The sequence below is a fragment of the Leiobunum rupestre genome, chromosome 4 (assembly GCF_980474605.1).
Source record: "Leiobunum rupestre chromosome 4, qqLeiRupe1.1.hap1, whole genome shotgun sequence".
NCBI lineage: Eukaryota > Metazoa > Arthropoda > Arachnida > Opiliones > Sclerosomatidae > Leiobunum > Leiobunum rupestre.
In genome coordinates, this window is record NC_143387.1 from 54,144,754 (window position 1) to 54,433,111 (window position 288,358).

The window sequence follows — 288,358 nt, forward strand, 5'->3', positions numbered from 1 at the left end:
GATGACATACAGTACATACAATAGAAAAGATGATTCGTAAAGGAGATCATACGCATTTTCCGCGATTGACGCCGCCTGGAAAGGTCTCAATATTAAAGCCCAAGGATATGTTTGAGAAGGCTCTTCTTTTCACGAGAGCTTTCGCTCATTTCCGGAATTGTTTAAATATAGGGCACCGTGGCGTCCCCTGGATTGCCACTTTCTCATTTCTTCCCACGCGGATGACCTTTTCTTCGTCTCGCTTGAAAGTGGCTCCGTGTTAAGCAATGATATGGCCAGCAGGATTCCCTCGCAATTCAAAGATTTTGAATCTGATTGAGGGTTTCCCTCGCCGTGTTCTTCGGCCTATTGTTTTGACAGTTATTGGACGCTACGTGACCCTTACTGTTCTCATACCATAAGATTATTTATATTGAACAATAAATATGACTCCTTGCCGCTTTTTTTTGTGTTATTGTTATTTGGGATGTACTTTAGAATATATTTATTTATTTTGGAAAATAAGATACCAAGAATCTATTTTTATACTTAAGGAGAATGACTATAGAGTAGTGTCAGTGCTACGTCACGCAACGTCACCCATGCTTTTTCCTATAGAGAAAAAACGCGCCTAAAATGGCGGCCATGGTCAAAGCTACGAGGTGATACTACTCTATATGTTGAGAGGATTTTTAAGCAGCTTCCAATCCCCCAGATGTTCCAAGCGTAAGCGCCTTCCTCCTAAATCAATCAAATCAAACCAATATTTCATTATCTAAAACGTACGTTTTCCGTTCATTCTTCCTAAGTATACATATATTCGTTCTTGATTACACCTCGTCAAGCTCCTACGCATTGTAACCCGGCTACCTGAACTAATGGCTTTAAAAGGAATATAACCTCAGTTTTTTTGGTGTGGAACACCAACACTTCGACCATTTTCCGCTCCCTCCTATGGCTTCAGATATTTTTGGCGCTGGTTAGTGATTTCCCGCCTAAATTGTTAACGTAAAAAACTTAAAAAACCTTAAAAAAGACATGAGGTTATATTCCCTTTAAAAGTCGCTTGATGACCTAGGCCTAAGGTGGTGCCTAGCTGATTATGGATGTTCGCTACCAATGCGGTCACCAGGGCCGGCGTTAGGGGGGGGGGGGGGGTAAGTGGCGCAAAAGTGCCCCGGGCCCGAGCCAAAAATATTAATCATTTTAAACAAATTAAACTACAAGTCTTGGATTTTAATTCATTTAAGAAAAAATTTCGTTGTTAAGGTGTATATGTAACAGAATTTGTACTATAACTGTGACGATTTTAATCCCGACTCCTGCCTTACAGACTGCGAGAGAGTCCCGACCAAACAAACACACTGGGATTATCTTTCGAGCCGACACCAAAAAGCGTTACACACTGTTAAGACTTTATCCCGAGTTAATCATAGATTTATGTGTATATTTAAAATTGAAGTAAGCTCTCTTTGTACGTTAGGCCTATTTTTGGCACTACATAATCCCAAAGTTATGTTTTGGCTACACGTCTGTTGAAAAATCGTAAAACCTAACTACTCGCGCTAGTGGCTTGTGTCATAAGTCTAAATAACATTGTTCCGTAAATATGTTTCTTTTGTATACACTGATAGCAATTTGTGATACTGAATAGATTCCAATGTAAATTTACAGGTGGGGAATAGAACGTTTCATACTTATGGACGCTAGTACTACCTCAGTATTACAATTAAAAATGTAAACATCGCTTTCTGATCTACTGCATAGCTACAGTGTAGGTAATATTTTTCACCAATGATGAATAAACAACAATACATGTAATTAGTTCTATTGTCGGGAGAAGGACAATGTTGAAACGATATATCAATCTCGCCATTTTAAAAGTTTGTGTCACAAAGTGATAATTGGGAAACACAGGGGTCACAAAGTTTGTTACCCCTTTTTATCTCGATTATCACCATTAAGTCTATTAGTCATTTGAATGGCTCATTTGAAAAGTAAGAAAGTTTGAGTTTATATTTCGCGCTTTTCCCATTCCGGGCCGCCTTCATACATTTAATAATAATCAGCTAGGCTAATACCTAAGAAAAAACCTTAGGCCCAAGTCATCTAGCGACTTATAATGCTTTAAACAGGTGACCGGGTTAAAATGCGTAGGAGACTGGTAGAAAGCCCTTCATGCCAACAGCTCCCTACACTAATTATTTATTTTTTTGCTAGGCTAATACCCGAGGAGACACCTTAGGCCTAAGTCATCAAGCGACTTTTAAAGCCATTAGTTCAGGTGGCCGGGTTACAATGCGTATATGGAGGGTGGTGGCAAGCCCTTCATGACACGCGAGCCAACAGCTCCCTACACTAACTATTACCGTTAACCTCTACAAAGTTTATATGGAAGGGGAAACCGAAGAGCTTGGGGGAAAACCCCTTAAGCCAGGCAGTAGGTCCTCTTTGGTGAGGAGATATTTTGAGTACCCCTTCAATGTTTAAGAAGCTCTTTTCATTTCAGAAACTAAACATTTTTAAACTAAAAAGTCGCACCCTGAGGCTGCAGCCTTACCTTGCCCAATTGTAAAAAATAACTATAAATTCAACTCAAACGTCGCGTCCGTAGGGCGTTTATATTTAATAGCTGTAAGCCTACGGACGGGAACATTCGGAGACGCTACTGTAATAATAATTACTTCAAAAAATCAACTGAAACCAAGAAATGATTATTAGCGAGATAAATCACAAAATTTCTTTGTAAACGACATTCATTGCGAAGATGTCATATTTTTGCGCTTTGTCAGTTTGAATCATTTTAATTTTTAAATGTTTCGCCGATATAACACGGGAATCTATTTTTTTTTGCAATTGTTAGTTTTGTTACCGTATTTAATTCATCCCTGAACCTTCTGCTGCTCGCTTCGCTATTTCAAACTGTTCAGGCTGTTACTGTGGGAGTATTCTCGCTTCGAAATCGAATCGACCTTTTTCCCAATTTACGAACCAACACGGTGCAAAATCTAGCATTGAAATCGGACCGGACCGCTCTCCAGAAAACAAAAAACTCGAGAGAAACTGAAAAAAAAATAATAACAAACTCAGCTAAAATCAAACCAACTCAGCTAAAGTCCCGGGATATGACGACATCCGGCTCAGACGCTTATTATATACAGGGTGTTCAAAAGGTTATGCAACACTTTTAAGGAGTTGTAGGGGTTGAGTTGAGAAGTATGCCTGTTTTTCCCATTTTCATACGATGAGTTAAAATAGCGCCAGAGAGCTTCAAAGTGTGGCCTACTAGCCCCTGGAAGTAGGCTGCGACTAGCGCGAAAACCAAGCAGCGGGGGAACGCGGACATTAAGGTTTGGGTTCGTGTGATAGGTAAAAAAGGAACTTTGTAAACAAATCGAGGTAACCAGGGTAAAAAAGTAAACTTAAACAGTATTTAAAGTCCCTACTGCTTGGTTTTGCGCTGGTTGCAGCCTACTTCCAGGGGCTAGTAGGCCACACTTTGAAGCTCTCGGGCGCTCTTTTAACTCATCGTAGGAAAATTGGGAAAAAAACAGGCATACTTCTCAAGCCACCCCCTACAACTCCTTAAAATTTTTGCATAACCTTTTGAAACACCCTGTAGATACATGTATAACCTCTAGTATTTCTAATATTCGCCACTCTTTCCTATGGCTCGTTGCGGAGGTAAATCCTTAAAACTGTCGCGAACTCCCGTTAAGAATGCGATGAATATTTTATTCCTTTAAACCTTTGACTAAAACATTAAACTTAAATTTGATGAGTGAACTTCTCTTTCACGGCTAATCGTGCAAAAGGTTGGACGTCCCAAAATACATCTCGTTCGTAGGAAACCTTTAAAAATTGGCGGCGTCTTCAAACGCATCTTGATAGGGGAGGGGGGGTTGGCGTAGGTTTTCCTCTTCGTTCAAAAAGCGGTTTGGCACGCACGCAGCACCAACACATCGACATTATTCGAAGTCGAGACGCGAAAATCGAAGATGTCTACAAGGCGCTGGAGTTCGGTTTCTCATAGTCGAGCTTTGAAACTGATATCGATAAAATTTCGCCGCTCTACAAATTTATTTTTCTTCACTCGCTTATACACGATTCCGTAAATGTAAAAAATCGTGGAAGAAAGTACGGAAAAACGAGAAAAAGATTTTGACAGTTAGGAAAGGAAATTCGATTTTTTTTTCACTGGGTCGACGAAAGCGTATCTATTTTTGGTTTGTGGCCTCAACAATACCGCGCCGATTGCCACGAAAGAGCAATAGGTTTGTTATTTATTTAACTTTTGAAATTCGATTCGGGTTGGACATCTTGTTACTCTTTAATTGGCAATTACTGACAGTATTCACTCAGTTTTGATTGTGGGTTTCTGTTAGGTTTTCTGGTTTCTATTTGTTTTTGTAAATCGAAAGAAAATTAAGATATTTCTCGTTACTTATGAACGTGGGAAGACTAGAATTTGATGCCCGCGCGGATAAAACAAAAAGTGGCAATGACATTTAAAAAAATTAAACTTTAAAATGGATTATGTATTTGAATAAAATATTCGCTTATTTAATAGTCCTTTTTATATTATTAGTTTCAAATAACGTATGAAAATTATACATTATTCCAAAGAATGTTACTTAGATAATGATAAAATGATCATTTATACATTTCAAGTTTATATTCAATCAATTTTATCATCATTATGTTTATATTTCTTGAATTACAGTTTTGTGAAGTGCAAAGTTTTAACGGTGGAAATTGTTCCATTAGTTTTGGTTTTAAAATCTTAGTAAAAGATAAAACTTGTTACGGGTATCATAAGTTTCACCTTTAAAAGGATATCAATTTAAGTGCAGAAGCGGTATTTTTGAATTCACCGATCTCAAAATTATCTTTAAACACGGGAAAACACCACCGCGTTATTTAGAAGGCATAACTTTATTCATTAATTAATATTTTTTATAATGCTGATTAATTTCCTCTAAATTCGATTAGGTAAAATCAAAAGCGTACAAAAGTGGTAATTAATCGAATTATTTGAAAACAACATTTGATTTAATAAACAAGAAGATAATTTCGTTAGGTTAAATAATTTTATTTCAAATACAATTATATCTGTTATTTCGAAGAAAACACCGAACTTAAACCCCCCAAAAAAGGTTGCATCTACTGAGTGTGATAAATCAATAAAGATTATCTCAGCCATATCGGATATCAATTACGGCCGCATTTATCGCGTCAGTAAACGTTTAGAAAACTAATACTAACTAACAAATAGAACCCCGAACGATGTCCCTACCCGCGAAATGTGTGTCTGAACTTCTGAAGCGGCCCCTGTGTATCCAGACTTTTATACAGGGTGCTTCAAAAGGTGATGCAAAAATTTGAAGGAGTTGTAGGGGGTGGCTTGAGAAGTATGCCTGTTTTTTTCCCATTTTCCTACTTGAGCTTCCATGTAAAATAATGTAGACGTAGAAGGGCGTATCTCCTCTATTTAACCATTGTTTTAAATATTTAGACTTGTTAATATTTAAAAAAGTCCATTATGTTGAGCATTCAGTTTAAAATATTACCAGAGTGGTTTTTAAGGAGGTTTTTTAACATTTTTTTTAATAATTAAGTGAATTTTCCTTCGCAACGTATCGTTTTACGAAATTGCAAAGTTTTTTTTTGTAATTTAGATAATGATACAGGGATTCTAGTGCGCCACGATGCGGTGAATTTTATAGTTTCTTTAGAGCCCTTCAAGGTTTCGGAAGCTCGTATTATTGTTCGCATATGGTTTTATCATAAGTAAATTAATAACTACGAGTATGTAAATTATCAAAAATTATCACCCATCTGATTTTCAGAGTTATTGCGCAATCAAGGTTTGGATCTCAGCCCCCTAGTGTCTAAATATGGCCAAGGCGAAATATACAACTACCAAGGACGATAACACGCTACTCAAATCAGGTGTGAGTCCAATGTCAGTAACGAAAAAAGGTTATTGGAATTAAACAATAGGACGTGTCACACTTATTTGAATTATGTTACTTATGCTTTTATCTATATTCTAAAAAAATATCTGATTTAAATTAAATATAATAAGAAATTGCATATATCACGTATTTATTTTGCCATGTTTTACGAGATAAGAATATTCGTTTCGCGCCTCGATCCAAATTCGAGCAATATTTCTTTCACACCCAAAAAAAAACCCCCAAAAAAAACGTTGTTCTGGTTTCTCCACTCCGAAAGAAAAGTAATTGTTTGAACGAATTAACCCGAAAGTCTGTTACAAGTATATGCCCGTTGTATCGAGTTCCAGCCGTTTTACGAAAAGAATTTGCGAAACAATATCCGAGTGGAGTTAGCGCTCTGTAAACCCGAGGGAACAAAATTGTTCGACAAACTTGTATAATAAACATTGGCTAACCTAATTAGGGTTTTGCTTCGGATAAAGAAAGACTAGTTTTTGGGGAAAGAATGTATTGTAATCGAATTTTTGGATATTCAATTGTTAAAAATGATAATCCTGTTTATAAATTTTGTTTATATCTATTATTTATTTTATAATTTTGCCTATAAATATAATTATTCTATATTTACGTAGAATATAGGTTAATTAATGTAGATTAAAAACTTTTTGGTTTTAATCTAAAAGAAAGGATTTGGTCCAATAGTTTGCAAAGGCACTTGAACTCTAGGGTTTCGCGTAATTATTTTGCAAAATTTAGGAGCTGTAAATAAATTTTCTTATATTTTGATGCGAGCTTTTGAAATTTGATTTTAGTCTAAAATTTTAATTTCATCTTCGCGAGCCCTTTAATACTAATTGAATAATAGGAAAGTGAACCCTCGATTGTTGCGGATTTTCGGTCAGATACAAATGTTGTGTATAAATTTTCTTATATTTTGTTGAGAGCTTTTAAATTTTTAGTTTAGTCTAAACTTTAATTTAGCTTCCGCGATCCCTTTAGTACTAATAAAATAATAGGAAAGTGAACCCCCGACAGCTGGAAATTCCCGCTGGGAACCACGGTCCCAAGGAAAGGTCAATAAAATTTTAATTTTAACGCCAACCTGGGCAATATTTTGTCGTTTTAACCTTAACCATTGCTTATCTAACATTTATACGTATTTTCGACGCGTATCGTTGACACCCGCGGCCAATTATAGATTTGCGCCGATAAGGAAGGCGTTCCATAAATCATATTGAACTTCCGCGGGATCAATTTTGAGAGCTCCCTTTTAAAACTCGATCTGTCGAATAATCTAAAAATAAATGGACGCCCAGGGCTCCGAAGCGCTATAGGCCAAGCCCCCCTTCGTGACGCTCGTGGTTTCCTATAACAAACGCGAGAGGGCGTAGACAACGTTACGCGCGCGCGTGGGATACTTAAGCCTCGGCTAGGGCCTTGGTCAAAATGTATGAGGAATAATCAATCTTTTTTCGCCTTCCAAAATCCTCCACTGAATTCTTTCTCCCTTTTCGAGGGCCCGAGCTGAAAATTCTCGTCACTTCATCGCGAAAATAGCCTCCCAATTCTTTGCCTGTTTTTCGTGTTTCACGAAGATTTATACATCGCTTTAATTAAAATAGATTGATGGTCTCTAATTGATGTCGATGACCCTTCGTTGAAATTTAAAACACCGTTTTTGGGGAAAATGGATTCGATACTCGAAGTAGGTGGAATGAACTCGAGGAAGTAAATAAATAAACAGAGGAGGCCGAAATGGGATTAAAATTTGATACGCTTAAAGCTACGAAATTATCAAGTGGGGTTCTTCTTGTCTCCGATCTTAGACCATCTATATCCAACAGGACTCGTAATGCTATTATATATTGTCTAGATAAATGGTCTTCGAAATGCGGATAGTTTTATAAAAGTCGAAAGATTTGACATCTGTTGTCAGGTTCCATAAGCTTTAAAGGTGAATCGTATATTAGTATTTAGAATTATTACTTTGCAGGTTCCTATTAGATTAATATTTAGTACAAATATGAAATATTTTACTAATTTTTATAAATAAAAGAGTTTTGAAGATTCTTAATTAATATAACCTTTGTTCAAATTTTAAATATTTTAGTGTTGTAAGTCGGAAAATGTTTTTGTATTTTTCCGAAAAAAATTAAAAAAGTTTTAATTCCATGATTAGTCTAATATTGTTTGCAAATTTAAATAAAGCGGGATTTTCGCCTCATTTTTTCGAATCTAAAAGGAAAACTAAACCTCTAGACTAGCTTTAAACTAATTAACAATGTAACACTATTAATGTTTTGTAGTATGTTTACTGATATTAGATATTTTATATCGATAAAAAGTTTAAAAATATTAAAAACCCTTAAAAAGTAATTTATGTTACAATTTTTTATTTTACCGATTTGCGGAAATTTTTCTGTATTTTTTTCGGAAAATTAACAACACTAAATATTTTACTTTTTGTTATGAATAAAAACTTTCAAAGTTCTTATTAAATTAAAATTTAATTGAATTACTAAATTTTTTAAGAACTTTTCAAATTAATGTTTACGCGAACAGACAAGTGATGGCGCCACCAAAAGGTAACGAATATTTTTAGTATGGCGTTTCCGAGTCCCTTTGGATTTAAATGGTCCTAGCTTCGACACTTGAAAGAAATAGGATCTTAATTGCCAATATATTTTGTCTACTGTTGAAATTTTTTATTCCGTCGTTTATCTAATGTCAGAAAGCCACAAACAAACTTCGAATGAATTCCAACAAGGTTTGATGAACCCATTTTAACGTAATAAACACACACCCAACCTTTTAACTCTAATTAAATAAAATAGACGGTATTAGCATTTTAAAAGCGGCAAACCGTCTCCACTAGAGGGTATATAAGCGGCAGACGTTAACTCGATAAATTCCATCATTGATAGATGGCAGCGCGGAGCTGAGGGCGTCTATTTTATCAAACTGGGAAGTCTGGAGGCATGACAAACGAGCTTTTAGCTTCAAATTGAATCTCATTTAAGGACGGCCGTCCTCCTCCTCCTCCCGCTGCCGCCCTCTAGCGACGAAAATTGTCAGCTATCTCAGCTAAAATTCCGCTACCAGTTCTTGGTTCTCCCCCGAAACTACGTAACTCGTACGGAAATAGATGATTTCTAAAACCGTGCCTATTAAATCGGAGAAAATCGCAATGTAACGCGATCAATCTACGGTTTCCCGAACTCTTGCATAATTACTTCTGATCGTCGCTTCCCAACTGTTCCGATTAGTGGAAATTTAGATTCGTACCGGCCAGACGCGCGTCGACACTCCATAGCTCGTCGTTAATTCCTTCATTCTCCCTTTAAGTTAGACGTAAGACGACTGGTTATGGAATTGCGACGGATTAATGTATTTGGTATTAGTCGTTTTCAGTATATGGCGTGATGTAACTACTTGTTAATGGGTAAAGCATTTTAACTCGATTTCGGACCTTATAAAGTTTTGCAATCAGTTCTAATTGTGTCTTTTGCAAATATGATATCGAATTCCCGATTAACAGGTACGTTCGTTTGTATATCATGAAAATTCAGACACTGTTTATTCGCGATATCGTTATGTGATAGCGTAAACGAAACGAGTTTTGTAATAACCCTGGTTTAAATCGTACTGTCAGGTGGCAAATTTCGATACGTATTTCCTGGTAGGTCTCTTCTTCCCGCACACCGGTGTTACGCGTGTGGAACACTTCTACAGGCGTTTGACCAATTTTTGGTCTACCGTTGCACCGACTTGACTCGAATGATAGTCGAATCAAAGGCAGGCTACGGGTACTGTTTGCATCGTTTCTGTTATATACCGGTAATTTATTTTCCGTTTAACCCGTTTCGTGTGCAAAGTTTCGATAATAATAACGCGAAGGCCTTCATTAAACGGCGGTATTTTCAACGTCACTTCCTTTTCGGGGCTTATATTTATTCTCACGCGTCGTAGTTTAGGAGCGTAATTAGTCGTGAAAAGCAAATTTGGCGAATCCCCCCCCCCCCTCATCGCAGTTCCCGCCCTTTCGTTTCCCCGGTCGGTGGGTGGTTAATAATCTTTGCGGTTTGCACTCCGTGGAATTATCACACCCTTCCTGGATATATTTAAATTTGATAAAAGCAACGGATCGTATTGCTTATGGGAGTTTCGTTGAGGATGTCCGTTTCTTCGAGAGAGCGCTGGACTGACAGAGTAACGAGGTTCATCGGCGACTACTCGTTCGCTTCTTAGAGGGAGTCGTGGAAAGAGATACGATATACGTACGTACGATAAAAAGAGAGCTTAAGCTCGCCCTAGAAAACGGGTAGGAGAAATGTGTAGGGAGAATAGGCTGCGTTCTTCAAAACTAGCCTCGAAAAACCTAAACATTTTCTAATAACCCGTCTAATGGAATGTTTAAGAACGCGTATAAAGAAAACGTCGAGGGCATCAGGCTTAGGCGACACTAAACTTAAGCCTAAAACGGGTAGAATCAGAAGTTGTTAGGCTAAGAATTCTTTCAAAGTGTCGGTTTCTCAAAAACAGTGATGAATTTCGCAAATTACGTAACGCAAAGGCTCCCGGCCCCTCATAACAAAGAGTAACAATTGAAAAGACCTCGCCCCTATATTAGGTTGTACTCTGGCCCTACCTCTCCCTTATAATAGAACCATAATGATTAAAGATTAAGTTGCCAATAGATTTTAGGAATAAAAACTTAACTACTTTATATTTTTCTCCTTCATTTGATGATGAGTTTTCCGAAAATGTAACTCACTTGATGAAATACCCTCGTTAAGTTTATTTAATATTAACATGAAATTTACGTGCAGCACCCCGCTGCGGCTTTTATTGCGAATGATAATCCTTGCTAGATAATATGGCGATGCCAATTTAGCGCGTGCTCTAAAGGATAAGCGTACAAAATTTAGTAGTAGAATCTCATAATTCTATCGGAGATTTTTCGGATTTGACCACGGAATCAGTATCCAAGTTTAAACTCTATGTTGGGGATAGCGGCTAATGAGAAGTAACGTGTAGTCAATGACGTCCATCAACACGCTAAAATTCAAACTATTTGACCGTTCTACTAATTATTTCTAATTAACTAAGAAACGAAAAGCAATGAAACTTCAACAAAATTAAGGCGGTAACGAATAATTTGAAACTTACTCTTTAATATTATGAAATTACATTAAGTCTATTTTTTATGGTTTTCCTTATAGGAAACTAATCATACTATTATAATGATAAAAAAACAACGGTTATATCTGAAAAATAATAGATAATTTAGGTTCCGGTATAGAAGAATGATATTATGAAGTAATGCATTTCAGTGACCAAGCATCTTCCTTTAGTACCGCTCGTACAGTGGCGTAGCTAGCATGGGTGACACCCGCGGCGGATATTATGGTGTGCTACTTACTAGTCTCTACTTTGTGTAAGTTTTATTTTTTTCACGATCGGGTGTCACCCCCAAATAACGCCCAAACGGGTGGCAGCCGGGGCGTTCAGCCCCCACCGCCCCCCCAGCTACGCCACTGTCGCGCACCCCTCCCGCTTACTGCGTTAAGTCATTAGCGTACAGCCCCTTCAATGTATTCCGGTAGACGTGTATAAGCTTAAACGGAAATTTTTCAGAGCAATGCCAAGTTAGTTACCTTAAGGGGGAAGAATACAGTAAAAGACTCTTTTTCGTTCAAGCTGAAAGTTTCTGTTTTAACAATTACATAATTGAATTACATTTTTCTAATTTGGCTGAACCTTCCTCTATAGTGCTTAAAATAATTTTGATAATTCTAATATTAATAGTTAACGAGATATAAGGTCCTAAATAAAGGATAGTTTGGGCACTTGCCTAACTGCACTGAGAGAAAAAACTGTAGAATTTACAGAAATATTTTACAGCATCCGTTCTGTATTTTTTTAAATACAGTACTGTACTGTTTAAATTACTATATTCAAGAAATATTTACAGTATAAATTACAGGAGGTTTTTAGGTATTTAAAATGCAGGGGCTTCATGTAGTATTTATCGTTGAATAGTAATATATACATACATTTTCAGTATATATTACAATTTGTTTTACAGTATAAATTACAGGATGTTTTTAGGTATTTAAAATGCAGGGGCTTCATGTAGTATTTATCGTTGAATAGTAATATATACATACATTTTCAGTATATATTACAATTTGTTTTACAGTATAAATTACAGGATGTTTTTAGGTATTTAAAATACAGGGGCTTCATGTAGTATTTATCGTTGAATATTAATATATACATACATTTTCCGTACATATTACTATTTGTTTATAGTAAAAATTAGAGGTTTTTTTCAGATATTTGTAATAAAGGACAGCCATGTTATATATGTACATATTTGCTCAATACATATTACTATGTATTTACAGTAAAAAATGAAGACGTTTTAAGGTATTTAAAATACAAGTAGTTCCTGTAGTTATTGTGGTCAAAGTTGAATTGCTAGCAAACCGTAATAATCCATAAAAATTAATTATTTGTTGTAAATCAACTAATATGAAGAAAAGATTTTTAGTGACATCTCGTAAAAGCACCAACGGAGTCATATTTTTATTTACCCATCAAATTAAAACAAATTTATGTTTATACATTTAAATGCAAATTCATCGCGTTAGTGTTTGTGGTTTGAACTAAGTTTAATACGTGTCTGGATTCCGAGCTAAGGAGTTGCATTACTATGTTGTGCACGTGTTTATGTTTCTTGCTTTTGACTGTATTTCTGCTGGAGCTTATTGGTATATATTTAGCAAATGTGTTGAATACTTTTTTACAATTAAAGTACCTTATTGGTTAAAAATTAATTACGGAAATGTTTATTGTACATAAAGTTATTTCAAAAAAGGGTAGTAAGAACAAATCAAATATATAATATTTCCTGGCTATATTCACGCAGTTTTTAAATGTAAATTCCGTAAAATTTACAGGCGTGTTAGAAATTTTAATTATTATTTCAGTTGTATACAATACAATGATTCTGGTTTAAAATTTTACTATGAGCTATTTGTATAAATTACAGGAATCTCAAGTAAAAGATATTTACGAAACTTTCCTGGCTACTGTGCGTCCAGGAGTTCCATGTAATTTCTACCGAATATTTTTCTCTCAGTGTGGTTTAGCTCCGAAGGTCCGAATTAAAACGTAATAACTTAATTACTTTTAAATTTAAAATTGTCAAAATTATTTTAGTCACTAAACAAGAGGCTGTTCTACACTTAAATATTAATTTTATAAGTTAAAATACAAAATTAAAAGGCTTGAAATAGCGCGAAAGTAGACAATGGCCACTGTAGTCTGAAACCCACGGTGAAAATCCAAACGTTCCCGTTCGAAACGTCGGCTGCTCTCTAATATCTGAGCCGGCGATAAGAGATCTTCCACGCACGGGTTCCCGATATTTGTTCTCTTTCTTTATGATATAACAAGAGTACACGCTGCAAACCCATTTGCCCAGATAAGCCTATCAATAAGTCCTTTCTAATATTCTTTTCGCCTTATTACCGCCCCCCGTATTTCCTTCTTACCACCCCAACGCAGGAATCGACGTATCGAAAAAATATCACGTAGGATTTAACTCTCCCACTCACGTCTACTCCATTTCTAGACGAAGGTTCAGCGTTACGAAGTTGCGTCGGGAGCTTTTCAAGTTTAGTAACCGCGCTCGCTTTAGCGACTTGAAGTTTCGTATGATAACTGCTATAAATAAAATTGTTTATATTACAGACGCGTCTTTCAGTGTCACTCTAGAAAATAAACTTTAAAAACTCTCCCGATTAGGTCAAGGTTAGGCTGCCCTTGAAATTTGGATTTTGCTCTCATCAGTTATTTATTTTTATTGGGTAGAGTTTATATTTACGTTTGGGCCCTGCCAAAAGCCTAGGTTATTTTTTACGTGCATTTCTAAATACGATAATGATACGCAGCCGTTATATAACATTGTTGACACCTAAATAAAATTATTTTCCTGATTGCGAAGCTCAAACATACGCCACTAGAAAACTTGGCGCTGTATGTAACTTATAGGCTATGATGTAATCTCATTCGCCATCTAATTTTTACTTGAGTTAATGAGAATCACCAGAAGCCTACAATAAGAGAAGCGGCTCTAACTCCCTAAACCGCCAAAGTAAAACTTTTGAAACGTCTTGATTTCAACACGGAGCAAAGAAGAAATGAACGCGGCCTAGGACTAGCGAATCTAGTGAGCGCTATATTTAGTCTTTGTAGCGAAAAAGTAGTTTTCTCTCCAAAACGTCGGTTGGCAAACCTGAAACGTAGGTATAGATCATCCTTGTTTTAAAACATTAAACGCGCAAGGCGGACAAGGCTTAAGGTTTTTCAAAAGATAAAATTATACGGAGAAATCGCCTTTAGAATAACTATTATTGTCCATTAGTATGTGTATTTATGATATTAAATAATATTTTTACCATTTTTTTTTTACCCAAGGCACCACCTTCGACCACATAAGCAATGTTGCTTGTGCGTGATCAAGTAACAGGTGGCCGGGTTACAATGCGTAGGAGGGTGGTGGCAAGCCCTTCATGCCACGCGAGCCAACAGCTCTATACACTAACTATTACCGTTAACCTCAGCAAGTTTTTATGGAAGGGGAAACCGAAGATCTCGGTGGAAAACCCCTTTAACCAGTGGGGAGAGAACTTACAAACTCTACGCAGAAGGAGTGGTTCCGGATTTTCACCCAGTGCCACTAGCTGGGATCGAACCCGGCTCCTCTTGCTGCAAGGCTAAAGTGCTAACCACTCAGCTACCCCACCTTTATAATGTAGAAATTACCAAGTTCAATCAAAACGAGGCTATAGCCTCTCAAAATTAAAATCCCCAGCAAAATCCTATGCGAATTCTACGAGCTAAAATGTAAAGAATCGTCTGCATTTTTCAAATGTTTTCTCCGCTAGTGCTCGCGTATGAATCGAGGGGCTATCCAATCATTCCAATATTAGAAATTTTGAAGATATGATTTCAGATTTCAAGTGATTTCAATATTTAATTGATTAAAGTTATTAAAGCTACTAAATTTACGTGATTTCAAGTTATTTCACAGCTGATTTGTACACCTGAAGTCCCTCGGTATGAATATATCGAGAGGACTATATTTTCTGTCCACATATCGCCTTAACAAATCTGTATCCCTCCGAATAGCTCTAGTTCGAAAACGAGGCGTTTCACGATTTAGGCTTCTGGAACCACTTATGGACTGAATTGCAAAGAATGTTAAAACACGCGAATATATAGATTAGTCCTTAATGAAAAGGGATTAAAAAGATAAACCCTAAACAACTTTGAAGAAATTAAAAAACATACAAATAGCTCGTACCAATAGATCTTCGATAAAGACGCGAATCTCGGACCAAATAGATCTTCCCGCACGGTACTGATGAGTCCCAAAAAGGACGAAACCAGTTTATCGTTGGAATTTCTGGCAATTTTACTTAGTTTTTAACTCGAAGATCTATTTGGTCCACGATTCGCGTCTTTATGTTTGCTAATTCGCGTGTTTTATCAATTTTTACTTTTAAAGGCTTACTGAAAATTAAAACGATTTCATAATGAAATCTTTAGCGTCGATGTTATGACAATTTGTTGAATTTTAACGTAAACTTAATAATTAAAAGGTCCTTAATTTTAGATTTAAGATAAAAAACCAGTGACATAGCAAAGGTGCGCGCGTGTCCTTCGAATCTTATGGTAATTGCGTGATCAACCCCTAACCCAAACTCCTGGCTACGCCATTATCAAAAACGCATTATCACTATCAACATAACCAGATAGACATTCTGCCAGTAACAATAGACACACTCGTAGATTGTCCTCGGTAGGTGAAGTTCAGTGATTCGTGTATGTAGACGAGGTGTATTGGGCCTTTAAGTTTCTAAAAATCAACAGTTGTCAATGTAGTCAACGCCATGATTATTTCTTTACGTATATTTCAAAGTTGATTCCGATGATATGTTTACCAGACGCTATTTTTTTTCCAAAATAAGAAAGATATTTATTTGGTGCCTATGACAGCGGGGTCTTCGCACCACACACTCCAAAATTACATAAAAGGTCTTAGCACCAGAACAAAGAAGAGGAAAAATTAAAAAACAAAAAAAAGTACCAGCTACAAAATAACAAACGAAAATAGAAAAAACTGACAACAGACGAAATCTAATGACAGCCAATTAAAATCTAGGCAAAACAAAGGTAGGAACTTAACATTATTTGATTTTCGCCACTTTAAAAATGTCACAAAGATCGTTAATAATCGCCAGGTCTCCATGCTGAACTGATTTTTTTTACACCATTTGTATTTGTATCATATTGTCACGATTCCCGCCACGCGATGGCGGTAGGGTCTAGTCAAGCGTCTGCAGCGTTAATTTCTCGCTTTTCGTAAATAAACACGTCACGAATCTTTCGCCTCTTTGAACGTCTAAAACGCGAATCTTTCCTTTCGAAGGCGCGCCTGGAGAAATGGAACTCTCTCATTAATTGACAGACGGCGGTCACGTGCTTCTACGAAGAAGGGGGGGCAATCATGGTGACCCCTTCACCTCTTCCGCTACATAAGTGTTGTTAACGGATGCGGTTTAAAACCCGAATGAAACGACTGAGAGTGACATTGAATACGATTTCTGGGCCGGAATGATCACCCGGCAGTCCTGCTGACTTATACGATAAACACATGGCTGCCGACACAGAACCAACATTTTTCAGTTTTTTTTAATCTTTCAGTCTTGTAAATCGTTTTGCCTTGTTATTCGCCAATCATCTAGGTTTTAGGTTATTTCTGAATTTTAATACCGGATTATTTAATGGGATAAGTACAGGGTCGTAGTCATGGGGGGCGGGCAGGAGAGTTGTCTACCCCTACCTTTAAAAGAGTTGGCAAATTTTGATTGAGTTGGCGAAAGCTATTTTCCGATGACTTTGAGTAAGAATTTTTTTGAATCCTCGAATTCCCCCCCCCTACTAAGGCTTCAGTTGACTTGTATTTGTTAATTAAATGTTTATTTATATAATTATATTGATTTTTGATTGAATTAATTTTAATTATTTTCATATGGATATGTATATTTTTATATATATGTTTTTTATAGTTATCAATTTTATTTATTTGGCTATAATATATTTATAAGCCATAAAAATTATCGCTTGTGGGTTCATGTAGTTATGTGAATTCCTCCCTGATGTAAAAGGGATTTGTTACTACAAAAAGCAAATATATATTCATTCATCCATTCAGTTGGCGAGAAGTTACTTTCAAACCTCCCAATCAAACACTCTATCCCAAGCCTCAAATATATTGTACGACGTACGCATGACGTCAGTCGTAACTATCAGTTTTTATCTAACGGTTTTTATACACTCCATAACTTATCTTATAAATTAGCATGCTTACATCTTTTACCAGACGATAAAGAAATTATTCGAATTCAGATGATTTAAAATAAATCGATATTTATAATTAACACCGCCTATTTTATACCAAAACAATAAAACACACTTATAGTACGGGCCAAATAAAATTGCAAAATTGGTAATTTAGAAATAATTTAGGACAAACAACTCTCACGTTCAGGATTGTGTTTAATACTGTTTTTTAATTGTAGAAGAATTATTATAGTGATCAGATGAGTTCATCATTTCTGGAAAAAGTAACCATTTTGTCTATTTTGGGATTTTGAATTTCACTTGAAAACGGTTATTTATACCAACCACCTTCGTAGAGCGTGTAAAATTTATCATCGAATTGAATATTGCATATCATTTTTCTGTAACAAATGCACAAATGAAATATTTCGAAAAAAAGGGCACCATTTTGTCCATTTAATTTATTTTTCCAATTACTCGAAAATGGTTGGAAATATGACCTATTTTGTAAAGATTATTTAACTGGTATTCGTAATATCTTAAAACACCGTGTCATTTAGTAAACATTTATCAAATACAATACAATTTAAATATCTTGGCATTATGGAAGCAAAAAGGAATTATAAACGGAAAAGAAATACTTTTAAGGACAAGATTTTTTATTAATTTTTGATTTTCAATAGTAAAAATCCAAATAAAAATCAAAGATAAACCGTTGAAATCGAATTATAAATTGATAAACTGATATGATTAATTTTTTCATTAAACATTACCATTACTTAGCACTACTGAGAGGCTAATTTCCTTTAAGATGAAATTAGAAATTTTCTAAAAGAAGCAAGAATCGCGACGAATTTAGCGGAATGTTTCTGGTTTGCTAAAAATGTTACGTAAACAAAATCATTTTAAGCAGTAATGGCAACCAGGGTAAACTATCGCTCAGTTTTAAATTGAATTATGGTCCCGCAAATCGATTTTAAGGGGCCCCGGAAGCGTCTCTTCGAGTTCATTTGCGGGGCCACCACTGATTTTCATCCGATTAATTCCGGTTATTTTTCAAAATTTACTTCAAGGCGAATTCTAATTCTCTGTACTATTGGTTGAATTGAATTGATATTTAATTTAATTGCTGTCCATCTACGCTTACCACAAGAACCTATTTGCTCGTGCGTGGCAGGAAATTTAGCATAGATAATCAAACACTTTAACAACAAATGAAATACAATTTTCAGAAAAGAATAGACCTCGTACAATTTATAAATTTATAATAAGATATTAATATAAGTTTAATATTCTAAATTTAATAGTCTCTTATCTCGTTATGACCGTTTTCTATTAACCACGTTAAAATTAATTTTTTTAAGTAACAAATTATCACACCGCTTTAAATCTGGTTGCAGTGAATTATATACTTTTGTCCTTAAATACATAGCGTGCTTTTTTCCACGCGTTCTTTCCGCTAAATCATTTACCGTTGTACGTTATATTTCAAAGCAATCAAAATAAAAACACGTTAATGATCAACTGAAAATGAAAGTTGAAAACACTGAGGTGATTCGGCGACCCTGCGAACTTTGTCGGTCGGCATCACTCGCATCTAGTCTTTTATAAATGGCAGTCAGGGCGAAAGAGTGACTGGTGGTGGATGAGGCGGTAGAAGTTGGATGAGGCGGTGGGCGGTGGATGAGGCGGTGGGTGGAGATTGGCCCTCTATTTTTAGCATTCGATCTTGGCTGTTTCTTGTTTTTCTTTTCGGGAGAAGCGCCACTTTGGTTTTCTTCGTATCAAAAATGGGCCGGCGTCGAAATCAAGTGACGTCGTCATGGCCAAAAAAGAGAGAACATTATCTTTTTCGGAGGTTTAAAGGGATAGCGTGGCTGGCTGGACCAGGAAGGCTCTCTTATGGCCGAGATGGGACGACGTCATTTGATGACGTCAGCGGCACCCGCTCGTCCGATTCGACCCCTCTTCTCGCCAGCCCACAAAAACAAGACCCCGAGCTTCTCTATATCCCTCTCTCTCCAGATCCCAAATGCCAGGGACCAATCGCCGCTCTATAAATACACAGCGTTTCGACCACTATTTAAACGCGTTTCGAATATCTTTCAAGGTTACGTAGTTACGCTGTATTTCTGGTGGATGTCGTCAACCTCTTTGACTTAATTTAATGAAAATATATTTGTTCGTCTGGTAACACCGGAGGGGAATGGAAATCCGGCTATTCACTTATAAGTTTTCCTTTCACGCGACGCGCTTAAATACCTGAGGAGAGTAATCCTAATGGACGCTACGTAAGCGTGTATTAGCGAATGCAAAGCGTATAGTTTCGACCAAAACGATCTTGGTGTAATTCCGGAAGGGGAATTGGGTACAACATTCCATGGTCACCGAGTTTCGACGCTCTTCGGGGGAATGAATAATTTAAATGAATATTAATGAATGTTGCCCTCCTCCCACCTCGCTAATTATGCGCTATGTAGGAGAAGGCACTGGATGGACTTACGGATACTACTTTTAATGACCAAGCCTCATTTTCCTAATTTGGAAAACCACTGATTAACGAAAGTTCAAAATTTCATAATTAGGACGTTATGTTTATACGCGCGTTAGAATCATGTCTGTAGTTTTAGTTTAAAAGCACCGGTACAAAATAACTGATTGGTTTAGATAGGTATTCAGTTTAGAAATTTAAGATGCCGATATCACCGGCTGTCCGGGGGATGAACGACCTAGAAATTAATTTAATTTAAATTGAAAGTTTGCAATTCGCCCAGCCTTCCGTAGTAGTAGCGATTTATAATAATAATCAGCTAGGTAAATACCCAAGGCACCACCTTAGGGTTAAAATACAAGCCCTTAATTCCACGTGAGCCAACGGCTCTTTACATTCACTATTACCATTAACCTCTGCAAGTTTTTATGGAAACCAAAGAAAACTTGCGAGTTATATTCCTTTGTTTTTGATAATTTTTAGGAAGCGAAGTTCGCGCTAAGCGCTCTACAGAGCTTAGCTTAACCTCTTTACCGTCAACCTAATCACTTTGACCCCCCAAATCTCCGAAATCCAATTTAATTTTTGTATTTGCTACGGCGTAAATATTTAATCGCAAATCTTGGCTTTTAATTTTAATTTGAAGCGGTAAACGGCAATTGTGTGAGACGCAAATTCGTGTAATTGAATTTCGTCGGTAGTTGAGACGCGGTGTATCTTGGCAGTCGTCAGCGGAGGCATCCCGCTCTGGAAGGGATCGGAGCTCATTCAGGCCAGGAACTTCACGCCAAGAGGAGAGCTCCGATTCATCCCTCTTTGTATCCCTCCTCTTACAGCAGCCAGCGGCGGAGAAGAGAAACCAGTCACGACACTACTGTTCGGGACGAATCATCTCTTGAAGAAAGAAAGGTCAGTTTTCCGGATTATCGCACTCATTTCGCCTGTCTTTTTTTGGTTCATTGATTCTAAACCCGCCTTTTGTTTCGCCTAATTAACGGCGCTTTCATATTCGTTTTAATTAATTGATTGAATGTTTTAAACGCTTTCCACGGTTATTGTTAATTCGACGTGGTTTTGCTATTAAATTATGTATAGGGTGATATTAATTAATTCATATTAATTGCCGGAAGTACGTGAGCGACAAAGTGCAGCTTAATTCCAACGCTCTCGCCTGTTACGGCGGAGTGATATATTATAGGCAAAAAAGTAGTCATTATCTTCTCGACTTAGCAGCGGGCTATTTTAAAAACTCGAATTTTTCAACTTTATGGAGACGGGATGCGTGTTAAACAACGAAATAATTATAATATATTAATATAATATAATAATATTCATGTAGTAAAATGCACCCGCCCTTCGGGATTTCCATATGCGTTTCATTATAGATAATATATAATATTATATTTATAAATTTATACCAATATAACATATTATTCATGTAGTCAACCTTACCCACTCTACGTGTTTTACGTACGCATTTTTGTACGTGCCTTAATTTCTCTAATTTAGATCTGCCAAACCATCGTTGTGATAATAAGTAATGATTTTTATTTGTAAATTCGTTTAATTTTGATACTAAAACCTATTAATTTCCAATTATTTTAGTTTTTACTTTAAAAAAAGTCCTTTTTAACGACTACATTTAATAATTGTTAATGCGTAACCGTCTATAGAATAATATCGGCGTGACGTATGTCGACGTCACCCATGCTTTTCCTATAGATAAAAAAACTACCCTAAAAATGGCAGACATAGTTGAAAGCTACAGAGCGATGCTACTCTTTTGTAATTTATTTCATGTGGTTTGCCTGAAAAACAACGTTAATAATAATAATAATAATATATATTTATTATTGATCAATAATTAGGTTGTTTACAGTAAAGGCGAAGTCGACATAGCGACTTTTATGCCACAATCGGGACGTTCGTTGAGTCAAATAAAATAGAATTAGAAATATAAATTCAAACTCGGGATATTTTAGCGCTGTAGTTTCCGATAATAGAAGCCTTGTTTATGGAAATTATACTAATTGGACGTTTATCACGCCAAAGATTTTAAACGTCGATATAGTTTAAGCGCCTCCTTGAAGCTGCATTTTCTAAGCGTCTTCTATATTTCCTTTGGTTTGACGAACCGGAAGTTCGAGTTTCTAAATATTTTATACAATTCGCTTTTTTTTTAAAAACCAATAACATTATTTTACAGAAAATATCAATTGTTAATATCCCGAAAGAAGCTTTGGAACAATCACCCGAAAGCCTGGACTGGCGACGACAGTCGAAACGCGTCCAATTACGATGACTCGACGGAGATCGTCCGTTGTCGCTTGAGATTCGTCGCGGGTGTCTCGTGAAAGGATAATCAACGCGTAAGACGCGAATATGGCCACCGAATTTCAAGAATCGCTGTTGACGAGCACGACGACTCCGGCAATGTCCGGCGCCATTTCCGACTGGTTGAATTCCACCAACGTGACCAGGATTATCATGGAACCTATCAGAGACTCGTTAACCACCGTTATCCCCATGACGTTCGTCTACGCGCTACTGCTAATTACCGGCGTCATCGGCAACATTTGTACTTGCGTCGTCATTACGCGTAACAAGTACATGCACACGGCGACCAATTATTATCTCTTCAGTCTGGCCGTTTCGGACTTGCTGTTGCTGGTGTCGGGTCTTCCCGTGGAGCTGTACCAACTGTGGTACAAAAGACCGTACGTTTTCGGGGAGTTCTTCTGTATATTTCGCGGGTTGACGTCGGAGACTTCGACCAACGCTTCTATCCTGACCATCACTTCGTTCACTATCGAGAGGTACGTGGCCATATGCCACCCCCTGCGAGCGCACACCATGTCGAAGCTATCCAGAGCCATCAAGTTTATCGTGGGCATTTGGATCTGCAGCGCCCTTAGCGCCATACCGTTGGCCATTCAGTTCGGGATCATCTACACCGAGGTTGATGGGCAAATCTTGCTGTACACGGCCCAGTGCACGGTCAAGAACCCGGTGACTCACGCTTTCGAGATTTCCACCTTCGTGTTCTTCATCTTGCCCATGACTTTGATCTCGGTGCTGTACATGCTGATCGGGGTCCAGTTGAGGAGGTCATCGAGGATGAACCGGCGCAACGGAAACGTGGGCGGCGGCTCGGCCCCGGTGACCGTGGCCAACGGCGTCAAGGGAAGCTACGGAGGTGCCGCGACCGAGGACAGACTCAAGTCTTCGCAATGCTCCAAGTCGCTGAGTCAGAAACTTTCGAAACAGTCGAAGAAAGGTACCATGAACTCGGCGGCCGCTTCACGACGCGCCGTTCTCAAAATGTTAGGTGAGTCGGAATTCTTTGCTTTTATTTCTTTTTGAATTTGTTTTTGTGGGAGGGAAGTGTTTATTCGTTACGAACTGTTTTTGAGCGTTGGTTTGGGGAAAAGTGTTCTTTGTGGGTTTTCGCGTAGCACTTTACGTTGACGCTAAAATGAACTAATATTTTTCAAATTATAAATATAGTTTAATTTATTTAAATTATTGAAGTACATTTGCGCTAGGTGGCAGCCTACGATTGAAACGTTTAGACGACTATTTCATCAATTTTCTCCTAAAATTTACGATCCTTTACTTATATTTAAAAAATGTCTATCAGTAAACAATCCATTTAGAAATATTCGCCATTGAAGTATCGCATCAATCAGTGTTGACTCGGGGAAGGCGCTGTTTGGCCATATCCGATATAGCCTTCGCTAAATGAAGGGGAATTTCGGGGTCGGCGAATCTAGTTCGAAGACGTATCAGAAACTTACTCCATTCCGTCTCTACCTTTGCTTTTAGGCGATAATCCTAAATGTCTGCCACGCGTAATACTTAATAATCGCGCGTATGAGAAGCTGTCCTTGTCAATCTGCCGAGCGTAGACGACACTCGCTGTTCCACTAATCAAAATAGATCCCTTTTAATAACTTCCCGGAAGTGCTTGACATTCGGCGCCAGTGATGAAGCGGGAATATTCCAAAGCGCTTACACCTTCTTTAGTATCGTGGCCGATACGTGAAGATCTATTTTCCTAAACTGATACAGGTGAGAGTTTTATCTTGCATGATATCTTCCAATACGTTAAATTGATTTTTATGGCGCTTATCCCCGACATACGCTATTGATATTGTTAGTTATGGATTTTCGCCCTCAGCCTGATACCCGGAAATATTTTATAACGCGTATTGAGGTTGCGTAACGCGTACAGACTACGCAATTTTTTAAAAGCTGATTATTTTGGTCACCAAATATGTACAACTAATTGGAAATGAAATAAGAACGGCCAACTATTTGAAATTCGACTGATCAGATTGAGTTATTTTGTGACGTCAGTGAACAGTGAACCTTTGGTCAAAATGACATAAATAATGTAATTAATGTAATTTCTAAATTTCTTATAGGAAAAAGCTGTAGAAAGCATAATATTATGTGTAGGATTTAAGTTAAATAAAAACTAGGATTGAAGATAAATAAAATATAGGATTTAAGATGAATAAAAATTAGGATTTAAGATGAATAAAAATTAGGATTTAAGATAAATTAAAATTAGGATTTAAGATGAATAAAAATTAGGATTTAAGATAAATTAAAATTAGGATTTAAGATAAATAAAAATTAGGATTTAAGATAAATAAAAATTAGGATTTAAGATAAATAAAAATTAGGATTGAAGTTAAATAAAAGTTAGGATTGAAGTTAAATAAATATTAGGATTTCAGTTAAATAAACATTAGGTTTTAAGTTAAATAAAAAATTAGGATTTAAGTTAAATAAAAAATTAGGATTTAAGTTAAATGAAAAATTAGGATTTAAGTTAAATAAAAATTAGGATTTAAGATAAATAAAAATTAGAAGGATTTAAGTTAAATAAAAATTAGGATAATACAAAGTAGAATTTTAGTATAAGTAAAATTTAGTGTATCAATAAAATTTAAGTGTAACAAAATTAACAAATGTAAAGAGTAAAAATATATTTAGTTTGTAAACCATAAATGTAAATCAATTTGTAACGGAATTTCCCGCAAAATGTTAGAGTTGTATATTCTTTTTCTGCGTCCAAATGTATTTTGACAGCGCTGAAAACCACTGCCAATTTAATGTAAAGGCATTTTCGTTGGAAAGCATAGGCCCCCAATAAAAATGTGTAATCTAAACTTTGCTTAACTTTGATATTAATTTAGGAATTGCGACAAACGGCTAACACGGGCAGTTTAGTATGTAACTTTGTTTGTGTATTTTCATAGTAGGTCAGTGTAGTAGGATTATACCTTATTTAGTCGGGTAACGCCTTCGAATTTGATGGTTAATCCTTAAAACTAATATTAGTCTTTGGGATCGATCTGCTTGAGTTTCGTGTGTTTTGCATAATAGCCTCTCGGCTATTTTTAAACTAATTCCGAAAGAGATTTTCAACCTCGAAATTAACCTAGTTTACATTGATAATATTTTTAAACATTAAACCTTTAATTAAATGGGGAAAATAATATTATTTTCACCTATTTGAGATTTTTCCCTGGACTCATTTGTGCCATTAAAATATTTTTTTTTAAATATTCCTTTGATATTTCCCGGCAATGATAAAATTTTAATTTCCGCTGATTTCTTAAGCGAGTTTATCAATGATACTCGGCCCTCACTTTTGATAAATGAAAATGGTAAATGCAAAAGTAAACAATTTACTGATAATGAGGTAACAGCAAAGCAACTTTAATAATCTTCTCAGATTTCAATGTCACAACCATAGACTGTTCCGTTGTTAGGTTGCGCGGGATATTTGAAATTGGTTTCTTTATAATTTTTGGCTCTCAATAACCGACGACTCATTTCCTATTAGGAAGTATTTTACTCTAGAGTGCTGAAAACATGTCCTCTGCCGCGGACAAAAATAATTAACTTCTTTTTGAGGCTTTAAACAAATAGGATTTAAATTTTTAAAATTCTATTAGATGATTTGGTTGAGCTGGAGATAGTGCCGCCCACCCGAATGGTTATTGAGTTGGCGATAGCAGCCCCCCTAATTGGGGTTGAGTTGGCGATAGCAGCCCCCTTTGTGGTTGATTTGGCGATAGCAGCCCCCCTTTGTGGTTGATTTGGCGATAGCAGCCCCCCTAATTGTGGTTGAGTTGGCGAAAGCCGCCCCCTTCTGGTTGAGTTGGCGAAAACAGCGCCATTCTGGTCAAGTTGGCAAAAGCCGCCCCCTTCTGGTCAAGTTGGAGAAAGCAGCCCTCCTTCTGGTCAAGTTGGAGAAAGCAGCCCTCCTTCTGGTCAAGTTGGAGAAAGCAGCCCTCCTTCTGGTCGAGTTGGCGAAAGCAGCACTCCTTCTGGTCAAGTTGGAGAAAGCAGCCCTCCTTCTGGTCAAGTTGGAGAAAGCAGCCCTCCTTCTGGTCGAGTTGGCGAAAGCAGCACTCCTTCTGGTCAAGTTGGAGAAAGCAGCCCTCCTTCTGGTCAAGTTGGAGAAAGCAGCCCTCCTTCTGGTCGAGTTGGCGAAAGCAGCACTCCTTCTGGTCGAGTTGGCGAAAGCAGCCCTCATTCTGGTCAAGTTGGCAAAAGCCGCCCCCTTCTGGTCAAGTTGGAGAAAGCAGCCCTCCTTCTGGTCAAGTTGGAGAAAGCAGCCCTCCTTCTGGTCAAGTTGGAGAAAGCAGCCCTCCTTCTGGTCGAGTTGGCGAAAGCAGCACTCCTTCTGGTCAAGTTGGAGAAAGCAGCCCTCCTTCTGGTCAAGTTGGAGAAAGCAGCCCTCCTTCTGGTCGAGTTGGCGAAAGCAGCACTCCTTCTGGTCGAGTTGGCGAAAGCAGCCCTCATTCTGGTCAAGTTGGCAAAAGCCGCCCCCTTCTGGTCAAGTTGGAGAAAGCAGCCCTCCTTCTGGTCGAGTTGGCGAAAGCAGCCCTCCTTCTGGTCGAGTTGGCGAAAGCAGCACTCCTTCTGGTCAAGTTGGAGAAAGCAGCCCTCCTTCTGGTCAAGTTGGAGAAAGCAGCCCTCCTTCTGGTCGAGTTGGCGAAAGCAGCACTCCTTCTGGTCAAGTTGGAGAAAGCAGCCCTCCTTCTGGTCAAGTTGGAGAAAGCAGCCCTCCTTCTGGTCGAGTTGGCGAAAGCAGCACTCCTTCTGGTCGAGTTGGCGAAAGCAGCCCTCATTCTGGTCAAGTTGGCAAAAGCCGCCCCCTTCTGGTCAAGTTGGAGAAAGCAGCCCTCCTTCTGGTCGAGTTGGCGAAAGCAGCCCTCCTTCTGGTCGAGTTGGCGAAAGCAGCACTCCTGCTGGTCGAGTTGGCGAAAGCAGCCCTCCTTCTGGTCGAGTTGGCGAAAGCAGTCCCCCCTTCTGGACGATTTGGCGATAGCAGCCCCCACTTCTCGTCGATTTGGCTATAAGTAAATCCCCCCCAATAAACCCACTTTCGCTACGCTCTTCAATTCGAGTTTGTTACCTCTATTTACTGATAATTATAATAATTATTGATTGTAACGTTTCTAGTAAATTCTAATTTCAAGTACATTCGAGCTCATAAATTTCCATCATCTTAGGGTTAATTTTTTGGTATTTCAAATTCGACTAAATATCCGTACCTTATTTCGGACGGCTTTGGAAATATTCGAAATGAATTGTTCTTCGGCATCCCCGTGAGTTTCTTAAGCCATAATCGTTGCTATTTGTTTGTCCTAGTGAACTCTCCACGCGTCTAATAGCGAGAACGCAGCCGCGTGGCTTTCAAGCATCTCTTCGAGTGTGTTTTCGGTTCAGGCCATTTAGTTCCCCTAAATTCTCCTTTCGCAAATCCCGATCCTATGAAGTTCGACTTCTAGCTGCGGGAGAGACCCGAAGCCCTTTGGAAAGCGAACCGGATACGTGACGGTTGGAGTATCCATCGACGTCTAGATGGCACTTGAGATATTTTAGCATTATGGGAAGTGTAGGGGCCTTGAAATGAGTCGTGGCCTTTCCAGCGCTCAGAAGAGATAGTTTTCCGCATTTCCAAGCGCTCAAGTGGGACTTCTAGCTTTCCAAATGTTGTTATATAATTAGGAAAAGTTCAATATTTAGCTTCTCCTTTAATTTTGCGAGGGTTTAAGAGCGTTCCAGCCTATATTGGATTTGGCCTTAAGGACCGGTTCTTTCTGGTTCTATTATTATTCTACTCTTTTATTTCGTTGATAGTATTAAATTACGCCGATTATTTTAATTGAGTTGAAAAATCTCTTCTTGATATCGGAATTTTTGGCTCTTTTTTTTGTCTAGCTGCAATGCGGGTTTTCGGCAGTGGTGTACCAAGGTTATGTGACTCAGCGGGCGTAAATTTGTTTTGCGTAGAAAGTAACTTTAATGGGAATATAACCTCTAGCATTTCTGTAGCCTGAAAAGCGTTTCAATATATCAATAAACGCTTCAATAAAACCCATTTAGAGATTCTTTAGGAAGTATTAATACATATAGCCTGGACGTGCATGCTACTCTTTATATGGTCTTTGTATCGGGCTGGTTTTCAAAAAGGGCAAAAACCGTAAAACGCAGCGATGTTGAAAGAGTCGACGCGAAACACTTGTGTTAGGCCTAACAGAATTTTGCGTCAACTCTCGCCATTGCGCAATTTTTGAATTTATAAAATTTAAAACTAGCAATAAGGACGAAATTGCCTGTATAAAATGAATATGAAACCAATATGACTTGGTTTGGCTTGAATATGGATTGTAGTTGGCTTTTTTTGCTAACCAGATGAATCTCGTAACCGACCAACCGGAAATATTTTATTATGCGATTTTCTGTCCATCGCGTCGTGGAGGGGGAAGTAAAAAAGATAGTCTTTTATTGAAGGGTTTCCGAAAGTCAGAGGGTGGAAGACAATAGAGCAGACGACGTATTGGCCTTTTCACACGTTTTTTAACGAAAGTTTAATTTGTCTTTTTTTAATTTAGATAATAATGTATTTGGACTATTTATTATGTAACGTATGCTACTTTATTATGAGTTTAGGCTTAGTTTCTCTTTTAGATATAACAGTCACCAGCCAGATTTCCCGCGCGGTACTGATGAGTTCGAAATAGAACGAAACCGGTCTACCGTTGGAATTTCTGGCTATTTTTTTATTTTTTATGTAGTTTATTACTCGGAGATCTATTTGATCCGAGATTCGCGTTTTTTGTTTGCTCGAAGACCTATCGGTACGAGTTATTAGTAATTTTTTTTAATTTCTTCAAATTTGTTTAGGGTTTAGCTATATTATCCTTTTAATTATGGACTAATATACTTTTTCGCGTATTTTTTCATACTTTATTATGAACTTCACAATAATATTAAAAAATTCGCAGCTTAAGCTAAGTTTAATTAATATTAATTTAATGTTTTCTAAACTGGATAGCTTTATAAGAAGCAGCCTTAAGGGGAATATAGTCCCAAGATTGTTCCAATATTGACCGCTTTCTCCTATGGCTTTTGACATTTGGGCGCAACTTACAAGGAGACGACCCGAGGTGTTACACACCGATTTTGTTCAAACTCCGGGGATTGGTAGACCTTCATGTAACTTGAAAAATCCTAAAGGGAATTTATGCAATGGGCAACGGTTTTACCATGGCAACGAAAAATGTTTTTGACAACATAAAATTGAAATTTTTCCTATATAAGCCATATCGGTTCATTTCCACCCATTTGGTTCAAATTGATCAAAATGTGATCAATTTTAATTTTTTTCGTCAATTTTTAATTTTTATTTATAATTTTGGTATTTAAAATTTTTTTCAATTTTTTTAAATCTTTCACAGGGGGGACCCTCGGAATCGGTCCAAATCCCATGAACAAAATCGGTGTGTAACACCTCGGGTCGTCTCCTTGTTAGTGGTTTGTTTGCCGAGGTAATCCCAGGTAATCTGAGATTCATTCCCTTTAAAAAAAACACATTTCTAAACATATTTTATCGCTACCATTCAGTAGGGTTTAGTGAAGTTTCCCCCTACTCTTCCCCAGTCCGTTCCACTAATTTTAGACTCAAATATATCTTCTTTTTTTTATAAAACCTTTAAATCTTTTATTTCAAGTATTTTAAAGGTTAAGTAATTTTTACACGCAATAATCCAGTCAATTTTGGTTTATGAAGTTGAACCATTGTGAAAAAGCATTACAACTGGAAACCCAATGGAGCGTTCAATATTAATAAATCCGTAATTAATAAAGATTTTAACGCAATTTTTACGTCCTTCTTCCGAATGGCATCGTTGAAACACTGTTTCTGTAATCTTCGCTAAATAAAAATAGCATTGTCAACGGAACGACAATCGAGGAAGAAAACATGCTGGAGTGAAAGCCTTTCGGCTTACTTAAATAATAACAGTTAGATTAATACAAGATTTCCCCTCTTCCCCCGCCGTGCTCTTCGTCATTAAACTAGATTTCCTTAATAACGTAAATAACCAGTCCTTTACTGCTACATGTATACGTATATAATACATCATACGCTTAAGTGTATACAATATCGCGCATTTTGGTAATGCGCTCCCTGCGAGAGTGGAGTTAGTGGGGGTTTGGCAAAGTGAGTTGAAAACTTCCAGCAGGGCGGCGCTATCGAATTACGGGAGCCCTGTTATTAATAATGCTTTGTACAGTCGCCTTCCCCGCCGCTGTTGCTCTTTCGCCAGTGCTAATGACTCGGACCATAATGAAAGCGGCTCGCGTTATCCGATAGTCCGGGGCTGTTGAATATGGCGCCCACTTTACCCCCTCCCCCGCCTTTATTCGTAACGTCCCTTTACCGGGTCGAATGTTTTGGTTCCTACCTGGAAAATGTTCCGTTCTTGGTAGCGGTTACGATGGCGATGTGTTAAAAATGAACCCTAGGGGGAGGGCTGGTTAATTCGGGCGCCCCCCCCCGGTCTAGTTTTCAATAATTTAAGGCGACTGCACTGGCTGGGCCTTATACGTTGTTTCGCCCTATTGCGCTTTGAATAATATTGCTTTAATTTCCATAGTCAACCCCTTTGTGTTATTGAGAGTGTCGCTGCTTTGCTGGCGGCTAATTAGCAGTCCAGCCGTATTTCTGTCGACCATCATATATTTGACTTTCCTCGTATTTCTTATTTTTGTTGAATTTTAATGGTCATGTAAATCGTGTTTGGACCATTTCTATTCGGTTTTATTGCTTTTCCGTGCCACGTTTTGTTTCATTTTTTTCCTTATTGGATCAATCCGAATGAGTACTGGACGATTGATTTTAAATATACTCTCATTTGAATTTTGAGCTTGTGTTACTTCGATCTGCTTCAATTATAGCAAAATATGAAATGTTGTACAATAGTAGATACATGGACCAATAATCTAAAGGGACTCACTGTTCAGGCTTTAAAAAGCACGCGTTAATACTGAGAATAGGAAAAGCACGCGTTAATACTGAGAATAGGAAAATCACGCGTAAATTTAGTTCAATGTGAACAAACTTGGAGTCGCTGAAGTCGATTTCCGGCGTAGTTTCGTAGAGAAGCAGGAGCGTTCACGTTCAATTTTGGCAAAATGGCGCCGTTGTTGTCGGTCAAATAATATAGGCTTAGTAAGTTTTAGATCTTTTATTTTTTAAAATGGTTCTTTAAAAGTTTAAGTAATAGTAATTAACCATTGTTTTAAGTAAAAATAACCAGTAAGCCGCGTATGGCCGAGGTTTTTTAACCAAATTAACTGGAATCCATTTCATTTCTAATCTTAAAAATGTTTATGAAGTAAGCCTAACCTAACTTTATCGCACCCGACTAAGATTCTCGAAGTGATAGAGTTGAACAGAATTCTTGAGGCGCTTCAAAGCGGCTGATGTATCTCAGTAAGCCTTCCGAGTCCAAATATCGGAAACCGTTAGCCCCCTTAAAATTATCGTCCATGGTAGAAACTAAATTGGAAAATCACCTGCTAGGCAGTTTCGAGTTATACGACATCTATTGTCAGTTTCTTAAAGCTTTGAATGTACTTCGTAAATTAAAATTTAATTAAAATTTTAAATATTTAACTAAAACTATTATTATTAATATATATACCCAGGTAGCCAAAGCACGTGTATATTAGGTTGAAATTTAGTATTTATCGTTAATATTCAGTTTTAATTAAAACACTTATTCAATGTTCTGTTCCACGTATATCTATATACTAAATATGATCCTAATTGACAAGTGCTCCTGCTAACTGATATATTTGCAAAATATATCACTCGATTGGCAATTTAGGTTTCAAAATGGGCACAATTAACCAGTGGCGTTGACAAGGGAATGGTTCCGTTTTCAAACTCTTCCTTTATCTGTGCCAAATTTTTAGTTAGTAACGGAGTGATGTCATCACCAGAAGAAAATCTAACCCTAGCGAGGCATTGTCAAATGTTACGTGTGACGCGTTAAAAAACAGAGGCAAAACGGCGACGAAGACCGTAATGCAGTCTGTCTTGTGAATAGCTCCCAGTTAAACCTTTGCATTTGAAGAATAGGATGCGTCACACTTATGTAACAATATTATACACTTATGCTTTTAAATGTTATCTGACACGCCTTTGACGAGTTTCTACGTCACATCAAACTAGGATCAACAAACACAAGGAGAACGCAGCTAGCCTTTAAACACGCTAACGAAGGGTTGTGTACGAATTTCATTGGACGAGCTTCACGAGCCTTTACGCTGAACGTTTTACGGGCGGGGGGAAGACAATTTCCGAATTTTCCCCAACCGACGGCAGCAGGCGCTAAAGCGTCTAGCCAATGAAAAATGTACACAAGAAAATTCACGACTTTTGACGGGCTGTGTTCTCCTTGTGCGGGGTGTTGTGTTTGTTGCTCCTAGCTGCAAATAACATTTAAAAATTATATTTAAAGCGAGTAAAGGATTTTTTCTTGGATGAATTGGTGATTATTTTTTTGCATTAATTAATTATTTTGCCGTACATTAATGGGTTATTTTTCGTGTATTATTAAGTTCGTGTATTGCGTGCATTGTGCAGTTAGCTTTCGCGTATTAAGCGGTTACTTTTTATACAATAAGCGGTTATTTTTCGTGTTACAAGCATTTATTTGACGTGCACTAAGAGATTATTTTGAGTAATTAAGCTAATATTTTGCTTGTATTAAGCGGTTTTCTATTTATGGCTGTTTTCCGAAAGATTGTTTGTATGTATGTATTTCAAGATTTCATAAGTTTTTATATAAATATTTTTGAGGTATATTTATTAAAGAGATACTAATAATTAATAATATTAAATTAATTTTAATTTACAATTTCGTGTCGTTCGTTCCTCACATACATTTTTTTAAAGGTAATTGGGCAGAAATATAGCACATGAAGATCCCGCTTAGAAATTCTACTTTGACGAGGTGAAAATTGTTTTGTCTTCAATGTTATATGTTTTTGATAATCATTAAACTAGTCCTGTAGAAAAATAACAAGTTGGCAAGCTTGCCAAAATATACCTCTCCTCGGAAGAATTGGCCCCTGGGCGTATTAACTATATTGGACACGGCACTCAACGATATTTCGCCATATTCAAAGCGTCCACCAAAAAAACGTAATCCCGGTACTATCGCAACCAGTAGAATATTTTTTATTATAATTATAATAAATATTACAAATGTTATTGCCTTAAACAAATTTCCAATATCAATAAAACAAAAAACCAACTTTAGACCCAAAACGTTATTAAATTAACAAAATGAGAAATAGAAAATAAAAAATTTAAAATTATTAGAACGCTCACGAATCGTAAAATATACTATTTTATGTACAAAAACCAACCAAATGTATATGGAAAACAAAAGTTAAAGCGAAAACCAAAACTATAAGTGAAAGCACTAATAAAAACTGCGTGGGCTCATGACGACAACCCAATGAAGCCGATAAAAATTAATGCAAATTAAAAATCGTAGACATTAATTCTCCCCCACATTATCAACACTTTAGATAAACTAAATGAAACAAGAAAAATAACAAATAGAAAAATGTAACAAGTTAATTAAAATACTTAGGAATCAAGAAAAATTCAATTTAAATTCCCAAAGTAGCAGAAATATGCAATAAAAATATATAATAATAACCCAATCAAACAACTAGGTAATTCAAATACTATACCCAAGGTAATGAAAATTGTAATAGAAAAAACCAAAAATACCTTACCGTTAACAATTCCCGGCTTATAACGCACACAAAAAAAACCTTAACTGAATAGTGAAGGCTAAACAACAGCGCATATCTCAAAATATAAAACCAACGTAACCACATTAATGAAAATGTATCACACATTTAAAGCCGATAAGAAAACACGTAAAATAAATTAAGAAGTTAGGAGTAAAAAGTAAGCAAACCTAAAAAAGCGCGTTGTATACCACTTGAAATTGTATTCATAAATGACCCTTAACGGTTCAAAAGTACCGATAGACAAAAAACTAACTTAGTGGACCACCCGCGGGTCCTACCCTTTAACCCCCTTATCTCTGCTGCCTACGCTAAAACAAGATTTGACCTTTATAATTTCATACGTAAACAATGTAAGACTTTTAATATATATTCGAATCCCGTCTGATACTAGCGCAAATTGATTAAAAGACGTATACCGTGAACATTTGGTGGAAACCCTGCCATTTGGACGTTGACCGTAACCCTCAGCACTTGGTCCGTCCCATAAGTCAAAAATTCATGACTTACAATTGCAATTCGCAAAAGAAAATTATACTACACCCAATAACTAAAAGAGGGCTCTTTTGGAAAAACATTTTCCCTAATTCCAAGAAAATGCGAACGCAGCGATTCCAAGAAACTGCGAACGCAGCGATTACACTTTGCTCCAAAAATGCGAACGCGTTCGCAGCCCAGACAGACCCACAGACACACACACACCCACAGACACGGTGATTGTATAACCCCTCCTAGGGGACATAGTCACCTCAGAGAGGTAAAAATGTAGATATTAATTGTACAAATTAATGACCAATATAAAACATAATCAGTAAATGTAATACATCCCAAAACGATACTCTATCTAGTATTACACGATAAATTTTAGTATAATGTGTACCTTATCATCGCAAAAATTCACGAAAAATAACTAATTGATATATACAAATTAAGCAATTAATGCACGCAAAATAACCAAATAATGCACGCAAAATAACCAATTAATGCACGGAAAATAAACAATTAATGCACAGAAAATAAACAATTAATGCAGAGAAAATAACCAATTAACACACTGATTGGCACATGAAAATAAGAAATGAATGTACACGAATTTAAGTGGTCTGAGTTCTAACGCAATGAACACTAAACGTCCCTAACTACTATTAAACATAGTGGCAGAGATTTTAAATTCGTTGATCCAACATAAAAATGATAACTTTGTACTCCCTTTAAAGTGGTGATTTTTCTACGTAATTTTCTCTCACTAAAACTCGATAGTGTTCCATTTAAAATTTACAGGCAGTTTTTTTTTTAATATTGTCAAAATTCGGTCAATTTGTCAACGCAAACTTTGCGACTCTATAATTTAAACTAAAGTTCGAATAAATAACAATGATTATATTTGCTATCTTTCCATTATAACAATTACGCGGCTCGTATGAAACGAATTTAATTTAGTCCTTACGGCGTTTCTTGATGTTTGGAAAACATTTAGTTATACGCCCTCCCGCCGCGTAAAGTTCGAATTAATAGTACGCTTCGCGTTGTTTGAAATAACAATTATATTTGGCGTTATCGCGTGGCTGCGACGAAATAATATTTCTAAAACCAATTTCGCGAATAAAGAAGAATAACAAGATTTCGTTTAATAACTCGGGAACGTTCGGAAACACGCGACTCTAACAAATACACGATCGAAGCTCTCCGCGTTTAGTGGGCAAAGACAAATAATAGATGAGTCCCAATTGGCTTACATGGCTCCCGCCAAAGACATTTTCAAATGAAACTAAAGCCAGAAATCGTTGGTAGCACTCTCGAAACCGTCTTTGTAATTCGTGATAAAATAACTTAATACGCTTGTAAATATTTTATCATTTCCATTACAAACATGCAAAACAAATGTATTTCGTTGGAACGTCTCGTTCGTCCTTAGGAGAGCAACGGCCCGAGCGCCTTCGATCCCGAAAACTTTTCCAATTCCGAAAAGAAGTTCATTTCGTATTCCGAGTTTTCTAAGGTCTTAAGACTTTGAGGGGAAATGTTTTCTCAAGTAGGTTAGGTTTGTTCTCTGTGGGGAGAGAGAGAGAGAGAGCGAGGAAGGTTGTTGTAAAATTAAACGACCTCCTTTGACTTTAAAGTTGGTCGAAATAGTAATAAAAAACTCTCATTACCTAAACTATTATTATCTTTTGACCAAAACTGTTGGTACTACCGTGAACCACTTACAAGCTTTGACTAATTTGAATGAGGTCAGTATGTGATAGTTGCGGGTTAGTTAAAGAGATAGTGTCAGAATATTTTTGGTGTATTAGATTTTTGCATGAGGTATATAAATAGATAATTATAATAATAATGGTAATGATGATTTTACTTGAAAAATAAATATTCACTAGCAAATTGAAGTTTTTAAATGGAAGTGTAGGCTTCACTGCATTTCTTTTCTTGAGTCCCTATTATTGACGTCATTTGCGGGCAGATTTTTGTATTCGTTGCTATTAGAGCGAGCCGAGAGAGAATGTTTAGAGACCAGAGCGAAAATTTTAAGAGAAAAACTTTTCAAGCCTAATATTTTAAGCCTAACTTTGGAATTTTCCAAAATCATTTTAAAGCCCAGTTCACACCATTGAATTGGAAATAATACTGCTAGAATTACAATTACGATTTCGGTTGCCATGGTTACGAGGGACCTGTTCTGATAAGACACTACGAAATTCATCTTTATTATTAGGCGGTAGCGCCATCTATATTTTGTAAAGTTATATGGCTAAAAATAAATAATTATTAGCTTGAGTTAAAAAGGATCATGTTGACAGAATAAAATTATTTTTAAACAAATTCAAAGGTTTGTTTGTTACGAGAAATCATACATTTCAATTTCGCATCAGATTCGCGAAAAAATTCAATTGCGATATAGTTTCCACCACTAGAGACAGATGCCGCCACGGTAGAACGATAAAGTTGATAAAGTCTCCTTATAGAACGAAAGTGGTCCCGCGCCAGCCAGATTTAGTTGTACCTCTATTTATTCCCAACTCAATGGTTCACACTATACATTTAATTGGACCACTTAATGGTATCCAACTAATTGTAAGCGAGAAAATTGTATAGTGTGAACAGAAAAAGTGGGAGTTATTGTTACAATTTTTCCGTTAACACTATACAATTTTCTCGCTTACAATTAGTGGGAAACAATTAAATGTCATATTTAATTGTATAGTGTGAACTGGGCTTAACTCTTATGGTGAACACTAACACGACATCGGAATCGAAATTCTACCTTTAATAAAATCATATAATTGTTTTACGTATAAGAAATTTAATTATCAATAAAGAGAAATGTTGGTGGTTTTCGCTGTTTTCCGGTGCACCGTTAAAGCACGGCCAACTTCGATCTCTCGCGCTACAGTGGCCATCTCATCCGTTGACGTTACTGTGTTAACCTATGAGCAAAAGATGTGTATGACGCCAGCGCCCCTAGCGGATTATTAATTTTAGTATAGTTTTTACATTGAAGTCAATATAACAACCGAGCGTGGCGCTGAACTCCTACACGTTATAGTACAGTTTATAGGGGAATTTCGACGAATGTGTTGGCCGCTGTAGCGCGAACAGCGCGTGATCAAAGTTGGCCGTGGTTAAAGTTAAAGAGCGCGCGCGTTTTTATTTTTGAAAGGAGCACGCAAAATCACGCGAGCCACACTCCTCTGAAATATTAAAAGCGCGTGCCCAAAGAATCAACACATAATTTTAGGCGCGTATTTAATCCTAACAAAAACTAGAACGGTAGGAATTAGGTAGGAAACCTTCTAAATTTCTTTATCTCCGCTACAATTTATGACGTCAACAATGGGTGAAGTGATTGACCTATAAATATTAAAAAGTTAATTTTCATAATTAAATATTTGTTTTAAGTGCCATAACATGTATATTTTAGAATTCTGGAATAAAAAATCTATTCAAAATTCGAAATATGTCGAAGCTGGCACTATCTCTTTAGGGGATTATTGCTGGAAATATGTTGCATTGGCTATGTTCTTTTTACTTAATTTTTATTTGAGCTTTCCCCTCACGCCCCCCCCCTTAATTCATAGGCGCGCCACTACTCACGTGACGTCATAGTGGAATATAAGTGTCTTTCATCCATCGCGAGCTGCCTTAATGCCATGGCCGTCATCTTGACAAAATTTCTCTATTCATTTTAGTGAAAATTCAGAATGGTTAATTAACCAAAGAATTTCGAAATTGACATAATTTAGGCCTACTGCTCAGTCCGTAAAATCGAACCCGGAATTCCAAACGGAAACTAAACGATCTCCTCTTTGTAGGTATAAACGAGCGATTGGGTTTATATAAACTGCTACTTGGCTACGTCTACTCTATAAAGCTTTTACCCCATCTCTCGGCTCTAAGCCGAAATCCTCGGTTATTTCAATGTCTAATTTGGGTGTTTTTCGTAGTTTTCCAAGTGAGAGACTTGAAATAGTGCCAAACCGAAGCCTCTGTTTCTTGATAGTCGTAAATTGTTAAGTCATTTTTTACCCAGTTACCCTTTCTCTTAAATCGTTCTAGTGAAATTATATATTTTTTTGCCATTCTTCGCTGTTATTTAAGCCTCGAAATTAGATTAGATTTCTTAATTGACGGAATGACTTTATATACAGTTCGTTCCAGTTTTAAAGAGCCACTCTAGGTTCTCGGTATTCTCATAGATGCTCTGTAAAAAATTGTTTCTTTAATTTAATATTGACTTTCTAAAAATTAAGAGTGATTTAAAATGGTCAGCCGAACTATTTGATGTCTTATTAATCGATTAATTAATTGTTACAATCGACTTGATTAGTTGTTGGTTTTAATCGATTAATTTAGTGGAGACTGTTTTAACAAAATAACTGTTTGTTGGATTAAATCGATTACTTCCGTGACGACCAATCGTTTAATTTCCAATAACCTTCATATTAAATAAAATATTTCACAGTTTTCCTGATAAAGTAATATTGCTTAAGATGGTTAACTGAACTATTTAATGTCTCATTAATCGATTAATTGGATAAGGTTAAGCCGTATAATTTAATCGATTGATTCTTTTGTGCATTAACCCATTAGTTGTCTTGGCGGCTTAATGAATTAATTTATTGGCGGCTTAATGAATTAATTTATTGGCAGCTTAATGAATTAATTTATTGGTGGTTTAATAAATTAATTTATTGGTGACTGTATCAATCGTTTAATTTAGTTACTGTATCAATCGATTAATTTATTGGTTACTTTTTAATCGATTAATTTATTGGTTACTTTTTAATCGATTAATTTATTGGTTACTTTTTAATCGATTAATTTATTGGTTACTTTTTAATCGATTAATTTATTGGTTACTTTTTAATCGATTAATTTATTGGTTACTTTTTAATCGATTAATTTAGTTACTGTATCAATCGATTAATTTATTGGTTACTTTTTAATCGATTAATTTATTGGTTACTTTTTAATTGATTAATTTATTGGTTACTTTTTAATCGATTAATTTATTGGTTACTTTTTAATCGATCAATTTATTGGTTACTTTTTACTCGATCAATTTTGTTATTACTAGAATATTCGTATTAAATAAAATAACATCTTTTCTGGTAAAATTAATAGATTAATTTAGCGACAAAAATGACACTTTATAATCGATTAACTTCGTGGTCAATTTAAATAAAAAAAGATAATTCTGGAGAATAATTAACGCGACGGTGAATTAGGCAACTTAGTCTTAAATGTTTTTGAATTTTCACCGCGGTGTGAATGAAAAATTAAATTTTAACTCATCGACCCCAAGGTGGTTATCGCTTTTAAAGCGCCGCTCGATGGGGGAAGAGTACAGAGACTGAAAATAATTCAACATAATTAGGTTTGGCCGTAAAACTGACACCGTAAGCGGCATGTTATCTAACACGCTATTCGAAATATAATAAGGCGTTATCTAGCTGGCGAATCTCCCTCTGGTCCGTATAGTTATTCTAAGCGCGTTTACGTCGGTTACTTGGGGAGCTGCAAAGTGTTGAAAAGCCCCTCAGCTAACGTAATTTAATGAATACGTCAAGGCTCTTTTGGTTTGCTTTTTGCTCCCTAGATGGCGTACCGCGAGTCGGTAAGTAATGGCCGTTGTCATTTTTTGACGCGCGGAATCCCCTTCCGTAGGGACCCTAGCTCTCTCTCTCTCTCTCTCTCTCTCTCTCTCTCTCTCTCTCTCTCTCTCTCTCTCTCTCTCTCTCTCTCTCTCTCTCTCTCTCTCTCTCTCTCTCTCTCTCTCTCTCTCTCTCTCTCTCTCGCTCTCTGCTATAGCTATATAAGGAGCTATATAGCGACGTAGAATATAGTCTCTCTAATGCATCAGTCATTAAAAGCTATTTTTCTGACTTACGTCGCTTCCCAGCGCCCTCTTTCTGTTATTTTTTGCACTTTTTTCTTTCCCGTCGTTCATCGGGTAAGCCGCTTTATAGCGCTTTCCCGCCATAGTCTCAGATTTTTTTCACCGTTTCTCGCGTCAGATGGCGCGAAGCTCATTCGTCCAGAAAGATCCTAAAAACGCTTTTTTTCACTCTTAATATTTTTTCAAAAAATATATTTTTTACACTTTTTTGTGAATAGGGGAAGTTTTACTTTCTTAAAGACTCCGAGGAATCAGTCTTGGTATACATTTCGCCTTTATGCCCCGAGATGGCGTTGTTTATGTTTACGGATAAAAGTAAGGAAACGCGGATTGTAGTTTTTTTTTGTTTTTTTTTCTGGGCGAAGTACGTAATTAATTTAGTGCGTAGTTAAGTTTAATATTCAATGAAACTCAACTTTACATAAAATTTAAAGAAGTATGATTAAGAATTCCTTGATCTAAATTTATCTGATGTTCGTAATAAAACTCACCTGTAGAAGGCGTTAATCGTCGTATGCGGGGTTGATTCAGAAAATAATGGTTATGCCAATGGAAGACGGTAACCTCCTCAGTAATAACCATGTGCGAAATTAAATGATATTAAACGCTAAACTCTCCCTGCATTATTTTATTTCAAAAACGTAATTTTTATAGGGAGGAAAAGCGCCGCCATCTTGCGCTGCACTCGCGTGGGAAGACATCAGCCTAAAGCTTGGCTCACACGATCCGATTTTATCGTACGCGACTCTTTGTCGTACGCGATTCAGAACGCGGTCGCACCAGAATTTCGTTCACACAACGCGACGATAACAAAGAAGAAAGACATGACCATAAATGAAACAAGTCGTAGCCTCCAAATAGATAATCCATCGCATCATTCAACCATTTGCTTATACCAGAAACATGCTCCCAAATGAAATATAAATTCTCATTTTGACCATTTATTTTGGACATTTTATGTTTATGCTAGCATAAACCCGTCGAAAGAAGAGGCAAATGCCCCGGCCCGTATGCTAAAATAGAATTTCGTCGCGTGGAAGAAACTTAGACATTTTCCAAAGGAATGTCTCCCGTTTACTCCCACTTTTAGTACTACTAAAGCTGCCCGTCGTGCGCGATAAAATAGGTTCCAACCTATTTTCGGTCAACGTCACATGCGACTTAATAAAACCCCTTCATACGACGCGATCTTTGAAAATTTGTCGCGTGCGACCGGTCGCATACGACAAAATCGCATCGTGTGAACCAGGCTTTAGAGAACCAATGAAATACCCCGCTGATTTGATTGATAGTAAAGGATGACCCTTATTGTTAGAGTGGGAGGTGAATTGGGAACAGCGTTAAAATCGTCTCAATATTCTCCCTAAGGAAAAATAAATACATTTTTGTTTATATTCAGCAATAGATATTTTCGTTATCATATAGTCAACTAGTGGTCTATAGAGGCCAGTGTTTCGTAAATTCGTTTTCGTTGACGTTTCGGGACATTGGGAATATATCTATAGATTACCGCTTTTTTCGTTCCTACGAAATGGAAATATTCAACCGCAAAACTAGTTTATCTTAAAGACAAGTGATATATTTGAAAGAAGCGAGTGTATGATCCTCCGAAGGGGTCGTTCACTGGCCAACGAAATGCGCCAAAAAGAGTTTATATTCTTTAAGCCGCCGACAAACTCTGGCCCCTCGAGGGATATCTCTCCGAGGGTTTGAAAAACGCGCGGAGAAACACTACGCGTATAGCGAAAGTAGTAACTTGGGCAGATAGGCTGACCCGGGCACTCGCTATCGCTCGAGAAAATTCGAGCGAAAGAATTGGTCCACGGGCTACTTGGCAGCCAGATAGGAAGCCGTTTGCTACTGGCGTGATTTGTTCGAAGGTATCAGCGCTCTTTTCAGGGCGCAGTCTTTACCACGAAGGCGCTTGTAAGGTAGAGACCCGATCGATGCTCTATCCCTCGCGATGGATAGGTCAAAGAAAAGTTATTTTTCCATGCCCATTTTGTAGACCTTTTTGCGCGTGATAGTCCGTAAGTTTCGTAATTTGTCGTGCTCTATTTCTTATTGGGTGTTTGTGAGTGCCTTTAATGCAGTGTAAAATCATATGTTGTCAAATATATTTTATTTTCTACATTGATCAAGGTTTATAGATAACATAAATGTCGGAACTATTGGTAGTGGTCTTTTTACAAAACTGGAAAGCGCGAAGGTACGCGCTATTGAAAGTAGCGCTGTGAAACGCGGTGCACAATACGATGCTCACTAGATTTAGAACCATACCGAGCAAGGAAAGCCACCCCAAAGGGGTTCCGAGCACCAACGTTTCCAGGACAATCACCATGGGCAATTCCAAACTGCCGACCATGGACAACAGTTTCGAGTCAGAGTACTTGTAAGCCGCGAAGTAAAGTACGTTGCCGCATTGATTCAAAATACCGGAAGATAACGTCCACACCGAGTCCTTGCCGCAACGAGGTACTACAGCGACGTTAGTGGCGAGGGTGGAGATCCCGAAAACGATGGACGCAACCATGGAGGAAAACAAAATCAAGGCCACTGGGGACGTTTCTTTCAACATGCCGTTGCAAATAGACAATGCCGACAAGCAGATTGCCGATACAAAGGCCAGAAGGTAACCCCAATAACGTTCGTCACTCGTGGAATCGGCGGAATGGAAGATGAAGTTTGGATGGCAGATGAGCAGACCACCAACGACGGCTTAAAGCGCCACCCACACGTAGCGTTTCTGGAACGGAGTCCCGTCGAAGAAATGAGCGATCGAGGACACTATGACTGGGTAAGAGAAGCAAATCGCAGCCGCGTCCATGGCTGGTACGAAAGACAAAGACAATAAATAAAATATCTGAAAACCCGTTTCCAAGATGGTGCAGGCGGTGAGAAGCCACCTTTCCGAAGGTACCCCCAAAATAGGCACGTTGTTGAGAGTCATTAAGGGTAGGGTGATGGAAGATTGCGTTAGCGATCTGATCAATCCTAAGCTGACTACGTTTCTTTGGCTACTGATGACTGCCGTGTTGACTAAGGTACCAAGAGCAAACATGAGACTTTTTCATCTATCTTTAGCGGTAGAAGACTGTTGACATTAATCATGGATTTTTGGTCCAAATAAATAATAAATATATACTTGAAATCTTCTGAGCTTCAAATCTTCGTTGACCTTAGAATTTCTGATCTGAAAGTGATTGATGCAGTATATCATTTAGAAACCGCCCACACGAGTCGCAAGCCAAGTAAAAATGGAGGCACAATTTCCACAAAGTGTTGGTCACAAGAACACGTTTGTTGACAAAGTTTTGTGTCCGAATCTTAACTCCTTCCGCGTTGAGTTTCCCCTTCCATGAAAACTAGTTGAGGTTAACGGTAATAGTTAGTATAGGGAGCTGTTGGGTCGTGTGGCATGAAGGGCTTGCAACCACCCTCCTACGCATTGTAACCGACCAGCTGAATTAATGGCTTTAAAAGTCGCTTGATAACTTAGGCCTAAGGTGGTGCCTTGGGTATTAGCCTAGCTGATCATTATTATAATAATTTTCGTAATTAAAGAATTCGCGACTTTCAATACTATCCACGCATTTAGGCGAAAAAGCCGAGGAGCATGATGTCGTACCTCACCATGACCACGGTGGCCTCTGACAAGAGCTTAGAGTGCTATTAACTACTGAAATTCAAACGATACCACGACGCCATATTTTGGCATGGGGCCCAAATGTCTCTGTACGGTAACGACGATACTGTGTGTCACGAATTCGTTTGGCTAATATTCTCAGTAACCGGAAAATGTGCGCGTTGAAATTTAGAAAAGGGCCGACATCATTATCCCAAGAAATCCCATAACGAAACCAATTAAACCAGGATTCCTTTTTTTTCAATCTGATATATCCTGAATGCGGAGATAACGAGCCTAAAAATATCCCATCAAGACAAAAGTCTGAAGGTCGATGAGTCGAACTTGGGCGGACGGTGAAGGCTGTACGGGCGTAAGACGGAACCGTCATCCTCGGAGATAAACAGAGAGACAGTTTATTGAAAATCTTTAGCCATGGAATGAAAGGCGTGGCCCAATGTTAATGGGCGGGTGATAAGAGGCTTGGCAATGGCCCGAAGGGACAGTCGCCTCCTAAACAGGGGACCCCGTGTATCGGTAATTGGCCGATATTAAGTAGAGACAGTGGTTGATTTGTCTTCGGGGGCAATGGGCCGCGATGGAGAGTGCCCATGAGACCGAATCACCATTCATAGCGCTGCCCTTCCAATTACCGAGACGTGTTTTATTCCGGATTGGCGCCGCGATCGAGATACTGCCACGATATTAAGAAGGCCTCCTAGAAATGCCCAAGGGCCGTTGCGAGAGCTAGAGAGGATTTATAGCCCCCAGTTAATGCCACTTATCTTGTAATTTCAGCGAGCTTTCTGTCCTAAGAATGTACTCTCCAATGGCTTTTAAGAGGTTTTATTTACAAAATTGGTGAGATTTAAAGCCCAAACTTCTTACAAGGGGGGGAGGCTGAGTCTAATTTTAAATGTCGGGGTTAATTTTTAACGACTCGCATTTGCAGCTTTTCGGCAGGATTCTCTATTGGAACAGGCTAATAAAGAGTTGGAATTGCCTCACCCGTAAGTACTATTTAGTTCAAGAAAGCGAATTTGAACTTACTCTGGTCAGGATTTGTTTATTGGAAATTCTAAAACGAGAAGTATTACCTAGAAACAGTAACGACGAATATTTTTTAGGATTTCCGTTTGAAAAATGAGCTCACGCTAGAGTGTGGAAGGTATATACCCTTACGTTCACAATGACCTCGGTTTCGTGAATTTATATAATTCAATTGTTCAGATCTAAGAGTACGCGATGGTTTAGTTGGTTTAAAATACCACTTGTAGCTGAGTGTAGACGTCGCTTTATCGCGTACAATTTCCCATCCCAGCTCCCCCTAATTCCCTTGATTACGTTGTTTGATTTTGACATTTCTCGTTAGCGATGCCTTATTCAAAATGCAGCATCATTTTATTCGGGAGATATTTTGCTTAATCGAACTTGGGACCTTTGAGTGACCTTGCCAACGTCCCTTTCCTTGACCTCCTTTGGCCACGTGAATAGGCCACGTACGTAAAGTTTTTGAAGGACTCGATCAAGATCGATTTATTTTATTTAATTATTTTAAACTTATTTGGTTTAATAATTTTTAAATTCGTCTTATGACCGAAATATAATAATAGTAGTAGTAGTAGTAGTAGTAGTAGTAGTAGTAGTAGTAGTAGTAGTAGTAGTTGTCGTCTTATGCGGCGAAAGCATTAGAGATGGCGCTAGCGCCGACTGAATATATATTTTTTTTAAATTGAAACACAATTGACAGTGGGCTACGATTCCTAGCTTCTCTGCGTGCGAGACAGAGCTGCTTATTTCGTTTCATTTTGTAACTCGCTCTGGTCTCTGGGCACCACCTGTTTAAAGGCATTAAAAGTCGCCCGATGACTTGGGCCTAAGGTGGTGCCTTGGGTATTAGCCTAGCTGATTATTATTATCTACGTTGGTTTCTGAACGTGCTTGAGCGAAATCGCTACAGTGGGTAGCGTTGCCAGACGTACGAAAGCTATCGTCCCTGTCAATAATATCAGAAGTAAATTAACCAAAGTTATCAGACTGCTATACTCCCCTTATGAAGTTACATTTTGACCTTTAATTGGAAATTTTGCACTCTCCTAGACCGAAAAACAAAACGTTTTTCTTTTTATGAAACCATTTTTTAAACATAGAAATATCTATACCCACAATTCCCAAGTGCAATTTATCGCGTCAAAAGAAGGGGATAGAAATTAACTTTTATTTGACTCGATTTTCTCATCATTTTCGTAAGGAAAACGCCCTCCGATCCTGAGTGCTATTTCGATAACTTCGGTTCATTTACTTCTGATAATATTGAACCGAGTTTTGCTTCACGGCTTTGTATTATGGGAAATTTCGAAACTTTGTGTCAGAAATAATTTCAGTATAATTCCTACTTCTCTGAAATTAAGTAAGTTTTATTGTAATCTCTGTTTGCCTAAGCAATGACACTTAACGTGCAAGGATGATCATAAGTAACAATATCTATAAGTATTACACTAAATGAAGCTGTGTATACGTCAATCAATAGTAACAATATTCATTAGTATGACACTAAATGAAGCTTTGTTACTTACACTCATAAGTAACAATATTCATTAGTATGACACTAAATGAAGCTTTGTTACTTACACTCATAAGTAACAATATTCATTAGTATGACACTAAATGAAGCTGTGTTACATACAATCATAAGAACAATATCCACAAATATGACAAAAAATGAAGCTGGGAATGGTGTGTTTAACGTACAATCATAAGTAAAAATATCCAGCAATATTTGACTAAATGAGGCCTTGACTTGTGTGTTTAACGTACACTCATAAGTAATAATATCCATAGGTACGACAGTAAATGAAGCTTTGAGTCGTGTGATTAACGTACAATCATACGTGGCGATATCCATAAGTGTTATACTAAGTGAAGTGTTGTAACTCACAATCATAAGTAACATAATGCCAATAAGTATGGTACTAAATGACGCTGTACGCTTTTTTACACGATATTGGGTTCCCCTTTGAGTTATAAAATTTTGAGCGTAGTGTTTTGGATGGACATGCCTGGGGAAGTACATGAACACGTACGATGTGGAATTTATATTACAGCTGGGCTTGTTAAAGTTGCGGTGGAAACGGTGCGTTAATTTTCAGTACTCGTACAGGGACGTGCATAGACATTTCGGAACTTGGGGCAAATGACGTCATTGCAGGCCCTTCTAAATGAAATTCAAAGGCGGGCGAGGCGGGTTAAATGCGAGACGATGGGCCCCAAAAAATCAAGATTTAAATCTTGATATAAATCGAGATTAAAATCACACAATATATTTAAATGGAGGAATAAAAATTGGGGAAAAAATAGTTTCTTACAAAATTAAAATACATAGAATATCTGAGCAAACTAAAATTTTAAATAGTAATTAAATTTATTTGAGATTTCATTTAATTCGAGTTTAGCAAACTGATAAAAGTAAAATACCCGATAACTATACAGGAAAAGAGTCATAATTTTATATAAAAATCTATAAATTAAATTAAATAAAAAAATCCGAATGGAATAAAATAATCGATTGATTTGATTTAAAAAAAAAAGTGGCAAACCTGGTGCTTCTGTGCCCTTTTTCACCAGCCCTTGAGGAATTTCCCCCCACTACCCCCCTCTGGACAGCCCTGTACTCTTAACGAATGAAACGTCGATGTTTCTGTCATTAGTCGATTTTGTAATTTCAATCCTTCGAAATGAGTTGGAACTCATTTGGTTGTTTTAAAGGTTAAATAGCTTTAGTCTCTCTGTCAGCCCTCCCGTACGGAATAAGCCGGCTCAATGGAAGTCGTTCATCAAAGTCAATTTGTCCGCAACCGGAGGCTCTTCGACGCTGGCATTTGCTTACTTGCTCCTTCTTCCCCTCGCCCTCAACCTTATTAGAACCGTTTTGCTTTCTTAGAATGTAAGGCCCGCGAGAGTCGCGTCTACATAGACGCGTCAATCGATGGTGAACCTCCCGCTTTGGTCACAATGGCGACTGGCCTGAAATCCGCGTGTTTGGTACGACGCCCAAACTGTCTCCTAACCTTTCTGGCCAGTGCCTTCGACTTTGTTCGCGAATTAACTTTGGTTCCGTTTCTTCCCGGGGCGCTCAGTTTCCGGAGTAAATCGAGGATGGTGTTTAGACTCTCCTTATTGCGTGGAAGACATAATTAAAGGCATAAACAAAGCGACGTCTGATTATCGCGCTTTAATTAAGCCGCCGGCGCCATCTCTCTCTAGAAATAATGACAACCCTATACGTGCATATGTATACGTATGGAGGAATCTTGGAAATATCCCTCGACAAGATGTTTCGCGCGCTATTCTTTGTGTGCAAATTACTAAAACATACTAGTTATGATGCCAAATTTCTTGGTAGTTGGACCACAAATGGTTGTTTGCCTTATTTTGCTTTTCCAAGATATACATGTCCAAGATATAGATTTAAGGGGCTATACAGGGGGTTTTAAAAGGTTATGCAAAAGTTTGAGTTGTAGGGGGAGAGTTGAGAAGTATGCCTGTTTTTGCCATTTTAAAAGAGCGCCAGAGAGCTTCAAAGTGCGGCCTACTAGCCCCTGGAAGGAGGGTGCAACAAGCGCAAAACCAAGCAGCAGGGACTTTAAATACTGTTGAAGTTTACTTTTTTACGGTGGTTACCTCGATTTGTTTACAAAGTCCTTTTATACCTATCACACGAACCAAAACCTTAATGTTCGCATTTCCCTGCTGCTTGGTTTTGCGCTTTTTGCAGCCTACTTCCAGGGGCTAGTAGGCCACACTTTGAAGCTCTCTGGGTCTGGCACTCTCTTAACTCATCGTAAGAAAATGGGAAAAAAAACAGGCATACTTCTCAACTCTCCCCCTACAACTCCTTAAAATATTTGCATAACATTTTCGAACACCCTGTATAAAGTAGAATTTTTCCAACTAATTGACAGTGAATTAGGCAGTGTGAACAGCAAACGTTAGTCTAAGTTTTGGGAGGGACCAACATACAACTATTTTTGGGTAGGTGACCGATTTTTGTGCGCACAATTTGTTTGAGATGTACAACTATTTAAAATTAAACCTATGAAATCTATTCCGTGACGTCAATGACGCCGGAACTTTAAAAACTTTGATCCATCGTCTGCTTACTATATAATATTGATATTATCGAAATAGCAGATAAATCATTTTGACAGGCTAAATTTCTAAAACAGTATAGCAGACGATTATAAAATGACAGGCAAATCTAAATTTCTAAAACAGTATAGCAGACGATTATAAAATGACAGGCTAAACTAAATTTCTAAAACAGTATAGCAGACGATTATAAAATGACAGGCTAAACTAAATTTCTAAAACAGTATAGCAGACGATTATAAAATGACAGGCGAATCTAAATTTCTAAAACAGTATAGCAGACGATTATAAAATGACAGGCTTAACTAAATTTCTAAAACAGTATAGCAGACGATTATAAAATGACAGGCTTAACTACATTTCTAAAACAGTATAGCAGACGATTATAAAATGACAGGCTAAACTGAATTTCTAAAACTATATATCAGACGATTATAAAATGACAGGCTTAACTAAATTTCTAAAACAGTATAGCAGACGATTATAAAATGACAGGCTTTACTAAATTTCTAAAACAGTATAGCAGACGATTATAAAATGACAGGCGAATCTAAATTTCTAAAACAGTATAGCAGACGATTATAAAATGACAGGCTTAACTAAATTGCTAAAACAGTATAGCAGACGATTATAAAATGACAGGCTAAACTGAATTTCTAAAACTATATATCAGACGATTATAAAATGACAGGCGAATCTAAATTTCTAAAACAGTATAGCAGACGATTATAAAATGACAGGCGAATCTAAATTTCTAAAACAGTATAGCAGACCATTATTAAATGAGAGGCTAAACTGAATTTCTAAAACCGTATAGCAGACGATTATAAAAAAACGAATAATTCAGTTGGATGAACCCAAAACTTTAGCGTTGTACTATTGTGACCCACACAAATTTAATATAAACACTAATTTGGTAGAAAGGTGTATGGTAGCCTAACTAAATCCTGATTTAACTGTAAATTTAGTGGTAACTATGAATTCGTAACTATATTTTTTAATTAAAACAAATTATTAATCGAAATCAACCATAGTTTATTTCGAATTTCAAAGCTGTTTTGACAGGGGCATAGAGGTCATAGGAGAGTGTCATTGTAAATATTTAAAATTATCCATGAGCCAATGGAGATCTTACCCATATGACGTTATAAGTGGAACAGAACTGCGGCCAGACCAAATGAACAATTTTAAGGAGGGTTTTAACTAACTATTTTATCTAAAATTTCAGTACTAACGGTTTGAAGTAAATATAAAATTTTTGCATCTAATTAAACTTTTAGGATCCATATTATCAGTAATATCTATATAATTTTGTAAACGCCGTGAGAAAATTCGATGTTGTTAGTGACGTTGAACAGATCTTATTGTTATAAGAATGATTGACTGCGTTTTAAAAATCTCGCCTATCTTGACATTTGAATTATTGAGAAATATTCAATCTCAATCAAACTTATCCTTATAAGTTAACGTCGACATTTTCTTGGGCCGATAACGAAGCTAATGGATTCATAAACTCCGCTCAAACCTTCGAGCTCGTAAAAATGACGAAATATCACGTTTCAATCCGCGTTTGTGACGCAACATTTACTCAAAAATGAAATTCGATTGTCAGATATTATTACGTATATTCGCTGTCATTTCAATCGCAAAAAATAAACCGCATTTTTTGTTATTTTGGGGTTAAGAATACACATAACCGTGGTCGTTCCGATTTCGAAATATCTATACACGAAGAGAAATGGGTGCTACGATGTAATATTTCCCAAAAGAGAGAGAGACAGAGGGGGGGTTTCAAAAGCGCGTAAACACGTCAAGCAGCGCTATTGAAAAATTTGCTCTCCCCCGTCCTTCCAGCCACCCTCCATTCGAATATCGTGGCATCCATCAGAACGTACGGCGAGTGAACGGATCTACGGCCATCGAACCGAATTTAACGGAAGGGAAGATCGCCGATCATTGATAAATCGACGAATATGGGGCAAGAGCTCCCAAATTTGGCACCTCTCTCTCTCTCTCAACTGAATGTGCCCACCTCCCTCTCGATTTTAACTTTCAAGGGGGGGGGGGCAGTGGCGTCAAAGGCCTAATGATCCGAAACACAAAGCTTTCACGTTCATGAAACCACGCGCTGGCGGTGGTTGGTAAATGACTTTCTTCGTACTCTTGAAAACAAGCGTTCTCGAGTGGACCCGCGCTGATGTACTAGAAAACGTCACTTTTTACTTTCAACTCCATACTCTTGAAAGGAACCTCGATTGCCCCCCCCTTTTTTCTCGTGTTTTTGCTCGTGCCAAATTTAATCGCTTTTAAAAGACTTAGCAAGTAGCGAAAAAAATATCACTTTTACATGATTTTTTTTATGCCTACACAAGATTGAATTTAATCCATTGACCACGCGGTGCAGTTTAATTTTAGCGCAAGTGTATAATATAAGTGTGACACTTTCTATTCTTCACATGCAAAAGTTTTACTGGGAGCTATTCGCAAGACAGATTGCATTACGGGCTTCGTCGCCGTTTTGGGTCCGCTCGCCAACGCGTCACACGTAGCCTTTGACGGCGCCTCCCTAGGGGGAAATTTTCTTCTTGTTAACTAGCTCTCAGTCAAATATTCGCCAAAATGATAAACTTATGGAACAATATTATAGACTTATGATTTTAGTAATATATCGCCTATTACCACCGACGTTAACGATCCGTAATACAAATTGTTAGAGGTTTTTAAAGTGCCCCACCGGCGTTTGAAAAATTAAACCCAAATTTAGCGCGTGAAACTGGTCAAATTCAATTTCATTTACGATTGTTTAACGATTTAAATGTTTTATTAACGATAAACATATATGAAAATTTGGTGGTAGGCCAGTTCATCGGCACCCCTTTCATCGACACCCTTTCATCGACAACCATTTCATCGACTACCATTTCATCGGCACCCCTTTCATCGACACCCTTTCATCGACAACCATTTCATCGACAACCATTTCATCAACAACCATTTCATCGACAACCATTTCATCGACAACCATTTCATCGACAGCCATTTCATCGGCACCCCTTTCATCGACAACTATTTCATCGACAACTATTTCATCGACACGGACGTTTCATCGACATTTGTCATTTTTTAATTTGATAACAATTTTTATTTAAACACAAATGAATTTAATCATAAAAAATAAAAATTTTAAAATGTTTCAAAGGGTATTTATAATCAGGAAACTTTACAAGAAACGCTCACCTTTTTGTGATTGTCATAAAAATGCCATTAGAATAGGTTACCAGCAGCGAGAAAAAACACCAACTTCTGGAGAAAGGGTTTATTTATGATAAGGAAAGAACCAGAGAAGATACGAACTACTGGAAATTTTAAGTATATTTCACTGAGTCTTGCCAAGGACGAGCTGTTACCAATAGCGGCCCTATTGTTCATGAAAACCATAAGCCCATTTGGAATTTCATTGACAAGTTAAAAAAGTCGCGAAGTATCGTATTACTCATTTAAATTCGGGACGAGGGGTTCGCCTAGGTCGTAAGATATACCGTGTGGCGTTTGATGAAATACTCAGAATTGTGGAAAGATATAGTGAAAATGACCTTGACTGCTATCTTCGCGGACTTTCCCACCATTTCGATATCCAAAAGCACTAATTTATGATTTTATCTTCTACATTATTTGTCTATATTAAATTTTTTGGACGATGAATTGGATGTCGATGTGATGTCTTTGTCGATGAGTTTGTGGACGATGTAGGGAGCTGTTGGCTCGCGTGGCATGCAGGGCTTGCCACCACCCTCCTACGCATTGTAACCCGGCCACCTGAATTAATGGTTTCAAAAGTCGCTTGATGACTTGGGCCTAAGCTGGTGCCTTGGGTATTAGCCTAGCTGATTATTATGATTATTATGATTATTATTAAAAGTCCATATCGATGAACATTTACAATATAACAACTGACAGCTTGTTCCGAAGATAAATGGTCGGACAAGGAATGTGATGGTTTAATTAGAAATTTTACATTCTGAAACACAATTTACGGATTTTGGTTCATAAGTTGTTATAGATTACGACCAATTATAATGAAAACAAGCTTTATTTCTTCTGATAGTGGTTTGCCTAGGCTTGAAAACGTTTCTACATTTTCTACAGCATTACGAGCCGTGAACTTTTAAGCTACTAGATAAATAAGCTACTAGATGAAACGGTTTTCTCAGGCATAAAATATTTTTCGAAATCGCTCGTTTAAAAAAATATCTAACGCGCTTTTGCCATTGGTTGAACACGTTTCGCAGTGGAAGATTCTTTTATAATTCTGGTCCAGCTTTTTATTTACTTAAAATTCTGCTTTACGAGTGAAAGCTCATCCGTTATCCGTGTAACATCAAGTTTCCCCGAATGATATTTTGATATTTTACTAAAAGAGCGCTGTTCCATCTTCAATACTCCGCCTACACATTCAAAAAAAAGCTCCGACTATAGCGACAATATTTACTAAAGATTTTAATCTATGACTTTCCTTCAAGCCATCGAGGCTACTTTCGTATTCTTTAGACGCAAAAACCTAATCGATCCCGCCACGAGAAAAGTCAACCGTATACGACAAAACCTTCAACGTGTCTCGCGCGATTCCGAAACGTCAGCGTTAAACTTAACTTAAACGTATAAAGCGGATCGTCGCGGTCGAGAAATTGCGAGTCACGGCTTCCTACTTTCGCGGAAAACGGAGCCGGGGCTAATCCAGGCTGGGCGGCCCGTTCCGGTTGACCGGCACTGGATAAAGTTTCCGGTTAAAAGATTTATCGGGATGGAAAAGATACGCCAATTGAAACACGCTCCATCTAGCGGAAATATAGAGAAACACGAGGTCACTCCTCTCCCTCCGACTAAAATAAAGCTCGCGGAAATTGACTATTCGATTAAGGTGTACGAATTGTTTGGTACACAGCGCCACCTACGCGCGGATTTCAATGTTAATTAAGAATCTCGGCTGCTTTACGTGAGAGCTCTCTTTCTAGTTCCTTCGTTCGAGTGGTAGTTTTCGAGTGGCGATTCCGCGATGGCTAGTAATTATTTAGAATATTTGGCTTAATGATGATTAAACTTTTCCAAGATTTTGTCTACTATACCGTCGTGATGGTCCGGTTCAAGTCTTAATGGATTTTAGTCTCGATTCTTGGGGTATTCATTAGAGAGGAAGTAAACGCTAATGCCGATAGTTATAGTTAAGATTGCTCGTGAAATAAATGTTACTCCGTTTTAAATGAAAATTAAACGGAATTTAGAAATTGTATATGAACACAATTAGTTAAGAGGAATAAGATAAGTTATAACATAAGTAGCATAATAACAATAAGTATGAAAAATAACGAGATTTACAACCAAACTGATTTTCATAGTTATTGCGTAATCCAGATTGTTTCTCAGCACAGAGCCCTCTAGTGCCTAAAATACGCGAGACTTCCGCTAAGCCGAAATATCTGGTTTCCGATAGATAGGCCACGGCCGTGGATAGGCGGAATATTACACTATGATAAAAATTAAATAAGTTTTTCTCGGCGCCAAGAGCTCATGTTTTTTTCTCACGCACGATTCGCACGCGGGCTTCAAAACAAAGCCAAAGCCCCTCGCGATCCCAGAACGTGCTCTCCGATATTAGGCTTAAATTTTTATCAAAAAGTAGTCATCCAAAACGGTAAGTCCAAGTCACGGCTTGAAGAGAGTATCAGTGCCGAAAAAAGGTTCGGTTAGAAAATTAGCATTAAAGCAATAGGAAGTGTCATACTTATTGTTATTACGCTACTTATGGTTATAGTGATAACGTAGTCGAATATCGTTGAAGGCCTACCGAGAAGAAGAGCTTACAATTCTGGATGATGTCAATAGATGTTTCCATAAAATAAAATGAATAAAAAGTAGAAATATTACACGTGTTGATCTTACGCCATGAGAACCTACCTACCACTCTAACTGTCGTAGTTTTAAACAGAATGCTTTTAAATTTTTAAATAGTATCAGTCAGTGAATTTCCGGTGAAGGTTTGGTGTAAGCCCTAATTAATGGTTAATCTAGCAATACCTGTCGTAGATGTTGGCCCACCACTGACCTCGCTCGACATTGTAGTTGCCTCAGAGATTTAATTTTCAATCTTAAAAAATCCTGCGGCGACTCTAGGACGCTCTCGCAGATTTGTAAAAGTGAGATACAGTGAAATAAAACCTTATTTTAAACAAAACCACTTTATTTTATGGGATGTATTTTATACCACGGATTTTAGATTAAAATCCAAGCTATTATTAGACATCTAAAAGGGTTTTTGTATTTTTTTCAATACATTTACATATCGTCTCATCCATCTTAAAATAACTCACTCTGCCGTTGCACTCGAGATACATTTCGCTCGGTTTAAATCTATCCCGACCAAAATATCCAAATATTAAAAATTGTACTTTTTACAGCCTCGTTTGTTTTCGAGTAACATTTGGGTGTGAAGAAGTGAAAATTCGGGAACTATTAATAGCGAAGTCAAAATATTTACAGCTGCTAGCCCGTCGCGAAACGAAGTTGGCCGTTACACGAAGAATCGAGGTTCGAAGCCGATTTTTTATGATATAAACAAAAAATAAAGTGAACGCGCGTACATCGCGTCGGCCCCTTTTCAAATTTAGGTTTTCTCGAGAGTTAGTTGGACTAAAGCTGATTTAGGGCTCGGAGTGTTTTTCGTCACCCTCGTCTGGCAGATTTGACCCCGTACTCTCATCATCCGCTTGTCAACGATACGAAGCCGGTTTCATCTCTGACTGATGGGGAAGACGGCGTATTTTCTAACGTCGTACTAAAGAAATCAACGCGTTTCAGCGTCCCGTTGAAAATACGCGAACGATCGAGTACTTATAGTTTTACACCGTTAGCGCGAAGTGAAGTTCTACATCGTCCCCAATTTTGATTAATTTTGGCCCACACACGCGCGCTACCCTATCTTCACCCCAATTTTCGCGAAAGTGGTTTAGCGTAATTTATCCCGACACGCTCTTAAGCCACGGTCACACTAGAACTTAAAACCCAGTTTAGGTCGGATTGAATGCCAGTTTTGACCGCCGACGACAATTCTCTGTTCGCACGCGCGAAATCGCTTCACCCCGGTTCGCTTATATAGCCAAGGCTTAAAGGCCTAGGTTTTCTTCTGCCTGCCCCCCTTTAAATTAGGCCAACATGTTCAGTGGTTGGCCTACCACTAGGGTATTTGCGCTTCACTAAGTTAATTTAAAGGGGGACAGGCAGAAAAAAACCTAGGCCTTTAAGGTCATTTCAAATTAAGACCATAATTTTGAAAATACTAAAATATATCCCAAGACAATTAGATAATCACGTTTATCTAATACATATAGTATTATTTGACATTATTTAGAATTGAATTCCCATTATTTTTGAAAATACTAGCAATTTTAATTCCCCACCTGGTCGTTTTGAAAGCGATTCTAAGCGAACCGACTTGGACGAGTTCAGGGGCGTAGGAACGTTTTAGATGTTGGAGGGGGCAAAGAGAAACCAAAAGGGGTCTGGAGAATTGTTTTGATTTTTTAATCGAGTGTAGCTTCTCCGAATGCATGTGTACCTTTTACTACTATGTAAATTGGCGGGAAAAGACTGAAATTTAAACACAGTTGAGGTTCTAAAAATTTTTTTATGCTTTTAAAATGAGAATTTGAGACTTGTGAAGATTTCTACTGACCAAAAAGTTGGAGGGGGCAATTACATTAGTTGCTAGTTGCCCCCCCCCCAGCAAAATTCTAGGGAGGGGCATTGCCCCCCTTGCCTCCCCCCTGGACGAGTTGCTTCCCGAACCAACACGAAGCGATTTCTCACGCTGGTTTTTCAAACTAGTTATCTAAAACGAAGCGATTTTAGTGGCAAGTGTGAACCTGGCTTTAAGAGAACCAACTTACGCGCTCGTAGTTTGTAGTACTTCTCTGCAAATGGAAAAAGACGAGTGGATTTAAATGAAGGTGTAAGCCTCATTTGGGAGAGATAGATTTCCACGAGGAAAGGTGTCGCGTAAGCTTTGCAAAGCCCTAGGACACCACCTTTGGACGGGGTGGGGGGCTTCGCGCTAAATTTATTTTACGACGCGGCGCTCTTTCCAAGAAGGCTGTTCCGCGAATGCCGCGTTCCCCGAAGGACATTTCATTTCATTCGCTTGACACTTCAGCATGCAGCGTCCGCTGATTTACGCTTTACGACTGCTGGAAAGCCATTTTGTGACGCGGGGAAGACAAACGTTCTACACCTCCTTTTAACCCCAACAGTGATAACGTTGGATAAAACAGACCCGTATTTTTTATAAAATTGAATATATTTTTATATATTTTTCCCTAACAACGTTCTTTACTAGAATTGACAAACGGCTCGACCAAGTGCATCCGGGATTTTGACACGGGAAATCTAGCCTAAACCGGTAGCCGTACGTTAGCCTCAGATAAGAGACGCATTATCTGACTAGAGGAAACATTACGATGGATCAGATATCAGATTATCCTCATTTATCCTAAGATATTATCAGATCAGTTGATTTGGGTCAATATTCAAACCAGATAGTTTAAACCCGAAACTAATCTGAATTCATTATAAACCGATCGGCAGAAGTGGAGCCAATTTCAGAAGGCCAACTGTTATTGATTTTACGCATCCCCCGATGACACTCCAATCAAGATTGCCCAAATACTTAACGGAAAAGTCAGATATCCGAATCAGGTCTGATGAATTATAACAGATTGGATACTTGGGATAATGAATCAGATACAATTTGAGATATAGAAGATTAACCAGATCTGACTTACTGATTATCTTCAGATAACCGAGAATTATGATGTGAATAACCTGATCAGTTGGTTAACGGAAGCACTACGTTACCCGCTTATGCTGCCGCTTGGGAGCGCTTTATGAATTATGATCAACTATTACAACGCGAGGTGATCAAAAATCGACTGCAGCGACACCGAGTTTGTTCGAAATGAACTAAAAGATAAGCTGTGTTTTCGACCAACGCGAGTCTTTTATAAGCAGGTTTTCTCAGATTTTTGTTTGCTGTAGCAGAAATATCTCAAAATCATTTTTCTACGTCAAAGAAACGTCACCAAATGTAAATGCCCCCTTCCCTCGCACACTATAGGGGCGCAAATTAGGGTCGACTTTTGTCAGGGCGTATCCGTTTCCGTTGAGCAGACTTTACGAACAAAGTCAGATTCGGTAGAGCCGATAAATTTCATTTTTTCCAAGGTTTTTTTATTAAGCAGTATTTTTTTCGCGGATGGCCGCAAGATTTTATTTAAAACACATCGGATTAAGTCAGAGTAAAAAATTTGCATCTTCTAAATTTGGAAAAGAACTATTTTCCGTCGTTTTGTGAAAAAAAGCCGTAACAGATGTTTGCGATAAGAGAGCGGCGCTCGGTACAGAGACACGTCTTAGGCTAAGCGCCCACTGGCTCTCCGTTTCGTACCCGTCCTGCCTTCCACAAGGCATTGTCTCCGTTACGAAGCAAAGGCTTGTGGAAGCTAGGACAGAGACGTTACGAGGAGCAGTGAGCGCTTGGCCTTAGAGAGAGAGCCGTGATCCATCATGGACATTTTTAAAAGCCTTTGGAAGCTCGCTCATATTTGGAATATTATTAGACCCATAATACATACGCGCAAACACCTTTTGCCCTCCCGTGGATTTCAATTTTATATTCCCTTAAGCCTTGTACGTTGCAATTATGTACTTTTGTACATAAGTCCATGATGAGCTATAGAGCAACTGATGAGAGATCCACGTGCAATAGCAAGTAGACCATTGACTTAAAATGAGAGTTTCTTTGGTTTCAATTCATACGATTTGACTTATAAACCAAAAGGTCTTTCTATAAATTTTAGATGTAGATCTGACGTCACTGTATCTTGCTTTTAATTCAGAGCGAAGAGTAATACTAACAAGGAGACTACCCGAGATGACTATCACCGATTTTGTTGAAACTCGGGGGTTAGGTAGACCTTATGGTAGTATGAAAATTCCCAAAGGGAAAAGTTGCAATGGGCTTTAGTTTTCCCATGGCAACTGAAAATGGTTTTGACCTCTCCGTTTAAAAAAACATGGGATTTTCTCGGTTACCCAAATTTTGTTAAAAATTAACCAAAATTGATAAATTTTACCCAAAATCCTTGATCAATTTTACCCACAATATGCCAAATTCATCTTTTTGGGTAAGTTTTGTAAATTTAATTTTTAAAATTTTTTTAAGTTAGTAAGTACCCTGTGAAACCGACAAAATCCCATGCTTTTTTAAATGGAGATTGTTTGGTTTTGAGAGATCAAAAACATTTTTGGTTGCCATGGGAAAACTAAAGCCCATTGCAACTTTTCCCTTTGGCAATTTTCATACTACCATAAGGTCTATCTCACCCCCGCGTTTTAACAAAATCGGAGATAAGAGAATTAACCAATGACGTAAGAAAATATTTTAATATTTTTCCCTTTTGGTTTTGTTTTATAGATGCTTCTATAGAGATTTATATAGGGTCTTGGTACTATGACGGCATACAACGTCACCCGTGCTTTTCCTATAGATATACAAGTATATACCAAAACGACAGCCATGACTAAACCTACGAAGTATTATTACAATATTGGACAAATTATGGCGAAAATACTGCAGTTTTCTTATTTGTCTGAAAGTTCTGAGGTTCTAATTGGTTTTACGAGTTACCTTTCTTCGCCTTTTTAACTTTGGGTTACCTTGTTGCATAGAAGCGAACGGTTTTACAGAGGTTACGTTAAAATACCCATTAGAAAACCTTCATATGTCCCTTGATAATATTAATTTTTTGTCTTGAACTTTAGAAACAAAGGCCCTCTTTGGAAAAAAAATGAAAGAACACAAAAATGTTTAAAAAGCGGTGACCCAGGAAATGGCATTGACAATAATTTTTTTGACGCGCTGTAAAATTAGAAACATTTGCTTAATAGGCGAAACTATAAAGTCCAGGGCGGCTGAAAAGATAGTAGTCACGTGACTTTCTGGAGAACTGCAGTGCCATCTATCCTAAGAAATTCGAACTATTATTTATTTTATTTTGCTAATGGCGGTTTACATTTTGATCGATTCCTCTAAATTACCTAATTATAATTATTATTTAATCCATTTTGTAAAAGAAAGGTGTAAGTTAATTAGTTGTCTGCAGTATTTAGTGTATTCGGAAGGAATATTTTTTTCTTTACCGTCGCACGGCCAACTATGAACATGAGTTACCGAATCGAAGTTGACTGTGAAATGGTAGTCACGTGATTTTGTTTTCCCATTTTCACAAGTTGGTTAAGACCAAATTTACTTTATAGTTTCGCCTATTATAAATTTTATACGGGAAATATCGATGGAGGAAGCATTAATGATAAATATTGGACTTTATTCTTCCTACATCAAGAAATAAGTCAACGCGTATTAGTTTTGCACTAACCCAGGGATTACGATATAGATCTGCAATAAATTTAGAATGGACGCTTCAATAAAAGATACTCGGTTTCTACTCCCCTCTCCAAATTCATCTGGGAAGGAACTATTTCCGGTCAGTCGGTTAAACGGTTAGAATGGCTAGCCAAAAAGTCATATAATAAGATTATTAAATAAAAGCACGAATTATTGCGTAAGTTAAGTTTTTTCTTTTATTACATTTTTAAAAACATTTAAAATACATAATAGTCGACTAGTTTTGGCTGTGTTAGGGCCATTGTCAAGACTAAACGGATTATTATTATGTATTTTATTTGTTATGCAAAAAGTCATATTTAAGCCAATTGGAGAGGCGTTTTTGCCCTCATGAGAATTTTGCGTCACATAAGAAACGCGTCGGCTCACGTGTATAAGCAACATACTAATGTTAATTTTCGATAATATATTTTAAGGTAAAATATATAATGTTACTAAAACTAAGTATAAGAAGATAATATTATTATTATTATCATCCTCTTATGGTATAAATAATTAAAATTATACGGAATATTTTTATATTACCGGGCAATAAGGCTTCTCACGGAGGCAGAATTAATTAATTTCATATAAAATTATCTTTCGGAAAAAGATGAAAACTAATTCCTTTAGAACTAAACGTATTACTTTTGCAGTACGGTATGCAACAAGTGTTTCCTTTTAACCAGGTAACTTTTTTTGGCATGTTAAGGCTTAGCAAAAAACCGATGTTACGTTCGAGAAAAGTTTCCAGCTTCTAATATTTCAACAATATTACATCTTGGCAATTTCTGGGAAGATGTTTTATTTAAGCGCCTATTGCTGCCATTATTTTAAATACTAGAATAGGTTGTCATATATTCCGGATAATAACGTATCCAGATGCAAAAATAAAAGCGTGTATTGAACTCGTAAGCGCAACACGATAGAATATTCGACATACCGCGATATCTACGAATTAATAAATACGTAAGGTTGAGTAGTATAAATTGGTTCAATAAAGAGCCGGACGTTGATAAAAGACCGCGCTCCGAGATGGCAATAAGCGCTGGCGTTGCTCGGATCTATTCTAGCTTATTTGTCGGCGGGAAAAATGCTTTCTCTAAGCGCTATAGAATGCTAAGACTCGGCGTCCATAAAAAATACAACCAGAGCCTCTTTATGAAATTCCTGGGCACTTAAAGTCAGCAGATGGTTCAGTTAGATTTATCAGCGGAGTGGCCGTAAAGTGATGCCAGCCACCGATGCCCGCTTAGCCCCCGAGTGTCAGCTGCGCGGAATGACCTATCACCCCTCCCACCCCCCGCTGGTTTCTTTTCGGGACCATTGCAATATCATCGTCTTCTACAATAGGTCATCGTTGCCATGGCGGAATTACTTCATCCTATCGCCCGCTTCCGATACGTAAGCCCTTCAATAAGAACGTTAAAAGATACATATTGAACGTTGATTGTGCCGTTGATACTATTTTCGATCTCAATCGAGTAATATGAAAATGATTCAAGCGCTACGTTAAGTATACGAGAGATATTGTACGAGGATGGGAAATTAATTCGCTGTTTATATATTCCAAAAACTAACTCCGTTTATACGGGTTCCTAGACATACTATATAATGACATGTATACGCCATTTCAATTTACATAGAGGCAAGTAGTAAGCAACGTAAGAAGTTCATCAACGGCTGGATTTTCGTCTACAAAGCAGACACTTTGCGTTTTATTAATATCGTCTGTGTAGAGGACGGAAATCCAGCCGTCTATAAACTTTTCGTGTTTGCCGATTGGCGGCTTTATGTATACTGAAATGGCTAATTAGTCATTCAAATATCTAAACGGTATATTATACAAATCCAAAACGGAATTTTCCAAATTAATACTGATTCCGAAACAAGGACGTTGCCTGCTTTTTTGACTTTATTTACGAGTTAAGTAAATCTTAGATTAGATAACACCTAGCTCTCAGCATTGGGTATAATGCTTTAGTGGCATCGATAACGTTCGAAGATACAACTAAGTAAAGTTTAATTAAATCCCAACAAAGCTCTTCCGGGGCTATTTCTGCTATCTCCAAAATGACTCACCTCCGTATAATGTCAACTGCCTTTGTTTTCATTCTCCAATTATAGTTTGAAACTCACCTTCTCCTTTTTAACGTTAGGAGAGTAAATAGCGACTCCGAACGATAATCCATATAATCATTTTCTCTCGACGGAATATCGGCCGCTTCGAGTCACCTTCTGTGAACTTTCGGCCTAATCTTAGCTCCGTCGATGAGTTTCTCCATTAAAATCCCCGGGTTTACCATTTAAGGAAACACCGGAGATTTGCTCTCCTTCAAATTTCCTCGCAAATCTAACTACAAACCAGAATGTAAGCCGCGAGTAAATCCTCTGTTTTCAAGACTCAAGGAAGATATTCCCCGCCTGCACGAGCGGATAATACGTGATTGTACCGGAGTGTCTACCCCCCCCCCCCTTATAAGGAGAAGGTTGGAAATATTATACGGGCAAAGGCGGAGGGGCGTGGTTGGATACGAGGGAATCACGAGCCTGCCCACGCATTCTCCGCCAACCCGAATACGTTCTCGCTATTAACGGTCTGTATCGTCGCCTTGATATCTCATAAAATTTGGGAAACCACGAGTATTAAATGTCGGTCGTTTTTAAAGAGGAATTAAAATTAAACAAGGTTAACGGAAGAATCCCTCGCGAAGCCCTTCCTCTCGAATTTCCCAATTATAAAAGATTCTTTCATTCGGCCTATCCGCGGCACGCGACTTAAAATAGGAGCGTATCTTTGAGGTTCGTACAATTCGGTTAGACCTGTTGTACGAGAAGGGTTTAAGGCGCGCTTTATTTAAAACCTAGGTTCCGAGATAAGGAATATTTTAAAGAGATTCCCACCGCTGTCGGAAAGGGGGCGTATTTTCGTGGTTTGTAATTAAGGGGTAAATCTTGCGACTTGCCTTGTTTGAAGATGGAATTTAATTACGTAGCTACTACGTATGCATTTAGTTTGATCTTTCGTTTTAAGGTTGTTCGGTTGCATACGCTTTATAGGTTTTGAGCTAGCATTTTGAACTGGCGCTGCTGGCGATTCCATAAAATGAACTAATTATTTTATTAAAATTAAATAGTATTAATGAGTACGTTAATTTTGGAAGTTTAAGTTTTAAGAGTTGAAGATTCGCATTATTTTATATATTAATTACGGATAATTTTAATAATTAGGTAAGATTTTAGCGTTTTCTTAAATTTTAATGAAATTATTTTCTACATTCAAGATTTTAGGGAGGGGGGGGGTGTGAAACGAATGTTAAATGATAAATGTATGCACCCAGAATAAAAAATGTTTCATTAAATTGAGGACGACGAAGAATTTGAATATTTTTATAGCTTATGAGTCGATTCCAAACATCGTGGGGGAAAATTTCGTTTTACCCTATCTTGTGAAGACTCACTTCCCCTACGTCATAAAGCTATCTGCCGCGTCTTTCCTTTAACGTGTAAGCGTCGACGCTATGATGCGGGGGGAGTTGGTTCATTTTCACCCAGTTACTTTCAACTAGTGTTGTAAGTCGGAAAATGTTCCGTATTTTTCCGAAATAAATAAAAAAAAGTTTTAATTCCATGATTGGTCTAATATTGTTTGCAAATTTAAATAAAGCGGCATTTTCGTTTAATTTTTTCGTATCTAAAAGTAAAACTAAGCCTCTAGACTAGCTTTAATTTGATTAACAATGTAACACTTTAAGTTTTGTAGTATGTTTACTGTTATTAGACATTTTATATCGATAAAAAGTAAAAATTTTTAAAATTCCTCAAAAAGTAATTTATGTTTCAATTTTTTATATTTCCAATTTGCGGAACATTTTCCACAATTCGGAAAACTTTCTGGAAATTTTTCCGGATTTTATTTTTCCGGAAAATGAACAACACCACTTTCAACTGTACAATTTCTCTGCTTAAAGTAAACCAAAGTCAGCTTATTTTATGATCATCTGGGCGTTGATATATATTTTTAAATCCCTACAAAATCTAGTGCATAATGAATTTATATTAAACACCGACCAAAAATATCCCACTCGTAAAACGAATCTTATTAATTTAAATAAACCTAGAACTACCTTAAAATTAAACTGTCTGTATTATAAGGGTTGTATAATTCTTTAAAATTTGACCTGACGTTATCTTTGTATAAATTTAAAAAATTCGCACGTGACGTAGTGTTGAAGGGAAAAGAAGAGAAAAGAAAAAACAAACTAAGTAATCTGATGATGCACCAAATTTTTTTTTCTCTTATTTTTTCCCTTTAAGTGTTAAGTAATATAATTGATGATAGACAATTGGGTTTACGTCTTTTCTGTTTGTTTAATTTTAGTATAATTTTAATGTAATTAATGTGTGTATGTTAAAACGAAAACACCGTCGCATAAAAGTCGGTCACTGACTTCGCCAGTCGCAAAAAAAAACGTTGTAATCGATATTGATTTGGTGGAATAAACTATTATTTTTATTATTATTCGAATTTATTTTAAGACATAGATTTTGTATATTGTTAGAAGCATATAACTGTAGTGTATCTCCGTGAAGGAACCAAAAATAGACTTTTGGTGTCTCTTTGTGCCAAGGATTGGACGCTGTCGACTGCTTTGTCTAATACCGCCACGATATACGCAAATAAACTAGGATGGTTCTGTCGGCCAATATAGCGACACTCGGCTTCTGTGATAAGACGCTATTAATAATAAGAATCATCTTTGTGTTGAAACTTTGTTTTACGTAATAATTCTCGTATACTAAATGAAGACTCTCGCTATTATGGCCTAGAATTAATGATCTTGGGTCGCTTAATTCTCCAACAAACTACAGCCGAATGCGGTGGTGTTTTCGGTACACAATGGCTGCTCGGGAACATCCCGTATGGCCGCCCTTTTCGTGAAATACGCTCTAGTAATTAATGATGTACCGTATATTGTTGGCTTACGAGCACCTGTAACATCCGCCCTCAAACTGGAGCTCGCGCCTTATCGGAAACTTGTGATCTACGAATTAACTTGTTCAGCTAATGTTCAAAACTTCGGAACTCAGAAAATTCTATAAAATAGAATAAAAAGGTGAAATATTACACGTAGTTCTTACTCCCAAAATTAGTACGTAGTCTCGCCCGTACTAGAAAATCCAAAATTTATCTACAGACTCTAGCACCAGCTGGTATACTTTTTAAAAACAAGATTGTTTTTATTTTTATTTAGGGAGATAGAGACGGCCATGTTACAATAGCCGTGTTCACACTAGACACTTTGGAACCGTTTTTAAACGGTTTTGAAAGCTAAAATTGGACATTTTCCATGTCAAGTGTATTAATGGCCATACGATAAATACATTCGACAGCAAAATTTTAAAATTTGTACTTTCGAAACAGTTTTAAAACGGTTCCAAAGTGTCTAGTGTGAACGCGGCTAATGTAAGAATTGACTTAAATTTATTTATTTCTTTATTTGTAGTACATTTCAATAGTAAGATCAATAATAATAATAATAATAATCAGCTAGGCTAATACCCAAGGCACCACCCTAGGCCTAAGTCATCGAGCGACTTTTAAAGCCTTTAATAGGCCTTTCTATAAATTAACATTGGCCTTCTTGTTTCGATGTTGTTGCTGCGACACGGGTGACGTATCGATGACGTTTTACTAAGGAAAACCCTGGACATAAGAGTAAATTCGACGAGGCACCCTGTTTTTAAGCATAAACGAACTGAACTTCTACGTATTTCGAGACGAATGAGCTACATAAAAACAAGTTCAGCAAGCGTAGCTTATTTTATTGAAAGGCCTATTCGAGTGGCCGGGTTACAATGCCTTCCGATTTGGCATCCGTTGTAACTAAATTCAAGGTTTTTACATATATCACGTATTCGACTCGAAATTTTAAATTTGCCCTTCGTCGATAAAAAAATTTAAAACGTAAATTATCGTATCCATTATTTTTTCCGATATTTTTGCAAATTACGCTTTTAAAGGTTTTTACTAACGAGGCGCTATAGCTAAACTCGCGATTCCAGAACGTATCTTTTCCTTTTTGATTTGGAATGCCGTGATGAGGCTAAGAAGTTGCGACGCGCGGTAGCGCTTTGAAATTTCATATATATCAATGTATTTTGTTTCCGGCGGCGCTGGAGGAAAGGAGAACATTTGTGGAAAGAGTTCGTATGCAAAGTCACGTATCGGGAAATGTATATTCTCGAGGAAAGGAATAAAATTGCGAAACCGCATTGCTTCGGCCCTCTTGATATTTCAATGCTTTTTGGCAACTGGAACTCAAATTGAAAGAAAAACCTTATTTTATTTTTATATTCGAAGTGAAAACAAGCTATCCCTGACGACATTCCATGAACTTCGAGAACGCGTCGACTCGGATTTGCCCGTTTCACGGGTGACAAATTTTACGTATTCTTTTCTCGAAATACCTGACAGGTTGTCATTTTTTTTCTATTGGTTTACTATGGATTTACACTTTTAAAGTTTGAGGTTTGTTCAAATTTTTCGGTGGTGAGGAGAGACATTTTAGAAGTAGTTTTTCGGGTTGTATAAAGATAATTAACATTGTTTCGAGAATAAAACATTTTTTACATCTGTTGATGTATACAAAATTGTTTAAAACGAAATTAATTGGTTACGGCTGTAGATATATACGTAATTGTTTAAAACTAAATTAATTGGTTACGGCTGTAGATATATACGTAATTGTTTAAAACGAAATTAATTGGTTACGTCTGTTGATAAATACAAATTTGTTTAAAACGAAATTAATTGGTTACGTCTGTTGATAATTACAAATTTGTTTAAAACGAAATTAATTGGTTACGTCTGTTGATAAATACAAATTTGTTTAAAACGAAATTAATTGGTTACGTCTGTTGATAATTACAAATTTGTTTAAAACGAAATTAATTGGTTACGTCTGTTGTGGCACTGGGTGAAAACTCGGAACAACTCCTTCTGCGTTGAGTTTGCAAGTTCTCTCCCCACTGGTTTTAAGGGGTTTTCCCCCGAGCTCTTCGGTTTCCCCTTCCATAAAAACTTGTTGAGGTTAACGGTAATAGTTAGTGTAGGGAGCTGTTGGCTCGATCGCGTGGCATGCAGGGCTTGCCACCACCCTCCTACGCATTGTAACCCGGCCACTTGAATTAATGGCTTCAAAAGTCGCTTGATGACTTAGGCCTAAGGTGGTGCCTTGGGTATTAGCCTAGCTGATTATTATTATTATTACAAATTTGTTTAAAACGAAATTAATTGGTTACGTCTGTTGATAAATACAAATTTGTTTAAAACGAAATTAATTGCTTACGTCTGTTGATAAATACAAATTTGTTTAAAACGAAATTAATTGGTTACATCTGTTGATAATTACAAATTTGTTTAAAACGAAATTAATTGGTTACGTCTGTTGATAAATACAAATTTGTTTAAAACGAAATTAATTGGTTACGTCTGTTGATAAATACAAATTTGTTTAAAACGAAATTAATTGGTTACGTCTGTTGATAAATACATAATTGATTAAAATGAAATTATTTGGTTACGTTTGTTGATAAATACATAATTGTTTAAAACGAAATAAATTGGTTACGTCTGTTGATAAATACATAATTGATTAAAATGAAATTATTTGGTTACGTTTGTTGATAAATACATAATTGTTTAAAACGAAATTAATTGGTTACGTCTGTTGATAAATACAAATTTGTTTAATACGAAATTAATTGGTTACGCCTGTTGATAAATACAAATTTGTTTAATACGAAATTAATTGGTTACGTCTGTTGATAAATACAAATTTGTTTAATACGAAATTAATTGGTTACGTCTGTTGATAAATACAAATTTGTTTAATACGAAATTAATTGGTTACGTCTGTTGATAAATACAAATTTGTTTAATACGAAATTAATTGGTTACGTCTGTTGATAAATACAAATTTGTTTAATACGAAATTAATTGGTTACGTTTGTTGATAAATACATAATTGTTTAAAATGAAATTAATTGGTTACGGACAAAGGCCTCGGCAATGTTCCGGAAAATTTTCTGAGTGGGACATTTTCCGACTTACATAATTGATAACATTTTACTTACGGTATTTAGAACGGCAAGTAGACCAAAATAGAAGTTTAAAACTTGGCTATAATTTTACTGAATTTTTAGGAAAAAAACTAACTATTATTGTTAATAGCGTGTACTACTTGAGGAAAAAAAATAGAAAAACCAATGTATATTGCATCTTTTGGTCGTCAGGGCTATACGACAATTTGTCGGTAGAATATGACTTGGACGATATTTCGTTAACGACATTTGAGTGTGAATTGGCCAGATAATTATTGGGAGTGTTTATTTTACGTAGGACCACACTTCGGTGACACCGAATTGGTGTACATTTAATTAGCGTTAGATCCATTTGGTCGCGTACCCTTGTCGACAAATTATAAATAAAATGACGAATCTCCGGCTTTTGCAAATAGTAGGAAAACGAAATAACGTAACGTAGGACAAACAAACGATGCGCAAAAGCAATCACATTATCGATAATTCATTGGATTTTTTAACAAATAGAAGACTGATATTGAATCGAATGTTTGTCGGTAACGGAAAAAACCTATTTTGAATCCGAACTGTTTAAACGTTGTACAAGACATAAACTAGTAGTTGATAATACGAGTAAACAATGACAGACAGCTTCGAGTAAATAAGTAAGTCCCCCAGCACCCTGTTCCTATTCTCAGCAGAGATCGGGGCTGGAAAGAAGGGGATGATCTCTATTTATTACGCGCCGGGGGCCGCCAGGGGTCCCGTCTTCGAAATTTACATGTCCACGGCGCAATTGATTTCTAACAAGAAGTGGATGGCCAAGAAGGAAGAGGAGGCATTGGCCTCGTGGAAAAGGAAGAGTCCTTCACCTCACCACGGCCAACGGAAGAGACGGCGACGCCTGAAAGAGTTTGTTTTAAATCACGATAGATCCTTCTCTTTTCTTCATCCTCTTCAAGTATTTTGACAGAGTTGCCAGATGAACAGACTCCCCACGCAATTGGGCGCTATAGAGAAGTACCATGATTTTGAAGCGCTATTAATAATAATCAGCTAGGCACCATTTTAGACCCAAATCAGCAAGTGACTTCTAAGGCCTTTAGCTCCGGTGGACGGGTTACAACGCGTAGGAGGGTGGTGACAAGCCCTTCATACCACGCGAGCCAACAGATCCCTACACTTACTATAACCTAGGCAAGGTTTTATGGAAAGTGGAAGCCAAAGAACCCGGGCAAAAACTCCTTTAACCAGTGGGGAGATAACTTGCAAACTTAACGCGGAAGGAGTTGTTCAGAGTAAATTTTTTATTATATCATTTTAAAACACTTGCAAAGTAATATTTACATCGCTTAAAGGGAATACGGAATTGTTGGCAGCTTCGGTGTTGGAGGTTTTATTCAATTTAATAGTATTTAATCATAAACGAATTCTATTGTAAGTTACACTATTCCTTAAGGTATATAGTAATATCTACGACCGAAATTTTCATTAGAAAAAGCGTTGAAACTATGTTGTTCTGTAATTCTAACGATTGCGGTTTCTAAAATATGTAAAGTTTTTCGATCGCAAAAATTCAAACTTCGAAGGGGAGATAATTTGAAAACGAATAACCGAATTGCAGTGGCGGATTAAATACCACCCGGTTCCCTAGGTTTAAGCTTTATTTAGGAGCCCTCCTATACCGCGCTTGGCGCCCCGTTACCTTTTGGAAAGTCCCTGTCCCCCACGCTTAATCCTACTCGGTATAATCCACCACTACCAAATTTTCGCCATGTTTTGTACAATATTACGAATTTGGCGGTTTCGAGGGACATTACGGACGGGTAAGCGATAAATGGTATTTGGCCACTTGGCGAGTCCCGCAAAGAAATGCGGTTTTCGGTGGTTTGGCTGCAAACACGTTCCAATGGAAATCACCCGTTGAAAGACGTTTTTGGCAGACGGCCGCGCCGTGTTTTAACCTCGCGTATACACTACATTCGTCACGTTTGGCTCGGCTCTTCGTCTTCGAATTGGCCGTACGCGGGGACTCCTCTGCCAGCTCGCTCTGATTTGGCGTCGTGGATTAATGGTCAAGGAAGAGAGGGAGAAAGTATCATTGCATTTGCCATTACTCTTATTGATTGCGTGCTTCTTTGACCCTCTTCTTTCTCCTGATGTCCCGGTCATCTTGATAGATTTCCCTATGTACACGTATAGAGCTAGTAGGCCTGCGTAAAATTTTCTCAAATAACGGGACACGAAAAACTGATTAATCGTGGTTAAAAAAGCTTAAATTGCCATTAAAGATTTTGTCGTAATTATTATTTATGAGTTGTAAATAATGAAGCAAAAATTGTCTCTAATGTGACAAAACATTATATGTTAGTAATTTCCTTCATCACTATCAATAATGTAGCGTTACGTGTAGCAAAACTATTAGCAGCTTCGCTAATGCTCGTTTCGAATTAATATGGGTCATTAGCAGTATAATTGTCAGAATTCAAGCCGGTTAGGGAACTTTACGATTAAGTATTATTTGAGTAAAGCTATACAGGGTGTTTTAAAAGGTTTTGCAAAAATTTGAAGGAGTTGTAGGGGGTGAGTTGAGAAGTATGCCTGTTTCTTTCCCATTTTCCTACGATGAGTGAAAAGTGTGTCCTACTAGCCCCTGGAAGTAGACTGCAACAAGCGCAAAACCAAGCAGCATGGAAATGCGAACATTAAGGTTTCTTTTATTCATGAATATTAAAATATTATAATAATAATATAATTAAAGGGGAACGGCCAAGCTTTTCCAAATATCGCCTTATTTGCATATCAAAAGATCAACAAGACGTTCAATATACTTACACGTACCTTATTTTGCCTTGAAAAAATAATTTTTGACCTAAAAAGTTGAAATGCAAAATAAAGCCAAGTATTTGGGTTTGAATTTTCGCCGCCATCTTAAGGTGTATCGCCAGCGCCAGCAGCACCTTAGTGAGCGATTTGCGAACTATCCTAACTTTTAAAATCGCGCAATTTAGGCTTAGGTCTCGTGTATCTGGAACGCGCCGCGTGTGCAAAACACATTTTATGTTGTTTTTCTGTCTCATCGATTTCTCACCAGGTGTCGCGGCGGATGCGCGCTTTTCAATTTCCCAAAATTTCTTTATTTTATTACAAATTAACCACTTAATATTTTTTGATGCGGTTTTCGCCATAAATTTTAGATTTTAACGGGCTATAGGGCTATCTAACTGGTTAAAGCTTGACCGTTCCCATTTAATTATAATAATATTCCCAATGGAATAGACATAAAAGATTAGGGAAGGTTAATGTAAAAAAGATCGAACTAAATTCCCAAAAATAGATTTGATAGAAATGAGAAAAGGCGATATGGAAATAGCATTGATTTCGCTTTCTTATTGAAGACGGCTAAACCGTAATTACTTCATTTGCTCGTGACAAAGTGGTAAATAAAAGAGAGCGTGACCTTGTCGCTGGTCTCTGGAGTAGCCGTCCTCGCGCGTTTCTAAAATGGCTCGGCGTGTCAACTCGAGCGAGCGGCACTCGTACCAATTCTTCGCACTCTTTGACTTTGAATTCTCCAGAAACGAACGTCGCAGCGTCGAGCGAAATAGGAGAGGGCCTTAAGCGACACCAAAGTGTAGGCCGCTCTCGGGACAACGCTTTTTCTCAAACCCATTCCGAGCGAGTTATTTCTTTCGTTACAACTAAAGTTGCCAATGTCGCCGGTTATTTTTGTTTCAAACGGTTACAGTCAACCCGCTTCGACGACACCGGAAACAAACAAGATGTCACGGACATTTGGGTACATACAATACGCCAACTATATCTTGGATATTAAAGTTAAAGATCTAGGAGCAACAAACACAAGGGTGCCTATTCTGTAAACATTCGAACGGGAATTCGATTTCGATACCCTATACCATAACGAGATCGACTTCGACAATTTGATTATTCGAAATCTTAACCGAATACCATTCGTCGAGATCTCGAAGTTCGAAATCTAGTTTTCGAACGAAAATTGGATTTCGAATATTTACAGAATAGGCCCCAAGGAAAACGCAGCTAGCCTTTTAACACGCTAACGCAGTGTTGCGTACGAATTTCACTGAACATTTTACGGGTGGGGGGGAAGACAATTTCCGAATTTACCCCTTCCGGCGGCAGCAGGCTCTAAAGCGTCTAGCCAATGAAAACTGTACGCGATAAAATCTACGACTTTTGACGGGTTGCGTTCTTATTGTGCGGGGTGCTGTGTTTGTTGCTCCTAGGTGCGATCATCCGCGTATATGGTGGATCGATGAGCTACGCGTTCTTGCCACCAGATGCAACATAATCTAAGGGTTACGTTGGTTAACGGATGATTTTTAGATTTAGTTAGCACTTTCGCGTCGCAGCAAGAGGGGCCGGGTTCGATCCCAGTTTGTGGCACTGGGTGAAAAACTCGGAACAACTCCTTCCGCGTTGAGTTTGCAAGTTATCTTCCCGATGGTTTAAGGGGTTTTCCGCCGAGCTCTTCGGTTTCCCCTTCCATAAAAACTTGTTGAGATTAACGGTAACTAATGGCTTTAAAAGTCGCTTGATGACTTGGGCCTAATCTGGTGCCTTGGGTGATTAGCCCAGCTGATTATTATTATTATTATTATTATTATTATTATTATTATTATTATTATTATTATTATTATTTTCTTGAAATATCGAGCAATTTTTCAATTAGCGCCCTATATAACAAGCTCAGATGTGTTTTAACTAAAGAAGAGTGCTTTTTGCAACTTCCTGTCCAAGAAGAACAAATATTCAGTCACCCTTTCCTTTACCCTATTTAGCTCAATAAGCCTAAGCGTAAAATTGCCTCACATAATAATAAATTACGAAGCTTTATCAATCACCCTATTCCTTGGTAAAAACTCAGAAAATAACACATCATACTGATCACCGAAAAATAACGATAATTAAGGGCAACATTCCTACGAATTTAATATGATACGCGCTAATTGGTATATATATATTTCAAGGTCAAAATCGAGATAATCAACAAAATGGGGAAATTAACAAATTTCAAACACTTTCATTAGGATATCAAGGATTTTAAATTTTCTAACCGTTCATGAGCCGTCTCAATAATAAACGCGTGCTGTTTAATCACCATGTGCATTCATAAACGCCGTAAATAGTGACTTAGTGATAATATAGAACTTCTCGTTGTAATTGTACGACTAGCGCAGTCAAGAAACTCGACCAAAAGAATTCTAAATGTCCGGATTTACGGGAGTACAATTAATGCGCTTAAACGTTATTTGAACTTATTATTAATAAGGGTAACTGTACACTTAGATCAGAATTAACCAGGTCTTATTACAAATATAATTTTCAATGAAATAGAGCTGAATTTCAGAAATGTAAGTAGATTTCTAGGTAAAAATTGATAAATCTTAAAAATGGACAAACCCCAAAGCCTCGGGTCCCCGTCGATTGTATCAAGGCAGCGAGGGTGTGGCATTATCTATAGATTAACGTATAATATTGTTCCATAAGTTTGTCACTTTGGGGAATATTTTACTGAGAGCTAGTAACGAAGTGACGTCATCACAAGAAGAAAATCTCCCCCTAGCGAGGCGTAGTCAAAGGCTACGTGTGACGCGGGAGCAAACGGACGCAAAACGGTGACGAATCCCGTAATGAAGTCTGTCTTGTGAATAGCTCCCAGTAAAACTTTTGCATGTGTAGAATAGGAAGTGTCAGACTTATGTAACAATATTATACACTTATGGTATCATTTACCATTTGAAGAGTTACGTACAATACGGCGGCTGACTACGCGGTACGCGAAACTAACGGATGCAAATCTGCCATTGGGATTGTGAGTAAAAAGACTGAAAAAGACAACAAAGCTATTTTCACAAATAAACCAATTTACGGGAAGTGTTTGGCACTTCTGGGAGGACCCAGTTTTGAAGTTTCACCAGCGCGCTCAAAAAGAAAGAGCCAGTTGTTCTCGGCCGTTTCAGGAATGGGCGATTGTGGGTTGGTCTATAATTTATTTTGCGAAATTAAATAGGGGATTCTAAATTCCAACTAGTTAAAAATAAGTGAAATCGTATCGCATTTTTTTTCGGAATAGCGAATGACAGCGTTGAGATTCCTTCGTTGACGAGCTGTAAAATGGGCGTAAAAGTGACGTTGAAAAGTCCCAATTAATTCGTCACCGAGTTGAAACGAGCGTCGCCAAACCAACAGCGTCATCTGGCGTCTCAGTCGCGAAATAAAGGAACGCGTCTCCCGATATTGTCAGCCAGTACCTTCGTGTCCCGTTTAGAGACGAGAGGTCAGCCAAGGCACGACGTTTTTTAAACTTTCTCTCTCTGGCGCGTGTTTCTGTCTTAGATATCTATCCGTAAAGGCCTCGTTTGACCTTGTTAGCGAAAGGGGAAGCGTACAGGGTCAGCCAGCGCCTCCGCATCCATTTATTAGAAGAGAGTGAGGAGATTCCTCTTCGCCTCTTTTCTGGGTTATGAGTAATGAAGTGTGCGTATCCCGTTTGTGACACTCGCTGTAACCTTGCGCCGCCGCGGCAATGATAAACGTCTTTGGCCCCGCACCAAAACCTTCCCCAGCCGATACACCAACCACGCGCTGACAGCCAATTCGGACGCAGCCACGCTTTGCCTCCATTCCGGTTATCCACGCGCTTAGCTGGGTGCTATACAACGCGCGTTGTCAGTGTCTTCCAATTCGCGGAGGCGTTGTCGCGTTCGCTACAGATCGAAGGCTCTCTTCACCCGTTACTCAAGTCGATTCTTTGTCATTATCAGTTACGCGCGCTCCGTTTTATGAAATCTCAATTTGGGTACTCGAGCGACGATACGCTCTCCTTCCCTCGACTTCATTCGCGAATTGCTTGTTTTCATATTCTCGTTAAGAAAGGGATATTTTGGGAAGGGTTTTTTAATATATCGGACGATGTGTCCAGTCGTATTAGTCGTCTCCGTGTCCAGTCGTATTAGTCGTCTCCGTGTCCAGTCGTATTAGTCGTCTCCGTGTCCAGTTTTATGACTGGTGAAGTTATTGGAATTCGGTCGAGTGTAGAATTTATTAAATCCTACTTTTTTCGGAACATTCCGAATGATACATTATTTTTTGACTATATTTGATACGACGGGGCTGTTCACTTACTACGTTAGAGATTTCCGGTACCCGATTACTCGGAGGAAGCTGAGACTACGCGAAGAGTACGCGCAGTACGATCACTTGAAGTACCAAGATTACGCCTGATTACGTTCTCTTTATGGTAAACGTGTACACCGATTACGCGAAGAGTACGCGCAGTACGATCACGCAATGTACCAAGAGTACGCCTGATTACGTTCTCTTTATGGTATACGTGTACACCGATTACGCGAAGAGTAAGAATAGTAAGATGACGCAAAGAGTTCGCAGATTACGCCTTATTACGCCCTCATTACGGAAAGAGCGTACACCGATTACGCGAAGTGATCTTCCCCTTGATTTGATATTCATATAAACTACCCGTATTTCAAGACTGTATATTTCGCAAATCTGTTTCTAAACTTGCGTAAGTGAATATAAAATATTTGTATCTGGTTAATGATCTGCAAATCAGTCTAGGCACAAAGGCGAAAACGGAAACTCGACAAGGGTCTCGAGATACGTAAGACGAACCTGTCTGTAACTAGATCCAGACTGAAGAGGAACTCAGTGTATAACGAGAGAACAATATTTCACCGCGAGAGACCTTAATATAATAAATTGAGTAATTAGTCGTGAAATCGCGACTCATTTAACAAAAGTGAAGTCGGGGGGGGGGGGGGGGGACCTTCGCTTTTCGCGCGGTGCCTCTTATGGATGAGCTTGCGAAGACGCCTCAAACGAGCACACATTAAATCCATAATTTTTCCTCTCCCCACGCCTTGCTCGGATGGTGGTGGCCGCCCGATACTACGCCGCCGTTTGGCCTAATTAACCTAATTACCTTTTCCCTGCCACGACCGCATTACGTCTGAGAGAAATGCGAACGGGCCTGGATAATACGTGGGTCCAAGATTGCAAACCCCGAGTTGCTGAGACCATCGACGGGCTTAAGTTCCAGTGACGCTCCTTGATACAAATTGCTCTAATTAATTCGCAAGGCTTACTCAAATATCAAACCGAAACGTTTACTGCGCTTCAGAGATAACATTATCAGCATTTTATATTGTTTTTTTATAGTTTATACACATTTGACCTATGTCGGACATTTCAAAATCACTTACACGTCCTAGAAGTTTGATTTGAAGCAACAGTCGGCTCTATCATTGCCACCTGTATTATGATAGGGCCCTGGTTATTAGAGATGGCAATGAATCTATCCGATTCTTCGTAAGAACGACTTTACTGGAGATCGTGGTGCCATCTATTAATGGAAAAGGAAGCTATGATTCAAAATAGCGAAACGATAAGGTCGTCAGAGAACCATTGTAGAGTATTATAATTATACAACTTAATTGAACTTCTACTCTACTTAGGGGACTTCTACCTAAATTATATATCCCATATAAAATATATTGTTAAAAATTACTATAATTTAAGCTATCGTCAAATTTACAAACGAGCCAATCAACGCGAGGGGTACTTTATGTCTCGCCTTTTTGGTCAAAATGTAGCGTCAGCATCTTGTTTTGATTTCGACGCTGTGGTGAAGAAAGGGCTAGCCGACACTTGCTTTAATTCTTAACTCTCAAAAATTAGACGTAAAATCAGTCCATAAGTCTCTGAAATGAAAGCTTATTTTTTACAATAGATAATCTAAAAGTCAGCGTTTGCTTAAATAGAAATGTTGAATTACCCAATCATATAATAATTAACAATTTATAATTATAAGAAATTTGACTAGTCGAAGGGACGAAAGGGACAGTGGCGAGTGACCTCTCTCGTGTTATGGATTAGAGGATCCGGTGGATAGGGACTGCGAGAGGCGAGAGAGGATGTGTGGATAACAAGAAAGAAGCGGAATCCGCGAAATGGTGTGTTGAGGGCGTCTTTCTTTGTTTTCGTGTCCGGCGAGCGGGCTCGGTCATCAATCGACCGGGCCTCCCAGAGATAGAAAAGAGAGCGTTTTTGGCCTCGCCAGTAATTGGTAGGTGAAAGCACCGAAGATTCTCTCTGCGTGGCAACTAATTTTGGGCAAGCCATCTCGCGGGGATACGAGTTAAATAGGGTGATACGTGGGCCAGGTCGATAGATCGTCTCGCTAAACGGGGCAACTGGGTGGATGAGCGGCTGTCCGGTGAGGGTGCGGAGAGTTTTGCGGTGTGCGACCATAACGAGTGCTGATGAAAGCGGCTTCATTTCCAGCGGGCCAAGTACTCCCTCGAGGTCGATCTCCGGATCCAATTGCGTTTCCACCATCGCCCGCCGCTAGCGACCCGAGTCCCCCCATTTCGCGGCTATTACCACAAAGCGCGCGAGGTGCCTAGGTACACCGCCGATTGGTGTGGCGGCTTTACCGATAAATTTGTCGCGAGTTCGCTGTTTTTAATTAAATATGAAATACATCGCCGTAATTTCAATATTTAGGTGGAGCGACTATATTTCGATTTATTTCTAAGTTAATTCTTAATTTTTTCCAACTGTAATTCGAGAATGGACAGTGCAATTTTATCGGACCGGTTAAGACCGCCATTGAAAAAGCGTAGACTTTATTGCGCGCAGACTGTTCTTAAAAAATTACCCCACCCCTAACAATATTTTAGTGCTATTTATCCGGTCGGTTGCTTTTTTCGGTTATAAAAAAATTTGACTCGCTTCTTACCTAATGGTCATTTTCTATGACAATGCAAAATTGTCTCCCAACAGGAAAAGCGGTGTTAATCTCCTAGCAAAAATCACCACCTTAAATTCGTACGTAGAATTACTGTACATCGCGAGGTAATAGAATAATGTGCCCAACCTCCTCTCTTTTCTCGAATGTAATCCCAACCTCCTCTCTTTTCTCGAATGGAATCCCAATCTCCTTTCTTTACTCGAATGTAATCCCAACCTCCTCTCTTTTCTCGAATGTAATCCCAACCTCCACTCTTTTCTCGAATGTAATCCCAACCTCCTCTCTTTTCTCGAATGTAATCCCAGCCTCCTCTCTTTTCTCGAATGTAATCCCAACCTCCACTCTTTTCTCGAATGTAATCCCAACCTCCTCTCTTTTCTCGAATGTAATCCCAACCTCCACTCTTTTCTCGAATGTAATCCCAACCTCCTCTCTTTTCTCGAATATGGTGATCTTGACCTTCAAAACTTTTATTTCGAAAATGTGCTAAAATATTATAAAAAATATAACTAGCATAAATAGGGCTTTCTCGACCTTCAAAATTACCATATTTCAGTTGTAAATTTGAATACCCTCGGTGTACACTATTTAATCAACTATTTCCCGTCAGCGACGAACTTGTTTTAACCGAAAATTTAATAATTTGAAAACCCAGCGTAATCAACTTTTTACTAACTCAATATTTAGCGTTTCAAACTTTAGAAATAACGCCACTCTGTTCCGTAAATAAATTATCTGGTAAAATCTACTTCCTTTCAACACGGTAGTTCTTAAAGGCTACGGCGGAATGGAAGCCAATTATTGCTGTGGAAAGGCAGAAATGAAGTCGGCAGTCGCTGAAGTGTCTTTTCGCGAAGGGAGGCCTTGAGCGTCCATTACGGGGGGGGGGGGGGCGGGAGGATCTTCCATGATGGGTGGCAGCTAAAGGGGTTAAAATGGGCCAAGGACTGACAAAATATTTTGCTCTCAGACTCGAAGATGCATCTTTCTCAGAGAAATGTCACAAATTTCCAAAGCGAGAAAAAAGTGTGAAAATACGTCTAGGATTAAATTAGCCTTTAACGCCAAATGCAAAAACAAAACATTGAAAGAAAAAAATCCACCATTATATTTACCAAGGAGCAAGCGTTTAGAAAGCTTTATTAAACCGAAATGGATTTTAGTTACGTTAGGTTTAAGAAAAAATCCGATTAACGCTGATATTTTACACCTTATTGTCTGTCCGTTTTCAGTGTACGTTACGAAATGCGATAAATTTACAGATTTTAACCTACGCTGTATATATATCAGTACAAGCATAAGTAATAGGGATAAGTGTGACAGTTCCTATTGTCTTAAAGCTTTTTTTAGAACCTTTTTTGGGTATTGACGCTATTGCCCAGCTCCGACCTGGACTGGCAACCGAACTCGGCAGTATATTTCGCCCTGAGTATATTTGCACATTAGGGGTCTCTATGCTAAACTAAATATTTATCACGCAATAGCTAAGAGCATCAGTTCTGTGATAATGTTTGCTAATTGTCACACTTATTTGTTTCTTATGGTACAAGAATTTAGATGACAAATTTTGAAATTTCTTCATTGATTCTAAATCCAACTTTTTGTAAAATAAAATATCCGTAACGCGTGCCATCTTTCTAGAAAACCTTTGTAATGACTTTCCAAAAAGTCTTTCCTCTTGAAATATCTATAGAATATGACCTAGCAGCGTTCTTCTTGTAGTAGTATTTATTCTCACTAGGAACCATTTAAACGCTTGGTATACCATTTCACTCTGTACGCTGGATAGATGGACGCGCTTTATCGACATAACGAAAAAACAATGATGGGTTGAAAAACCCCATTTTACAGAAATAGCTCTATTTTGAAAATCGTCATATTTCAGTTCAGCACGGAGAAAACGTAAGTTCGATTTGGAACTTTCTTTTCTGCTTCTATAAATGGCGTAAAAGGAATGACGAAAACGTAATAGTTGTAGGTCCGTTTCGTTGTCATCGATCACGAAAATCACTTAAAAGCCGCAGAAAACACACACCCTTCGGATAAATGGACTAGCGGCTCCATTGCCAGAATGTCTAAATTGAGTCGATTTGATCGCAGTCGTATAGTGTATCGTATTTCGCGTCGTTTATTTGGCGCAAACGCCGATGGAGGGCGCTGGCGGCATTTTTCAACTGCACTCTTTTATCACAGTCGAGTTTCTTTCGAAACAGATGTTCTAGCGTCGCTACACCTTCGAACTCCGACAAAAAAGCGACTCTTTAATGGGCCATAGTCTTTTTATTTTGCCTTCGTAACGTGTTTTTGGAGCTAAGTGCTTTGGGCCTATCAGCCTGGGCAAATCTCGACTTTAAATTAGATAGGCGTCATAATACCCGTTGTAGATATGGATTACGATGTTTCCCTGGTGTTTTGCGTTTATTAAAGCTAAGGGTATGATACTTGTATACGAGATGGTTTTCTCTGCTTTTATCCAAGAATAAAGGGACGCTTGGGACGCTTGTAGACCAACTAGCGGTCGTAAATGGTAACTTCAGAGGGTTTCTACTTTTTGCCCGAACACGGCTAATCGAAGGTGTTGAAATCCGTGTATTTTGGAACTAGTTTTTGGGTAGCTCATGTATTTTTACGTATACTCGAAGTCACTGTTACCTACGAGCCAGTGGCGTAGCCAGAAATTCGTCAAGGGGGGGGGGTCGAGGTATGTGAATGTTAAGAGGGGGTCGAGAAGTGGTTGGAAATTTAGTACAGTTGAAGGTAAGCCCAACGGGGGTCTGAACCCGGAAACCCCCCCCCTGTCTACGCCACTGCTACGAGCACTACCAGAGGCGGGGATTTTTAACCTCCGCCGGAAATATAGTCCGCTAAATAAAGTGATCTATGTGAAATATTATTAGAATGTAATTATGTTAAATTTATTTTCTGCCACTAATATAATGTAAGAGCAAGAATTGATCTATTTATATAGAGATAATGTTTATATTCCGTCAGTCGCCACGCATCATGAACCAGGGGAATCAACTAAAGGGGGGAGGAAATGGAAAAGAAGGCGTTCTTATTTAACGCGTCACGTGGATATACGTATATTACGTCAATCGCGTCATATTTAGGGAGCCAATTATGCGTCGCCTGGAATTAAATGAATTTTAAGGGGAGGGGCCAGGTTCTTACCTTAGAGCTGCAACGGGTGCGAAGGTAAAAATCGACGGAATATAAACATTCTCTCTATATATAAATAGATCAATTTTGGTAAGAGCTTGTAAAAAATAGTATTTTCGTAAAAATATTTTCCCACCTTATAAATATCATGAAAATCCGCAAAAAATGCCGAGTAATCGATGATGTTCGAGTACTCGCACAGCCCTGAAGCTAACCTCGGGTAACATTACATTGATTTCGAGATAGGGTTAATAGTGCTCGGTATTCGATTAATTTTTATCCATGAATAAAATAAGCTCGGCGATATTTAAATAATATTTATTTAAAAAACCAATAGTTGAATAAAAATTGTAAAATGTTTAAATAATCGAAAGTGAATAAGCCTATTATTTAAATAAAACCAACAATTATTTAAATAAATACCATTTTTATTCAAATAAATGCTTGGTTGCTTAAAAAACATAATTAAATAAGTTAAAATGATATTCTTTTTACCAACGTTTTTCAAATAAATCGGAAAATTTGTGGATAATGAATAAACAATTCCGAGCACTAAGGGTTAATGACTAGTTTTCCCGCCGTCACTAAGGAAAACTTCATCGGCACTTTAATGACGTCGGAAGACGTCAGTTTTCGGGAACCAATGAGATACCGGGACAAATTAATTGACCTTAAAGGGGAGGGGCATCCTGCCAGAGTCCAATTGCGATAATCGCAAAAAATTATTCTACTTTTATGGTTAATTTCTGGTTTCGCTAAAGTGTTCCAGATGGCACAGAAATCAGTTCCGAACCCGTAGTTCCAAAACCGGGTAACTCGACTTAAGTGAATTTGCCTTTTTACCCTTTTTCCGAAAGACATTGATTTCTACGGAAATTATGAAAAATGTCGCCCATATAGTTTTCAAGCTATAAATTATTTACTATTTTTAAAAGCATCGCGTTTTGCTATGTATTAAAACTTAAATCAATTTTTCTTAAAATCTACTTTTTTGAGATACCCGATTTTGGAACTAAGGTAGTGATTTGTAAGAAGGCTTTGCACTAGGACTTCTACAAATTGTATACATTTTAGTTTCTTCAAATCGTGAATTCAGATAAGGCAACCAACAAGATTTATTATAACGGAGTACAAAAACCCCCTAATTTCCATTTTTTCCCAACGAATCTCTTACCAAAACATTGCCAAAAATGTAGTTTTCCGTATTCGATAGAGATGGCGCGGTGGTAGTCCCCCCCCCCCCCTATCCATCTCCGCGATGTACACAAACAACAAACTTAAATCGACGACAGTGCGAGTTTCATTATGTCTAGACTCATTATCATTTGACACGCCACTTAGACCTTGACTCTGGAACCAGGACGCGTAACCGTCCGAAACTAGAACGCGCCATTTTCAATGACCAAGGCTTAAATAATAATAGCAACAATAAAGGTCATCGAAAAGTTTTATTCAGTATATAAAACTCACTCTCCCCTCCTTCAATTTTAACATTAATCTTTTGTCGGGCCTAAATTGGAGCTTCCATATCAATGGAGCGACATAAATCACGCGTTCCAGCCCAACGACGAATCGAGGCGAAGGATCGAAAGACAGTTTTCACCTATTTAACCCTGAGCGACGCTCGCGCCATCTCTGGTCGCCTGGCGGAGTTAGCTTGAAAAGCGAAATCTTTGAAGAAAAATGATAAATTATACACTAGCCTTTTCTCTCGGATGAGGAGAGTTTGAATTATGAATAGGGGCGAAGTTTAAGAGAGGGTGTTAGTTACGGGGGCTAAACTGACATCTTCAAGGTTCTCGCTCTCTCTCTCTATTGTGCGAACAGTTCCTTTTCAAAAGTGAAATCTAAACGCGTCCCCGGTTTCGAAACTATATAACTTGGAGAAAGGTGAACGCCGTCCCTTTATTAACGCCATCTATGTAAATTTTGGGCTACAGTTTTTGCGAAATAATGGCGCTCTCCGCCTACTTTGGTTAAAAATAGCTTTTTGGGGGTGGTTTGGATGCGGTGGCAACAGTAGGCTGGTTGATTAAACTTTAACGGAGGCGTGGTTTTGATTTTTTAAGTTCGAAGCTCGACGGGCTGTGTCGGGGTCAACCAAAAGGTCATCGAAGAAACTGACGATTAATTTGTCGCTGTTTCGAATGGTTCCTCGACGAAAAGTGACTTGATGAAAGGGGTCTTTTTTCGATTACCGAGGGTAGCCAAGTGTGCTTGTGAATTCTATTCACGATTAATTTTAAAATAGTCTATTACCAGATTGCGGAAATAATTAGTTTACTTAATTTAATTTAATATTTTAACTGATAAATTTTTAAATTTTAGGGATAGGTTGATTAACGATTATTTCGGATGATAAATTGAATTTTGGTTTTCATCAGAAATATAATTTTAAATATTAAAAATATTAATAATATTAAAACATCTTTTTTAAATATTAATAATATCAAATCATTTTTCTAAATATTACATTTTCTAAATATTAAAAATATTAAAACATTAAATTTTCTAAATATTAATAATATTAAAACATTAAATTTTCTAAATATTAATAATATTAAAACATTAAATTTTCTAAATATTAATAATATTAAAACATTAAATTTTCTAAATATTAATAATATTAAAACATTATTATTTTTTTTTAATATAAAAATATTAAAAATATTAATCATAGTAAAATATAAAACTATTAAAAAAATATTAATATTAAAATATTAAACTATAAAAAATATAAACCATATCAAAATAATATTAAAAAATATTAATCATAGTAAAATATTAAACTATTAAAAAATATAAACCATATCCAAATAATGAAATATATTAGCCTATTACATAGTAAAAACTCTCTATATATTGGTTTTTTTATATTTTTTTCACTTATAAATCTTAATAGACGCTTCAATATTCTTATCTACACTGGAGTACACCCAAAATGCTATCGAGTCTGCAGCTATTTTGATAAGGTATATATTCGTCGCTGGAATGTTGCATTGTAGAAAGTTTCCTCTTTCGATAACGGTGTTCGGACAGAATCCGAGAAAACGAAACAAAAAATGCGAACTTTGATATTGAAATACCAAAGTTATCTTACTTTCGGGAGTAGTTATATTTTTCCAGCAGCGTAACAAAGACTTCAACTTGGAATTTTGACCTATAAAGGATTATAAAGCCAATAGCCGAAAGAATTGTTGGCTAAAAACAAAATATATTTTTGCACTGGCTCCGAAATAGCGAGCTCCGCATCGTATCCTTTCACGGGTGGAAATAAAAAGGTTACGTGGAGGAAAATCAATTGGCCTTTTGACCTATAACCAGAGTTTCTTGGCGATTTTGTACGTGAGCGGCATATATAGTTACTGAGAATGTTCAAGTATAAGATGGTCTACGACTTAGAGTTGCGTTTTTCTTCGATGCTTTTAGACGTGAGCTATTTATTCAATTGGTATGTATAGTTTCCTGAATATATTTAGAGCCCCTATTCCTCGTATTTTTTATTTTAAATTTGTTTTGGACTATTTTTAAAATTTAATTATCATTAAAATATTTAAATGAAAACCCGGATAATACACTTGCCAACATTTTAAATCATTTATCTCTCAGAGAGAAAAAAGTAACGCTATGCAAAGCGCCACTGAATGGAAGTAGTATAGCTCTACATACGAGCAAGGACCTATTTAGGCTACTGAGAACGTAAGAGTCTACCTTCTAAGCCCGCCAGCCTAAGGTTTTCTCTCAAATTGTATAGCGCCCCCGGTATCGTTCGTAAGAACCTTTTTATCTTTCGAGAAATGTGTTAAAAGTTAATTTAACAATTTAATTAATTTAGTTAGTTTAAGTTTAATTTAAAAGCTAAGTTTAACGATTTAATTAATTTAGTTAGTTTAAGTTCAATTTAAAAGTTAATTTAACAATTTAATTAATTTAGTTAGTTCAAGTTCAATTTAAAAGTTAATCTAACAATTTAATTAATTTAGTTAGTTCAAGTTCAATTTAAAAGCTAAATTTAACGATTTAATTAATTTAGTTAGTTCAAGTTCAATTTAATAGCAAAATTTTACGATTTAATTAATTTAGTTAGTTCAAGTTCAATTTAATAGCTAAATTTAACGATTCAATTAATTTAGTTAGTTCAAGTTCAATTTAAAAGCTAAATTTAACGATTTAATTAATTTAGTTAGTTCAAGTTCAATTTAAAAGCTAAATTTAACGATTTAATTAATTTAGTTAGTTCAAGTTCAATTTAATAGCTAAATTTAACGATTCAATTAATTTAGTTAGTTCAAGTTCAATTTAAAAGCTAAATTTAACGATTTAATTAATTTAGTTAGTTCAAGTTCAATTTAATAGCTAAATTTAACGATTTAATTAATTTAGTTAGTTCAAGTTCAATTTAATAGCTAAATTTAACGATTTAATTAATTTAGTTAGTTCAAGTTCAATTTAATAGCTAAATTTAACGATTTAATTAATTTAGTTAGTTCAAGTTAAATTTTTAAAGATTAATTTAACGATTTAATTAATTTAGTTAGTTCAAGTTCAATTTAAAATTTAATTTAACAATTTAATTAATTTAGTTAGTTAAAGTTCAATTTAAAAGTTAATTTAATAATTTAATTAATTTAGTTAGTTCAAGTTCAATTTAAAGGCTAATTTAACTATTTAATTAATTTATTTAGTTCAAGATCATTTTTAAAGATTAATTTAACGATTTAATTAATTAATTTAGTTCAAGTTAAATTTTTAAAGATTAATTTAACGATTTAATTAATTTAGTTAGTTCAAGTTAAATTTTTAAAGATTAATTTAACGATTTAATTAATTTAGTTAGTTCAAGTTCAATTTAAAATTTAATTTAACAATTTAATTAATTTAGCTAGTTCAAGCTCAATTTAAAGGCTAATATAACTATTTAATTAATTTATTTAGTTCAAGATCATTTTTAAAGATTAATTTAGCGATTTAATTAATTAATTTAGTTCAAGTTAAATTTTTAAAGATTAATTTAACGATTTAATTAATTAATTTAGTTCAAGTTAAATTTTTAAAGATTAATTTAACGATTTAATTAATTTAGTTAGTTCGAGTTCATTTTAAAAGCTTAATTTAACGATTTAATTAATTTAGTTAGTTCGAGTTCATTTTAAAAGCTAAATTTAACGATTTAATTAATTTAATTCATAGCAACAACATGTAAAAAAACATATTTAATTTTCAATCTAGCCTAATTAGAATACTTCCCGCTACTGTAAATTCCGTACGTTCTCAGAAATGTAAATACGTTCTTGACTGAAGGTTTCTTAAAGCTCAACCCGTTCGCCATTGATCAAAAATAATTACGGTCTCTAAAGCTATTTAAATCAACCCGGGAACATTGTAAAATTTACATTAAAAAGCCATGAACGGATACATCAATTTGTATCACAAAAGAAGCGAGTCTCGCATCAATTGTTATTAATACGCCGAGAATACATTAAAGGTAAACGACCCAGAAAAAAGCACGACCCAGAAGAAAAAAAAAACACACAAACAAAAGCAAAAAAAAAAGATCCTCGGAAACAAATCTTTTCCTTCTCGATGGGGCTAGCGTACATCGTGGTCAAGGCGAAGACGCCGGTTAAGTTTGCAATAACCCAGACTGGTCCGAAAATATCAGCTAACTGCAGCTCCGGGGCATCCTATTTACCCCAAAAAGTAAAAGTTAGGCTTTGCTTCTTTGGCTAAATGACTTGTGAGGGATCAAAAAAAGTCGATAAATGAGAGCCGTAATTTATGGAATCGTCTTAAGGATTGGATGGATGGCCATCAGATTTAAGTACTTGTTTTTCGGTGGGCAGGATGGGCTCGGAATTGTAATCTTAATTTGTCCTCAGTTTGGCTAGGCTCGCCTGAAGACTTATCAATGGCATATGTTTGCAACTGTACAATGTATCGAGGAAATGGACGTAAATTCAATTCCCTTTTGGTTTATTAACTTACACGATCGAGATTAGATTATACCAAGAACGTATTTAGGTTTCTAAGAACGTTGCATATATCCACTTCAAATTTTACACTTATAATGTTTAAACCAGGGTATTGTATTTATTGAATGACACAGCTTAAATACCGGATCCTCCGATAAATCATTTTCAATGGTGAATTATACTTATTATAAAATTTGTATAGTTGCATTTGTATACTTAAAACATTTTTACAGCGTTGTAGTTTGTTAAAGATTTTTAAAAAAAATGTTTTAAAAATGAAAAACATTTACGTTTTAGATCCGAGATTTTAAATTATGTAATTAAATCAGAAAGATTATCCAGATGTCGCTACATGAGGATTTTATGGTCTGGATATTCTAAAAATCACAATTCAAGGTTCTTAGGAACCTAAATTTATTTTCTTTGCGGTTCTGGAAATATAAGAGCTGGGTTGCATTCGGCTGATAAATGTGGTTGTATTTTACAAGGAGACATCCCGAAGTGTAACCCACCGATTTTGTTCAAACTCGGGGGTTTGGTAGACCTTCGTGTATCATGAAAAATCCTAAAGGGAATTTATTCAATGGGCAACCGTTTTGCCATGACAACGAGAAATGTTTTGACAACACAAAATATTAAATTTTCCCATTGAAAATAACATGGGATTTTGACCTCAAATTGATCAAAAGTTGATCAATTTTAATGTTTTTTTTAATTAATTTTTATAAATCTTTGAAATTTTTGGCATTTTCGAAATTTTTAAATTTGTTAAAATTTTTCACAGGGGGGTCCTAGGAATCGGTCAGACTCCCATGTTATTTTCAATGGGAAAAATTCCATTTGTTGTTATCAAAAACATTTTTCTTTGCCATGGCAAAACGGTTGCCCATTGAATAAATTCCCTTTATAATTTTTCAAGTTACACAAAGGTCTACCAATCCCCGGAGTTTGAACAAAATCTGTGGGTTACACTTCGGGATGTCTCCTTGTTAGTGTTTTTGTAATAATTTGTATTTCCGGTTTTCGGCACTTTGGCTAAAGTGCATCTCCCAAAGGATTATACTATATGGCTTGTAAATTACAAAGCTTGTAATACTTAACCGTTTTTAGAAGCCAAATTACAGAATCCTTTCTAATTTTTTATTTAAAACTCGTAAAAAGTGAAGCGTGGATTGCAAAACACTTTATTTACCAAACTCCCCCAGAATCCCGACCAAATAATGAAGACCTTCTTCAGCGTAAAATTTCCCCCCCGGTAAGACCAACACGTTTTCCCTATAACTAAAAATACATAAAATGAAGTAAACAGGCAAAAATATTCATTCAATTGTAAACAAATTACAAAGTTCTTCGCGACTACAAAATTATGTGACATAATTAAGGCCAAAAAAATCCGGAAAAACAAACAAACCGCGAGAGTTCCGTACTAAAAATAAATATTATAATTTAAGTAAAAGATTTATGACACTATTTAGGGTTTCGGGTTTTTTCCCGAACTTTTTAAGTGCGGACGCAAAAAACATTTCAGAATGAAAAACCGCGACAAAAAACCCGCGAGATGTCTCTATTCGCAGCTCTCTCCTTCCAAAAGAAACCGTTTAACCTTCCAAGAAGCGCCATTCTCGTTTCTCCGCTACGATGGCGCGAATGATTTAGAATTGTAATAACAAGCCGGGTAATTAAAATGACATTTCTCCGTTCTCCAAAAAGTACTTTTTCTTTTTTTTGTTATTTTGCCAAATTTTTGGATTCTCCAACTTCCTCTCTAGTTGCCCCCCTCCCGCCCAAATTCATTTCGGTCCTCCGTCTTTTCCCCGACCAGAGGATGTTTTGAAGGTCCCGGAAAATGTCGTTGAAACGGGAGAATTTCGGCGCCAAAGTTTGCTCTCTGGCTGCGACTGTTTTTATCGTCTCGGTGCATTTCATTTTGTCAGCTATATTTTTTACGGCTACACGCTGCGTCGTTGATGTTTTGCTGATTTCATTCGCGATGATGAATTATTTTGGGGAGAAATGGCGAAGCTTTTTACTTTCGGTGGTCAGGCTTACGATGGTTACGTTGATGTACATCGTTTGTAGGTAATTTTCAAATTGCGGCGATCATTTATTCAATCCGTTGATTTTAAGGGTCCCCCCTGTGAAACCTTTTAAAAAATGAAAAGTTTTGAAAATTTCAAAACCGTTAAAAATACATTTAAATTGATTTTAAAAATTTAATTTAATCAAGTTTAAATGCAATTTGGTCAATTGGGGGACCCTTAAATTCCTTCAGATTCCCATGTTAATTTCAATGGAAATAATTCCAAATCATGTTGTCAAAAATGTTTTCGGTTGCCATGGCAAAACGAAAGCCCGTCGCAACTTTTCCCTTGCAGGTTTTTCAAGTTACACGGAGGTGTACATTATAACCGAGTTTGAACAAAATCGGTGATTATCACCTCGGGTCGTCTCCTTGTTAGTGCTAGAATTACTAGAAAAATGAGAAAATGCAGTTAACAGCGGTTTCAATTTATTACGTACGACGCGACGTAATAAAACGAATATTTTAAAAAATAATATGCTCTGTTGAGCTACCACTACGTTTCTCTTGTTCGAGGAGTTCGGAGTAGGGTAATAAGAGTAGCCATATCACTTCGTTTTACTCCGATTCTGTGGTGGTGAATAGTTTAGTAGATACATTCTGCCCACCGGTAATTGGGTTCACAAGTTGACTTAGGCGTGTGTGGCTCTTTGGGTATTAGCTTAGATGATGGTGATGATTATTATTATAATAGTAATAATCCGCTAAGCTAATACCCAAGGCACCACCTTAGGCCCAAGTCATCTAGCGACTTATAATGCCTTTAAACAGGTGGCCAGGTTACAATGCGTATGAGGGTGGTGGCAAGCCCTTCATGCCTCGCGAGCTAGCAGCTCCATACACTCACTATTAACGTTAACCTCTACAAGTTTTTATGGAAGGGGAAACTAAAGAACTCGGGGAAAACCCTTTTAACCAGTGGGGAGATAACTTGCAAAGTCAACGCGGAAGAAGTAGTTCCGAGTGCCACAAGCAGAAAATTTTACAATTTCATATCTTTACACCTCCTCATCGTAAAAAGTGTAGCTCCAATACTCTGACCTTGACGAATAGTTCACGATTTAAAGTAATAATTTACACCGGAGCAAGTGAATAGTTTAATTTAGCGTGAAAGGTGTACACCTTTAGTTCCAGAACAAGTGAAATGTATCCACCTAGTGATCGACTGCTCTCATAGACTGTTATTAGACGCATTTTGTTCCATACTAATAAAAATGTATTTATTTTTTCTATGTTGAGAAGATTTTTAGCTCCAAATCCAATAAGCTCCTTGCCTCTAATAAAATTAAATCAACCTGAAGATGACGAATCGATTGAAACATAACCTGTTGAACAAAAATTAAGTCGTAGTTGGCCATTTTTCGGGATTAAGGTTTAGTTGCACCCCACTAAAAATAAAAGATAGGTTGCTTCCCCCCGTTTTTTTCGTGGGTGATCATGGAATTAGTCGAGCTACAAGAAACCACCTATGGACTCTGCGAAGGATGATAAAATACGCGAAAAAGTAAATTAGTCCATAATTAAAAGGGATAATATAGCTAAACCCTAAACAAATTTGAAGAAATTAAAAAAACTTACTAATAACTCGTACCAATAGGTCTTCGAGCAAACAAAAAGACGCGAATCTCGGATCAAATAGATCTTCGAGTAATGGAATTAGTCGAATGACTTTCGAAATGCGTCGCTCATGGTCGCTGACGTGGCTCTCGCTTTTTTAGTTAAAAATTTCGAGTTTATACGAGCCATGTTCCGTAAAAATGCAAGGACCTTTTGCGCTTGGCAAGTTCGAACATTTTTTATAGATCTTTGTAAGTTTATATTGGAAATGTTTTGGAAACGTATTGTAGATGACGCTGCGTAACTAAATCGATCTACATATTTTTGTATAAATATTCCACGGAAAAAATCGATACTATTCGTGTACAAGTTTTTTTTAAAGAAATTTCGTTGATTCAAGAAATCACTAAAGAGCGAGAAAATGGATCGAACGTGCGCGATAAATTGTAAGTCGTTGTTAAAGTTCCACTTTATTTTATGTTTCACGTGCGTACAGTATTTCTTCTTGACCGTTATTGGCATTATGTACAATAATTTTGACCAATTTTCCCTGTACTACTGTCAAAACTTTATAAGTTTCTTTTGCCAGTTAACTATCATTTACTACGTATTTTGTCGTCGCGCGAAAATTCGAAACGTTTTGGAAGAGTTATTAAAATCCGTGGTCGAATTAAACTCAAGTCGATTCAATCTACTGCTCAAGAGATTAAAAATTGCCGTCGCGTCCATGTGCGTCTATTACTGCTTCATTCTCAGTTTTACCATCAACGAATCTTTTCTTTACCATATAGCGGAAGTTCCAGAGACGAATATTTCGATTTCTTTGTCTAGCTCACTCTGTTTCCAATGTAACACGTCGAAGCTAGCGATTTGGCAACACAACGCCCTCATAACGGCCGAGAACGCGTTAATTACTAGCAGTTACTTCACACTGGCGATGTGGATCGCCACGACTTACGTCGTAATCGCGGTTCTTTTGAGCGAATTGATCAAAGACGTTCTCGATCGTATTAAACAAATACCGAGGCTTAATTACGAAAGGGACGCTTTCGACCAAGTTCGACGTAAGATTAAACGTACGCGAGATACGGTCAAGGTCGTTAACGGTATTTTTCAAAATGTGGTGCTCTTTTGGTTCGCTTGCACTTTAGTCAGCTGCTCTCAGGTGGTCGTCACGCACACCAGGGTTTATAATTACGGGGCTTGGAACTGGAAGACGTTGGTCACAATCACCGTCACCAGTCTTCAAGACATAATTGTGTTGAGCGCCGTGGTCCTTTTCGCCGCCAAAGTGCACGAGCGATGGCGCCACTGTTTGTCGTCGTTGTCGGCATTGTCGGAGGGCGCCGTGCTGAAAGGGCGCGAGTCAGATTTGGAGTCGCTGTACGTCCAATTGAACGTTTGGAAGATTTATTTAAAGGCCAGCGATTGTTTCCCGATATCGAAGAATTTATACCTGTCCTTTCTGGGTTTGGGAGCGACGTACGGCGTGGTTTATCTGCAACTCAACCCCGGGGCCATGAATGTCCTGCGAGGAACGTAAATTCTATTTCGAGGCGCCCTTTTTATTGCCTGATACGCCGTTAAGTTGGCCCGGGTTCCAGTTTTATTGTTTCTTTTATCGAACCTCTGGAACGCCAAAGTTTGTTAATTAAAGGTATCTCGCTCGCTTTAAATCGCTCCCACATTGATAATATTATTCCCGCTTTATATTTTTAACAGAGCGCTCTACAAAGTGAATGTTGTACGAAATACGGACTGACCGTGTCCAAACGGTGTAAAGTTTGTTTTACGCGACTTGCATTTCGAATTAGTGAATTTTATAGCGTTTATTATTAAGTTTAAAAAGGTGAATTACAAAATTCGAATACATTGTATACGAATTTCTGTTGTTAAAAATTGTTCGTTAAACCTCCTAATCTTATAGTCTTGATCGTATATATCACGTTTATTTAGATTTATTACGATTTATACCATTAAAGGACGATTGAAATTTAGGTAGCAGTGTTTCTCCAATAAAATATTTGAGAAAGATAAAATTTTATTTTTGTAGTATCTACGAGTTTATGATTGAAAAAGACCGGACATTATACTGTAGTCTCTTTAAATAAAAAGGATGTTCTCCGAAATAGGAAACCCCAATTTAAAACCGAAATTATTACTTATAACTTTAATTTTTTCGGAAGCTAATCTATCATTCCACCCTTTATGCCTGTTGAGTGTATCTGAAGGCTAACCTTATATATTTTATTGGTCGTTTTCTTTCAAACCACGCCCAATATACGAAATACAGCGTATCGATTAACTGTATTTATTACAATCAACTAAAAAAGTAAAATGAATTTCTCTCACGTCATAGCTTAGTGTCTCAATATTAGTCTAAGTATCTAGCTGCCAGAAATACAATGTTATCCAGCGGGTCAGCTAAAACTCTGAGGATCTCTTTGAAAGCGTGGGTGGTTTTCGCCGTTATTTTCAACGTATTTTCTCTGGCTACCGAAATGGTCGCCCTCTTCAAGAATCGCAGCAGCCGAGCTTTTGCCGTCTTCCTTTCGTACTCGATGACGCTGTTGATCAACTTAGTCGCCTTGTTCGTTTTAATGTATCGACGAGAAACTGTCCGTAAACTAGTTGAGGACTTGACCAACGTTCTGCAAGCCGCGAGTGAGCCAAGCTTAACGACCGTACGACGCGTTGTCAAACGCCACTCGTTTATTTTATGCGTCTACGTCGTATGTGTCAGCGGTTTGGGCCTTTATTTAACCGTGAACGGCTCCGGCGATTACAATTTATCGCGTCTTCTGTACTGCTTCAACTGCGACACGTCGCGAATCGGTAGTTGGTTCGTCAATTTTATGTTTTTCACGGATTACGTCACCTACCCGTTGACTGACTTTACTGTTTCCTTCGTTTTCGTCATTCTGTACACTTACGTGTCCAAGTTACTGTCCGCGCTGATCACCACTATGAATGACGACATGCCCCGTGTCGAGGTTACCGACACCAGACGGCGATTGCGGCAGACGATGGAACTAGTTTGTCGGACTAATCGACTGTTTGGGAATTGGTTGTTCGCGTGGTTCTCGGCCACTCTGCTCGCTTCGTGTCACAACGTGACGGTGGCCATTTTAGACTTGACGAGGATACCACTCCTCAGCGCGGCTTACAACAGCGCCAACTACTTTCGCGGTATTTTAAATCTGACCTTTTGCGTATGGCAAGTTTCCGGCGTGGCTGACAGCTTGGCCGCCAGTCAACTCGCGTTGTCCAAACTGGCGGAGCGAGTCTTGATCGAGCGGAAGGCCAAAGTCAATGACATTCAACTTCTGTACTTACAGTTCGATCGGAACGATTTAAACTTGAAAGTGGGGCCCAGTTTGATAGCCAACAAACAGTTGTTGTTGTCTTTCTTGTGCTTGGGTGCCACTTACGCTGTGGTATACGTCCAACTGAACTCCGACGCCATGACCATTGTACGGGCTACTTTAAATAACGTTTACGTACCAACCACCTAGTGCGAATACCTAGCTATTTCCTTGTTTCTTACATAAATATAAACAATCCATTCGTGAAACAATTAGAACACTAGCACTTTCTGTTATACTGAATAAAAACACGTACTTACTGTACCTTTATTTAAAGCTGGACATTTTTTATTAAACAAATGTTGATAAAACATTTATTTTGCTTCCAAATACCATGGTGGAAAACTATATTTGGTTTTCCATTTTTGTTGAATTATGGGGCGACGCCCGTTAAATGAAAAAGCAAACGTGTTGCTATTTTAGCATTATAGAGTTTTGCAAAAAAAATACAATTTCTGTAAACGTTTTATCGCGGTATTGATTATCCGCTCATTGCTACTTGCAAAATAAGTATGACACAAAATTTGTACCGTTTTATTGCTTATTAAATCTTGTTTGACACTGACATTCTCACCTAGTACCGACTTGGACTTCCAACTAAACTGAGTAGTATATTATCGTCATAATTATCGTTATTAATTAATGGTACTAATTAATAACATCTTCCTAGCTTGTATTTTCGTTTACCACTGACTGCCAAAAGTTTTATGGCTGTTGGATTTCATCACACGCCGATTGTTTTCAATTTGGTTGCTAAAACGCAAAGACGCGATAAAAATATATCGTAAGATGACGCGTCCATGAACGTAATGAACTTCCACGTGAGAGTCTCTTTGATGGCCACCACCATAATGGGTCCTGTCATGAATGTATTAAATTCAACCATGAATATCGTTACCCTTTCTACCATCTGGTGCTAAGATGGGCGGTGCCTTTCGGCGTTGTACGTAATCACTTAAGCCAATCAGGAGACAGGCGTTTGTCGACGTTTCCGGGATTGCACGATTTAACTGGCGAAGAAAACGACCACTCTTAGAAAAATACCTGTACTTTAAACAAATTATTTGATAATCTTAAATAAAGGAATTTATTATTAATATTCTTTCCTATTTTCATTCAAATAAAAAGATGTGTATTAAAATTGTAGAAACTAAATTTCACGCTAAGCCTTGGCACTGAAAGCTATAATGAAGTTTCAAAACGTTGCCCTACCATAGAATTTGTGAGTGGTGGCGCGTGACCAACGTCATAGTAACTAAGCCCCTCCCATCCTAACGACTTAGGTGAGAAAATAAATGTATAGCAAGCTTGCAGCTTCGAATTGATGATCTCTGAATGTTTCGTCATTAAGATTACACATTTTCTCTCGTTCACTCGGGGTCGTTTTGACCTAAGATATTGTTTATGTTCAGCTTAACACTACAGTCTTGAAAACTATCAAGTATATTTAAAGTAATAGACTAAAATAAACTTTGACTTTTTGCCAATTTTCCTACGCTTTTATTTTACAATTTAACATTCATGCGTATCTAGAAGCATATTTATGTTTTTAAGAAAAATGAAAATCAAATAATTGGAATTAAAGGCAGTGTTCATTGTGCTTCTAAATGACGCAATTAGTTATTTGTAACTTTTAAAAAATCAATAAATCACAGTAGTCGTATGAATCGGTTATCTGAACGCCAGCTTAAAACACATTACTAACGTTAAATATTTAGCTCATTGTTACGCAAATCAAATTACCCGATTTGCCATGCAATGCTCCCGCAAATTCGAAAGCCAAAAGTGTTCATTTTTTGAACTTGTTCAATAACATTAATTTTTAAAGCAGCGCAGCTTATCGACGCACGTATTGATTTTTATGACAACCTATACAGTTCTTATTCTTTCAGCTAACGATCGTGTTTATCCGCAACCGCGAATGAAATCGCGATAAGATCACGTAAAATGAAGCCACTTCCGCAAAACTGCGCCCGCCGTACACTCTTTCTATCCGTATTGGTTCCTTTTTTGGCCTTCATCTTCTTCTACTTGCATCTTTTCACGTTAGGTTCCTTCATAAGCCTTTGTCAAAATTTAACCATCAGTAACGTGGTTGTCTTCTTCGTGACGACCACCGCGGTGATCGCCATGAAATATTCTTTTTACACAATACTGTGGAGGCGAAAGAGAATGACTCGATTTTATCAAGAACTAACCGAATCGGTGAAAAACGTAGACTCCGCCAGTTACCAGCGATTGCGAAAGAAGGTACAAATAATCTTGGGCTTTTTAGGCGCGTATTCCGTGTGTATTTCTATGATGGGATATTTCTGCACGGCTTCGAAAGACGCCGCGGCAGTCGACATGTTTAAAATCGGCTGTTTCTGGTGTTCGTATCCCAACGTCTCGGCGACCGTCATTCGCGCCTACTTGACCCTCGATTACGTCACTTACCCATTCTGTTACGTCACCGTGAGCGCCTTCATGGCTGTCTTGTACGGGTTTCAAGTGACTTTGTTAACGAGATATTGTCAAGCGTTCACTGGCAATTGGCTGCTGAACGGCGACCGCGAAGTACGAGCTCTGAGGATTCATTTCCAGAAATTGTTAAAGTACGTGGGAAAGATGAATAATTTGTACCAGGATATGATGATGGTATGGTACGCCAGTACCTTGTTCAATTGCTGCCAAGGTATCGTTAGGCAGTTTGCCATGTATTCGGATTTGGACGCGCTTTTAAACGTATACATCATGACATACCACTATCAGGACATGGTGAGTTTATTGATCCTGACCACTCTGGCTTCTCGCTTACCCGAAGAGATCGCCTCTTCTCTAAAGCAGCTTCCTTCGGCCGAGCTGCTAATGAAGGAGGGTGCTCGTCGGGAATTCCAGTTTCTCTACACGATTATGAGCCGACCCTACGGACTCAGGATTGGTGGATGTATTATCATTACCAAGAGTTTACTGCTGTCGTTCGTTGGACTCGGTGTCACTTACGCGGTTGTGTTTCTGCAGTTAAGTCCAGGCGCGTTGAAAAAACTTAATGGCAGTAACGGCACTTGCGGTAACGCGTAATTGGTTGCTTTACATATACTCATTTTTCGATTCATATATGTTGTTCATTTATCGGTTAAAATTTGTATTCAATTAATCAAAATGTTTAAAATGTTAAAAAAAACAAAACAAAAATGATTTAATCTATCATTTCGATGTAATACAAAATTTTGTAATTGGTTCAATTGTAAATAGACGTTAAATCAATTAATAATAATCAGCTACGCCAGTCATCCAACGACTCTTAATGCCTTAAACTGGTGGCCGGGTTACAATGCGTAGGAGGCTGGTGGCAAGCCCTTCATGCCATCGAGCCAACAGTTCCTTACACTAACTATTACCGTTAACCTCTACAAGTTTTTATGGAAAGGGGGAACCGAATAACCCGGGGAAACCCCATAATCAGTGGGGAGAGAGCTTGCAAACTCAACGCAGAAGGAGTAGTTCTGAGTTTTCTGACAGTGCCACAAGCTGGGATCGAACCCGGCTCATCTTGCTGCTAGGCGAAAGTGTTAACCACCCCACATAGCACCCTGCCACCCCACCTACCAATCTGGCACCCCACCTACCACTCTTTCACCCCTACTTGTATGGAAAAATAATCACAAACTCTCTTAACTCGCGATAAGTTGTTTTTCAAAGTGTTAGAAGGTAGGCGTGGTTTGTTTAAACGAAATAAAAGCGACGCCTTAAAATCGATTGTCCAAACAAATCCGACCTAAAATATACGGCAACAAATATCCATTCTTAGAAAACTACCGCACACCTCAGTCATTTTTTTCCCCAACGTGGCAGACGAACCTCCAAAAAACATGCGGTGCTTAAATAAATTGCCCTTGGACGGCTACCGGCCCAAAACGGTCATCAACTGTCAATTATCCTGGAAGATCATCGTGAAACTTTTCAAGTTGTGGTTGGGAGCGTCTTTACTCCTCATTCACCTGTACCTGATTCATCTGCTGAATTTAGTTTCAAAATCCAAGACGACGATCAAAGTGGCGACCACCTTTTTCGGAGCCCTGATGTCTGCCCTCTGCTTCCTCGTCACGTTGTACTTCATCATCTTTCAAAGGCGAAACATCGTGGCGTTGATACAGGACTTTATGGACACTTTATACTCCACCAACTTGCGAAGATACTTAAGTATACACGAGAGATTCAAAGCGTACTTATGCTCCGTCTTGAGCTACAGCCTATTCCTGTCCACCTTGGGTGTAATAATCAGCTTCTTCGGCGGCTGCACCGATTACGTTTTAACCGCAACCGCGTACGGTCAAACTTATAACAGAAGCGCGATCATATCAGCAAAACTAAGAACCTCTGTCGCGTTCGATTACGTCATGTATTCGATGACGTCGGTGGGATTCGGATTCTTGTTGGCGGCTATTTTCTCCATTCTGCCTTTGGTGGTTGAGATTTTGATGAACGACTTGACGGACGCGCTGAAAAATGCCACTTTCGATAAGCCCAGCTATATGGACACTTGGAGGAGGAATTTCCATCACGTCCGATCACTGGTTGATCGTACCAACGACATCATGGAGAATTACTTGTTCTTCTGGTACGGTTTCACCCTTATCAACACTTGTTACAACAGCGGCAGTTTCCTGATGCAAGTTCGGATCGAACACCCGATTCGCATGATCTACTTTTTCTTCTCTAATTTCCAAGATCTGTTCAATTTGACGCTGCTAACCATGTGCGCTTCGCGAATTCCGGAAAGCGCCGACAAAATGTTGGACGAAGTTCCCACTTTGGCCGAAAAGGCGATGGCTTCCGGCAGAAGCAAGGAAGTTCATTTGCTGTATCAAGAATTAACGTCCAATCAAATGGGGCTGCGCGTCGGCGGATGTTTCTTGATTACCAAGAATCTTTTTCTGTCCTTTTTGGGGTTAGGGGTCACTTACGCGGTCGTCGGCGTTCAGCTATTTCCGGAGGTGATTAAAGGAATTCACGGCACTCTTGACGCTAACTTCACTTGCTAATTAACTTTGGTACTTTATTCTACACGCGATAATTTGTATATTAGTTTAAACAAGTTCATTTCTTACAATACTCTATTCTACTGTAAGTAAATTTAAACTATTTAAATATTAATATTCAATTCAGTTTTGAAAACAACGTGCGACCAAAAATAACTTATGGAAATTATCGCAACTTCAAAAGCGATTGTTAAGTTAAATGTTGTCGGTAGGTCAATGTTTCGACCAAGGTTATATACAATCCAGTGTTAAAGTAAATGAAGTTTTCAGACGCGTATTTTCGTGTGAAAGTCACATAAACACCGAATGTAAGTCCGTTTTTCGAATAAAATATATGACCTAAAAGTAAAGTTCTTTCTTTTTATACGATGGTCAATTAACCCGATCGATGTTTTTGGTCAAGATAGAAAATCCAGTTCAAATAAGGGTGTGGACCTGTCAACCGCTTTGTCTCCGGCGTAGCTTTTGTTTAGTTCGCCTCTACTTTGTCTCTTTCAACGTCGACACATTGTAAAACGCTAAAAATATAATAATAGCCCATTATCTCTCGATCTTCGATGTAATGTCGATATACCTAGTAAGATCACTTAAACCAAGAATATATACGAGATAAACAGAATAACAACTATAGACGTGGTATTTACGATTTCCGGAAGATACTCTTCGTATACACAGAGCGAGTTCGCGATTGTACCGGGGTGTGTTTCCTCTTTAGTGGGACGTGATTTTTTTTCTGGAAATCACGAGGCAAAAGGATTCTGCTCATATATTCTCTGTAACCCGATTTAATACTCACCTATATCCAGAAACATACGCTTTTTGGTAAACAACAAACGCACTTTTATTTTTCTGCTACCTAGGAGCAACAAACACAACACCCCACACAAGGAGAACACAACCCGTCAAAAGTCGTGGATTTTCTTGTGTACGTTTTTCATTGGCTAGACGCTTTAGCGCCTGCTGTCGTCGGAAGGGGAAAATTCGGAAATTGTCTCCCCCCCCCCCGCCCGTAAAACGTTCAGCGTAAAGGCTCGTGACGCTCGTCCAATGAAAATCGTACACAACCCTTCGTTAGCGTGTTTAAAGGCTAGCTGCGTACTCCTTGTGTTTGTTGCTCCTAGCTGCTACGAAGCGTAACTTACACATTGGTTGATACATTTGGACTGGCAAGCTATTTATTTCCTCATACGTGCTGCGTTTATTGAACGAATATATTAAAAATAACTCTTTGTTAGTCGAGCTACGGTAATCTATAACTGCTTCACCGCGCACTTGAGGGGGACTGTTTATCTAACACGGTCGCGCGTAATCGGTTTGAATCTTTTCTAGATCCAGGAGGGGAGTGGGGAGGGGGGTAAACAAGGCCAACACGACGCGCGTTTTAAGTTCGTGTTGGATGTTAATTAATGTATATCATTGCTTTGAAACTCCCTGAAATAGAGCCCGGATTCGTTCCACAAATTCACTCGGCGGCAGTAACTCCCCAAAGTCGGGTTTGTTCTCGGATTTGGTAAAAAAAAAAGCTATGGTCCATAACTTAAATTTGGGAAAATGTCTAAGACGGTAGTTCGCAGATTACGCACTCCTCGAGAGGGCCTCCGCGTCCCGATGGTTTTCAAAATATTCTTTTGGTTCTTCTTCGTCCTGTTGCACTACTTTTTCCTGATCACGTTGGGCTACGTCATCCGGCACCCTTTGGCCTTCCACGAACTCTCGGCTTTTATATTCGTAGTCGTCGTCGATATCTTTTCCATCTATTTCATGATCTACAACCGAAAACAAACAATGGGCATCTGGGAGGACTCTCGCGCTGCACTGTACTACGCGTCTCCGGGACGGTTGGACAAAATCAATCGTCACTTCAAGTACTTTACGATCACTTACGGCATATACACTTTAGTGGTGCTAATCACGCAAATAGCCACGGACAAAACGGTGCGAGGCACTTCCGATGACAATGTGCTGACGGATAACACTGACTTTCTGTTATTTAGCGAAGATCTAAACGTGTCGCGAACGATAGAGATTACGTTCACCTGGATTGAGATTATCCTGGAGGCTTTAGCGTTGTTCATTCCTGGCGGATTTCTGGTGTTACTTTGGAGCTATATGTTTTCGGTCGTCGCTGAACTCGGAGTTAGTTTGAGTGATTACATGGAGGAACTCAATTTTAACAAGGTCCACGCCTTTAACTGACGGTTGTGGTTTTAATAGAAAGACTGAACCGTTTATTGGGGAATCTGCTGGTCTTGTGGTTCGCGGTGGCGCTGTATAGCTCCTGTTTCAGCGTCATGTGGTACATCAGGGATAATAACCTGTTGGATCAAGTTACGCTGAATTTTAAACTGCCATATATGTTTCAGGAGATTTTGGATTTGTTGTTTTTGACAATCGCCGGTTCCAGAATACCTAACGCGATGAGAAAGGCTTCTAGAAAGTTGTTGTTCATGTCCAAGGATGCTTTGGTCGCGGGAAAGATCCGCGAATACGAGTACATGCAAGGACAACTGAGTGGTGGGTGGTTCGACGGTGTCAAATTGGGTGGCATGTTTTTGATTACCAAAAAGATGTTCTTGTCGTATTTGGGTATCGGTTTTACGTACGTAGTGGTCTCCATTCAATTGAACCCTCTCGTGTTTCGTAAACTTCAAGGTGACATTCAAAAGACCTTGGAACCCAATGGTACCGATTTGTTTGACGAACATCTCGGTGATAAGATTCATGGTTAAATTATAACGGTTCTTACCGGCTGTGCTCATATCGTGTTAATTAAAATACATTTTGTACATTTCTAAAAAGAAAGGATAATTTTGTATCACACGATTTCAAATTAGATTTATTTACGAACTCATTACAATGTAGATGAATTTATTTCTTAATAATCACTTCACTAAAGTTTTACTTTATCCCTGTTATTCCTACACTATACTGTATATATTTTTTGTTAGACATGCAAATTTTGGTAGAATTACGCCCCCTAGAACTTCCTTTTTTCTCTATTTACACTAACTTTTACTAGGCTTATAGTAGCACGCGATAAAACTTATAGAAAATGTTTCCTGAAATCAATAATTTTACTCGGAACCATATTATTGATCCATTTAAAACTCCTTCGGCATACCATTGTATTGTTTATTTAACACTGGTACCGTTTGAAAACTTCTTGGGGAAAAACTGCTTTTAACGCTCAATTACTTTATTGGCATTGTTTTTGTTATTTCGTGCGGATATTTGGCACGTGCCACCCTATAGAAATTGCGTCACTTTCGAAGCACGCGGTAATTCGCTCGCTCGGCATTTTGGCTTTCAGTTCGTTGACTGCTGCGGACTCCAACCGTCGAAACGGTTAAGATGTTGTACTGGCTGCGTCGATTTCTGCGTTTGAAAATGCCGGTAACGGAATCAATGACCCCATCCAACTCCCGCTCGGAGGTCCACAGCGTACGCGCCCAAATATGCCACAGCCCACGAATCCCAGTGTTCATCCACGTACTTTTCTGGATGTTCTTCATGATGATGCACTACTTTTTCTTCGCGACATTTACGTATTTAATCCATCACCCGAGCAGATTTCGAGATAATTCCGCCTTCATGTTCGTTGTGGCGGTCGACTTAATCTCGGTTTATTTCATGATCTACAACCGCAAAGAAACTCTCAAGATTCTGGAAGACTCTTGCGCGGCTTTGCACGCCGTATCGCCGAATCGACTCGGCAAAATCAACCGTTATTTCAAGTACTTTCTGATCGCGTATATGTGCTACACTTTCGTGATTTTGATACTTCAACTGGTGTCTAACGAAAACGTTCGTGGTGTGGCCGACGAGAACGACCTGACGGAGAACACAGATTATCTGTTGCTTAGTCACAATCTCGGCGTTTCATCTAGCGTCGAACTCGTCAGCACTTGTATCGTGATCATACTGGAGGCCTTGACGCTGTTCGTCCTCGGCGGATTGCTAGTTTTGCTGTGGAGCTATATGTTCTCTATCGTCGCGGCTCTCGGCCAAAGCTTCATCGATTACATGGAGGAACTGCACTTTAGCAATATCGACGCGTTCAACGACCGCTTTCTGACACTCGTTTCTATCATTCACAGAATGAATCGGCTACTGAAAAATCTGCTGGTTTTGTGATTCGCGGTGGCGCTGTACAGCTCTTGTTTTAGCGTCACTTTGTACATTATGGATCACAATTTACTGAATCAAGTGTTCTTGAATTTTAAACTGCCTTACATGTTTCAAGAAATTTTGGACTTGGTCATTTTGACCGTCGCCGCGTCTCGAATTCCCCTCGTGATGGAGAAGGCGTCCAGGAAGCTGTTACTCATGTCGAAGGAAGCCATGGTTTTACACAAAACACGAGAATACGAATTTCTGCGCGGGCAGTTGAACCACGGTGCGTTCGGCGTCAAATTGGGTGGCATGTTTCTGATTACTCGTAAGATGTTCTTGTCGTATTTGGGCATTGGCTTTAGCTACGTGGTTGTCTCCATTCAACTCAACCCAGTCGTGTTTCGTAAACTTCAAGAAGATATCGAAAAGACCATGGAACCCAATGGTACCGAATTATTGATAGAAGATGTCGTAGATAAAATTCACGGTTAATTTCAGTACAATTACTTCGGGAAAAGTCTAAAGAATGTGCAATAGCTTGATATTTAAAGAATTTAGATCATTCGTCTATCGTAAGGTCATCCCAAGTCAGAATTAAAGGAATTTTAGTTGTCTAGCAAACGCTTTATATGAAGGTGGTACGTAAGGATATTCCTCGTCACCTCGTAGCCTCCTTTGCTACCACCGAAGAGCCCACGCAGAGGTTCTTAGAGGAAAACAAGTGTTAAATGTAACGGTAGCCGAGATTCAAGCTGGGATATATTAAACACCTGCTATAGAAAAAGTGTAACTTAAACAGTTTGCGCTATAATTCTACACGTTCCTTCTACGCCTTTATTAGCTGAGGCTTAACCAGTCTCTTTATTTAATTTAACTTATAGAATCTAAATTTACGTCAAACGAAGATTTTAAAAGTTAACGCTCACTGTTGCGGAGTTTGTGCAATAATGGAAATCCTTACTTGCGTAAAAGTACTAGGAACTTCGAAAATAAGCAGCCCTAGTAGGAGGATAATTTTATCCTGTTATAAAAGTTTACACTTTATGTCCTGAATTGATCTATTCCAATTACTACGCTACACTTTTTAAAGAAGCGTAACCGATTTGGTTTAATTAGAGTTTTTAGGGCCTTTTTTAGTCACAGAACAAGTGAGCAATATTTCGATTTGTTATTTAGATTTTGTAATTTTTGTACACTAGGACAAAAATTGGACTACATCGCGTAATACTAGATCAGGCGAAAACAATTGTCCAAATATGAGGCCACTTCAGTCTAAACAAGAACGCGTAGAAGTAACTATGAATTCTAGGTCTAAATTATAATTTCGTCGGTAGTGCGGCCAATCCAGACCACACGCGATCCAGTTACGCAGTCTGACTTAGGGAGCCTCATGATAGATTATTTAGAATGATGAAAAGATGTCACGCGATAATGTAAAGTATTTCTTCTGCACTTTACATTTAAATAATTTGTCTATATATATTATATACACCTTAAATTTTGCAGTATCTAAATAATACCTTTTAAGAAAACAACAATTATTTCCGACGTGTTTTGAATAACTGTATATAAAAATTGATTAACAAGTAGTAATGTCGAGAATACGAGTTTACTTTTAATCGTTGAATTGCATTACGGACGCAAGAACAAAATAAGCATAGCAACGGGGCCAAAACTCTTTCGTGCTGGAATATCATTAATGGCTATAGTTTCGTGCGGAAAGCCAAATCCCGTGGAAACCCGGTCACTCTATTTAGGTGGCAATTTTATCAACATTCGCTATTCGTAGACTGGTCTTGCCAGAATCCAGGCTCAAAGCTTTCAAGATGGAAGCTTCTCTGTGTAAATCAGTCTGCTGCAAAATAAAACCAAACACGCGTTCGGCGCTTCACAGTTTGAGAGGGCGACATCGATATAGACCCCGTTTTCCAGTTATCCTTCACGCGCTATTCTGGTTGTTTTTTATGGTTATGCACTACTTTTTGCTCGCGGTATTAGTTCACGTAATTCGGCATCCGTCCACGTTTCGAGATAATTCTTCTTACATGTTTGTTCTCATGTTGGACCTATTTTCGGTCTACTTCATGATCTTCAATCGACGGGAAACTCTCGGCATTCTGGAAGACTCTTGCGCGGCGTTGCACGAGGCTTCGCCGGAGAGACGAATAAAGATTAACCGTTATTTCAAGTATTTTCTGATCGCGTACTTGCTCTATAGCACGGTGGTGATAATAATGCAACTAGTCTCCAACGAATACGTGCGAGGTATCGCCGAAGAAGACGACACGCCGTATCAAACGAACTACATGCTATTCAGCGAAAATCTGCGGGTGGATCCCGTTGTTGAACTCGTCAGCGTTTGTATTTTTATAGTTTCCGAGGCTTTAACGTTGTTCGTGGTCGGTGGATTTGTCGTGTTGCTGTGGAGCTACATGTTTTCCATCGTCGTGGGCCTTGGTCAGAGTCTGATCGATTACGTGGAAGAATTCCGCTTCAGTAAGGTGGACGCCTTCAACGATCGATTCTTAAACGTCGTGGCTTTAATTCAGAGACTTAACCGTTTATTGAAGAATCTGCTCGTGCTATGGTTCGTGGTGACTTTGTACAGCTCGTGCGCCAGCGTAACTTGGTACATCATGGACAATAATTTATTGGACAAAGTGGCGTTGAACTTTAAACTGCCCTACATGTTTCAGGAGATTTTAGACTTGGCCGTTTTGACTATCGCCGCGTCTAGAATTCCTCATTCCATGGACAAGGCTTATAGAAGCGTTTTGTTTTTGTCGAAGGAAGCTTTGGCTTTGGACAAGGTTCGCGAGTATAACTTTTTGAAGGGACAGTTGGGCAGCGGATGTTTCGGCATTAAATTGGGAGGGATGTTTTTAATTACCCGGAAGTTGTTTTTGTCCTTTTTGGGTGTCGGCGTTACGTACATGGTTGTATCCATTCAACTAAATCCCGTCGTGTTCAAGAAGCTTCAAGGTGACATTGAAAAAGCCTTGGAACCTAATACCACTGAAGCGGGATAAATTTTAAGAAAAATACTTTCGTGATAAAATGTAGATCACTGATGTGCCGGTACAAATTGATTGCGCGTATTAGTCGTAATGAGAAAACGTCAATATATTTTTAGTTTTTAACTTTTGGACAAATATTTTGTATAATAGTTTCGTTTTAACCAAGATAATAGAATCGTAGGGAGAATTTGCGAAATATTGATTAACAGTCAACTTACAAAAATTGCAATAATTTTATAAATTATGTAACCGTATTTTAAAGTTGTGAAAAGTAATAACATTGTCGCGTTATTATTTAAATTCAATCTGTAACATACAAATTACACATTAAAAGGCAAATTTTCTAGCTGATTGTTGTATGAATTTACTCCGTAAGTACTTGGTTTGAGTTTTTGCATCGCCTTAAACAGGCTATTTGTTATCTTAAGCGCAAACAAGCGTTAGATTATATCGAAAGAATTTTAACGATAATTTATTTACAGCACACGTGTATAATTTTATTGGAGAAAAATAATAAAACTATATCACGTAAAGAAATCGTTACAGCCCTTGCGCGCTTCCAATACAATTACGGGTTCGGAAAGTGGAAACCGGAAACCGCCTATAGTCAAGGTTCAAAATATGTTACCCACTGTCAGCGAAAGTGTTCGCCCTAGAAGCGAAATTATCTCGAACATATCTGATAATCCCAGCGAAGTTCTCCGTTTTCGGTGACAAACCCCATTTGCTCGTAATCTTCCAAGTCTTGTTTTCGCGTTGTTTCGCTACTTTTTCCAGGCTGTTTTAACTGACGTAATGCATCGGTCCTACAAGTTTTACTTAAAGTCGTCTTTCCATGTCGTCCTCGCCGTTAAGCTTATCGCCGTCCATTTTCTGATCACTAGTCTAAACGGGATCAACCGGCATTTCAAGTACTTTCTGATAGCGGGTGCTCCGTGGCACTACCATTTTTTTTAACGTAACTGGCTTCCGACACGATTGTGCTAGGTACCGTCGAAAAGAATGACAAATCGGACAATACCGAGCACTTATCATTCGACCGCAATCTTAAAATCTCGCGCTCCGTTGAACGTATTATCAGCGCTTTTGTTGAAGTGATTTTATAGAGTCTTTAACCGGATTTCTAGATTCAATTCGGTAGGTTTTCACTACAAAAAAAGCAGATACAGCGAGCGTACACGCCAAATATTTTTATTATGCCTAGGTTTTTTGCCTTAATGAAAACCGGGCATTATTGATTACGCGTAAGAAGCGCATTTTTCTCAAGTTGACGCATTCAACGATCGATTGCTGATGGTAGTTTCTTTCATACTAGGACTGAATCTCTTGCTAAAGAATCTGCAGGTGCTATATGTTTCGGGATGACCTTATATAGCTCCTGGTTCAGCATAGATATGTATATAATAGTAATTAAAGCATTTGACAAATTAGAGTTGGATTTTAAACTTGCCTACGTGTTTCAGGAAATTGCGCGGTTGAAGTTCTTAACCATCGTGGCCTTCTAGGTGACTACAGAGGAAGTTTTAAAGACTCATTGGTTATTGTCAAAGAAAGCCTGGTCTTGAGTAAAAAATCTCGTGAATATCAAATTTTTTAGTTGTTTAGGAGAGGTGATTCGACCACTAAAATGGAAGCCGGATGTTTCTGATTATCTTATTTTTCGGTGTCGAGGTCAATTCAATTTAGCTTAGTTATCTTTCTCGATCTTCAAGGTGACATTCGGAAAAATATGAAATCGAATGGAATTGAGGTGGAAGTATATACACGTAAATTTCTTTGCATTAACCAATAAACCCGTTCAATAAAAACTTATAGAGGTTACGGTAATAGTTAGTGTAGGGAGCTGTTTTTCTCGCGTGGCATGAAGGGCTTGCTTCCACCCTCCTACGAATTGTAATCCGGCCACCTGTTTAAAGGCAATATAAGTCGCTACATAATTTGGGCCTAAGGTGGTGCCTTGGGTATTAACTTAGCTGATTATTAGTATTATTATTATGTATGAGATCAGACAATGTAGGATTCGCAAAAAGCATTATTTATGTCACGTATTAGCTAAAGCTCTTTTTTTTCAATGCAAATTCGCGGTATTTGTTAGCGTTGACTAGTAAAGGGTCGGTCGAGTCTTCCATTCTATTCTATTCTATCGATTCTATTTCTTTGTTAGAATTGTTTTCGGGTTTATTATGCGCTCACGTAAATACGCTATTAAGAAACGTCCTCTAGCCATCTCGTGTTTCCCTCGACACCAAATGTTCCTAATCTTCTAAGACACGCTTATCACTAGTTTTCGAGACTCCATGGGAGTCGTACTCGTAAGGAAACGTTGTTCGGTGCAAGAATCTAACACGTGAGTCGTCCCAATGTAAATTTTGTTCTTTTGGACCAAGGACAGTAGATACAGGGACGAGAAAGTGTATTGGCGGCCTCTGTTGGAATATATCACCTAAAACGACCTAAACGCGAGGAGAGTTAGTTGTAAACAAAAAAAATGGCGGTCACCTAATTTTAGCGGTTCTTAACGAGGCTTAAGTGTTCCAAACAAATGGGCATTTTATTATTTACGCTCGTAGTTTTATTCTTAATTGAACATCAAAATGGTAAAAACTAACTACCATAATACTGTCCATGGTGAACCACGTCTTAACAATGGCCGCGGTTTGTTTACATCTAACTCCCCGTGAATATGAAGACGTTTAAAATCGAATTTTTTTTCCCTGCTTTCTCGTCCCTGTATCTACTGTCCTTGTTTGGACCGCGATATTCGTCGTGAAGTATGTTTCAGCCGCGTGGCTGTACTGGGTGTACGCGCTCCCCGATGCATTAACGGTTTGATTTTAAAGTGGCTCCAAAGTTCGGTAGCAAAGTGTGTGTAAAGTCAGTAAAGTGCGAAATTTACGGTTGACTCTGCCCGCCTCTGCCAAGGCCGAGTGAGGGGTTGGGGGGAATGAAAAGCATGCTCAATTTTCTTTTTATTTGCCACCGAACTTTGGAGCCCCTTTAAGTTTGATTTTATTATTATCTATCGAAAGGAAATCAGAAATGCTCTTCGGGACGTAAGCGGTGACTAAGGATCGCGTGATCAAGATTAACTTTCTGTTTAAAGTAGCTCTCGCCTACTCCGTTGTGGTGATCTCGGTGGAACTGATGGCTGATGGCTGATACTACCATCGTCACGCGTTCGAACAAATTCAACGATAGGGAGCACGGCGATATTTTTTTGTTTCAACTGGATCTAAAAGCCTCGTATTGGCTCGAAACCATTTGCACTTTTGCCTGTATTCTCGCGAAAACGTTGGCAACTATTGGTCTTAATGGATACCTGGTAATACTTTCGAGTTATATGTCGACAGTACTAGTGCGACTGTACCGTCAATGTCATGGAAAATACCCGATTTTGTCAAATGGATGCGCTGAACGATAATTTACTTAGTCAACCGCGTTAATTCCTGACTGAAGAATTTTTTGCTACATGTATAGTGGGAGCACATGGTAATAAATTACCCAGAATTATCATACAGCTCCGAAAATTGATACACACGTACTCCATAAAATAGTGAAAAATATTTTAATTCCTATTGGTTTGGTTTTTATAGGGAATTTAACCAAATGGAAAAATGCTTCTAACTCCGGTGGTAAAGGCCTAAAGGGGGAGATTGACGAATTTTTCTGGAATTATATTTTGTATAGTTATACTTAAAACTGGATATAGATTCACTAATAATTTAATAATCCTTTTGTTTTTGTTTACGGCGGTTCATGAAAATCTTTTTAAAATGAAGACCGAAATTCAGACGTATAATAATTAATAATAATAATTGATTTATTGGAAATTAGTAGCGACTACATTGTAAGATGGCCAAGTTGCGAGACAACGTTTAGGCCACGCCGAAACGATTTTAGATAAAAAATTATAGATTTAATACACTGGTTTTCACAAAACAAAAAAATAAAGAGAAAAATTAAAATAACATAATTTTTATTTATACATTTAGAATTAAATTACCAAAAACTACGAATTAGATAAGTACGTTCGAGCGTGTTTTTTTAAAGAATGGTAAACCTTGTGATGTGGTAATATTCAGGGTGTTGCATAAGAAGATTGAGTTTAGTTTTAATTCGGTCTTAGCAAAGGGAACCTCTAAGATGTAATTTTTTCGCGTAAAATATTTCGATAGAGCACTAACTTTAAAAGGGTTATATATATTTATTACACGTGATTTATAAATAAAAATTAGACAGCAGTAATTAACAATTTGGTATACAGTGAGTAAGTTTAACGATTTAAATAATGGAGAAGTATGGTCGCGGCTACTTTTATTTTCGATAATTTGGGTACTTGGCTTTTGAAGCTTAAATAAACGAATTAGGTTCGTATCTTATGTGTTTCCCAAATGAAAATACAAAAATAGAGATGAGGGTATACAAGATTGTAATACAGTTGCAATTGATATTTTTTGATCAAAATAGCTCGGTTCCGATTCATTAGGTGGAATATTTTACATCGTTCTGTTTGTGCGCGAACTGACATTGGAGAACATCGTTCACGGACGTTAAATTGGACGTACAATAAAATAACGAATCGCTCCAAAATTGCCACGCATTCTGATGTTATGTCTTTTGGCGATTTTGTAATTGAAAGGATAGCCGAAATTAGCTCTGGCGTTATTCGTTGCCATGGAAATATGAAATACCGCGTCATACGTCTGAATCTCGGTTTTCATTTTAAAAAGATTTTCATGAACCAGCCGCCAGCGTAAACAGAAAAAAATATTATTAAAATAAAATCTCTGAAAAATTGGAAGTGGTTCTGTATCCAGTTTTAAGAATTACTAAACAAAATATCATTCCAGAAAAAATCGCCAATTTACCCCCTTTACCACCGGAGTTAGAAGCGTTTTTCCATTTTCTGGGGCGATAAGTAGTCGCGATGCTGTGTATCTCAAAACGTGATATTTGAAATCACCGTTCAATCTTATACCAACACTACCTCGGTACTAATTGGTTAAATTCCCTATAAAAACCGAACCAATATGAAGTTTGTAAAAATATTTTTGACTATTTTATAGTATACACGGTGTTTCAAAAGGTTATGCAAACATTTTAAGGAGTTGTAGGGGGTGAGTTGAGAAGTATGCTTGTTTTTCCCCCATTTTCCTACGATGAGTTAAAAGAGCGCCAGAGAGCTTCAAAGTGTGGCCTACCAGCCCCTGGAAGTAGGCTGCAACAATTGCAAAACCAAGCAGCAGGGAAATGCGAACATTAAGATTTGGGTTCGGGTTATAGGTAAAAAAGCACTTTGTAAACATATCGGGGTAACCAGCGTAAAAAAGTAAACTTAAACAGTATTTAAAGTCCCTGATGCTTGGTTTTGATGAAGACGCAAAACAAGCATGTTGAGAGAAGTGGGTTCCACTTTGTTATCTTATCTGTTTAAGTAAGGAACGTAAAACTAACGATGCCAGCTTGTACGAGACTAGTGTTTATTTTCACGGCTTACATACAAGAAGCGTACAAGCAACTATAGAAAAGAGTGCTTCAATTATGCGACGCGCAACATACTGACCCGAGGTGGTTATCACCGATTTTGTTGAAACTCGGGGGTTAGGAAGACCTTATGGTAGTATGAAAATTTCCAAGGGGAAAAGTTGCAATGGGCTTTAGTTTTCCCATGGCAAATGTTTTTGATCTCTCAAAACCAAAAAAGGTCTATTTAAAAAAGCATGGGATTTTCTCGGTTTCACAGGGTACTTCCATAAAAACTTGTGTAGATTAACGGTAATAGTTAGTGTAGGGAGCTGTTGGCTCGATCTCGTGGTATGCAGGGCTTGCCACCACCCTCCTACGCATTGTAACCCGGCCACCTGAATTAAGGGCTTCAAAAGTCGCATGATGACTTAGGTGGTGCCTCGGGTATTAGCCTAGCTGATTATTTATTATTTATTTCTTAATTACTTAAAAAATTTGAAAAAATTAAATTTTCAAAACTTACCCAAAAAGATGAATTTGAAATATTTTGGTTAAAATTGATCAAGGATTTTGGGTAAAATCGATCAATTTTGGTTAAATTTTAACAACATTTGGGTAACCGAGAAAATCCCATGCTTTTTTAAATGGAGAGGTCAAACCATTTTCGGTTGCCGTAGGAAAACTAAAGCCCATTGCAACTTTTCCCTTTGGCAATTTTCATACTACCATAAGGTCTTCCTAACCCCTGAGTTTCAACAAAATCGGTGATAACCACCTCGGTTAGTCTCCTTGTGAGTTAACATCCTGAAGTTTCCGAATCACATTGGAATTTTGTTGAACGAACATAGATCCAAAAATTAGACGAACTGATTTTCAAATCGAAGCATCCGTTTGCAGAAACACTTAATACGAGATTTATCGGTAGCCAAAGGCTCTGTTTAACGCTTTGGAGATTCGAGAATCTCAATGCTCACGTTGAGGACCTCTCGAAACACGCGAGGCAGATGTGAATTGAAAATTGGGGATACTTATACTGTACAATTAGTTAGCAGTTTCAAGGCATTATAAATTTAAAGATTACGATTGAGAGGTTTAGATAAAATGGTTCTGGTTTATATTTTAAATCTCTGCGTTTCTTGCAAAGCATTCATCGATTGTTGCGTATTTACGTATTATACTTCAAAATCTTGTTAGCTATTTTTCTGGCCTGATTGTTAATACATCAGCTTACACTAATAAACCCTCAATTATAATTTTTAAAATGGTTTTTCTTAACTACGTTTCAATTTCCTTTTATCTCCGACTACACTATCATAAATATATTACTTTAATTGATAAAATGTAAATGATAAAACGATTTAAATCAGTCTCGCTCTAATCATCTTAAAATAAAATGTATTAATTGTTTTTACTCAGTCGCGAGTTATTTCTTCAGTCTTCAATTATTTCAGGCTTTCAATAATAATAAAAATAATTTACCTTAAAACATTCCTTTTAACTTGACCCAGTTCAACTCTTTCTCATTACGATAGATGGCAGTTTGACATTTTCAGGAATACGCCTTATATAAATGATTTGGAAGACTCTATTTGTTTCATGGAGCCAAGAGGGGGTTGAGGCATTTTTGTTTCGCGCTTTGAGCATTTGATGGATGACATGCCCCGGAATACTTTGCTTCGAAAGCGTTGCTCGCATCAATCATTTATTAAAATGGCCCTTTTAATAAATTTTCATTGTCTGCCGTTTATTGAAACGTGCCAACATTTATCCCATATTCACGAAATGAAACATTTTACTAGCGCTCTGTTCACTTTAGTGAACATATTCGACACGAACTTTGGTTAACTTCGCATTGAAGCTGCTAACGATTTCCCCGTTTTCTGATCTCTTAACGCGTGGCGACTTATCGTACATGTGTAATTTTTTTTGTAATTTTGGACGCTTCAATTTTGTAACAATTTGTAACTACTGGTTCAGGTTTTAAAATAAAATAATCGCGATAACTTTTGGTGGCTGGCAGGTGTTACCCTAGGTCAAGTGGTGCTACCTCCACCTACGACTTCGGTCAGGTAGGGGCCGGAAATTGGGTTACGGCTCCATCTAACGGAGGGGGCCCTTGCATGGTGGGCGCTCTGGTTTCCAGTTGTGCAGCGGGGGATCTCCGAATGAGACGCTGCAGCCCTTGCTTTCCCGCGTTTTGGGATCCCACCGAGATATCCGGTGCCAGCTGTGTTTGGGGGCGCTTGACACAGTGTCCCCGTTGTCCTACCTTTTGGTAACTTCTCTTTTGGGAGCTGGCTCATTTACTTTTATAGGCTGGGAGGCTGCTAGTGGTGCAATAGCATCCATCCTTATTCCCACGGCTGTGCGCGAAGTTGAAGTCCCATTGCCAGGATTGGTCACCCTCCGGGCTGTGGACGTTTGCGTGGGGTATTATGATGAGACTTCCTGGTGATAGGCCTATAGGATGATTTTGTATTCCAAGTGTCGACTTTATTCATCCATAATTTCCGATTTTATTTGGAAAGCTGTACATTATACGTTGAGTTCGAACGCGACTTTCTGAAAGGGCGAGGTTTAAATATATTATTTCAATTTCAATAATAAATATTGACTTTTCTTACTGTTATTACGGAAATATCCCACACGACGATGCGTTATTTACAGCTATGCAATCTATTTCGGCAATCCGTAATTAAGTCGCTGTAGTTTCTACGAATTTGTTCGGGCTTGGGCCAAATACCTTTGGTAAAAGTAAAATTTGGAGGGCTGTATCATTTTTCTTTTTAATATGGTCTCTTTCGTCATTGGTCTTCTTGAACTACCTATCCCTGAATACGGTACCTCAAGCGACGAAACTATTTTTCAACGACGTCCCCATAGACACCATCCTCAGTACGGTCGTGTCCATTCTCTGTTTCTCCTTGACCTACTACTACCTGTTATTTAAATGGCGAACGTGGTCTCGACTGCTGAAAGAAATACTCGATAAACTGGAATCCACCGACCCTAATCGCTCCAAAAAACTTGCGAAGTACTTTTCCCTGTACTTGTTAATCGTGATCATTTACACCATTTGGGGCTGCGCGTCATCCTACCAGTTGATAGCGAAGAGGATGACTGATATGGCAGTATATCGAAAGCTGGTTGGTCAATTCATTTGTTTCGATTGCAACTGGCACTCTAATCTATCCGCCCAGACCATTCACTCCATTTGTATGCTGGTAAATTTCCTCTTCATGCCGACGCTGATCGGACTGCCGGTATCTCCAACGTTCCATCGGGACTTTTTCGACGTTTGCGCTCTGGTTGACCAGATGAACCATCTTTTCAAAAATGTTTTGTTCTTGTGGTTCACATGTATTCTGTGCACTACTTGCACTAACGTGACGGCCGTCGTCTTCAAGGTGTCGTCTTACGGAAACGCTTTCGACATGAGTTTTCTAATGTACGTCAGTGGTCATTATCTTCAGCGTCTCTAGAGTTCCGGATGTCGTTAAAGGGGTGAAAGCTCATTTGCCCAGTCTGGTTCAAGAGGCGTACGACGCCAACGGGTTAAACGATCTCTAGATGTTGCTCGTGGCCCTGAATTCCCAGTTTATCGGGTTCCGAGCTGGGTAGTGTTTCCCTATTACCAAAAACATGTTATTCTCCTTCTTCGGGTTGATGGTTAGCTATACCGTCGTATTTATTCAATTTAATCCTGGAGTTGTAAGTGACAAGCCTCGTCACGTACCTCATAGTAACGGTACAATCGAGTCTAAATGTTCTAGCTGTTCAAATTATTTTTTTTGCTATTGGGCTTCATTAGTGATTTTTGTTTAAATTTAATGTGACTGGTATTTGGATTGTAGATATTTACCGGAGATTTCGGTAATACACTTAAAAATATTAATAGTAATAATCAGATAGGCTAATATCCAAAGACATCTTTAATCCCTCATAAGAGCAGATTAAGTAAACCGCAGTTATAACTTTTTGGAACCAGGTTTTTTTTATCCTTATCTAAAAAGGGTGTAATCAGGCCTGATCTTAGGGACATTTGAATTGTTTCGGTGTCACTATAATTACGTCCTTGTTGTAAGAATAATTGTTTAATGTTTAATAGAGTGAATTGTTAAATTCATTTTTGACTGCCTCTTTTTCCGCAAGATATTATTTTATGGTATCTCTAATTTAAAGCTAGACAAACTATTCGTTCGAACATTAGTTTTATCAGAAATAGATACTTCTTTCGTAAGAAATATTTAATATATCTTGACCTAAAAATTGAAACACGCATATTCGCCGGCTAGAGTCAAGAGGGAAAGTGTCCTGTACAATTCTCGGATGTATACACTTGTATTACACGATTAATGGTGTAAAATGTAGAAATGAAAATAAAAGTTCGGATATTTTTCCATACGAAATAGTTTTAGTTTCCTGGAATTCTTTTTTTTTAAATTGAAGTGTTAATTTTTTTAATTTCTGAAATAATAACAACATTGAATCCAAAAAGTATGGGAGATTCTCCAGTATCGTGCTGATCTTGCAACGCTACCACCATCATTTAACGGTGAAAATCTCATATAGCGGCAGTTATTGCCTACATGATTTTCGTCACGTTCTTCTTTGTCCTTAAGTGTTAAGGCATATTCAAGCCAGTTAACATTTCCGTTTTATTTTGTTTCAAACACAACTACATGAAATGCATTTCATTTTCTTTCACACACTCCACGAAATGTTCCTGGGATTGTCTAGCTTGAATAAGAATTAAGAGAAGTCAACCGCGTCCTCAGAATCCCGTCAAACTTCTGTTGGAAGATAATCGTGCCTTTATTTGCCGCGTTCATTTTTCTTCGCTATTATGTTAACCAATAGATTGAGCAAAATTTGAAGCAAACACTAATCTTTTGATCGTTGAAGTAGCAATTCCTTTTCAGTTCGAGAAGAAAAACATTTATCGGGGATATTAAAAGACGTGTGGAGTTACGTGGCTTAACAGTCAATGGTTGTATGATGTCTTTTTCCCTGTCGTTTATTGTTGTTCAATATGTGGTACACACTACGCAATGACCCGGACAAATCTAGACGTTCCCGTCTGGATTGATGTCATACTGGTTTTCAATCTTGCTATTTAATTATCTTCTGGTTTCTCGCCACGGCTGTAGCTGATTTCACGAAGGGAAGCCTCATCCATTTCGCGTCCAAATGCGAAATAGTAACTTAAGTAGCTCTAACTAGCAAAGTTCTCGAAAGAATGTCTTGTTTTGACTCGATGATACTTTGAGCCACTTGTAGGAATGTGTAAAAGATCTCGTAACCGTCATTCTGGGCCCCATCTCGACCCACCCGCATCAGGCGCGTCACTCGTTTTGCGTTCTTCACTTCAAAGGTTGTTGTTTTCTCAACCTGAATTTCAACTATTTTTTCCAATAAACCCGCTTCTTTTATTTGACAATGCACATTTATTTTAGAACGTGAGTCTCCGAGAACTTAATTAATTTGCAAATTAATTACATTAACAGAACTTGACACTATATTGTAGTTCATTTTTTCTCCTAAGCCTTGGTTGTTCAAACCGGTTTGTTTATTAAAATAATGGCCGTCGGTTTATCAGACGTAGATAAATTTGTCGAGCTTTGGTGGGAAGTTTGAAATTATGGTGGGCAATTGGGCATTCGGGTATATGCAGTTTTATATCTATGAAGATTTTATTACAAAATTTTTTCCCGTATACCATTCACAAAACTTAGTTATATTAACTTACAAGTTCGCGTAAAGACTACCCGTTTATAGCTCTTCCCACAAATAGATTGAAATTTAAAATAAAGTAACTTTTTGTCAGAGTACCTTTCCAAAACCGATATGCATTAATATTAATTATTTAGTTGTTAATAATCCATATTTAATACCTACTCTAAGAAAATACCAATTCAGATAACATAAAAATGCCGAATTCCATTAATTTCTGTTGTGCAAAATTACATTCGTGGGTATTTCTTTTATGAATTTGTGAAATTATATGAATTTTGGTGTGAAAAATAAACACATTTGAATCCCAGTTTAAGAATTGATTTAAATCTTATTTCCACTAATTTCGATTATTTAAAAGAATTATGTTCATCATGTTTTGCTTAACCATACTTTGTGTCGATGTGAAACTAATATTCCGGCTGGGCCGTCTTGTTCTTTATACTGCCAAATCTGATAATTCTCCTCTGTAAAAGTCCGGAGGCTTATTTTATTAAAGCCTCTTTTACCGCTGTCACGGGGATCATGGTACCCGAAACTATTGTTTTACCGGTGGCAATAAACCTTAATAATAATATTTGCAAAAAGACAGACTTTGCCGGCAACCACAGAGTCGGTGGTTACCAGGACAGTAAAATCAAATCAATTAGACTAAAGATTTGAAAGCGCAACCAAACATGTTTAAATAAATAAAATAAAAATAAAAATAAAAACAAAAATAAAAATAAAAACAAAAATAAAAACAAAAATAAAAATAAAAATAAAAATAAAAATAAAAAATAATTAAATTAAACATAATAGAGAGAAAAATAAAGAATTTTGAGAAAAAAAATGCCAAAAAGGAATTCCGAAACTAAGAAACGAAATTGCTGAATCGAAAACTGAGTGGCACCTAGGAGCAACAAACACAAGGAGAACGCAGCTAGCCTTTAAACACGCTAACGAAGGGTTGTGTACGAATTTCATTGGACGAGCGTCACGAGCCTTTACACTGAACGTTTTACGGGCGGGGGGGAAGACAATTTCCGAATTTTCCCCTTCCGACGGCAGCAGGCGCTAAAGCGTTTAACCAATGAAAAACGTACACAAGAAAATCCACGACTTTTGACGGTTTGCGTTCTCCTTGTGTGGGGTGTTGTGTTTGTTGCTTCTAGGTGGCACTCTCCGAGATGTCGGCGGCCATCGAGTTCCAAGTACGAGCATCGGGCAAACTTTACGCGTCAAATGCGCGTTTATAAATAAAAACAAAAAAATGGAAAATGGCAATGAAGAACGCCTCCAAATTCCAATCCACCGAAAACCATAATAGGCAAGAAAAAGTGTGATCTAACCAAAACCCTTCCGCTTCTTCCAATAGCAATTTCATCGTTTTTGCGATTACTCGGTGAGTCTAGGCTAGTTTCCCCGACATGATGGCCATCCCTTTGTTAAAATCGTGGTGCGGCGGGTGCCTTCAACACTATCTGGGCGGGTCATCGTTCGACAGTCATATTTGACCCGCAGCCGCGAACCTCTTCCAAATCGTCATCCTCCCCAGCGCTTCTCTCAAAAACAATCAAATTAATGTGATGATAGAAAAAAAACCTTTCCTTTTCGGCTAGGGCCTTGAAGGTTGGGAGGGCTAAATCGTCCGGCTGACGTCGAAACTAATGATCACAAACCTTCTTATTTTTTAGATTAAACGATTAAGAACGTGTGTATTTAAAAAATTTAGTTTTGGAATACAGATTCGGAACAACTGATACAACATTAACTATTTGAATCTTAAGGTGACACGAATACATATATATTTAAAATAAGGTTAAAATGACGGTGAAAGTAAATATGAGTTGAAATATTGTTGAAAAGGCGAAGTTTTTGACTGAGTTCGACTTTCCGTGGCAGTAGCCGTCGGGCGGATAGTTGTCGAGATTAAACTCTGGCTCATCTTTCAGCCCGGGCTCGGGATCCAAACATACGCAATTATTCAAATCTGTAATTTGTTCCCTCGATTGGCAAACGAAGTCTGCAAAAAAAATTGAAGAATGAGTAACCGTTTCGCGATTCGCGACCGAAGAAACATTTTCGTCACCAGGGCAGCATTTGCGACTCAGTGGTTGGAGGGGATCGAATTGGGGGAGGGCCTTTTGGCACTTTTTGCAGAACTTGGGACATTTCCTCGTGGCGAACTTGACGTCGATCTGGCAAGCCTCCGACCCCTTTCGCTCTATCGAAGCTCCACTCGAGTTGATCCCGTATCCGGACAAATTCGGGCAGTCGGCCATTCGGTCTTGGCAAGGCTCGTCGCATTGGTGAGCGTAGCTGCCGAAAAGACATTCGCAAGTGCAGGTGTCGTCGTCGGGCGTGGAGCAGTTGCCGCAGCGTCGTTCGCAGGTGCACTTCAGGTTTTCCTTCCGGCATCTCTCCCTGTGGGGTTTCCAATCGTTTTATTCGCGCTCTTTCGCTTCTAGCCTATTTCGCTCACTTTGAAACGCATAAGTTCTGATGGCAAAACGTGCCTTCTTCCTTGACGCATTTGGTGCAAGGCTTTCCAGGGATGTAAAGCGGTTTGAGGTCGTTCTTGGGCCCGATGACGCAGATGGTGATCTCGGCGAAGGGTTTGCCTTTGGTCAAGCAGCCGCTGTTTCTGGAGCAGCCTACTTCTCTCGAGGTGTCGGCGATGAACAATTTGAAGAACTCGCACTGCTCTTTCGTGGAGTTCTCGCAAGTATCACTTGAGTAGTTGTACTTCTTGTAGAATAGGCTCAACGGACTCGTCGAGTTGTCCAGATAATTCGTCGTTATTTGGACGAAAGCGTATTCGTTACTATTAGTGGACACGTGTGTCGGCGGTTGATCGCACCTGTCTGCCCACTTCTTGGCTTTTTTGGCTAGTTGGTTGGAAAGATCTGCTCACGAAATGAAATGATCGACATTACTGGACCCGAAGTCTCGTTAAAGCTGAGTTTTTTACCCAATCGGTGCATGTTAGTCGCTGTGGGTTGAACTCCAGATTTCCAATTATTTGGGGCGTCCATAATGCCTTCCCATTCGGCGTCGGTGAAACCAAACTCGTTCTCGCACTTGCAGATCTCATTCAGGGAGCTGCCATTTGGACATCTGGCATCTACGAGACAAAGTAAGTTAATCTACAGAAAACACCCCTTTAACTTTTCTTTAAATTTCATTATTCTGAATATTGTGGTTTTTATCCGGAAGGTTGGATCTACGCCATGAAAAGCTACGTGACCATTAACAGTCAATATTTTAAAATTAGTTTGAAAATGAAAACAGACCACTTTTGTGGTAACTGGGAGCAGTGTCATAAGATCCACTACCACTGAATCGATATTATCACTATACGTATTTGGCTGTATGTGAGAGAGACAGAGTGATAAGACCGGCTCTGAATTCTCCCTTGGCCAGGTACAGCAATATTGCAAGATACGCAAAAGGCCGCGCTAAGTTTGCTAGTTATCTCCCCACTGGATAAAGGGATGTTCCCTCGAGCTCATCGGTTTTTCCTTCCTTAAGGGAAATAGTAAGAGTAGGGAGCCGTTGGCTCGCGTAGCAACCCGGCCAACTGAATTAATGCCTTTAAAAGTCGCTTGATTACTAGGACCTTAGTGGTATTACCAAGAATGTATTTATTTATATTTAGGAAGAATGATTATGTTGCGACAATCGCGCGGGGGGAAAGACAAAACAGCACCGGCGTTTGATTTCCATCGCGTTAGGTGACGAAAATTGTAAGCAGCCAATGAAATACCGGGACTATTCGTTTATTTTAAGCGGAGGAGCGTACTGGGGGGACCAACGGGTAGATTGAGAGAAAGGCTAAAAACCGTCTCGACATAGACATTCTCCCTAGGTATAAATAAATACATTGTTGGTATTACGTTTCATTTTGCAATTTCGTACCTGCGGAACAACACATTTTCGTGCGCGGATCGCTCACGTTGAACGATTTTGCTTCTTTGCACGTTTCACATTTTTTCCGACATTGCTGATCTTTATACTTGACCAACAAGCAGTTCACATTCTGAGCATTAGTCGAGCACTTGGGATCGGCGTCTTTACAGGGCTCAGAACAGTCAACGTGATTGTATCCGTACAAACAAAGGCAAACGCAAGTACCATTGTTCAAGGTCGCGCAATTCTTGCACTTGGTTTCGCATGTGCATTTAAGATTGTTGGTATCGCAATCAGCTCTAAATTTTTATTAAAATACGTCGTTTAAATTAACTTTCTTTGATTCCAATGATGAACCCCCGACGAAAACTTACTTGGTGGTACACAGGTTGTTGTGGCAAAAAAATGAGTCGGGCCGAAAACATCGTGTGCACGGTGGTCCTGACATGTAAATGGGTTTCAGGTACGTATTTCTATATCGGACGGCGCAAACGGTGATTTCGGTGAAAGTCTCGTTCTTGCACTTGCTGTTTCTGGTGCAAGAGACCCACAAAGTGGACGCCGAAATCAAAGTTTTGAAAAAGTCGCAGTTTACGGCGCTGGTGTCGCAAGTTTCGGTGGAGTAGTTGAATTTGGTGTAGAATTGCTTCAAAGGCCGTGGTTCGTAATCGGTATAGTTGGTGGTCCAGCTGAAGAACCACGTTTCCTGATCCGTGTCTGGCTCTTCTCGCTTCGGTATTTGGCACTTGTCCGTGAAACCTTTGGCTTCTTCAAATTCAGCTTGTCCAACTTCATTTTGGTCTAAAGAATAAGGTTACCCGTGACAATTTTTTTTAGGTTCATCGTCTGAATAAGTTTAGTGGCGATGAAAGTGACTTACGAATCTTGTGCATGTTGGCAGCGGTCGGAATGACCGCTAACCGCCACTGATTTATTTCATAGTAAAGGTTTTGTTGTTGTTCGGTGTCGAAGCCATCGTCTCCCACTGGAGTGCAACTGCAATTTCTGATGTCTAGTCTTTGTTTCTCTCCGCACGTTTTATCTAATGGAAAAATAAGAAAGATTATAACGCAAGAGGTCTAGGTAGATAAATAGCTTATTGTAACTGCGCTTGATGGTACCTTCGCAGCACGGAATACTTTGCGGATCTTCACTGTCATACGGTTTAGTTTCTTGGCATTTTCCGCAAAATTTCCGGCACTCTTGTCCCCAAAAGATCTCATTTGATTTGCAAGCTTCTTTTCCCGTGAATGCCGTCACTTCCACACTCTGGTTGTCTAATTTGTATTGGTATCCGGTGTGAGTAGTACATTGGTCATTTTTGTCTTCGCAGGTCTCTGAGCAGTCAATGTGGTCGTGTCCGTACTTGCATTTGCACCGGCACTCGGTTACATTCAATTCTCCGCAATTCTGGCACTTAACTTCGCAGGTGCAGTTCAGATTCTCCTCGCGACATTTGTCTCTACGGGTTGCAAATTATAGCGTCAGTCCGTATTCCTTTTTGTGAAATTCGCGACAATTCTAAGTTCATAGTTCAATCAGCGGTTATCTCACGTGTAGATTATTTCTGAATAACTATTATCTGTCGTTCATTGTAAAACTTACTCGCTAACACACAAGTTCTTGTAGCACAAAGTGCCACGCTCGGCGAGACATCGGGTGCACGGTGGTCCCTCCAGGTAAAATGGTGTTGTACGTCCGTAGCCAAAGGCACAAACGGTGATTTCTTTGAACGGCTTGCCAACGCAAAAGCTGTTTCTGCTGCATCCAAGATGGAACACGCTGTCGGAGAGGGCAGTCGCGTACAGGTGGCAAAATTCTACTTCCTTTTTGCAACTTCCCAGCGTAAAGTTCTTTTGACTCGCAAATCGTCTCAGAGGGTTCGGTGAAAAGTCCCGTTCAATGCTGGTCCAGCTGTAGAACCAGGTGTACCCGAATTTGGAGTGGTTAAAATATCCCGTCTCAAAAGGCTTATTTATCGGAACTGTTTCGCATTTCTTCGTGAAAGTTTCCGCCTGTTTGGTCTCCACGGGACCATATTCTAGAAAATTAATTTTTTTTAAATACTTTGTACACATTATATTGCGAAATATTTGGCCCTTTTCATAAAACGCGTTAAAAGGGGCATTTTTTATAGCGTGAAAGATTTTATCACGAAGATTTGGTCATTTTAAATGGATCTTGCCATAAAATCCAGCAAGTTGCATTCAATATATCTCTCTTGGCATTTGAGATTTGTTCTTAACCTCTCTATTTATTATTAGTCCTTCCGGGTTTAGTACGATACTTACCGACCCAATGCAGGTTCGAGGCGGGCGGATTCGGGTCGGCGTTCTCCGACCTCCACGTGTTGACTTCCATTACTAGGTTCGCGAACTGTTCTTCGGTAAATCCATTTATAAGGCACCTACAATAGTATCTGTCCACTGTTTTATTTCCATCACACTTGAAGTCTAGAAAGATACAAATGGTTGTTTATTTAATGATTTTGTAGAACAGGTAAAGATACGATCTTTAAAAATAGTTCAGATCATGCGTGGTAGATTTGGGTTTTACGATGCCTTCAAGGGCTGGCTGAGCTGGAATATATAATAAGTTCCCTCTAATGACCAGGATGTTTGGGTCGTTTCAATGACAGTGTGTCAGAATTTGTAGCCCGGTGTACCTAGTAACAGAGATCATACCACCGGAGGACTATCATCATAGTGCCCTACGCCAGCGTCCCCCTAGCCCAGATAGGTGACAATGACATGGGTTTTAGCGCGTGATGCTTATTTAGTTCTTTGAAGACCTTGCTTTAAGGAAGCCACGAAAGAGATTTCTAAGGTGTGAGTCGGCCGTAATTTTTCTACGGGCAATATTGATGAGTAAATGACTGCTTTGTTGCAGTCCCGTGGTATCGCGACGTTTTACGCAAGAGCGTCAAAAATTCGACCTTTAGAAAGTGAGCCTCTTGAAAAGACTTCCAATTGTTAATTTCTTCACGCGTTAATTTTATGCCACGAGAGGTTGTCTAATGTTCCTTCGGGCAGGGACGCAAGTGGCTATAAATACGGCGGTGGCGACTCCCTCCCGCTCTTTCCAAGCTTCACTTAGAAGGACATACAATTCATTTCTTACTGAAGGCGACAGCGCAAGATTTTGAAGACAGTATAATGCCTCGTTAAAATTATCTACGGAACCAAATATTAGTTTTTGTCTTTCATTTTTTTTATAATATTCATAAGTTCAATATTTGTTTTAATGAGACTTTCCTCAAAGTGATCCGATTCCCAGATAAGGTCAATTGGGTTCCCAGATCCCAGAGGTCGGGAAGCGGGCTACCCTAAGTAGTTTCCCCTCCGTCGGAGGTCATGTCGGTGCTCCTCTTCCTGATTGTATTTCACCCTTTTGAGTTCTTATCTTAATAGTACCGTACCGATGGACAAGTCGTTAAAGGGTCGTAAAAAGACCCTGATTGCTATTTTAGACATTTTTCGTTTATGGTGTTATAAAATTTGTGACCTTGTTTTGAAAAATTTTGGTGGGGAATATTTTTGAGGTATTATAATTTGGTGCGTTAAGATATAATTCGAGATAGTTGCCAAGTCAAGTGTCAGGGAATGAAATATCAGCTATAAAGCCATTTTCTTGAAAATCTTTCAAAATATTCGTAGTGTCCATCGTAAATTTGAACTAATTGTCATAAAGAATCATGATTACAAAAATATTTGTACTTCCACCCAGGGTCAGCGATTGGGTTGTCTACAGGGTACGTACACGTAACCCCGAAGATCCCGGATGTCCTGGGACATCAAAACCCGGGAAATCGGGAAATCAGGCAAAAAAAGGGATAGAGTTTTCGGACGTGGTCCGAGAGTGATAGTTCAACAAAGTTTCCTGATTTAAATACGAACTCTTCTTCAACGAAATAAAGTTAGTGCGCGATCATTCAACTTAGTTCGAGGTATGCGCGAATCCAAGTCGTCTCGCGGTCGGAACCGTTTTACGACACTGCCATCTCCAAGCAGCGTGGTCTATAAATACTGTTTCAGTTTACTTTTTTACGCTGGTTACCTCGATTTGTTTACAAAGTCCTTTTTTACCTATCACACAAACACAAACCTTAATGTTTTTGCATAAGCTTTTGAAAAACCCTGTAAAATTTGCGTGACAATAATTTACAGATAGTTCAAGTGGCGTTAGTTCGCGAATAAATGATATGGGCAGTTGATTATCTCAAATCTCTAAGTTTGTAATTCATAGGCAAGAACAGATCTTGCTAAACGTTGTTGTAACTACTTAAATGTCAAATAATTTCATTTTCTTAACTAATCAAAATTTCGCTTTGTGGTTTTTTTACCTGCGGGACAACAAACTCTCGTGCGCGGATCGCTTCCGTTGAACGATTTTGCTTCTCGGCACGTTTCACATTTTTTACGACATTGCTGATCTTTATACTTGACCAACGAGCAGTTAACATTCTGAGCATTAGTCGAACACTTGGGATCGGCATCTTTGCACAGCTCGGAACAGTCAACGTGATTGTATCCGTACAAACAAAGGCAAGCGCAAGTACCATTGTTCAAGGTCGCGCAATTCTTGCACTTGGTTTCGCACGTGCATTTTAGATTGTTGGTATCGCAATCAGCTCTAAAGTTTATTAAAATACGTCGTTTAAATTAACTTTCTTTGATTCCAATGATGAACCCCAGGTGAAAACTTACTTGGTGGTGCACAGGTTGTTGTGGCAAAAAAATGAGTCGGGCCGAAAGCATCGTGTGCACGGTGGTCCTGACATGTAAATGGGTTTCAGGTACGTATTTCTGTATCGGACGGCGCAAACGGTGATTTCGGTGAAAGTCTCGTTCTTGCACTTGCTGTTTCTGGTGCAAGAGACCCACAAAGTGGACGCCGAAATCAAAGTTTTGAAAAAGTCGCAGTTTACGGCGCTGGTGTCGCAAGTTTCGGTGGAGTAGTTGAATTTGGTGTAGAATTGCTTCAAAGGCCGTGGTTCGTAATCGGTATAGTTGGTGGTCCAGCTGAAGAACCACGTTTCCTGGTCCATGTCTGGCTCTTCTCGCTTCGGTATTTGGCACTTGTCCGTGAAACTTTTGGCTTCGTCAAATTCAGCTTGTCCAACTTCATTTTGGTCTAAAGAATAAGGTGACAATTTTTTTTAGGTTCATCGTCTGAATAAGTTTAGTGGCGATGAAAGTGACTTACGAATCTTGTGCATGTTGGCAGCGGTCGGAATGACCGCTAACCGCCACTGATTAATTTCATAGTAAAGGTTTTGTTGTTGTTCGGTGTCGAAGCCATCGTCTCCCACTGGAGTGCAACTGCAATTTCTGATGTCAAGTCTTTGTTTCTCTCCGCACGTTTTATCTATTGGAAAAAAAATAAGATTAGAACGCAAGAGGTCTAGATAGAGAAAGAGCTTATTATAATAGCGCTTGATGGTACCTTCGCAGCACGGAATACTTTGCGGATCTTCACTGTCATACGGTTTAGTTTCTTGGCATTTTCCGCAAAATTTCCGGCACTCTTGTCCCCAAAAGATCTCATTTGATTTGCAAGCTTCTTTTCCCGTGAATGCCGTCACTTCCACACTCTGGTTGTCTAATTTGTATTTGTATCCGGTGTGAGTAGTACATTGGTCATTTTTGTCTTCGCAGGTCTCTGAGCAGTCAATGTGGTCGTGTCCGTACTTGCATTTGCACCGGCACTCGGTTTCATTCAATTCTCCGCAATTCTGGCACTTAACTTCGCAAGTGCAGTTCAGATTCTCCTCGCGACATTTGTCTCTACGGGTTGCAAATTATAGCGTCAGTCCGTATTCCTTTTTGTGAAATTCGCGACAATTCTAAGTTCATAGTTCAATCAGCGGTTATCTCACGTGTAGATTATTTCTGAATAACTATTATTTGTCGTACATTGTAAAACTTACTCGCTAACACACAAGTTCTTGTAGCACAAAGTGCCACGCTCGGCGAGACATCGGGTGCACGGTGGTCCCTCCAGGTAAAATGGTGTTGTACGTCCATAGCCAAAGGCACAAACGGTGATTTCTTTGAACGGCTTGCCAACGCAAAAGCTGTTTCTGCTGCATCCAAGATGGAACACGCTGTCGGAGAGGGCAGTCGCGTACAGGTGGCAAAATTCTACTTCCTTTTTGCAACTTCCCAGCGTAAAGTTCTTTTGACTCGCAAATCGTCTCAGAGGGTTCGGTGAAAAGTCCCGTTCAATGCTGGTCCAGCTGTAGAACCAGGTGTACCCGAATTTGGAGTGGTTAAAATATCCCGTCTCAAAAGTCTTATTTATCGGAACTGTTTCGCATTTCTTCGTGAAAGTTTCCGCCTGTGTGGTCTCCACGGGACCATATTCTAGAAAATTAGGATTTTTTAAATACTTTGTACATATTATATTGCGAAATATTTGGCCCTTTTCATAAAACGCGTTAAAAAGGGCATTTTTTATTCCTTGAAAGTTTTTATCACGAAGATTTGGTTGTTTACCCTCATCGTGTACTGGTTTGGGTCATTTTAAATGGATCTTGCCATAAAATCCAACAAGTTGCATTCAATTTATCTCTCTTGGCGTTTAGATATGTTCTTAGCCTCTCTATTTATTATTAGTCCTTCCGGGTTTAGTACGATACTTACCGACCCAATGCAGGTTCGAGGCAGGCGGATTCGGGTCGGCATTCTCCGACCTCCACGTGTTGACTTCCATTGCAAGGTTTGCGAACTGTTCTTCGGTAAATCCATTTATAAGGCACCTACAATAGTATCTGTCGACTGTTTTATTTCCCTCGCACTTGAAGTCTAGAAAGATACAAATGGTTGTTTATTTGATGATTTTGTAGATCAGGCTAAGAGACGATCTTTAAAAATAGTTCAGATCATGCGTGGTAGATTTGGGTTTTACGATGCCTTCAAGGGCTGGCTGAGCTGGAATATATAATAAGTTCCATCTAATGACCAGGATTTTTGGGTCGTTTCAATGACATGGTTTTTAGCGCGTCATGCTTATTTAGTTCTATGAAGACCTTGCTTCAAGGAAGCCACGAAAGAGATTCGTAAGGTCTGAGTTGGCTGTAATTTTTCTATATTGATGAGTAAATGACTGCTTTGTTGCAGCCCCGTGGTATCGCGATGTTTTTCGCAAGAGCGTCGAAAATTCGACCTTTAGAAAGTGAGCCTCTTGAAAAGACTTAGAATTGTTAATTTCTTCACGCGTTAAGTTTATGCCACGAGCGGTTGTCTAATGTTCCTTCGGGCAGGGACGCAAGTGGCTATAAATACGACGGTGGCGACTCCCTCCCGCTCTTTCCAAGCTTCACTTAGAAGGACATACAATTCATTTCTTACTGAAGGCGACAGCGCAAGATTTTGAAGACGGTATAATGCCTCGTTAAAATTATCTACGGAACCAAATTTTATTTTTTGTCTTTCATTTTCTTAATAATATTCATAAGTTAAATATTTGTTTTAATCAGACTTTCCTCAAAGTGATCCGATTCCCAGATAAGGTCAATTGGGTTCCCAGATCCCAGAGGTCGGGAAGCGGGCTACCCTAAGTAGTTTCCCCTCCGTCGGAGGTCATGTCGGTGCTCCTCTTCCTGATTGTATTTCACCCTTTTGAGTTCTTATCTTAATAGTACCGTGCCGATGGTCAAGTCGTTAAAGGGTCGTAAAAAGACCCCGATTGCTATTTTAGATATTTTTCATTTATGGTGTTATAAAATTTGTGACCTTGTTTTGAAAAATTTTGATGGGGAATATTTTGAGGTATTATAATTTGGTGGGTTAACATATAATTGGAGATAGTTGCCAAGCCAAGTGTCAGGCCATGAAATATAAGACACGTAAAAGCTATAAAGCCATTTCCATTAAAATCTTATATAATCTGTATAATTTGCGTCACAATAATTTACAGATAGTTCAAGTGGCGTTAGTTCGCGAATAAATGATTATCACAAATCTCTAAGTTTGTAATTCATAGGCCGGAACAGATCTTGCTAAAAGTTGTTGTAACTACTAAAATCTCAAATAATTTCATTTTCTTAAATAATCAAAATTTCGCTTTGGAGTTTTTTACCTGAGGGACAACAAACTCTCGTGCGCGGATCGCTTCCGTTGAACGATTTTGCTTCATGGCACGTTTCACATTTTTTCCGACATTGTTGATCTTTATACTTGACCAACGAGCAGTTAACATTCTGAGCATTAGTCGAGCACTTGGGATCGGCGTCTTTGCACGGCTCGGAACAGTCAACGTGATTGTATCCGTACAAACAAAGGCAAGCGCAAGTACCATTGTTCAAGGTCGCGCAATTCTTGCACTTGGTTTCGCACGTGCATTTTAGATTGTTGGTATCGCAATCAGCTCTAAAGTTTATTAAAATACGTCGTTTAAATTAACTTTCTTTGATTCCAATGATGAACCCCAGGCGAAAACTTACTTGGTGGTGCACAGGTTGTTGTGGCAAAAAAATGAGTTGGGCCGAAAGCATCGTGTGCACGGGGGTCCTGACATGTAAATGGGTTTCAGGTACGTATTTCTGTATCGGACGGCGCAAACGGTGATTTCGGTGAAAGTCTCGTTCTTGCACTTGCTGTTTCTGGTGCAAGAGACCCACAAAGTGGACGCCGAAATCAAAGTTTTGAAAAAGTCGCAGTTTACGGCGCTGGTGTCGCAAGTTTCGGTGGAGTAGTTGAATTTGGTGTAGAATTGCTTCAAAGGCCGTGGTTCGTAATCGGTATAGTTGGTGGTCCAGCTGAAGAACCACGTTTCCTGGTCCGTGTCTGGCTCTTCTCGCTTCGGTATTTGGCACTTGTCCGTGAAACCTTTGGCTTCGTCAAATTCAGCTTGTCCAACTTCGTTTTGGTCTAAAGAATAAGGTGACAATTTTTTTTAGGTTCATCGTCTGAATAAGTTTAGTGGCGATGAAAGTGACTTACGAATCTTGTGCATGTTGGCAGCGGTCGGAATGACCGCTAACCGCCACTGATTAATTTCATAGTAAAGGTTTTGTTGTTGTTCGGTGTCGAAGCCATCGTCTCCCACTGGAGTGCAACTGCAATTTCTGATGTCAAGTCTTTGTTTCTCTCCGCACGTTGTATCTATTGGAAAAAAGAAAGATTATAACGCAAGAGGTCTAGATAGAGAAATAGCTTATTATAATTGCGCTTGATGGTACCTTCGCAGCACGGAATACTTTGCGGATCTTCACTGTCATACGGTTTAGTTTCTTGGCATTTTCCGCAAAATTTCCGGCACTCTTGTCCCCAAAAGATCTCATTTGATTTGCAAGCTTCTTTTCCCGTGAATGCCGTCACTTCCACACTCTGGTTGTCTAATTTGTATTGGTATCCGGTGTGAGTAGTACATTGGTCATTTTTGTCTTCGCAGGTCTCTGAGCAATCAATGTGGTCGTGTCCGTACTTGCATTTGCACCGGCACTCGGTTACATTCAATTCTCCGCAATTCTGGCACTTAACTTCGCAGGTGCAGTTCAGATTCTCCTCGCGACATTTGTCTCTACGGGTTGCAAATTATAGCGTCAGTCCGTATTCCTTTTTGTGAAATTCGCGACAATTCTAAGTTCATAGTTCAATCAGCGGTTATCTCACGTGTAGATTATTTCTGAATAACTATTATTTGTCGTACATTGTAAAACTTACTCGCTAACACACAAGTTCTTGTAGCACAAAGTGCCACGCTCGGCGAGACATCGGGTGCACGGTGGTCCCTCCAGGTAAAATGGTGTTGTACGTCCGTAGCCAAAGGCACAAACGGTGATTTCTTTGAACGGCTTGCCAACGCACGAGCTGTTTCTGCTGCATCCAAGATGGAACACGCTGTCGGAGAGGGCGGTCTCGTACAGGTGGCAGTTTTCATCTGTTTTTTGGCAACTTCCCAGCGCAAAGCTCTTTTGACTCTCAAATCGTTTTAGAGGGTTGGGTGAAAGGTCCGGTTGTCTGCTTGTCCAGCTGTAGAACCAGGTGTACCCAAATGTGGTGTGGTTAAAATATCCGGTCTGAAAAGGGTTATTTCTCGGAACTGTTTCGCATTTCTTCGTGAAAGTTTCCGCCTGTCTGGTCTCCACGGGACCATATTCTAGATAATTAAATTTCTTAATACTTTGCACACATTATATTGCGAAAGATTTGAGTTTAGTACAATACTTACCGACCCAATGCAGGTTCGAGGCGGGCTCATTCATGTCGCCGCTCTCCGACCTCCACGTGTTGACTTCCACTAATAGGTTCGCGAACTGCTCTTCGGAAAATCCATTTGTAAGGCACCTACAATTGATTTTGTCCAATGTTTTGTTTTCATCGCACTTGAATTCTAGAAAGATACAAAGGGTGGTTTAATTAAGGATACAGAATTCCGTGCCCTAGATTGGAATTCTGAGAGCTTTCTGACTGACGGTTTTGTAACGAAGCTTTTACACACTTCCGGCACTTGACCTCGGAAAAATCGGCCTCCATCGGTCACTACCATAGTGCTCTCATGGCCATCAAAGTTGGTTAACATGGTAACTTCGAAGCTAGTTTTTTCGGAGTTCCGGCTAGAAGTGTGTAAACGCTATTAACTACCCGCGAGGCTGTTATTTCGAATCTATGGTATGAGGTGTACGTTATCTTTGGTACAGGAAAAGGGACTTTATAAAAAATGGTGGCGATGCTTTTTGATGCCTTCAAGGCTAAGCTGAGCTAAAATCAGTGGCGGATACATATGGGGGACGCCCCCTTTGACGCGGGCGGCCCAGCACCAAGCGCGGTTCATGGCAATGGGAGGGGGCGCCCCTGCCATGTGACTTCATGATTTGTTATTACACCCATGGCTCAAGATATAGCGCCCCCCCCCCCCTTGAGTTTTTTCCGTATCTACCACTGGCTAAAATATATCATAAAATCCTTTGATGCTCTGGATATTTGGGTTGTTTCTATAACATGGGTTTTAGCACGTGCTGCTTGTTTCGTTCAACGAAAACCTTTCTTTAATAGCTTAGAGCCACGAACGAGATTTGTTAGGTCTGTGTTGGTCGTAGCGTTTCTAAACTGTAGCCTGCCCGGGCAATATTGATGAGTAAATGACTGCTTTGTTGGAGCCCCGTGGTATCGCGATCTTTTCCACATTTAGAGAGCAAGCTTCTTAATCAGAATCAAAGCGTGAATTTTACGCGATGAGAGGGTGCCTAATCCTCCCTGGGCCTGGGACGCCAGCGCCCAAAAATACGGCTCTGGAAACTGCAGCGTTCGGGACGAACGCGCCGGTCCTCTCCCTTTACATCAAAGACATACAATGCAATTGGTATTGAAAGAGTTGATGGCAGCGCCCTCCTCTTGTGGGTGGTGTTGGTTGCAGCGCGGTATATCGAAGAAGGTATATTACAGCTATGTAAAGTGGCGGGAGTTTGCGAACAAATGATTTTCAAACGCTACGTTTCTACAAAATCCGACTATCGAAACTGAAGGACTTCCGCTAGCTAAAGGTTTGTTGTAAGTACTTAAATGGAAGATAATTAGCTTTTCTTAAATAACCTGAATTATTTTTGGTGTATTTTACCTGGGGGACAACATATTCCTGTTCTTCGATCCCCCTGGTTCAATGGTCTCGCGTCTACGCAAAGTCCGCATAGTTTCCGACATTGCAGTCTGCTGAACTTAATATTTAACCCGCATCCGTTTTTTCCGATGTCGGTCCAATACGACATTTGGTCGTCATTACCGTCATACTTAGAATAACCGTGTGCCATTTGACTGGTGCAGTTTGGGAACACGTCTTGGCAAGGCTCGGAACAGTCGACGTGATCGTATCCGTACAAACAAAGGCACTCGCAATTATCCCTGTTTAAGCTCCCGCAGTTCTTGCATTTCGTCTCGCAAGTACATTTCAAATTGTTAGTATTGCAATCCCACCTAAAGTTAATTAAAAATGCTTCGTTTTAATTGCCTAACTTTTATTCCAATGATGAATGACTGATGATAGCCTACATGGAGGTGCACAAGTTATTGTGGCAAAAAAAATCTGGTCTCTGAAAGCAGCGCGAGCACGGCGGCCCCGCCAGATAAACGGGTTTCATGGTGTTTCCGTATTCCATCACGCAAACGGTAATTTCCATGAAAGTTTCGTTCTTGCACTTGCTATTTCTGGCACAGCCCATCCATAATAAATTATCCGAAATCAAATTTTTGAAGAGGTCGCAGTTTTTGGCTCTGGGGTCGCACGTTTCGGTGGAATAGTTGAATTTGGTGTAGAATTGCTTCAAAGGATTAGGCTCGTAATCGGGAATTTTGGACGTCCAGCTGAACAACCAGGTTTCACCGAAGACTCTAGGTTCTCCTTCTCGTTTGGGAATTTGGCACTTGTCGGTGAATTGCTTGGCTTCGTAAGCTCTGGCAGTGCTGGATTCTGAAAAATAGGTTATTCGCGAGTATTCACCTATAGTCTCGTTACAGGCGTTTAACGAGATTTAAGGGACTAACCAATCTTGTGCATGTTGGCGGCTGTCGGAATGACCCTTGACCTCAACTGATTAGTTTCGAAGATTAGATTATGTCGTTGCTCTGGGATGAAGCCATCGCCTCCAATTGGAGTGCAAGTGCAATTTCTGACGTCGAGTTTGTAATATCCTCTGCAATCTATACCTGATGGGGAAGTAAGATAGATAAGCACTCAATAACTAATAGTTATAGATATCTATCGAAAAACATATGAGCTTAATGAAAGCTTACTGAGTCCAAATATAAAAAACACGCTATATTTCGTTTGCGTTAACAGAAGTTGGTCAACTAGCCCTAACAAATTACCAGAGTGACGACGGCCATAGCGTCTTCAAAATATTTGGGAAATTTAGTTAATAATAACAAGAATTGATCTATTTATATATAGAGAGAATGTTTATATTCCGTCGATTTTTACCTTCGCTCCGTTGCCGCTCTAGGATAAGAACCTGGCCCCTCCCCTTAAAAGTCAATCAACTCCAGGCGGCGTGTTATTGGCTCCCTAAATATTACGTCCTCTTGACGCGATGGACATTCGCTTGAGAGACGCGTTAAATAAGAACGCCTCCTTTTCCATTTCCTCCCCTCCCCCCTTTAGTTGATTGCCCTGGTTCATGATGCAACATTTTCTCTATATAAATAGATCAATTCTTTATAATACTAATTATTTCAAGATAATTAATCCATAGGCTATTGACTATTTACCGGGGGGGGGGGGGGCAGATCACTTTGTTACAGGGTATCCTAACAATCAGGATAAAAATTTAATCATGATTTAATATTTTTGCGACCGTCGTTAAACGAGATCAAGCATATATCGTAGCCGACGGTGGCATAATTGAACCGTTGTATACTATTCAGAATTTATTTTATTTAGTAACAATAAAAGTAATCAGATTATTTTATTATCAAACACTGAATTCATGAACCTTTAATTTCTTGGCTTCTAATTCGTAAAATTTGGTCGAATCAAATTTATTCGAACTAATAATATAGCAAGCAACAACTACCTAATTGTAACTAAATCCGTAAACCCAACGTTTCATGGTTCAAGGTGATTCAATTTTATACTGCACAAGGAATGTTCCATAGTAATTTGAAATTTAAAAATTACACCAATTTTTAAATATCAATCGAGATAATACATGATAAACTAAAAAGTTTGAAAATGTTTCCTTTCTACGTAAGAATAGAAAATATTTTGGAAAATACTTTTAAGTTGTGAGCTGAAAATTTAATCGAAAACTAAGAAGTCACTTACTGACTTAACAAGTAAACAATACCTTAAATCTAATTCAAATGTTTGTAACGGTAATTTTAATTTAGAATAATAACTGTAAACTATATTAATAATTAGTACGTGAACATAATCCCGTCACTTCCCCCTAAAATACACCTTTACCTGGGCATAAGCTTCTCTTGCGTGGATAGTTAACCTTGAATGATTTCGCATCTTGGCAAGTTTCGCATCGTTTCCGGCATTGAAGATCTCTATACTTGACTAATGAGCAGTTCACATACTGACCACTAGTGGCGCACTTGGGATCCACGTCTTTGCACGGCTCGGAACAATCAACGTGATTGTATCCGTACAAACAAAGGCAAGCGCAAGTACCATTGTTCAAGGTCCCGCCATTCTTACACTTGATCTCGCACGTGCAATTTAAATTGTTGGTATCGCAATACTTGCTAAAAAAATATAAATACACCGTTTGAACAATCATTCTTTGGTTCCAATGACGAACTCTTGCGAAAACTTACTTAGTGGTACACAGGTTGTTGTGGCAAAAAAATTCACCGGACCGAAAACATCGTGAGCACGGGGGTCCCGACAAGTAAATGGGTTTCATGTAAGTATTTCTGTATCGGACGGCGCAAACGGTGATTTCGGTGAATGTCTCGTTCTTGCAGTTGCTGTTTCTGGTGCAAGAGACCCACAAAGTGGACGCCGTTATCAAAGTTTTGAAGAACTCGCAGTCTTTGGCGCTAGTGTCGCAAGTTTCGGTGGAGTAGTCGAATTTAGTGTAGAAATGCTTCAAAGGCCGTGGTTCGTAATCGGTATAGTTGGTGGTCCAGCTGAAGAACCAAGTTTCCTGGTCCGTGTTTGGCTCTTCTCGCTTCGGTATTTGGCACTTATCCGTGAAACCTTTCGCTTCTTCGAATTCAGCTTGTCCAATTTCGTGTTCGTCTAAAGGATAAGGTTAATAATAATAATAATAGTAATGATAATCAGCTAGGCTAATACCCAAGGCACCTAGGAGGGTGGTGGCAAGCCCTGCATGCCACGCGAGCCAACGGCTCCCTACATTAACTATTACCTTTAACCTCAGCAAGTTTTATGGAAGGGGGAACCGAAGAACTTGGGAAAAAACCCCTTAAACCAGTGGGGAGAGAACTTGCAAACTCAACGCAGAAGGAGTTGTTCCAAGTTTTCACCCAGCTCCTCTTACTGCGAGGTGAAAGTGCTAACCACTCCGCCACCCCACTTATACTCCGCCACCCCATAATTTTTTTTTGGTTTCATTGAAGGGACTTACAAATCTTGTGCATGTTGGCAGCGGTTGGAATGACCTCTGACCGCCACTGATTAATTTCATAGTAAAGGTTTCGTCGTTGTTCATCGTCGAAGCCATCGTCTCCCACTGGAGTACATGTGCAATTTCTGAGATCCAGTCTTTGTTTCTCGCCACACGTTTGGCCTTATGAGGAATATACGAAAGATTAGGACACAAAAGGTCTTGATAGATATATAGCTTATTATAATTGTCCGTGACGGTACCTTCGCAACACGGCAAACTTTGCGGATCAAGGAGGTCGTACGGTTTAGGGTCTTGGCATTTCCCACAAAATTTCCGGCACTCTTGTCCCCAAAAGATATCATTTGTGTCGCAGGCTTCTTTTCCCGTGAATGCCGTCACTTCTACATTCTGGTTGTCGAATTTGTATTTGTATCCGGCGTGGGTAGCGCAGTTTCCATTTTTGTCTTCGCAGGTCTCTGAGCAGTCAATGTTGTCGTAGCCGTACTTGCATTTGCACCGGCACTCGGTTTCATCCAATTCTCCGCAATTCTGGCACTTAACTTCGCAGGTGCAGTTCAGATTCTCCTTGCGACATTTGTCTCTACGGGATGCAAATTATCGCGTCAGTTCGTATGATCTTTTTGGAAATTCGCGACAGCCCCCATTGCTTATTTTAATCAGTGGAGATATCGCGTTTATTTATTATAAACATCGAACCCCAAACCTTGACTTCACTACTCAACTTACTTGCTTACGCACAAGTTTTTGTGGCAAAAGGTTCCACGCTCAACGAGACATCCTGTACACGGTGGTCCCTCTATATAAAACGGCGTACTTCGTCCGAAGCCAAAGCCACAAACGGTGATTTCTTTGAACGACTTGTCGACGCACGCGCTGTTTCTGCTGCAGCCAACAAAGAATGTCATGCTCGAAACAGCGGTGGTGAAAAAATGGCAGTCCTTGGTGCTATTGTAGCAACTATCGTGGTTCTTAAATTTATTGTCCACTCGTTGCAGAGGGTCCGTGGACAGATCTGGTCGCTCGTCATCCCAGCTGTAGAAATAAGTGTATCCAAATTTCGAGGAGTTAAAATATCCCGCTCGGAATTGATCATTTCTTGGCACGTTTTCGCATTTCTCCGTGAAAGTTTGAGCCTGTTTAGCTTCGACGAGACCGTGTTCTAGAAGATTCCGTTTTTTTTTATATTTTTTATCCATACCATCAAGTAAGATTAGGCCCTTATCATATTCCACTTTAAGGATTATTTAATATCATTTATTTTCGTGACCCACTTAAAGTTTCACGTTTAAGTCAAATTAGTCATTCTTTCTTGACGTTTGACTGTTGGGCTTAATCTAACTCGTTAATGCTACAATACTTACCAACCCAGTGCAGGTTAGTGGCCTTAACATCGGACCTCCATTGGTTGATTCTCTTTAGTATATTGCCCCATTGTTCGTCGGTAAATCCATCATCATTGAGGAAAGAAGAGCAAAACACGAAATTATTAAAACTCTTCCAGCTATTATCCCCAATCACTAAAAAAGATATAATTATTAACTGTGTGACAACCATTTTGTGTCTTATCCGTTGTACGTTTCAAAAGGATTTGAAATTTTAAAAGTGCGCGCGTGATTTGACGTGGCCTTCTTGATTCACGTTTCTTTTCACGCGCCGTTACGTTTTCCGTATTAACTCTAGCTCTACCGTTGCTTAAGTTTTTATAAAGACCCATACCCTGAAAATGTTTAGAATTAATTTCTTGTATTTCGATAAAGTACACATTTTTTCTACCGACAGAACCATAGACGTATAAAATTAACTAAACCCCCGGCGAATAGGCTAAGCCTAACAATAAACATACAAACAAAAACTAGCAGTTTTTAGATAAATTCAGTAAAAAACGCCATCTGAAATAACAATTCGATATTATCAAAACTTTTTTCGCGACATCTAAAGGCCTTGAATTATGCCCAAAGAGAAGCGGGTCGTAGTGCCTTATCGGCGGGACCCTTTTCGGCTAATGCTGCTGTTCAGGGAGAAATGCGTTGGAGCACAATGAGGGATCGTGAAGCGCTAAGCAAATTAAAGTATTTAGGACGCCTTCTACTACTGCCGGCCAACATGCTTCCTGGTATTGTGTTCAGAAACCTCCGACAGGCTGGAATTAGAAGAGAGTAGACCAGTTGGATAGAATATATGGAAAGGGTACCAAGAGGGGAGCTTCGGCATCAGAACAACAATGGAGCGTCACTGTAACGAAGGAGGTTCGTGATGCTGCGGAAAGACTATATATAACTGAAGTTGCTGGAAAACGTAGCCTTTTGGTGTATAAGACTAAGATTTAACCTGCACCGGAACCGTTCTATTTCGGTTCGTGGTTTAGTGGCTTATTGTTTGACGCACGTTCAGGTACTCTTCTAACCCGGCGGTGCCAATCCGAACTCTTGAATAATATCTCACCTTCGTGCAAATTGTGCCGACATGATTTGGAGGATATCAGACACATTCTACTAGATTGTCCGGCTTCTGATATAAAGAAAGACATGGTTAAATGGCGGACACTTAACTAAACGAAATCTACGAAGTTTTAATTTAATTTTCATTATTTGTTTTAAAATAATATAATTTACGATTTGTCTACTTTTCATTTTCTACGAATTAATATATTTATTTCCATAATTGAAATTAAATAGCACCTTCATCAGATTACGAAAGAATCATTTGCTCGACACCCGTGACCTTCGTGAAATCACGTGGGACGGTATAATTTATTATTTAATCATGTCACCACTTTCCGCAGTTTTTACCTCACGATTGCTAGGTCTTGCTTGCACACGTGCTCCGTGTAAAATCGGGTTCTACTTTACTTTATATGTCTATGGAGAGAACGCACTCCGGTGCATAAGATTGTGTCTTGTCCACATGGGAGCAAATATAAAACATATTTTAATCAAAGAAGTACCTCTGTATTTTGCTGTTTGAAAATCGTATTCAAGGCAGCCACAAATGTTTGATCAGTGGTAAATTATTTCTACAATATAGTAAAAATCATAAAGGGGGATTCATTCATAATTATAAACTGTAATGCGTGTTACTTAGAGGCCAATGTTGTAATTTTGGTTCTTTATTCTGTATTTCGGTAAGCTATTCAATTACCAACCAGGTAAAACATTCCCTATAGTATTTAAAAGTAAAACTAAGTCAGTCGGAAAGTTTTAGTGTGTTAACTTGTTTAAGATTTTAAAATTTCCATAAAATGCAAAAAACACTGTATAAGTACGGCTCAGTTGGAATTTATTACCACTGACATAGATATATTAGGAGTACATTTAGGGTTTATCTTTCACTTTCACACGAAAATGTTAACTTAAGATTATACATGAAAGCAAAAGTAGCATAAGACCCACTTTTGATGAAAGGTAATACCTAAAACGGCTCGAAGAGGGCGCCACTCTATAGAGTGCGAAATGCATCTCGCTACTAATGATATAAGATTATAACAGTATTTAACACGTCTTTAACTATCTATAAAAAGTGTCATTATTAAATAGTGAACTGTATTTAAATATTATTAACAACTGCCTTTCTTTATAATACCTAGAAGCTACTTTTATTTGAATCGAAATTTCACTTAGGTCCCCTTTTAACCGGCGTAGTGTATCCCAATTCACCATTTTGTACTATCAGGGTGACCACTGAAAAACCTCAAACAATTTATGGGAATATAGGAAATTCACCAGTCGATTTATAGGAGAATATAGGAGTATTTTCTTTGATAATATAGGGACATATATTAAAATTTGCATAAACAAAATTTTAATTTGTTTTAATATAAAAGGAACTTCTTTTAAGCAGACGACGATATTCTTAATTCCGTTCTTTGGAGAAGCAGTTTACATTTTATCAAAGGGATTTAGTACATTGAGCACCATCTTTATTACGAAAAGCGAACTAGATACGCGGGAAATTCGAAAAATACGCGCGAAATACAAAATAATATCTAATTATAGGAAAATATAGGAAAAATGGTTAAATTACTGGAAAGTAAAGGAAAGCATTAGAATATATTAAAAATTATAAAAGAAAGGAATAATGGTCTCCCTGTACTATAAATATTTTCTTTTAAAACCATGGTTGATTTATATTGTTTAAAAACGTTAAATAAAAGTACTGATACTTCATGGTCTATACATTTATTTAAAATCTCGGCAGCTTTTTGACTGTGGTCCTTCTTCAGCCACAAAAAAAAGAGATTTCAAATAAATGTATAGACTATGATGTAGCGGTACTTTTAAGCCCAGTTCACACTTTACATTTAATTGGACCACTTAATGGTATAGTGTGAACAGTAAAAGTGGGCGTTATTATTACAATTTTTCTGTTGACACTATACAATTTTCTTGCTTACACTTACGATAAAATTAAGTGTCCCATTTAATTGTATAGTGTGAACTGGGCTTTACTTTATGTTTTTAAACATTACAGTGGTAACATTATAGTGTTACCAAGGTTGTAATAATATATGATGAACAAGATGTCACGGACATTTAAGTACACAGAAGTTTCATTTCAAATCAAGGAATACCTCTGCGTATTGTTCCATACCAGAGTGACTGAGAAAAATCATTTCACCTCGGGCAGGAATCGAACCTACGACCTTTGGGTTACCGTCCCAACGCCACTACCATTGGACTACCGAGGCCACGAATAATCAGGCCTCGGACATCCAATTTAAGAATGACTCGATCTGGTTCACATTATTGACGGGATACATTTAACCCGTTGTTGACGGTGCCGTAGCATTTTACGTCGACGTAAAATGCACTAGAGGGGGGGGGGAGAAACAAGTCACCACTTTGCACTTCAATTGCGTCAGAAGTCGTACCACGCTGATTTGATTTTGTTCAGGGGGGGAAGGAACATTCTACTTCGAGTTTGAGGGTTATTGAGAGCAATAATCAAGGAAATACAAAGTGATCTATGTCAAATATTATAAGATAAGAGTTTAGGTGAAATTTATTGTCTGCCACCTAGGAGCAACAAACACAACACCCCACAGAAGGAGAACGCAACCCGTCAAAAGTCGTGGATTTTCTTGTGTACATTTTTCATTGGTTAGACGCTTTAGCACCTGCTGCCGTCGGAAGGGGAAAATTCGGAAATTGTCTTCTCACCGCCCGTAAAACGTTCAGCGTAAAGACTCGTGACGCTCGTCCAATGAAATTCGTACACAACCCTTCGTTAGCGTGTATAAAGGCTAGCTGCCACTAATATGAAGCAAGAGCTTGAAAGGGCTTGTAAAAAATTTGTATTTTCCTGAAAATATTTTCCCACTTAAAAATTGTACCTCAACCAACGTCATCCGATTCTACATAATAATAATAATAATAATAATAATAATGGCAACCCTGTTTTAAAAGATTTTACAACTTAGGACTAATGATTGCAGAGAAAACGGCTAATTTTTCTTTCTGCCCGAACTTAAAGGAGAACTGACACCAAAACGAAAATTTACGAGGTTTGCTTACAGAAAGATAGAAAATATATTAATAACTAGCTGGGTAGCCCGTCCTTCGGCCGGGCCCCAGCTAGAACTAAAATCCCGTGAAGACTGTTTCGGCCGGGCCCCAGCTAGAACTAAAATCCCGTGAAGACTGTTTCGGCCGGGCCCCAGCTAGAACTAATATCCCGTGAAGACTGTTTCGGCCGGGCCCCAGCTAGAACTAAAATCCCGTGAAGACTGTTTCGGCCGGGCCCCAGCTAGAACTAAAATCCCGTGAAGACTGTTTCGGCCGGGCCCCAGCTAGAACTAATATCCCGTGAAGACTGTTTCGGCCGGGCCCCAGCTAGAACTAAAATCCCGTGAAGACTGTTTCGGCCGGGCCCCAGCTAGAACTAAAATCCCGTGAAGACTTAGGCATAAACAAAACCCTTCCCCCCCTCCCAGCGCAGCCGCTAAATTGACTGAGGCAGAAAAATATTGGTTGTATAGGTGTATGTAGGTTGCAGGATTCACGGCACCATTCCAGGGGCAAAAATACATGATTTAATTAATTAAATTAATTGTAAATCACTGCTTTAATTAATTAAATTAATTGTAAATCGCTGCTTTAATTAATTAAATTAATTGGAAATCGCTGCCTTTGCGCCATAAGAATAGCTGTGAGAAATTTGGCGCCAATCACCGCTAGCTTATATTAAACCTGGTGACATAAATATGAAAAACATACTGCCTTTAAAGGAAAATGTAGAATTTAAAGCTATACTCTTCGGCCTTTGGAACACTAAATGTTACAATGGGGAGGGGTCTCCGAAATGTTACGCCCCCCCCCCCCCCCCCCTCCAAGTCTCTATTCGCCAAGTGACGACGACGCAGCCGCGAAATTGACTGAAGCAGAAAAATATTGGTCGTATAGGTGTATGTAGGTTGCACGATTCACGGCACCTTTCCAGGGGCAAAAGTACATAGATTTCGACTCGCTTTTTACCATTATTTAATTAATTAACGTAACCGAAATTGTAAATCGATGAAAATAGCGCGACTCGCTGCCTTTGAGCCGTAAAAATAGCTGTGAGAAATTTGGCGGTCCTATGTTGAACGGCTCGGACGCCTATAGAGAAACAGACATACAGAAGACACTTAGGAATATAGTATAGATTATGTCCCTGAAATTTTATAGTTATTGAAAAGTATTTAAAAAGTTACGCTACTTTTTCCGCAACCTACATCAAACGGCTTAAAAAATTTCAGAAATCGCGGTTGAACCTACGTGCAGCGCCAAAAGAATGAAGCGGCAAAAATTTGAGAAAGGGCGGCGTGTAGGTCATATTAAAAACACTATTAACTACAATCAACCAATATAACTAGGTTAAAAAGTCAGGGAGAATGTCGTAGCAGACGGCAGTTCCGACCGAAAAACGATAAAACCGGGGAAAAATTATTTCGTTCACGAGATGGCGCTGCAGGTAGGTTCAACCAATCGGTTCTGAGATTCTCGAGTCGGGGGGATAAAACACGAAATTTGGTTGCTTATAATAAATTAAATACTGGAAATATTAACATGACATTTTTTGTATAACCATTTTCGGACGTCCTCTATCCATTTAAATAGTTTTTAACCAATTTTAGGGTGGTGACAGTTCTCCTTTCAGTAAGTTGTAAGATAATATTTTATCTAAGGGTGCTTTAACTTTAAAATTGCGGCTTTGAAAAACGAAAGAGGACTAGGTTCATCTTTTGATCAAACAATGAAGTTACTCGGATGTTTATAATGTGAAATGGCGACCGCTTTAATTGACTCAGCCAACCTCGGTTGATTTTTTTTTGCTTCCTATTGGGCAATTACATCGGATCAGTGTCACTTGGCCATAAAATGCGACGACGCACACCATTCTAATTGGAACCGAGTCTCTAAACCCAACGGTTATCGATATAGTTTTGTATGACCTTGACCTAACTATTTAGCGCGGCAACCTATCAACCTCCTTCCTTTTTCATGATACTCATCTGTCTTCCCTTTGTCTGCTAAAAAAAATCCCGCCAACCCCTCGAAGTACGCACACTGCCTGAGTCCCGTTACTCACTCTAATAACGCACTCTGCGTAAGTGAAATCGCGAAATTGACCGGGAAAATAGTTAAATTAAATAATTTTTTTTCGATGATGGTTTTGGGTACTTACAGATCCCACGCAAACATATAACACTAAACAGTGCCGTTGCCATAAATAAATGCACATTTTTTGTCTTTTAAATATGAATGGGTCCCCGCGTGCTGAATATGACTCGCGAGTTAATTGCAGTGGTATACTCTTTTTGGCGCCTTTATTTGACCCCTCTTACTTGCCTCCCGCTCGTCGGCCATTGCCTCTGCCCTCAGCGGGGAGTCTAGCATCCACTCTTTGGGCTCCCGTAAGGGAGGATGGGGCTGAAAGGGGAAAACCAAACACGTACGCGCCCAGGAAAATACCGCGAAAAAGAGTGCATAGGGTGTCGTCGCTACCTTATTCCAAAACCCGGTATCTCAAAAAATTCAGTTTGGGTATAATGATCATTTAATCAGAAATTTTAAAAGTAAGTTGCATCTAGGAGTAACAAACACAGCACCCCACACAAGGAGAACGCAACCAGTCAAAAATCGTGGATTTTTTTGCGTACATTTTCATTGGTTAGACGGTTTAGCGCCTGCTGCCGTCGGAAGGGGAAAATTCGGAAATTGTCTTGTTCGTCCAGTGAAATTTGTACACAACACTGCCTTAGCGTGTTTAAAGGCTAGCTGCGTTCTCCTTGTGTTCAGTGGCGGCGCCAGGATATTACTATGGGTAGGCTACTTAATTCTTTAATTTGCCCCCCCCCCCCTTTACATACACTAACTAAACAAAACTGTGACAAAACCGGTTTATTTTTAATAAATTACAAAAGAAATGTACATGAATGTTTAAATGTACTCGGAAGTTTTTTTTTTAGTCGATGAGCATAACAATGCATATGGGCAACATCCTCCAACAGCATTCTCCATTTTCACTTACAATTGTTGCAAAAACACTTGCCAGTTGCCACGCTTTATTTTATCTTTATTTTGGAAATTGGGACCATAGACATAATAAAGAAATAGACCCAAGATTCTACGGAGGGTTAATACGGGAGCGATAGCTAGCAGACAACCGGTATTTGTTCCGTATTCCTGTGGTACCACGTTTAAGCGACGCCTGTCGATTAGGCGAGAAAATAAAAAAACATCACGTGACACGTCACACATGTTCTTGTTTGTAATCTTTTAGGTACTCTGACGTGATTCGCGAATATTTTGGCTGTGAGAAGTTAAAATAAGGTAAATTTTTATTATAATTTTTAAATAAGTCAATTAATTCTTTCAAAACCCAAAAAAAAGCAGAAGATGACCTTATAATTAAAAACAAAAAAATTTAATTGCGAAATGATATTTTGTCAAAGGCTTAAGTAACTCCTGTACTACTATCCGGCTTGTTGTGGTTATGGCTTGTTATGGGAACATTCTGAGATTCTAAATAGTAAATTGTAAACAAAAGTAAATGGAATTTTGATGAACTGGATGGTTCTACCTTGGATTAATAATGACTCTAAGATTCTACTAAAGGTATGTAGCTATTGTCCTTGAAATAAAATTAGCTTTTACAATTTAAGTCTGATGGCTTGACCCTTCATTTCTAGATTTTTGTCCTTCGCTAATTTGTGGAGTCTGAGCTTGCAATATAAATTAATAACTTTCTTAATGATGATGTTCGATTCCAACTTCAGCATCAAACATGTTCGTGGTGATCTGGTAATATGTCCATGCCAACAATATTTCGTAATACAGTTCTAGTTCTTAGACTACATTTCTTTTATAGGGAGAGGAATATCTCTTCATAACAACTAAACAAAATTGGCTAAAAACCAACGAAATCTTACTCAAATTATAATAACATAATTAAACCTACACGAAATGATCCTTGGTCAAAATTTAAAGGTGAGAAGTTAACATCACCGGTTTTTTCTATTTCACTTTCAACTGGATGTAATTTCTTTAAATTAAATAAAAAAATTATTTTGTCTATTTTTACTTGTTTTAATTCTATGGAAACCAAACCAGAGTTGGAACGGCTTTTGGTGTGACCCACCTTTTGCCATTTACAATTTGTATATCATGTTCTAAAAAGTGATCATTACAAATTAAATCATGATTTGAATGTGTCGCGATTTACAGCAATTGTCCATTGAGAAAGTATTGTAGGTTTCGTTATAAAAAGATTTTAAAAAAGAATGAATATTCATCGAAATAATATGATAATTTAATCCTACTTATGGAATGAAACCTTTTCCGGTATTGTTTTACTTGTTATTGCAATGAGTAAAAACACTAAAATTAACCTTTTTTTACCAAATAAAAACAAGATTTTTAGTAGAAAACACTTTTTCTATAACAAACGAATTATGAAACATGTTAGCTAACATAAAAGTACTACCCGTTTATCAAATTCACCCCTAAAGTTTTTGCGTCTGATTTTAAACCGGATAAATATTCCTATGCGTTAGGCACTACATGGCATAGGCCAAGCGCTCACTGCTCCTCCTAACATCTCTGTCCTGGCTTCCACAAGCCTTTGCTTCGTAACGGAGACAATGCCTTGTGGAAGCCAGGACGGATACGAAACAGAGAGCCAGTGGGCGCCTAGTCTAAAGCGCCACTTAAGTTTAGTGGCGCTTTATAAGTAGGATTAAACTATCATATTATTTCGATGAATATTCATTCTTATTTAATCTTTTTATAACTATAGGTTTCCCTTATCTAAACCTACAATACTTTCTCAATGGACAATTGCTGTAAATCGCGACACATTGAAATCATGATTTAATTTGTAATGATCACTTTTTAGAACAGGATATACAAATTGTAAATGGCAAAAGGTGGGTCACACCAAAAGCCATTCCAACTCTGGTTTGGTTTCCATAGAATTAAAACAAGTAAAAATAGTCAAAATAATTTTTTTTATTTAATTTAAAGAAATTACATCCAGTTGAAAGTGAAATAGAAAAAACCGGTGATGCTAACTTCTCACCTTTAAGTTTTGAACAAGGATCATTTCATGTAGGTTTAATTATGTTATTATAATTTGAGTAAGATCTCCTTGGTTTTTAGCCAATTTTGTTTAGTTGTTATGAAGAGATATTCCTCTCTCTATAAAAGAAATGTAGTCTAAGAACTAGAACTGTATTACGAAATATTATTGGCATGGACCTCTTACCAGATCACCACGAACATGTTTGATGCTGAAGTTGGAATCGAACATCATCATTAAGAAAGTTATTAATCTATATTGCAAGCTCTGACTCCACAAATTAGCGAGGGACAAAAATCTAGAAATGAAGGGTCAAGCCATCAGACTTAAATTGTCAAAACTTATTTTATTTCAAGGACAATAGCTGCATACCTTTAGTAGAATCATTATTAATCCAAGGTAGAATCATCCATTTCATCAAAATTCCATTTACTTTTGTTTACAATTTAGAATCTCAGAATATTCCCATAAGCCATAACCACAACAAGGATAGTAGTACAGGAGTTACTTAAGCCTTTGACAAAATATCATTTCGCAATTAGAATTTTTTGTTTTTAATTATAAGATCATCTGCTTCTTTTTTTTTTGGGATTTGAAAGAATTAATTGACTTATTTAAAAATTATAATAAACATTTACCTTATTTTAAATGCTCACAGCCAAAATATTCGCGAATCACGTCAGAGTACCTAAAAGATTACAAACACGAACATGTGTGACGTGTCACGTGATGATTTTTTATTTTCTTGCCTAATCGACAGGCGTCGCTTAAACGTGGTACCACAGGAATACGGAACAAATACCGGTTGTCTGCTAGCTATCGCTCCCGTATATTTTTGGCAAATCAAACTCCGCGTAAGGTGTCTATTTCTTTATTATGTCTATGATTGGGACTCGGAGATTCGGAAAACCGCGCAATTTATCATCTGTCTAACGATGCAACACTTTTTGAAGTACCTAGTTTAGCAACTACAACGAATCAAGGCTGCGTTCGAAAAAATATTAGAAATCACTGTTCAGTGTTCGCAACTTAAAAACAGCAGGCTTTTAATTCGGATTTTGATATTTCTAGTTTCGCAAATCATTTTAGGGGCTGTTCGGGGCCCCTTCATCTAGATTTGGGGCCCCTACAAGCGAAATAAAAGTAGGCTGTAGCCTACCCCTGGCGGCGTTGTGTTTGTTGCTCCTAGGTTCCAGTATATGAAAATGTTGATAAAAAACTCACGCGATTGAATGTATAAACCACATTAATAACTAAAAATTATTGACCTTATTACGTAATTAACACATTCGAACTTTGAGATGTAAGTAACGACGACGAGGAATCTCCGTCGCAAACTCTCGAGGCCAAGGCCTATTGGAAATTTAAACGCTTTCGTAATACAAATTGAGGCTTACTTCGCCGAAATAATGACAAATCGAAAGTATTCAAATTAGAACCGTGACTCAAAGGCAAAACTTTCGAAAATGGAGAGGACGTGGAAGCTACCCATTGCTCGAGCAAATTATAGTTTTTGTTTTGTACTTACCCCGTATAATTTGCCTCGTAACCGCAATGACCTCAGGACGTCAGTTACAAAACTTGTAATTTTCTTGAAACAAGGCGCTGGCTTACATCTCGTCTTATAAGGCGCCTAACGAACTCGTTCTATTATTTTATTTTTGAGTACTTTTTAGGCAGCCCCGCGTAGTAAACCAATCAGCGCGTCTCCGAAAAAAGGGCTATTCCACTTAACCTAATGGAGTTTGTCTCTTTCGCTAGCGCTCTCGCGTCAGGAATTGATTTAGCCCATACTACCCCTGACCGATAAAACGCGAAGCGAGAACATGGTCGAGAGAAAAAAGCGTGGCTTCGAATTAACCTTATTAGTGTCCTGGAAGACAATAGGTGGCGAGAGACGCCGAGGCCGTCTCACCTCCTCAACGTCATCATCAAACGCGTCATCTTCGAACAGCGGGGAAACCAATAATTACACTCTGCCTTCCTTCGCGTAGCGAGGACTACTTGATATACCATCGATTAAGGAGGTCCATCTATACGTGGCCTCTTCCGTACAATGTTAAAACTGGATGGCCTCTGCCATAAAATATGACGTTGGGAAATTAAGGTTGAGATAATCTTTAAAGGGAATATAACCCGCAAAGCAATATTTACGGAAGACCCCTTCAATATTTCAAATTACCCTGTACAGTGGCGCCAAGCCTTTCTAAAGCCGAAGGCAAGAGTGGCTAGAGCGGCAAACGTTGGTGTTCCACACCTAATACTTGAGGTTATATTCCCTTTAAGTAAAACCGAGACTAGATGCTCCGTTTTTTTTATTTAGGCTTAGGTGGTTGGTTGGTTGGTTGAATCAGGAGTTTCCACTTGGCTAGAGTTGATACGACAGGGTCGGAGAGGGAGACAAGTTTTGACTAGGTTCCTACCTGTTTTTTTTTCTTCTTTAGGCTGCCGGGTGGGGGTTGGGGTTCTTTGGTAATGGCTTTGACGCCTTTTGCTTTCCATCCATCTTTCCGGGGCGGCCGTTCCGCGCAAAAAATTTTCATCTTCGATAAATCAGGCGGGAAAACTTCTTTTCGATCCTCCCTTGATGCTCCGTTACTCTCTTGCTGGCTAATGCCGTTCCCTTTTTGCGTATGTCTTACTATTCCTAACGCAATCACGACGGTTGTTGCGAATTAACTAGCGTGTATTATTTGTACGAAATGTTTAAAGATTCCGATAAGGCCTTCTCAACCCTTTAGACCTATCGATGTTCTTTTCTAGACATTTCTAACCTGAGTTTTGAAACCGGAAGATGTCGCTCGATTAAGGAATTATTGAATATAAATGTGTAGTGCTCGGAATTGTTTATTCATTATCCACAAATTTTCAGATTTATTTAAAAATGTTGGTAAAAAGAATATCACTTTAACTTATTTAATTATGTTTTTTACGCAACCAAGCATTTATTTGAATAAAAGTGGCATTTATTTAAATAATTGTTTGTTTTATTTTAATAATAGGCTTATTCACTTTCGATTATTTAAACATTTTACAATTTTTATTCAACTATTGGTTATTTAAATAAATATTATTTAAATATCGCCGAGCTTATTTTAGTCATGGATAAAAATTAATCGAAATCCGAGCACTATAAATGTTGGCTTACGTAATGCGGTAGCTTAGTCGGAATTTTTACGTTCGTTTTCATTCGGGAATAGAATATCAATATACGGAAAGAATTTGCTGGTCCACTTATTAGAAGAAGCTTTCGGTTTCGTATTTATGAAATAGACAACGCGTTGATCGACTTCTAGTATACAAGAGTATATTTCAAAATATATGATATTTTGAATTTTTCTATATTCTTTATCACTCAAATGATTTTATTTATCTTTATTACTATGAACATAAGTGGTATTACTCTAAGTACCCAACTTCGAACGGGTTCTATGGGGGCCATGCTTGTCCGTGTGCCAAACTCGCTCTCTCTAAAATAGTACTATCTATACCTGCTACTAAAATGAATGCTAACCATTTCCGTCGTAGGCTTACGCTTTAGTGCTCGGTTACTAGAACGCCGACGGGGAAGAAAAAACGAACGTCTCTCGAGTTTCCTCTCGATTTCCGAGGCTAGGCTCGATTCGCGGAGAGGGGGATAGTTCTGAATATTCTTTCCCCCAAAATCTCCTATACAAGAGAAACGGCCTAACCCAAGGTTGGTAAAAATACTGCGTGGGCCTAGCCCTACGCCCCGTTAATTCCCGTTTGGCACACTAGTGGGCGCCACTAGCAGAAATAAAATTCAAATCTTTCTCTCTTCGATTCTCTCGAGGATTTTTCGCGCTCGCAACGGCCCCCTGAACCTCCTCACGTGCTGACGTCACGAAAAGGGGGAGAACACGTCCCAGAGAACAGCGCGTCTTGGGTACTTAGAGTAATACCACTTATGCTATGAATTATTTAAAAAATCCGATAAAAATGTACCACACTTAACTAATTTAAGCATTTTTTTTGGGCAAATTCAGGTAAAACTTGTGCCCCGCCTATTTTTTTCATTAAACGAGCGAGAACCCGGAAAAACGGCTTTTTAATGAACCTACGCTGAATGGATTGAGAGGTCTGGGCTGAGATCATATGTAACATAATCTCTTATTACGGTGGATATGGTGAACCATTTTCGGGACGTCATTGTTGTCCAACACGTGTCGCAAACTAAGTTACTCCGAATTTACCGCAACGTGTTGAGCATTTGTCGGTCACGTTGTGAAGGACAACCATTTTTGTGGCCGAGGGCGGAGCCACGCATTTTTGCAATAAGTCCAAATATAAATATTAAATTAACATTAAAAATCGTTGACTCACATATTCCCTAACTATCGCGCTAAATCTTACAAGATAGCAGTGACGGCGATCCCGTGGGGGCTCTAGGGCTCGAGCCCCCACAGGGAAAAATAAACGAGGGCAGAGCCCCCCACAAATAAAATTGAGGAAAAATAGTAATCAGGGAAAAATTTCTAATCTCACTGCCTTTATTTGGGTCCGAATTCAGTCTTTTTACAGAAGTTATTTTGAGATTGCAGATGCGAGTAGATAGATTCGTCCAAACAGAAAATCGCCGCGTCGTGTACCCTATTTTAGCTAAAATACCTTCGAAAAGTATGTGGCCAAGAAAGGCTTAATTATCTAGCCATGTACGCAGATATTTTTCGAAAGATATACTTAACTTTTGTTATCAATGTATTCCGAGGGGTAAGACAGTCTCAGATAATCTGTACACCGAGTTCGTGCATTTAGCACTGTTAAAGGTACGTATTTTCAAGAGTTCGCGAGTCCCATTTAGCACTATCAAGGGTACGGCAGTGTACACTGAGTTCGCAGAGTGTCTTACGCCTCGATGTATTCATTGACGGATGAGATATAAGAAAGAACACTTTAAAAAATATATATAGTAATAAAAATTCAGAGCTGTACATTTTCTAGCTTAAGTTTTAAGTATATGACTTTTTGGATAAAAAACATAATGGCCCATGCCCCCACAGAAATGTTTTCCGATCGCCGCCGCTGCAAGATAGTTAACGTTCTTTCGTACTATTTGAAAAGCATTTGTGTGAAGGTGGTGCAGCTTGTTTATAGCATTCTTTCTACGCCCGAAATATTTGCGACGTTATTGGCACCTCTATCTATGAAAATATGGTCAGTTTAAAGGACACTCGTATGAGCGTGAAAAGGTGCGGATTGTACCTGTCTCGTCGACTAGCTCGAACTATCTTTTGATAGGATTAGACAACGTGGAAACTGATGTAGGTATAACGTGGAAACTCAAAAGTGCCACTCACCCCGCTACTTCGTGTCTCGATAGTTCCAAAATATTTTTTCGCGCTGTATTTGTGGCGCGAACATACTTCGGCTTTTTGTGTTGCTATATTTTTCGCCTGAGGCGTAAGGCCCTAACATCAATTTTAACACGTTTTTCCACCCTCGGAAAAAAGAGCAATTTTTAACGGTGTTAGGTGTGTAGTACAGATGCATGAGGATGTGCTTCGCAAAAATTTGGGACTAGCACGGACTCTAAACGGGAAAGCGTTGCCCATTGGGTCCTAATTATAGGAAAAAAAGTTGGGAGTGATAAGTTGAAAATTTGAAATGATCGTGTCTAAAAAATTTATTTTGATTATTCGCAGTTTGCTCTTGGATGTGACAGGTTTTCGTTTAATAATAATGCTTTTACGTCAAACATTTTTTTCTAAAATAGAGCTAATTGCGTTCATTTTATTTCGTGTCGCACTTATACATAACTTTTTGCCAGATGTCGCTATCTACGGTTCGATGGGAAATTACAATAGTTGGGAATAGTCGAGGGGCAGGTCACTTCCATTTTGGGTGCGTCTAATCATAGTAAAATGGTTAAATCAGGGTAATCAAGATTAAAAAATCTAATCACGATTTAATCAAACTTATCACGATTTAAACGACATTTAATTATTCTAATCATGATCTAATCTTTTTAATCATAATCTAATCTTTTTAATCGGTATTTAATCATTTTAATCAGATTTAATCATTTTAATCAGATTTAATCATTTTATTCCCGATTTAATCATTTTATTGCTGATTTAATCAACTTATTGCTGATTTAATCATCTTATTCCCGATTTAATCATTTTATTCCCGATTTAATCATTTTATTCCCGATTAAATCATTTTATTCCCGATTTAATCAGTTTATTCCCGATTTAATCAATCTAATCGGTCGAATCGAGATTTTGTAATTAAAATCAAAATTAAAGTACGATAATTTAATATTAATTATTAATATTAATGGTTCTATCGCAATTGTGTTTGTTTATCGTTCTAATTTCTAATCGCGATTTAATCATACTAATCATGATTTAATCATTTATTCATGATTAAATCAGAGTTAATCGTTTAATCATGATTAAATCAGAGTTAATCGTTTAATCATGATTAAATCAGAGTTAAACATTCTAATCATGGTTAAACGTGATTTAATCAACATAATCATGATTAAATTGAATTTAATCAAAATAATTACGATTAAATCGGATTTAATCTTTCAAGGAGTGGGTTGTTAATAAAGGAAGTGACCTGCCCCTCGGGAATAGTATAACTAGAGTTACATATAGATCTTAAAAGAAATTGGTTTGGAAAATGTGAGTGGGTCGGAAGGGATAATCTTATTGGCTAAGAAAAATGTAGATAAACATTGCTAAGACCACGTGATTCGATTTTTTTTTATTAGAATGAATAACAACACGGGCGACGAAAAAATGCGTGATATTATCGAGACTCACGCGTTTTGAATTTAGAAATCCTTTCTTTATACGGTTTTATTTTCACGTGAATAATCTCTTTTAGCGTGTATTGGAGTTAGGAAATATGGGTTTTATCTATAAACGGTAGCTCCATCTAATTATATTCTTAAGGCAGATTCCACGTGGTTCGTGCTCTGATAAAGATGTTTTTGTATGATTTCAAAGCAAAGTCCACGTGAGCACGGAACGCGTGAAGAACCGTGCTACAGCTATACTAAAAATAACTGTTACATGAGTGTAACATTAATAAAATATGAAGCATAAGTAACATAATAGCTATAAGTATGACACTACCTATTCACCCAATGCAAATTTGGCTATTTTTAACAATAGGTACTTTTTTTGGGTTTTGTTAATTTTTTTATGTGTATTATTTGTCAAGGATTACAATAATGCAAAACGTTTTAACCGCAATTTATTATTTAGAAAGATATGATTAATTTAAAATTGTTACTTGCCAGCAATTTTTACCTCAGAAAATACTGTACGACACATTTCGAGATTTTTCTACGTGTTGGATGAGGTAGAACCAGGGCCGTGCTTAGGGGGAGGCGAGCAGGGTGGTTGCCCAGGGCCGCTAAAATTTTACCATAGGGATGTATATACCCCCCGAGATCTTCGGTTTCCCCTTCCATAAAAACTTGTTGAGGTTAACGGTAATAGTTAGTGTAGGGAGCTGTTGGTTCGCGTGGCTTGCAGGGCTTGCCACCACCCTCCTACGCATTGTAACCCGGCCACCTGAATTAAAAGGCTTTAAAAGTCGCTCGATGACTTAGGCCTAGGGTGGTGCCTTGGGTATTAGCCGAGCTGATTATTATTATTATTATTATTATACCGGAGGGCCGCTACACTCAGTTTCGCCCATGCATTTCGCCCGGGGCCGCGAGACCTCTAAGCACGGCCCTGGGTAGAACTGATGACGAGTTAGATTTAACGACAAGATATTACCAAGAATGTATTTATTTATATTTAGGAAGAATGATTATGTTGCGACAATCCCCGGGCACGTTGAACGCCTTTCCCCCGTCTCGCGCGTGGGGAAAGACAAAACGTCATCGGCGTTTGATTACCATCGCGTTAGGTGACGTATATTTTAAGCAGACAATGAAATACCGGGACTATTCGTTTTATTTTAAGCGGAGGAGCGTACTGGGGGGACCAACGGGTGGATTGAGAGAAAGGCTAAAAACCGTCTCGACATAGACATTCTCCCTGGGTATAAATAAATACATTCTTGATATTACTAAATTTTTAAAACGTGTGCAAACTGAAAATGTGTTTTCTACGGCGAATTCAATTCGCTAGATACTAGGTACGATTTGACTGGATACGATGTCCGTAGGTGGGGTTAATATATGCACCCAGGAGGAGGGAAAACTCCTTCGTGTGGGATCGATTCATCTCTCAGTCGCTCTTCCTTGTTTAATTCGCACCACAAGAGACTATACTAGGTACTGCCCTCTAGGTCGCGTTATAGATGGCACAGCTTGATTAGCAAGAATGGGGCTGGGGTGGCGCCGCACGACCCCAGCGTTCGAGCGAAGTGAGTGCACGGCGCCGTGAGGTGCCAATACTTCGTTTACAAGTCCAGTTTTACTTATAGTTTTCATTCCATGATTAGTGTAATATATTGTTTGCAAATTTAAATAAAGCGGCATTTTCGCCTCATTTTTTCGACCTCTAGACTAGTTTAAACTGATTAACAATGTAAAACTATTAATGTTTTAGCATGTTTACTAATATTAGACATTTTACAAATTTACATCGATAAAAAATTAAAAACCCTTAAAAAGTAATTTATGTTTCATTTTTTATTTTTCCGATTTCCAGGAAATTTTCTGGAAATTTTTCCGCATTTTATTTTTCCGGAAAATTAACAACACTAAATAATCTTTCTAGATAATAAATTGCGGTTAAAACTTTTTGCATTATTGTAATCCTTGACAAATAATAAACCAAAAAAAGTACATATTGTTAAAAAATCCCGCAAATTTTTTAATGATAGTCTGTTTCCCCAATGACAGTTTAAGCCATTACGTACCGACGGACCAGCCAAGGCCTATTGAAAATTGAAATGCTTTCAAATGTGTAAATAACGCTTACTTTTGGAAAATAATGATTAATTATTGAATCGGAAGATAAAAATAACTATTATAAACGCTGGCTCCATCTCAGAAGTTAGTTATTTTCGAATTTCAAAACTAAACGCGTGAACGCTCGTATTTCTCGCCATCAAAATAACCACCGGAAAGAGTACGAAACTTCCTATTTCGTAATCACTCCACGACAGACTATCATTAACCGAATTCGTTCTGTGCCATACTTATGATATTATGTTACTTATGATGAAGTGGTAACACCTAACGGGCTCTCGTGTTTACGTGACAGTAGAAGGCGCCACTAACATATGATAAAATTCAAGATTTTAGCAAATGTTTGTCTCTCAATTAGTAAGCAGATTTGAACCTCAAGTTATACTATTCGCAACTCAATCGATAGACATAATGGCGGATATTTTTAGACACCGTCACCCTCAACTATTTTCCTTACAGTGAGTGCAATCCCGTTGCGAGTTGCTTATCCCAAATTATTTCCAAAGTTACCCTTCCTCCGATTTCTCCCCTGTTCTACTATTCGTAGACCATAGCGGCTAAGCGGCGCGGAACCTTAAGACTAGGACTGGAGAAGCCGAGGCCCGAACCGAGGCCCAATTTAAAAACGCCGAGTCGCACTTTCGACGCGTTTCAAGAGCGTCCCTAGGGAATGTTTTCCATTTCTCTTTCCAATTTTCTTTTTCTTCCCGGCCTAGGATTTTTTATCTTTTGAGAGATCAACTGCGCTGATATAATTAAGTTTAGCGTGTCACGAAAAATGCGTTATACCCGCGCTCGCATCTGTTGGCGTTTTCACTAAGCCTTCGGTATTCCAATAGTCGATACGGGGAAATTTATAAAAAGTGGAGGGGTTAAAAATTTCCCTCATCTTTAAATTGTGTTAAAAGGGGCGCCTAATAGGACTACAGCCGAAGGCGAGTTTTCAAATACGTAATAATTTATCGATTTTAGTTTTTCGATAGAAGGAAAGTTTTTCCGACAAGATTACGTTGTAGCTAATTTAGTTCGTGACTTTAACGAAATAACAAATTATATTTTAAATGTCTTAAATAAATTTTTTAATGTACTCTAGGTGTTAACTCGCGTTTCAAGTAATTTCCCCTTATTTTGTCCACCATTATTTCCCCCCTTTTGAGTACGAATTGACCAGGCTGAGAAATAAGGAATTTTTATTAGGTAGTTTAATTAAAAAACTGGCCAATGGCCACTTATCATTTTTTTACCTTCAAAATAAGGCTTTCATAATGTATGGTCAAATAGAGTGTAGAGTAGACAGACTCACGACACCCATACACACCATTGACACAAGGCCAAGCACACAGCATAGAAGCAAAGGCCAAACAATTTTAGGGATTAATATAGTATTTTTTTAATGAACTAAAATCTTGACGGGAAAAAACTTTGAATTAATTAAGTGGTCACCAGGGCCACTAACACCCCAAGCATTTAATTTTTCAACTGGCCCAGCTAATTTTTAAACTGGCGATCAGCCTGTGATAGTGCCTTATTTCTCGCACTGGAAGGGACGAAGGTTTGCCGAATTAAAAAAAAAAAATAGTGGTATGTAGCATTACTAGGCTAATTTAATGGATATATTTTTGTAAGCTAACCATCGGATACAGTGAAATAACGATATCTCTTTGATTTTGTTAATATTTCATATATCACATTTTTATATTTATAATAGGTTACCTTATTCACACGCAATCGATCTCGTGACTGATTTAGAAGATAGGAAATCACGAAAAGTTCATTTTTCGCTAACAGCTACATTACTATTGAAGTATTACACTAATTAGAAAATTAAAGACTAGTAAATTATTCAAATAAAGGCTCTATGTTCTGTGCTCATTGAGCAGAGTTCGTTGACTTCCCTTAAGCTTGGGAGAGTGCGAGAGAAGACGACGGAACAGACGACGTTATGACGTAGAGGAAGTGAGTCTTCACGAGCAGGGTTGGACATAAGGAAATTGTTTTTAGTAGTCAGCCTGACTAGCGAGCCTCCTACCTTGACTAGTGGGGGTAAATATGGGGGGGGGGAGAAGGATAGCCAACATTTTGCTTTAAAATGGGATTGATGAATGATAAATTTATGATACGCCATATTCGCCATTATTTATGAATATTTAGATACATTTTTCACTAGTCAAATTGACTAGTGAACCCCCAGATTTCGATTTTAGTAGTCTGAGCATTTATTTTCGTAGTCAAATGCCGTGTCCAACCCTGCTTAGCACTCACTGGCTTTCGTAATCGACCTATAAGAAGCCGTGCCCCGAAGAATAGTTTAACATGAGCTTACCTAGCGAAGTATGTGACATCAATAAATAACGATAAATGAGTCAGTCCCATATCTGTCGCGCGTAAAATTTTTTTCTGAAAGTTATTTCTAGAAGGACCGCGAGTTTGTAAAAATAAGTGCGCCAAAATTTGTTATTTTTTTAACATCTATTAAATAACTTTAATGGCAATAAATGAGTCCCAACGTCAGACTGGCAGACTATCAATCTAGTCAGGTGCCATATAACACGCCTTAGTCAGAATTACCAAGTATAAGTAACACCACGCAGCCCAAACGGAAATTGAACTAGTCCATAAAAATCCCACCGTCCAAAATGTTTTTTTTCCTCGAAAAATAGCCCAAATTCGATCCCAATTTATAGCCAAATTTTCAAGAAATAGTGGAAAATTTTATAAAAGCGATAATTTTCGGTAAAATAGTTACTATACATAAACAATAACCAAACCGAAACGAGTGTAATATTTGTTGTTATCAGAATTGCGATCTAATATTAGGCTAGTAACGCGTAATCTTTACCACGTGGATTCTGCGATACCACTACGTTTTCATTGAAATTTTCCCTCCGTTTTACACATTTTACGGTATAATTATTCCCTAGACCGCTATGGCAACGGGAGTGTTACTCTAGCCTATAATACTAGACTCGTGTAAAACTAAAAATCGGTTTTTCGCGTCGTTAAAAACATACATTCAAATGATGGTGTGATGGTGATTTTAGTACGCTATTTATCAGAAACGTGTGAATTCCAAAGTTTGGCTCACTGGCAATATTTTCGTGTTGGAAAGCTGGCTTAAAATGCGAGTCTGTTACTGTCCGTACTGTCAGTGGACTAGTAGAGGCACACCCAAGAAAAGGAGCCATTTATAATAGGCAAAAAATGAGGTCATAGAACTACGGCGAAACGTGATGGTGAACGGTGGACGCTGGCGGCGGGTCAATTTCTCTCTGTAAGGCTTATCAATTTGGCTTTTGGGGGAATTAGAGTAGCCGCTCGTCATTGACGGGTGTCTCATCCATCATCTGACGACACCGTTTTGTTTTTCTCTCTTTTCCGCGAGCAGTGGCGGTGGTCGTGGCGTTCTTTATCTGTTGGGCGCCATTTCACGCGCAGAGGTTGATGGCCATATACGTCACCGCGCCGACGGAAATGGACATCAAGATCTACGAAGTGCTGCTGCACATTTCCGGCGTCAGCTACTACGTCAGCGCCACCATTAATCCCATCCTCTACAGTATTCTCTCGCTCAAGTTTCGACAGGCCTTCAAGGAGACCTTGGCTTCTTGCATCGGACGAAGGGTCACCAGGGCAGGTAAACAAGCATTCTCTCGACACTATTTGTTATCGTTGTTCATTTTAATCCTGGCTTCCCCGTGCCTAACTAGCTACTAATTGCGCAAAACGCGCCTAACATTTTAAATTCATGAACGACATTGGGCTCATACTTAATAAAAACAATTATGAAGTACCCGATGAAATAAGTATATCAATAAAGTATAATAAATTTTTCTAGTCTAATTTTTGCACGTCTTTTGCTTAGTTTGTTTTAGATTATATCATATTTTGTAGAAATTTCAAGTTATATGTGGTATTTTATTACATAACTGGGCATTTTCTTTGAAGGGCTTGAAGTAAATTTTAATTGTTTGCCTCGCTAAAACTCAGCTATATTCTCCGTTATATCTAAGTATTTATAGTCTAAATCACTGTTACCCGCGACTACTGAAGTGATCGGAACTTCATGAACTGTTGGTCAGTAGACGACGTTACTAGGCGGTTTCTTTTGGCCTGTTCTCGGACTAAAAGTGTACTCTTTTTACCCTAAAACGTTTTATTCGCCTGTTCCGTAGATGAGAATTACCCAGCCCCATCAACTATTCGCTTGTCCCGGAGTATTAGGGCTACTCTTTTTACTCCTTCTGAAAAGGAGGTGTAAAGGAGTAAATCGGATTTTGTCGTCTACTAGCCAGAATTTATCTGCTAAAAAGGCCACAGGCAGCCATTTTGGAAAAACGTTTTTACTCCGACTCGAACTATTCGCCACCACAGAATCAGAGTAAAATGACGTCATAGCCTTACTCTTTTCACCCTACTCCGAAATCCCGGAACAAGCGAAAAGAAACCACCTAGAGTCGTTGGTCCTTATTTTATTTGCTATACCAAAATCCCTTAATTTACCGAATTTGCACTCGAGCTTTCAATGAAAAATTAAGTTGCTAATTTACAAATAAAACGATTTCTGTATAATCCTCTTTTGGTATGTATTGAAAAACAAGTTTGCCATTATAAATCGTAGAAACGAATATTATTATGAAAAGATTTTCACTTATACTTTAAATCTAAAGTTAAAGTATATAAGTACTTATATTTTTCAATTTTAGTCCATATGGTGGATAATTATCTCATAAGATTTAACATAACTCTAATCTAATATTACTTCAGAATGATCAGTTAACCTGGCCAGTGGAGTCGATAAATTAGTGATCAAGTGTAACAGTGATTTCGAATCAGTTACGTCAACATGAATATCCGTTTTTACATAACATACCAAAGACTTTAGCACTTGAACTACACAAATCGTTATTTATTTATTTTCTATATTGAGCCGTGCATAAATTATTTAATTTCGATAAAGGAAGCTAGATGAATCTATGACATAAGTTCATTTTAATGCTTAGAAGTAATTACCAACGTCAAATTTACAGTGCTTGAATTTGATTCATTATCATAATCGACATTTGAATGTATAATTTTTGCATAATGCTCTGGTCAACAATAAAGGGAATATAACCTCAGGTATTTGGTGTGGAACACCAACGTTTGCAGCTTTGGCCGCTCTTGCCTATGGCTTTAGAAATGTTTGGCGCCACTGTACCGGGTAGTTTGAAAAATCGAAAGGCTCTTCCGTAAAGATTGCTTTGCAGGTTATATTCCCATTAAGCATGCGTTCGTAGTTGTAGAATATCTTGTAATAATTGTTTTCATTCCAAAACAAAATTGCTGTTTTGGTTTGAAACATCGTAAGAAGACGCGTACAGTCAAATTTCATGAGAATGCCCATCCTCTGTCAAATCTCATGAAAATGCCCATCCTCTGTCAAATTTCATGAGAATGCCCATCCTCTGACAAATTTCATGAGAATGCCCATCCTCAAAATTAGCCCTTAAATTCAAAATTGCGCTTCCGAGGATTTTGAATGAGCGAATCACTTTTTACCTTCTTCTCTGGCTGGAAATTTCTACTCTTTCTTTGTCTCTCTCTCTTCTTGTCTCTTCTAACTCTCTTCTCTCCTTCCACTGAGTGACTAAACTTATCTTCCGAGCGCTGGCGACTACTCGCTGAACTTTCCTCTCTCTCTCTTGCATTCTGTTTTTCGCGTGATTGTCTGACAAATAAGTAAATAAGATTGATTTGTGTATCGTCTATTCTTTCTCTGTTACACGGATGGCCAAGCTATAATTGTCTCTCTTCGATTTGCCATTGTTTGTCTCTGTCTCGAACAAAAATAATACTCGATCTTTATTTCGAAGGAATAAATTCGCTTAAACTTAATGGCATTCTCCTAAATTAAAAAGGCTAATGTCTACGAAATTAGCTTTTTTTTCATCTTTGGATCTCGCATTGCCATCTCCGTTTCCAGTTCGCTATCGAAGTACTCGAATACGAAGAAAACTAATTTACGTTAACTAACGATTCGTATTAGAAGTTAATTTATACGCTAAAATCAAAAGATTATTTTGGCTCGAATCAACTTGTTTTGGGATAAATTCGCCTCGAAAAAAGTATGGGACCCTTGTTAGAATATTTTATACTCTTTTTGGTAGAACGCGAACTGTTTAGAACAACGTTGATGGCTCGTAAGAACTTGGAATCCTATAGATGGTAGTAGTTGTCGTACAAAACGTATTCGCTTTTCTGTAACACGAAGATCGGCAATTTAATTTGGCATCGCTTTCTAAAATGTGTCATATGGCCATAACTCATTAGCTTGGCTTTGAAACCCGGCCTGGTGTGTTTCCCTAGTCATCGTTACGTGTACAACGCCATCTGTGTTAAAAGCAAACGAATTAAACTCTCGGGTTTTTTCCTTAACGATGGCTAGTGAACCGCAGCCCTGAAATCTACATTAAGTTGCGAAGCAGCCTCCACCATCACTGCGTCTGTCTGCAGGTTCCAGATACTCCACAGACGCCTCCGCCGCTCAGCCCCGAAAGTCCACCCTCCTGGAGACCACTGACCTCACGCTGATGTCCGAATCGTCGCCTCGCTCGAGTTTGGCTAAAGTGGCGGCCTTCATTAAACCGCTGACCAGCGTTCATCACCACAGTCATACCTTCAAAATCGACAAGGCCAATAACAACCGGTCCAGCGAAAGGACTAGTTCCGTTTTCAACCGTCAGGAGTCGACACCGGCTGCAACCATCGCTAGCAGCGACGGCGGTGGCAGTTCCATCAGCAACAGTAGTTTGCAGATGTTGGACGATGACGCTTTTGACGGCGCCGAGATCCGTAGTATCATGGCTCAAGATCAAAATATTCAGTGCAGACGTTGAGAGCTTGAAGCCTTGAAGTCCTGACGCAATTACGCAGTCACGCTGGATTTTTAGGTGTTTGAACCTCATCAATGAGTTTTGGACAATTTTAGATCGTCCCATACTGTTTACGTATATTTTTCGACCTGTGATAAGACTGATTTATGTTAAGATGTATATTCCTTGTTGCTTTCTTAGAAAATGAGTATTTTTTATTGTACCTATTTGAAAACCAAAACGTTTAAATGATACAGACCTTCCAGTTCACCGATGTTTCTTCAAAACTGAGTTAAAATACTATTACCTTGCTTACCACCTTTTCTAATTTCACATTTTTGCGTAGAGAGTTGAACGTAGTTTGAATTTCAAATTGTTTTCGCTGTTCTAATTGGTCAAATCGTTGTTGTATTATTAAGTACCTCTTGGAAGTCAAAGGAAGTGTAGGCTCGCGTGGCATGAAGAGCTTGCCACCACCCTACTATCGAATTGTAACCCAGCCACCTGATTTGAAGTCATTAAAAGTCGCTAGATGACTTGGGCTTAGGGTGGTGCTTTGGGTATTAGCCTAGCTGATTTTTATGTATTCAAGTTAAGTGTTTCCGCCCTATTAACAGGTCTTAAAAATTCGTTAAAAGTGTTCGCCAATTGTCCGATTTTTCGTAATGACATTTTAAAGTTACTGAAAACTAAACTGGCTCACTGTAATGTTGCGATTTTAACATTATAATAAACGATTTTTAAAAATATGTATTTAACGAGTGTATTTAAGGTTATAGGTTAACCCTTTTTAAGGTTATAGGTTAACCCTTTTTAAGGTTTTAGGTTAACGCTTTTTAAGGTTATAGGTTAACGCTTTTTAAGGTTATAGGTTAACGCTTTTTAAAGTTATAGGTTAACCCTTTTACAGGTTATAGGTTAACCCTTTTTCAGGTTATAGGTTAACCCTTTTTCAGGTTATAGGTTAACCCTTTTTCAGGTTATAGGTTAACCCTTTTTCAGGTTATAGGTTAATCCTTTTTAAGGTTATAGGTTAACCCTTTTTAAGGTTATAGGTTAACCCTTTTTAAGGTTATAGATGCACCCTTTTTAAGGTTATAGGTTAACCCTTTTTAAGGTTATAGGTTAACCCTTTTTAAGGTTATAGGTTAACCCTTTTTCAGGTTATAGGTTAACCCTTTTTAAGGTTATAGGTTAATCCTTTTTAAGGTTATAGATGCACCCTTTTTAAGGTTATAGGTGAATCCTTTTTAAGGTTATAGGTGAATCCTTTTTAAGGTTATAGGTTAACCCTTTTTAAGGTTATAGGTTAACCCTTTTTAAGGTTATAGGTTAACCCTTTTTAAGGTTATAGGTTAACCCTTTTTAAGGTTATAGGTTAACCCTTTTTAAGGTTATAGGTTAACCCTATTTAAGGTTATAGGTTAACCCTTTTTCAGGTTATAGGTTAACCCTTTTTAAGGTTATAGGTTAATCCTTTTTAAGGTTATAGATGCACCCTTTTTAAGGTTATAGGTGAATCCTTTTTAAGGTTATAGGTTAACCCTTTTTAAGGTTGTAGGTTAACCCTTTTTAAGGTTATAGGTTAACCCTTTTTAAGGTTGTAGGTTAACCCTTTTTAAGGTTATAGGTGAATCCTTTTTCCCCATTTAACAGATGTTGATACATTTATCAAAGTGCGAAATTATTAGGAATTAAATGTTTTATGTGCCCATATAAGTTTTTAAAACTATTGGCTCCACTAGAGCTACACTTTCGGTACAGTGTAGTTCAAAATCAAACCATTGGCGTAACGATAGCTTTATTTGCGCAACTAAATGAAATTAGACCAAAATAAAAATTCGCTACTAAAATAAATTATACTAAAATAAAGTTCGCTACTAAAGAAATTATACCAAAATAAATAAATACTAATTAAGCCTCAGCTATAATTGAACTGAAACTAGTTGCGTTAGTGGCGTCAAAGATAATTCAACAACGCGAACGTCTACGTCTCTTCCCAACGTGTGGGTAAAAATTTTGTTCAGCAAAAATTATTTTACGTTTAGCGAAGTGAAATACGGCGCCATCTATGTTTCGAATAGGATACTGATAAGGCCACTTTGCCTCATTCACCAAAAACATCTTCCTAACTTTGAAAAAAAAAGGTGTGAAGGCGAGATGCTATATGCATCCAATAAAACTTCATTTAGAAAAAGAATGACAACATTTTGTTTGCTGTACGGATTATAACTAATTAAAAAAACATTGCCTTTGTTGTTAGTTTCACTCGTCATCTGCTTTTTCAAAGGCCGGATTCCTGAGCTCCCAACGTTCCAAAGTCAGATACATTTCTCGGATCTGGCGTAGACGTTCGCGTTTACGCCTAGAAATGGTTTGCTGAAACTTTCTAATATAGAACTTCTTATCCTAGATTCGAATTCAGAGAGCTTCCAAAATTAGTTTTAATTTACTTCGGACATGTGACTTCCGAAAAATAAGCCTCCATAGTTACTATGGTAACTAATTTTTTGGGAGTTCTGCAAGGAAGTGGTTAAACGCTATTGACGACGCGCCAGGGGCCTAGGACCGTTCTAGAAGTTGGAGGGGGCAAAGAGAAACGAAAAGGGGTCTGGAGAATGGTTTTGAATTTTTAATGGAGTGTAGCTTCTCCGAATGCGTGTGTACTATGAAAAGACTGAAATTTAAACACAGTTGAGGTTCTATAAGCTTGATATGCTATTAAATTGAGAATTTGAGCCTTTTGAAGATTTCAACTGACAAAACGTTGGAGGGGGTAATAACATTAGTTGCCCCTCCGAGCAAAATTCCAGGGAGGCTCATGGGCCCCCTGCCCCCCAGTTCCTACGCCCCTGCTACGCGCGAGGCAGTTATTTCGAATCTTGGGTACGAGGTCTTTATAATCTTTGATGCAGCACCAGGAAAACGCTACTAAATGTGGACTTAACTCGAGTGTAGCCAATAGTTTGTACGTCGTAAGAAAGCAGACCTTTACACAATCGTACAACATCCATAAAAACATTAGAAAAAAGCCCAGTGACTTCTAAAAATATCCAGGGCAAGTCGCTCAAGTCTCTCTATAGTGTTTTATTTGTTCACCGGAGCGATAAAAGAATTGGTTCCGGAGTGATGTTGGGTTGACACACTGCAGGAGAGCCCCTGAACAGACAGGGAGGAAAAGCGAACTTCAGGTGACAAGGGTATATATCTCGCGACACAATCTCTGTTTTCTTCTTTCCAACTTTTCTCCTCTATTTCCCTCGTGAGGGGTGGACCTCCCTAAATCGACGGCGCGTCATTTGTAATTCCGATCTTTTTATCGGCCACCGGCGCTTCAAAAGGGATTGCTGTTTTGATCCTCGCCGAGTCATTCTTCGCCTCCCGCCGCCAAAGTTGTTGTCTTCTGCGACAAGTGATTGCCAGATTCAGTTATCCACTTATTCTTAACGCACTCCGCGAACATTTCCGATTCTGGAGTTATTTGTAGATGATTTTCTAAGTGACGTCCGTTTTGCTCTGGTCAACCGTAGCACTGGTGGCTATAGCAATGTCACTCGCTTGTACTTGAGCCTTTATGGTCAACTGAAGAAAACCAGCGAAGGTTTTCTCAAAACAAACGCACTAAGCTCGAGGAACTTGAAGAGCTGGGTTCGATCCCAGCTTGTGGCACTGGGTGAAAACTCGGAACTACTCCTTCAGCGTTGCAAGTTCTCTCCCCAGTGGTTTAAAGGTTTTCCTCTAAGCTCTTCGGTTTCCCCTTCTATAAAAACTTGTTGAGGTTTACGGTAATAGTGAGTGTAGGGAGCTGTTGGCTCGCGTGGCATGAAGGGCTTACCACAATCCTCCTACGTATTGTAACCCGGCCATCTGAATTAATGGCTTTAAAAGTCGCTTGATGACTTAGGCTTAAGGTGGTGGCAAGGGTATTAGCCTAACTGATTATTGTTATTATTATTATTTTAACTTCACTTTGAAGCGTGGCTATGAAATAAGTGAGTTTCAATAACCGCAACGCCATCTACCGGCTTTAAAAATAACTATTAGGATAGAATTTTCACAATAAAATGAAGCGTAAACCGACGTCATAGTTCATCAAGGTGACGGTTAGGTATGACGTCATCATTGTCTGCTATTTCGCCTAAATGCGCATACGTCAGATTTAATTAAAACTCGTTTAAAAAACTAGTTTTCAACCAGGGACGTCATTTTTAAGAGCTTAAAAGTTCACGAATTTTTCTAAAAAATAACTCAGAATCAGATGATCCTGAAAATCTCTAGCAATTACGCAAAAACTATTTCGATTTAAAATTCAAAAAATATTACATTTCACGCGTTTTTGCAATTTAAAAAAACCGTTTTCCGGATCTCAAGTCCCTGGTTTCAACACTTTATTTAAACAACGAAATATTCGCGAATTTCTGGGTGTTTCTCGGAGCCTGGAGAAATGACTTTCATCTGGACTTTTCGTCGTATGTGGAGGCGTTCCGATTCCTCGTCCAAGTTCTAAAAATGGAAAAAGAGGCGTTTGACGAGGCTGAGTTCGTTTCGTTGATGCGGTCCGTGCTCGGATTTATAGATTTCTTCTTTTGGTTGTTTGGGTTCAACTCTATTTTGGAAAGTCCGTGGCGCCAGAGAAGAAGGTCAAACACTTTCGCTCTCTCCTGGTCCCTCTTTCTTTCTCTCGCGGACGTCAGCTTGCCCGGAGATCTTTCCAATAGCTTTTCTCCCCTCCTCCCGACTTGTATTAGATTTTTGACCCTGACTATATGACCCCGCCGTACGTAAGATCCGTCCACTTTAGGGCTCTCCGAAAGGGGTCGAAAACTTCGCTTTCAAGTTTTATTATATAAGGTATTTTATTTATATTGCGACTGACACTTTAACTTTCCGTATTTTCTTCGAATGATACGAACTATATTAAATTTCGAGTTCCGAATTTAAAGTAGAACTTCTAGAATTCTCGAGTGTTAAATTTATAAATCCAATCCCCGAACTATTACTTAGAAACTCGCATTGTCGTGTTAAAAGTATCCATTTTATTATTTTCTCCCCAGTGGATTATTTAACAAAATTTTGACGTTGCGATATTTAAGAGAAGGGTACTTAAGTATTAGCGCGAATGTTGCTGGATGGCTGGTTGTTTAGGTAACCGCTTTTAATAGTCGAGAAACGCGTTAGATTTGCTTTTACGTATTTGTTAGTTAAATTAAGTGGATACGCATGATCAAGGCTATAGCCGTTATACGTATGGTTAATTTATGTCACTTACTATTAAACTATTTGCAACTGTTTAAATATTTATTTGTCAAAGGATTATACTCACTATGCTCTACAATATTTTATATACGCTTAACGCACTTGTTTGTAATAAATAGACTTTCTACTTGTACGCGAAAATCATGTGGGTTTGCAGCGCCATTTTTCTCGTAAGGTGGTAAAAATAGCGAGGTTTTGTCCGGGGTTGCGAATTGAGTGAGTTGGCTGTAAAAAAGAAAAGGTCCGTAGTCACGTAGGATTGTCATCATTTCAGAGATGACAGCGTCTCAGTGGCACAGGGCCGGTTCCAAGCAATCTCTGCACGATCCCGAGACGGCCGTCGAGCCATAAGTACCCGGAGGACACACTGCCTCCGAGATCTCACTCCTCTCTCTGTCTAAAGTACCGCTCTTCCAACGCAACTATACCACGTACCACCATTCTTATTCCGGCGGACGGACGTCCTTTCATTCCTTCTTTGTCACACCACCACCAGCGCCCTCTGCTAGCGAGAAAGGTCTATTATTCCTCCAAGATGTGGGAGAGCGGGAGAGGGGATGAGACGCAATTCGCGATCACGCTCAGACCATTCGGTTCGTGGCAGAGAATGATTATCCGCCCGAAACTGTACAGGTGGGTTAGCGCTTGAAATGGACAGCCTAGCATGGTTATTGTTTAAGAAACCCCCGCCTCCATATCCCTTCCTTACGAAAATGACGTCCAATTTAGATCCTACACTTCTAATGGGAATCCAATTAAATTTAATTTCAAACACTGAATTTGGATCCAGTACGATATATTTTGGTTCCCAATTTCAAACGCTAATTTTGATTCGCCGTTTTCGTAAGGGTTTCCATTTCTCTTTGTTGTAAATACGCTATCTCTCTCTCTACTTTTGGATTCAGAACGAGTCAGAAATTTTTTATACAATTTATCGGTATCGTTTCGGCGAATATGATGCGTAGATAATTACTTCTATAAACAGAATGTATTCAGACTAGCGAAAAATATACAGGGTGTCCATTTAAAAAACTAACCCGAGCTAATAATTGAAAATATATTTTTCCTAGGAATTTGTTATTTTCAGATCGCATAGCACGCTCAATTGGTCATTAGACAAAACCAAACTTAATTACCTTGAACCATGTTTTCATGGTCATTCAAAATCTATCTCGAGAACCGTTAGGAGTAGAGACTCGATTCCAATTAGAAAGGTGTGCGCAATCACATTTTATGCCCTAGTGGATTTGATCCGATGTAAATTTGTCAATAGGAATCTAACAAAATTAACACAAAAACAAGAAGATCATAAATAAAAATGTTCAATGACTAATCATCAACGTAACAATTTATCTCAATTAAGCTCAGATTAGGTAGGTTGAACCAAATTTGGATCTAATTTTAAATTGAATAGGAAATGACCTTCCAAACCTAAAGGTTTCGAGATACATTTTGAATGACCTTGACGACATCGTTCAAGGTCAACCAAATTTTAATAGCATAAGATCTTACCAGAGTTAAATTGTCCTGAAAATGTCGATGCCGTAGCAGAAGTACTTTCTAAATTATTAACACCTAAGCATGATCTCTTGTCATTTTTATTTATGACCTTCTTGTTTTTGGTGTTTATTTTCTTGGCTTCCTATTGGCCAATTTACATCGGTTCAGAGCCACTTGGACATAAACAGTGATGGCGCACACCGTTCTAATTGGAACCGAGTCTCTAAACTCAACGGTTCTCGAGATAGGTTTTGCATGACCTGGAGGACATGCTTCAATGTCATTGAATTTGGTTTCATCTAATGACCCCTGCGCGTGCTATGCGATCTGAAAATATCAAATTCCTAGGAAAGATAGTTTTTCAATTATGAATTCTGGATCGTTTTTTAGTGGGCACCCTGTAAAGTTGCGACTACATATTATTTCTTCAACTTAATTTAATTTTAATTTTAGAATATTCCCTAATTTATTTCTTAGTACATATTAATATTCTCAGGTGGGCTTTGTCTTCGTCAATAATGATATAAGAATATATCCTAACATCGCGAACCTTTTAAGTCGAAATTTAATATTCATTAGCGAGGTTAAGCTCAGGCTAGAAAACGATAACGTGTAGACTTTGCTTTACCCACTCAATCTACACGTTTTCGTATTCCTCTTTTCTGACTCGAAAACTTCATTATTTCAAGTTTTCCCCTTACTTTTTATTTACTTTGCACTTTGCATATTAAGCGAGTTAAACTCGCCCTGGAAAACGCGTAGGGGTGACCTGTAGGAGTGTAGACCAAGCTTTGAGGCGAGCAGACTGTTATCCTACACGTTCCTCCTACGCGTTTTATAGCACGAGCTTAACCTGGCTATTCTAAGCTCTTTGACCTTTTTACCTAAAACGAAAAGACCTTTCTCGCTAGTTTTCATCTTTCCCTTAAACCAAATCTTAACTCATTTATTTCAAACCACACAAAACTGCAATATTTACGTATCAAAGCAAATCTGAAAACGTGGCCTTTTGTCTATTTTAATCTGTGTTTCCACATTTTTAATCCTTTATTTTTCTCTTTCCTGTCCTGTCGTAAGTGAAAGTAGTAGAAGGAAAGTGAGGGCGAGACGCCGATCCCAGGATCGAGGATCGAGGATCCAGGATTTAAGGGGTGAAATGGGGGTAAAATCGTCGAAAAGTCAATGTATTTAGGGTATTTCTCGCGACGATTTGTTTTCCCGTATATCAACATATTGTGTCCAGGCCAACTTGTTCATTTATCTACGCTTATCTCGAAAGATACTTGAACGTATATCTTATCAAGTTTTATCGTACGGAATAAGTTGAAATGATGTAAAAATTGATAACCTAGGCGACGCGTGCGCAGATTACCCCAGGGGACGCGGTTAATTTGAATTTAAGAGTGTTTTGACGTCATGGAATATTCGTTGTTAAAGTAGAATGGAAATATTTTTAAACTTCATTTTAATATCATTGTAGTATGCTTGACACTTGAACCAATCTCACGAGTATTTCTTAAAACGTATATCTCGATCGCGTTTTATCGTACGAAATAAGTAGAAATTATGTAAGTTGTATGATACTTGATAACCTAGGCAGGAAGATAGCGCGCGCGTGCGTGGATTACCTGGGAGGCGTGGATTACCTGGGAGGCGCGGATTGCCCGGGCGCGCGGTTAATTTGAATTTAAAACATGGATTCCCTCTCCGAAATAATTCATGTACCCAAAATTGGACCGCAAGTTTTTTTCTGTTAGGGGAATCTCTATGGGAGTTTAACATTACAATAAAGCTAATAGGTCCAGTTTGGGGTACTTTTGGTCCGAAATGGGGTACATAGGGCCGAAAACGGTGACTTTGGTCGTTTTAAGGGTACTTTTGTTCTATTTTGGTCCATTTTTGGGTACATCAGAAAAGCAGTTGGAAAAACGAAGAGCCTTATTTTTTTTTTCCCACCCATCTCCAAACTCCAAAAATTTATTGCTTTAATTTATTTATCGCTTCCGTAGGTATAAAATAAGATAAAAACCACTTACCTATATTTTAATTACGGTAAATTAAAAATACTTAATTAGTGTACTAAGTTACGTTTAAAAGAACCTTTTGTAACAATTCCAATATGTAAATATAGGTATAAGGATTGAAAAAATACTTAAAGTGGTTTTACTGATAAACTCTAAAGGAATTTAACTCTAAAGGGTATCTTAGATTATTGTTTTTAATTTTATTCAAGTTGAAAACGTATTAAGAGTCCTTCAAAGTACTATAAAAGGATTTTATTTACGAACTTAATTCATATTTTCTTCAAACTTTCAATTCGCTTTTATTACTATTTAAATACGGTAAAATATAATTCTTATACACAAATATAGTCAGAAAGATACTATAAAACACTAAAATTAAAATTAAATTAAATTTGTGTGGATAAGATTTGTAAATATCATTTTGAAACTAATACCTTTCACGCTTTATTTAAGTCAAGCCAATAAAAACAATTACCTATATTTTAAATACGGTAAAATATAAATACATTTCCGATATGTAAATAGGTAGAATAACACTATGAAAAGTTCCTTTTTCTTCTTTTAATACGACAACACACAACTCTGATACGCAAATATATAAAGAAAATATTAAAAAAAAATTTACTCTACGTTCGATACGTTAAAATACATTTCCGATACACAAATATAGATAAAGAAATACTATAAAATGTAAAAAGGTAGAAAAATACTACACATTAACCATTATGAATTTAAGCTTACAACATCCTTCACGTATAGAGCATAACATATATGTTCAGAGTTAACTTGTTTCCTCGTTATCTTTATCGCATGTGTTTTAAATAGCGTATGGAATAAGTTAAGAATGTACTGAAATGGTGTATGTTTAAACCTCGTAGAATAAAGAGTAAAACATATGTTCAGATTCGGCTTGATTACTAAAGCGAATAACACAGAGACGTTTCCGGTGTAGTCACGTAGGAAGAAAAATACTACAACACTCTCTATACTCTACATTCAACACGTTAAAATATACTTCCGAAATGCCAATATAGGTAGTAAAATACTACAAAATCTCTATACTTTACCTTCAATACGTTAAATTACATTCCAATATGTAAATATAGGAGGAAAAATACTACAAAAGCCTCTTTTCTTGGCGTTCAATATGTTAAAATAGATTTCTGAAATGCAAATGTAGGTAGTAAATACTACAAAATCTCTATACTCTACCTTCAATACGTTAAATTACATTCCAATATGTAAATATAGGTAGTAAATACTACAAAAGCCTCTTTTCTTGGCGTTCAATATGTTAAAATAGATTTCTGAAATGCAAATATAGGTAGTAAATACTACAAAAGCCTCTTTTCTTGGCGTTCAATATGTTAAAATAGATTTCTGAAATGCAAATATAGGTAGTAATTACTACAATTTAAAAAACGTTGGTAAAAAGAATATCATTTTAACTTATTTAATTGTGTTTTTTACCCAACCAAGCATTTATTTGAATAAAAGTGGTATTTATTTAAATAACCAATAGTTAAATAAAAATTGTTAAATGTTTAAATAATCGAAAGTGAACAAGCCTATTTTTTAAATAAAACAAACAGACTTTAGAGTTGATAAGATTTGTAAATATCATTTGAAACTAATAATTTTCACGCTTTATTTAAGTCAAGCAATTACATTTGTAAATATTGTAAATATTTTTAGGTAATAAAGAAATTAAGAAATGTTTTAATTAAAATATCTTTCATTTTCTACTACATTTTTAAAAATGAAAGAAGTTTAACAATATAATTATTCTAATATAATTTCAAAATCAGGTATTATTTAAAGTACAAATGCATAATTTAGTGAAGCAATTCTTATTTAAATACTTTTATTTAATTAATTTGTGTATCTGAAATGTATTTATTGAAAAATAAGTGGGTTTTACTATTTATCACGGTTTTTTATATATATATATATATATATTGGAATTGTTACAAAAGGTTCTTTTAAACGTAACTTAGTACATTAATTTATTTTGGAAGTTCAAAACGTATTAAGAGCCCTTCAGAGTACTATAAAAGGATTTCATTTACAAACTAAATTAATATTTTTTTCAAACTTTCAATTCGTTATAATTCGAATTTAAATGAAAACATCATGGATTATAGGTGCGTAATCTACTATTAGACCGAACGGATTAAAAAATACTTAAAGTAAGTGGTTTTACTGATAAACTAAAGGAATTTAACTTTAAAGGGTATCTTAGATTATTGTTTTTAATATTATTCAAATTCAAAACGTATAAAGAGTCCTTCAAAGTAATTTAAAAGAATTTTATTTACGAACTAAATCCATATTTTAGAAGTTAGTTTGTATGAAATACTTACTAATACCTGAAAAATGGACTTTAGAGTTGATAAGATTTGTAAATATCATTTGAAACTAATAATTTTCACGCTTTATTTAAGTCAAGCAATTACATTTTTAAAAATGAAAGAAGTTAAACAATATAAAAATTTGTAAATATTGTAAATATTTTTAGGTAATAAAGAAATTAAGAAATGTTTTAATTTAAATATCTTTCATTTTCTACTACATTTTTAAAAATGAAAGAAGTTTAACAATATAATTATTCTAATATAATTTCAAAATCAGGTATTATTTAAAGTACAAATGCATAATTTAGTGAAGCAATTCTTATTTAAATACTTTTATTTAATTAATTTGTGTATCTGAAATGTATTAATTGAAAAATAAGTGGGTTTTACTATTTATCACGGTTTTTTATATATATACATATATATTGGAATTGTTACAAAAGGTTCTTTTAAACGTAACTTAGTACATTAATTTATTTTGGAAGTTCAAAACGTATTAAGAGCCCTTCAGAGTACTATAAAAGGATTTCATTTACAAACTAAATTAATATTTTCTTCAAACTTTCAATTCGTTATAATTTGAATTTAAATGAAAACATCATGGATTATAGGTGCGTAATCTACTATTAGACCGAACTAATTAAAAAAAATTCTTAAAGTAAGTGGTTTTACTGATAAACTCTAAAGGAATTTTGGAATTTTCTAGAATAGCAAAGTAAAACTAAAACGTAAACCAAGTTTAAAACGAAACTAATAACTGGGAGAAAGGTTGAAGTAAGTAATTTTTTTTGATTTTTCGTTTTTTAATTTTTGAGTTCCCTATATTATTATAAACTAAATTAAATATAATTTATGAAAATTTGTGATAAAAGATCTGCTCCTTCGTGTTTTACATATATTTAAAAACTCGAGATTTTAATGAATTGTTTTCAAAGCATGAAAAATATAGCAGATCCTTTGATTTTAATTGTAGTTAGTAGTTACTTAAAAAAAAAAGTCGCTAGCTGACTTGGAGCTGGTGTAGTTAAATTTTAAAAATGTGTATTTTAAATTTTGTTTGTAAAAGTTTTTTTTGAAAAAGTTTAGTATTATAGTTTAAATTTATTAAATAAAATAAAATATAAATTATACATTTGGTTTAGTATTTTACTATTGCAAGTAAAATTAATAGTAATTTCAATTACTTTTTTAGTTTTTTTTTGACAAATATGCAAACTATTTAGTTATTTCAAAAACAAATACGTCGAATTATTTGGTATTCGAAATACTATTGGTTAGTTTTTATATCTTTAATTTTATTTTTCAGAACAATTTCTCTTTGTCTAGCTTCTTCTAACTTTAATTTAGATGGCCTTAAAGCCAAGTATTTAACAAATTTTGTAACCAAGTAGATGGAGCTTTAAACAATTTTTCTGTCATGTAGTCAAGGAAATGTTCAAATATACGTGTATTTGGTCATTTTGATGGTCAAATAGCCCAGTATGGAACTGCGAGATGATAGTCAGACATTGAGACGCGGGTGGCGCCCGTGCCCCAGCGTCCGCGCCCTCGCCCTGATGGTGCCCCGAGCCTCCGTCGACGTCTGAAATGTGAAATGGGGCACCGACGGGGCTGGCGCGGACGCTGGGGCACGGGCGCCACCCGCGTCTCAATGTCTGACTATCATCTCGCAGTTCCATACTGGGCTATTTGACCATCAAAATGACCAAATACACGTATATTTGAACATTTCCTTGACTACATGACAGAAAAATTGTTTAAAGCTCCATCTACTTGGTTACAAAATTTGTTAAATACTTGGCTTTAAGGCCATCTAAATTAAAGTTAGAAGAAGCTAGACAAAGATAAATTGTTCTGAAAAATAAAATTAAAGATATAAAAACTAACCAATAGTATTTCGAATACCAAATAATTCGACGTATTTGTTTTTGAAATAACTAAATAGTTTGCATATTTGTCAAAAAAAAACTAAAAAAGTAATTGAAATTACTATTAATTTTACTTGCAATAGTAAAATACTAAACCAAATGTATAATTTATATTTTATTTTATTTAATAAATTTAAACTATAATACTAAACTTTTTCAAAAAAAACTTTTACAAACAAAATTTAAAATACACATTTTTAAAATTTAACTACACCAGCTCCAAGTCAGCTAGCGACTTTTTTTTTTAAGTAACTACTAACTACAATTAAAATCAAAGGATCTGCTATATTTTTCATGCTTTGAAAACAATTCATTAAAATCTCGAGTTTTTAAATATATGTAAAACACGAAGGAGCAGATCTTTTATCACAAATTTTCATAAATTATATTTAATTTAGTTTATAATAATATAGGGAACTCAAAAATTAAAAAACGAAAAATCAAAAAAAATTACTTACTTCAACCTTTCTCCCAGTTATTAGTTTCGTTTTAAACTTGGTTTACGTTTTAGTTTTACTTTGCTATTCTAGAAAATTCCAAAATTCCTTTAGAGTTTATCAGTAAAACCACTTACTTTAAGAATTTTTTTTAATTAGTTCGGTCTAATAGTAGATTACGCACCTATAATCCATGATGTTTTCATTTAAATTCAAATTATAACGAATTGAAAGTTTGAAGAAAATATTAATTTAGTTTGTAAATGAAATCCTTTTATAGTACTCTGAAGGGCTCTTAATACGTTTTGAACTTCCAAAATAAATTAATGTACTAAGTTACGTTTAAAAGAACCTTTTGTAACAATTCCAATATATATGTATATATATAAAAAACCGTGATAAATAGTAAAACCCACTTATTTTTCAATTAATACATTTCAGATACACAAATTAATTAAATAAAAGTATTTAAATAAGAATTGCTTCACTAAATTATGCATTTGTACTTTAAATAATACCTGATTTTGAAATTATATTAGAATAATTATATTGTTAAACTTCTTTCATTTTTAAAAATGTAGTAGAAAATGAAAGATATTTAAATTAAAACATTTCTTAATTTCTTTATTACCTAAAACTATTTACAATATTTACAAATTTTTATATTGTTTAACTTCTTTCATTTTTAAAAATGTAATTGCTTGACTTAAATAAAGCGTGAAAATTATTAGTTTCAAATGATATTTACAAATCTTATCAACTCTAAAGTCCATTTTTCAGGTATTAGTAAGTATTTCATACAAACTAACTTCTAAAATATGGATTTAGTTCGTAAATAAAATTCTTTTAAATTACTTTGAAGGACTCTTTATACGTTTTGAATTTGAATAATATTAAAAACAATAATCTAAGATACCCTTTAAAGTTAAATTCCTTTAGTTTATCAGTAAAACCACTTACTTTAAGTATTTTTTAATCCGTTCGGTCTAATAGTAGATTACGCACCTATAATCCATGATGTTTTCATTTAAATTCGAATTATAACGAATTGAAAGTTTGAAAAAAATATTAATTTAGTTTGTAAATGAAATCCTTTTATAGTACTCTGAAGGGCTCTTAATACGTTTTGAACTTCCAAAATAAATTAATGTACTAAGTTACGTTTAAAAGAACCTTTTGTAACAATTCCAATATATATATATATATATATAAAAAACCGTGATAAATAGTAAAACCCACTTATTTTTCAATAAATACATTTCAGATACACAAATTAATTAAATAAAAGTATTTAAATAAGAATTGCTTCACTAAATTATGCATTTGTACTTTAAATAATACCTGATTTTGAAATTATATTAGAATAATTATATTGTTAAACTTCTTTCATTTTTAAAAATGTAGTAGAAAATGAAAGATATTTTAATTAAAACATTTCTTAATTTCTTTATTACCTAAAAATATTTACAATATTTACAAATGTAATTGCTTGACTTAAATAAAGCGTGAAAATTATTAGTTTCAAATGATATTTACAAATCTTATCAACTCTAAAGTCTGTTTGTTTTATTTAAAAAATAGGCTTGTTCACTTTCGATTATTTAAACATTTAACAATTTTTATTTAACTATTGGTTATTTAAATAAATACCACTTTTATTCAAATAAATGCTTGGTTGGGTAAAAAACACAATTAAATAAGTTAAAATGATATTCTTTTTACCAACGTTTTTTAAATTGTAGTAATTACTACCTATATTTGCATTTCAGAAATCTATTTTAACATATTGAACGCCAAGAAAAGAGGCTTTTGTAGTATTTACTACCTATATTTGCATTTCAGAAATCTATTTTAACATATTGAACGCCAAGAAAAGAGGCTTTTGTAGTATTTACTACCTATATTTACATATTGGAATGTAATTTAACGTATTGAAGGTAGAGTATAGAGATTTTGTAGTATTTACTACCTACATTTGCATTTCAGAAATCTATTTTAACATATTGAACGCCAAGAAAAGAGGCTTTTGTAGTATTTTTCCTCCTATATTTACATATTGGAATGTAATTTAACGTATTGAAGGTAAAGTATAGAGATTTTGTAGTATTTTACTACCTATATTGGCATTTCGGAAGTATATTTTAACGTGTTGAATGTAGAGTATAGAGAGTGTTGTAGTATTTTTCTTCCTACGTGACTACACCGGAAACGTCTCTGTGTTATTCGCTTTAGTAATCAAGCCGAATCTGAACATATGTTTTACTCTTTATTCTACGAGGTTTAAACATACACCATTTCAGTACATTCTTAACTTATTCCATACGCTATTTAAAACACATGCGATAAAGATAACGAGGAAACAAGTTAACTCTGAACATATATGTTATGCTCTATACGTGAAGGATGTTGTAAGCTTAAATTCATAATGGTTAATGTGTAGTATTTTTCTACCTTTTTACATTTTATAGTATTTCTTTATCTATATTTGTGTATCGGAAATGTATTTTAACGTATCGAACGTAGAGTAAATTTTTTTTTAATATTTTCTTTATATATTTGCGTATCAGAGTTGTGTGTTGTCGTATTAAAAGAAGAAAAAGGAACTTTTCATAGTGTTATTCTACCTATTTACATATCGGAAATGTATTTATATTTTACCGTATTTAAAATATAGGTAATTGTTTTTATTGGCTTGACTTAAATAAAGCGTGAAAGGTATTAGTTTCAAAATGATATTTACAAATCTTATCCACACAAATTTAATTTAATTTTAATTTTAGTGTTTTATAGTATCTTTCTGACTATATTTGTGTATAAGAATTATATTTTACCGTATTTAAATAGTAATAAAAGCGAATTGAAAGTTTGAAGAAAATATGAATTAAGTTCGTAAATAAAATCCTTTTATAGTACTTTGAAGGACTCTTAATACGTTTTCAACTTGAATAAAATTAAAAACAATAATCTAAGATACCCTTTAAAGTTAAATTCCTTTAGAGTTTATCAATAAAACCACTTTAAGTATTTTTTCAATCCTTATACCTATATTTACATATTGGAATTGTTACAAAAGGTTCTTTTAAACGTAACTTAGTACACTAATTAAGTATTTTTAATTTACCGTAATTAAAATATAGGTAAGTGGTTTTTATCTTATTTTATACCTACGGAAGCGATAAATAAATTAAAGCAATAAATTTTTGGAGTTTGGAGATGGGTGGGAAAAAAAAAATAAGGCTCTTCGTTTTTCCAACTGCTTTTCTGATGTACCCAAAAATGGACCAAAATAGAACAAAAGTACCCTTAAAACGACCAAAGTCACCGTTTTCGGCCCTATGTACCCCATTTCGGACCAAAAGTACCCCAAACTGGACCTATTAGCTTTATTGTAATGTTAAACTCCCATAGAGATTCCCCTAACAGAAAAAAACTTGCGGTCCAATTTTGGGTACATGAATTATTTCGGAGAGGGAATCCATGTTTTAAATTCAAATTAACCGCGCGCCCGGGCAATCCGCGCCTCCCAGGTAATCCACGCCTCCCAGGTAATCCACGCACGCGCGCGCTATCTTCCTGCCTAGGTTATCAAGTATCATACAACTTACATAATTTCTACTTATTTCGTACGATAAAACGCGATCGAGATATACGTTTTAAGAAATACTCGTGAGATTGGTTCAAGTGTCAAGCATACTACAATGATATTAAAATGAAGTTAAAAAATATTTCCATTCTACTTTAACAACGAATATTCCATGACGTCAAAACACTCTTAAATTCAAATTAACCGCGTCCCCTGGGGTAATCTGCGCACGCGTCGCCTAGGTTATCAATTTTTACATCATTTCAACTTATTCCGTACGATAAAACTTGATAAGATATACGTTCAAGTATCTTTCGAGATAAGCGTAGATAAATGAACAAGTTGGCCTGGACACAATATGTTGATATTCGGGAAAACAAATCGTCGCGAGAAATACCCTAAATACATTGACTTTTCGACGATTTTACCCCCATTTCACCCCTTAAATCCTGGATCCTCGATCCTCGATCCTGGGATCGGCGTCTCGCCCTCACTTTCCTTCTACTGAAAGTAAAAAACTTCAAACACCGTTCTTTTTCTTCCGTAATCTTTGCAGAATGGGCGTCCGATTTTGCGCATCACACGACGACGGCGACGGTGTGAACGAGGCCGCGACTGACTGCTCGGGAAACGTCACTAGCGCAGCTTCCGGTTTCTTTGTCTCAAACTCTCTCTACTCTCCTCTGTCTCTTCCGTGAACTTTTTCTACGCCTAGCTGGAAATCTTTTCGACCAAAAACTTTTCTTTGAAAACAAAAACTCGCATTATACGATAGAGCGGGAAGGTATATATTGCCTTTTTCTTATTTTCTATCGTACAACTTTATCTTTTTATTCGTGGCTTGTTAGGGCGAGTATAGTGTTAAAGGAGGGGTTAAGTCTCACTTGAATGTGAGCCCTACCCCCAAACACCCTTAGACTTTATTTATTGGGAATCGGAACCTCTTTTTTATTGGGATATTTTTTCTTGCCTTTGTAATAACACTTTGTCAAGGTGTTAAACGTTAAAGGTTGTTTAATGTAGCTCATTCTTCCGGATTAATTAATTAATTGGCAATTTTTAATTATCTAATTTAAAGGGCCACACTGCCGTTTAAATTGGGCTGAACAAAATCCCGAAATATGATTGACTGGATTTGTTATCTTGATTTTGACCGATAGTTTTTCAAACACCGTTGTGGCCCTTTAAGGATATTGTGTTTCGTGTACTGGATTCATTAATTCTTTGAAATATTGTGTAAAATGGTGAAGTGTTTTATTAGCTTTCTTAATATTGGTCGCTAATTTAAAATAGTATGTTGATTTTAATATTTAATAATAAAACATTATTTTAATATTATAATTCTTAAAAAACGTTAAAATTCTGCGAGCTTTTGGGTACGTGACCCCTTATCAAGCACTAAATCTAAACTTGTCTAAATCTTGTCTAGTTTTTAATTTTAATTAAATTTTAACGTATTTAAAACTTATAACATTAAAATAATGTTTTCAAAACCATGAGTATCAGTCGTATTATTTAAATATTATTATCATTTTGACCATCGACATATAATTAAATTTATCCAATTAAGTTGATTTGGTTTCTTTCAAAAACGATTACCAAAACATTATTTTTCAATGACTTCTAGCGTGAGTAACATAATACAAATAAGTATGACACTTAATATTCTCCCGACGCAAGTTTATTTTCAATGAGAGTCTGTAGCTTCAAGAACTATTTAAATAACGTGGTTAATTACTGAGTACTCTCCACGAGCTGTTATTAGTTCTTGGAAGTGACGGGTAATGGTGCCCGAAAAATCGCCAAAGACAACCACCTTGAAGGATCAACCAAAGCTTATTGATAATTGAAACGCTTTTAAAATAATTATAAATTAATGAACCGGAACATTAAATTGACTATAATACTTGTATTTATTGCGTTACTTACGCTACTAGTTGTTTCCAAAAAATTAGCTGTATTTCTAAACCTTTGTTCTTCAATTTTGTTTAGCCATTTGAGCAATAAGCATGCACGGGTCGAAATCAGGGTTTATCCTAAAATTATATAAAGCAGATCATGTATATAGTTTTGTACGTTATTCCACGAATTTTTTTTTGTATGAAAACAAACATAGGTATAGTGAAATAATTGAAGCACACCCTACAGTACAAGCAAAAAGAAATCATATGTAAATCCATCAGGAACACGATACCATATAACGATATGATATAATTAAACCACACCTTGTCGTTGTTACATTAGCTATATCCTCCGCGTGATTGTTAAAAGGGGGCGGGGTTGTGTTGCCCCATTTAAAATGAGCGCCGCCAACGCCCTCTTTCGTTGACAACAAGAAACAATTCAGTCTCCTCAACCCGTAAATTGCATGAAAACAAATATTATAAAAAAACAGTCGATATTCTCAATTCTTTATACGTAACAATGCGGGGATTTTCGTTTTGAAAGTTTTTGGTTATTCGCCATTGGTTTTTCAAAGTACCTAAAAGATGGCGCTAGTGGGCAATACCACCAGTTCCCACCAATGGCGAATAGCGTTGTATTTTATTAAGTTCAATGGAGGGGGACACAATTTTTGAACGTCAAACGTTTGTCAGTGCCTTTCTGTGTAATATCTATGATGAAAAATATGTATTTTCTTCCAGTGTTAAATATATCTACACTATCTGAAAAAGGAAAAATTTTGCATTTTATTTATAACCAAACATTATAATCATATCCTAGTGGGACGGGCTTCTCTGAATGAAACCATTTGTTTATATTCATAGTTTGCACCGAAGGGAGGGGCCTATGGTCTCCAAGGAAACTGGGAGGGCGATCAAACCATTTCGCGCGTAGCTACTAAATAGGTAGCCATTTTGTTGGTAATTTCGTCAAAGCTACAAAACGTATTAGATTTATGCTTTAAAATTTTAAATGGGCCCTAAACAAAGCCAGATAAGATTCTAAGGCCGGGTTATTTAAATAAAATATCAAATTACGACAGAAATATCTACGAAAAGAAATTAACAAAGCTTATCAAAGTTAGGCCTTTGCGGTCATCCTTTTTACAATTACCTTCACTATCAAATAAAATAAACAATTTTCGCTCTCCCTTGGTAATTGAACTACTCGAACAATTTTTAACCAGGCAGATAACCATTTTTAACGTGAAAATAATTAAAATAATTAAAATCCGCAAACAGACGATTGAAACTGTTAACCCTCCCGTTTTACTAAGAAATCTACACCTTCAAAATGGCGGCAAAGAATCGTTCATTCTTGCTCAAATTAAATATTTATTCTTGGTTCTTATATCTATACTTGGAACTGCGTCATTGATGACGTAGGGATGCAAACTATGTATAAACACCTCTTGTAAAGTAGTAGAGATAGTTCATCCAAAACACGGACCTTTGTACGTGGGTGCTTACCAAGGGGTCTCGATCAAGAAGATGTTTGAAAAAATTTCTGTACGAGTTAAAATTGATGACGTCACCCAGATGAGCATCCGTTGATTTTCAATACGATCTCAGCTGGGTGACGTCACGATTTTACATAGCCACGGAAAAACCGTAATATTTTGATAAAAAACCATGCGATCGAGGCAACCTTAATACCTTATAGTTCCCTTTTTTACTAACCTTGGGTGCTTACATGGTTTTAAAAACACGCGCTCACGCTTATCCTTATTTATCTATCAAAGATATTACAAGAATCATCTTGGTAGGATAGTGGGGACTATATAACCTACCAGATGCAGTGGGAAAAATTCAGAGAAACCTGTAGTCCAAACTAGGCGCGCTAAAATTATCATAAATTTAATTTTAATATTAAATAAACTTAACGACAGTATTTCATCTAGGGAGTTACATTTTCGGAAAACCCATCATCAAATGAACGATAAAAATATAAAATAGTTAGGTTTCTATTCCGAAAATCTATTTGCAACTTACTCTTTAAGATAGTTCAGATATCAGGTAATCAGCATTTACGTTCAGACATTATCAGATCAGTTGATGCGGGTCAAAATGCAAACCAGATAGTTTAAACCCAAAACTAATCTTAATTCACTGTGAACTGACAGACAGAAGGTGAGTAGATTATCTTTTACATTTATCCTCTGATTAAATTACGTTGAAAATTTTATTAATTTTTTAAATTGGCTATCCTAGTCGCGTAATTCGGATAACTTTTCACCAAAATGAATCTGATGAGATCGGTTTTTTGGGATAATGTATCAGATACAGTTTCAAATCAGATTGCTGGGGGAAGTAAATATAAAGGATTAACCGATCTGACTAACTATTTGAAAAAGTATGACCTGAATAAATCTTTCCAATATCAGACACCGTGGCGCTACAAGCGGGGCTGCTCAAAAGAATCAAGATTCGGTAGGTTTTTTGTCCAAGGTCAAAGTCAGTAACCTTTTCTTCCACAAATGAATATCAAATATTTAATAAATATTAAACTTATTTTTCAATCAAAGGAAAAACACACTAAATAAACATTTTTAATAGAAAGTATTTTTTCCAAAAACAAAGCTATCGTTTAATTTATAATTTAAAGCCCATCAATAATATATTTTATTATTTTTAATTCAAACGTTAGTGTAATTCCTTCTTTCAAAACTTTTAGTTTAAAATTTAATTACCACGATTCAATTAATTAATAACGATCAGGCCGTTGGTTTTATTAATTAGCTGTTTAATGAAGCAAATCTGTCAGGAGAAGCGTGCGTTTTGTAAAAAATGTTCCCCTCGGGAAGTCATCTTATTTCTTTTCCCGAACTGGGAACGGATAACGATTCTTCTTAATAGCTAGAGCTCCTTCCCTCTCTCGCTATTAACTTCTGAGATGACACGTTTTCTTTGAATTACGTAACTGAAGATAAGAAAATATCCCCCCGAGGAGGGGGGGGGGTCACTCTGTGCTTCTCGAATTTCCAGATAAACTTTCCATTTTTTCCTTGCCTCTTTCCAATCGTTTTCTCGAAGTCTAATCATTTTCTTACACGTTCCTCTTACGAGTTTTGTAATACTGGCTCAACCTGTTCTATTAGCGTAATAAAAAACCCAATTTTTTAATAATATTTGTCAAATTTAGTGTGATTAGGTTTTACCAAGAATGTATTTATTTATACTCAGGGAGAATGAATATGTCGAGATTATTTTTAGCGTTCCTCCAATTCCACCCGTTGGGGCCCCCGGTATGCTCCTCCGCTTTAATAAAATCAAATAATACTGCAATCTCATTGGTTCTTAAAAATTACGTTTTTCGACGCGATTAACGCTGCAGCGAGGACGCAAAAAATAAGACCGCCTCCTTCCCCCCCCCCCCTTATTGTGACGTGGTTAGGGGCTCAACGTGTCCGTCGATAGTCTCGACATATTCATTCTCCCTGAGTATAAATAAATACATTCTTGGTTTTACCCCAACATTTTGGTAATACTGATGAGGGGGAATTTTGAAATTTTGACTTTTACGTCAATCTAATTTTTTTTTCTAAAATGAAATTGAAAAATCAAATTCATAAATTGACTTTGTTGACGTCAAAATGTGGGTTCCACCATTTTGTACAAATTTATGTCTATTATGGTGGTTTGTAATAATTTTTCTTTACATTTAGTTAGAGCACGAAAAGTATATAAATTGGCATTTTCTAAATAGTGATCGAGGTCCATATTTTTAAGTTAATCTACGTGTATATCGAATATTATTATTTATTGCAATATTAAGTCTAGTTTTCTCTAGGACAAAAACAGCAAGATAACCCAAATAAATTGTATAAAGCGTGGAACACTCATACGTAAAAAACCCCAATTGGGATTTTTTTTTCTAATTTCACGCCGCTTCGCGTAATTTTTGCAGCCGGAAGTCGGCTCGTAGATTTTTTTTTGTGTTGAGGCAAAAGTAGTATCTAGGCCTAACTGAGATTTTTTTTTGGTTGACGCAAAAGTAGTATACTAGGCCTAACTGGGATTTTTTGTGTTGGTGGAAAAGTAGTGTACTATAGGCCTAACTGGGATTTTTTTTGCGTTGGTGGAAAAGTAGTGTACTATAGGCCTAACTGGGATTGTTTTTTGCGTTGGTGGAAAAGTAGTGTACTATAGGCCTAACTGGGATTTTTTTTTGCGTTGACGCAAAAGTAGTATACTAAGCCTAACTGAGATTTTTTTGCGTTGACGCAAAAGTAGTATACTAAGCCTAACTGAGATTTTTTTTTGAGTTGATGCAAAAGTAGTGTACTAGGCCTAACAGGGATTTTTTGCGTTGGTGGAAAAGTAGTGTACTAGGCCTAATTGGATTTTTTTTGCGTTGGTGGAAAAGTAGTGTACTATAGGCCTAACTGGGATTTTTTTTGCGTTGACGCAAAAGTAGTATACTAAGCCTAACTGAGATTTTTTTTGAGTTGACGCAAATGTAGTGTACTAGGCCTAACTGGGATTTTTTTTTGCGTTGACGCAAAAGTAGTATACTAAGCCTAACTGAGATTTTTTTGCGTTGACGCAAAAGTAGTATACTAAGCCTAACTGAGATTTTTTTGCGTTGACGCAAAAGTAGTATACTAGGCCTAACTGGGATTTTTTGCGTTGGTGGAAAAGTAGTGTACTATAGGCCTAACTGGGATTTTTTGCGTTGGTGGAAAAGTAGTGTACTATAGGCCTAACTGGGATTGTTTTTTGCGTTGGTGGAAAGTAGTGTACTATAGGCCTAACTGGGATTGTTTTTTGCGTTGGTGGAAAGTAGTGTACTATAGGCCTAACTGGGATTGTTTTTTGCGTTGGTGGAAAGTAGTGTACTATAGGCCTAACTGGGATTGTTTTTTGCGTTGGTGGAAAAGTAGTGTATAAGGCCTAAGCGGGATTTTTTTTGCGCTGACGGCTAACGGAAAAGTAGTGTACTAGGCCGAATTTTATAGATGGGATATTAACACAAAAGCTACTAGGTGAGCGAAAATGGCGTCAATGGCGGCCATAGTCAGCGAAAATGGGGGTATTGTGGCGACCACGTTTAAACGCGAAACAGTACGATTAATGTGGAGCCATTGTTTAAAAGGGAAGAATGTAATTTTTCAATGTGAACGCGACTGTCTGATTCTTCCTTTTGAATGGTTGAGCATTTTAATGGGCTGGTATCAGTTTCCGTCGGCCGTGAAATAAGGTTTCGCTGGTTTCTAATTTACGGAATGCCGGACTATTAATATCGGGGCGAAGAAAAGAAGCAGACATTTTATCCCCATCGTGAACCAATTTCTCGCACGGCTCTCAGGGCGCGGCCATATTTTTTTAACATAATGAAATTTCGAAGGAACAGCTCCTAGATACTTTATTTAAGCTAGATCGACACCAGGGTCACTTGACAGCGCAGTCTAAGAAGCGATGATACACGACTTATTGTAGAGCTAACGAAAGGTGACGTTGGAATTTAAAAGCTCCGCGGGGTGAAATAACGGATGACGCTGCAAACGGTCAATAGAGAAACTCTCGAAGTTTGAAGTGGGTAGTTCTCGTCCAAGTGGTCAAGTGATAACCTCTTGGTTTCTCTTCAAAAGGTACTTTCCTATTATACGATTCAGCGGAAGAATGGGAAGAGAGAAAAAAACGGAAAATGTTTAATTAAGCTAATGGTAGGCCCGCTTTGCGATCTCGGGAAACCTGCCAGACTCTGAGATTGAAACCAACTCATTATTCAGAGTATGCGCTGGACTCTTGATTTAACGTACGCCCGGGGGTTAGCCCCCAACTACAATTCTCGGCGACACGGAAACCCAAGATAAAATCTAATTTAACTCATCGACTACTAATAGTGAAAACTATTCGCTTCACTCGAGCTACTCAGTGTATTGGAAAGTGTAGTTATCTAGTGAAGTTCTGGTTTATTACTCTCCACTAACTCGAATAGTTAATTTTTACGAAATTTCAATGTAGACTAAATTAAATAGCTAGACCTATAAAAAGTTGATAGTGGTGTAGCACCGGTTAGCATTGTGCGTGTTAATAGCTTTCACCTAGTGTAGAATTTTCCCCATTTTTCGAAAAGGTTAAGCAATCGCCCTAAATATTTAGCATTGGCATTATACTTTTCAAAAACACTGACAAATAATTCCCACGGTAGTAACACTGACAAATAATTCCCACGGTAGTAACACTGACCAATAATTCCCACGGTAGTAACACCGACTAATAATTCCAGCGGTACTAACACCGACTAATAATTCCCACGGTAGTAACACTGACAAATAATTCCCACGGTAGTAACACTGACAAATAATTCCCACGGTAGTAACACTGACAAATAATTCCAGCGGTACTAACACCGACTAATAATTCCCACGGTAGTAACACTGACAAATAATTCCAGCGGTACTAACACCGACTAATAATTCCCACGGTAGTAACACTGACAAATAATTCCCTCGGTATTAACACTGGCCAATAATCTCGATGGTGGTAATTTTTCGATACTATTTGCACCAATTCGCCACTGAAAACTATCGCTACGCCCCCTTTTATTCGCTATTGCAACACTTATAAGTAACGGCTAAAGCAGACGCTTTTAGTTTTTCCTCATCGCTAGTCGTAAATTTGACTTGATAAATAAAGATACTTGCATTTTAATCTCATTTTTGCACAGTTTGGTTTATTTAAGAAAAAAATTCTTTTGACTTTTTCATTTGTCTGTAGGAGAAGTTAGATCATAGGCGCTACCTCGGAGAAGCTAGCACCGTTACCCCACCTACACTGGTTTCGGTCGCGAATAATTGGTTTTAGTGTAGAGCTTGTAGAGCCAATAGTTGCTACTAATTATAACTTAGCAATAGCATTGAAGATTTAGTTTTAATATTTATGTATTTTAGGTTAACGTTTACGACATATAATTCTATTCAAACATCAGTTAGCCGGGGGGGAAGTAATGTTAGACCAAGGCTTAAATTTTTTTAAGACAAACTCAAGAAGGTCTATTTGTAACGAGATTTTTGGTTGCTATGGTTCTCGGATTTCTAAATAGCGTGCTTCGCTTCAGTATCCGATCACGAGGGATAGTCTAATTTGAACTACAAGCTCTAAAATACAAATTCAATAATAAAGTTAAATTGCGTTTGTTTATTTTCGTATACATTTTTAAAACCTTTCGGGACCAATAGCGGGGAATTTAATTAAAATATTTCCTAAAATAACAATAACATTTGCCTTTGAAAAACACACTTTCCCCCGACGGAATAATTTTTAAATTTTTTCCCCGTTATAATTTAAACCTCTGGGGGAATAAATGAAGCGAGCGAACTTTAGGTAAACAGGCCTTCCAATCTTGTATATATACTCCGTGTCATTCTGGAAATTTCTCTAGAGCAATGGCGCCTAATAAATCGTCCGCAACGACCGGTTGATTGTTTTATAACGAAATAGGTAATCTATCAGAAACGTATCTGATCGGAAACGCCAGCGTTATATTCGTTACAGATTTAGGCGGTAGGGTGCGCCAGAGACCTAGCTCCGTACTTCTTTAATCTAAAGGAAATGTTTTTAAAGAGAACGGCCGTAAAATAGCGAGGTCCCGAAAGATTTATCGAGATCGGAAATAGATTCTCACTCTGTTTATCCAGCTAACCCGCGCTCGAAAGTTTAGCGAAGATTTCAGCTGACAGAGGGCGTTGTCTATCGCCATCCTTCCGAGTCCGCGTAGACCGTTCCTCGTCCGCACCCTTTCGCCGCGGCTGTCGTCCGCTATCGACTCTGCTCTAAGAAGGGCCTCTCTTGCCCAATTTAAGTTGCCGCGTGTATACCTTGGGTTTGTGATGAATTGAGAGCGAAATCGTAGTGGGCCCTACGAAAATGGAGTGCTCTTTCCATTAAATAAGGCCTTTCTGAGAGATAAATATTTCGCTTCTGATAATTGACTATTTTTTACGAAATAAAGAAGATAGCTAGTTTATGCATTTTTTAACTCCTCGCGAAATCTCTAAGATTTAACTCGGAAACTTTGGCTATATTTTCAAAGTTCAAGGCTATTTTCTGACGCCTGCGGTATAAATAATTATCATATGATGAATAGTTAATAAATGTTTTGAAGGTTGGAAATGAAAGTGGACAAGTGGTTTTCACTTGTTTTTTTTTTGGCAATTTAAAGGAGCTCCAAACCATGTAAATTAACTTTTCCTTGAACGTCGGTGTAGCGCGTGTTGAGTACTGCAACATGGGCACGCGGTAGGTCAAATTAAAAAGAGGGGTTTCTGGTACGAAAGAGGTTTTAACTGCGAAATATACAAGTAGCGTATTTTGTTTCTTTCCTTTTAATTTTAATTTTAAATTTATTACATAGAACAGTATATAGATCTATCGCCTTAAAAACTATCTAGAAACTAGGTTGTTATGGTCTATTTGACACTACCGGCTCAAAAATCCCGAAAACTACTTTTGAGCAGATTTTCAGTTTTATAAGTATGGAAAAAAAACCCTGGAAAGTGAAAAAACACACCATCCAGTCTTATTACGTCAAAATACTTCTCTCTGGATAAACTGATAACGTTGGGTAACACGAAAGAAATTCTCTCAGCTTTGACTAGAAGTACCAAGTCACGGTTAAGTTGACGGATCCTACGACATTAGACAATGAAAAAATAGCTGAGCCGTGGGTACATTCAGCGGGTGATGAAACTGACACCGACTTCATAGTCGTAACTCTATTCTCGAAAGCTAGCGTAAAGCGACATCAGGCCAAAAGTGGTCTCAGGGTGCCTGGCGGGAGAGGAAAATAATCTTGGAAAATCCATTGTATAAACACGTTGTCAAAAACTATTTTGTCACCTATTCCATAGTTTAGACGTATGTGAGAGGGACCATTTTTTTTTGCTTCCGTATAAGCCTCAAACTTTGGGAATAAGGTGACCCCTTTGTTTCCAGTAGCGGCCTTCCCAGCCACTCTTTCTTAAACGTTGAATGATGACTGGATCTTTTTGTACGCCATTACGAGAAATCTCAAAGCGAAAAAAATTGTCCGCGACATCTGTTTCTGGGACAACGCGGGGAGTCCAAATCCCCTGAAATTAAATCTTTCTCCATTTGTCTTCCGCCGCGCGTAATGGTTCCTCACTCCCCCCCCCCCCTCCGCATCCCATTCAGAACATACTAGAAATATACCTTACCGGTTACCACTGTCGGAGGTAAGACTACCCTCGTACTTCTACGCCTTAAATATCCGGTAACATTGTTTTCTATTGCATATATAAGCGAGATTTCTTTATTTTTGACTCTGAATGTGTTACAGAAATTGGGATTGATTTTGTTTGACGTACGGCCGAAATAGAAGAATACACATGGTTTAAGGTGTATAGTTAACTGGTGCAGACTTTACGCTGATGGAAAAATACACATGGTTTAAGGTGTATAGTTAGCTGGTTCAGACTTTACGCTGATGGAATAATACACATGGTTTAAAGTGTACAGTTAGCTGGTACAGACTTTACGCTGATGAAATAGTACACATGGTTTAAGTTGTATAGTTAGCTGGTGCAGACTTTACGCTGATGGAATAATACAAATGGTTTAAGTTGTATAGTTAGCTGGTGCAGACTTTACGCTGATGGAAGGATACTCATTGTTTAAGGTGTATAGTTAGCTGGTGCAGACTTTACGCTGATGGAATAATACACATGTTTTAAAGTGTACAGTTAGCAGGTACAGACTTTACGCTGATGGAATAATACACATGGTTTAAAGTGTACAGTTAGCTGGTACAGACTTTACGCTGCTGGAATAATACACATGGTTTAAAGTGTACAGTTAGCTGGTACAGACTTTACGCTGCTGGAATAATACACATGGTTTAAATTGTACAGTTAGCTGGTACAGACCTTACGCTAATGGAATAATACACATGGTTTAAGGTGTATAGTTAGCTGGTTCAGACTTTACGCTGATGGAATAATACACATGGTTTAAAGTGTACAGTTAGCTGCTACAGACTTTACGCTGATGGAATAATACACATGGTTTAAGTTGTATAGTTAGCTGGTGCAGACTTTAAGCTGATGGAAGAATTGATATGGATTAAAGTGTAAAGTAATTGGTGCAGACTTTTAATTAACATTTTGTGTTAAATGTTATGATTTGTTATCCTATATTTAGATTACATTGTTAGAAGCATTTTGGAATATTATTTATTAATTTAAATCATTCGTAAAATCTATGTTTATGTTCAATTACCGAATATGATTCCAAGCCGCTCAAATGGATTTTCTTTTCTAGGTTTTCGACTATACTCGACAAATTGCCCTTGATTTTGTCTTTAAAGCATTTAGTGCAAAAAAAATATAATTTTTAAAACATTTTGATTTTTACCAACATTTCTGAAATTTTAAATTATAATTACGTCCTTATTTATTATACTAATACCCTGAAAATGTATTCATTATAATAATACCCTGAAAATGAATTCATTATAATCATACCCTGAAAATGCATTCATTACAATAATACCCTGAAAATGAATTCATTATAATATTACCCTGAAAATGTATTCATTATAATAATACCCTGAAAATTTATTCATTATAATAATACCCTGAAAATGTATTCATTATGATAATACCCTAAAAATAGACAGTTTAAGTTAGCGCTAGAAAACGCGAGGACTGTAAACTAGTTCCATTGCGAAGAGGTAGTTTACAGCACACGTTCCGCCTACGCGTTTTCTGTCTGGGATTAACTAGTCTAATGACTAAAAAGTACTTTTTATTTTTGAGCAAAATGGATGGAGCAAATGTTACATCCATCAAATTTCGAATGTACTATAGCCGCGTATCTAAATTCATGTCAGTGTTTTACGCGCAGAGACAATAGATTATAGAAAGCAGCGGTGGTAATTGCCATTTTCGTCACGTGACAGGCATTTTAAGAGTAGCGCTCCTATTATTAAGCTCCCTGACGATGAAGGGGCCAACCTCATTAATGGCTTCTAGGCTCAGACCCTCAGCGGTTCCACTTTCTTCCTTTCTTTTTCGCGTCGTCCAGCGTCTGTTATTTTTTCTTGGTCGGTTTCATTCTCTGGGTTCGCGGAGCCTTTTAGCTCTGATGGAAACGGCGCTTAATTTCCAGCCAAGATGCTTAACTCGCCAAGAGAGATATACGCTGAGGAAGTTCAGTCGCTTTAACCCCTTCTCGAACCGTATCCTGGGGACGAGGCTTAATGAAAGTTAAATCCAAAGTCGAGTTCTTTGGTACCGTATATGCTTTTAAACTTCGTCAACGTCTTTCTCGGAGTTTTCGTCTCCATTTTAAAGCGAATTGTAGGTTCCCTCTCTTTCTCGAGGGAAAAAAGGTCACTTGGCGAAAAAAGTCCTTTTTTAATCCCGGGAGTTTCGCCTTATTTCCAGCCCAGAGGGTTTTATACGACATTGAAAGGATCGGGCACTTTCACACAATAGGTTCGGCCGATAGTTTGTTTGGTTGTAGTTGAAAGAGACGAGTTCCTCAATGATCCTCTTCGCCACTCCATCTAAAGATTCTCTCTCTCTCGTTGCGAATTTTAAACAATGTGTTTGTTTGGGTAAGTGCGTAGGTTTGAGAGATTTGTTACTCCTTGTTAATTGAAGTACCAAGAAAACACACTTGTTTATGGAGAGAAATGCACGCTTCTCTGGAGGTACGTGACTCAAATACGGAACGTGGTTTTTTGTCGCAGTAACAATTTTAAGACGTCCATAACAATTTTGATATGGATTCAATGCGCTTGATTACGATATGTTGATTTTTTTTAAATATAGCTCGTAATGATGATATTAAGGGGAACAGTAGTATAAGTGGGGTGGGGGAGTAGGTATCATTTTCGCATCGCAGGAAGAGGAGCCGGGTTTGATACCAGCTTGTGGTATTGGGTGGCAACTCCTTCCGCTTCGAGTTCGCACTCGTTAAAGGGGTTTATTCTCCGAATTCTTGAGAAAAAAACTTTTTGATGTTAACGGTAATAGCATGAATAGCTTGCCACCACTTTTCTACGCAGTATAACTTGGCCACCTGAATTAAGGGAATTAAAGTGGTTAGCTAACTTGGGCCACAGGTGGTACCTTTTTGATTTTCATCATTACCCCATTTTCTATTTCTATTTAATTATAATATTTATAATTAACACCGTTTTTTTAAAATAGTTTTTAATTTTAAGTTTTATGTAATATCTTGCATAGTATTTTTGTATTTAAAAAAAGATAATATTTAGGCACGTTTAATAGCTAATCTAATGGTGAATAACTGGAACCATTTTGTTCTAAATTTTTAATGGGTCTTATGAATTTTTTAGCCGTTAATTAAATATAGATGGCGTCATTGGGATTGTATAAGATCGGCGCGAGACTCTTTAAACTAACAAGGGGAAATTTATTTGGACAAGCCTAAACGATTTTCCATTAGAAATTGTTTTTAAATGGATTAAGAGAATCGAATACGCGACGTAGCGTTCTTTATCATCCACCCAAGTCGTCCACCCACGACCGCCAGATATCGCGCCCACCGTAAGAAAAAAAAAATCAAAACAAACATTTCTAAATGCCCATTAAAAAAGGTTCTCTTCCTAATGAAACATCAACGAAAAATCGAGAGATTTGGCATCCCACCAAAATCATTATTTTTCTAAACGGACCCTTTCGCGAGATGCGAAAGGGTTCTTTTAGTCTTTTTCAGTCGCGTTCAGACTGAGAATTAAGCGGATATTTTAAATAATATTTGTTGTGTTTATAATTTTTAAAAGGTTCGGCGTATTAGAAGTAACCTAATAAATTTAATGTTTATCAACAAACCGTTGGTTTTATATAGTAATCGGGTGAATGTATTATTTGGTTAGTAAAGTATATAGCTTAGTGTCATATTTACGAGCTTTTTGTAGTCGTGTTGCTTTAAAACATTACGTTTTGAATGATGGTACTGGATTAAAATAGTCTTTGAATGAAATGACTTCGTGGGGTTAAAAATAGCTTTTGAATGAAATGACTTTGTAAGGTTAAAAATAGCCTTGAATGAAATGACTTCCTGAGGTTAAAATAGCCTTTGAATAAATTAAATCCTCAGGTTAGAATAGCCTTTGAATGAAATGACTTCGTGGGGTTAAAAATAGCTTTTGAATGAAATGACTTTGTGGGATTAAAAATAGCCTTTGAATGAAATGACTTCGTGGGGTTAAAAATAGCTTTTGAATGAAATGACTTCGTGGGGTTAAAAATAGCTTTTGAATGAAATGACTTTGTGGGGTTAAAAATAGCCTTGAATGAAATGACTTCCTGAGGTTAAAATAGCCTTTGAATAAATTAAATCCTCAGGTTAGAATAGCCTTTGAATGAAATGACTTCGTGGGGTTAAAAATAGCTTTTGAATGAAATGACTTTGTGGGGTTAAAAATAGCCTTGAATGAAATGACTTTGTGGGGTTAAAAATAGCCTTGAATGAAATGACTTCGTGGGGTTAAAAATAGCTTTTGAATGAAATGACTTTGTGGGATTAAAAATAGCCTTTGAATGAAATGACTTCGTGGGGTTAAAAATAGCTTTTGAATGAAATGACTTTGTGGGATTAAAAATAGCCTTTGAATGAAATGACTTCGTGGGGTTAAAAATAGCTTTTGAATGAAATGACTTCGTGGGGTTAAAAATAGCTTTTGAATGAAATGACTTTGTGGGGTTAAAAATAGCCTTGAATGAAATGACTTCCTGAGGTTAAAATAGCCTTTGAATAAATTAAATCCTCAGGTTAGAATAGCCTTTGAATGAAATGACTTCGTGGGGTTAAAAATAGCTTTTGAATGAAATGACTTTGTGGGGTTAAAAATAGCCTTGAATGAAATGACTTTGTGGGGTTAAAAATAGCCTTGAATGAAATGACTTCCTGAGGTTAAAATAGCCTTTGAATAAATTAAATCCTCAGGTTAGAATAGCCTTTGAATGAAATGACTTCGTGGGGTTAAAAATAGCTTTTGAATGAAATGACTTTGTGGGATTAAAAATAGCCTTTGAATGAAATGACTTCGTGGGGTTAAAAATAGCTTTTGAATGAAATGACTTTGTGGGATTAAAATTAGCCTTTGAATGAAATTACTTCGTGGGGTTAAAATAGCCTTTGAATAAATTAAATCCTGAGGTTAAAATAGCCTTTGAATGAAATGACTTCGTGGGGTTAAAAAAAAGCCTTTGAATGAAATTACTTCGTGGGGTATAACCTTTGAATGAAATGACTTCTAGCTGGGCTTAAAAATAGTCTTTGAATTAAATGACGGCGTGGGGTTAAAAATAGCCTTTGAATGAAATTACTTCGTGGGGTTAAAAATAGCTTTTGAATGAAATGACTTTGTGGGGTTAAAAATAGCCTTTGAATGAAATGACTTCCTGAGGTTAAAATAGCCTTTGAATAAATTAAATCCTCAGGTTAGAATAGCCTTTGAATGAAATGACTTCGTGGGGTTAAAAATAGCTTTTGAATGAAATGACTTTGTGGGATTAAAAATAGCCTTTGAATGAAATGACTTCGTGGGGTTAAAAATAGCTTTTGAATGAAATGACTTTGTGGGATTAAAAATAGCCTTTGAATGAAATGACTTCGTGGGGTTAAAAATAGCTTTTGAATGAAATGACTTTGTGGGATTAAAAATAGCCTTTGAATGAAATGACTTCGTGGGGTTAAAAATAGCTTTTGGATGAAATGACTTTGTGGGATTAAAAATAGCCTTTGAATGAAATGACTTCGTGGGGTTAAAAATAGCTTTTGAATGAAATGACTTTGTGGGATTAAAAATAGCCTTTGAATGAAATGACTTCGTGGGGTTAAAAATAGCTTTTGAATGAAATGACTTTGTGGGATTAAAAATAGCCTTTGAATGAAATGTTTTCGTGGGGTTAAAAATAGCTTTTGAATGAAATGACTTTGTGGGGTTAAAAATAGCCTTTGAATGAAATGACTTCCTGAGGTTAAAATAGCCTTTGAATAAATTAAATCCTCAGGTTAGAATAGCCTTTGAATGAAATGACTTCGTGGGGTTAAAAATAGCTTTTGAATGAAATGACTTTGTGGGATTAAAAATAGCCTTTGAATGAAATGACTTCGTGGGGTTAAAAATAGCTTTTATATGAAATGACTTTGTGGGGTTAAAAATAGCCTTTGAATGAAATGACTTCCTGAGGTTTAAATAGCCTTTGAATAAATTAAATCCTCAGGTTAGAATAGCCTTTGAATGAAATGACTTCGTGGGGTTAAAAATAGCTTTTGAATGAAATGACTTTGTGGGATTAAAAATAGCCTTTGAATGAAATGACTTCGTGGGGTTAAAAATCGCTTTTATATGAAATGACTTTGTGGGGTTAAAAATAGCCTTTGAATGAAATGACTTCCTGAGGTTAAAATAGCCTTTGAATAAATTAAATCCTCAGGTTAGAATAGCCTTTGAATGAAATGACTTCGTGGGGTTAAAAATAGCTTTTGAATGAAATGACTTTGTGGGATTAAAAATAGCCTTTGAATGAAATGACTTCGTGGGGTTAAAAATAGCTTTTGAATGAAATGACTTTGTGGGGTTAAAAATAGCTTTTGAATGAAATGACTTTGTGGGATTAAAAATAGCCTTTGAATGAAATGACTTCGTGGGGTTAAAAATAGCTTTTGAATGAAATGACTTTGTGGGGTTAAAAATAGCCTTTGAATGAAATGACTTCATGAGGTTAAAATAGCCTTTGAATAAATTAAATCCTCAGGTTAGAATAGCCTTTGAATGAAATGACTTTGTGGGATTAAAAATAGCCTTTGAATGAAATGACTTCGTGGGGTTAAAAATAGCTTTTGAATGAAATGACTTTGTGGGGTTAAAAATAGCCTTTGAATGAAATGACTTCATGAGGTTAAAATAGCCTTTGAATAAATTAAATCCTCAGGTTAGAATAGCCTTTGAATGAAATGACTTCGTGGGGTTAAAAATAGCCTTTGAATGAAATGACATCCTGAGGTTAAAATAGCCTTTGAATGAAATGACTTTGTGGGTTTAAAAATAGCCTTTGAATGAAATGACTTCCTGAGGTTATAATAGCTTTTGAATAAATTAATTCCTGAGGTTAAAATAGCCTTCGAATGAAATGACTTCGTGGGGTTAAAATAGCCTTCGAATGAAATGACTTCGTGGGGTTAAAATAGCCTTCGAATGAAATGACTTCGTGGGGTTAAAAATAGCCTTTGAATGAAATGACGGCGTGGGGGTTAAAAATAGCCTGAGGTTAAAATAGTCTTTGAATGAGATGACTTCCTGAGGTTAGAAGTAATCTTTGAATGAAATCACTTCCTGAGGTTAAAAATAGTATTTGAAAGAAATGCAATTGATTGTTGGGTTAACAATAGGCTTCGACTGAAGTGACTTCGTGTGACGAAACCAGACATTAAATGAGATGACCTTTGGGGTTAAAATAGGCTTTGAATTAAACTACTCCCTGGGTTTAAAATAGGCTTTGAATTTAACTACTCCCTGGGTTTAAAATAGGCTTCGAATGAAGTGACTTCGTGTGACGAAACTAGATATTGAATGAAATGACTTTTGGGGTTAAAATAGGCTTTGAATTAAACTACTCCCTGGGTTTAAAATAGGCTTTGAATTTAATTACTCCCTGGGTTTAAAATAGGCTTCGAATGAAGTGACTTCGTGTGACGAAACCAGACATTGAATGAAATGACTTTTGGGGTTAAAATAGGCTTTGAATTAAACTACTCCTGGGTTTAAAATAGGCTTTGAATGAAATGACTTGAATGGTCAAAAGTAAATTTTGAATGAAATGATTTTCTTGGCTAAAAATTGATTTCGGAGGAAACTATTCCTAGGATTTAAAATAGGCTTTGAATGAAATTACTCCAAAGGCTAAAAATATATTTTAAATAAAATTACTTTCTGGATTAAAAAAAGGCTTCGAAACAAACTATTCCCTGGTTTTGAAATTGGCTTTGAATGAAATTAATTCCTTTAAAAATGGAAATGACTTCAAAGGTTAAATATAGGCTTTGTTTTTGAAGAAAGGCCTAGGTTAAAAAGAAATAAACTTGGAAAGACTTTCTCGGCTAAAACTGGACCTTAAACGATGAAACACTTCAGTTAACTTTTACAATAAAAATAAGCTTTTATAAACACTCCGATGGCTACTGGATTAAAAATAGGCTTCTTTGCCAAAACTATTGTCGCAAAGAAGTTCCCGAATCTATATCGTGTACAATATTCAACATAAACCTTTTTGAAATATTCGAATCGCGTTGGCAGTCTGAACATGACCGAAAAACTCCCAGGAGTTTCGAGAAATAAGAGTGCGGGGGGGGGGGGAGTGGAAAAATATATCAGAATTCTCAATTACCTACAACCGTCAAACACGATTTGGTCTTTTAGAATATCCTGGAATGTATTATTGGAGAATATATTTCCTCGGCAACGCGCGCCTTACACCCAACAAAAGTGACGCCAGATCCTTCAGCCTTTGTCCCAACTTATTCTGAAAAAATGATCGTTGATACGCGGATAAATCTAGGCTAGTCTAAACCATATACGCAACCCTTGAAAAAGGAATATTATATCTTCTCTTAGAACACAGCGAAGTTGCGGATGATTCTTGCTAGGTGGCGCTGTGCTGCGGGAGTATTAGATGGGAAAACGTGATTGACAAACGATGCTTCCCGATTTTTGCGTCTCTTTTTCTTGGGTCTTCTTCCATTTTCAGCCGAGTTAGCATTCTCCGTTGCGTGCACTAACACGTTCCCTTAAGAAAATATATATTTTTTTCGCGTGGGGGGGCCCTCTCAGTTCGGCCCGGGGAAACCTTTCGACGTTAAGGAGTTGCGCCAATACGTTTCTTCTAGTGGGGATACTTTTTTGGCGTAAAGAGGAACGGATAGATCAACACGTCACTTTCCGGGGGGGGGGGGGGATCCTGATGGCTGCAGGAAGACTTTTTTTATTTACTCTTATATGGGCTTAGGCAAGGTTACCTCTTCTTCCTCCACTGTCCGCCTCCCTTTCAACTTCGTCGCTTTTAAATTTATGAAGGATCTCTCGATGAAAGATTGTTTCGGAGTTTTTCTCTCAGTCCTGCGCTCTCAATTTAATATTAAATTAATCATCACCCTTTATTTTCTTGGCTGGGATTCTATTAATTAGTGGAAATGAACTTTTGAGTAATGTTTCGAGCTTCGTTATACGAACGGTTGAATTTCAACGAATGATCAAATTGAAATTTCGATATCCAAATAGAAAATTTGGAAGGAAGGAAATACCAAAGGTCTTTTCATTATAGCAAAAAAACCCGAATAAAAACGTTGTTGCCCAGGATTTATTTTAGAATTTGTTTCCATTTGAATTCCGTTGTCTCAACCCTTACAGCTTAAGTAACGAAGGCCGGCTTTCTTTGGATACGGAATTACATTTCATACGTTAGTGTATTCAATGATAAGTATCCAATTACGCCAGTAAAATGAAGCACGTACCTTCTCAGGATCGAATCAGATTATACTAGGCACTAATTTTCCCGCCAAACCACGGATGTGTACATTCAAAGTCAATATATGATGTATTTCGCCTCGCACTATTTTTTCTTCCGTCTTTTGGGAAATCAACGGGAAGCGGCGAAGGTAAATGTTGAAATCAAATAACATCTTGTAAGATTATATCTCCATCTAGTATCAACAGGGACGGATTTACCGTAAGGCACAGAGCCTAAGGCCTACGAACAAATTATTAAGGCCTACCAAAGATATAAGAGAACATTTTACATATAAAAACGTTAAACTTAAAAATAATATGTTCGTAGGTACATTTCTTAGAGCATCATGTACATTTATGTATTTTTTTGTTCCTTTTCTGTTGAGAATTTTGTTGCTTCGTTTTATCCGAGATATTATTCAAATTACCAACAGTCCTCATCATTGTTCCACGTCCATGAACAAAACGGAAAAATAATATACCACGTGATCGCGCATATTTTTAGTCGCTACTCGTTACGCCGAAAGTACGAGCTAAAGCGCCACTGGTAAATATCTTTTGAACTAAATTACGTTTCTCCTTTCACCCTACGCCACTCTCGTTGTCCTTTAACAAACAAATTTCGGGTCATTCCATATCTGAAATGTTTACCTGTTTTTCCCAAGGCGGACCCTCGACGTGGACGGACAAATTACAATGTAAACAACAACCGTTGGAAACGATCTGGGCTATTTAAGGACGCCACCATTATTTACATCGAGCGCGATCAATTGCCGAGAGCGCTGCACGGCCCATTGCCGATATTTGTTAGCGCGTCCTTGGGGAGAAATGAGCCGAGGCCCAGTGACCATGAAAGCGCGCCAAAAGTGAAATAAAAGACGCTCTTTGTTGCGTGCCCTGGAGACGGGATGACGCGTTGCTCCCGCGTCGTCCATTGGTTGATGACGCGTTGGAAGGGAGGGGGTCTCGCGCGTGTCAAAAAAACTGATTTCTCGTTAAGTAATTGTCGGAAACATCGCTCATTTCTGGAGGACTCTCTATCGCGGTGGAGGATGGGGATGGCGTGTTTGTTTGGTGGCTGGCGTACCACGAAACGAGCCCACTTTAGGGCTCTTCGCTAGAGTTCGCTTTTGAAGGGCGCTTAGCGAAATTGCCCTTAATGATGACGTTAATAGTATTCTGACTACCTGCCAATGCACTTAATGCCTATTCCTTCAAGCGGCGCGGGATTTGATTATAGCCTTAGATCGGAGTCCTTTCGAATTGATGCCCGTCGTATTTTCTAACGCTTAAGTAATGACTACAGATAGCTTGGTCTATCTCTTTATCTAAGAGCTAATGCGTCTAATATTCAATTTCGTGTTCTCATATTTAATGCGACGAAATGAACCGTGTAAAATGTATTTATTTTTAATTTTATTCAATGATTAAATTTTATCTAATTTATATTTGGATATAATATCGATTAATTTTAAGGTAGCAGTGGACGTGCAATCTACTTGAGGGTTACGTCAGAAAATTAAAATATGTTTTGCGTCATGGTCAGTTCCAGAATGGGCAGAATGACTACGTTGAGATGATTTTCGGCGTGGTTCCCAATCCACCTCACGCAGTCGCTTTAGTCCCATTCGACCGAAATCCCATTCGACCGAAGGCGGTTTTTGAGGTGTCCCATTCGACCGAATTCCGCCGAAACGTGCGGTTTTTATGTGTCCCATTCGACCGAACGCTGCTATATAAATTGGCTTTTGCTATGTTTTCAATTTAGTTACTGAAGTCGTTTGCAATGGAGCGGATAGCTAATAAAGGAGGGTATTTATACATCAATAATAATTATTTATTCCGTCTTAATAAAAAGAAAGATACAACCAAAACTGAAATAGTAAACTTAACCAACTCTAACCTAACCTAACCTAACCTAACCTAACCTAACCTAAACATGGATCTTCGATAGTACAAAACTTATAAATAAAATACCAAATCACCCCGCCAATTGGGCTACATTTTAAAATTCTTTCGGTCGAATGGGATTCGGTCGAATGGGAATAAACGCACGCAGTCACGCAGGAAGAGCGACATCCTTCCGGATAGTTTTAAAGCCCGACCCGACCCGACCCGACCCGACCCGATTAAATAATACCAAATTGAAACCCGACCCGACTCAGCCCGCAAAAAACCTTAATTTTGAAAACCCGATCCGACCCGGCCCACCAAAGTTGAAATCCGACCCAATCCAAAAAACATGGAAACTCCCAGACTCAAATTTTGTCAGTAGATGGCGCTTGGAGCTATTTGAGATTCGGGTAAAAATTTGTGAACGTGCCAATTAACACGTGATAATGATTCGCTTTCTGTACGTAGACATTTGCTGTTGCGAATAAAATAGAAACTTGAAGGCCCAATCACTAATATACAATATACATGTAGTCAGTTTTATGCAAAAAGCCCGACGCGACACGACCTGTTTAAAAAAAGCCTGACCCGATCCCACCCGATCCGAAAAAAATAATAAAATTAAACCGGACCCAACTCGTCCAAATCTTCGCTATCGAAAACCAGACCCGACCCGACCCAACTCGCCAAAATCTTCGATATCGAAAACCCGACCCGACTCGTCAACATCTTCGATATCGAAAACCCGACCCGACTCGTCAACATCTTCGATATCGAAAACCCGACCCGACTCGTCAAAATCTTCGATATCGAAAACCCGACCCGACTCGTCAAAATCTTCGATATCGAAAACCCGACCCGACTCGTCAAAATCTTCGATATTGAAAACCCGACCCGACTCGTCAAAATCTTCAATATCGAAAACCCGACCCGACTCGTCAAAATCTTCGATATTGAAAACCCGACCCGACTCGTCAAAATCTTCGATATCGAAAACCCGACCCGCTGATCGTCTCAACATAGCCATTCTCCCTATTCATACGTACCTTCTTGGTGAATTGAAACCAAGGTTACGCGACTGTGAGCAAAACCCTATTCTTGTTTATCGACAAACACTTGTCAACTTTCGCTCAATTTAATTTATATCCATTTCGATTATTACCACGGTAAACACGACGTAAAAAAGCGTCTATAAAGTCTCTCTCCTTTCAATTTCAATCAGCTTGTCAAATAAAATAAAGCAAGTGGACCGTAGCTTCGAATCTTTGTGGGGTGGCGGAGTGGTTAGCACTTTCGCCTCGCAGCAAGAGGAGCCGGGTTCGATCCCAGCTTGTGGCACTGGGTGAAAACTCGAAACAACTCCTTCCGCGTGGAGTTTGCAAGTTCTTTCCCCACTCGTTTAAGGGGTTTTCCCTCGAGGTCTTCGGTTTCCCCTTCCATAAAAACTTGTTGAGGTTAACGGTAATAGTTAGTGTAGGGAGCTGTTGGCTCGATCACGTGGCATGCAGGGCTTGCCACACCCTCCTACGCAGTGTAACCCGGCCACCTGAATTAAAAGGCTTCAAAAGTCGCTTGATGACTTAGGCCTAGGGTGGTGCCTTGGGTATTAGCCTAGCTGATTATTATTACATACTCTTCAATTTTGAGAGAAAACACGCCTGCTTGTACCGATAGCCTCTCGATAACCAAAAATATAATTTTATCGCCTTAGTTTTGCCTTCAGAAAATATACAAATAGCGTCGTAAATAAATATGCCTCCACATTTCCATATAAAGAAATGTAAAATTATTATATTACTTGCGCGATTGAAAAGGTTACCAGGGAAACGAAATCTCCTGGTCGCGAGGAAGGATTTTCAAAGCCAGAAACGCACGTCCAATTCAACACGTTTTCGAAACTTTCGTTTCCCATTTATAAAGTTGATAACATAGATATAAAAATGTATATAAAGGTCTAGATAAATTTAGGGCGTCTAAGCCTAACATTAAATACCGAATTGACACCTAGCAGACACCGAGGAAGGCACGTGACCAAGAGCGCGAGCTCTCTTTGCATTTTAGTACTAAGTGCTTGACCTTTCCGCAGGCTGTAGTCTTTAGACACCATCTGTTGGTGACTTTTAGTATAATTTTTAAGCAGGAGACAATGGCTCTCGCGACGATAGCACGTGCTTTCTTACCGATAGATAGCGCCTTATAAGGATAGCCTGCAGAAATTACGCGTTTCTGCTAACTGTCACCTCCGTATTCACTCCCTTTGAAATATTTTATCTAGACCTTTATATACGTTTCCTATATCTATGGTTGATAACCACAATTTTAAAATGGACAACTTTATTTACGCAATAAAAACAGAATAAAAACATAAAGTTGGTGACGCGTTTTTCGTCGTGCAGTTGGAAAGGAAATCCCGCGAACAAGGTTTCATTAAAGTAAATGTAAACATACTTTGATTATGTTACATTTGATGGACGTTTTATTACCAGGATGAGAGACTGCATCGAATAAATGGCGCCTTAAATACACTGAACAACAAACAAAATGTTTTAGAATGTTTCCTAATCCAATTGAACTATTTCTGACTATTGTTGGGTCAAGAAAAACGAATATGGCAATGAATTTTTTTTATTAACTACCGTTTCCAAGATACATAATACATAGAAATTAATACATAATACATAGACATTAATATATTATGGGCTGTTTCTAATGTTTCGAAGTAAAATGATAATCGGTATGAAACGAAGCAGCCGCACGCAAGGGGAAATAGGTCAGTAATATAAAGGGTTCCTTAGTTCTTAACCGAAATCCCCCTTGGTGGTTTCGCTTTCTTTTAACAATCTTGATTAAATTAATTAAATCAATTCACTGAACATTAAAGAAAATGTTTCGGGCTCAAAATTAGCTGATATTAATGTATTTTTGTCTGCTGAACACGAATATGACAATAAAAAATGACTGTATCTCAGAAACTAGAGCTAACCAACATTTTTATGGTCATATTCGTGTTCAGCAGACAAAAATACATTAATATCAGCTAATTTTGAGCCCGAAACATTTTCTTTGTTGTTCAGTGATATCTTTGTTATCTACGTATCACTTTTCGAGCATTCAGAGCGAATGGTACTCGATGTAAACAAATCGTGACGTCACGGTTTCGAGAGTATGTTTAGAAATTTAAAAAATAGGTTAGGTTTACAATCGTAACTGCCTGGTAACATCTCTTTATTTGGGGAAAATAAAAAGAAAGGTTCGTCGATTTAGGGTTTGAAATTGCTTTTCCTCACAAAGTCTGCTGTCACTGCTAGCGTTCCAATTTAACCCTCAGCACCGCCATTTTGTTTAATAATAATAATAATAATAAGCTAGGCTAATACCCAAGGCACTTTCTTAGGCCTAAGTCATCAGGCGACTTTTGAAGCCATTAATTCAGGTGGCCGGGTTACAATGCGTAGGAGGGTGGTGGCAAGCCCTTCATGCCACGCGAGCCAACAGCTCCCAACACTTGATACCGACTCCCCTGTTCAGCTGGGTAAAAATTTACACCGCTGCCACATTATAGGACAAATAAGGAGAAAGTTATTAATATGATAATAATAGAACGTCAATGGCTCTCCATTCTACGAGGAAATGCATCCAAAACGGAATCTTTAAACCTCGAGCCTCACGGAGCCCAAATAAATCAAGTGGCAGAACCATCATTCAAACCCTCGAACTTAATTTATTCATCACAGTGGATCTCAGTCGTGATCGATACGAGCGAGTGGCGGAGAACGCCATTCAACGACCAATATAAATAAACGTCCCTTAAAATTCCAGTCTATGTATATATGTTTGGGTGTTTTTTGATTTACGAAGCCTTGGCTATGGTTTTAATCCCCGCGAAAGAAATGACGTGGCCCACTCTCTCTTTCTTGGCCTATAATATCCGCATAAGCGTTGTAACAACAAACATTTCTTTTCGGGGCCTACGCGAAGTTTGCTGGTATTTAGGGCCGCTGTCGCGTCTGAGCCTTTAAGACACTAAAAGGTTTTTCTTGAAACCGTTTTCCCCGACTCGCTCCGTCTCGCTTCGACGCTACCCGCCAGAGTCAACATTCGACCGTAATGGCCGCTTCTTCATCTATTTGTTTGTTTATGAATTTCTCTGCCCCCCCCCCCCCCAACCGCCCCCGTCCCTGCCTCCGCCGTATACTTAATGGATGTCCCATTGGGAAGATTATTGGCTTCTCGAGTCGACCTCAAATAATTTCTCTGTTCGAAACGAAGTACTTCAGTAGAAGCGCTTTTTTAAAAGTATGTTTCGAGAAAGTAATTAATTTTAATTTCGCTCCTTTCCATTGGTCGATTTAAATTAAGTCAAAAGTTAATTAGTCTTAAAACGCGATGGCTAGTCAAAGTTAAGGGACCTTTAAAAAAACTTTTCTAATTTAAATATCCAGTCTTCAAATATGACTTTTATCGATGACCTTGAAAACGTAGATCAAGGTCTTAACTGCTAAATACCAAAAGCACATCAGAATATTTCTTATTGTCATTTAACACGAAAAATTATAAATAACCGAAAAACGTTTTATTTTTGAAATTTTTTTAATTTATATAAGGTTACATTTACTAGTATAAAATTGAATGACCTTGAACCATTTCGTCAAGGTCATTCAAAAACTATCTCGAGAACCGTTGGATTTACGGATTTGGTTGCAATAAGAAAGCTGTTGCTCGCCATATTTATTAGTTCAAATAACTCTAATTTGACCAAATTTGACCAATCAGAAGCCGATAAATTCAAGCCGAATGAATTAATGAACCTGATTTCTGTAAAATTGGTTGTCATGACAACACGTTTTAGAATAATTGACTCCATCGTTAAACGAGCTCAAGTATGTATCCTAGCCGACGGTGGCATAATGGAAACGTTTTAGACTATTCAGTATTTATTTGACTAAGTCACATCATTATTAATATTCTATTATCAAACATTGAATTAATGAACCTTCAGTTTCTCGGCTTCTCATTGGTAAAATTTGGTCAAATTAGAGTTAATTGAGCAACAACTTTCTAATTGGAACCAAATCCGTAAACCCAACGGTTCTTGAGATAGCTTTTAATGACCTTGAAGACATAGCTCAAGGTCATTCGATTTTACACTAGTTAATGTCCCCCTGCACGTGGAATGTTCCATACATTGAAATTAAAAAAAAAACATTTTTCAGTTATTTATAATTGTTCGTTTTTTAGTGGACACCCTGTCTTTAGGGCTAATGACAATTTTGAGACGAATAAGCGCCTTCCAGGTCAGTATCTCATTGTTTCCCTAAAATTCCCATCGTCTCAACATAGACTTTACCCCTAAATATAAATAACTACATTCCCGATAATAACAACTATCTAGTGGTAATTAGATTCATGGGCACCTCATTTTATCTCTCATCGAATAGTTTTTATACAGTAGCAAGACTATAAGTTGGCCGAAACTTTGCCAAATAGTGAAGAAGTGACAAACCCTAGGGAAACATCCAATATTAGTTTCCATACGGCCAATCTTCTCTCTCTCGCACCCCCGCCGAAATATATCGTAATAATCTGTTCGCGAGAAGACGAAATTGGCCATATGGAAACTCTAATCCGAAGCCTAATTCTCGTCCACACACTTTTCCCAGGCCGGCCGCGAATAAAGGCGCGCGATCGCTTAATATAATAAATCCTTCTCAAGCCCGCCACCTGGTGTCAGGTTTTCTCGTACGGGCAAATTTATCCGGGCCGTTCAATGGTGTGGAAATGCCATTGCGAAGAAGGTTAGGTCTACGATTTTCTCTCCTCGGACTGCCTGCTCTGCCTCTGCCCTGCCTCTGCCCTGCCACTACCCTGCCTCTTCCTATATCTCGACTGAAAGGGTAGATTTATTTCACTGGTCGAATCTTTTTCTGGAGTCTCCTTGGACTATTCATAGCGAGACTTTCACTCTTTCAAAGCTTTGGTCCGCGAAAGAAAACTAGTACGTAATATCGGGAACCCGGAATAGACGTTTCTTCGTACCCCTCCGCCTTGAGTCGTTTTCCAGGAGTAGCTTTTACCTTCTCGCCGGGCTCTAGCGCCCCGCCAACTAAGCCTGTTCTCCGTCGGGTCGTTCAGGCAGCGATAAGAATGGAAAGAGAGGTTTGCTGGGACGTGACACATTCGGAGAGACATTTTAGCCATCATTCGATGAACCGTCCAACTTTTCAAAACGCTCGTGAATGCTATGTAGGCCACCTTGTCAACCGACTTCAATATTAAACGGCTATTCTTCGTGACCTTGCGCGTTGTATGAAGCGTGATTTTTGACGCGTTTTGTTGTGACTGAAAGAGTCTGAAAATAGCCTTTCGGGTTTCCAACTTTTACGATTGCGTAAAGGTTTTCTACTCGCCGTGTATGATGGGGTTTTTCTATGGTTTCCTTGCCGGAATGTTTATGCGCGAAATAAAACTACGTCAAGCTTTCAATTTAATTTTAAATTACGCTTTAAGTATAATTTTTCTGTATATATCGTAGTTTTGAAGCAAAATGTCAAAAAAAGACTTAGCAGAAAAGCGTGCGGATCGAATGGAACATTGCGAAGTTGTCTAACACGCATTACACCAGTGTACCGCTAACGGAACACTTCTACAGGCGGTTTTAGGTCACAAATAGACCAAATCCCTTTTAAAAAGAATGAGGTTGAATGAATTGGTATATACATAAGTGTATAGTATTGTTACACAAGTGTGACACTTCTTATTCTTCACAAACAAAAAGATTTACTGAGAGATATTTACTGAGAGCTGTAGACTGCATTAAGGGCTTCGTCGCCGTTTACCGTGAGCTTACTCCCGCGTCACGCGTAGCTTTTGACAGCGCCTCGCTAGGGGGAGATTTTCATCTTGTGATGACGTCACTCCGTTACTAGCTCTCAGTAAAATATTTCCCCAAAGTGAAAAACTTAGGGAACAATATTATAGACTTGTGGTATATATCAATATTTAAAATTTAAAATTTTGTAAATACATTTTTTAAATAAGAAATTAAATTAAATAAATATTAAATTCGGAACTTAATAATAATAATAACCTATCTTATATCTCGAAATTAAGCTTACACTTATACCACTGAATAATGAAATTTAGTAGAATTATTTTAATTATTTGAAGAAATTATTTTCGAATTGTTTTCGATTTACGTGAAAAATTTTACGTAGCTTAAAAAATTACCATAAATAAATAAATCATCGTGAATTTCCTCGAAAACCAAATATAAAATTAAAGTATCGAATTTCAAATGGAAATCTAAGTATAACCCGATAGTCCGCGAGATTCTAAACGCTAAAAACTTTTCTCATTTATTTCGGCCCTACATTTCACTGTCACAACGCTCGTAAAAAGAAAGCGAACCAATAAAGTTCTACAAAATTCCCCTCCGCCTGTCGCTTCTCCGCAACTTTTAAATATAGAATTGGAAATAAAGCTAATATATCTCGTCAATTTCCCGAAACCCTTCTTACCCTTATTTTTAAGGGGTACAAAGGGGGGGGGGTAGGAAATGGGTAATTTATTTGAATATAGGACCTCGGAGTTGAGCCCGGCGCCAGTGCAGAAAATACATATAAATTTATTGGAAAAGCAGTTTTGGGGAAAAATTCTATCGGGCAGCTTTGTGTTTTCGTATACAATATAAGCTGAATCACGCGGTACTAGGCTACTTTTAAATTTTTATTGCGCCGGTAGAGGGCCGCCTCTATTCCCATTGTGATAATTCGCGGAGCAACGCGCCGTTTTTACGACCCTAGTTTTCTCCCCCCTGTTTTGATTTAACCCCCCTCCCGACCTCCGTAAGAGGATACTGCGCGTGAGGACATTATTTATCCGCGGGTGTCAACTATGGCTATGCTAAATATATTCAAAATTTTATTGACTATTTTGGGTGGAAGAATGAAAAAACGGGTGATAGTTTTATGGGCTTCGGTTCACTGGCCCCCGGTTTTAGTACGACAATTATCCACAAGAGGTCACTCTCTTTATTTTTTTTTATTCTTCTTCACTCTGACCCTTTGGCAGGGCCGTCTTAAGGCATGGGCTAAATGGGCTACAGCCCAGGGCCCCAGCCAGTTTTTGTGCCCCGGAAAGGGCAGTCATACAGTCATTACTCTAGGGATAAGTGTTAATTTGTTTAAATATTATTTATGCTCATTTATTATTATGTAGTTACGGCTAAAGTATTTCACTATTTTGACTCATCGCCACATCGCGTAACCTACGGTACCCACGATTTCTAAAACCTAACAGAGTAATTTTCAGTAAAATCTTATTTTCAGTAGGCCTATGTTATACTTTTGAAATTAAAAGTTTTTGTTTGATTATTGTGTAGTTGAATTAGACAACGGACATACAAAGGCTGACCGTTGGGGATTGCAAAGGCCTTAAGAACTAATTTAGCCCAGGGCCCCAAAAGGTCTTAAGACGGGCCTGCCCTTTGGAGGGTTAAAATTGGATTGTTTTGATAACTGTTAATACTAAAAGTAGGTACTGTTTATACGGGCGATTATGGCGTAAATATGTTTTTTTAGATTATCCAAGAATGGTATACATTTACATGTATACTTATGAATTTGTAGAATTGGTTGAAAAACACCTCACTGTCCACCAGTATGCGCCTCCCCCTTAAACGCCAATCAAATTGACCCGTTATCTCATTGGTTCCCAATAACGTAGACTTCCGACACCCTCAGGTATAAATAAATTATAACAAAAACAGTTCTTCGAACTGAAAAAACAGTTTAGAGCTCGTTAAATGTGCAGCCTTAAAGGGACATATATTATTTTTATTGTTGATTAATATGTCAAATTCATTTAAAGTATTAAAAAATATTCCTGTGAACAACAGAATGACGTCATTCCACCTTTCAAATCACAGTCCACTGCTCCTTCAATTTTTAACACAAAATCTTTGATCCAATTTTGCCCACAAAGGTATCCATATTTATATTTATTTTCTTCCCTACACATTTAACATAAAAATTTTAAAATTTATTATTATTATTATGTATTATTTATTTATTGCAATAATCTGCAACAAAAAATAAAATAATAATAATAATAGTAATAATAATAATAATAATAATAATAGTAATAATAATAATAAATTAAGATTGTTGTTTAAATAAAGCGTGGTTAAAAATAAAATAAGATTTTGGTTATTTGAGAGTGAAAATTGTAAAACTATTCCAATATATTATATTACATTTGGTGGCGGCGGTCGTTTAATGCCTTTCGAAAATGGCGCCACAATAAATAAATTAACGATAGCTGCTATTTTGACGGCTAGTTTATTTCCTCTAGTGGTCACGCGATTTTTCATATTTGTCTATTAAATATGAATTTTTTTATAAGACGTAATTTGAGCCTTAGACGTTAGTTATTTTTGATCTGTTTGGTTGGTCGGAAATACGAGGAGGTAATAAGCTTCTTTACAGAAAATCCGGGAAAAACAGCCGCTTCCGGGAAACGCTAATCCTCTACTCCGGTTGAGATAAAAAAAAGTGAGGAAATTTCCTTCCTGGTCAAATCCTATAATTGCGAATTTCCTAACCCAATAAAAAGCGTACGTCCTCAATTTCCTCGTTCGCCCTTCGCGTTTTATTTCAAGGCGACGAGGACTCCGTTGCCTAATCAGGCAAGAGGGATGAAAATAAAATCTCGTCTATTTCCGTCCTTTATAGGCTAACCCTTCTCTTCCCCCATTAACTCTAGTGTCGTCTTGGACAAATAATCTAATGGACCCGAATCATACGCAAAAACCCCTTTGTTCAAATTGCATTTCCGCCAGCGCTCTTACCGAGAGATTCGCGAAACATTTCCACCCTAATACGAAGAACGTTGGCCTAAAGTCATTCGTGTTTAACATACAAGTCCTTCTAATAACGGACACCGTGGCGCTGCTTTATCAAATTATAAATCTAGATTCGAGATGACTTGTTTTCAATGACTCGAAATTAAAAAGCAATTTCCACTTTTAATCTAAGTTACCGCTTTTTCCAATTTCTGCCTCCACAATTTTTAGGGTTTTATTAAAATGGATAATTAATCAAATCCTACATGGCTCCCTCTGCGGGTGAATTAATGCAACTTTAATTTACCATTTAATGGTGCCGCAATTATGAAATATAGATAATATATTCGGACGAATCGCGCTTTTGATTTGTCCCAAAATATAGATCACGATAGGCTTTAGCCCTCGACTATATATAGATATGACGTCTAAGCTAGACTAGAGCCAGTAACGGAGCTAATTGATATATACGACCCGAAATGAAGCTAAATAGGGTCTAGGGTGCAAATGGAACTAAATGATGGCTATGACCCGAAACATAGCTAAATGAGGACTAGAGCCCGAAACATAGCTAAATGAGGACTAGAGCCCGCAACCAAGCTAAATGAGGAGTAGAGCCCGCAACGACGCTAAATGAGGACTATAGCCCGCAACGAAGCTAAATGAGGACTACAGCCCGCAACGAAGCTAAATGAGGAGTAGAGCCCGCAACGAAGCTAAATGAGGAATAGAGCCCATAACGAAGCTAAATGAGGAATAGAGCCCGAAACGAAGCTAAATGAGGACTAGAGCCCGCAACGAAGCTAAATGAGGACTAGAGCCCGCAACGAAGCTAAATGAGGACTAGAGCCCGCAACGAAGCTAAATGAGGACTAGAGCCCGCAACGAAGCTAAATGAGGACTAGAGCCCGAAACGAAGCTAAATGAAGAATAGAGCCCGCAACGAAACTAAATGAGGAGTAGAGCCGGCAACGAAGCTAAATGAGGACTAGAGCCCGCAACGAAGCTAAATGAGGAGTAGAGCCCGCAACGAAGCTAAATGAGGAATAGAGCCGGAAACGAAGCTAAATGAGGAGTAGAGCCGGCAACGAAGCTAAATGAGGAGTAGAGCCCATAACGAAGCTAAATGTAGAATAGAGCCCGAAACGAAGCTAAATGAGGACTAGAGCCCGCAACGAAGCTAAATGAGGACTAGAGCCCGCAACGAAGCTAAATGAGGACTAGAGCCCGAAACGAAGCTAAATGAGGAGTAGAGCCCATAACGAAGCAAAATGAAGAATAGAGCCCGCAACGAAGCTAAATGAGGACTAGAGCCCGCAACGAAGCTAAATGAGGAGTAGAGCCCGCAACGAAGCTAAATGAGGAATAAAGCCCATAACGAAGCTAAATGAGGAATAGAGCCCGAAACGAAGCTAAATGAGGACTAGAGCCCGCAACGAAGCTAAATGAGGACTAGAGCCCGCAACGAAGCTAAATGAGGAGTAGAGCCCGCAACGAAGCTAAATGAGGACTAGAGCCCGAAACGAAGCTAAATGAGGAGTAGAGCCCATAACGAAGCAAAATGAAGAATAGAGCCCGCAACGAAGCTAAATGAGGACTAGAGCCCATAACGAAGCTAAATGAAGAATAAAGCCCATAACGAAGATAAATGAAGAATAGAGCCCGCAACGAAACTAAATGAGGAATAGAGCCCGAAATGAAGCTCAATGAGGAGTAGAGCCCATAACGAAGCTAAATGAAGAATAGAGCCCGAAACGAAGCTAAATGAGGAGTAGAGCCCATAACGAAGCTAAATGAAGAATAGAGCCGGCAACGAAGCTAAATGAGGACTAGAGCCAGAAACGAAGCTAAATGAGGAGTAAAGCCCATAACGAAGCTAAATGAAGATTAGATCCCGCAACGAAGCTAAATGAGGACTAGAGCCCATAACGAAGCTAAATGAAGAATAGAGCCCATAATGAAGATAAATGAAGAATAGAGCCCGCAACGAAACTAAATGGGGAGTAGAGCCCATAAAGAAGCTAAATGAAGAATAGAGCCGGCAACGAAGCTAAATGAGGAGTAGAGCCCGCAACGAAACTAAATGGGGAGTAGAGCCGGCAACGAAGCTAAATGAGGGTTAGAGCCCGCAACGAAGCTAAATGAGGAGTAGAGCCCGCAACGAAGCTAAATGAGGAATAGAGCCCGAAACGAAGCTAAATGAAGAATAGAGCCCGAAACGAAGCTAAATGAGGAGTAGAGCCGGCAACGAAGCTAAATGAGGACTAGAGCCCGCAACGAAGCTAAATGAGGAGTAGAGCCCGCAACGAAGCTAAATGAGGAAAAGAGCCGGAAACGAAGCTAAATGAGGAGTAGAGCCGGCAACGAAGCTAAATGAGGAATAGAGCCCATAACGAAGCTAAATGAGGACTAGAGCCCGCAACGAAGCTAAATGATTACTAGAGCCCGCAACGAAGCTAAATGAGGAGTAGAGCCCGCAACGAAGATAAATGAGGAATAGAGCCCATAACGAAGCTAAATGAGGAATAGAGCCGGAAACGAAGCTAAATGAGGAGTAGAGCCCATAACGAAGCTAAATGAGGAATAGAGCCGGAAACGAAGCTAAATGAGGAGTAGAGCCGGCAACGAAGCTAAATGAGGAGTAGAGCCCGCAACGAAGCTAAATGAGGACTAGAGCCCGCAACGAAGCTAAATGAGGAGTAGAGCCCGCAACGAAGCTAAATGAGGACTAGAGCCCGAAACGAAGCTAAATGAGGAGTAGAGCCCATAACGAAGAAAATGAAGAATAGAGCCCGCAACGAAGCTAAATGAGGACTAGAGCCCATAACGAAGCTAAATGAAGAATAAAGCCCATAACGAAGATAAATGAAGAATAGAGCCCGCAACGAAACTAAATGAGGAATAGAGCCCGAAACGAAGCTCAATGAGGAGTAGAGCCCATAACGAAGCTAAATGAAGAATAGAGCCCGAAACGAAGCTAAATGAGGAGTAGAGCCCATAACGAAGCTAAATGAAGAATAGAGCCGGCAACGAAGCTAAATGAGGACTAGAGCCAGAAAGAAGCTAAATGAGGAGTAAAGCCCATAACGAAGCTAAATGAAGATTAGATCCCGCAACGAAGCTAAATGAGGACTAGAGCCCATAACGAAGCTAAATGAAGAATAGAGCCCATAATGAAGATAAATGAAGAATAGAGCCCGCAACGAAACTAAATGGGGAGTAGAGCCCATAAAGAAGCTAAATGAAGAATAGAGCCGGCAACGAAGCTAAATGAGGGTTAGAGCCCGCAACGAAGCTAAATGAGGAGTAGAGCCCGCAACGAAGCTAAATGAGGAATAGAGCCCGAAACGAAGCTAAATGGAGAATAGAGCCCGAAACGAAGCTAAATGAGGAGTAGAGCCGGCAACGAAGCTAAATGAGGACTAGAGCCCGCAACGAAGCTAAATGAGGAGTAGAGCCCGCAACGAAGCTAAATGAGGAATAGAGCCGGAAACGAAGCTAAATGAGGAGTAGAGCCGGCAACGAAGCTAAATGAGGAATAGAGCCCATAACGAAGCTAAATGAGGAATAGAGCCGGAAACGAAGCTAAATGAGGAGTAGAGCCCATAACGAAGCTAAATGAGGAATAGAGCCCATAACGAAGCTAAATGAGGAATAGAGCCCGAAACGAAGCTAAATGAGGAGTAGAGCCCGCAACGAGAGCCCATAACGAAGCTAAATGAGGAATAGAGCCCGAAACGAAGATAAATGAGGAATAGAGCCCATAACCAAGCTAAATGAGGAATAGTGCCGGAAACGAAGCTAAATGAGGAGTAGAGCCCATAACGAAGCTAAATGAGGAATAGAGCCGGAAACGAAGCTAAATGAGGAGTAGAGCCGGCAACGAAGCTAAATGAGGAGTAGAGCCCATAACGAAGCTAAATGAAGAATAGAGCCCGAAACGAAGCTAAATGAGGAGTAGAGCCCATAACGAAGCTAAATGAAGAATAGAACCGGCAATGAAGCTAAATGAGGACTAGAGCCCGCAACGAAACTAAATGAGGAGTAGAGCCCGCAACGAAGCTAAATGAGGAATAGAGCCCATAACGAAGCTAAATGAGGAATAGAGCCGGAAACGAAGCTAAATGAGGAGTAGAGCCCATAACGAAGCTAAATGAGGAATAGAGCCGGAAACGAAGCTAAATGAGGAGTAGAGCCCATAACGAAGCTAAATGAAGAATAGAGCCCGAAACGAAGCTAAATGAGGAGTAGAGCCCATAACGAAGCTAAATGAAGAATAGAACCGGCAACGAAGCTAAATGAGAACTAGAGCCCGCAACGAAACTAAATGAGGAATAGAGCCCAAAACGAAGCTAAATGAGGACTAGAGCCCGCAACGAAGCTAAATGAGGAGTAGAGCCCGCAACGAAGCTAAATGAGGAATAGAGCCCATAACGAAGCTAAATGAGGAATAGAGCCGGAAACGAAGCTAAATGAGGATTAGAGCCCATAACGAAGCTAAATGAGGAATAGAGCCGGAAACGAAGTTAAATGAGGAGTAGAGCCGGCAACGAAGCTAAATGAGGAGTAAAGCCCATAACGAAGCTAAATGAAGAATAGAGCCCGAAACGAAGCTAAATGAGGAGTAGAGCCCATAACGAAGCTAAATGAAGAATAGAGCCGGCAACGAAGCTAAATGAGGACTAGAGCCCGCAACGAAACTAAATGAGGAATAGAGGCCAAAACGAAGCTAAATGAAGAATAGAGCCCATAACGAAGCTAAATGAAGAATAGAGCCCGCAACGAAGCTAAATGAGGACTAGAGCGCGTAACGAAGCTAAATGAAGACTAGAGCTAGTAGCGGAGCTAAATTATATCTTGTGCCCGAAACAAAGCTAAATGAGGACTAGAGCCCATAACGAAGCTAAATGAAGAATAGAGCCCGTAGCGAAGCTAATTGATATCTTGTGCCAGAAACGAAACTAAAAGAGGTCTTGGGCTCGTAACGAAACTAAAAGAGGTCTTGGGCTCGTAACGAAACTAAAAGAGGTCTTGGGCTCGTAACGAAACTAAAAGAGGTCTTGGGCTCGTAACGAAACTAAAAGAGGTCTTGGGCTCGTAACGAAACTAAAAGAGGTCTTGGGCTCGTAACGAAACTAAAAGAGGTCTTGGGCTCGTAACGAAACTAAAAGAGGTCTTGGGCTCGTAACGAAACTAAAAGAGGTCTTGGGCTCGTAACGAAACTAAAAGAGGTCTTGGGCTCGTAACGAAACTAAAAGAGGTCTTGGGCTCGTAACGAAACTAAAAGAGGTCTTGGGCTCGTAACGAAACTAAAAGAGGTCTTGGGCTCGTAACGAAACTAAAAGAGGTCTTGGGCTCGTAACGAAACTAAAAGAGGTCTTGGGCTCGTAACGAAACTAAAAGAGGTCTTGGGCTCGTAACGAAACTAAAAGAGGTCTTGGGCTCGTAACGAAACTAAAAGAGGTCTTGGGCTCGTAACGAAACTAAAAGAGGTCTTGGGCTCGTAACGAAACTAAAAGAGGTCTTGGGCTCGTAACGAAACTAAAAGAGGTCTTGGGCTCGTAACGAAACTAAAAGAGGTCTTGGGCTCGTAACGAAACTAAAAGAGGTCTTGGGCTCGTAACGAAACTAAAAGAGGTCTTGGGCTCGTAACGAAACTAAAAGAGGTCTTGGGCTCGTAACGAAACTAAAAGAGGTCTTGGGCTCGTAACGAAACTAAAAGAGGTCTTGGGCTCGTAACGAAACTAAAAGAGGTCTTGGGCTCGTAACGAAACTAAAAGAGGTCTTGGGCTCGTAACGAAACTAAAAGAGGTCTTGGGCTCGTAACGAAACTAAAAGAGGTCTTGGGCTCGTAACGAAACTAAAAGAGGTCTTGGGCTCGTAACGAAACTAAAAGAGGTCTTGGGCTCGTAACGAAACTAAAAGAGGTCTTGGGCTCGTAACGAAACTAAAAGAGGTCTTGGGCTCGTAACGAAACTAAAAGAGGTCTTGGGCTCGTAACGAAACTAAAAGAGGTCTTGGGCTCGTAACGAAACTAAAAGAGGTCTTGGGCTCGTAACGAAACTAAAAGAGGTCTTGGGCTCGTAACGAAACTAAAAGAGGTCTTGGGCTCGTAACGAAACTAAAAGAGGTCTTGGGCTCGTAACGAAACTAAAAGAGGTCTTGGGCTCGTAACGAAACTAAAAGAGGTCTTGGGCTCGTAACGAAACTAAAAGAGGTCTTGGGCTCGTAACGAAACTAAAAGAGGTCTTGGGCTCGTAACGAAACTAAAAGAGGTCTTGGGCTCGTAACGAAACTAAAAGAGGTCTTGGGCTCGTAACGAAACTAAAAGAGGTCTTGGGCTCGTAACGAAACTAAAAGAGGTCTTGGGCTCGTAACGAAACTAAAAGAGGTCTTGGGCTCGTAACGAAACTAAAAGAGGTCTTGGGCTCGTAACGAAACTAAAAGAGGTCTTGGGCTCGTAACGAAACTAAAAGAGGTCTTGGGCTCGTAACGAAACTAAAAGAGGTCTTGGGCTCGTAACGAAACTAAAAGAGGTCTTGGGCTCGTAACGAAACTAAAAGAGGTCTTGGGCTCGTAACGAAACTAAAAGAGGTCTTGGGCTCGTAACGAAACTAAAAGAGGTCTTGGGCTCGTAACGAAACTAAAAGAGGTCTTGGGCTCGTAACGAAACTAAAAGAGGTCTTGGGCTCGTAACGAAACTAAAAGAGGTCTTGGGCTCGTAACGAAACTAAAAGAGGTCTTGGGCTCGTAACGAAACTAAAAGAGGTCTTGGGCTCGTAACGAAACTAAAAGAGGTCTTGGGCTCGTAACGAAACTAAAAGAGGTCTTGGGCTCGTAACGAAACTAAAAGAGGTCTTGGGCTCGTAACGAAACTAAAAGAGGTCTTGGGCTCGTAACGAAACTAAAAGAGGTCTTGGGCTCGTAACGAAACTAAAAGAGGTCTTGGGCTCGTAACGAAACTAAAAGAGGTCTTGGGCTCGTAACGAAACTAAAAGAGGTCTTGGGCTCGTAACGAAACTAAAAGAGGTCTTGGGCTCGTAACGAAACTAAAAGAGGTCTTGGGCTCGTAACGAAACTAAAAGAGGTCTTGGGCTCGTAACGAAACTAAAAGAGGTCTTGGGCTCGTAACGAAACTAAAAGAGGTCTTGGGCTCGTAACGAAACTAAAAGAGGTCTTGGGCTCGTAACGAAACTAAAAGAGGTCTTGGGCTCGTAACGAAACTAAAAGAGGTCTTGGGCTCGTAACGAAACTAAAAGAGGTCTTGGGCTCGTAACGAAACTAAAAGAGGTCTTGGGCTCGTAACGAAACTAAAAGAGGTCTTGGGCTCGTAACGAAACTAAAAGAGGTCTTGGGCTCGTAACGAAACTAAAAGAGGTCTTGGGCTCGTAACGAAACTAAAAGAGGTCTTGGGCTCGTAACGAAACTAAAAGAGGTCTTGGGCTCGTAACGAAACTAAAAGAGGTCTTGGGCTCGTAACGAAACTAAAAGAGGTCTTGGGCTCGTAACGAAACTAAAAGAGGTCTTGGGCTCGTAACGAAACTAAAAGAGGTCTTGGGCTCGTAACGAAACTAAAAGAGGTCTTGGGCTCGTAACGAAACTAAAAGAGGTCTTGGGCTCGTAACGAAACTAAAAGAGGTCTTGGGCTCGTAACGAAACTAAAAGAGGTCTTGGGCTCGTAACGAAACTAAAAGAGGTCTTGGGCTCGTAACGAAACTAAAAGAGGTCTTGGGCTCGTAACGAAACTAAAAGAGGTCTTGGGCTCGTAACGAAACTAAAAGAGGTCTAGGCCACACTACGAAAGCAAATGATAACTAGGGTCCCTTTTACGCACCTTTTTGATGTTGAGTACCCGTGGCTAGGTTCACGATCGTTCATGTCCGTTAATAAGGAGCCCCAAACGAAGGCAGATCTAGGGCCCGTTGTGAGGCTAATGATGTCTGGGCTGGTAGTGAGGGTCTGCGCAGAAAGAGACATGAACCCTTTCCGACTTACAACTCAGGGTAATTTCTTTTCAAACTTGTCAATTTGCTCTTTCAGATTTATATATATTTATTTGTAAATTGATTGACCGAATTTTTATTCGGTTTACTTTTTATTAATTTTTTGTATACTAGACTTAAATAGCTCATATAATGGGGAATTTCTGGTAAACCAAATCATACCATCTGCTGTGATTTATTTATAATTATTAAGTAGTGGAGTTTATTAAATAAGATGAATTTAGATCTTATAAAATTATTTCGTACTACCACAAACTTTGTTTTAAAAATAACATCTGTCTTTTATTAGTTAGAAAATTTAATTTCAATCACTTCTTATGAGTTTATCAAAACTTTAAATTTGCAAGGTGGAATTCTTAGAAGGTGGAAATTTGTCCCATTTGGGCTTAAAAAAAAAGGAAAATATTCTTGTCCAAAAAAAACCCCGTAAAAGGTGTTGCATCCTCGAAGAGCGTATATGACATCTCGATTTTTTTTGGAACGTTCGGATAAAAATGTTTCAATGATGAAATGGCGAGGAATCTTTGGTCTCTCGCCTTAAATACCTCTTCGGAGAGCGCTCGTTATTGGAGAAGGGAGAGACCACTCCTCGCCTCAACATTTATCTATCTTTATTCATCGACCAGCGTGTCGCGCGCCCTGGGGGAGGAAGCCGAAGATAACCTAAGACTCTTCTCTTGGTTTTCGCCCCTGGGGAGCGCATCTTCACCCAAGGCGCGATTTTCCTAACAACCATCCTCTCCTTACAAAACGGACGCGTCGCGTGGATTTCACACCGGAAGTTGCTTCGATATTTTTTTGCCGGAAGTGGCAAACGTCGAAGCTATTTTCTTTCCTCATTCTTCTTTATTCACCCTACAAACTTTTGAATTTTTCTCATCGTAGATATTCGGAGAAAAAATACATAAATTTTTCAGTAAGAAATATTTAAGTTTTGTAGAGATGAAATTTGGGTATTATAAACCTTTACATCTGTTACTGACAAGTAAAGTTTTACAGTCGTAACTTATTTGCATTGAAAAAGCTTGATTTTGGCATTCCAAATTTTCGGGGTTGAGGGAGAAGTGAAAAATATCGCGCAAGCCTTCGACCCAAGCCTTCGACCCAAGCCTCGCAGCACCATCCACTCCATTTATATCATAATGGAAACTCTCAAAATGAGACGAAAGACTTTTACCAAATGGAAGAAGCTGTCAGGGTGTAGGTCTGTGCTGTTTAGTTTCTATATTTTCTTCAGCCTGCCAATATTCGGAACAGGCTGGATAAATTAGTACTTCGATGTTAACCTCGCGTGAACAGGAACGATTTCTTACCGCAAAACAACATTTACATTACCCCAAAGTGCTCGCGGCAGTTTTTCCTACTCGGAAAACGGGTTTTTTTCTTTCTAATAGAGCTAGGCCTAATATCTTCCCAAACACGATATAGACTAGTAAAAAGAGACATCTAGCGAGAAAGGGGTTAAATAAATTGTAGCGCAATTACAATCCCAGGAAATCTTCCCCGGGGACGAGAGAAAAACTTTTGTCGGTTTTCCCGGTGAGAAGGGCAAAGGGTTATTCCGTAGGCCTCGGCCAGTTGATAGTTACAATCCAATACGCGTTGGTGCGTTTCAGTCCGTTCCCATACTGTCCGCTGAGACCGAGTGGGCCATTGATGGGCGCGCTCCGCTCATTTTAGAGAGATTTGGAGCGTTTGGCTTCAGAATGAACGGTACTTTATTAATTAATAATTGATATGAGAAGATAGGAGCTGCCTCTATATTTAGATATTAAAGGGCGAGAGCGATTGAGAACCTAAAATTTAGCTTGATTAAACGAGTGCCATAGAGGAATGTCTCTTTCGGAAGGAAGGTGAGCGCTGCACTTAGAGATGAGCGCTACACTTAGTCATAGATTGAGCGAGAGAAGAGGCGAGAACCGGTACAAATTACCTGGGCCCGCGCAAACAAACGAGTTATATTTATCCCCTAAAATGTATAGCTATCTCCAATAGTTACGGCTCTATAAGGGCCCTTAATTAATATTTCCCGGGCCCGATCACGACAAATGGAAACCACCAAATGAGAATTAGCCTAAAAAGCGTGTATTCTGGGCTAATAAATCTACACCTTTACGTTGATTTTTATTGTTTTCGTAGCTCTAGAATTTATTTTGTTGATTATATAGGTAATATGATGGAGTTAGTTTTATGCTTTAATGGTTTTTAAAGAACTTATTTAGTTTTCTACGTTCGTTGACCTGTTCGATGAGACGAGTGGAATACATTATATTTTATTTGAGCTTTGCTGGAGACAGCTTTAACAGTATTCAATTCGAAAATGAGCCAATGAGAGCGCAGTCGTTTTCCATACAAACAATCCCGTTCGGTTATGAGAGAGAGACATTATCTAAACCGCTCTTTAGAAGAGCGTGAGATACAAATATGTCAGGTTAGCATGAGCGGCTTGTGAGCTGAGAATGAATATTCCAAAAATGCCCATCACTGAGAGTGGCTAGCCGAAATGCCTTCCATTGCGTGGCGCGCAGATTGGATCTGATTTATGAATACGGTAGCCCACGAATGGCTTAGTAATTAATTCTCGATTATGGTCCTTGTCATAATAGCTATAACAAAATAATGGAAATGTCTGTTGAGTGGATCTTTAACGTCGAGTCTGACCACTGGAATACCTAAAACTCGACTTACTAAATATTGCGTCAGAAATATTTAAATCAGCAGAAAAAATTCTCAAATTGTTTATTTAATATATATATATTATATATTATATATTATATTATATTATATTATATTATATTATATTATATTATATTATATTATATTATATTATATTATATTATATTATATTATATTATATTATATTATATTATATTATATTATATTATATTATATTATATTATATTATATTATATTATATTATATTATATTATATTATATTATATTATATTATATTATATTATATTATATTATATTATATTATATTATATTATATTATATTATATTATATTATATTATATTATATTATATTATATTATATTATATTATATTATATTATATTATATTATATTATATTATATTATATATATATATTAATTTATTTAGAGAAATTCCACCTCGATTATTTAAAAAAAACGAGCTGTAACAAATATATCAATAAAATCCGTATTTTTAGGCGTGTATAATTGAGACGCAATATTTTCAAACAGTCTACGTTATGTAAAGCGTATCGCTACTACCTTCAAAGTATAATTAATTTCTTCTTCTGTTTCAAAATGACGTGACCTTTAGAGTGGATTTCTCCGTAAAAGATTTTAGTGAAATTTGGTATTTTTATGCCCAGTAAATCTTTCATTTCTGGGAAGTGTTTGCTGGTCGTCTAATTTAATAGCTTTTGTACTTTGAAAGATAACGAAGCCTGACATATCTTCTTACGAAACGGGTTTTAAGCCGATTTCATTCTCGAAAGAAAATTACCTAAATTAATCTCTCATTCTTTGGAAATAAAAATTTATTTCGGGCAAAATAGCGTTCTTTTAAATAAGCCGATACCACTCGAGTCTGTCGTGGCGACTTAGCTCGCAGCAGCGACAAACGTGGCGCCATCCCAAGGGTCATTTCGGAACTAGTAATGAGAAAGTTCTCGAGTGGTACAGGGGTTTTCAATTGTAAAGATCGCTATTTTGAAGATCCAGTTCACCATTTTCAATGTCGATGTTGCCTTGTTAATATGTTTTATAATAATAATAATATTATCAATATAATATATATATATTCACCTAAAATTGGTGTTTTTTATTGGTAAAGTCTATTTTACAAATAACACTTTTATTATTGATCTAATATTATTCTTTTTATTGGTATAGTCTATTACACGTGACGTCATTATCTCTATGAAGGAAAAAGCTCACTTTTATTCTTGTTCTAATAGTATTCTTTTTTATCCTTTTTAATGATACACGTGACGTCATTATCTCTATGAAGGAAAAAGCACACTTTTATTCTTGTTCTAATATTATTATTTTTATTGGTACACCTGATGTCATTATCTCTATGAAGGAAAAAGCACACTTTTATTCTTGTTCTAATAGTATTCTTTTTTATCCTTTTTAATGATACACGTGACGTCATTATCTCTATGAAGGAAAAAGCACACTTTTATTCTTGTTCTAATAGTATTCTTTTTTATCCTTTTTAATGATACACGTGACGTCATTATCTCTATGAAGGAAAAAGCACACTTTTATTCTTGTTCTAATAGTATTCTTTTTTATCCTTTTTAATGATACACGTGACGTCATTATCTCTATGAAGGAAAAAGCACACTTTTATTCTTGTTCTAATAGTATTCTTTTTTATCCTTTTTAATGATACACGTGACGTCATTATCTCTATGAAGGAAAAAGCACACTTTTATTCTTGTTCTAATAGTATTCTTTTTTATCCTTTTTAATGATACACGTGACGTCATTATCTCTATGAAGGAAAAAGCACACTTTTATTCTTGTTCTAATAGTATTCTTTTTTATCCTTTTTAATGATACACGTGACGTCATTATCTCTATGAAGGAAAAAGCACACTTTTATTCTTGTTCTAATAGTATTCTTTTTTATCCTTTTTAATGATACACGTGACGTCATTATCTCTATGAAGGAAAAAGCACACTTTTATTCTTGTTCTAATAGTATTCTTTTTTATCCTTTTTAATGATACACGTGACGTCATTATCTCTATGAAGGAAAAAGCACACTTTTATTCTTGTTCTAATATTTTTATATTTAATGATACACGTGACGTCATTATCTCTATGAAGGTAAAAGCTCACTTTTATTCTTGTTCTAATAGTATTCTTTTTAATGATACACGTGACGTCATTATCTCTATGAAGGAAAAAACACACTTTTATTCTTCTTCTAATGTTATTCTTTTTATTGGTACACGTGATGTCATTACCTCTATGAAGGAAAAAGCACACTTTTATTCTTGTTCTAATGTTATTCTTTTTATTGGTACACGTGATGTCATTACCTCTATGAAGGAAAAAGCACACTTTTATTCTTGTTCTAATGTTATTATTTTTTTTGGTACTCGTGATGTCATTATCTCTATGAAGGAAAAAGCACACTTTTATTCTTGTTCTAATGTTATTCTTTTTATTGATACACGTGACGTCATTATCTCTAAGAAGGAAAAAGCACAATTTTATTCTTGTTCTAATATTATTCTTTTTATTGGTACACGTGATGTCATTATCTCTATGAAGGAAAAAGCACACTTCTATTCTTGTTCTAATATTATTCTTTTTATTGGTACACGTGACGTCATTACCTCTATGAAGGAAAAAGCACACTTTTATTCTTGTTCTAATATTATACTTTTTATTGGTACACGTGACGTCATTACATCTATGAAGGAAAAAGCACACTTTTATTCTCGTTCTAATATTATTCTTTTTAATGGTAAAGTATATTTAACGTGACTTCATTATTTATATAGTAGATGGCTAGTGTCAACCCCATCACTTTGAGTCATACACACCATCTTGATCAAATTTATCTCGAAAACCTTATTATCGGATTAATCAATAAAGATGGGATGAGGAAAAAAAGCGTGGATGGGTGGTCGAAATTATCTGGAAGCGAAACTATTCCGACATTTCCTCGGCAAAAACTACGAGAAAGAGTTTCTGAGGAAACGCTTTGATTCGCCACTTGGAAGTACCGCTAGATAGAAATGCTTAGCTATTATTTTGGTCGGTCACAATGGAAAGGAAACCAGCAGCCGGCCAAATGCATCTTGGGAGCTCCTAAATGTTACGATGAGCGGCCGAAGCGAACTCGAAGGATAAACCTTTCGCTTCGCTGCTCTTTCATTGGCATTTTTCTGGAGCTTTTTTTTTTGAGTCTTGGTTTCGGAGCAAAGAGCTAAATTTATCCTCGCGTCATTGCGTTACGAAAAAATGAAACATAAATGGTACGGCCCGTGTCATTTGTCTCGACGATAGATGGAGTTGATATCGACTTTTCTACTTTAACAGCGTTGAACGGTAGACGTTGGTAAGGTTAGGTTTCGTTGGCATTTTTTGGGGTCGTCGTTATACGACTGTTGCCGTATAAGCCTCGTTTTTTGCCTTTTCAATTGATGTCTGGTTGGTCGGTGGCTTTGGCTTAGCTCGGACATGTGAAAAAGCCAAGAAATGCCCCAGACTTGTCATTTCATCTTTGCTATCCGGAGCAGCGCCATCTATCGGTGTTTGCCGGAATCATGCAATGATAAAGGGATAAATTTCGTTTAAAATCCCACTTTCTCACCTAAAAAGACTATTCATCTGATTATGAAATACGCCGCGAGCTATCTTGGCGCTGTGTGTAAGGAAGGCGATAAATTTTCTTCGCCAGCTAATTTTTGCTTGAGACTAGGCCTGTTGAAGATTCATAATAAAATTAACGCTTAATTAACGGGGAGTTATTGAATTGAAACTTAAAACCTACTATTACCAGTGTAACGAAAAATATTAAGCCTATTGATTGCATAGTAATAGATAGTTCCCATAAAATTTAAAATAACAAGTATTGTCTTAAAATTATCTGTTTACATAGCGATGGTTCAAGGATTTCTAGTTGGACTTAATGTAGCCATCTTCCAATATTATTTTATCTGGAAAATATGGCCAATAGATAAATACGTCATGTAAAGTAAAGCGCTTGAAGCTAATCTTAAAATTTAATTAAAAATACCCATTTACCGTGGTGCTATCCATCGTCGAAAGGCGAAACTACTGAACGTATGACATCCAATGAAAATTACACTCTAAACATTTCATAAGTGACCTTTAAATTGTTCCCACAAAACAACACGACATAAACGAAAGAAATCGAGCGCAACCGCAAATCTGAAACCTTTTGATTTGCCAGATCTTTAAATTAACATAAGCAAAGCTTAAGCACCGTACCATAAATTGCTTTTGAACGGCTTGTTTCTTTCTATCTTTCGTTCTCGAGCTGGTTCTTTATTGATTGAAGGCCCCGAAATTCGCTCGACTTAATTTTATTGTTGCGTCTCGTATCGAGGGCTTAACGTTGTGTTAAATCTATAAGGACAGCGTATTTATGTTTTCTCTTAACTACTTGACGTCGGCGATGTTGAATCGCGTTATTTTGTTAGTTCCGGCAAACACGATGGATTGAGTTTATATTGCAATTAACCGTTATATTGATCTCGTCACGCTCTTTCGAAAGAGTACCCAGAAGGCGTACTTCCAATCGTGGTCGATATGAGGGGTGGCGCCATCTGTTGGTTTAGTTTCCTACTACATTCCAAAAATTGCTTATGATTGCGCACGTTCGAAATCAAGTTCAATGGTAAAATTCCACCTATCAATCATAGAGGTTATAAAGTTTTCCAATTAGATACGGCGCCATCTAGGGTATAATTATATTATTGAACAGCGCGACTCAAAATCAATCACTATTATCGTTAATTTTATTTTAAAAAGTGGGTGGAATTTACACGATACAACGTTAACATCTTGTTTCTTAGTAGTAGTTAGTCATAGGGCTCATATATCCATTATAATCCTATTCAAATTAGCCGAATAAATAAAATTAGGGGTCTTAATTCGCGCCTGATAGAGAATAAGAAAGGAGGATCAATTTTTATTATTTTTTTCTCTCTCGAAAAGTGGCGTATTCTAATTACACGGCAGACTGATTCGATTAAGACTCGCTTTGGCGCGAAAGCCCCCAAAAAGAGAGCAAACCGATTTGGCCTAGGAATTTTTGTAGGGAGTATCTCCACTTATTCAATATTCATAGGAGAGGGAGGGGAGACACGGGTTTCGCTGGAGGATCCTTTCACCACGCCTTCATCGTTGAGAGCCCTTGCACGGTTCGAATATAATACGTCTTCGTTAAGCTTGTTTGTAATGACTTTGATAGTTGCTCTAGCGTCTTAATTGTTATAATGAGTTGATCGTTTGGCCCCAAACCCCATAATGACTTTTTCAATATTCGTTCGAAGGCGAAGGAGGATTTCGCTGCCCTTGACAGGAAGCTGAGCTCCCTGTTCACTAGCTATATAGATTGCGAATTCCTTACTGCGTACGTAAGACATTTTAAGTTTACGTTTCTTATTTGGTGACTGTTGGTTTAATAGATCTTTTAAAAGCGCTTAATTCATTCGAAAAATGATATAAAATTGTACAAAGTGGTAACGTTAGTTAATTACTTTATTTGGATTTTAACAAATTGCAATCCGTTAACATTTTTAAATAGGGCGTCCTTAAAAGGAATTTAGATCATGGCGAAGGTAGCGTAGTTGGCAATCTGGCACATGTTGCGGTTCCTGATAATCCTGATGTATCCCTTCTCACCCCATCCGCTGCCCCAACTGTTCTTTACGATCCAGAAGTCTTGGCCGTTCTCGGTTCCGTAACCGACCAGGAGGATAGCGTGGTTCACGTACTGGTTGCAGTTGTTGTCGTTGAAGATGCCCTTGCTAGAAATGGTATCTTTTAATTTGTAGCCTATACGCGCTTTAACGCGGGGTCAACTAAGTACTCACGAGTAGGCGGAGAAGTTGTTGTTGACGTGTACGGTGATGGAGATGGGTCCGTAAGTGTACAAGTACTCTTTCAAAGTATTTTCATCACCCTTGGGGCTATTGTAAAAATTGCTGATCTTGGTGACGACGCAGTTTTGGTTGAAACGGCATTGTTTTTGCTAAAATAGACTCTCGTATAATGGCGACCGACCAATAGAAACATAAACGCGCTTTAGGACTGAAACTTACGGCATTTTCGTACTGGTAGCAGCTTTGCTGTTCAATTCCTTTATCAATGACGTACTTCATGGCGTCAACGGGCCATCCACCATTGCATCCTATTGTAAATTTCTCACGTTATTCCGACTCTAAGTTAACCACTAATTGATCTATTCCTGACCTGTGGTGCCGTAACTCGCGGAGCAATCCAACAACTGCTGTTGACTTAATTCGACCAGCTTTCCGGTGGCCTTAGCGTAGGCGCCTTCGATGGCTCCAGCAACGGAGAAAGTCCAGCAAGATCCGCATGTTCCCTGTATTCATTAAGCCTTTGTATATCGTCTTTCAACTACTAGCGTCATCGTAGGAAGACCTACTTGGTTCTTAACGGAAGTGACGGCGTTGAAGTTCCTCCAGTCGTGGGCGGCTGGTGGATTAGCGCGTTTGCTGATCTTCAGGTTGTCTGGAAGAGGGTTGAAGGTTTCGTTGACATTAGCGGGAACTCTCAAGCCGCACAGCTTCTGTTCGATCTCTTCTTGGGTCTATACGAGAAAGGGCTGGCTCATTAGGGGTCACCGATGGAGGACCGGAGCTCGCTTACCCAGTCGGTGTACTCATTCACGGCCTTGGTGTAACTGTGGACGCCCATGTCGGCAGCCAAATTATGCTCCAGGACGGCCTTGACTTTCTTCTCCCAGGTCTGTCTCTTAGCACTCTCGTGAGCTTCGCTTTCATACTGCTTTTTGAAGGCTTTCTGTCCGTTTTCCCAGTAAAAAGTTTTAGATTTGTCTTACAGTCGTTATTGTATCGTGTTTACCTTGAAAGTAGCCCAGTGGTGGTGCAAACTAGGGTCTTCAGCCAGGCAGACGCCGAGGGCCGCGGACAGCAAAATAAGGCTCCAACCGTGCATCTAAAGTGTGACCTTAACATTATATTAATTGTAAAACACTTGATAGTATTTCAAAATGTACCGCTATTGCTATTCGCCTGACCTAGACATTCTCAGTTGAATGGGAATAGGCGAAACTATAAAGTAAATTTGGTCTTAACCAACTTGTTAAAATGGGAAAACAAAATCACGTGACTACCATTTCACAGCCAACTTCGATTCGGTAACTCATGTTCTAGTTGGCCGTGCGACGGTAAAGAAAAAATTATTCTTTCCAAATATACTAAATATTGCAGACAACTAATTAACTTACACCTTTCTTTTACAAAATGGTTTAAATAATAATTATAATTCTGTAATTTAGATGAATTGATCAAAATTTAAACCACCATTAGCAAAATAAAATGAATAATAGTTCGTATTTCTTAGGATAGATGGCACTGCAGTTCTCCACAAAGTCACGTGACTACCATCTTTTCACCCCCCCCCCCCCAGACTTTATAGTTTCGCCTATTCAGAATTGTATGGTTTAACCTAACATATCCCAGTTCATTTTCATTTTAAAAGTTAAGTTTTTAAGTCGTCCATATCATTTCAATATTGAATTGCGCGGATAATAGATATATTGTATATTCTGGGATGACGTTTAGTGGTAGCTTTTTAATCGTGTTTCTTTAAATTTACCGAAATGAAAGCTGATTCACTTTTTTAAATTGGAATTGACTCGAAAATCTACGCTGTTTATCATTTACTTTTCGAGATAGTTATAATTAACTAGTGGATTTTAAAGTTACCACATTTTAACTTAAAGAGGCTTAAGTCGGCTTAAGTGTGAATTAATGGCACCACCAATTATAAAGTTCTACTTTTTAGGTTGCTTTCATTTTTCTAATCGTGGCTTTTTGTAATAAATTAATAGCGCGATTAAACTCGGAATTTTGTCAATTAGATTTTTCCTTTTGAAAACGCGATAAATTTATTAAAAAAAAACCCTGCTATTTAATGTATCTTAAAAGAACCGGAATTGAATTTATTCCGCAATTTAAGCTCTTCAAACTTGGAAATGGTAATAAGGGCGAAAATTCCTTCGCGTTGAAAGTTTCCTTTATTTTTCAGCGTTTGTAGTTTTAATTGTGAGGCTCGAATTGTTCTATTTTTAAAATTCTAAGTCTAGCTTTGTCAAGTAAGCCCCGGCAAAGACTTTCGAAAGTCCTTATTAAATTTGTAACCGAGCTATCGCGTCGAAGACAAAGCAGTGAAAGTTCCTTAAACAACGCTCCTCCGGGTTTCAAGTATACACCGATTGTAAATTTGGAGTCAGAGTTCTTTACGGCATGCGCGAGTTTCCAATTTCTTTTTATCATTTCTAAGCGTACCTCGAAACTGTATATTTCATTTTTGACATTAAGTAACAGCTGCCTTGGAAATTTCTCCGCTAATTAAAAACGAACTCATTTGACGACGACCTTCTTGAGTCGAGGGAGCCTAATGGAAGGATCTGAGCAATCTTTTAGCCATCCGTAAATCTTCGCCATATCGCCTTTCTTACTTACGACGAATATTACATTTTCAAGGGCAGATATTTCGACGCCACTTTCTCGTTTTCCCCAACTCACGGTCGTACAAAGAACCGATTCTGTATTTAGATTTTTGAGTCTGAATTTCGGGATATAGTTGCGGAAAATCGGCGGTTCACTCGCACTTATATCCCTCTGAAGAGGTTCTCAGATTTATAACTTTGTAGTCGAGTTTGAACTCGCCGCTTTACACTCTTAACCCTTTGAAGTAAATCCTAGCTAAATAAATTCTATTCAAATAAAAGAAAGCTATTCTTGGCCGAGTACTTACGATCGTATCAGGATGCGAATTGGAATTAGCACACCGCGATCGACTCTTTTATACGCACCCAAAAACTTCTACTTTTCACCTTTTCGTTATTAATATCCCTCGTCGTTCTGTCAGCCCGTCTCCAGATTCACCCCGTTTTGAGAAATGATACGGCTTCCACACACGCGTTTTACAATTGTTTTTTTCTAACACCAACTATTTATGCATAATTAATATCTATAATTTTTTCGTGAAGGGAAATTAGAATAATTAGTAATTTTAATCCAAATGTCATTGTCGTTTTAGTGTTAAAAACTAGAGTTGTAATTAAGTCGGAAAATATTTCGGTGAAAATTACAGAGGCCTTTTTCCGGAAAATTTTCCGTATTTTTCCGAAAAAAAGAAAAAGAAAGTTTTAATTTCATAATTAGCCTAATATTGTTCACAAATTTAAATTTCGCGGCATTTTCGCCTCATTTTGTCGTATCCAAAAGTAAACTAAACCTCTAGACTTCGCATTGGAACCCGGCCACCTCCTTAAAAGCATTAAAATTCGCTCGATGACTTGGGCCTAAGGTTGTGCCTTGGGTATTAGCCTAGCTTTAAAAACCCTTTGAAAGTAATTGATCAGAAATTATTGATGTTGCGGAAAATTTTCTATTAAATTTTCCATTAAATTTTCCGTATTTAATTTTTCCGTAAAATTAACAACTCTACTAAATACCATTTCTAATGGTCGCATCGTTTTGACAGAGAAATAGGTCGTGATTAATGTTCCCTATAAGGTTTTCGTCAATCGGGGATCATAAATTTCAGCTCGAAAGGCGCTGTGGCGTATTTTCTGATGGAACAATGACGTTCCGATTTGAGCGATGGTACGAAATAGTTCAGGTGTTTCACGTTTTCCTCGGGATGTCGTTAATTCACGCGTCCATTTGACGCTTCAAGAACGAATATTATTTGTCACACTCTTATTGAACATATTTCCCGTTAAACAAAAAAGGGACTGTCAAAATATGACCTAGAATCCTTTTTGCGTTTTTTTGCTATAATATGAGCCTTTGGTTTTGTCCTTTATGGTGTACGAGGGTACAGTTAAGATTTTCAAATTTATTTCGCCGCCGAATTTTTTATTTCTGCTGATCCTAATGCAGGAGGGCGAATTTTTCTGGGAGGGGCAACTAATGTTATTACCACCTCCAACTTTTCGGTCATTTGAAATCTTCAAAAGGCTCAAATTCTCATTTTAAAAGCATCTAAAGCTTATAGAACCTCAACTGTGTTTAGATTTCAGTCTTTTCCCGCCAATTTACATAGTAGTAAAAAGTAAACATGCATTCGTAGAAGCTACACTCCATTAAAAATTCAAAACCACTCTCCAGACCCCTTTTCGCGTCACTTTGCCCCCTCCAACTTTTAGAACTTTCCAACGCCCCTGCTTCAAAATCAAAGTACAGGCAGTCGGGTTTGGTATTAGACGTCAAGGTAAAGTCTATAGTGTAACTCCGGCTTTGTGGAGAGTGTTTCTGACTTTGTATCTTGCTGTATAGATGGAGCTCGATCAGGTTCACCATCATCTTGGACAGCACTACTTTTTAGGTCACCATCCAACACGTTGATATGTGGGGGAATCTAAGGTAAATATCTGACTGGCATTATGTTAATTTTTCCAATTCGGTTTTTGTCAAACACTTCGAAAAGAACGATATACATGTAATAGAGAGGTTAAACTAGATACGACGTAGGGATGAAGCGTACGGAAAATCTGCGTGCGATGAGTATAAGTCTACAAACCTATATACCAGTTCTTCCAACGCTTATTCTAAAATGGGCGAGGAGCTAGCCATTTAAGAAATCTGGTGTACAAGTAGCGACTAATCGAAATAATTATTCCTGAAAATCTAGAAATAAAAAAATACACGAAATTTAAGAAATGTGAATAAATTTCAATCCAAATAAGTATTAGAAATCCCGAGAAATAATATTGCCATCTATCAGAAATATTGACAAATATCGAAATATTTGAAGTATATTGACAAATATCTGAAGTATATTGAGAAATATCTGAAGAATATTGAGAAATATCTGAAGTATATTGAGAAATATCTGAAGAATATTGAGAAATATCTGAAGAATATTGAGAAATATCTGAAGTATATTGAGAAAAATTTATTAAAAAATATTGAGGAATATCGGAGTAGGAGTAGCAACAGAATGGGCACTTGTTCAATCAAATTCATTCAGTTATTGAAGAAAATGGTCCACTCCACATGGACTTACAAGGAGACGACCCGAGGTGATAATCACCAATTTTGTTCAAACTCGGGTATAGTGTACACCTCCATGTACCTTAGAAAACCTTCAATGGAAAAGTTGCGACGGGCTTTCGTTTCGCCATGGCAACCGATAACGTCTTTGACAACATGATTTGGGATTTTTCCATTGAAAATAACATGGGAATCTGAAGGATTTTAAACCTTTTAAAAAATAAAAAATTTCTAAAATTTCAAAACCGTTAAAAAAAATTAAATTGATTTTAAAAATTTAATTTAATCAAGTTTAAATGCAATTTGGTCAATTGGGGGACCCTTAAAATACTTCAGATTCCCATGTTATTTTCAATGGAAAAATCCCAAATCATGTTGTCAAAAACGTTTTCGGTTGCCATGGCAAAACGAAAGCCCGTCGCAACTTTTCCCTTGCAGGTTTTTCAAGTTACATGGAGGTGTACATTATACCCGACTTTGAACAAAATTGGTGATTATCACCTCGGGTCGTCTCCTTGTTAGTTTACTTCTCATGCCAATAAGGGATGCAGTTCACCTTGGTATTAAAAAGCCTAGCAATATATATGTTAAAGGCAATAGACCAATTCACGATTGACTTTCAGGAGAACAAACATTTGGAGCTAAGGCCTTGAATGTTAAATTTTAATGCAATTATTTATTCTAGATGACGCAAATTTTAAGTGCACTTGAAAAATACTTACTGATTTATGTCAAAAAAGCAACATCCGCTTCAGCCATGTTTGATGTCAAAACTACAAACAAAAGCTCAACTCATTTATAAAACGAAACAATTAATATTTTTTTCCGGCTGTTAGATCATTTCAATATTCTACTTCATAAAATGTGGGCGCCACCTTGTAATACTTTTGGTTTTTTAAAATTCGCCACTAATGGGGTTACAACCGTCTCAAAAGATAACGTATTCAGATCAGCGTTACCATGCGGATGGAGGTGGATATGTGAAATGATTCACCAACGTGAACTTCGAAGTGAGAAATCTATTGGTTGAGCTACGGCTTTAGCGAAATATATTGGAAAAGGGTTTTTGTAGTGGTAGAACCATTTACTTCAAAGTCATCGCGTTTCGCCTTTTATTTCCTATTTACGAATTTCGAAAACCACTCCTGCAACGTGGTTTTAGGAATTGAATTTTGTAAACAATTTCTTATCCAGGTGTTTTTAATACGATACATTTTCAAACATCATTAATTTCGTATTTCAATGCTACGTACACCCTTTGAAATTATTTCCAGAGTACATTGAAATCTGAATTAATCACATTTTTAACACCATATAATGACAGGCTATTTGAATAATTGGACAAGACCATCTGACACGAGACACGTCCAGATCAATTAATTGTCGAAAGATGACGTCTTTAAATGTCATCCTGTAATCAACATTTGGTATAAATAATCCACGCTAATCTCAGATTTAGCACACTCGATCTCTAATAACAGCAATAAAAGCAACATTGAGAATTTACTCAAGTAGGTCTGAAACATGAAGAGTTTTGAGGTCGCCGTTATTTTCGTCATTGCGACTTTGCAAGTCGTTATGGCGTTGGACTCCAAATTAGACGACCATTGGGTAAAATTTAAGGTAACGAAATCGAGGTCATTTCGTTTTGTGATAATTTGTAACTTCGAAGAAGGCTTTGTAGAAGAAGCTTTAACCAATCGTGATTGACAATTACTACAGCAAGATCATGGAAAGGACTACAACACGGCGGAAGAGGAGCAGAAAAGACGAGAGCACTTTGAGAACCACGTGCAAGTCGTGATGGAGCACAATGCTAGGTTCGACATCGGCTTGGAATCATACCAGATGGCCGTCAACCACGAACACGCGGATAAGGTGGGCGTCTCTGTTCTTAAGGGTCTACTCACGCGGTCCTCGAAAGTTGTCCTAAGTAATTGGACGGACAAAATCTCATCCAATTTCTATTAAAATGGGTCACCTATATTCAAATATCTAAAACTGCAATGTATAATTTAATGTCGATCGCTTACTATTTAGCCATTCGAAGAGTTTAAACAAACGATGCTTGGCGCCATGCCACCCGCTTTCTACGACGGCAGGAATCGAACCGATTTCTCCAAAGCACCTTCCGCTCGCGCAATAACCGACATCGACTGGACTAAAGGTACCAGTCGCGTCACAAGCGTCAAGGCCCAAGGCGGTTGCGGTTCCTGCTGGGCTTTCGCCACAGCCGCCGCTCTCGAAGGCCAGTTCTACACTTGCGACAAAGCTATTCAGGATTTGAGTATGCAATATATTTTGGATTGCGCTAGCACGCCCGTCACAACAAAATACGGTAACTGCCCGTTTCATTTGACTCTTTTTTAACCGTTTTGGAACGTAATTGATCGTTTTAAATCGTTTAGACAGTAAAGGGTGCGGTGGCGGATGGCCAGCCTCGGCCATGAACATGGTCAGGGACAAGGGAGGAGTTCCACTTCTATCGGACTATCCCTACAAAGGAAAGGTTTGGTTTTTATTTACCCCTATTTCGTAGGTCTAGACAATAGTAAATTTCATGTTTTATAATCCTGGGGAAGATTCTTTACTACGAACTTCTAATTTCATTCTGTAGAAAATTTCTTCAGTCCCTGCTAAATCTGAATATTCGGGGACATAACGGCCACGTGCATGGCTTGTTTCTGAGATCAACGTAGTCCATTATAAATAGTTGTGAGGTTAAAACCATCATCCTCCCATTCGCACCCCCCCCCCCCAATAACGTATAGTTACCTCTAGTAAAAAGATCAGAAAGTACTGGGGCGCTCTCGGTGGCCTAAAAAAGTTGCTTTTATATATACAAGAAAAAAGGGTAACTTTAAATACTTTTAGCAAACATCGTGCTCAACTGGTAAAAACCTGCTAATGCCAATCACTGATAGGACCGAAGTTGGACCGGAGGGTGATGAAACTGCACTGGCCAACGCGCTAAGTGCTAGTGGACCACTGGCTATCGCACTGCAAGTGGATTCAAAGCTCCGTAATTATAAGTATGCACATTTTGATTCGCAGTGGCGTCGCTAGGGGGTTAGCCATGTTGTCAGAATTTATAGCCCGGTGTACCGGTAAGAAAAGAACCACACCACCGGAGGCCTATCATCAGAATGCCCTACGCCAGCGTCCACAAGCCCGGACAGGTGACAAAACCAGCATGGGTAGCAGAACCCCACTACTGATGGTCGCAACCTCGACGCAAGCCGCTCAACCCAGCAGTAGGTGCAACAATGGGACGACCAGCCCGCCACTTCGCACACAGCAGTGGGATAGAGAACGGATGCTCTAGCAACGCCGGCCGACACCCCACCTACAAAGGCAGGGAGCCAAGCCCATTGGAAAGAGCTCCTAAAGGGGAACGGCGGGCACACAGCAGCCCGCATAGCTGGCACCGGAGATCCCGGTGGGAGCCCAAAAGGTCGGGAGATGGGTCCGCCGTGCCCTCATACGGAGGCCCGCAGCCCCACAGCAGGCTACTCAAACCGCCGAGGCGGCCAGTTTGCCCGGCCCCTCTCCATTAGCCTGGGCCGAAGCCCAGTATCCAGCCCACACCTGACCGAAGTCGGAAGTTGGAGATAGGACCCTTTGGACGGAGCTAACATCTCCCAGTGCGCCACCGCCCTTACGGGTTACAAGAGCCGGACCCCGACTCCCCGGTAAAGCCACCAGTTATTGCACACTCCGACCTCTTGAGGGCCAGGGGGTTAGCCAGACAAACCATTTCCTACAGTGACATTTGAAATCATAGTCAGGACACCATTTACTTGGCATCCATTCCCTAAAACATCTTGGTGCCGCCACTGTCAACTCGTCTCGATTTCACGAATTCGGTAACTGAGTTTAAAATCTTTCACAGGAACGGAATTTTCCGTTCATCAACGTGTAACCAAAAAGTGAACCACGCTGTCCTTTTGGTGGGAACTGGTACCGAGAACGGCCAGGACTACTGGAAAATCAAAAATAGGTTTGCTTCCGAGTCTTTCGAAGATTCGTAAACGGAAATGTGCTATTGATGATGTTTTTCGGTCGTTTCTAGTTGGGGACCAAATTGGGGTGAGAGGGGATTCATCCGAATTGCGCGCAATGCTGGAAACATGTGCTTGGTGGCCTCTTACGCCGCCTACCCTGTACCCGATTGCTCTCAAATGTAACCTCCACCTCTTTCAAATGCTGAATTTAATTACTTAATAAAAGGTTAAGAATTGAAACTTCACCAGGTACTGGTTTAATTTAGTTGGAACTTATTCTGTAAGTTCCGTTCGACTGTACAAACTTTAATATCAGTGCATAGATTAAATTAAGCACAATGTTTCTTTTTGAAAAAAACTATATTTTTATTTTTTTCTAAAAAATAATACCAAATCGTAAAGTTTTTATTAAAAACTATACTATTTTAAAAGTATTTGGTTTTAACCAGCTTTCAAACAATGATTTACCTTTTTTTTTATTAAATAATGGAAATCAAATAAATGATTTAATATATATTTTAAATAATAATTATAGTACAAAATTTATACCAGATGATAATAGCGCTAGTGTAATCGCAATATAGGAATATAACCTCAGGTATTTGGTGTGGAACACCAAAGTTTGCAGCTTTGGCCGCTATTGCCTTTGGCTTTAGAAATGTTTGGCGCCACTGTACAGGGTAATTTTAAAAAATGAAGGGGTTTTCCATAAAGATTGTTTGCAGGTTATATTCCCTTTAAGTTAAATTACACGAATAGGTAGAAAAGTCCATTAGCCATATTCTGCATGACCCCCTAGGCAAGAGGGGAACCGCCCTCTTGCTTAAGAAGCTCCGGTTGGCTGAAATGTTTGGCGGGAATTCTCTTTCCTTTGCTTTTCTATTGGCTATGGTTACGTCATGAGTGTTACGTAACATTTTGACTTCCGGCGATTGCTCCGCCATTTTGTTATCATTTTTCACTATGGCGCTTCCCGGAGCTGTTGCTGCTGTCACCGCTCTAGCTGCGTTACAGCGTTAGGCTTAGAAGAAAATGAAATTTATAGAAAAGACAACAGCTTGTAGACCTCTGTATCGCACACTAAAGGTATCGTCAAATTTTATTTAATACTTTTATGAATAAAAACGCATGTGAGTTATTTCATTTCCACACCACCCTGGAGGTAGAAATAATGGCACATTTTTTTACGAGGTATCCCACCACCAACTGAAATTGGGTTCGGGCCTAAATTCTCGGGCATCATAACCAGAAAAATTAATTTAACGACTAATCTACCATAACAGGTGGATGCAATTGACCAGCAGTGACTGCTAGCAACAGCTGGCTTATTGCTTCCGTCTTTCGCTCTTCACAAGCCACCAGCCTTTAAAGGGTATCAGCGAACGTTTTGCAACTGTCGGCCACTACTTCAAGAGCTGAAGCATTCCTCTCCGAGGTATCAGCTACTCGAATCAAAGTGTCCCTTGTTTCTTGCTGAGTTTCCTTCAACTCCACAATTTCAACTGCAAGCTTTTTTTCCTCCGATGAAAAACCGTCCAGGGCATCACCAATTCTCTCCTTAAACGGGAGAGAACGTTTCCTTGAAGACGGAACTATAAGAAGAATAGGGTTGAGCTTCAAGTGGAAGTTTCCCTGCCTACGACTGATAACGGCCAAGCAGCCAGAAACTGATTTGAGGAAAGCGTTCTCAAATCAGTCTCGTAGTGGATATTATAAAACCATCTCCCCACCAGGTATTGCCCTTTTTTGCAAATATTTTTCATACTCATGTTATAAATTTTACTTGCAGATGTTTTGATACCACTTCTGGCCGAGCACTCGGAACAGCTACAATTGTGGTGGTACTGGCTTCGTCCTGCTCTTGGAAGCTATGTGTAGAGCTTTGAACGCTTTCACCCTGGTGACCATCATCGAAACCTATAACAACCTTTGTATTACTATGAACAACAAGTCGAAATTGATAGCAATCTTACTGGAAATGGAAATTCCACTTGTGATGTCGTGCCACAGCATTAAATAGCCTCTGAAAAGGGTTGTTATCGCTGCCAGTTTCTTTAGTTGATTGGCCATCGCTAGAAATGTATAATAGCTAAGGTTAATAAGAATAATTCAATTTATTGGTAATTATTTATCGATTACAGGGCTATTTCACCCACAAACTGGAAGGTCTCTGGAGCATTCCTTAAAAAACATTTAAATTTGTAATTATTAGTGCTTTACACATATTCGCATGTGGTGCCTGTATTTATATATTTTGACTTTGCTTATTTTTGCATGTTAATGTTTGGGATGTATTTAATTTGTATGTCGTGCAATGGTTTTTTATCTTTTCCTCATTTTCAATTATTCAGTTAACCATTTTATTCAGCTTTTACCATTGTATTTAAATTGAACTATAGTGGCTTTAATATTTGGAATGTAATACGCGGTAATATTTTTGAGAAAGCACGTTACAAATATGAATGTTTACTCTGTACTTCCAGAAGCTGCGTCGATACCACCTGGTATTGTGGCATATGACACCTCTGCAATTAGATCTTTTACCCTCTCTTCCAACGGAGTAAGTTCTGGCAAATCAAATGCCGATCCTCCGCCAGTTTGTTTGATTTTCGCATTGATTGATGCGGCTTTAGCCCAGACACTAGTTTTTAAAGTATTCCACTTCTTGCGGATGTCAGATTGATTCCTATCTTGAGAGCCAATGCCGTTGACTGCGTCGGTTATTTCGATCCATAATTTGTGCTGCTGGGTGTTCAGAGCACCTTGATAAAATATGTAAGAAACAATTTGTAGAGGTAACGAGAGATCTTTCTAAATTCCTCCCAGCATGCCTTTATTAACCAGAGGTTTCTTAATTAAGATATGTAATACACCTTTATATTGTCTAAGTTCTGAAAAGTGTCGTTCCTCCATCTTTGATACCAGAATATTGGTTTCTTCATCAGAAAAGGCTCTGCCTTTAACCTTCTTAGGTTTTTTAGCTTGTTATACAAATAATCAAAACCAACAAATGAGGATTTCTTTATTTCAAAATGTCTTTATATAGACAAAATTAAACCATTAATTGTTACAACATACTACAGATTGATTTTGTGTATTGTAATGGTTTTTATTGTTTTTGTTAATTTTTGTATTACAACGATTTATTTGGATTAAATAAATGGCAAATTGAAAATAGTAGCACCGTTATTGCATGTTAATTCTTCAATATTAAAAGAGGTTAAGTAATATTTAAACGTCAAGAGGTTGTTTTACGAACAAAATTTGTTTAAATAATTTGTATATAATAAAAAAGACTTAAATAATTAATTTGTGCTATAAATAATTCTAACAAAAATAGTTATTTATAATTATTTAACTTTAAACTATTTTTAACAATAACAAATAGATGGCGAATAAAATGATATTTATTTTTAAGGATAACAAATAGATGGCGAACTAAATGTAGATAATTTGTAAGGGTCACAAATAGATGGCAGGCCACTAGGCTGGGAACTGAAAATAAACAGACAATTAAGTGATTGCTTAGTCCAGGCCATATTAAATAGTCTATGATTAGAAATCAGCGTTTGAATAAGAAATTATCTAATTATTTATTTTTATTCATAACCGCAAATTATCAAAAAATATACGAAAAAACCGATTATTTTTGCATGTTAAATCGTTGTTTATTCTTATAAAATGTGCATAAAAACAGTTAACCAAACTTTTTATGGTTAATCGAAATTTGGCCGGTTAATTTATTCGTTCCGCCGACCTCTAGCCTTAAATGTTTTCTAAGCAAAGCTGTTTAAAAAGAATAAAAATATAGAAAAACATTTGAAATTAAGCATTTAAAACTTATTTTTACAAAAGGTAAATCAGGAGATTCAATCTCTTCATTGGGCAAAGATATTAATTTTGAAGCGTTTTTTAAAGTTTACCCCTGAAATTATATTTAAAACAAACAATTTATGACTACATCGACGATAATTAAAATTGTAATACTAACCATTCGGCTTTTTAGATAGGGGTTGTTATCCACTTTTAGTCCGAGGCCCGAACAAGGTCCAGTTACCGAAGCAGACGAACCCGCTGAAACTTTTCAGACTAAACTTCCACCCCCACCTCTCCCACTAGGGAATCGCATGAGACAACGCATTTCGCGTACGTTTCTACCCCCTGGATAAGCCAATAGAAGGGCCAAAGCAAGAAGGCTTGAATGGGGAGGAGGGAGAACTGTTTCCTGTGTATTTCAGCCAACCGGAGCTTCTTAAGCAAGAGGGCGGTTCCCCTCTTGCCTAGGGGTCATGCAGAATACGGCTGCATAATAAAAAGGAAGGGGGAAGCTAAACACTAACAAATTTATAGTTATGATAAAACTTACGAAATACTCGTACCATTTTATAGATCTTCGAGAATAAAATGAAAACCCGAAACTCGGAAAAAATAGATCTTAGGCCAATAAGCTTTATGCTGACGAATATTTTAGTGCTTACTGAATGATCTTGTAATCAGGGGCGAAGGGAAGAGTGTTTTACTGGGGGTGGTCTTAACGTTTCGCCAACTGGAGCCGACGCTGAATGCTAACGGAAGATTTCCGATTTAAATCGTTAACTTTCCAGTTTTCGAACTCCGAAAACCGTTGGCAGTTCCACCCCCATGACCACGCCCAGGTTTTTAAGTTATATATAATCAATATTTTTAAAATGTTTACTTATTTTATTTTTTACTATTATACGAAATAATAAAATCATTCACGAATGCTCATGTGATTGTTGAATTAATCTAGCTTTATGCTCTTATACTTAGTGGAGGAATACATTCTGATGGCAGTAAACCTAAAGTGTTACTCATCTAGATTTATGCACACGTAATTAGTGGAAGTAGAAGAGTGATCCCATCTTGTGATGATATTTTATGTAATACCAAAAAGTTAAATAGTGTATATAGGCTTACTTTTATTTTTAAACATATTGGGAAAAGGCTTCTAGTTTCTAGCCGTGACCACTGGGTTTTTGCCATAATCCCCTTCTCGAACGCAAAGGATTTCTTTCTATTGTGAACATTTTTGTACGGCGGATATTGTTATATCTATAGAAAAACCCTGTCCGGAAATTGGTTGACGTAGTGGAAAATACGCGAATGCCCCAAACTTGTGTCGTGGTGTGGTGCAACACCAGCGAACCTTTTAAAAAGGGTGAACTCGGACTCGAACAAAACAGTACGGAAACAACTCGTCCGAGCATTGTCTATGGTCCGAGAGCAGTAGTCCTCCCAGACTCTTGACCAGTGCCGAACCGCCATAGTCGCGAAACTGAACTTAGTAAAGTTTTAAAGTGTGCAGTTTGAGTCGTCGAAAACCGTCGTTAAGTGCCGAAGGTTATCGTCGTCGGTAATGTAGCTAGCCAATAGCCGCGTCGAGCCAGCAGACCTTCATGCGTCCATAATCCACCACGCTCCAGACATCGGGACGGACGACGGATGAAGAAACCGCCTTGGATCCAGTCGCAGGAGTGTCCGCGCATATGAGCCAACTATAAGATAAGTACTTTACACGGGACACCCGTACTATAGTGCCGCGATAGTAAGCCATTCGTTGGCATTCGTTGAGCTTAGTGTTCAACCAGGAGTTCGTCTCCACGATCGAATAAGTCGCGCGCAATAGAGTGGGGTACCCCAGTGTTTAAAGTTAACCGTTAAACTATAATTTCCACTACCAACCAATTAGAACCTTGATTAATAATTATTGGTTAATTAGTTTGTAATCGATGTTAACCTAAAATTAGTGTTTGATAACTTAGTGTTTAAGTAGTATTTAATAATTGTTTAATTGTCTTTCCCATCATTTATTTGTTAAATTGTATTTATAATTTCAAGTGTATTTTGTGTTACCCAAAAAGTCTTTATGTGTAGGGATTTTGGCCAATTAGTGTTCAGGCATATAATTTAGTGTTATTGTAACTTTAATTTACTTTTTAAATATTAAATGCTTTTCAAATTCAAATCCTTTGCGTTCTAGTAGTTCCCTAATTCATACTTTTTGCCTAATGATTAGTTTAATTTGATGTCAACGTTATTGACTACGCTGGTCGCGGTAGGAAATGAGTACCTCGACTAGAAAAACGTTACAATCTGCATGTATTTATAAAAACATTACTGACCGCGTTGGCAAGAATATATGATGAAGGGAAAAATTGAACCTTCCAACAAACCTTTCGTGATCTAGAATTTTACCATTGCCAATTTGAGCAAAACATAAGTAGCATAATTCATTTAAGTATCAAAATGGATGATTTCGGTATATGATAGTCTATCGCGGAGTAATTGTGTAATCAGAAGTTTAGGAAAATAAATTTCGTCACAAACACTCTTCGTTGGTTAAATTATTGCCAGAAATAGTCGAAAGCACGAAGTCGGCTAGGCTTGTTAAAATTAATTCAAATTTCCCGCCTTAAATTTCAATTTTTCCGCCAAGAATAAGAGTGAAATTATATCGCGTTCCACTGGTAAGACCCCAGGGCGCTCTAAAATTGATCTCTGACGTCATAGATCTGCCTCCGAATTTGTTGGAGCGCCACTGATATATTTTCCAGTGGAACACGCGCCGGGCCGGACTCGCTAGTAGATGGCCCCACCGGCTACGCAATCGTGTTGACCCCATTTTCCATTAATGCCAAATTTTTCCTCTTTGGCCCCCAGTTTGAGTTGGCCCCGATCTGATCGCCGGTTAGCCGCCCGGGCTAGTCCGGACCTGAACACGCGTGGTAATTTTAATCCACCTTCCTGTGAAGTTAAAATGGCGGTAGTACAAAGACAAGGCTTAACTACTTACCTCGTTATAATTATATTTCATAACCACATCATTTACATAATTAATAATTTCGGGTCTAGTTATGTTTGGTGCATAATATTCTAACGCTTTAGCTTCTAATTCTTAATCAGAGCTGTTAGAAGATGACTGCCATAACATGTAAACTACCCGAAATCGAGAATTTCTGTCTCTAGCAACCGACATTTCACACATAAAAAATGCTCGCAATTTGTTGATCTGCTAAAATAAACGGGTCAACTTCAAGCTAGATCGCGTTCGCCAATGGAACACACGAATCTCAGTGACCTGCTCTCGATTTCTCAGTGGAAGTGGCGTAGCGAGGGGGGGTGGAGGGGCGGACCGCCCCGGTCGCCACCATTAGGAGGGCGGCAAAATTGCCCCTTTTTACAAGGATGATTTTGGCGCGTTCATCCCTTCTACTTCGCCTCTCTTCCTATCCTCCTTGGAATTATGATTCCGCCCCGGGCGACAATGGCCCACGCTACGCCACGGATACTTAAAATCAAAAATCAAGATCTCGGAGCGCCCGAGATCAGCCAGTGGAACGTGCTATTAGTGACCTTGACTAATCTCACTCTTTCGGGAAGAGTGCACTCGGCGAGTGACGAAATGCGCGAGTGGGAAAGATTATTAATCTCTAAAAATCACTAGCGATTTTGCCCATGTCTGGTTGAAAACTTGTTAGTGTAATGTTAAGCCTTAAAGCAAGTGTTGGCTACACTCTTAAAAAACGGGTGCTTCACCACACCTTTTTCTTCGCCACAAATATGGCACCTTCCAGATACTTAAAGTACACACTTTCGGGATAAACTACACCTTTAAATGTATGCAATTATACCCTTGGCGTCAGAGACTACACCATTAAAATAATATAATTTTATATTTTGGCGGCAGAAAATACACCTTTAAAGAGTCATTTTGCACCTTTAAGCATTGAATCACACCTTTAAAGGTGGCGATACGCCTATTAAAGAGTAAAATCAAACCCGTGAAGGAGTTCAAAACCCTTTTAAAGAGTTATAGAACACCTTTAAGTAATAAATTTACACTTTTAAAGGTGTAAATTGGACCTGGTAAGAGTTACATCTCACCTTTAGAGGTTTAAATACGCCATTTTAAAGTGTGTAATCACACTTTAAAAGGTGTAGATGCGCATGTTAAAAGATAAAAATTGCACCTGATAAGAGTTGAATCACACTTCTAGAGGTGTAATTAGGTTCTTTATAAATTAAAATCACACTTTTAAAGGTGTAAATGCTCACTTTAAAACAGTTTAGTTGCACCTGGTAAGACTTTAATCACACCTTTAGATGTATAAATATCCCCATTTAAGGAGTAAAACCAGTTTTAAAGGTGTAAATACACCCCTTTAAAGAGTAAAATCCCACCTTTAATAAATAAATTAACCTTTAAAGCTGTTTAAATACCCTTTTTTGGTTTGAAAACACCCTTGAAAGATTGTTAAAGTAATTGTGTTTCCAATAAATATTTTACCAATAGAAACAGTGAAAACGCAAAAGACTAGTGTAGTTGAATACAAATTGATATTTATTTCTAAATTAATATATATTCTTTCAATCAAACTAATTCGAAGAAGTTGTTTTTCAATGAAGAAAGTGTTAAAGTTTACCGCACTTGCCGTGATCGAGACTTTTTTTTTTAAATTTCAGTATTACTTAAGCAACACAACAACGAACCGGCTACACCTAAGACGTAAATAAAATTGCGACAAAGAACAATGCCAGGGTGTTTTACACCGAAAACCAAACGTGTAAAAAAAGTATTCTTACCTGTTAAAAAACCGAATGACGGAGAGATAAAATATGCATAAAAACTTATACATAGTTTGCATCCCTACGTCATCAATGACGCAGTTCCAAGTATAGATATAAGAACCAAGAATAAATATTTCATTTGAGCAAGAATGAACGGTTCTTTGCCGCCATTTTGAAGGTGTAGATTTCTTAGTAAAACGGGAGGGTTAACAGTTTCAATCGTCTGTTTGCGGATTTTAATTATTTTCAAATGATTAAGGAATTATTTTCACGTTAAAAATGGTTATCTGCCTGGTTAAAAATTGTTCGAGTAGTTCAATTACCAAGGGAGAGCGAAAATTGTTTATTTTATTCGATAGTGAAGGTAATTGTAAAAAGGATGACCGCAAAGGCCTAACTTTGATAAGCTTTGTTAACTTCTTTTCGTAGATATTTCTGTCGTAATTTGATATTTTATTTAAATAACCCGGCCTTAGAATCTTATCTGGCTTTGTTTAGGGCCCATTTAAAAATTTAAAGCATAAATCTAATACGTTTTGTAGCTTTGACGAGATTACCAACAAAATGGCTACCTATTTAGTAGCTACGCGCGAAATGGTTTGAATTTTTGATCGCCCTCCCAGTTTCCTTGGAGACCATAGGCCCCTCCCTTCGGTGCAAACTATGAATAGATAGCACCAGAAATACATGAACCGAAATTATCAGCGACTGCTTTTTTATTCTGAGGCGTTTTCCCACAGCGCTAGGGGAGGGTGACAAGGAAGCATTCAAATATTTCAACCCACCCGCGGCCAAGGTATATTTTTGAGTGCATGCCGGGTAGAGTATTATGCCATCTAGTGAGTGAAAAATGAAATAGTTCCAGTTGAACGAAGGTCAAATAATCGAACGTATTATAGTCTGCGAACCTAGGCTTACTAGTTGATAGATTGTGAAGTTGTAGTATCATTTAGTATGCAGTGGGAAAGTAGTTTAACTTTTTAAATAAAGGAAGAAAACTTAAGAATACGTGATAAATTGATAGGATATTTAAAAAACCTTAACCGCCCGTTTGTTGCGTCAAGAAAGCAGGTTTTTTTAACGCTATTAGAATCTCCTACTTTACAAAAATACTTGGTGGATCTTCTTGAGCTATTCCAACGCCTTAAGGACAAATTTAGGCCAGCAACTCCCAAAAAACGTGGAAGACCAAAGAAACAAAAGAGAACAGAGGAACCCGAAGCTAAACAAGACCTATCAAAAATTCGGACTAATAAAGCCATGGCTGAGTTGACCGTTAACTATTTCAATAAAGCTAGGATGTTGCGGGTAAACATACCAAATGCATCTAGTCATAATCGAGATGATGAATTGAAGTTAATGAACATTGTAACGACTGAAACACTAACATTTTGTAAAATTCTTGAGAAATTCCCAGAAAAATTAAACCCAAGCGTCAATGATATGGAAAATGAAGCCGAGTGTAATGTGGGTTTTATTAATCTTGTCGATGAAACTGAGTCTGCTTTGCTTAAGCTTGGTGGTGGCTGTCTGGGGGAAATATCGAATAGAACTCGGTTAACGAGTATCCAACTAAAACATTCGGTTAAAAAGAGAATGATAGACGGAAACCTACTCAAATGTACCGCAATCATTCGGATGACTGACTCTGATAAGCAAGACTTGCCTTTAGATCTAAAGATAAGGGATAATGGAAAAATGATTTTTCCCAAGAAAACATTTCTACCATTTATCCGTTGTGTAAACAAGAGGGTTTGTGAATTTGCCAATAGAAATTCTTTGATACAGTATGGATCGAAGATGATCAAGGTTAGGAACACTTACATAGTTTCATGTATTTTTGACTTTCTAGATTTGATGAAAATATTTAATTTTAGAAATCTGCCAAAGAAAGCTTTTCTATGCTGGAAAAAAATGACGTGAAAAAGCTTTTCTACAATGCGTTGCCGGACGGAATAGAGTGGGAAAAACAAGGAGTAGACAATTTCTACTATGAATGGACAAGAAAAATGATCCACGCCAGGATTCAAGAGTTTGTATCAAGCCATTTAAAGCGAGGGAAAGGAGGTCATACCTTAAGAGACCAGCTGTTCAGCTTAAAAGAAAAAAGTGAAAAGGCAAATAATAAGAAAAATAAGGCTGCCTACATGAAAACAGCCAAAAAATCTGCCACTAAGAAGTCTGTGATAAGAAAAAAGAAAAAAAAAACAAGTGGCATCCTCAACTATGGTAGAACCTACAATAACTAGTCCTTCAAGTTCCTCAAATGTGCAATTTAACTGTGATAACAATTCTAATACACAAGCAATTTTATCGGAAAAGTCACCTATTAAAGTTACAGAAGAGTCACCAAAATTCAGGGTAGCAACTACGAGTCAAGATTTGAAGAAAAGAAAGCTTCTAAATGATTTTGAAGTTTGCGATAAACATTCTCATACTAAACTAGTTTTATCAGAAACGTCACCTAACACAATTGCAGGACAGTCATTAAAATTTCAGAAACCTAAAAGTCAAAATTTAAAAAAAAAGCCTATAAAAGAATTTGAAGTTTGTGATATATTAATCAAAAGATCTGTTAGGAATAAGAAGAAAAAGTTAAATAATGATTTTGTTTATCACTAAGATTACCATTAGTATTATTTTAAGTCACGTAACATTTAATGCTAACTGTTAACTTTTACAAGAAAAATAATGATTTTGTTTATGACTAGGATTAATATTAGCATTATTTTAAATCAAAATTAATAGTTCATAAACTGCTTACTTTTAAAATTTACAATAAAAAGTACAAATTTACTAAAAGTCATATACATTTTGTTGTTTCTATTTTTTATTGATGGTTAAATCAGCCTCATTAATTAAAATTAACTGATCACGGTGATATTTATTTGAAGAGTTCTTTCCCCTGACATTTCTTCTAATTGTTACAGCTTTTCGTCCACTTACATAAGACGCGCTTGTAATTTTACCACCGGCTGCATACTTTATTTGCGAGAACAAACTTTCAATTGCACTTCCGGTGATTCGTATACATGATAAGAAGTAACCTGGACAAAGGTTAAAAAACTCTTCCGCTAAACCTTTAAATCCATAATGCATTACGCGCAGCAAGTCCCAGGTTTGCCAAGAAATGAATGTAGTCTGTTTAGAACTATTCAAATTTATGTCAGGATCTTCTTTCAGAATTTCTTTTACCCAGTTCTCGAAAAACAGATAGCCCTTTTCCATTGATTCTAGAACTTTAGAATTCATATCTTCTACCCTTTGCGCTCTAAGTGCTCCATTTTCGAACAACTGATTACACGCTCTTAGGTAATTGTACGTTTCTGTTGCGCTGTTCCTCTTTTGTTGAGAGCTAGTTTCACCATGTGCGAATCCATATAGCTCACTCATTACCTCCTCCTGCTGGAGGACTTTACTTGGAGCTACATTTAACCGAGTCCAAGCATCACGGTCTATGTAACTTTTTAAAAGTTTTCGGGCTACTCTCATTTGTCCATTTTTCATTCGCTCCTCGTCTCTTTTATAGACGTCTTCTATGTCCTTCCAACCAAACGAGACGCCATTTCTAAAGAAATCTTTTGGTCCATCTTCCCGAGATGCATATAGTTGTCCTATTAAATTTTTTAGTTGGTGGGATGGGCACACTATCCAGTGTATAAGTCTTGGTGTCAGTACAAATGGATTGTAGAAACTTGGGTTGATTGAAAAATCATGCGCTCCATTACTTCTAGTTTTGAACCCAAAAACTCCATTCACTCCCTTTGTTAGTTTCATAAAAGCCAAGTTTTCTGCGGCACCATCACATACTATTCCAATGCATTTGAAATCGTAAAGTTCGAATGCCTCGATGGTCTGGTAAAGAGTTGTAACTATTTTCTTTTGCTGAAATGTATGAGCCGAAGTAAAATATGGGCCAATCACATCTACTCCGGAAGTTAAGTCCCTCCATAAATATTGTAGAATGTAGTTGGTAGGAGAAGGCGCTTGGGGTGTTGCATCTTTATATATATCGGTTAATTCCGGGCAGTCATTTTGATCCATTGCAAATCCAACAAACTCATGATTTTTACTGTTCCACATTATCTTATCAATGACCTTAACTTCATCAAAAATTATAATTCCAAATCCGGTTGGCACAAGCTCACCCTTACGTTGTTTTTCAGTTTTAAATTTTTCATACTTAGTTTGCTCTTCGGCTAAATAATTTTCATTCACTCCAGGTTTGTGGTTAAGTTTTCTGGTTTTTTCTTTCAATGTTGAAACAGAAGGAAGGTTTAAAATTTGAAAACTTCGTAAAGCCTCATAAGCTGCCGGGCTACGGCTACAAACTGCTAATGCTATCCTTAATGTGATAGCATTCCACTCACGTATGTGAGTAGAGGTAAGAGACTTCTGTTGTTGTGAGAAAAAATCTTTTTGGTCTGATAAATGCTTTTGGGCGGAATCTTTCTCCCATGATGCCTTAAGAATCTCTTTAGTTTGGCTACTTGTTGAGTTAAAACTTTCTTCGAGGGTTGATGCAAATTTTTCATTGATAATTTCCATAATGTTTGACATTTCAGTAGAGTTCTCGCTATTCAAATTCACCGTTCTAATCTTTAATTCAGTTTCTAACTTACATACCTTGAGCTTCAAAAAAGATCTGTTATTCCGTATACGAGATACACGAACTGTTTTGCTCTTTGGAGTTAGGAACTTAATAGGAAAGTTGCTGGAAAGCCTTTGCCGTTTGTTTTTTAGATTCGGCGATTCCATAGCTTTTCTTTTCTTGGATTTGGCGATACTATGACTCGCATACCTGCAGTGTTTGCATTGTATCTTTTGGCAATTTCTAACAGTTGCATTACGGTCTCTCAGATGCTCGTAAAATACTTCGCATTTGTGTGATTGATACCGTTTAAATGGATAATGCATTACAGATAAGCAATTTGGTAATAAACAATTAACATTTTCAACCTTCATGGGGTTAATACCGGGACAAAATACATGGCCCAATTGACCCGTCATAACTTTAAATGTATGAATTAAAGTACCTAAATCTATTTCACCATCCTTAGTAATGTTGAACTTGACTGGTTCTTTGAAAAGAATATTAAAAATGCAGTGTCCATTTGGCCATATGAATAAATTCATAGGTTCTTCCACAAAATCTTCCGATAGTAAGCCAATAGTACATTTTAATGTTATTTGGATTACTGATGTGTTGTTATGGTCTTCTTTCATCTAATAATTGTAAAATTAAAGTTTTATTTAAAAATCAGATCACTGAGATAACTAGCTAAGAAATCAAAGCCTACCTGATAAGACAATTCTGAAAAAAACTGAAGCTCTAATGTTTTAATAACTTCTTCGAATAAAGCTGTAAATTATTGTTTGTGTGCAAGCGACTTTGGTTGAAATCTTGGGTGGGTTAATAGCAACCGTATTTGTAAATTTATCATTAGTTTTGATCTTTTTATTGTAATTTAAAGGCATGAGATAGCACTGAGTTGCCGCATTTGAACTTTTGGTCAAAGGCTTAACAGTCTTAGTTTGTGATGTTGTAAATTCTTTTGAATTTATATTACTTTTAATCAAATTACAAACCACCGATTTATCCTTCACTTTAGGCTTGTTCATTAGAAACATATTGCACTGGGTAAAAGCCTCCTTAATCGACATTTTGACGTTTTAATTTGAACTAAATTGATATCTGATATAATGGTAGCTGTAATTCTTTACACTGACTGAAAAAGGTACTTTTTAAGTATTTTTTTAGTCCGTGTTTTTTTAAAGTTTCTCACGGCGGCCACCAGGGTGAGTATTCAAATCTGTACCACGGACCCGTAGAGGATTGCATTCCGCGGAGGGGGGGACTACAACCGAGTAAAGAGAGGGGGAGACGGGGAAAACGCCTTTAGTATAAGCGGGATAGGTCGCTGATAATTTCGGTTCATGTATTTCTGATAGCACGAAAAAATATCTTTATCGTATTTTATTTAACTAATCAGCCTCGATGAAGATATTACTTGAGGCGTAATGGCTGATCATCTCGGACCAGCTCTGTTACAAAGAATTTGCTTTGCGCAATGGGGAAATTTGGGGTTGTGGATCATTTCATTGGCCCAGGCGTTGTAGATTTTCAAAACAAGAACTCAAAAATTGACACCAAAGCCCAGGTTGGACTGAAACTTTCGACTTAACGTGATAATAGGTGTCACTATCAATCAAAAACATGATATTTATTGGTCATTATTTCTTCTTTAATTCGCATTTAAATAGAAATTTTAACACTTCTTGCTTAAACCAATAAGAAAATTAAACAATAATATAAATTGAAATTCCAATAACATTTAAAAACCGATAGTTAGTCACAAATATTTACAAAATATATATATTTAAATAAAAAACAGATACTTTAAACACGCAATTAAACATTTTGACACGGTATGAGTTAATGAATATGCACATTATAAAACTAGATAGTTATAAGTGCAGTTATTCGATTTTTGGTTGTCATTTAATCCATTTTTGACAGAAACGTTATCTTTCTAGGGAAACCCTTATTGGGATTAACCACACCTAACCGTGTAAAATTGTAAACAATTACACCATGTTTTAGTTAATAAAGAAATATGAAAAATCCCTAGTTAACGATGTGCTTAAACGTGTGGTATTAAATGTGAGATTTTACTCTATAAATGGGCGTTTAAAGGTGTGATTTAATTCTTAAAAAGGCGTATTAACACTTTGGCAAATCGGTGTAAATTTGGATATTGAGAGGTGTTAATTCAGATCTTAAAAGGTGTTAATTAGAACATAAACGGTGTAATGTAATCATTTATGGGTGTCACTTCGATCTTCAAAGGGGTGTTTTTAACAGTAAAAAAAGAATAACTACACTCTTAAAAATAAAGGCATTATAAAGGTGTTTAAGGGTGTTATAATGGTTTGAAAGGGGTGTGAAAATGGTATATAGCCTCTTGTTAGGAAATGAAAAAATCTCCAAAGGGTGTTATAAAGGAGTCAGAAAGGTTTAAACACCATTATTACACCTTTTGTGGGAGTTACACTACACGCTTTAGGGCAAAAGTAAGGTGTTAAAAGAGAATATAATATAGATGTTTTATCTTACAAATAGGTGTTTATGGACACCTTTTAAAGCGCCATTGTAAAGGCTCTACACCCTATACTACGAATATTGAAACATAAATGTTATTAAAAGTTTCTTTTAGGTAGTTGTAGTTACTCTTTTTATACGGTTAAAAACACCCTTTTGAAGATCGAATCATCGAAGTGACACCCATAAATGATTATATTACACAGTTTATGTTCTAATTAACACATTTTAAGATCTGAATTAACACCTCTCGGTATCCAAATAAACACCGATTTGCAAAAAAGTTTTAATACGCCTTTTTAAGAGTTAAATCACACCTTTAAGAGTGTAAATAAGCCCTTTAGTTAGAGTAAAATCACACGTTTACAAGTCTTAATACGCCTTTTTTTAAGAGTTAAATAGCACCTTTTAAGGTGTTAATACGCCCTTTTGTTAGAGTTAAATCACACCTTTAAAAGTGTTAATACGCCCTTTTGTTGGAGTTAAATAGCACCTTTTAAGGTGTTAATACGCCCTTTTGTTAGAGTTAAATCACACCTTTAAAAGTGTTAATACGCCCTTTTGTTGGAGTTAAATCACACCTTTAAAAGTGTTAATACGCCCTTTTGTTAGAGTTAAATCATACCTTTAAAAGTGTTAATACGCCCTTTTGTTAGAGTTAAATCATACCTTTAAAAGTGTTAATACGCCCTTTTGTTAGAGTTAAATCATACCTTTAAAAGTGTTAATACGCCCTTTTGTTGGAGTTAAATCACACCTTTAAAAGTGTTAATACGCCCTTTTGTTAGAGTTAAATCATACCTTTAAAAGTGTTAATACGCCATTTTGTTAGAGTTAAATCATACCTTTAAAAGTGTTAATATGCCCTTTTGTTAGAGTTAAATCATACCTTTAAAAGTGTTAATACGCCCTTTTGTTAGAGTTAAATCACACCTTTAAAAGTGTTAATACGCCCTTTTGTTAGAGTTAAATCACACCTTTAAAAGTGTTAATACGCCATTTTGTTAGAGTTAAATCATACCTTTAAAAGTGTTAATATGCCCTTTTGTTAGAGTTAAATAACACCAGTACTTTGAAAGTGTTAATACGCCCTTTTGTTAGAGTTAAATCACACCTTTAAAAGTGTTAATACGCCATTTTGTTAGAGTTAAATCATACCTTTAAAAGTGTTAATACGCCCTTTTGTTAGAGTTAAATCACACCTTTAAAAGTGTTAATACGCCCTTTTGTTAGAGTTAAATCACACCTTTAAAAGTGTTAATACGCCCTTTTGTTAGAGTTAAATCACACCTTTAAAAGTGTTAATACGCCCTTTTGTTAGAGTTAAATCACACCTTTAAAAGTGTTAATACGCCTTTTTGTTAGAGTTAAATCACACCTTTAAAAGTGTTAATACGCCCTTTTGTTAGAGTTAAATCACACCTTTAAAAGTGTTAATACGCCCTTTTGTTAGAGTTAAATCATACCTTTAAAAGTGTTAATACGCCCTTTTGTTAGAGTTAAATCACACCTTTAAAAGTGTTAATACGCCCTTTTGTTAGAGTTAAATCACACCTTTAAAAGTGTTAATACGCCTTTTTGTTAGAGTTAAATCACACCTTTAAAAGTGTTAATACGCCCTTTTGTTAGAGTTAAATCACACCTTTAAAAGTGTTAATACGCCCTTTTGTTAGAGTTAAATCATACCTTTAAAAGTGTTAATACGCCCTTTTGTTAGAGTTAAATCACACCTTTAAAAGTGTTAATACGCCCTTTTGTTAGAGTTAAATCACACCTTTAAAAGTGTTAATACGCCATTTTGTTAGAGTTAAATCATACCTTTAAAAGTGTTAATACGCCATTTTGTTAGAGTTAAATCATACCTTTAAAAGTGTTAATATGCCCTTTTGTTAGAGTTAAATCATACCTTTAAAAGTGTTAATATGCCCTTTTGTTAGAGTTAAATAACACCAGCCCTTTGAAAGTGTTAATACGCCCTTTTTAAGAGTTAAATAGCATCTTTAAAGCTGTTAATAGGCCCTTTTGTTAGAGTTAAATAGCATCTTTAAAGCTGTTAATAGGCCCTTTTGTTAGAGTTAAATAACACCTTTAAAAGTGTTAATACGCCCTTTATTAAGAGTTAAATAACACCTTTAAAAGTGTTAATACGCCCTTTATTAAGAGTTAAATCACACCTTTAAAAGTGTTAATACGCCCTTTATTAAGAGTTAAATCACACCTTTAAAAGTGTTAATACGCCATTTTGTTAGAGTTAAATCACACCTTTAAAAGTGTTAATACGCCCTTTTGTTAGAGTTAAATCATACCTTTAAAAGTGTTAATACGCCCTTTTGTTAGAGTTAAATCATACCTTTAAAAGTGTTAATACGCCCTTTATTAAAGTGTTGGTTGCACGAGAAATCGATTGTAATAAAAACGCATGAATGCGGGCTTGTTTTGAAGCCCAGGAGGACATTCTCTTTCCAAAAATGTCATTGTCGTAACGAATTTCCAAGCCTAAGTGTGTTAACTTTGAGTTCGAAACCGACCTTTTTCGCTCCTCAAAATCCTGAAATTTTCGGCGAATTTCTCTAATCCGTAGCACGAGCAATTTGGGGCAAATCAAAGCTGTACTTTTATCCCTAAAATAGAAGGAACTGAAGTGGAGGGATTCTGTTTACTTGTAGAAGTTTTCAAACCAGAGGTTTTTAATCATAATATTAGGCTTATTATCGAAATAAAAAATATATTTTTTACGCGCGAGCGACCCGACGTTTAACAAAAACTTTACGAGGAGCCTTCGGTTTCATATCGTTTTTCTACTATACGTAGGCTTGGGTATGCCTATTTCAATTACTACTGCGTAGGACTTTTTCCTGGGTGTTAAAACAACCCTCTTTTAATCCCAGATGTAAAGAAATGTATTACAGACAATTAGCCAATCATACGCTTCACATTTTCTGACGTCATGGGTGCCGAGAAAATCTGGAAATTCACCGAAAAACTCGATTTCCACCATTTCTACTTCTTTTTATAATAATTCAAAGACCACTTAACCGATTTTGATGAAATTTTCTGTACTTGCTATAAAATGTTTGCTCTTTCTAATGGATTATTAATTAGCCATAGCTAAAATTTCGTGCAACCAACACTTTAAGAGTTAAATCACACCTTTAAAAGTGTTAATACGCCATTTTTAATAGTTAAATAACAATATTAAATCTACAACGCCTGGGCCAATGAAATGATCCATAAACCCGAATTTCACCATCACGCAAAGCATATGAATTCTATACAACAGACCTGGTCGGAGACGATCAGCCATTACGCCTTAAGTAATATTTTCATCGACGGTGATCACTTATGAAAAATGAGATGAAGGCATTTTTTGTTCTTATGCTATCAATAATCAGTAGTTTTTTATGCATATTTTATCTCTCTGTCATTCTGTTTTTTAGCAGATAAGAATACTTTTTGTCGCGCTTGGTTTTCGGTATAAAACATCCGGGTATGATTGTTCCTTGTTGCAGTTAAAATTACGTCTTAGGCAAAACATGTTCGTTGTGGCGTTGCTTTGCGTTACCTAACGTTTTTGTAAATTGTCTGCTTAATTTTACCGCTGCGCCCGGTTTGTCGTGCTGTAAACTGCAACACTTTTTCCTATGGTTATTTTAACTAATAAAAGGTTTTTAGAACACTACAAAAATGACATAGTAACACCATTAAAATTGTTATTGAGCTCTTGTAGGTGGAATGTACCTTTCAAAAAGGCATTTTAACACCTTTATAGGTGTTATTTATCTCTTTCCAAGTGAATTTACACCTTTAAAAGTCTGATTTTACACCTTTAAAAGTCTGATTTTACACCTTTAAAAGTCTGATTTTACACCTTTAAAAGTCTGAGTTTACACCTTTAAGAGTGTTATATTACACCTTTAAAAGTCTTATTTTACACCTTTAAAAGTCTGATTTTACACCTTTAAGAGTGTTATTTTATTCTTTAAAATGGCTTATTTACACCTCTAAAGGTTACTTTTAACTCCTTCACGGGTGTGATTTTACTCCTGAAATGGGTGTATTAACATCTTTAAAGGTGTGATTTAAAGCTTACAAGTTGCAAAATGACTATTTAAAGGTGTGTTATTACACGGTTATTGGTAATATTTTCTGTCACAAACAAAGAATGATAAAACAGTTTAAATAGTGTGGAAAAGGAGTTTTAAATCTCATTTCTTACACCGTATTTTTAACACAAAAATCTTGAAGGTGTTAATACGGGGTTTGATTTGTGTAATAAAATGCCCCTAGCAGTGTCAAATTTCGACTCATGAAAAAGTGTACAAATAGTGTTCAAATGGTTTGAATCAACACCCCAATTTCTTAGAGTGCACTAAATAGAGAATATGTTGTCTAATTATAATACTCTACAATGGTTTTACACTGCAAATTTGAGGTACATTTAAAGAACACAATAAAAACACATTAAGATCACCTAGAACGGTATCGATTTAAGATCACATACACTTAAGGAATGTTTGAAGAACACATACAAAGTATCCTAAAAGTGCTCTAATCATGTTCTTAGCACTTTTCAACGTTCTTAAAACGTTCACATTATATGAACTAAAAATGTTCTTATGATCTAAAAGTGTGCTTTTAAAGTGAACTTAATATGTTCTGAAAGTGTATGGTGCACTTAAATTCCCAATTTAAGAGCACCTAAAGTGTTCTACAGATGTTGTTTTTGGAAGTGTACTTAAAATGTTCCTGGAAAAATAAAAATCAATTTCATGGAATTTTATTTACATTTAATTAGAAATAAAATAAAAATCAATTTAATGGAAATGTATTTACACTTAATTACAAATAAAATAAAAACAATTTAAAGGAATTTTATTTACATTTAATTACCAATAAAAATGAAAATTAATTTAATGAAATTTTAATTTGAAATAGAGATTAATTTAAGAATATAATAATTCTATTTGTTTAAATAAAAAAACCTATTTTAAATTGATTCAGAAAGGGATTTTAGTAGGAAATAAGACTTCACCAAGAATTCTGAGATACAGTCGACTCGGTTCAAACTGGCAGAAGTATTAGATTATTTTGTTGTTTCGCACTTTGAATAGTTGAGAAATAACACCTGGTGGCAGTACTTGACCATTACAAACCAAATTGTTTTTTTCCTATACTTTTTGTTATCCACTGGCAGCTGTATTAGATTATTTTGGTGTTTCGCACTTTGAATATATGATTAATAACACCTGGTGTCAGGGCCGAATCTAGGATCTGTAGACCCCTAGGCTGACTTGTGGTGCGGGCCCTTTCAAGGGCGTATTTAAGGGGGGGGGTTTGGGGGTTCAACCCCCCCCCCCCCCCCCGAAATGCTGATGACTGGCGGGGGGTGCCCAATAAAAATCAGTGAAACTTCCGTCAGCACCCCCCACCCCTTGAAATTTTCCCTCAAAACCCCCCCTGAAATAAAATCCTGGATACGCCCTTGGGCCCTTCAGGGGGAATCCTGAAATCGTATTTTAAAGAAATTTTTATGACTAAAATCCTGATAAGACTATTAAAGCTATTTATGAAATTTTTTACATTTTCCTTTTGTGGTGCGGGCCCCTTTGTGGTGCGGGCCCCTAGGCTGCAGCCTAGATAGCCTGTGCGTAAAAACGGCCCTGCCTGGTGGCAATACTTGACCATTACAAACCATAATTGTTTTTCCCATACTTTTTGTTATCCACTGGCAGCTGTATTCGATTATTTTGGTCACTGGCACTTTGAATAATTGAGAAATAGTACCTGGGGCAGTACTTGACCATTACAAACCAGATTTGTGTTTTTTTCTCATACTTTTTGTTATCCACTGCGAGCAGTATTAGATTATTTTGGTCGCTCTCAGCCTCACACTGAGTAGTTAAGAAATAGCACCCATTACGAATGGTCAAGTACTGTAAACTAGGTGCTATTTCGCAACTAATATTAGTGCAAAACACCAAAATAATATAATAGGGCTGCCAGTGGTTTTTAAACTGAAAAAAATAATATTCTGAATCAAAAAGTGTTGAATGTGTTCAAAACCTTAACACGTTTTCCTGTGTAATATGAAAAACTAGAGACATCTCAAGATCACTTTGAAAGAATAGTGTTCTTGATATGCGAACTAAACGTTCTTGAAATGTAAAGTGTGAAAATTTTAATTCTACAATTTTAGAACACTTGAACACTTAAATAACACCATGGTTTACAAGAAGAACACATAATGATGTTTAAGAACATTGTGAGTTCACATAGACACATTACAAGATCACATGGGAGCACATAAGTGTTCTCGACATGTTCTCTAAATGTACCTCAAATTTGCAGTGTGACAACCTTATCGTTTAGCTGTTTTGTATCTTAGCTTCCTTTGCCATTAATAAACGACGATCTCCAGTAAAGTCGTTTTTTCGAAGAATTGGATAGATTCATGGCCATCTCTTATAACAAGGGCTTTATCATAATACAAGTGGCAATGATAGAGCTGACTGTTGCTTTAAGCCTTGTTTGTTGAAATATATATTCGCCTGAAGTAGCTAGCGCTAGGTATAAAACCCAAAGATACATTTTTAAGTCTTTTCAAAGTTTGAGTTACTATTCCTCCTTAAATTTGTTGATGAATAAATAGCGTCTTCGAGTAATCACCTCCATCTTGTTTCACCTAAAATCTCCGAAAGACTGCAAAATGTCAGAAGCGCAAACGAGATACGCTGGACGTTTTCTGTCTAGGCTAACATTTCGTAAGCCTTTGTTAGTTCTTCCAATTTCTCCTTCTGGGAATTTAGAATTACTTCTTTCTTGATTATGGTTGAAAGATGTCACTGTTTGTTTGGACAATTTTTGCCTTTCTTTCATCAACTTCCAGTTTTTTTTCTATAACGACTTCCTTCTCAGGAACACCCACAATTTATCATTTTGGAGAGACTGCAGCTCTAAACTCATAGCGTTTTTCTTAATGGCTAATTTTTCAAGGTAGCTTTCTTCTTGGTCTTTACTATGTGTTTAAGCATAAGTTTATAATATACTAGCTCCCTATAAGTTAGAATCCGCCATAGATCTAACGTTAACAGCGGTTTCTCCCTTAAAAAATCAAATCCGGTATACGTGACTCCCTGCGGCGATTTTTGACCCTATCTCTTTAGCTTTTTCACCTTCCGTCGAGAGCGGAAACGGCTATCTCCATGGATACGAGACGCACAGAAGCGCGCGAAGTTAGCACATACATAGAGCGGATAAGTATTTTCGTAAAATATTCGTAGCTGATCTCTTCGTGAGAACACGCGTTAGGCTTAACTGCCTTTTTTTCCCGTCGTTGAAACGAAATCAGATTTCACCGGGAATCTCTTTTCGATTTTTCGCCATAAGATGGCGACTTCGACGTCTCGGGAGAAATCGCGCTTACCACGCAGCTTATGTACGATTCTTACTTATATGAACTTCGAATGAAGTTGAAACCTGTCCAGCCTCGGTGTTTGGCATTATGCAGTAGGTCTATAGCTGGTCTTCAAGTAAAGTTACAATAGTTAAATTTCACTTACGAATTCAAGGCAAAAGTTCGACTATTCTGACACCATGTTTCGTATGTCCATGACTACACGAAGTAAATATATAAAAAGATACATTTCATTTGTATGATCAAGCAGACTACAACAATGAGTATTTTCATAATAAAAAGGGGAAAGTGACGCAAACAGCGATAACGTGATAACTAAGTACATCTAATATCACAAACTGCACAGTGAAAAATATCACTCTGAACCGTACCATGGTTCCCTTAAGCTCGCTGACTCTAGTATCACTACCAATCACCGCATGATTCGCGTTAAGGTGCCCGTATACATCGACGACAACATTTTCATTCATAATTTTCTTGTCTTGCCCGAGCTCAGTGCGCCGGTTATTCTCGGTTCCGACTTCTTACGTAAGCACCGCGTCGTTCTTTCCCCCCATACCGGTCAGTTCGGTTTCGTCGCCCCCGGAGAAAATTTTCCAACCCGGTGGTCCCCCTTCGCGAAACCAACTCCTCTCGGTACGGCAACCTCGAAAGTCCCCGCGGTTACGTTTTCGCCTCCCTCGGAACCCCAGTGCAATGGACCCATCGTTTCCGGGTGCCCGATTGCTCAACCCGTTGTGGTCAACACCTCGTACGACCTCGTGGCTCACGTACATACCATGCTAAAGGACTTTCCCGACGTTCTCAACGATGTCCCTGGACGTACCAACCTCATCGAACACGAAATCGACACCGGCGATGAGAAACCGCGTCGCGCGTTTCCTTACCGGGTTTCTCCAGCTCGCGCTCGCGTCGTATCCGAAAAAATTGCGGAAATGCTGGCTGCTGACGTAATAGAACCATCATATTCTCCGTGGAGCTCCCCGATTGTTTTAGTACCAAAGAAAAAAGATGGATCGTTTCGGTTTTGTGTCGACTTCCGCGTTTTAAATCGCTTTACGGTAGGTGACGCTCTACAAATGCGTACCGTGAACCAAGTGTTAGACGTGTTGCAAGGTGCTACCGTGTTTTCTACATTGGACATGAAAAGCGGATTCTGGCAAATTCCTCTTGCCCCTGACGCCATGCCTAAGACCGCTTTTGTCTGCAGCGAGGGCCTCTACCAGTTCAAAGTCATGCCGTTTGGCCTGAAAAACGCGCCAATGACCTTTGAACGCTGTATGAAGCTGGCGTTGGGTGATAAACTCGGACCAAACCTCCACAAGGTTGCGGACAATTTCTTCGACGACCTTATCGTCTTCTCTCGCGCCGACTCTGATCACGTTGCCGACCTACGCTCAATATTCGAACGTCTCCGAGCAGCGAACCTCACGGTAAACCCCGAGAATTGCAAATTCGGTCATTCTGAACTGAGGTTTCTGGGCCACATTATTAGTAAAGACGGCGCGCGGATGGATCCCGAAAAAATCCGAGCAATCACCGACTTTCCGATTCCCCAAAATGATAAGGCTCTTTCTCGATTCCTAGGTCTCGCTGGCTGGTATCGACGTTTTATCGCTGGCTTCGCCAACATAGCCGAACCGCTGAACAACCTCCGACGGAAAGACGTCGCTTGGAATTGGTCCAGCGCTTGCCAGTCATCCTTTAATACACTCAAGGCTAAACTAACGTCGGATCCGATTCTCGGTTACCCCAATTTTGCCCACGCTTTCTGGGTAAAGTCCGACGCTAGCCAGGATGGTCTTGGTGGAGTTCTGAGCCAACATATCGATGGAACGGACACTGTCATCGCTTTTGCCAGCCGCACTCTCTCCCCCCAAGAGCGTAACTACAGCGCTACCGAATTATAACTTTTGGCTGTCATTTGGTGCTTAGAAAAGTGGCGCGAATATATCGAGGGCCATGAATTTCACGTGATCACCGACCACGCCGCCCTGACATGGTTATTTTCCAAACCCACTCTCTCCGGTCGACTTGCGCGCTGGGTTCTACGTTTACAAGAATTTATGCCATTTTCTGTCGAACATCGAGCTGGCAGTTTGAACGTTGTCCCCGATGCTCTTTCTCGAGCCCCTGTTGGTCCTCCTCTAGCCGACGCTCTGTATTCACCCGCCACCTTCCACGCCTTCGCGGAAGAATCCCAGGAGACGGACGACGACGAATATCTCCAACTCTGCTCCATCGAACTTAGCTCGTTAGGCGATTGGGATAATATGGCGACCACCCAAGCTAACGACCCTACCCTACGGCCAATTATCAAAGCGCTTACGTCTACCGACGCTAGGGGAAATATAGCAAAGTTTTTCCGCTTAGAAAACAAAGTTTTATATCGGGTCTGTTCAGACACAAACCCGACCGATACCGAGATTCTGAAGCTCGTTGTGCCACAAGCTCTTCGCCACGAATTCCTGCGGCAAATACACGATCATCCCTTAGCGGGACATTTTGGCATCCGGAAAACAATCCTACGTGCCGAAGCTAACCTTTTTTGGCATAAAATGCGACGCGATATTAAACACTACGTTCGCTCTTGTGTAGCCTGCCAAACATCTAAGCCTAGTAACGCGAAACCCATGGGATTCATGGTGCCCTCCCAGCCATCTCATCCAGGCGAGATAATCGCGACTGACTTACAAGGTCCATTTCCGCCAAGTCAAAAGGGAAATAAGTACCTCTTGGTGTCCATCGACTGCTTCACCCGCCTTACGTCCGCTATTCCGATCCGACGCGCAACGACAAACGTTATCGCTTCCATGCTCCGTGAGCGTGTCTTCAATGTGTGGGGATATCCAAAGTTCCTTCTATCAGACCAAGGCTCCCAATTTACCTCCTACGATCTGGACACCTTTTGCAAAGCCTGGGGCGTCACGCAACGCTGGACAACGACGTTCCACCCCCAGGCAAATCCTACAGAACGGGTTAACCGCGACCTTAAGCGTATGATGCGCTCTTATATCGACACCGACCAGAAAAAATGGGACCTTTACATCTCAGACTTCGCTTTCGCTTACAATAGTTCGGTCAACGAGTCCACTGGCACCTCTCCCTTCGAACTCGCCACCGGTAGAAAAATTCTCGGTCCTCTAGATCGCTATATCGCGACAAACCTCGCTCCTCCTCGTTCACAGAAACAAAAGGACTACCTTGAATCCACTCGTGAAAAACTCACCGAGCTCACCGACTTGGTCAAGGAACATCTACAAGTGGCTAAGGCGAAGCAGAAAAAGTATTACGACTATAACCGTCGCGAAGTCACTCTAAAACCGGGAGACCTCATTCTGCTTAAAACTCACCACCAATCCGACGCGGACAAGGGTTTCAACGCAAAATTGGCCCCCCTTTGGGAAGGTCCGTTTCGTCTCGGAGAACAATCAGACACGAAAATCAATTTTCGGGTCCACGACCTCTCAGGCAAGGACATGGGTACGAAACATGTCGAAAACATGAAGCCATATTTCGCGCGCGACACCGTGCAGCTCGATCTCGCTACGCCGCAATCATCTGGAACAACTACCTCAGCCAGGGATTCCCACCGGCCAATTCGATACGTTCGTCCACGAGCTCCTGCCGTCCCAACAGTTCCTCAGCCACGAACCGCGCCACGTTCCTACGGCAACATGTCTCTTCGTCGTTCACCAAGAGCTCCCGAACGCTACACGGCAACTGGGACGGAGTTATTGGCCCCCTGGGATACCTAGCCCCTCACGATACCGTCCCCACTCCGTTGTTAACTAAGTGATTTGTTTCATCTTAAACTTCATTAATGTTCTAATTTCTTCAAACTCTCTTTTTTCCAATTTGTTTACAATTTATTTTTTTATTTTTTATTTTTACAAGAGCTGGGGACCACCTCTCGCCTGGGGAGGGGGTGATGTAACGACGCCCTTTAGGGTCACCCCCTTTCATATACATATGGTCAGATATGGACAATGACCAACCCTTTCTCCCCTCCAGGCGAGAAATGGTTTTGGCCCACTGCGTGGGGTTTCGGAGAATTCCGAGAACGGTTGGGCAACGCGTGGAAATGTACGCGAGCCGTTTATACCTTGTGAAAATAAAGGCAGTTCTTTTTTGGATGTAAAATCATAAAGACGTCTTCGTCGTCCCGTAAATTATTCTAGATTATCATCTAAGTATTAGTTATTAAGTTTTATCATCGTAACTAATTATTTATAACGTGTTTTATCCGGGCCACGTTATATATTGTACTTTTTGGTGATGAGAGAGTCAAAGTGTGGATTGGCGTCATTCCACATCTCTCGTGAAGGAACATCCGTCTGAAACTAAGGAAACACGTATGAAATCTGAATTTTCATCAGCCATGTTGATTAACAAGTTAAAAAAGTCATAACGCCGTTTTTTATTTTCATCTGGAAATACCTGATGAACTATCACACAGTATGGAAAGCTTAACGGCTTAGGACTTTCCAGACATAGGCCTAAGTAAAATAAGGTCGTCATTTGAGGTTCTGTCGCTTGATCGAGGGTGCGCAACAAAAGAGGCAAAGACAGCCTCTTCGGTAAGCAGAGAAATTGATCGCGTTTTCCTGTTTACAAATTGCTAAGACCATTCCCACAATGTACGTTTTGCTAATGAAATTCGTAAGCTATCTCTTTCCAGATGTTTTCAAGATGATAAATTTGCAAACATCATCAATTTGTAAGGTCAAGGCTACACGCGCCTTTGAAATAAGCTCCAGAGGATATTAAAACTTGAATAAATCATAATTTTAAAATCGTTTAACGACAGGGTATTTGAATAATTGGAAAAGACCATCTGACGCGAGACAAGTGCAAATCTATTAATTGTCAAAATTTGACGTTTTAAATGTTATCCATTAATCTAAAATTAGTATAAATAATCCCACATCAACCTCGAATATATCATACTCAATCTCTAGTAACAGCAATAAAAGTAACAATGAGAATTTCCCGAAGTAGTTGTTTGCTCTTAAACATGAACAGTTTTGGGGTTGCTCTCATTTTCACCATCGCGATGTTACATGTCGTCGTAGCGGTGGACCCAAAATTAGACGACCATTGGGTAAAGTTTAAGGTAACAAAAACGAGGTCCTTTTCTTGTTGTTATAAACTGCAACGCCGTTGAAGGTTTGGGGGAAAAGCTTAAACGAAATATGATTGACAATTATTGCAGCAAGATCATGGAAAGGACTACGACACCGCGGAAGAAGAGCAGAAAAAACGAGAGCACTTTGAGAAGCACGTGAAAGTTGTGATGGAGCACAATACCAAATTCGACATGGGCTTGGAATCTTACCAGATGGCTGTCAACCATGAGCACGCAGACATAGTTGAGTCGTCGAAAGTTGAACCTAATTAGCTGGTCCGATAAGACTGCACAATATAATTTAATGCCGATCGTTTATTATTTAGCCTTTCGAAGAGTTTAAACGAACGATGCTTGGCGCCATGCCACCAGCTTTCTACGATGGCAGGAATCGAACCGATTTCTCCAAAGCACCTTCCACTCGCGCAGTAACCGCCATCGACTGGACTAAAGGTATCAGTCGCGTCACCAGCGTCAAGGAACAAGACGGTTGCGGATCCTGCTGGGCTTTAGCTATAGCGGGCGCTCTCGAAGGCCAGTTCTACACTTGCAACGAAGCTTTTCAGGATTGAGTATGCAATATATTTTGGATTGCGCTAGCGAGCCCGCCACAACAAAAGACCGTAATTGGCCCTTTCATTTGACTCTTTTTTTACCGTTTTTGATAATTATTGATCGTTTTTTTATATTCAGAAAGTTATGGATGTCAAGGTGGACGGACCGTAAAGGCCATAAATATGGTCACGGACAAGGGAGGAGTTCCTCTTTTATCGGACTATCCGTAAGAGGAAAAGGTTTGACTTTCATTTAGTTGAAAAAAAATAATAATTATGAAACTTCAGCAATTTAATTCTTGAGAGTATTCTTTAGTATACGGACTTACAAATTTTATGCTAAAGAAAGGTTCTCCAGTCAAGGCAAAATCTGGGTTTTCGGGAAAATAACTGTTATAAATATCTGTGATTATCGTAATCCGTTATAATTCTTTTTGAGAATAAAAATTATAACTCTCCAAAAACATTTTAGCTATCGCCAGTAAAATGATCTGAAAGTATTGTTCTACCGGAGTGCAGAACCAGCGAAAAATTGATGGTCTATATAGGGCTCATGAAATGCGTTTCGACTTTGAATTTCAGCAAACATCGTGTCCAACTGATAAAGATCTGATGATGCCAATCATTGGTAGGACCATAGTTGGACCGGAGGATGATGAAAATGCACTGGCCAACGCGCTGAGTACTAATGGACCACTGGCAGTTACCATTCAAGTGAATGACGATCTCCGGAATTATAAGTAAGCAACTTTTAACCCACAGTGGCGTCGCTAGGGTTAAGCCAGGTAGACTATGGTCTACCCTAAAATCATAGTCAGGGGCCTATTTAATTGGCATCCCAAATAATTTTGGGCGCAGCCACTCTAATTCAACAAGTCGATGACAACTGAGTTTGGAATCTTAATCAGGAAAGGAGTTTTCTGGTCATCGACGTGCAACAAAAAAGGCAACCACGCTGTCCTTTTGGTGGGAATGGGTACCAAGAACGGCATGGACTACTGGAAGATCAAAAATAGGTTTGCCTCTGAGTCTTCCGGAGATTCGTTAATTAAAATCTGCCATTGGTGATATTTATCTTTCGTTTGCAGTTGGGGAACCAGTTGGGGCGAGAAAGGATACATCCGAATTGCGCGCAATGCTGGAAACATGTGCTCGGTTGCAGCCTGGGCCTTCTTCCCCATACCCGATTGCTCTCAAATGTAATAACATTCCATTTCTTTCAAAAGCTATAATTGCTGTTCAATAAAATGCTTTGAGTCTACGATTTTCATTTAATGCTTACCAACCAACCCTCCAAAGTCGTTGAAATTGCCATGGAAATTCATAAATTTGACAACATCAGGGAATTATTTTGGGCTTCACGCATTGGGGAAATAGCAATGACTCCACTAGATTTTTCGGGAAGTAATATCTTAAAAACGGTTCGTTCGATAAATTTTGCTGAAATCTTCCTTTGGACATTAGTATATCGGTTTTATAAGTAAATACATTACAAAAAAAGTGAGGGATTTAAAACCAATTGTGGCGAAATCCCTAGATAACGTTACTGAACTAGTCTTTTATTCTATAATTTTTTTGCTTCGTCACTCTATTTTAAGCTAAACCTTGAAATTAACGTTCTTTTATAAGGCTTGGTGATTGATGCAAGTGCTGTTAAAAATAACTTCTGAAAATCGGTTTGGAAGCACTAATATTTACTGAATTATTTTCTAGAGTAAATCAAATGTTAATCTTACATAAAACCAATATTTTAACTTGAATTGAATATATTTGTTAATCATGATTATAACACCAATGTCGTTCAAAATTGTTATTCTATAAGTTGTAACATTTTTAAAATAATAAGCGTTGCCTAGGGGAAGCTTTAGTCCCATTCGACCGAAGGCGGTTTTTGAGGTGTCCCATTCAACCGAATTCCGCCGAAACGTGCGGTTTTTATGTGTTCCATTCGACCGAACGCTGCTATATAAATTGGCTTTTGGAATGAGCATGAATTATATTTTTATCTTCACCTAGTCAAGAAAAGTAACTGAACCAAAACTGAAATAGTAAACTTAACCAACTCTAACCTAACCTAACCTAACCTAACCTAAACATTTATCTTCGATAGTACATACCTTATAAATAAAATACCAAATCACCCCGCCAATTGGGCTACATTTTAAAATTCTTTCGGTCGAATGGGATTTCGGTCGAATGGGAATAAACGTAGGGGAATTTAGATAATTAATAAAGGATTGGCGTATTGAAGTGTTACATTGAAATAAAAAGAAATGGTTTCATTACATAAAAACGTTTTTTTAATGAAGATAGAATATTAATTTGGCAAAATGATAATTAAAACAAGTTAATAAATTCGGGCTGGTCAGGCCAAAACAAACTAAATATATACTACAAGGTTCGCATTATTCGGTTTTATGATAGTTCATGAAAATAAAATGAAAAATTTACAAAAATCACCACATCGGTCGCGAAAGGATCACTATTTAAGGCATCTTGACGTTGATAACTATTCTGTCGAATCAAGCCGTTTTGACCCCAAGGATGGACAAAGGGAGATCACGTGTACGGTTTCCAGAGCGGGAAAGGGAGCTCATGCTGGTCAGAGAGAATACTGCAACGATGTTACTTTCAAATGTTTAGGGAGCGTACATAAAAATTTACCAAATATGTTACAAAGTATTACCAAGGAGGATATCAAGGCGAGACAACTCAATTGTTTTTTTGGAAAGTGACTGGTTGACCGGCAGACACTCGTGCGCCCTAGTTAACGTGCTGAAAACAATAAGTTTGTTGTCTGCTAAATTGGCTGTTAAAATGAATTGAAAAGTTGAAACTCTAATGACTCGAAGGTAAAACAAAACCATAATATACTTTTTTAAATGTAAATAGATCAATTTAATGCGGGTGACAAAAACGTTGTCTTATTATGTACATATATTTATTTGTTAAATATAACAATGAGCCAAGTCTTACGTAAAAATAAATGATATATTTCAACTAACCTATTTGTCTTTTGGAAAGCCATTTTACTCTGTGCATCGTCGCCTTTAAAAAGGTCCAAACTTTACCACCGTAATAATTACCCATTTAAGGAAAACTCTCAGTGTGTTGTCATTCGTCCGCCATCACGAAATTCTCCCATTCACCTGTGTCTCCCCCCTCCCAAAAAAATATTGGTTTTCATGCAGAGTAACCAGAGGGCGGCAGCTTCTTGATACAGAAATCACTTTCCAAAGGCGGATTTGTCTCTCCTTCTCAGCCTATTTATGGTGGCTTTTGCTATTTACCTTTTACCAATATTGGTTGTTCGTTAAAGCCCAATGCTAAAACTATCCGGTATATCATAAGTAACATAATACGAGTAAGTATGACACTTCCTATTCTCACAACGCCAAAGACCACATAAATCATTATTTGGCTAAGGACTGACAAAGCAATTGACTATTGAATTTACGATTATATTAGTTAGCTATTTTCAAGTTTGAGACTTGAAGGCGTTTTCTCTTCTATTTATAACCATCAAACTAATTTGTCAATAATTTCGCCAGCAAAGAGAGAAATAATCGGCGAGTTTCCGGTTACGCAACTTCCAATTACGCAATCACTTTACGACAGACTATCAATAGCCGAAATCGTTCAGTGTCATACTTATCCCTTTATGATCTAGTGGTGTGATGGGGTCACTGGAGCCTGTGGGGGGCTCCGTACCCGGCTCTCAAGGTCATGTGATCGGGGCGCTGGGTCACTGGAACCTCATGGGTGTTCCATACTCGTCATTCTGTGACCTACTAAGGAGGGTAGTTTGCAGTGGAAGAGGAAGTCACTCTAGTCCTCAGCTGTGCGAGGGTGGGTCTCGGGCAGCCCATGGTGTCGCCTTTTGTTGGGCCATGATGAGGGCGTTTGTTTTCTATATGTGAGGCAGTCACGATGGCTGTCTCACTGGCCGAACGTTGTTTCGCAAAGCGCACTTTTGTCCGGGGCTGGTTGTTTTAGGTGGCCGCTGTAGTGCTTAAGGTGGAGCAGCGGGGTACAAATACATATAATTATGTCCCTTTAAGATACTTCACATTGCAATACATTTACGACCAATAAAAAGTATATTCAAATATCTTATTTAACTGGCATATGTAATTAAATGGTACACGTACAGTACTTAAAATTACAACTGTTATACTTGTTGAAGGATTTTTGTACATTGGTATTGTAATCTTGGTTGAAACATTCACGAAAATAAATCCGAAAATCGTCTGTCTTGTACAGTATTAGCACCATCACGTGCCTTCATTAGTATATGTAGCATGTTTCTTTAATAGTAAAAGTAGCGTCATGTGTCTTCTATATTTTGAGCAGTTCACAAGAATATGCTAAAACAGTTCTGTTTTAGTTAGGTTTAAAAACCAATACCCTCATCGTGTAGTCTGCTTTATAAACAAAGCAAAAAATATATAAATTCTCCAAATGCTTATTTACGCAACTAGTTTTTCTTGTCTCTCCGTTGCAACAACTTATTATTAATTAAATCGATGCAGCAAAGTACATGACCACGATATTCGATTTTAACAATGCAAAATAACTTAAGTTAAGAGTTAGTTACTAGTTCTATTAAGAATTGAATTTCATCAACGTAAACCGTTTTATGTACATCGTATAATAACAAAACTGCCCGTTTTATAAATTTTATTTCATTTTAATAGATGAAAAATTATACTACGATGTAAATTATTAGTCCCTAAATTTTTAATGCTAAGCAGTATTAATCGCAACAATCTTTTATTTTTCCATGTTTCGTGTACCCTGGCTCACCTAAAATTTATCATGATAAGTTAATTGCCAAGACCATCGGTCGTTCATAATCTTCATATAAAATGGTTTTGATTGCTGATGAGGAAAGGTTATTGTCTTAGTTAAACAAGTTTAATTTTAGTTTTGACTAAAAAATGAGCCAAAATAGCCTCATAGATAAAAAAAAATTAAACCAAATTCTAGCTTTTTCTCATCTAAGCAATTGAAACAATGTTCAGCGTGTTTAAAGTCTAGCTGCGTTTGTTGCTCCTAGACCGTACTAAGAAAATTCTGTAGTATAGCTTTCAGTTCTATTAATATGATCTTTTCTAATAAAACATGCATAGGATCATATAGGAAAATTTCACAAAAGAAGATGATCGTCCCGCTATGGGAGAAAATTCCCAATTTGATGACAGGGATTTAACTTAGAATTAGATATGACTTAAAAAAGGACCATTTGCTTATTTATACACATATTATAGGAACGTTCTTACAGGAAATATCTATGAAATGTTTTTTTTTATATTCAATTGAAATAAAATTAAGATCTAGAATATAAGTTTAAAAAATTATTTAACCATTAAGTTACGCCAATGAAGAGCTGGTTTATTTTAAATGCGGGCGGAATTACTGCAATAGAACCGGGTTCGATTCCCATCAGGCACGAATGTATTCTTTTCCACCAAAGATAAAAGTTATTTTTCGGTGATATTAAATTCGTTCTTATGGCTATAAATTTCTTAAGTTGTACACTAGTCTATTAGACTAAAGACCAGATCTTACCTAAAAAGTTCAAACTTATTTTCAGATTATACAGTATTACACGCGCTCCTATTCCTCAAATTGGCTATTGGCCTCGACAATAAGACGTATACCGTAAACAACTGATATTTGTAGGTTGAGACGTTTATCGTATCTCTCAGCACTCGGTCTGTCTTTAGCGTCAAAAATCAGTAACTAAGCTAACTATTGACAGCCCAACACGAGCACAGTGGCGTACCTAGATCCTTTGACGCCCGGGGCGGGTCACGAATTTTCTGCCCCTCCCAATTTCAAAAAGAGCCAAAACGCAATGTAAAGTATATAATATAATATAATATTATATTACTGTAAATAAGGGTACAATATTGTGCAAGCCTAACATTATGGTACGACCAAAATTTTAACGTAAGCGTATTGGTTTGTACAATAATTATTGTACGTCTGGCAACGCTGATTTCAAGGCAGTCTAACAATGTAAGTTAAAGTGAAGTAGAGTAGAACTCGTAATTCGTTAAGATGTGATAAACGTATTTAAACCGAACAAAATTGTTTGCACGTGTTTCGATTTTCGTGCTATAAAAGTTTTAAAAATATATTTCCCCATCATAGCGTACGTAGACACGTATTATATGTGGCTACGTATAATTATACGGTTTAATTAGTATTTAGTAAGAATTAAAACGGATTATATATAACGGTATACAAGGACGTATATAAGAGGGGGGGCTTTATGGGGTTAACCCCCCCCCCCTTAGGACTCGATTCCTTTCTTACGAAAGGAGCGCAACATTAACATTATCCTTTTCCAATAAAAATATTAAATTTTGCAAATCAATATCAATTTTGTTCTTTGTTTTATTATCATTTTCTCGCAAATGTATTAAAAAAGTTCGTTTTATACACGTGCGGAAATGTCATTGTCACTCGTCCCGAGTCTAGCCAGTAGTTTAAATATGCGTTATTGCTGTTGCCAGATGGTGGGGAATTTCCCATATTGTGGGAATTGTTCGGGTTAATTTTGGCTCTGTGGGAAAAAATAATTTTTTTCTTCAAAAACGTTGATTTTGTGCGGATATTTATCCTATGTTTTTTTTTTAATTTGACTATCAACAGAAAGCCCAAAATTATCTAGAGCTGTGTATTTTCGTGAATCTTGTGATTTTATAAATAATATAAAGGAGGTGCCTCCTAATACTGCAATCAATAAATGCATAAGCCTAACAACCAAAATGTTTAAAAATTGCAATTTCAATAAAATTTTATTTCAAAAAGTTAATATTTCAAATTTTTTTTTAAATTACGGAATGTTTTCCTTGGGGGCGGGGTAAATAAGGGTGTGTTAATTTGTGGGAAATTTACTACACAGCAATGGGAATTTCAACTTGCAAACATTGGCAACACTGCTTTAGATTATATATTGATAATTCAAGAATAATAACCTTGGTTAACAATTTACTATATGTATTATCAATATCATGTAAAATTAATGAAGTAAAAACAAATACAGAAAAAAAAAGAACTTACAAACTTAAAAGTCGGTGTCAATGTCAAATGAGTAATACACACTACACAGCACAGATATATTTCAACTATCCGTATAATCCATTTCCGTTAATCTAAAAACTGAAAAAGATCGGCTAAAACTTCAACGGACATTCATCTACGGTTATTAATACGTTAGGAAAGTAAAATTCGTATTTAAAAACTTGTATAATTCTAATACTTTCTTCATTTATAATTATCCCCGATTTATCGAAAAATCTTTTCCTAAGGACTGAAAACCTTGGGCCGTGATAGAATAAAATAAAATCAAGGTCATAAAATGAACTAAAAAGGTTCCCTCTGGAAATCCCCAGGGCCGTAGCTAAGTCTCAACAAACCCGTACAAAAATATGTCTATAGAAAACCTACGTTTTATCTCCATAGCTTTTCCTTGGTTTTTCAATGGGTTTTCTTTAGAAATTTGGGTCAATTTTCTGTAAAAAAAACCCTTTTAAAGTTTTCTCTATAGAATTATCTGATTGGTTTTTGAGGAAACAAACCCTTTTGCACTGGTAAATATAGTTAAATTTCTATAGAATTTACCGAATGTTTTTCGTTTGAAAATAGAAAATTTTCAATTTTCAATAGTGGCATTTCTATAGAATGGGCTGATTTGTGTTTTAGAAAACTCAAATTTTTTACTGTTAATTATAGTAGAAAATCTATAGAATTTACCGAATGTTATTTCAGAAAACATTATAACCCATCGAAAGATGTTCTTAACAATATCTTAGAACACTAAAGGTTTTTATTGGTTGTTTTTATAGAAAAACTGTATAGAATATCTATAGTATAACTTTCGAATTTTATTAGAGTTCTTACAGCTTTATTATAGAATTAAATTGGATAATTGGAGTGTGTTAGAGAATTCTTTGAATATTATAATATCCTTTTACGAAAACTCTTAACAGCTTGCAGAGGAGCTCAGATTGACTTGGGGTAGATGCCACAACAAATAACATCCAAGTGAACCTAATTAAGAGTATTTAGAACACTGATACTACACTTTTGTCTTAAAAAAAATGCCGAGAAGCTAACGATGAGTTCGAGATATAAATATGCATAACAAATGATTCAATTTATGCAAACGGTAAAATGCAAAAGAAATCAAAAATTACGACAGATGTGGCGAACCGTGGCATCCACATTTCATACGAAATGCTAGGCCTGAACAATCTCCTTCACCGGCTTGATTTTTAAGAAGATCCAAAGTCTATTAGTAATCGAAACGGTTTCAAATATTAAATTAAATTTCACTTAGAAAAACAATTATTGAAAAACCGGAAACCAAGACTTTCAGTTAAGACGAAAGACCGGAGAATTGTTACCAAAACAAAGTGGAAATTATATATCAGAAACCGTCAGAGACCATCGGAGACCTGGAGACGAGACCTACCGACGTAGACCTAGTGGCCAGACCTTCCGACGGAGATCTGAATACCCAGAGATAAGATCTTTCGGCAAAGACCTGGAGAGTAGTTCTTCCGGCGGCGATTTGGAGACCCAAGTGACCTAATCTTCCGACGGAGACCTTGAGACCATATATTCATATCTTTCGGTAGAGACCGAAAACTTGTAGTCAGAGACTATTTATACGCTATGACCGGTAACACTGTGCATAGTCAATTAAATGCACCTTATTTCTGATACACGACAAGCTGCTTAATTACGTAAAGTTGAGGGTATTTTCTTGAAAAGCATCACACTGTCTGCAACATAATAAGTCTCAGGTCTTTGCTATTAATTATCGTTTCTTCCGTTTGTTGCGATACATGTAAATAGGCGAATAATGTGTTTAAAGGATGATGCTCATACAGTGTATGCGATGTTTCAACAAGCCAAATCTGGAACCCGCTACCCGGTTACTTACGCTGTTTTCTAAAAAAAACAATTGGTAAATCGTGTAGAAATTCCACTAAATTTACAAATGAATAATTGCTGTTTAAAAAAACGGCCAATTCTACGGAAATTCCACTATATACCAGTGAAAAACTGGTGTTTTAACAACAAAAAACACAATAAATTCTATAGCAATTGACTAAAATTACCAGTGAAGTTTTTTCAAAACATTTCGTAAATCTATATAAATAACTTTAATAAAAGGTTCAGAAATTAACTCAAGTATCGAAATAAAATCTACTAAAAAGCCAAAGATAAACCATTACAATAACATAGGAAAAGTATTAAAAACCAAGGAAAACTATAGAGATAAAACTCGGGTTTTCAATAGACATATTTTTGTAAGGGCTTGATGGGATAGCTCGAAAATCTATAGAGTACTTTGGGAATATCTATAGACATTTGAAGTTTTTAAAACCATAAACATTTCCCAAAAAGAAGTTAGTGGTATTTTCTTCGAAAATTGTATAGAAAAAGATATTCCTATGGTGTCCCTTAGCCTTTCTATAAACCTCTATATATTTCTATAGATATTCTATACACGATTTTTGAACGGGAATTTTTTGATTTTTTCAATCCTTTGGAATTGTTTTATTAATTTTTGTGGGGGCCCCTAGGCACGTGCCTAGGATGCCTACCCTTAAATCCGGGCCTGCTCACTACGAGAAAAGACTAAAAGTTAACCATTACTAAAACGACGAATTTTTTTCTTGAGTAAAAAATGCCGCCCCTAAAAAGTGCCGCCCTAGGCGGACCGCCCCCCGGCCTCCCTAGGTACGCCACTGCACGAGCACGTACCTTGTTAGGAACGTTCCTTGTTTTAAGTACCCCGGACAATTATTCATCTTACGACCTGTTTTCAGGGCTGTATCTGACATAAGTCAAAGTGATTAGGGCCAATTAAGAAGTATTTAAAAAATACCTAAAGTTTACTGACATTTATATTTTAAATAGGCTGAAAAGGAAAATGGGAATACCAATAGGAACAATTTTATACATTAATAATGTAATCTTGATTGAAACTTTTATTACATATGTAACACATATTGATGTTAAAAAAATAAATTGATTCAGAAAGTTTCCTCCTGGATCTCACTAACGAGGACACTACCCGAGTTGATAATCACCGATTTTGTTGAAACTAGGGGGGTGTGTAGAACTTATGGTAATATGAAATTTCACTAAGGGAGAAGTTGCAATGGGCCTTAGTTTTACCATGGAAACCGAAAATGTTTTTGACAACACAGTATGTATATTTTCCCATTGAAAATAACGTGGGAATCTGAGCACTTCTAACAAAGGGTCCCCCATGTAAAAAATAATGATAATAATTCTAATTAAAATGGTTAATTTTGGTCAAATTCAAACAACTTAATTCCATTTTATTAATTTCGATAAAATTCATTTATTATCGTCAATTTGGCGATTAGTTGGCAAATACAACTTTTTTATCTTCATATTTCGCTTTTCTCCATTTTTACCGATTCTGATCAATTTTTACATATTTTAATAAAATTGACAAAATTCATCAAAGTATCATAAAATTAATTTAATTTGTCAATTTTGATCTATTTTTTTGGGTTTTGAAATTTTACACAGGGCCCTTAGAAGTGCTCAGATTCCCATGATATTTTCAATGGGAAAATATACATACTGTGTTTTCAAAAACATTTTCGGTTGCCATGGCAAAACTAATGCCCATTGCAACTTTTCCCTGAGTGAAATTTCATGGTACCATAAGGTCTACATACCCACCTAGTTTCAACCATATCGGTGATTATCACCTCGGGTAGTCTCCTCGTAAGTATCCCCTCAAATTTGTGTCCCTTCTTGGTCGCAGTGAACGACACACGGTTACCTATATATCCTTTTTTCTATAATGTATTATATATTTAAATACAATTTAATAATTGACTAATGTAGAATGTCTTGGCCATTAAAACACGTATTAGCAACAATTAAGATCCGTAATTTGATGAGCTCTGACTTCATTGCATTTTCAATGTAAGTAGATCGAAATTAGTACAAGGGGTTTCAATGCTTAACGTTTTATTGAGTAACTTAATACAACATTTGAAAGAGGTGGCGTTCGTGTGTTGTTACATTTGAGAGCAATCGGGTACAGGGAAGGCGGCGTAAGAGGCCACCAAGCACATGTTTCCAGCATTGCGCGCAATTCGGATGTATCCTTTGTCACCCCAACTGGTTCCCCAACTGGAAACGATCGAGCAAAGCCATCAATAAGATATTTCCATTTAGGAATCTCAGAAAGCTCCTTAACGAACCTGTTTTTGATTTTCCAATAGTCCTTGCCGTTCTCGGTACCAGTTCCAACCAGAAGGACAGCGTGGTTCACGACGTTGTTGCACGTTGATGAACGGAAAATTCCCTTCCTGTGAAAGATTCGGAGGTCAGTTGTCACCGAATGAGTGAAATTGAGACGCATTAACAGTGGCGGCGCCAAAACTCTTTGGGAAGGTATTCCAAGTAAATGGGGTGTTCTATTTCTATTTATGGGCCCCTGAGAAGGATTTTGTAACCTTTTTACACCTCTAGAGCAATTAAAAAATGGTTTCCACACTCAAAAATTGGTATTTCACGCTCGTTTTCTCTAGTTTGTTTTACCCCCATAGTATGATTTTAGGCCTCCTTTCGATTTTTAAGGTAGGCCGCTTACCCCTGGCGACACCACTGGGGGTCAATAGTAGCCTACTTATAGTTCTGCATTTTTTCATCCACTTCAATGGCGATCGACAGCGGTCCTTTTTTGAGCGCGTTGGCCATTGCTGTTTCATCACCCTCCGGTCCAACTTCGGTCCTATTAGTGATTGGCATTAGGAGCCTTTTACCAGTTGGACACGTTGTTTTCTGAAATTCGAAACGGAAACGTATTTCAAAGGACCCTTTTACTTGGACAAATACAACGAAGGGTTGACGAGAGCTAGGCCCCAAGAAAGCTGTTATTACCGGAGATAGCTATATATCTTCTTTGAGATCAAATTATGATATGTATTCTAACTTTTATATTAACTGATTAAGTTTAATTACTATTTTTCATGACGTTATATGGTGAACGATGTATTATTATTATTGTAAGGTGAAATGAAAACAAACCTCTCCCTTGTAGGGATAGTCCGATAAAAGAGGGACTCCTCCCTGGTCTATGACCATCTTCATGGCCGAGGCTGGCCATCCACCCTCGCACCCGTCACTGTCTAAACGAGGGAAAGAACAATAATTTTAAATAACGGTCAAAAACTAAAATATATTTTCAAAACAGAGTGAAACGAAACGGGCAGTTACCGTATTTTGTTGAGTCGGGCTCGCTAGCGCAATCCAAAATATATTGCATACTCAAATCCTGAATCGTTTTTTTACAAGTGTAGAACTGGCCTTCGAGAGCGCCCGCTGTGGCGAAAGCCCAGCAGGATCCGCAACCGCCTTGTTCCTTGACGCTGGTGACGCGACTGGTCCCTTTAGTCCAGTCGATGGCGGTTACTGCGCGAGCGGAAGGTGCTTTGGAGAAATCGGTTCGATTCCTGCCATCGTAGAAGCCTGGTGGCATGGCGCCCAGCATCGTTCGTTTAAACTCATCAAATGGCTAAATAGTAAACGATCGGTATTAATACGACTATGTAAATTATACAGTAAACTCCAAGTGGGCTGAAATGGGTGACCCTCGTTATTAGTAATTGGATGAAATTTTGTTGACCCAGCCAACCAACTTCTTTAGTCAACTATCGACGTCTCAACTAGCCGACAGTGTGAGTGGACCATTAAGAACAGTGAAGCCCACCTTATCGGCGTGTTCGTGGTTGACGGACATCTGGAAAGACTCTAAACCCATGTCGAACTTGGCATTGTGTTCCGCAACTTTTCTAACGTGGTTCTCAAAGTGCTCTCGTCTTTTCTGCTCCTCTTCCGCCGTGTCGTAGTCCTTTCCATGCTCTTGCTGTAATTGTCAAACATATTTGTTCCAGAAAATCCTTCTAAAACTTATCACAAAATAAAATGATTTAGTTTTTGTTACCTTAAATTTCACCCAATGGTCGTCTAATTTTGGGTCCAATGCTACGACGATTTGCAGAGTCGCGATGGTGAAAACGATGGCGACCCCAAAACTGTTCATCTTAAAGAGTGACAGTAGAGGAACAAGTACTTGAGGATCTTTACAATGTTACTTCGATTCCGGATACCAGAGGTCGAGTGTGATAAATTCGTAACTGGGGAGGATTATTTATACCAAATGCCGATTAAAGGATGACATTTAAAGACGTCATCTTTCGACAATTAATGGTTCTGAACTTGTCTCGCGTCAGATGGTCTTGTCCATATATTCAAACAGCCTGTCGTTATATGGTGTTAGAAATATGATTAATTTAAATTTAAATGTATTCTGGAGCTTATATCAAAGAGCGCCTAGCCTTGAACTACTTAATTTATCGTCTTGCAAACACCTGGACTAGAAATTGTTAACGAAATTCATTTCCTAAACTTACGTTGTAGGAATGGTCTAGGCAATTCGTAAACAGGATATTTATGTCAATTGTTGTGGCAGTACAAAAATACTATTCTAAATACTTTAGAACAAATTGCGTAAGACACTATGGTATTACCATGATTTAACTAATAAGGTTTGCTTAAAGACGTACCTTAATCAAAACGTTTCACCCGATGACTTTCAAAATACACCAATTAGTTAAATTTAATTCAAGCGAGTATTTGAATTTAAACCAGGTTTAAACCAACCTTGAAATAGTTGAGTGCTTAACTCTTGCTTGAGTAATTTTGTACCCCCCCCCCCTAACATTTGGAAAGTCACAAAATCCGTTCGAAAACGAGGCCAAAGCATTGAAGTTTGGGCGCCAAGTGATGTTTTGGGAAACGGTACATTTTGATATATATATTCGGGGTTATTTTCAAAATGAAATATAATTAGTTGTAAATTTTAAATTAGTTTTTTTATGAATTTGTCATCTACTTGAGTTCAGAAAAGACATATTTTAAAAACTGCGAAACTGGTCAAATAGAAGCCAAACTTGAACGACCAACACCAAAACACCGTAAATGGAGTTGAAGACAAATAGGAATTGGATACTCGTTCCGCTTACACCCTCGTGTAAGAGCTACTAAAACAGAAAAACGTATGTACGCTACCCCTACAAATTTCACATTGTATAGATGGCATGTAGCTCAAGTAAAGGACGAAGCTATTGTTTAAGTTTAATGTAAAAATAAAAAAGTGGATCTTAAAATCATCCTTTACAAAGTCTCTGGTCTTAGTCCAATGAGAAGGTTGTGGATATTCTTAGATTTTAAAATACTGCAGGAATTAAATGTTAACGTATCAGAGTCAAACATTTACAGTTTTTTTCCTCTTTCTAACTTCCACAACGTGTAAAAACGTAAATCCCAAATTTGACGAACAAAAATATATTATGAGTTAATAGAGTGTTAAAATTTGGTGCACAAAAATTAATTCAAGCGCAGCGTCTATTCGATGGAAGCCGATTTGATGTTCTGATATCGTTCTCCGGCTAGGCTTCGAAATATCTCTATTTATTGTCAATGTGTTAGGCCACTTGCTTGCCTTTATTTTTTATTTAAAAATTTTCATAACCTTCAAATTCGAGTTGTTTAGTTCAGGTCGCGGTCCAGTTTAAATGGCACTTGGGGGATGTAAATTAGTGTCACCGAAGGGGATGTCCCTAGGTATGATGTCACTAATTACGTTCAATGTAGGAACTACATGTTTTTCTTAATTTTCATCTTAAAGCCCTTTACAATTAATTTTTGAGTGCGCCATTGCTAGAGAAAAGAATAAGATATTTTTTCCTATTGTGTTGTAACTTGTAGTGTCTTTTGGCAAAGGGAGCTGTCCCAACACGTTTTTCCCGAATAGCTAAACTTTCGTTGAGTTGGCGAAATCGAAATTTCAACGACGATCTTAACGTTTAAGGAAACACCAAGTGTATACTTTTGTATCCTGGGTCTTGTACAATAATAAAATAAAATAAAATTAAAGCTATGATTTGCGAGCAAACTCTTAAAAGAACTCCACTTAACAAGAGAAACAATTAAATTTCAAAGTACTGCATTTAAATTTTAGTGAAATACACCCCTCCGTTAATGAAACACTCTTCGCTACGCCCCTGATTAAATGTTTTCCCACAAACATTCGACTGTGAAAAATCTATGATTTATTGTGTTTCCTGAAAAATTTAAGCGTCACTTCAGTAGTACCATAAGTGTATAATATTATTAAATAAGTGTGACACTTCCTATTCTTGACATGAAAAAGTTTTACAAGACTGCACCTAAGAAAATATCCAAATCAAACCAAACTTTGAACTCTCGTCATTTAATAATTTTTATCCCAGCCGTGATAGCGTCAATTTTGAAAAATTGTCTCATTACTCGGGCAAAACCCGAAAGAGTCTACGGTGTGGAACACACACGCTTGTACTCTTTCTATTATAGGCTGGTTATATTTTTATTATTTTAGTTTTACCTTCTCAAACTTACACGCGCGGGCCCCTTCGAATTGCAACCTCCCCCCCAATCGAGCCCTTTCCCAAGTTCTCATTATTTACACTCCACCCTTGAGCTTCTTCGGTGGGCCCTACAGCTAAGCCCCCCCTACGAGGCCCTCGTGGGCCCTTTTCGCCCGGGCCCCGGGGATTTTGCCCCCCTCCCCCCTCTGCATGGCCCCAGAGGTACGACAGTGTACACCGAGTTCGCGGAGTGACCAAACCCTCGATTCTTCCCGTGACTCCGATTCCCGATAATTGCGAAAATTGATCTATCAGACTACAAGTAAATCTAAAGAATATTTCCGAAACTGAAAAGTCTATCGTTGCCCAATTGCGAGAAATTTGGGTGAACTTGATAATATGGATACTAAAATAGATAGTACAAAAAAAGAGTTAAAAGTATCGAAGATAATCAAATTGTTGGCAGAACACCTTAACTGTCGTTCAAAAGACTGTTGAGGAATTCGGCCACCTAAAAGTCGAAAAGAGGAGACTAAAGCCCCGTTTTCAATTGCGATAAATTTCAGGCTTTTCGCTTTTGCTTCTTTGAGGCGCTTTTATTTCAAAATAAGCCTATATCAAATCCATTTAGATATCTGCTTCTCGTGACTAAAAAGCCGATAAAGAAGCTTCTCGCGGTTGCTTTTGACGCAAAAGCGTGATTTTTGTTCGGAAAAATCGTGATTGAAAATGGGGCTTAAGAAGATGAACTTTCAAACGAATCAAACCTGAAATCAGTAGTTAATGACAAACTAGATAAATTTAGACTCCAGGCGTAACAATCTGCTGATTAATAATGCCTAACTTACAAAGAAATTGTACGCCAAAGGTTATTCTCTTTTTAATAGCGACTTAGGTACTGCTATTACTATTTTTCCAAATCAAGTCTACCGTAAATTCTGATAGCACAAAACTTAAAGGCTCTATAAAATATATCGAGTATGATTTATAACGATTTAAACCATTTTTGTTAAAAAATTTATAAAATTTCGTACTAAATTAGTATTAACAGGGAACATAGTATAAGTGCTATCAAATTGTTACTTCAAAAACAACGTGAACCTACAAAATAAGTAAAAGTTCAAGCCACAAGAAAGGTCAACCTAAATTAAGATACAATTATGTTTTTTAGTTAAATAAACCTTTCCCCTAATTTTGATGATGTGGGAAAAATGCTCAGGAAGCGTATATAATCTGTTGAACAATTTGTGATAAGGACTACGGGGATAATTTACGAGTCGGTCGTGTTAAATTGTGTGATCGAACTGTGAAAGTGATACAAGTGTTTAAGAAACCGAAGAAAGGTGATCCGTAAGATCAAGAGAACAGTAAGACGTTTTTTGGAATAACCTTTAAGTGTTTTCGTAATTCGTATTGAAAGTGTGGTTGAATTAAATATATCAAGTAATGACAACGAGACAGTTTTAGCTCGGGTCTCAGATTTAAAAATAATTAAGCCAAAATATACCTCTCCTCGGAAGAGTTTTTAATTTTCAGTGAAGCGTAACTGTATCCGTGGTTCTGCGGTAGAACGCTCACCTGTCGTGCAAGAGGGCTCGGGTTCGAATCCCTGCCGATTAAAAAATTATACTACACCCAATGACAAAAAGAGGGCGCTTTTGGAAAAACCTTTTCCCTGATTCTAAGAAACTGGGTACGCAGTGATTACCCTTTGCCCCGAAATTCATACGCGTTCGCATTCCTGGCAGACAGACCCACAGACAGACAGACACGGTGGTTGTATAACCCCTCCTAGGGTACAAAGTCCCCTCGGAGAGGTAAAAAGTTTAACCCTTAACTTAGATTTTACTCCAACCCAGCAACTTGCCAGATATAATCTTCTAGAGTATTAAAATTGATATTGATTCGTTCTATCCATACGCTAATAGTTAAAAGAGTTATAAAAACATTTACGAATTATTGCGTAAGTTACCAAAACTGATTTGACACTTACTGGTGGTTCCAAATCCGAATCATTATCCAATTAACTCCTGGTTTAAATTATCTGTAGAGTAATTCATCCTCTTTATCACCTACTTCTTCAGAATCGTCTAAAAATCAGCCGAGTGACGCATTTCACTATCAGTTTCATATTCGGCCTTTTTCTCGATGCGCTTTCGTAACACCGTGCCAATAGAACCTTGAACATTCCAAGAGTATATCTATATAGTTTCCTGGTAGTATGGAGCTCGCACTCCGAAGTTCGAGCTCCCACTCCCAAGTTCGAACAGAATCACGATCTCGATGACTCATTGTAAATTAATTAAACAAAATATTTTGTTCCAGTAACGAACTCATGACGCCGGGGACCCCACTTTGCGGGGTCTGCAGGGACGTTATCTACGCCACTGTCTGGGGGCAAAGACTGAGGATGACCACCCACTCTATCGGACAGTAGCTCTAATATATTTGGTTGCCAGGAGACAAAGGGTCCCAGCATTAACAACTAAAACTATCATGTTTAAGGGACTCACTTCATGAACGGTCCATGGGGCCCACTTTCCATCAGGCAGGTTCACTCTTTGGCCAGTCCGCCACTGCTATCGGGTGGTTGTCGTGCTTCTTCCGCGAGCGTCATGACCCTATCCACCCTCGTTGGTGTGTACATGGTTTAAAAAACTAAGTATATTCAACAGAGATAGCTATATCTACTAAATGAAGTGTAGCTAGGTGTCCCAAACTTGTCTATGTCATCCCTTTCCCAACCCCCCCTCTTTTACTGCGGCAAATGGAAAAATAATTCTAAATATGGGCCACCTTTCGTTTATTCACGGCATCAATACTTCACGTCGTGCTCTAGCATAAGTCACGTCATTCCCGTACATTCAGCTATAACTCCCTCTATGGGAAAAAGGGGGTAGATTCACGAAAGGTGGTTTCTTGGTAAACTCTTGTCACGTAAAAGAAACGAATCTCTACTAACATAAGACTGTCAAGACCCCTAAGTTTGAATTGCGCATAAGGTTTCATGTATCCAGCACTAGACAAGCGCGAGAGAAACCAAAATTAGAATCTACGCTACCTGGTGGATAAAAAGAGAAAATCACTTCTATCCCCTCCCTTCCCCCCCCCCTTAAGCTTCTTGCCATCTAAGAAGTAGTTTCTGGTAGCATGCATTGGGGGATTTCTGCACAAGTTTAAGATTTTAACCGGCAGGCGGATTCATGTTGTCAGTTTGTCTAGTCATTAGCGTAATGTTAAAACACCTTTCGTTTCAAACTTAGGGGATCTTGATAGTCTTATGCTACTACTAATACGAGGACGCTGGTCTCACGTGATAAAACTTTACCAAGATATTGTCGACACTGTTCTCTCCCGTTGTGGGAGTTTGGAATTTCGCTCGAAACTCCGCGCGCGCTTACATTTCCACTCCTTCACTGATCCTTCTCGTTCACGTGTGACGCATCAAAGATTTTTTAATGTTTTTAGCTCTGCTGAACATCCTAAGTTTTTTAAATCCATCGTGTGTAACACGAGACGAGAGGACTTGTTCCACCCCCCGTGTATGAAGAAATCGTAGGGAAATAATTTGTGGGTTTAGTGTATATACGTAATAAGAAATTCGGCGGTAAAGCTTATGTTTTTAATTACTTTCGTCCTAGGTAAAATTAAATTTGGTTTCAATCTTCTTTCAAAAAATACAGCAAAAAAAACCCATATTCGAAGTTCCATTTCAACACTTCCTGGTAAACACGCAGATGTCATCAGGGGCGTGCCAACCATGGGGGCGTCGGGTACCGCTCCTAGATATATTAAAGAAATATATACCTTACGCGTAGTCTTATTCCACCTTGGTCTTATTCGCCTGAAATATACGGGAGCGATAATAATAATAATAATAATAATAATAATCAGCTAGACTAATACCCAAGGCACCACCTTAGGCCTAAGTCATCGAGCGACTTTTAAAGCCTTTAAAGCTGGTTTCACACTCGACGGAAAATATGCCGGAACGACGATAATAAACGCCGAGCTGAAAATTGATTCCCATTCGATATACCGCTAACGTTCAACTTTACGCTGCTAATTTTCCGTCGAGTGTGAAACCAGCTTAATTCAGGTGGCCGGGTTACAATGCGTAGGAGGGTGGTGGCAAGCCCTGCATGCCACTCGTTCGAGCCAACAACTCCCTACACTAACTATTACCGTTAACCTCAACAAGTTTTTGTGGAAGGGGAAACCGAAGATCTCGGGGGAAAACCCCTTAAACCAGTGGGGAGAGAACTTGCAAACTCTACGCGGAAGGAGTTGTTCCGAGTTGTCACACATTAGTCGGGATTCGTTGCACCAGAGACATACTATCAAATTAAAACGTTAACAAGTTGGCAAGCCAAAATATACCTCTCCACGGAAGAATTGTCCCTAGTGGTATTAATTTCTCGAGATGACCCTTAAAGATAGATCTCCGCAATTCCGAGTTATTTACTAAAACCGTAATCCCAGTTTTATCCCGCCCGGTATAAAATTTTAATTATAATTAAAATAATTGAGACGAAACAACAAATTATAATTTATTCAGAATATTATAAATTAAGTAGTTGCAGTGAAAAAGACATAATACAAGTAAACTCACCATTACAAAAATATATAATAATTAGCCAACCAAGTAACAAATTAATCCAAAATCAATCCATATACCTACAGTATTAAAATATCGAATTAGCAAAAAAAAGAAATTGACATTTCAAAAAACCGATAAATATAATAGAGAGTAATATTTTTAATAAGCGAAACATTTATAGAGGTATTTGTTTTTATCGCTTAAAAGCACTTTTCTTTTTAATTTAACTTTCGCCCTTGAAGAAAATATCGTAAAATTTGAAAAAACCCACTTAAATAAAATAATATAAAATAAATAATTTTACGTTTAACATGAAATCTCGTTCTATTTAAATATAAATCAATATTTATTACTCTATTAATTAGTAATATACGCTTCCGATAAAGCTGAAGGTCTCATTTTCGATGAAGCGTAGTAAGTCTAGATGGTTACGAGGTAGAACATTCGCCTGTCATTCAGGAGCAGTCGGGTTCTAATCCCGCCCGATGCTATCACAAATTGAAACTAAGACGATTACCGTAAACAATTGGTGGAAATCCTGCCATTGGAAGTTGAGAGGTTGCGTAACACGCAGCACTCGGTTTGTCCCAAAAGTCAATTAGAAGTAGGAGCTAAGACTTACATAGAAAACGCACACACACTCAACACCCATAACCGCAATAGCACAAACTCAACATTCCCACGCTACACATGAACCTTACAATAACGAAATTGAAAATCTAACAGAGTTGAAACCGTCGTGACGGTGAGCCTTAGCGAAAAAAACAAAACCAAACCCGACGCCACCGCAAATTTATCCGTTAACGCTCACCGTCACACGGTGGTTTTGCCAACCTTTAAATTCCTAGAAGCTGCGTACGCAGTGATTACACTTTGCTACACAAATGCGTACGCGTTCGCAGGCCAGACACACCCACACACAGACACGGGGATTGTATAACCCCTCCAGGGTACAAAGTACCCTCAGAGAGGTAAAAACTACAATGGAAACTCAGCAATTTTTAGTCTATATAAAATAGCATATTTATAGATTCATTGCAAAATAAATATTAAAGTTTTCATTTTAATTGTTCGGGTAACAAGTTGGCAAGCCAAAATATACCTCTCCTCGGAAGAATGGTCCCTAGTGGTATTAATTTCTCGACACGACCCCCAAAGATATCTCCGCAATTCAGAGTTATTTAA

At 37.7% G+C, this 288,358-nt stretch overlaps 7 protein-coding genes, 1 long non-coding RNA gene and 1 other non-coding gene across 11 annotated transcripts; 5 read left to right on the forward strand and 4 right to left on the reverse strand.

Moving 5' to 3' along the window:
- Positions 1-20,634: 20,634 nt before the first annotated feature.
- LOC149948305 (pyrokinin-1 receptor-like) lies at positions 20,635-169,095 on the forward strand. Of its 3 annotated transcripts, none has more exons than XM_090173295.1 (4): positions 20,635-20,757; positions 22,055-23,176; positions 159,821-160,069; positions 168,817-169,095. In XM_090173295.1, the coding sequence occupies exons 2-4, from the start codon at positions 22,231-22,233 to the stop codon at positions 168,891-168,893; spliced, it is 1,272 nt and encodes a 423-aa protein (XP_090029421.1). In that variant the 5' UTR covers positions 20,635-20,757; positions 22,055-22,230; the 3' UTR covers positions 168,894-169,095. The 3 variants fall into 3 exon arrangements, with proteins under 3 accessions (XP_090029421.1, XP_090029419.1, XP_090029420.1); XM_090173293.1 differs by lacking the exon at positions 168,817-169,095 and adding an exon at positions 162,928-163,459; XM_090173294.1 differs by lacking the exon at positions 168,817-169,095 and adding an exon at positions 162,860-163,100.
- LOC149948306 (uncharacterized) lies at positions 119,736-138,568 on the reverse strand. The gene is made up of 31 exons (XM_090173291.1): positions 138,332-138,568; positions 137,697-138,129; positions 137,210-137,550; positions 136,968-137,129; positions 136,192-136,618; positions 135,833-136,119; positions 134,413-134,574; positions 133,921-134,338; positions 133,493-133,845; positions 132,107-132,268; positions 131,599-132,034; positions 131,115-131,455; positions 130,876-131,037; positions 130,377-130,803; positions 130,013-130,302; positions 128,575-128,736; positions 127,860-128,295; positions 127,376-127,716; positions 127,136-127,297; positions 126,637-127,063; positions 126,273-126,562; positions 124,222-124,383; positions 123,536-123,971; positions 123,052-123,392; positions 122,811-122,972; positions 122,305-122,731; positions 121,940-122,229; positions 120,993-121,145; positions 120,504-120,927; positions 120,111-120,445; positions 119,736-120,044 (listed from the first exon to the last, which is right to left on the reverse strand). Exons 1-31 carry the CDS (start codon positions 138,522-138,524, stop codon positions 119,830-119,832), a joined length of 9,357 nt encoding a protein of 3,118 aa, XP_090029417.1. The 5' UTR covers positions 138,525-138,568; the 3' UTR covers positions 119,736-119,829.
- TRNAT-GGU (transfer RNA threonine (anticodon GGU)) lies at positions 141,582-141,654 on the reverse strand. Its single transcript has one exon. It is a non-coding gene; the product is annotated as a tRNA-Thr (tRNA).
- A 59,668-nt stretch (positions 169,096-228,763) lies between the features above and the next one.
- LOC149948308 (cathepsin S-like) lies at positions 228,764-232,787 on the reverse strand. The gene is made up of 8 exons (XM_090173296.1): positions 232,755-232,787; positions 230,132-230,224; positions 229,916-230,068; positions 229,692-229,856; positions 229,496-229,628; positions 229,345-229,433; positions 229,117-229,274; positions 228,764-229,050 (listed from the first exon to the last, which is right to left on the reverse strand). The coding sequence occupies exons 1-8, from the start codon at positions 232,770-232,772 to the stop codon at positions 228,846-228,848; spliced, it is 1,014 nt and encodes a 337-aa protein (XP_090029422.1). The 5' UTR covers positions 232,773-232,787; the 3' UTR covers positions 228,764-228,845.
- A 2,950-nt stretch (positions 232,788-235,737) lies between these two features.
- On the forward strand, positions 235,738-238,546 carry LOC149948309 (cathepsin L-like proteinase). The gene is made up of 7 exons (XM_090173297.1): positions 235,738-235,920; positions 236,020-236,175; positions 236,338-236,635; positions 236,706-236,806; positions 237,172-237,329; positions 238,190-238,297; positions 238,370-238,546. Exons 1-7 carry the CDS (start codon positions 235,822-235,824, stop codon positions 238,482-238,484), a joined length of 1,035 nt encoding a protein of 344 aa, XP_090029423.1. The 5' UTR covers positions 235,738-235,821; the 3' UTR covers positions 238,485-238,546.
- A 1,498-nt stretch (positions 238,547-240,044) lies between these two features.
- On the forward strand, positions 240,045-241,378 carry LOC149948310 (uncharacterized). The gene is made up of 4 exons (XR_016480625.1): positions 240,045-240,381; positions 240,443-240,502; positions 240,785-241,096; positions 241,162-241,378. It is a non-coding gene; the product is annotated as an uncharacterized LOC149948310 (long non-coding RNA).
- Positions 241,379-266,368: 24,990 nt separating this feature from the next.
- LOC149948311 (cathepsin S-like) lies at positions 266,369-267,307 on the forward strand. Its single transcript, XM_090172206.1, has 4 exons — positions 266,369-266,522; positions 266,622-266,777; positions 266,861-267,157; positions 267,228-267,307. The coding sequence occupies exons 1-3, from the start codon at positions 266,388-266,390 to the stop codon at positions 267,104-267,106; spliced, it is 537 nt and encodes a 178-aa protein (XP_090028332.1). The 5' UTR covers positions 266,369-266,387; the 3' UTR covers positions 267,107-267,157; positions 267,228-267,307.
- Positions 267,308-267,623: 316 nt separating this feature from the next.
- LOC149948312 (cathepsin L-like proteinase) lies at positions 267,624-268,340 on the forward strand. The gene is made up of 3 exons (XM_090172207.1): positions 267,624-267,828; positions 267,997-268,104; positions 268,177-268,340. The coding sequence occupies exons 1-3, from the start codon at positions 267,647-267,649 to the stop codon at positions 268,289-268,291; spliced, it is 405 nt and encodes a 134-aa protein (XP_090028333.1). The 5' UTR covers positions 267,624-267,646; the 3' UTR covers positions 268,292-268,340.
- A 9,771-nt stretch (positions 268,341-278,111) lies between these two features.
- On the reverse strand, positions 278,112-280,297 carry LOC149948313 (cathepsin L-like peptidase). Its single transcript, XM_090173298.1, has 7 exons — positions 280,110-280,297; positions 279,876-280,031; positions 279,383-279,680; positions 279,194-279,294; positions 278,793-278,947; positions 278,365-278,472; positions 278,112-278,293 (listed from the first exon to the last, which is right to left on the reverse strand). Exons 1-7 carry the CDS (start codon positions 280,206-280,208, stop codon positions 278,179-278,181), a joined length of 1,032 nt encoding a protein of 343 aa, XP_090029424.1. The 5' UTR covers positions 280,209-280,297; the 3' UTR covers positions 278,112-278,178.
- Between the last annotated feature and the right edge of the window lie 8,061 nt (positions 280,298-288,358).

Bases quoted from the DNA above. Each gene is read 5' to 3' on its own strand.
- LOC149948305 (XM_090173293.1), top strand. From the start codon at position 22,231: ATGGCCACCGAATTTCAAGAATCGCTGTTGACGAGCACGACGACTCCG. The intron at 23,177-159,820 runs GTGAGTCGGAAT...TTCCGCGAGCAG, and splicing joins CGCCGTTCTCAAAATGTTAG to TGGCGGTGGTCGTGGCGTTC. The intron at 160,070-162,927 runs GTAAACAAGCAT...GTCTGTCTGCAG, and splicing joins ACGAAGGGTCACCAGGGCAG to GTTCCAGATACTCCACAGAC.
- LOC149948306 (XM_090173291.1), bottom strand. From the start codon at position 138,524: ATGGTTGTCACACAGTTAATAATTATATCTTTTTTAGTGATTGGGGAT. The intron at 128,737-130,012 runs GTAAAAAACTCC...GTATCTTTCTAG, and splicing joins GAGAGTTTGTTGTCCCTCAG to ACTTCAAGTGCGAGGGAAAT. The intron at 127,298-127,375 runs GTACCATCAAGC...TTTTTCCAATAG, and splicing joins AAGTATTCCGTGCTGCGAAG to ATAAAACGTGCGGAGAGAAA.
- LOC149948308 (XM_090173296.1), bottom strand. The intron at 229,857-229,915 runs GTAAGCGAGCTC...TTTCTCGTATAG, and splicing joins TGAATGAGTACACCGACTGG to ACCCAAGAAGAGATCGAACA. The intron at 229,051-229,116 runs GTGAGTACTTAG...TACCATTTCTAG, and splicing joins AACAACTTCTCCGCCTACTC to CAAGGGCATCTTCAACGACA.
- LOC149948309 (XM_090173297.1), top strand. From the start codon at position 235,822: ATGAAGAGTTTTGAGGTCGCCGTTATTTTCGTCATTGCGACTTTGCAA. The intron at 236,807-237,171 runs GTTTGGTTTTTA...AAATACTTTTAG, and splicing joins ACTATCCCTACAAAGGAAAG to CAAACATCGTGCTCAACTGG. The intron at 238,298-238,369 runs GTTTGCTTCCGA...GGTCGTTTCTAG, and splicing joins TACTGGAAAATCAAAAATAG to TTGGGGACCAAATTGGGGTG.
- LOC149948311 (XM_090172206.1), top strand. From the start codon at position 266,388: ATGAGAATTTCCCGAAGTAGTTGTTTGCTCTTAAACATGAACAGTTTT. The intron at 266,523-266,621 runs GTAACAAAAACG...CAATTATTGCAG, and splicing joins ACCATTGGGTAAAGTTTAAG to CAAGATCATGGAAAGGACTA. The intron at 266,778-266,860 runs GTTGAGTCGTCG...TTTATTATTTAG, and splicing joins ACCATGAGCACGCAGACATA to CCTTTCGAAGAGTTTAAACG.
- LOC149948312 (XM_090172207.1), top strand. From the start codon at position 267,647: ATGCGTTTCGACTTTGAATTTCAGCAAACATCGTGTCCAACTGATAAA. The intron at 267,829-267,996 runs GTAAGCAACTTT...AATCTTAATCAG, and splicing joins GACGATCTCCGGAATTATAA to GAAAGGAGTTTTCTGGTCAT. The intron at 268,105-268,176 runs GTTTGCCTCTGA...TTTCGTTTGCAG, and splicing joins TACTGGAAGATCAAAAATAG to TTGGGGAACCAGTTGGGGCG.
- LOC149948313 (XM_090173298.1), bottom strand. From the start codon at position 280,208: ATGAACAGTTTTGGGGTCGCCATCGTTTTCACCATCGCGACTCTGCAA. The intron at 278,473-278,792 runs GTAGGCTACTAT...AATCTTTCACAG, and splicing joins GAAAAAATGCAGAACTATAA to GAAGGGAATTTTCCGTTCAT. The intron at 278,294-278,364 runs GTTCGTTAAGGA...GATCGTTTCCAG, and splicing joins TATTGGAAAATCAAAAACAG to TTGGGGAACCAGTTGGGGTG.